At 38.5% G+C, this 243793-nt stretch overlaps 1 protein-coding gene across 1 annotated transcript; it reads right to left on the bottom strand.

Annotated features, from left to right (window-relative positions):
* Positions 1-1412: 1412 nt before the first annotated feature.
* LOC136858670 (NADP-dependent malic enzyme) lies at positions 1413-207786 on the bottom strand. Its single transcript, XM_067138386.2, has 13 exons — positions 207690-207786; positions 205907-206090; positions 187768-187926; positions 162060-162241; positions 152910-153090; positions 152693-152821; positions 137113-137295; positions 118574-118712; positions 86726-86812; positions 51185-51327; positions 39633-39803; positions 8335-8458; positions 1413-1805 (listed from the first exon to the last, which is right to left on the bottom strand). The coding sequence occupies exons 1-13, from the start codon at positions 207716-207718 to the stop codon at positions 1624-1626; spliced, it is 1893 nt and encodes a 630-aa protein (XP_066994487.2). The 5' UTR covers positions 207719-207786; the 3' UTR covers positions 1413-1623.
* Positions 207787-243793: the final 36007 nt, after the last annotated feature.

Raw genomic sequence — 243793 nt, 5'->3', positions numbered from 1 at the left:
ATGCAGATAAAATGTATTATTGGCCTGTAAAAAGAATACGAGGTAGTCGGCTATAGCGAGTATGGCACATACTGAAAACCCCGTGGTAACGACAGGTTCTTTTATGATATAGATGTTGATTTCCACAGGGAACCTGAAATATTTGTCCCGAATGAGTAAATTTATAATACCAATATAAATGGTCCGTTATTGGACATTATAATATCCAGGTTCTTTCTGTGTAATATACTTAGGTTACAACAAGAACCCTTTCACTGTGTCTTCCATTATTATGAATGATTTAGAGTGCATTATTTTCCCGGCATCGATATTTATAAACTGCCGCGTTTATATTGCATATGGTCGATCATTACCCATCGACTCACGACTCCAAACAAACATGCAAGTTTGAATGAAAGGGAAGAACGTGTTTTTGCAATAAGTGCATATCTAATGTGGCTGACAGCAGCTGTTAACTCAGTAAATATAAAGGCTAAAGTAAGAGATCGCCTTAATTTTAATACCAGGTGCTGAAATGAAGAAAGAATGTGATACTTCTCTGAGTGCTGCACTCTGCTGTATCTGGAGAATAGGTCATATAGTCTTGTGTCTATTTAAAATTTCAGAAAGTCTGTTCCTACATAAATTTTTAGCGGAAAGGAGATCAGCATTCTACTGGCACTGAATTATGTTTTTATAAGTTAGGTTAAATGATGCTGTTTGAGTAATAAAAATAAAATGTTTGCATAGAAATCTCAGGAGTGATATACTCTTTTAATTTTTAAGAATGAAATTTAACATGCGCATTCACATAGTATCGGAATTAAATTAATAAAAGGTAAGCCGCAGTACGGAATTCATCCGTGAAAACTTTTGAGAAGTTTCAAACTGATAGTTTCATACCTATTTTGATGGCTGTTTTTTTGTGTTTATCAACTTTTATGAAAAATTGAATATAATGACAATCCGCTATAGCAAATAAATTTTTGCCTTTATGAATTCTTGCTATAATGGACTTTTACCATTAGAAAAGGGAGCTTTGTTTAAATTTCTCTTCCTAAAATTAGGTTACAGGGATTATTCGCGACAGATAGCCTGGAACTGTTCCTAGCTAATTATCTCTTTTATGAGAGATAAGTTGCTAGTGTTGCCATAAATTCTAAAAATACATTTTTTTCTGCAAACAAAGATATCTGAAAAAGAATAATTATCAAGCACAGGGTTGTAAATTTAGAATAATTACAAATTTAACATTCGTCAAAATAATTGCTTCAAGTATCCTGCTTCTCTTTCAGTATTTCTATAACATTATCTCTTTTTCAATTATGTTTCTCCTTCAACTTGATGGCATTGCTCAAAGACTTCCTGCTGAACAAGTTTTATGATATAGCAGTATAAAAATTCCTTTATTTCTACCATATGAACTAAGTATGAATGGTAAAATAATCATATATTTAAAATAATATTTTAAAACTGTTTACAGCAGGGAGGGGTAGTCGTCACTAAAACCGTAGCCCTAATACTGATGTATGGAAGATACACTGTCCAATGTCCAGACAGTTAACGGGAAGTAAACTGTAACTTGCTCTCTGCCACATATCTTGCTGGTACTCCATGAGCTGCCTGCTACACAGCAAGTCTCCTTTATAACTCTATACTTCTTGCCTTGCTGATCTTTGTGACTGACTCGAGTTTAGGTTCCGTGATTAGACTTTCTTCAGGCCATTTATAATCATCGGGTAATGCACTTTCATAGTTGAAATTGAACATCGATGCTATCACCACTGCACGCTTATCTTTAGGCTCTGGGTACACAGATGCCAAGCCTGTGAAAAAACAATTGGAAACCATTAGTATTCTTTTTTTTTTCTTCAAAAATACAGTCAAGAAAGGAATAAAGAAAAAAAACGTATGGGACAAGATCAGAAATGGTATTTTCTAGAATCTTTGTTACTTACAGACTTTATATTATTATTTTTTATAGTGTGTTTGAAACACTAAAAGCTTTTTTACATTCAGTAAGTCCTCACATACTGTATGCATTCCCCTTGCTCATGATCAATGAAATGCCCTTCCTGCAACCTGTTTCTGCCGTAAAGTACCTATACATACTTTTCATTTTTTCACTAAAATTGATATGTCTACTGACTGCCAATTATATGGTATTTGCCATCATTTTATCCTCAGCTGACATTTGTGCTAAATTCAATTTTCTAGCAACATCCTTCAATCTCTTCTTATTTCCACAAACATTCCTAACTATTTCTTTCTAACCTGTTAACTCAGTAAATATCTTTTTTTTTTAAATGCTATTTGTGAGGAAAGGAAGGTTAAAGACGACACAAACAGCCAATCCCCAGGCCAGGGATATTAATCATTTACAATTAAAAACTCCTGACCCGACCGGGAATCAAACTTGCTCCCTACACCGCGGAGCCAGATGCACCTCCATCTTAATATCTTTTTTTTCTCGGTTATAACATAGTGGGTTATTACCATTCCTTACCACCTTGAAAGGTACATTCTGTTTTCACACTCCTCAACAATTGCTATGAACCCATCCCATGTACTGTTTACATTTTTATTTACCATTTTCACTGATCACAATTACTTTTTTTTTAAACTCCCCCATCTCTCTTATCAACCATATGGTACTGCCTAGCGGTCCCATCTTTTCAACCTTCCTTTCTATCACATTTATTTTTAACTGTGATGAAAACTGCTTTGTGATCACCTATACCGTCTATCACTTCATTTTCTCTATACAGCTCAAATAGTTTTATTAGCACCATGTCTATAATATATTTTTCCTCTAGTTGGTTCCGTCACTTTCTGATTCAGGTGTCCTTTACAGATTAACTTATTTACCATTTGTTGCTGGTCATGGTTTGTGCCATTTGCAGTACCTTCCCAGTTAATACTTGGTAAATTGAGATCAGCCACTACAATACCTAGCCGATACAAGTCGATACAATGATCAACTAGGTGGAAAATAAATAAATGCTTAATTGTGAATCTATTGAAGTGTGATACGGACCATGAAGCTGATTTTATGTAATAGCTGATTATCTCATCAAATTATATTGCATCAGGGTCAGCGCCACTCTTTGCAGATCTGTAGACTCCAAGAAACATCAAGTTGTCTATTCTCTTTAGTGATGAGCCTTACACCTAGTATTTTATGTTTCTCATCCTTAACCTTTTCGTAGCATACAAATTCTTCTTTCACCAGTATGAATACTCCCTCTACTACTGTTCTCAGCCTGTCTGTACGACAAACAACTGATACTTGACAAAGGAAAAATTAAATGTATCCTCCTAATTCAATACAAAACATAAATCCATCATTAGATGGAGCAATAATATATCATGTAATAAACTACTGATACGAAATATGCCACCTGGGTGACAGCCCTAAATGAAGTACAATGGTGATTGGTTGGAAACACTTGTTCCATGAGAAATTTTCCGCATGCATAATATCACTTCTCAGCCACGAATAACTATTACAATATCTGGTAAATTACTTCTTTACAATACTTCTACAATTTAACACTAACACTTTATGTCATCCTTGCTTTTGTGAATTAGAAGTGGTGAGGTGAGGGGGGGGGACACAGAAATTTATAGAAAACAAACAAGTACAGGGGGTCGGGGTAATATTGTAGGAGTAGACAACAAAATGGTAAGTTTTTGATGTTCTCTGAGCAAATCTTGACAGAGTAGTAAAGGTTGACAGTTTACCAACTTAACGGCAGTAATAATATTTTTTTGGGGAGATTTTTTTCAAAACTAAACAATAAAACTTCCACCAAAGGAACAACTGAGGAGTGTCTGTTCAAAAAGGTGCCATTTCTACTTAATAAATCAGTATTTTGTCCACATGCATTACAGTAGTTGAATATTATTGATCGCCTTGAACAATCCAGACCAGAAAGATGTAATTCTTTAAAAGTAGTACCACAGCCAATCATGAGCACTTTCCATCAATCTTTTATTTCATTTTTCTTGCGCTTTTCCCACAACTTTCTTAAAGTGGAAATAGCCCCTTTTTAACAGACACGCCTCAGTTACACATGTGCGTAACTAAACTAAGGTTTTGTGCCATCAGATACTAATTGCGCTTCTACGTGCTGCTGCGCGTCTTCACTGCTTGCTGTGGCGCTGAAAAATTGGTTAGCTGCATTGAATGATGTTTTGTGCATATTTCCACTAAGTATTCTTTTAATATTTAAAGAAATTAAAGGAAAGAATTGGGTAATAGACAACAGGGTTCGTATAACTAGTTTTATGTGGCTAAAATAGAATTCCTCCCCACCCCAATTGCCACTACTACTTACTTGACTTACAGCTCCCTGTACTCTCATCGCTGCTCCTTTGTCCATCCCGTTTTCCTGAATGTACCTCCCCATAATTCTTCTAAACAAACTTATAAGTACCTTTATAGTTGCAGTTATGGCCATCCGAGAGTAGATCCTCTCTCCTACCCACCCATTACAATCTACAAATCTCACTCCCCACATACCCATTCCATAGTCTCATAAATCCCTAATCACTTTCCAGACAGTATCCCACTGACAATTTTCACTCTCTTAACCCTCGGGACATCACGCCGCGGTCTTTTCGATCGCACGCATTCTTCCTTTGTTACTCTCTCTAAGATTGTTGCAGGAGAGATTTCTCCTTCAACCATATCTACCCCGCAACCTTCCTCTAGTGTTTAAAGCCAAGTAGCGCTCCCTAGTTGCTATTCTATTGTCGCTGTGGATGTTTATGTGAGTGCGCGGTGCTTTCGACCATGGGAGATGATTGCTATTTGTTGAATTTGATTCTAACACTCGATGTGCAACTATTAGTATACACAAATTGTTTGACTGTTTACTTGTGTTGTGAGTGAAAATGGATTCCGAAGAAGTTGATAGGATAAACAAATTGATTCATAGTCTGGAAAAGGAAGAGAAACATAATGAAACATTATGAAAACTACAAGTTAGTGCCAGGAAGAGGCTTTTCGATGACTATGTGAATGATACAAGCGAGGCGTATAACATTTTATAAGAAGAAGACGACATTGACGATTTTCTTGAAGAAAGTGATCACTACACGGATACCGAAGATTCTGCAGATACTGAAGATGAAAATATGGATGTATCAAAGAACAGGGTTCGACCAGAAAACAGAGCAATACCTCAATACACCGGAAAGGACAAGGTAACTAAGTGGGACATTCACTGTATTAGGTCTAAGAGACGAGCCAGAAGACATAATATAGTATCACACTTGCCTGGCCTATTAGATTGAGCTCGTAATGTAACATCTCCCATTGAATCATGCCAGTTATTCTTCCCTGATGATGTGGTAGACAAAACTGTACGTTACACAAATCTATAGGTTGGAATGAGATGAGAAAATTACCAAAGGCCTTGGGATGCCCCAGACACAAACTGTGTAGAGGTGAAAACAGTAATAGGATTGCTCTACCTGGCAGGGTTACAGAAGTCGTCTCGCACAAATCTAAATGATTTATGGGCTCGAGGAGGTACAGGTATTGAGCTTTTTTGCACAACTATGAGTCTCAGATGGTTTCAATTCCTATTGACTGCTTTGCAGTTTGACGATTTCACAAGCAAGGTAAATCGTCATAAATCTGACAAATTCACACCGTTTCTGGAGGTGTGGGAGAAATTCGTCAAAAATTGCAAATCATATTACTCTTTGAGTGAATATGTCACAATAGACGAAATACTTGGTGCCTTCCGTGGCAGATGCCCTTTACATCAATATATAGGAAATAAGCCGGCGAAATATGGTTTAAAAATATTTGCACTTGCAGATGCGAGGACCTTCTATACGTACAATATGGAGGTATATACAGGGAAACAACCAGATGGACCTTACAAAGTGAGCAACAGTGGTAAAGATGTAGTGAAGAGACTAGTACAGCCGATTTCTGGCACTGGCCATAATATAACCACAGACAATTGGTATACGTCAGTGCCATTAGCTCAGATCTTCTGGCCAACCACAGACCTTCTGGTTGGAACGATAAAGAAAAACAAATGGGAAATACCTCCAGTCCTTGTTCAAACAAAAACCAGACCGGAAGGGAGCAGCATGTTGTCGTCGAATGTTCCCAAGAAAAATAATGTAGTGGTGTTGTTATAGACTATATTATAATTTCGTGTGGCTATTTCTAGCCGAATGCAGCCCTTATAAGGCAGACCCACCGATGAGGGTGGGCGGCATCTGCCATGTGTAGGTAACTGCGTGTTATTGTTGTGGAGGATAGTGTTATGTGTGGTGTGTGAATTGCAGGGATGTTGGGGACAGCACAAACAACCAGCCCCCGGGCCATTGGAATTAACCAACGAAGGTTAAAATCCCCGACCCGGCCGGGAATCGAACCCGGGACCCTCTGAACCGAAGGCCAGTACGCTGACCATTCAGCCAACGAGTCGGACGTTATAGACTATGCACAACAGCGATGACATTGATGAGGAATCGGGTGAGGCAGAGAAACCTGAAATATTGACTTTTTATAACCTAACCAAGGGGGAGTGGATGTCGATGATAAACTGAAAGCATCTTATACAGTGTCACAAATGAGCAGACGATGGACTCTGACATTGTTTTACACTCTCCTCAACGTAGGTGGCATCAACAGTTTCATAATACTACAAAACAAAGCTGACATAAACCGTTGTTCATTTTTGGAGACACTAGCAACTGAGCTATGCCACGATTACTTGCAGTAATGCTTCTCTCTTGAAAATATCCCCTGATGAATTAAGCTGAGACTATGGGATATTCTTGGGACAGGAAGAGAAGAAGAAAGGCCTGAGAGGAATAATCAAAATCCTGGGAAATGTGCCTTCTGAGGCAGAACAAGGAACAGAAAGATGACATCGTGTGCTACCTGCGCTCTGTACATATGCTGGGAGCACACTGTCTTCACCTGTCAAGCCTGCAGTATGGGAACAGCAGATGAAGACGAAGAAAATGAAGATGACAGTTTTATTATCTAAAGATACATTCAGCTCACTAATATAATGAATGATGTGTGGAAAAGGACGAGAAACGTAATGAAACATTATGAAAACTACGAGTTAGTGCCAGGAAGAGGCTTTTTGATGACTATGTCTTTAGTAAACAGTAAATCTCTAATTGCTGATACCCTTCTGTCTGTTGTAGCCTTGCTCTTACCATTGGACTGTATACCGTATTTATATTGCTGTAACTTTGTTTTGTACATATTTTTACTGATAGTTGTAAATTACTCGTACAATGTACTATACTTTTTTTTACCAGTTTACTTTTGTGAATTCTGTGAATCTATGTTCTGTTCACTGTTATTTGTTGTGTGTTAAGTAGAATGTAATGTTAGTTATTGTATTATTTTAAAGCATTATTTAAATGTAAATAAATAATCTTTGTATTTTTAATGATGAAAATAGAGAGTAAACAAAAAATATAACTACATAACAAAAATAAATAGCAAATTGAAATACAAAAATGATATGGAATTCTTGTTCGGTCTTTTCCACCGCACTGACGACTGATGTTACACTGTCTCACGCGACGTCCCAAGGGTTAAACGTTTCCCATACTTTCATAATCGGATCCCACACATTCTGAATTATGGTGATATGCATCCCTGCTTGTCTAATGCTGTTGTTACCAATTTTGACAATTATCACCTTCACATTACCCTTCTCTTTTCCATAACATATTTTCTTCTTCTTCTTCTTCTTCTTCTTTCACTTTTCCCACATTTGTTAGCAGGGGCGAAACAAATGTTATATGGGCCCGCCGGCAAAAATTAAAATTTGGGCCCCCTCAAATAAAATGTAAAAACCTACGAATAAAACCAAACTCCATGGCGCAACAGCTTCGAAGGGCCGTGGCCTACCAAGCGACCGCAAACCTATGAATCACTAATATAAATTCAATCACAGTGGGAAGAAGTAATGCAACATACTGTCAATTTACGTAAACAAAGGGATTATTCATTATTGTAAGATTTCAAAGAAAAATGTGCAATGCTAGTGTTTTCTTGACTCACCTAAATCATCAAGTCATAAATTAAAATGCACCAGAATTATATATTATTACTATTATTATTATTATTATTATTATTATTTTTTATTATTTTTTTTCCAAGGAGTCTGCGGGGCCCACCTGCATTGCAGGCCCTAATGTTACGCCCCTGCCTGTGGGGTTGCAGGTGTGAACTGTTCACCACTGAAAATCGCTGTTAATACTATGCTGTTAAATACCATTGAAATCTTTACAGTAAAATAGTATAGAGGATAAGAAAAGACTGCAGGGACGAATCCAAATAACTTCTTTACTTACCCTGTTTGTAAGCGTATTCTGCAATTTTGGTAGCAATGTTGATGGAACACTCTTTGATAGTCTTCAGAGGAGGATACAGGCTACCTCGGGCCAAGTCATCATCTGTGACAGATTCTGCTATTGCCTGCAGACTCAACATGCATACAAATTAGTTACGTTTACCCAACCATTGAATTTTAATTAAAATATAGTACTTTACATAAATTGAATGAACACAGAAAGAAAGAAAGAAAGAAAGAAAAAGAAAGAAAGAAAGAAAGAAAGAAAGAAAGAAAGAAAGAAAGAAAGAAAGAAAGAAAGAAAGGAATGGAAGATAAACAGATCAGTGGGAGATCCAAACAATGAATTTAATGTAAACTGGCACAATCAAACTCCTGCCAAATGGTAGACAGAATAAGATGTGTTACTGAGTTTATGGGCTGGCTTGGGAAGCCATTCATACACATTTGTTCTTGGCATCTATTTTCCCAATTCCCCATCTTTCAGCATCATGATGCCAATTCAAACATGTCCCTAAAAGCCATTCATTTCAGTCCTGTCAACTAGTCCAAGGCTACATTTATGCCAAGAAAAAGAGTCTCAAAAAATAATATGTAGCTCCAAATAATGGGTGTTAGCATCTTATAATCATGAAACATAATCCGTTTCTCATTAGTCAAAGTTTTGGTGTGAATGAAGAAAACCCCCACATACACACGGACATCAGAATTAGACGATAAAATTTCATACATTATTTCATGAGAGCACAGGTTAGTTAAGTTTTAGGAAGTGGAAACTTCCTTCAAATTCTTGAAGATTCTCAAGACAAAGATTAGGAAACAGTTAATGCTGAATGCTAAGAAGCATAATGAACCTTCTGAGAAATAGAACTAGGTGCTTCATGCGATTACAATCATCAAAATTGCAAAATTTGGAAACTAATGGTAAAAACTTGCTCCCATTGGCAACAACCAAAATTATAGATTTCAGCGGACTGGATATGGGCCTATGACTTTCTCACATTGAACCTGGCTTCAGGAAACTTTGCTCTGCCCAGCAAGCACATTCATTGCAAAAATAATAAGTGAAAGCATTGTATATTAAAAATTATAATACTGTGGCAGTGTGAATTTATTTATTTATTTATTTATTTATTTATTTATTTTCACTCCATATTTTACACAGGAGTTGTTAAGGTCTTTAACATCTGTGTAACTTGCTTTCTACTTTCTGCTAGGATTGCACTGTCATCTGCAAATCTTAAGCACTCATTTTGTTTTGTTTAGTAGATAGGCACTGTACTGCATTCTTTCTTTCTGACAGTTATTTTCATAGGAGAGGTTACAACTGCAAAAAATTATCATTCATGTGATATTGAATTTACTATTCATTTTTGGGGATACAACGCTGTAAATATTGTGATCTCTTGATCAATTTAGAAACAGTTAACAACATACAGCTGAGTGCTCTTAGTATAATATAGATATTTTTATAGTTTCCCTGTAGGTGCTTTGGTATTTGTGCTACATTGTTTGAGTTTTAGATTTATTACAGTGTATTCTTTTTGAAACTTTGGTTTTATTCTGATAACCTTCAAATTACATAGTGGCAGTTTATACTTGTTACTATGATGGTAATGATAGGTTATGATTGTAATTTCAGTATAATACTAGCATGCTTTCTTTTTAAAATTTAGATATCATCATCATCATCATCATCATCATCATCATCATCATCATCATCCTCCTCCTCCTCCTCCTCCTTTCTCCCCCTGCTGGGTCAGGACATTTATGGCACTTCCTCAATTTCCTCTCTCCTTCCACCATTCCTGTTCCATCATTTTCTCCCAGTCCAGGTTTCTTCTTCCTCTTGCGCTCCTCTTTATTTAATCGATCCACCTTGTTCTAGGACTCCCTCTCACTTTCTTTCCCTCAAACTTCATCTCCATCTGTTTTGCTATTCTTTCCTCCTCCATCCTCTTTACATGGCCAAACCATCTTAGTTTAATCCTATCAATTCTCTCATTTAGATTTTCCATTCTGACCTCCTTTCACACATCTTCGTTTCTCAAAGTGTCCTTTCTTGTCTTTCCTGTCATACTTCTTAGATATTTCATTTCACTGGCTTGAATTTTACTCTCCTCCCTACTTGTCACTGTCCAGATCTCAGCTGCATAGCTCAATATGGGCACATAATGCATGTTTTACATTATCTCTTTACATTTCCTTGGTACTTCCCTATTTCAAACAAGGTTTCTTACATTCTGGTAGAATGCATTGCCCTTTTGCACCCTCTTGTTAATCACCACGTCCAGCCTTGTATTCTACATTAATTCATCCTTAGGTATTTGAAACTGTCAACAATTTCAAGGTTTTGACCACCAATTTTCATAATGCTGTTCCCTTGTCTTTCTTCTCTTGATATCACTATTGTCTTGCTTTTTTCTGTGCTGATTTTCATACCATACTTTTCAATTTTCTTGTTCGGTGCATCAAATTGTTGTTTTACTTCTTTGCTGTTTGCTCTGTAGGAAATTATATCATCCACAAATAGTAATAACTTCATCTCCCTATTCCCATATGCTTCCTCTGTTTCCTTCACAATTTCATCCATAACCACAGAAGAAAAAGAAGCAATAGCACACTCCCTGTCTTAGTCCAGTATCATTTCTAAACCATTCTGTCTTTCCAAACGGAGTCTGTACACTGCTGGCATAGTTTTTGTACATTGCTTGCACCATATTCAAGGTTTGTATACCCAGTCTCTTTTTGACCATGGTTTCCCATACCTTCTCCCTGGGAACACTATCATAAGCTTTTGTTAGATCTATGAATGTCATGACCAGATCCCTTCCATATTCCCAACTCTTTTCCATTAATTGCCTCATGCTGAAGATTGGGTCCACTGTCGATCTTCCACTTCTAAAGCCATACTGTTCCTCTTGCAAATCTCCTACCTTTCTTCTCATTCTCCTCTCTAATATTCTTTCCATAAAATTAATTAACATGTGCAAACTGTGTATGGATGGTAATGTTAGCTGTGTTTTGCTCAATGGCAGAAAATCAAGTTCCTTCCAGAATAAAACTGGTCTGAGACAAGGGGATGCACTATCTCCTCTTCTATTTAACATTGCACTGGAGAAGATTATCAGGAAATTAGCTCTTGTACCTGCAGGCATCATATTGCGGAGACAACAAAGTCCTTGAATATGTGGATGATATTGTTCTTATTGGCCGCAATGATTTAGAAATTAGGCTGTCATTTGTAGAACTAGAGCAAATGGCAGCAAAAATTGGCTTACAGGTAAATGATAAAAAGACACATTACATGGTTGTACAGAGACCGAATCATGAGGAGGTTGATAGATTGCCTTTGAAGATTGGGAAATATATATTTAAAGGAGTAGAGGAGTTTAAGTTCCTTGGTGTATTAATCAATGAGCAAAACCGAAGGCAACAGGAACACCAAGCTAGAAATAAGAATGCAAATACTCTATGAACCCTATATTAGGCTCCAAGTTTTTAACAAGGAATGAAAAAATGATTATTTACAATACAATCATTCAACCAGTACTTTTGTATGGTTCCAGGACATGGAGTATAACCAAGAAAGAGGAGCAGCAGTTGCAAGTTTTTGAGAATAGAGTTGATAGAAAAACTAGCATGTACCCGCGGCTTTTAATTCAATGGTTAAATATTTTAAAACTGCATGTGTAGTATTTTATTTTTAATTTTATTTTTACTTTCAACGCTCAAGATATTGGGTTAATGGATGGTACAATTCATATTAAAACAATATAAAAGACCATATTACACAAAAACAACCTTCTTTCCTTACAGTTCTACTGGATATAGTATTTCGAGTCTCCTCCCATATGGAGCCGAGATGTATAGTGTGTTTACCTTTCCAATTCTGGACTAACTCGTGTACCGGTTTCAACCACGAGAGAAGTTCTATTTTGGAAGATCAAGTTCTACAACTATAAAAGATTTTTCTTATGCCTTGTTGATGCACATAGCGAAATTGAAACAAACATGGAACTGGAGACATCTAAATTGTAACGGTATATTCGAAGGGATGATATAAATCCCAGGAATGAGTGCTACTTCGCACGCGGTATGCCCAGTGATGATGGTGCTTTTAATAATATTGGGCATTAGTTTCTTGATTGAGAGTAGTGTTCCATTGCATGACCCCTTTCCTATTACCAATCACTATGCAGTTGGGAAAATTTTATTATATTGGCAGCCCCCCTACTGCGAGGCTGGGGTGTTTTCGTTATACGATAGTCCAGCTGGGAAGTTTTCATTATAATGACACGTCTCCTTGCCTGCTGCCAGTCACAATCTATATAATACAATCAATATAATCAATATAATGGCAGTTCTCCTTGCCTACTGGCAATGGCACTCGTATAGGGGAGTTTTCACTATAACAGCAGACCCCCTTGCATACTGCTATTCACAGTTGATTTGGGGAGTTTTGATTGTAATGGCAGACCTCCTTCACTATTGCCAGTCATTGTGCATTTCAAAAATTTTCATTATAATGGCAACCCCTCTTGGCTGCTGCTAGCCAGAATTAAACTGGGGTGTCTTCTTTGTATGGCAGGTCCCCTTGCCTACTACCAGTCACAGTCAAGTTGGGGAGGGTTTCAAAATTGGCGCTCAGTATAAGAATTCTTCACGTAGAATATATTTTTCTAAAGCGATGACCTTTACTTTTCATGGGCTAAAAAGTTTCCTGATAGTCCAAAATATGTTTCAACATCAAACACCGAGAAAATGAGAAGGGAGATTTTTGAGATATTAAGGATACTAATAAACATAGCTGGGTGTGAGGCCTATCTGTGCAGAATATCCACCGCATATTATACCAAGAAAAAGTCACTTTTTCCTTAGAGAGCTTCAGGATAAACTACATTGCGTGTCCTTCCATTTGGAGCTAAGATGGAGAGATTGTTTGCATTTCCAACTCTTGAACAACCTACGTGCAGTTGACCATGGGAGAAGCAGTTTCCAAAGTTCGAGTCCTACAACTTTAAGTGATTGTCCTTGTGCCTTATTGATACTCATAGCGAAACTCAAACGATCCGGGAACTGCAGGCGTCTAAATCGAAAGGGTGTATCCGAAGGAATGATTGGTATCCGAGGAATGAATACTACTTCACCAGCAGCGTGCCCAGTCATTATGGTAGCTTCAATAATATTGGGCATCAGTTTCTTGATTGAGAGTCACGTTCCATTGCAGAGGGAAGGAGGATTCAGATTCTTAAGAAGCATAATCGGTGCCCCTATCTTCAGCTTCAAGATGTGTGAGGGTACTCTGGGTGGTTCGAAGTTGTTCAAAAACTCTGTCGGTAGTTGACAGCATCATCGGTATTGCATGCCGTATTGATAGACTTGTAAATTTGTTGATGACCGGGTAATTCTCGTAACAGTTGCGTATTAATGACATTGACAGCTTCATTTCTTGGAGCAAGAATCGCTTTTCACACAACCAACAACCATGCGTGATCGGTGAAATACTGCGCCAAATTTGGAAACACTGCCTCTTTTAGCTGTTGTTGGGTTGTAACAATTCTTCCTTTGCATAGCCACATGTCCATCCTGAAGATCGGAAGTCACAGCACCATTTCCTAGCTGAAGTACATTGTCGGCAAACTGCTGGGCAGAGGGGTCACCATTCAGAATTGCTCGCATGTTTGTTGACAATCCTAGTCTTTCAATACCGTTCCAAATATATGAAGACTTGATGCAGGTCTGCATTTCATCCGCTCTGGTTCCGCAGGGAATAATCAGAAGCGTCTGTCGAAAGTCGCCAGCTAACACCATAGTGGCGCCTCCCATTCTATCGTTCTGTCTGAGGTCTTTCAAAGTGACATCCAGTGCCTCGAAGGCGGATTTGTGGGACATAGTGCACTCGTCCCAGACAATGAGCCTGCAATCCTGAAGAACCTTGGCCTTTCCTGTGCTTCTTGAAATGTTGCATGTAGGATTTTCCGTGCTTGTAACATTTAAGGGTAAGTTGAAGGCTGAGTAAGCTGTCCTCCCTCCTGTCAAGAGTGTTGCAGCTATCCCGGACGAAGCAACAGCAATAGCAATCTAATTTGTCTGTTGCACTTTTGCCAAAATAAGATTATGAAGAAAGGTCTTCCGGTACCACCTGGAGCATCTAAGAAGAATATACCACCCCGTCTATCAAAAACAGCTCGGGTAATCTTGTCAAATGCTTCCTTTTGATCTGGGACCATTTTTGACTCGTTCTCGTCGATGTACACTGTGAGCAAATCTTTGTCGTGATTTCTTTCTGTATGTACTTCACACGGGGTGGCGGAATCTCTGTTTCTAATCGTTCTCGGAAGTCCGAAGCTTTCCAGGTTCAGTCCTCCCAATGATATAATCCTATCTTCAATGTAGATAAGAACTTTGTTGAAGATGTCCTCATTGTAGTCGAGATCCATATTCTGCTGTTGAAGTCGTGCTTGATGCAGTATGTCTTCAGATAGGCTCTCCCTATGGTTAATCCATAACTACTCCAGAGTTGACATGGAGCACGTATGCAGCATAACAGCAAACAGGTTCCGCATAACCTTAGGGGATCGACACGCAGCTGCTTCTTCCAACGCTTTGTTCCAGTGATCGTCGTTTTCCAGTAGTCTTCTAAGCTGGCAAGCCTCTTTGTAAGTTTTACAGACCCTTCCATCGATGGTTCTTAAATAGTGATGTTGGACCTCTTACTTCGTGCAATAATAGTCGCAGATGAAAGCATTCAGAGTTGTTTGGGTGAACGGTGTACACCCGGCCGAGGGCATCGCATGACCTAATCCCTGCTTGATCTGGTACAACTTCACCTTGCCTATGTCGGTTCCAAGTCTTGTCCCTGCTGTTCCATGTGTAGTACTTAGGGACTTGGTTGTAGAGTAGTGTACGCGTGAACTCATCTTGGATGCAAAGTTTAAAGAAAGATGCGAGCGTAGTTTCCTGAGGTGCTTGAACACGTTCAGCTGCATTTTCTGTTGTGAAGTAGACTCTCTGGCCGTTCTCTAAATGGATGCTTAGATGAATAACTGTGGGTTGCCGCTCATGTATAGGGAAGCCTAGTATTCTCCACACCGCTTCGTTGCTACTTATGTATCTTCTCATTTCATATTGATGAATTTCATTCACTTCATTGCCTCCACTTAAGACAGCAAACACGGCCATGTCAGAGCCATTATTCACATATCTGCAAACATATTTGATCGACTTGACTGAATTGCAATATTCTACGTTAATATACGTTGAAAATTTTTGATAACAGAGGACAATACAGAACAATCCACGCATTGTCCACAGACACTTCCGATCCTTGAACATTGATGTTTGCGGTAAATCCTCCGTCTTGTGGGCTTCTATGGCGATACATTGGATATCCGTCCTACCCGGTCTCTTTCAGAAAATGTCAAGGGTATTGCTTTGTGCAGATTCCATCCTTCATACATGGAGAGCGGGGATTTTTGCATCCGCAGGGACCATGCACCATCTGCTTCGTCAATGTACTAAAAAGTTCTTGGTCTTCTTCTGGATTAGGGATTTTGGCACTGATGATCTCATCTACTCTGTGTACGTGTAAGGTGTCTCTGAGCCAAGCCAGAATGTGTGCATGAGGTAATCCGCACTTCTGCCACTCTATCAGCGAACTTCACCAAAAATCTTCGCCTTTGTGATGAGACCCATGAGCACCTTGTGTTTCTGATGAAAGACTCTTGCTGACAAATCATGGCGATCATGGGGTTTTTGTCCGTCGAAAATTTCTAGCTGTATCTCTGTCCATTTTGGATTGCACGTGAATGTGATGAAGAGGTCCGGTCTACCATAGTTTCGCACGTACGTCATGGCATCCTGAGTACGCTCGTGCATGTACCTGGGACCACCGGTAAAGCTAGAAGGCAATATGATCAGCTGGCCCATGTCGACAACATTTCCATCGTTGACGACAGCATCCCTCAAATGCGCATACTGCTCCACTCTCAATGTCCTCTGGTTATGTCACATATAACTGAGCCTTTCAGATTCAATTCTGGCATACATGTCTATGATAAACTGTTGAAAGAGGCCTCTACTTTGCAGTAAAATACTGAAACTTGAACAGCGCATCATAATTCTGTAAGCATAGAACTCCATTGCAGAAATCATCTTGTTCTGCAGCATTCCTGTAGTTGGGTTTCTTTGTCGCAGTTGAAAATGATATCCATCTTCACCCTGCCAGAAAATCAGTGGATACTGCAGCGCATCATATGATCGGTGCGTATCGGGAATTCATTTGATCGTACCACTTCTTTGTTCTAAAACTATGTCTCTTGCTCCATGATGTTCCCCGGCCATTATTAGAGCCACTTCCGTTGTCGTCGGTGCATTGAATCGCCTTTCATGTTCACCTTGTGGGGTTTTGTCTGCTAAGATAACAAGATTGAATTCAGGACTCATCTTTTCCATAGCCGATCTGAAGCTACGGACGTAGGAGTTTTCACGGTTCAGCATGTCCTGCACCTGAATTACTATATCTTTTCTTGTTTGTGGTACATTCCTGCAACGCTGCTCCACTTGTAATGTACTGTCCCCTATAAAGTATACTTGGAGAAATTTAGGGTCTTTATTCGGGAGGCTCCGTAGACTTCCAATGCGATGATATACTTGACCCTGAATCTTGAAAGTCGGCATGAATCCTGCTTCTTTAATTTCTCTGGTGGTACCGAAAGAGGTCATCTGGAAGCATGAGTTGTAGCGTCTGATATTTTGCAGGAAATGTTTAGCCTCGATAGAATCGCCAGTTAGAAAAGTACGTAGGGGCTCGGGAGAATTCATTAACGGCATCAGTTGAACCTTTCCTCCACTGCAGCACATACCTGTGGTTTCACCTTTCCACTTCCTTGCTTCACAGTGTTGGCATGTTATAGACATTGATCTGATGTGACAAAAAGGATTGGAGGCATAATCCTCTGATGGGTGGTAATCGAAAGCTGCATTCTCTAAATTTCTCCAGATGTGCATTCTTGAAGTAGTTGATGCAATTCTAACTTGCTGTAGTCTGGATTCTCTTTCTGGTATTGTTTCAGCTTTTCTTCTTCTTTGTTCTCTTTCTCTGGTCTGCTGTTGTCTTGCTTCTCTTTCAGGGGTGGATTCCACTTCTCTTCTTCTTTCATGTCTTCTGTCTTCCATTTGTCTTACTTCTCTTTCAGGGGTAGATTCCACTTCCCTTCTTCTTTGTTGTGTTTCTCTGTGTTTTCGTTGTCGATTTCGTACATATTTCTTTTTCCGAGGAGGCTGCGGCATCTTTGTCATATACAAAAATATAAATCAATAACCTTACACGCAATTTCAAGTGTTAAATTGCAGCCGCGTTGGAACAAAAATATAAGAAAGGAATGAAATGAATATCGGATATATATTCAATAAATATGTAGTTAAAACGATTAAAAGTAATATATATAACTATAGAAATAGATCTTTACATGTACAGAGATACGAGAAGATTTAATGCATGTCAATAACAGGAAACAGGTTGCCTAGCGACTATGAATGTGTACTTTTAATCGTGTTCACGACGCGTTGGATTGTGATGAAAACACAACGACATGAAAGACAGACTGCTAAAGGTACTCGATACAGCGTCCTGGTTGAAGCTCAGCGAACTAATTGTTGCCTATAACCATTATGGAGGCTACCACTTCGTTGCCTTGACATTCTTATCGTGATACTTAGCCTCATTATCTGTTCAATGAGTTAGTAATCCTGTAATGAAATGAGCGAAGTGAATCTGGCTGGCATTTGTTTGGCTGTGAGCAGAATTATGAAGGATAATTCGGCATTATACACTAACATTAAAATCATGCACTACAGGAACACACGTTTCATTTCATTCCCAGTCCAGTTTATGAGAAACGGGTTACCCGCCATTTTGCCTGCCTCCATCTGGTTCATTGTTGTGGTTCCGTGGTAACACATAGAACAGTTCAATGAGAAATTCACACATATATAGACAAAGATACCACAGCCTTTTAAATTGTACTATAACTACAATTTGTGAATTTTCTTCTTGATGTAGTTTCTTAGGTGTTATGCTTTTCGTTACATATAGCTGCAATATCTGTTATCTTCTGACTGTACCTGTGCCCGTTGGTTGTAATGTAGGATATGTGTACGGTACCCCCCTGCTGTCGTAAGAGGCTCTAAAAGGGGTAAACCTAGGGACTAAACTTGAGACCACGGGACCCCTAGCCATGTCTGACATTCCTTCCATGTACTTCTACCAGCTTCACCACATTCATCTTTATATCAGACCTTATTTAGTCAACCCTTATATTCTTCCGAGCCCGACAGTATTTGGCTTGCAAGACCTAGCCAAACTTTTAATTTTCATAGGTCCCCGAACACAGGGTATAGATACCCATCTCTTACTCTCATCCGACCCCAACTTTGTTACGTTTGTGCAACCTTTATATATTTAACATACCATTATTTATGCATCATTTTCACATTTTACTCTTTCTCGAAGACCATATGGAGAACACAAACTTCTTCAGATCCTGTCTATGGTAGATTCAGAGAATAAGCTTTTGTTTACCTATTTTCCACATCGTCGTTAAAACGCATCTTTAGATATCTGCGTTCCGTAGAGCAATTTTATTTTGAACACTGCAGACATCTAAACTTAAACCGTATATCTGAAGAAATTATTCGAATCTGGGGAATGAATATTACTTCGCTCGCGGCATGCCCAATCATGAGAATGGTTCAACAATATTAGTCATCAGTTTCACAGTCGTGTTCATTGCAGAGGGCAGGATTGTTATTCTTAAGAAGGATAATTGGTGCCACAATCGTTCGCTCTAAAATGTTCGAGGGTACTTCAGGTGACTCCAAGTCTTTCAAAAGCTCTGCCGTGAAGTCGATAGACTTGTAACTTTGTATAACATCGGGTAATTCTTGTACAAGTTGCTTGTTCAAAGAGATGAATGACATGATATATGATAGTAAGAATGAAGAGAATGAAACCCGGCGCCGGCACATAGCCCACTCCTCTCGAATAGCTCAAGACTTTACGTTCCGATCCGACGGACGAATCACCATCAACAGCGTCATATGCCCTCGCACCATATAAGACCAAAAACGGCTTCCTACGCCCTGGACGTAAAATGGCTCCTTGAACATTGTGTTCTCTACCTATCTTATGTACGTTGCCTAGCGACAGCGACTCTATGCATTTAATCTTGGTGACAGCACGTTGGATTGTCATACCCCAAAGCACGTTTTTCGATGGTTTTTTGTTCATAACTCACCAACGAAAGCGAAAATGAAAACTCCGGCTTCGAGGTGCATTCGGACCCCTTTTCATCTACCTATGTTCAAAATTTCAGATCTCTGCGTGCTGCAGATTTTGCTGGCCATCGTGCACAGACACACAGACAAACACTTCCTTTTATAATTATAGATATTTGGCCCATGGTTCGATCCTATCTCTCAAAGCTGGCAGAAAAGGAGATTTACACTCTCTCTCAACAACACCCTATAACAGGTGCGATAGAATCCAACAGACTGTGCTGGGCTGGACATGTACTGAGGATGCAGGATAACAGAGCATCAGTAGATCTATACAAGGGATCTCTTAGTGGGAAAAGACCTTCAGGAAGACTCCGAAGCACCTGGAAGAAGGAGATTTGATAATTGGGAAGAGCAGGCTCAAGGTCGAAAAGGATGGAAGAGGATTGTGAGATTGGTGCGGGAACTTCATGTCCCTCAGAAGCCTATGGAGTGAGTGTGAGCGAGTGTAATATTCTTTCCAGTATTTTTGCCACTTGTGATAAGAGTGCGATTCCTCTATAGTTATCACACACCTTTTTGTCCCCCTTCTTAACAACAGTCTTCTTCTTCTTTTCCTACCGCTTTTCCCGCACCTGTGGGGTCGCGGGTGCAAACTGTGTCGCACATGTGGATTTGGCCCTGTTTTACGGTTGGATGCCCTTCTTGATGCCAACCCTATACGGGGGGATGTAATCACTATTGCGTGTTTCTGTAATGGTTGGTAGTGTGGTATGTTGTCTGAATATGATGAGGAGTGTTGGGACGGACACATACACCCAGTCCCCGAGCCAGAAGAATTAATCAGAAGCGATTAAAATACCCGTCCCGGCCGAGAATTGAACCCGGGATCCTCTGAACTGAAGGCCAGTACGCTGATCATTCAGCCAGAGTCAGACCTTCTTAACAGCAGTATAGGTATTAAGACCTGCGGCGGTCTGACTAGGCCGACAAGAGCTAGTTGCTATATAATATTAAATGGAATTCTTATACTAACTGCACAAATTCTAGCATGGAAAAATTAACCTCGGTATCTCAAGAGACTCTTTGGCAATCTTATGACGTATCATTGTCACCTAATTTTTTTTTTATGAATTGTTTTACGTTGCACTGACACACATAGGTCTTATGGCAACAATGGGATAGGAAAGACTTAGGAGTGGGAAGGAAGCAGCCGTGGACTTAATTAAGGTACAGCCTGGCGTAAAAATGGGAAACCGCGGAAAACCATCTTCAGGGCTGCCGACAGTGGGGTTTGAACCCACTATCACCTGCATGCAAGCTCACAGCTGCACGGCTCTAACCGCACAGCCAACTCGCCTGGTATCACCTAATTTGGTCGGCTACACAGCATAGAACACTTACAAAATGACACAATATGTAACATAACTTACTGGCCCAATCGGGCTGCACATGATTTTAGATAGTAATGGCCAAGGTGAAATTGAGAATTCGAATGAATTATTTGACATTACAATGTATTTCAGTAGGGAGATGTGACGATGGATGGAGAAGGGACCCGTTTCCTGTGCAAGATGTGCCGGCCGAGTGAGAGCCTATGTTTGGCGGCCTAAGAAATTCTAGTTGGTGGCCAATCTTGGCTAGCCAGTGGAGCAAAGCAAGTCTGTGTCCAGCAGGCCCACTTGTCGGCGGCGGGCTACAACGTTGAGTTTCAGCTCTCAAGCCAGCCAGCTCCCTAGTTGCATCTAAATAATCACTCATTTTCATAGACACAAGCATGCAATAGACTTTGATAAAGTGAACGTAAGCAAACAATGTGGCTTGAAGTTCTTGCAATACGTCTCCCATGAAAGACTAAACAATGGCCAGTGTTCCATTGGGTTGGCAGTTTTATTTAAAGTGCTTGTAATGACCAAAAGAAAATGTGCAGACCCGATCAGGACAATTGTGAGCCCCTGAATATTAATATAATATTTTTGCCTAATTTATGGTTTATTACCAGTATACATGCACAATAAAATAGGAAATAAGGAGAAACTATGTTTCATTCAAAATGGCACTTAAGTGCAAGGTTGCCAAATGTAGCATGCCAGTTAACCTGTAAAAGCTAGGCGTTATTATTATTATTATTATTATTATTATTATTATTATTATTATTATTATTATTATTATTATCATTATCATTATCATTATCATTATCATTATTATTATTATTATTATTATTATTATTATTATTATTATTATTATTATTATTATTCCCTTTCCCCAGTCTTCTGGCACTTGTTTCTGTTCCCATATGCACTTTAACAATCTGTTCAACCATTGTAGTCGAACAGGTCCAGCAGCCTTTTTCATTTACACACTAATTTCATATATCCTTGGTGCTTTTTTTGTGCCTTCCCCATTTTCATTTTATGGATTGCTAATTCACCTCTAACATGGTTGTATCATCTTCTACTGTTGAGTCATCACATCATATTACTACATTCTCCTCTACACAATTTCTCGCATTCATCAGGTTATCAAAATACTCCTTTCATCTTCTGTTTATTTCTTCTCATCAGCTTTGTATAAACTCTTTCTTTCCTATTACAGTAGAAGTCTGTTATAGCGAGAATTCATAACAGCGAAATATCTACTCGCTATAGCGGATTGTCGTTATATCTGATTTTTGTATAAAAGTTGGGAAAACCCCCATATACATTGAAATCGAATATGAAACAGCAATAAGTTTGTTCAAAACTTGAGTTTCCGTGGATGATGTCCACACTACAGCTTACTTGTTTGCTATTTTTCAAAATCCGATACTAGGTGAAAATGTATGTTTCTGAAAAAACAACTACCTTATTTCTCTGAATCCAAGATGACCCCCACTTTTTACTTCAAAAAATTTAAATCAGGTTTATAAAGTCCTTTGTAAAATCGTATGAATGCCTTTGTTGTACAGTACAAGTTTTTAGACTATCTTTGAATGTGTTGTGAGAATCTGTTGAAACTTTGCCAGCAATACCTATTCTGTGCATCTCTACAATACGACGATCCATCAGGAATATATTCTTGGTGTCTATAAAACTGTTACTTTTTCTCAGCGTCAGGTAACGAACGAGTTTAATGCACCGCGGTATGCCCATTCCGCCCTTGCATTTTTCGTGCACATAACTCACAATTTCATCTTTGACTTCTTTAATGCGTCCTTGTCGCAGATCATTGGATGCATTTTTTTTGTACAGTGTGCATTTTTTAGCTATCTTTGCCTTCACGCCAATGCTGAATTTAGGCTTAGTTAGGTCTATGCCGTATTTTCTTGTGGCTGCACAATTATTCTACATTTCCGAGTGTTTATTAACCATTAACTGAAAATTGGCATTATATATCGACGAGAACCTGTTGAAAATTTGCCGGCTATACCTGTTCCTCATATCTTCACAATACGACTACCCATCACAAAAATATTCCTGCTGTCTATAAACTTAATTTTACTAAATGTCAGGTACAGAAGACGTGTTACTGCTCTGCCACTCAGTAGCCGATCTTACTACGAATTCAAAGGCTCGCATGTTTTGATGCCATTCTGCAGATTTGAGAAGCATTTTTGTAGAGGCTAATAGAAGACCATTCTCTCTTCACTATTTCTTGAGATCCAGTGACGTTACACAAGAGGCAGTGTGCAACAGTGTGTAATGATGAGGCAGTCGTTTATTGTCAAATCTCTGCGCGGGCTGTGTGTGTGTGAAAAGAAGCAGCAGGATTATCGCGATAGTTTCCAGTGGTGTTCATTACTGTTAGGCCGTGAATGCAATACAATCCTTGATTTTTTGCATTTGATTCTGAGAAAAAACATTGTTTTGGATTAGGAGAAATACAGTATTACTCCCGAGGCTTCCGTGACAAACATTTCAATTTTCTTTTTCAAACGGCGTCACCTAACCTAACCGTATATGTAGTGAAAAATTTCAAATGGATGTAGAGAAATTATAACCACCTCGCCAAAAATTTACCTGGGAACAGCCTTTCCGAAATTTCACTACACGCGAGAAAGTAGGTACTCTGCCATATCTTGAGGTGTATCACATTCTTACTTAATTTCAGTATCTTTCTTCTTCTTTTGCTACCACTTTTTCCCAACACCTGTGGGGTCGCGGGTGCGAACTGCGTTGCACATGTGTATTTGGGCCTGTTTTACGGCCGCATGCCCTTCCTGACGCCAGCTCTATATGGAGGGATGTAAGCACTATTGCGTATTTCTGTAGTGGTTGGTAGTGTGGTATGTTCTTTGAACATAATGAGCAGAGTGTTGGGACGGACTCATACACCCAGTCCCCGAGCCAGAAGAATTGATCAGAAGCGATTAAAATCTCTGACCCGGCCGGGAATCGAACCCGGGACCCTCAGACCTGAAGGCCAGTACGCTGACCATTCAGTCAACGAGTTCTACTTAATTTCAGTATATAACATTAAAATTAAGATATCGTTTACTTCAGCCTTTAAGTTAACAACTGCCATCGGCCACGCTATTTACGCATTTATTACGAAGGCGTGTTATTCTCTTTCATTTCAAATTTTCTTTAGAGAAAAGCAGTCGAAGGATATCACTAATCAACTCTAATATCGCTTTTGAATGTCGACGAGAGAGCTCGCAAATGCACACAGCAAGGAAACTATACCGTACCGAAGATAATCAATCGCATTTTGTGGCAAATGTTTCAATTTTCTTATTCAAACAGAGTCACCTATCCTAACTTAATTGTACTATATGTATGATGAAAACATACTTCAAGCACCAGTAGAGAAATGATAACCTTCTCACTATAAATTTATATGATAATAGCCTTTCTGTAATTTAACCACCGCGAGAAAATATAAACTAACCTCTGAAATCTGCACTCTGTCATATCTTGAGGTGTGTCCCATTCTTACTAAACTGCAGTATTTAGCATTAAAATTAAGTGATCGTTTAGTAAGCCTTTACTTTTAACAAGTTAACAACTGTTAGTGGACATGTTATTTATGCACTTATTATGAAAACAAGTTCTCTTTCATTTCGAATTTTCTTTTTGGAATGGCAGTCGACAGGTATTACTAATCGACTCCAATGTCGCCTTCGAATGTCGCCGAGAGAACTCGCTAGTGGACATAGCGATGAAACAATACCAAAGGTGATCAATCGCATTCAATATAATCGTTGAGGGTGCATAAATATCGGTAATGGAAAAATCGTGCGTACTTAATCGCTCGTAATAATGGATGCGTCAGTGATAGGACTCTCGCTGTAACCAAAAGACAATACACAGTTTAATATAGGAATTTTGAAGGGACAGACAACAATTGCCGTTATAACGGGGTTCTCGTTATATGCCGTACTCACTATAGGGACTTCTACTGTACTTCGTATCATTCCATACAGCATTCTTTTACTGCCACCTCCATCCGTTTCCACCTTTTGTTTAAATTTTTCCAATTTTTCTTCTCTTACAAATTTCTTACATTTCCTTTTATTATCAAGATATTTTGTTTTGCTTTTTTCTTTATTTTTGATCTTTATTCCATTCTTGCCATACTTCCTTCTTTTCTTTCACACTCATCGATGTTCTACCACAGGCACTTTTTGCCCCACCTACAAATGCCCTTTTAAAGTTGGATCATTCATCTTCCACATTTCCTACTTCAGTAACTGGAATTTGTTGTTTCAGTTTCTCCAGAAATTCTTTCTGTATATTCTTATCTTTCAATTCCTACACTTCTGTTTTACTATCTTTTATCTCCTTTAATTTTTCCATTTTCCCCACTCTCATTTTTGCTATCACAACTCTATAATATTCACTGAATGCTTCTCCTGGTAAAGCTGTTACATCCATCAACTGTCTGCAGTTTGTCCTTTCCACCAGAAAGTAATCAATTACTGATTTTATTATTTTGTCACCCCAGCCATGTCTTGTAATTTTCCTGCTGTTTTTCTTCTGAAACCATGTGTTGCCCACAATCATTCCATTTCTCTCGAAAAACTCAACTAGTTTCTCTCCTTCCTTTTCCTATATCCACATGGTCTGATTACTTCTTTCTTTCCTCTTCTTTCATTTCCCACCTGTGCATTTAGGTCTCTCATTATAATCACTTCCACATCAGTTATCCCCTTTTCTAGTTTCTCCAGGAATTCCTCAATATCCTCCTCTTTATACCCTGTCAGTGGTGCATACACTTGTATGAAGTGTCACTTCGTTCCTCATTCTCAATCTAATTTCTATTATCCTGTCGCTGATGTACTTTACCATATCCACATACTCCTTCAGCTGTTTTAAAATTATCAGGCCCACTCCATTTTTCTCCTCTCTGCCACCACTCTACTATAGTGTATATCCTTTCCCTTTCTATTTAACTTTGCTCAACTCCATCATGTTATACCCTCTTTCTCCATAAAATCCACCACTTCTGCCTTTCCTGTCGGGATCGTAAGGCTGATTATGCCCACCTTCATGATATTGGCTACTGGTCGCCCATTTTTCACAATTGCCCCAGTGCCCAAGGAACTACACGTTGCTTGCCGCAGGGTACGTCCTAGCCTTTTCTGAAGTAAGTTCAGAAGTACCATACCACATATAGGTTATTATTACTTTTTTTATTTTTATTTTTACAACTTGCTTTACATTGCACCGACACAGACAGGTCTTGCAAGTTGTAAATCTCATTATAAAGCCAGCGACAATAGGATAGGAAAGGCCTAGAAGTGGGAAGAAATCGGCCATGGTCTTAATTAAGGTACAGCCCCAGCATTTGCCTGGTGTGAAAATGGGAAACCACGGAAAACAATCTTCAGGCTGCCGACAGTGGGGCTCGAACCCACTATCTCACGAATACAAGCTCACAGCTGCAGGCACCTTTTGCGACTGCTTCACTGAAGTATAGACATTGCTGACGGGAGATAGTTCTCCCGTTTTATCTGCTGTTGGTACTGGGGTCCTCTTCCACCATCTAAACTGTTGCCCATATTTTCCTTTCTGGTGAAATTATGTGTAATTTTCTACACAAAGTCCTCAACTGGCCTTCGAAGGGAGGGCTCCTCCGCCCATAGCCATTGGTGTCAAGTTTGGTAATGGACACTTGACCCTGGACCAAACAGTCGCAGGTAGTACCGTCTACTGTCAAATACGATAGCAGGATGATCCTGACCTGACACGCATAGAATTTAGATAACTATACTCTTATTGCTTGTCAGGTCAGGGTCACCCTGCTACCGTATGTGACAGTAGACGGTACTACCTGCGACTGTCTGGCGGAGGGTCAGGCGGCCAGTACCAAACCTGGCAAACTAGGGGAGAACCAACAGCTACGGGCGGATGAGCTCTCCCTTAGTAGGTTTGATGAAGCCTTTGTGTAGGAAATGACATAAATTCATCACGTTCAGGGCACTCTCTTGCCCTTGGGGTGGAAAACTCCCCCTAAAGGTGGATGAACCATATTTGGTCAACGGCATAGAAAGTCCTCAACGGCGGACCAGGCGTAAGGACAGGAAGTCCCTCCTCAGCTGGAATGGCGGAAGAAGGCTGCAGTGACTAGGAACCCTTCAATCGTCTTGCATCGGCTTGCCATTGAAAACAGTTCTTAAGTCATCAAGTACAGTGCGTTTGTTGAAGTGCACCAACACTCTCACTCTAAAGGAATCTCACGCACAGCAGTCTTCCAACAACAGATTGACTCTTCCAAAAGTCCTGCGGCGGTCAGGAAGTTGCGACGGGGGCAGGATTGTGATGTCTGGAAGCCTCTAGTGATAACTTGGCACGTAGGCGGTAGATGTGTGATCGGTCGTCTTGCTTAGGATTGTGGCTGTAGAGTAATTCGGTTGCTGCATCTACGACTGACCAGTCCTACTTAGGGTCCACTCTGCTCACCTCACATGGGGAAGGGGCTAGAAAAGGTGCCCTAAACATAGTCAGCCACTTCTAGTACCGATTGGATAGCTGCATCCAATGGTATCACCTCAATGCGGTCGAACAAGAAAGAAATTATATTTTGCTACATGGAATGTAAGAACGCTTAATGATGACCCTTCAAATGAGAGACCCGAAAGGAGAACAGCCCTTGTGGGTAGAGAGTTACGAAGATACAATATCGACATAGCAGCACTCCAGGAGACCCGCCTTGCTGAAGAAGGTCAGTTGAATGAAAACGGAGCAGGATACACTTTCTTCTGGAAGGGTAAACCTACCAGCGAACACCGAACACATGGAGTAGGCTTTGCTATCAAGAATAAGCTTCTCAGAGACCTGCAGGAGCTTCCAACTGGACGTAATGAACGCATCATGACATTAAGACTTCGATTAAATGGCGACCAGCATGCCACAGTAATTTGCGCATATGCCCCCACATTAGACTCTGATGATGACATCAAAGAAACATTCTATTCAGATCTGGATGACATCCTATCAAACATCAATCGACTAGATAAAATCATCTTGCTTGATGATTTTAATGCCAGAGTGGGAAAGGACCATAAAGTATGGAATGATGTCATTGGCAAGGAGGGAGTTGGCAGTGAAAACTCCAATGGTATTAGACTCCTCTCAAAATGTGCTGAGTATGGGTTGATAATCACCAACACCATCTTTCGCCAAAGGGATCGCTTCAAAAAATTCATGGCAGCATCCTAGATCGAAACACTGGCACCTCATTGACTATGTGATTGTCCGCAAGCAAGATCTACGCGTTGTTCTCATCACCAAAGCAATGACAGGAGCTGATGACTGTTGGACAGATCACCGACTTATTAGATCAGTGATGCATTTGTCACTGTCCACCCAGAGGAGGAAACAACGGAAGAGCTTCAGACATACTTTTGACACCGAGAAGTTTGGCAACGCAGAAATTACTTCAAAATACAGAGAGCTCCTTCATCGGACTTTGCCGAAGGAATATCAACCTGATGTAACGCAACACTGGGAGAGTCTGAAGACCACTATTCAAGATGCTTGCAAAGAAACAGTAGGATATAAGACCAGAAAACATCAGGACTGGTTTGATGAAAATGATGAAGAAATTGAAGCATTGATCTCACAGAAGAGAAAAGCCTTGCAAGCATGGCGAAGGGACATGAACTCCCACTCTAAGAAACAAGCCGTAAATATTGCCAAAGCAAATGTTCAAAGAAAAACCCGTGAGCTCAAGAATGCATGGTGAACAGCAAAGGCAAAAGAGTTGGAATATCTAGCAGATAAAGCAATGACGACAGTTCTTCCAAGCGACAAAAGCAGTTTATGGTCCCACCACCTTTGGGAGCTCTTTGGTCCAGCGATAAAAGTATACTTTTAAAAGATCAGCACTCCATCATGAATAGGTGGAAAGAGCATTTTGAAGACCTCTTGAACCAGGATTCGATTATTGATGAACAGGTGTATGATATATTAAAACAAGCTCCCATCAATGATGAACTTGGCTCCCCACCAACATTAGATGAAGTTAAGCATGCTGTCAATCAAGCAAAGCATCACAAAGCCTCTGGTCCTGATGGTATACCAGTGGAAGCTCTCAAAGAAGGTGGTGAGGAACTAGTAAGACACATACATGAACTGATTGTCAAAATTTGGAGCACAGAAGAAATGCCTCCTGATTTCAGAGACAGTCTGGTAGTTCCCATATTTAAGAAAGGGGATCGAACAAACTGCAGTAACTATCGGGGAATATCCTTACTGTCGTGCCTGGGAAAGCTTATTGCTCAAATCTTGGCAAATCGTATTGTACCCCTGGTGGAGAAAATACTTCCAGAGAGTCAGTGTGGCTTCAGGCCTTCTAGAGGAACCACAGATATGATATTCACAGCTTGTCAACTCCAGGAAAAATGTAGAGAACAAAATAGACCTCTTTATATTGCCTTTATTGATCTTACTAAGGCATTTGACTCTGTGAACCGAGAAGCTTTGTGGAAAATTTTAGCTCTATATGGCTTTCCTCAGAAATTTATTGCCATCTTGAAATTGCTCTACACTGATATGATGGCAGCTGTCATTGGCAACGGCTCTATTGGAGAGCTATTCCATATCAATACCGGTGTTAAGCAAGGCTGTGTGATAGCCCCCACTTTGTTTTCCTTGTATGTTGCCACTGTCATGGAACTTGTCAGAGATGATCTCCCTCCAGGAATTCATATAACTTACAGGATGGATGGTAAACTTTTTAATTTGAGCCGTTTAAAGGCAGGAACTCGGACATCGTCTACAGCATTAGTTGAGTTACAGTACGCTGATGATAATGCTGTTGTAGCTCAGACACAAGAAGAGCTTGTGAGAATCCTGAATGCTTTCTCTGATGCGTACAAGATTGGACTGAAACTGAATACCAGCAAAACACAGATCCTATACCAACCAGCCCCTGGGGAAGGTCAAAGAGATATCAATGTCACAATTGATGGAGTGAGCCTTCAAGTTGTAAACACCTTCCCATACCTTGGCAGCACCCTCCCATCAAGAGCAAATATAGATTCAGAAATCCAACACAGAATTAACTGTGCAGGAGCATCCTTTGCTAAGTTAAGATCTCGAGTTTTTGACAATCACGATGTCAATATCACAACAAAGATTCTTGTGTACAATTCTGTTGTAGTTTCAACCTTACTCTACGGATCTGAATCCTGGACATGCTACAGTCAACACCTTCAGAAGCTGGAACAGTATCATCAACGTTGCTTGAGGAGAATACTGCAAATAACTTAGCAAGACAGGCGCACAAATATCAGCGTTCTTGAAGAGGCACACACCACCAGTATAGAATTGATGGTTTTAAGACGCCAGCTACGATGGACAGGCCACGTAGTTCGCATGCCCAATAATCGCATTCCCAAACAAGTGTTTTACTCTGAGCTATCAGTAGGTAAACGCTGTGTAGGCGGTCAGAGGAAGCGATTTAAAGATGTAATCAAGGCTAACTTGAAGAGATGTAACACTGATGTTGATAACTGGGAGAGCTTAGCACTTGACCGTTCATCCTGGAGATCACTAGTCCATTACGGTACACTGTCTTTTGAAGAAAACCGCCGACGTACAGCGAATGACAAGAGGCAACGTAGGAAAGAAAAAGAAATGCTGAGAAGACATAGAAATAACATGACTGCTCCACCTGGGACTACCTGTCATCACTGTGGCAAATTGTGTAACTCCCGCATTGGACTGTATAGTCACCTCCGAACACATAGATGAAGAGACATCCTACCTGGAAGACAAACCTACTCAATTACAAGTGTTTGCTATCATCATTGCTTATAGTTAGAATGCCTGTGATACTTCCAGATACCTTTTTTAATGTGAGTGATGATTTGTGTTACAAAATATCCTAGAAGTTCCTTATAACCAGTAATGTGTAATGGATGATGGAGAAGATACTTCATTGGCCTCTTTTCTTACTAACACTTCAACTCTTCCAGGAAGTATATGCCAGTTCTGTTGGAAATGTTTTAAAGGAAAGCATGGTGTTAGTGTCAATATAAGCAGAGTTCATTCTTCACAGCAGAGATCTACCGTCCATTGCTGTCAGGCAATCTAAATGGAAAAATGAATCATCTTCATAATCTGCTATCACATACAACCTGGCAATGTAGATAATGGTTTAGATGAAGCATATCACCCAGCCTTGAATAAGAACTTTGATCTGTACAAGAAAAGGTTACAAAAATGGAAAGCACAATTCCGAAATCATGACAATGATGAAACGCTTTGCTCCAAAGTACGAGAGTTTACCCAGTTCTTAACCAAAGCTGTTCATCTATTTCCCAGCCCTTAACACCCTGCAGTATGTTGTTATAAGGCTTGGAGAAATAAGGGAGCCTTCAATAGCCAAATGAAGTACAGAGATTCCACTAATCCAAAAAGCTCTTCCAACAGAAGTAAAGTAAAGCATTATGGGAAGTACCAGTACCAAAAAACACAGTTACTTTATTACAAATAGTGATGGGAGGCTATACGAAGTGTGTTAAATGACAAGAATGAATTGTGCAAGGTGGATATAAACAAAATATAGAACCCCTTTTCCTCTCAGTTTTCGGTGCCGAACAGATCTGAACATCTAATCTATCCACGTGTGTCTGAAGTCCAGCAAATAGATGATGCTGAAAATACAACTGTCACTAAGCAAGAAGTTTCAGTACAGTCAACAGATTATTGCTGTTGACAGGACCAGTCATATTCTTATAAGAGTAGCCTGGGATTAAATATGTTATGAGGTAATTGCACTAATTCTATCCACCATGCTAGCAAGGTCTGTTTGTCCCAGAGTATTTGAAAGTAGCTAGAACTGTGATGATATATAAAGGTGGTGATACCTCTGACCTGTTAAACTTGAGATCTACTGTATCATGACCTGTTGTCTTCTTTGAAGAAATATAGAAAGTGTTCCTGATAAACTTTTATGAACATTAACAGATTTTTGTGAGTATCAGCGTGGTTTCACTTGTTCTCCTGGAACTCAAATTAACACCTCTATCCTAGAATCAGTATTCTCCTCAGCCAAATCTGACAAGAATAATGCTGTTTTGATATTCTTAGACATTGCAAAATTATTTGACAACACAGAAGAAGACCATGTCTTCTGAAAGTATTCCTAAGAGACTACTTAACCTTTTAATGGAACTGCAGCATGAAAATACTACACAAATAGAGTGTATCCAACAAAAAACCAAACCAATAATAATTATATGATGGGGAGTAATGCAAGGCTCATTACTCTCTCTGCTTCTCTATAACATCTCTACTGATCACATACTCCAAGAGCTTCCTTCAGAACAACATTTTGAAGACTTTGGATATTCAATTGCACCTGGAGTGCCTAACATCACTGAAATGGGCTCTGCTGATGACAATGTGATAAGAATATGGACGCAGCTATGAAGCTCACTAAACTTGCAAGCACAGATTTGAAGAAACTGATCTGAATATAAGTCCTTCGTGGGGTGGACATCAATTCTGATCATTATATTTCAAAGATTAAAATCAAGTTAACCCCAAGAAAACATCACAAACCATCTAACTTCACTAGGAGGAAATATGACCCCAGCTACTTAATAAATAATGTTGTGTATACAGAGAGATCTAAAACACCTCTAAGTGACAAACTGGAAACAATTATTGATAAACTAAAAAATATTGCCGAAGAAATTGCTCCTATGAAAAGGGAAAGAAACGCCTGGTGGAATGAGGAATGTGATATGGCAATAAAGAAAAGACACAAAGCATGGCTAAATGACCAACAAAAGAAAACGGCACAATCTCGAGATGAACTAACTATTGCTAGAAGACAAACGGCCAAAGAACTTGGAAGAATCAAAAGAGACCATCAAAAAGAAAACCTAGCTAACATAGATGAATCATTCAAACAACATAAGACACGAGACTATTACAGGACATTTAAACAATATCAACCAGGATATACTCCACCTACACTCATGATGAGAAATAAACAAGGACAACTAGCACACAACAATCAGGAGAATGCCAAAATACTAGCTGATCACTTCAAAGAATTACTAAATGCTGAAGATCCTAAAGAATACCTAGAATTTTCACCTGATCCAAAAAATAAAACACATTTAGACAAGGTTATTCCACCAGATTTCCATGAGGTATTTCAAGCGATTAATTGGCTCAAGAATTATAAAGTTGCAGGAGAAAATCAAGTGGTTGCAGAGCTGTGGAAGAATGCAAATAACCAAACACTTCAAAACCTACACAAACACATCATAGATATATGGAACTCTGAAAAACTGCCTGCAGAATGGAATACAGCTATAATTCATCCAATACACAAAAAGGGGGATAGACTGGATCCAAATAATTTCCGAGGGATCTCTCTACTTGATATTACATATAAGATCCTGTCTAGAATTATCCTCACGAGAATTCAAGAACAGCTTGACCAAGAACTTTGAGAGTATCAGGGGGGGATTTCGACCTGGAAGAAGTTGTCCTGACCAAATTATTAGTCTTAAGTGGATTATGAACCATCAAAGAATGAGAAACAAAAAAGTAGTTATCACTTTTGTTGACTTCAAGAAAGCATATGACAGTATTCATCGTGAGTCATTACTTAAAATCCTTAAAGAATTTGGGTTACACCAGAAACTCATTAATCTCGTTGGTGTTACCCTCAAGAACACTACAGCAAAAGTTAAATTTCGAGGAGAGTTGTCTGAATCATTTGAAATCCGGACTGGACTTCGACAGGGGGATGGTCTCTCACCAATACCGTTTAACTGTGCATCGGAGAAAGTCATGCGAGAATCGTCTAAGAAAGCATTTGCAGATGACCTTGTGCTACTTGCAAGTAGTGTGGAAGAGGCTAAACTCCAAATTGAAGAATTAGAACAAATAGCAGCAAAAATTGGATTACAAATCTCTTTTGAAAAGACGGAAATGATGCCATCCTTCAAAGTGGAAACATCACCTAACACACTGACTAATAACTAGAGACGAGAATTATAGGCACTAAAAATAGTTAAAATAGGCAGGCATATAGGCTCTTAAATTAGCCAAAATAGGCACGTAAATAGGCACTAACGTGTAAAATAGGCAGCAAAATAGGCATGAAAAAATACTTATTATTTCATAATACACTCAATTACTATAAAAGGAATTTACAACAAGCAACTTTTCAATGTTTTCCAGTAACAATCTTATTCTCCTGTCGGGCATACTGTTTTTTACTGAGAGAAAGATCTCTCGACATCACAGGAAGTGACTGGACAAAACTTCAATGAAGCCACTTCATCTGGTTTTAGTTCAACTGCTTCATCTTCCTCCCCTCATAGCACCCTGACTACTTTTACCGTCGCTTTCCATGATGGATTCTGCTGCAGGACTCTTATGGAACGTTTTGCTGACAGTGGCTACCTTCCCAGAGGTTCGGTCAAAACTTCTCCTGACTTCTTCCACAACCCTAAATGACACCACCAGGCGAAAGCCACTCTTCTCCAACTCGGTGACTGCTCCCGGCAGCTTGTTGAAGTTTGAAGGTGCTCCATTTTATGCAGGGGGATATTAGCTCTCGCCATTGCAGTGCAAAGGTCTATAGAAAATTGTTGTTGGTTGCTCTTTACAGTGGACAGGTAGAAAAACTGCGATGACACCGCTTTCTGTACTCGTGTCATATGCATCGTAGTATTCCTATGTTGATCTATATGGTATCTTTTCACATTTGATCTTAAAAATAATAAATGTTCCTAAATCTTAAATTTCTACAGATGGGCTAATTGGCAATAATGTTTAGTATATCATCCATCTGTTTCATAAAAAAAAGAAAAAGGATTATTAGATGTGATGTTTCTAGAAGAACAAGACTTTAAAGTAGGAACAAGAGAATTCGTAATTTACATGGAAATATGTCCTCAAAACAGTTCTAATATGGCAGTTTCTTGTCGAGTTCACCGGGTGAAAAAATAAAAAAAATGACGTGAAACGATACCTGAGTAGCGTAGGGGAGAGATCCTACCTATATTCTTGCCAGGGACTCATCAAGCTGCCCCTAGCAGTATTCTTACTTATATAGGAGAATTAAAATGGTGGCGCTAAAAATCTCAGATTTGTGAACATTTTATATGTTGCTATTCGCCGGCTTTGGTCAGCCGGGTCAGCTGCCATGAAGACTATTTTCTGTTGCCTGCAATAGATCCTGCATCATGTGTGCCCACAAGGCTCTCGCCATTGCAGTGCAATTAGAATTAGAAAGATGCGTGATTTAAAAACTGTCGTGGCATGTGCCCATAACCTTACTTTTTGTCACAATTTAGCAAGACTCTAGATGGGATGCTAGAGCTTACCTACCCCAGACTCCTTCTGCTGGCCCCTCCCCGCCAGCACAACGGTTACTAACCGGACCTCACCAATCCAGACCAACGGTCTTTTCACTGTCCTGATCTTGTAAAGATAGTCTTTGCAGCCTTGTAAGACACGCTGTGACATCGTCGAAGCCGTACCATCCTGTATGTCTAGCCTCTGTGACATTGTCCTAGCGGCACCACATTCGATCTCCATCCTATGTTTCGCGAAGGCTTAGCGGAAGCGTAATAGAGTTCACTAGAACCTACACATAGCGCTGGTGAAAGTTACTCATTTTTTTAAAAATTAAATTTCAGTTGTAGTCCGCGTCTGTGGTGTAGTAGTTAGCATGATTAGCCGCCACCCACGGAGGCCCGGGTTCGATTCCCGGCTCTGCCACTTCTCCAGAGAAATGTCGGGATGTTATCTACGATAACTTAAGAACACGGCCAATTCCTTCCCTCTTCTTTGCCTGTCCCTTCAATCTGCCCATGCCTTCACAAGGCCCCTGTTTAACACAGAAGGTTTGGGCGAGGTACTAGTCCTCCTCCCTAGTTGTATCCTCAACCAAAGTCTCATGCTCCAGGACACTGCCCTTGAGACAGTAGAGGTGGGATCCTTTGCTGAGCCCGAGGGTAAAACCTACCCTAGAGGGTAAATAGATTAAGAAAGAAAGAAAGAAAGAAAGAAAGAAAGAAAGAAAGAAAGAAAGAAAATATTTCAGTTGTGAATCTCTATTTTCACAGGAAATGAATCAGAGTTCAAAATACCGAATTTTAATTTTCATCCACTCTGTGACAAGAGACCACCGGGTGTTCTAACTCCTCGTTCAGTAATTAAATGATTATTTCAATTTTAGCAATATAAATTATTGAAAGTTCACGACTAATACGGCATTGCAACAAAACAACTTTCCACAATACGTAATTTAATAGGCCTATAAATCCTACAATGCAATGCGATCGTAGTTCAGTCACAAAAAAGGATAAAAGGAACAAACGAACTTTCCTCCTTACAGTAATACAGTGATACCCTTCCATCTGTAGAGAAACTGGGATCACCTGTGATCCACCGCTTCAGCTAGTAGGACTTCAACGATTTTTCATTCCAATTAAGTTACAATTTTTTTTTTTTTTTTTTTTTTTTCTGCGTCACGCCGACACAGATAGGTCTTATGGTGGCAATGGGATGGGAAAGGTCTAGGAGTGGGAAGGAAGCGACCGTGGCATTAATTAAGGTACATCCCCAGGATTTGCCTGGTGTGGAAATGGGAAAACACGGAAAACCTTCGTCAGGGCTGCCGACAGTGGGGCTCGAACCCACTATCTCCCGGATGCAAGCTCACAGCTGCGCACCCCTAAGTGCACAGCCAACTCGCCTGGTGATTTTTCTTTGGGGATTGCCACAGACACACTACTTCTTCACAATAAATCACAACACGTTCTGAAGATAAAGTGTACGCGTACAACAGTTCACATCGAGGAGGAGGTATAAGGGGTATGGGTTGTGCAACGTAGTTCGACGTTGTCAAATTGTTCCTTGTTTCTCCTGACGGAAATTTCCCAAGAACTATTTCTGGTAACTTCCGAGAATTTCCATTTTTGTTCGTGGTGTAAACAAATCTTGAGAAATGAGAAGGGAATTCTGTCGAGCACATCAATTACTGGAAGAAAATCGGCTTCTTTAAAATAGATTAAAAAGGCATCAAATAGGCAAATATACTCAAAATAGGCACAAACCCCTGAAATAGGCATTTATAGGCACAATGAAACCAACGAAATCTAGCTTAAAGGAACCCAAAACGGATTTATATCTCAAAAGCCTACGTTTCTGAACACAGGAATAAAATAGGCAAATAGGCAAATTCCCGTCTCTACTAATAACAAACAAATTAAGGTTGTTAATAAATTTAAATATCTTGGAGAGATTATAACTTGGAACTTAAAAGAGAAAATATCAGTTGAAAATAGAATTACCAAATTAAAACAAGCACAACATATTACTTGGCCAACCTACAAGAAGAAATCTCTCTCGATAAATGCAAAATTTAAACATTACAACTCCGTTATTAAGCCTGAAGCAACCTATGCTTGTGAAACCTTATTCAATTTGAATACGAAATCAACAACAGAGAAATTACAGAAAATAGATAGACAAATCATTAGAACAATTCTGAACAAAAAACACCAAGTAGATGGACAATGGCAATTACTACCCAATGAAATTGTATACCAGGAGACTGAGTCTATAACAGATACAATACGGAAAAGAAGAGTTGCTTTTTTTCTGTCACATATCACGACTACAAGAGACTAGGATACTCAAACATTTATTCAACTACTTTTGGAAAAGTAAAACTAAAACTAAAAATCACTGGTTCAAAGAAGTCCAAGAAGATTTAAATGAATTAGGCTTGACAATTCAACAAATTGAAAACAGAGAAGAGAAGAGGATCCTGAGAAATAACAATGTGAGACTTAAACTGAAGACCTATACACGCAAACAGTACAACATAACTGACAAAGAATGGGCAGCCAGGTCAGAGAGAATGAAACATTTCTGGGAACAAAAGAAGAAAAATCAACCAAATTGTAACCAATATTCATAAGACTTGACCATATATAGATTGATTTCAGTGCTCCGATGTGGGCGTAAAATAAAAAATAAAAAAATAATAAGTAAACTGAAATGCATTATCTATAAAACATGGTGTGCTTCAATATGAACCACTTGTTATAACATCAGATACAGTTATAACAACAAGACCTGATGAAACTATTAGATATCTTGGTGTAAATTATCTTAAAGCTACTGTTTTCAACCCCCAAGTCGACAATGAAGAAGCTGAACAAGAAACTGAGTTTACTTAGCATCCTCTCCCTTGCTACAGTCATACAAGATATTTATTGAATTATCCTTTTATATCTGTCCAACTTTCAATTATCCTCTTCAGATAACATCACTGCAAAGACTAACAGCAAAATTTCTCTCGGATGCTGATGTACTTACAAGGACCATGCTGAAAGAAATATTACAACTGCCAATAGATACACATGACTCATGCTGTAACCTCCAAAGAAATACCAAGGCCTTGGACTTTTCAGAGCTGCCTGGGAAGCATACTTCCTACACATTAATGCACGCCATGTCCTTATCAGCTCTAATAACATTTATGTAGTTCATATGCACGACATCAATGGTGAAATAGATTAATGTTTGCATAAACTACATCTATGTAGCAAACTGCCAGATTCAGAACTTAAAAGTGCCTGTCAGTTGAGACAAAGACCTACGCCTGAAAGAATATGAAAGGTAGTGCTCCTTACCTCATAAGGGCACAAGAGTTACTCTGTTTAAGGAACATATGGCAACCAACTGATGGATGAAAAATCCTGAGGGATTATTGAGGCAGTGAATGGAGAGATTCACTCAAAATCATTGTTAATGTTTAGCCATTCTAGGCATTACCAGGCAGATCTCAAGATGGCAACCACTGTTGTCACTGCCACAGTGAGATAGAAACTCTGGCACACATCTTGGGTGCCTGCAAACATTGTGAAGTCCTTAGAAATGCCCACCCGGACCTTGATTGCTGATGCCTTAAGGGAACATCAATATAAAGTACACGAAGAATTACATGAACTTGCACTTGATGGATCCTGCAAGCAGATAGATATGATAGCCATTCCAGCCGGTGCAACTCATGGTTCTACCTGACCCTCTAGTTAGATCTGAGCCCTCTGGAACTCAAACAGCAGATCTTCAAAAAGAGAAGTGTGATGCCTACAAACCTGCTAATAAAGCAAAATATAATTTAACATCTATAGAAGTAGTGGATCTTATGGTTTGAGCTAAGGGCACAATAACATCCACATTTGACAGTTCTGCAAGTTCTTCAGGCCGGATAACAATTTATGAACATGGTGGCCTTGATGGCTGTTAAGGGTTCTCTTGCTATTTTGAGGAATCATTTGTATAACTTTTATGAGTGTCAGAAATCTCATTTACCATCTCATTATAAGATATAGTATAAATCATGTTTGGAATGCTTTGTCTACTGGGCAACCTCTATCTAGGGAAAGCTGAATAGCATATACTGTTAAAAATAAAGAGGAATGCTATTTTGTGATATTACATCATGCATGCAAACTGTACTTTTTATTAAGATATTTCAACACAATACCATAAATAATATCTTACTGTCATCAAAATAAGCACGTAAGTCACTTATTACCTCTGCTGAGATCAGGAATAACTGCTCCTGAATATGATGGATGCCAGTGCAGATGACTCCAAGCGCAACTCCCGGGAAGATATATGCATTATTGCCTTGACCAGGATAGTAAGTTCGGCCTCCATACTTGACAGGTGGGAAGGGAGAACCACTGGCGAAGATGCATCGCCCCTATACATAACATAAAAAATAGGTTGTAATATGGATTTTTAGAACAAGAGCTGAGAAACTTTACAGTAAATTAACATAATTGGAGAATGGACATTTTTTTCTGACTTGAGAATGCAAAAACTGATATTTTAAAATAGGAAAATCAGAGGTCAGGATCAACAGCAAGGATAGGATAGTGATGATGATTATTATTATTATTATTATTATTATTATTATTATTATTATTATTATTATTATTATTACTACCAGGTTTTCGTGGGTCATAGAGGTGAAAGAAGGTGTGGGGCTACGAGAGACAAAGATTAATTTAAAATTTTAAAATAAAGGTTATATTTCTTTTCAGAAAATTAAATGTTAACAAACAATATTTCAGGTACGGGTAGTCAGGCACAAAATAGCAATTTTGATACAAGAATAGAAAACCCAAGGATTGGTAATTTACAAGCTTCCAAAGTCGCTAATGTTGCGTTTAGATAGATAAGGAGAGAAATCTCCCAAAACACAATTTTCAAGAGCACTTTGCTCTAACGGTTACAAATTTACGACCTTCCCAAGGCACCACTCAATATTACATACATACTCTCCAAATTCAACTAAGGAGACTGCTCTCCCAACCCTTACATCCTGATTAAGACAACCTCTAAGTTTACATTAAAGATTATAGCTTCTTTGTTCAACAGAATTACATTATTAGGCCTCTCTAGGCACACCCTACAATTTACAATGTCATGGTAATTACCTTTCCTATTACACAGGGGTATCTAGTACCCACACTAACGGGCCTACGTGAAGAACAGATTACATTACTGGCCCAAACACAAAATGTATGGAGGCGTACACTTGCGCTCCTAGAAAACCGAGTTTAAAACCCTACTTGGGCTTGTGGCCCGGCGATGCACAGGCTAATCCCACATTACTGAGGTGACTAGAAGAACAAGTTAATTTGAGATTTACCGGAGAAAAATAGTTACAAAATCGTAGTCACCTCAAGATTAATTGAAGGGGAATTCAAGAAGGTAACACACTCTCTATCCCCGATTTACACTGTAAGTCTTTAAGAAATTTTACATGAGAAAGAAGAAAGTTTACATTTTAGAAAACATACGGTTACATAGTTAAAGATTAGAACCTTCCCCTCCGGTCAGTTTGTGGAGATCATGACCTAGATGGAAAAACTGTTGGCCATTCCCTTTGCTGATGTTCTGCCTGCCAAAGATTGAGACCCCCCGCATCCTGTCTTAATAAAACAAAAAAACAAAAACCACACACACAGTAATTCGACGATCAATAAGTTAACTTGAAAAAGCCGCAGCTTTTATACCCCGAGAGGAGGGTTCGAGAAGGCTCTGGACTAAATCTGGACACACCCTCTCATTTTATTGGATAATCAAAAGTTACAAGAAGCTTATGATTGGCTGAAAAAATAAATACAGAAAATTTGCCATTGGTCAGACTCAAAAGCTGGTGGGATGAGAAGGAAGTGTTGCAAACCTTGAAGTACCAAAAATAATGAAAGTCCATTCAGTTGAGAAAACCTATAAACACAAAATTTCTTCAAATCTCTAATTATTACACTGTGCACAAGAGCTCAGTTCTTTAGTAGAGACATATATGAAGAAAAGTGTGAACTTCTAGTAATACACCAAAACAAAACAAGAAAATCCAGTCAGCTTAGGAAACTTTAAAATAACATATTCCTCTGTTTTTTAGTAGTGACATCTTCTGATCAATGTCCCAACTTAATGCACTAGCTGTTTCAAGATTTGTTCAATAGATAGCGTTCCTTAAGGCACTTCTTTTAAATGTGCAGGGTTGAGGTGAATCTCCCAGTATTATAATAATAATTAATAATAATAATAATAATAATAATAATAATAATAATAATAATAATAATAATAATAATAATAATAATAATTAATAATAATTAATAATAATAATAATAATAATAATAATAATAATAATAATAATAATAATAATAATAATAATAATAATATTGTAACAATTTCATGACTACTGATAAATAAAATCATGAATAAAATATATAAAAAATTTAAAATTACTCAAAAACGTAATAAAATTATTAAACATAATTAACAAAAATGTCCGTAGTATGGGCGCCAGAGTTCACCAGAATGGATCCCTCGAATTTAGATAGAGCATGATGATAATTCTTTATATCCCAGGGCGTGTACATAAAAGCTGCGTACTGGTATATCTGCTTCAGGCCTTTCCTAACCTTCTGAAAACAACTAAATACGTAGGAACTGCACCTAGGTTCATCAATAACTCCATGGATTCTAAAATATCTATTCTCTATATATTCTCAATAAAATCCGTGCGTGAGCACCTCGTCAACACACCAAAATACATTTATAATACACAAACAAAAGATTGCTGGAAGACTCCATATTTACAACAACAATGAAAACAGTGGGAAAACAAAAGCGAGAACTAAACCACCATTTGTAGTTAGTTTGTTGAACAATGTACATATATGCAGATAAGAACCCTTCACTGTCCCTATATCAATACGACTTGCCGATTCTCATAATCGGCAGTTATAACATCACACAGATACTGTACCTCGTAATACTGTGTTCACAGACTTAAACCCTTGTTGTAAAGATATATACATTTGAGCAACACACACTTGTCGATCCTGAACATAAATTATGGAAAGTCTGAGATAGCTTTCACCAACATATAATGCCAGGCCGCCACAAGTGCTACAATACCTAATGCGTAAGCACTCCACAATTTGTTGACAGGCTAGTTCAAGATGCCGTAGTTCCTTCTCGATGTACTCTGATTCACAGACATGAAGGGCGTGATCCACCAAGGTCTTCATCATGGTGCGCTTCTGGCCAGGATGGTGATTGGAATTTTTGTTTAAGTATCGGTCTGTGTGTGTTGGTTTTCAGTATACTTGATGCCCTAGGGATCCATCATTCTTCCTCTTCACCAGCACGTCCTGGAAAGCTAATTCCCCATCCTTTTCCTTCTCCACAGTGAATTGTATACGAGGATGAACACCGTTCAGATGTGCAAGAAAGCCGCCAAGTGCCTCCTCTCTATGTCCCCATATCACAAAAGTGCCATCCACATAGCGGAACCAACAGCTGGGTTTATTTACAGCAGTCTGCAGGGCTTCCTCTTCAAAGAACTCCATATAAAAATTAGCAATAACAGAGATAAGTGGGCTTCCCATGGCAACACCGTCTGTCTGTTCATAAAATTCATGTTTCCATTGGAAAAATGTTGTCGTAAGTACATGTTCAAATAAAACTATTGTCTCCTCTGAAAAGAGATGTTGAATATGTTCTAGAGTATCCTTGATTGGTACCCTAGTGAACAGCGAGACGACGTCAAAACTAATGTGTATATCCCCCGGTTGTACTTGCAAGTGTTGCAGTCTGTTTATGAAATGGGCCGAGTCTCTGATGTGTGAGTCCTTAGTCCCTACGTAAGGTTGCAGTAAATTGCCGAAATATTTTGCGACTTCATAAGTAGGAGAGCCAATGGTACTAACGATGGGACGAAGAGGAACGTCTGACTTATGGATCTTAGGGAGGCCATATAGTCTTGGACATAAGGCTTCTGATTTCTTCAGTTTCTTCTGTTCTTCTGCTGAAATAGAAGATTTCTTAATCAGAGTATTGGTCTTGCGCAGGATACTCATAGTCGGATCACGGGGAAGTTTCTCGTAGATCGAAGGATCAAGAAGTTCTTTGACCTTACGTTCATAACCCACGGTGTTCAAGATAACAGTAGCATTACCTTTGTCAGCTGCTAATATGATAATACTTTTGTCGGCTTTTAAATTCTTTAGTGCAAGCGCCTCCTTTTTGCTAAGATTAGGTTTTGGTAACTTGGCCTTGCAGAGTATCTTGGAACAGTCGTGACGTATTTCCTCGGAAACCTCTGGTGGCAACTGACGTATTTCTGATTCTATGTTGGAAATGATATCTTCTATTGGGATGGCCACCGGTGTAACAGCAAAATTGCCTCCTTTTGCAAGAACAGTAGTTTCATCTTCTGTTAAACAATGGTTAGATAAGTTAACGACTGTCCGGGCAGGATCCACTCTGTTGATCGGATTCCTCGTCCTCATATTGCCACTTACACGTTCGTACTTTTTCTTCTGCCACAGCGTATCCTTCTTCTCCTGATGTTCCATGGTGTTGTAAGTAATCCCGTCAATTCGGTCCCAGTCATTCCAGTGCATCGAGTTGCCTGTCGTCAAATGTAGTGATAAAAGCCGTTCAACATTAAGGGCCAGTTCTTTATGAGTAAAATGAATACATTCCCTAAGAAGAGCTTGTTCCGTCCTGTTATAAATTCTGTGTGCCGAAGGGGTTGAAAAAAGTCTCTTCTGTCGTAGAAATTGTGGAATAACACCGGTGTCGCGGCAGCAGAGTAAGAATGTATGAGAGCACAATAGATGGGATTTCTTCTTGCTAAGCGTTTCAAATTGCCGACTTAAACGATAAATATCCTCCCCATAGAGGTGGGTCATTAAAGTATGAAGGCTTTCACGGCCAGTGTCAATATAATAAAAATCTTCTGGGCTATTATGCCGTGGTCCACTCCTCTCGCTTCTTCCAGACGTTTCAACTACTGCTGCGGTAGTCATCTTCTGTGGCGTCGTGTAGATACGCTCTCTTGTATCCCGCTGGCAACTGCGAAAGTTGTTTGGGAAGCAGCTGTATTTATGTGTAAGTGTGCGGCCTCCAATTGGTTCGCGCCGTGCAGTCCGACATCTGATTGACTATCTGAAAGCACGACCTCCGATTGGGTCGTGCCGAGCAGCCTGACGTTTGGTTGGGTTTCTGAGCACACGACCTCTGATTGGCTCGCGCCGTGCAGTATGTCACCAGGTGGAATATATGAGGGCATGACTTCTGACTGGGTCACTCCGAGCAGTCTGTCGTGTGATTGGATCTCGGAGTGCACGACCTCCAGTTGGGTCGTTTGGTATCTTCTGATTGGGCAGTAAATGAACCTATCGTATCTATAAGTAAGGGAACGGGAAGGATCGAGGTATTGCATTGATCAGTAGACCAGGCAAGGTGTTCTCTGGCCTTATGGAAAGGAGGGTTTGATCAATAGCTGAGGGTAAGTTATAAGAAAATGAGTGAGGTTTAAGAGGGGCTGTTATGATTAGATTTTTAATATGAGTCAAGTACAGTGAAACCTTGTTAGTGCATTCCTCATTAACATGTTTTCCCACTTAGTATGTTGTAAATTCAAAGTTCCGATTCTCATCATATTAAGTCTCTATAAAAGTACCTCACTTATCGAGTCGCAAATGATTTTTTTACAAGTTGCTTTACGTTGCACCGACACAAGACAGGTCTTATGGCGAAGATGGGATAGGAAAGGGCTAGGAGTGGGAAGAAAGTGGCCGTGGCCTTAATTAAGGTACAGCAAGCTCACAGCTGCGCGGCTCTAACCACACAGCCAACTCGCCCAGTAATCCCCCCCCCCCCCCATTATTACCGCTCAGTATGATCACTTTTTTCTAGCCCTGAAAATGTTCTCATCTCTAGCGAAAGAAACATGATATCCAACTCAGGTAAGAGCTCTCGCTGCAGGTGGCAGGTGTGGGTAAATTGCCTGATAACGCAACTTGAATTTCTGAAGTTCAAAGAGTAAGTTGCACCTTCGAGAAGCAAGTCGTTAGGCTGAGGAATGTTCAGTTTTGCTTGCCAATTAGCAGCAAAATTGCTGAATTATTCAGTGAGCCTGTTTGTGCTTATGTTTTGCTTTCCAATCAGAAGTTAGAAATTTATTTTCTGTTGAGTTGTACAGTGAAGGATAGCGAATATTTGTCGCATGATAGCCTACATCTGGACTAGGAACATAATTGTGTGAAGCTGACTAATAATAATGATTTTACTGTATTTGCTTTACGTCCCACTAACTACTTTTATGATTTTTGGATATGCCAAGATGCCAGAATTTAGTCCTGCAGGAGTTCTTTTATGTGCCAATAAATCTACCAACACGAGGCTGACGTATTTGAGCACCTTCAAATACCACCAGACTGAGCCAGGATCGAACCTGCCAAGTTGGAGACAGAAGGCCAGCGCCTCAACTGTCTGAGCCACTCAGCCCAGCGTGTGAAGTTCACTAACATCGTGCATATTTGCCTAGTGATAGTCTAGTTATGGATATGGGGAAAGTCTTGAAATTTCTTACTAATGAAGACAAAAATTAAAATCCTTTAGAAAGTAGAGAGGGGTAAAATATTGAAACTCGCACCTTTGAGTTTTGATTCGATCACTCGAGTTGGTCAAAGTTTTGTCGGATCAAAATGGCGGCCAAAGTCATTCTCTAGTAGTTGCACATGGCCGAGTGTAACCACCAATTCATTACCTAAGAGCGTGATCAGAAAATTATGTTTATTAACCCACTGGTCCAAAAAATATAAGGCTTCTATTAAAATTTGTTTTAGAAAGAGTGTGATCTTCAATGCTATATTTCAATATTTTTGTGGGCCCCAGTGCAAATGTTTTCATATTTGTAGTCTGGTGTTTATCACACTTTTTTTTTTTGCTAGGGGCTTTACGTCGCACCGACACAGATAGGTCTTATGGCGACGATGGGATAGGAAAGGCTTGGGAGTTGGAAGGAAGCGGCCGTGGCCTTAATTAAGAGTACAGCCCCAGCATTTGCCTGGTGTGAAAATGGGAAACCACGGAAAACCATTTTCAGGGCTGCCGATAGTGGGATTCGAACCTACTATCTCCCGGATGCAAGCTCACAGCCGAGCGCCTCTACGCGCACGGCCAACTCGCCCGGTACACCTTTTTATGTGCTGTTGTTATTTTATAAGCCCCACCTGAAAAGGTTTTCATATTTTTTCCCCCTCCTGTTTTTCACGCCTTTTAATACTCTCCTGGAGAGTACAGATTGGGAAAGGGTAGCGCTGATGCTGATTCGGAACTATTTGATAAGATAATCATCTATGTGGGAAACAATATGGAAAGGAATGTATTGTAGCGGGTGATCTCAATTTACCAAATGTCAATCGGGAAGGTAATGCGAACGACAGTAAACATGACCAACAAATGGCAAATAAGTTAATATGGGAAGGACAGCTAATTCAGAAAGTGATGGAACCAACTAGAGGGACGAATGTTCTGGACATGGTGCTGGTGGAGCTCTATAGAGAAACCGAATAGATGGTATTAGTGATCATGAAGCCATTTTTGTCACAGTCAAAAATAAATGTGATAGAAAGAAAGGTCTTAAAATTAGGACTATTAGGCAGTACCATATGGGTGATAAAACAGGCATGAGGGAGTTTAAAAAAGTAATTATGATCGGTGGAAAACTGTAAATAAAAATGTAAACAGACTCCGGGATGGGTTTAAAGTAATTGTTGAGGAATGTGAAAACACATTTGTACCTTTAAAGGTGGTAAGGAATGGTAAAGATCCATTATATTATAATTATATATATTATATATATATATATATTATATTATAATTAGTAAAAAGACTAAGGAGGTGGTACAGGTTGGAAAGAAATAGGGTTAGAAATGACTGTGGAAGTAAGGATAAATTGAAGGAACTTACTAGGAAACTGAATCTAGCAAAGAAGTCAGCCAAGGATAATATGATAAGCATAATTGGCAGACATACAAATTTTAGTGAATTCTCAAATATCGATGTTATTAGTGGATCAATCGATAAATACTACATATCAAGAGTTGTAGGGAATACAATTTTAGATCTTATTATTCTTACACAGTTTTACCGTACCAGCCATGATAACAGAGATATACATAATTTAGATTTTTGTTGCTCAGTCCACGTCAACGATGAGCATCACTAACATGGAAATATTGTTCAGTCGTGTTAACTGGCGATGGTCGTGTTTTCATTACATTGTCTTAAGGTGAAAAACTAAGTGCTCATCAGCCCAGCATATCGGCACGGAAAATTGTAAACAATCGAAATGAGAAAATGTCGTGAAGGATCGTCATGAAAGGAGGACTCCCCTTTATGTTGGATGCCCTAATATCACAGTCAGAAGAAAACTAGACGTGAAGGCCAACAATATTGTAAGTCCAGAAAACTGATCAACAGTAACATTACATTGACTTGTCGTAATATACTTTGTCTCTTCTGCTGTCACTCATCTCCAATAGATGATATTACTATTGCGTGTCAAGTAGAACAGCCTGCCTGAATATTGGTGGGAAGTACCTGGGGAATTAGATCATCATCAGCATTCTGTTTACTCATTGCTGAGCGTCGTGACCTCATTTCTTCACTTCATCAGCAACTGCATCCTTAACGAGATTTTTCCATCCTAAGCGGTCTTCAGCTCTTCTTAAGATATTGTGAGCAGGTAGACCGGTGATCTTTGCTTGGTCTAACCATACTTGTTCTGCCTCTTGGTCTGGTGCCTTCAATTTTGCCTTGCCGAATGGTATTTTCTAAATTGTCTCCTTTTTTCCTCAAAATGTGTCCCAGGAACTGGAGGCAACTTTTACTAATGCGGGAAGATAAAAGTTTTGTGATACTCAGTTTTTATATAATGGAGGCATCTTTTGTTCTTTCTGACCATGGTATACGGAGCATTCTCCGCTAATACCACATCTCAAGGACATCTATTCAGTTCTTGTCACTAGCCTTCACAGTCTAAGTCTCACAACTGTACATGAAAACGGAAAACACCGGTGATTCCACCAATCGTATTTTCACTGTTTTGGATAATGCCTGGTTCTGCCAGAACTTTGTAAGTTTAACCATTGCAGCATGACCTAGGACAATCTGTCATTTTATTTGTTTATCACAATTTCCCGTGTTAATGATTATGGAGCCCAGATATACAGAATCATTCACCAACTCCAGATCTTTCAGGCATCCTGTCATTTGGATTGGGATTCGACTTTGTTGGTAGATAACCATTAGTTTGGTCTCTTTCATGTTAATTTTTAGACCAAAATCGAATTAATGATTTTTCACTCTAGAGAGCAATTCATCAACTTCTTGTCCACCTCCTGCAGTGAGTGTAGTATCAGCAAAGCGTAAATTGTTGATTTTCCTACCACCGACTGAAATTCCACTATCCCAGCCATCCAGTGCTCTTCTCACTACATACTCTGCGTAGATGTAAAGTTGGGGTGACAATATGCAACCTTGCCTGACTCCATTTGTCACACTGAAAAATTCTGAGCATTCACCATCCACCCTTACGGTTGCATTATGACTGTTATAAAGATCTTTCAATAATGACGTTAAGTGTTTTGGGACTCCACATTCATTGAGTACTTCCCACAACTTGTCCCACTTGACACAGTCGAAGAGCTTTTTATAATCAAGTAAACAAATATAGGCAGGGACACAGAAGAACTCGCAGCATTTTTCAATTACCTGCCTCATGTTTGTTATTGACTCTCATGAGGAATTTGATAACTTTCTCTTTTTAGCATGTCATTCCTCTGTTTCATACATGTTCTGATAACTACTGGTATGTGACACACTGGTTCATCACAGTATTCCAGCCATACGATCTCTGCTATGAGGCTGTGACAGGAATGAGTAGTGAACACACTTTACGGAAAACAACACAGAATGTTCACTGGTGCCTGTCCAATTTGTCCTCTTGAATTCCAACTTTATTTTCATATTGTGATCTTTCCTACTTTTAAAGACACCACGCAAACTTATTCGTCTACTAATGTCATTCCATGCCATCTCTCCACTGAAAACTTGGAACATACCACTTAGTTAAACAGCTTATCTCCTTTCTCCCAAGTCTTCCCAGCCCAAACTTAGCAACATTTTTGTAACGCTACTCTTTTGTCGGATATTACCCAGTACAAATCGAGCTGCTTTTCTTTAGATTTTTTCCAGTTCTTGAATCAAGTAATCCTGGGGAGGGTCCCATACACTGGAACCATACTACAATTGGGGTCTTAAAAGAGACTTATATGCCCTCTCATTTACATCCTTCCTACAACCCCTAAATACCCTCATAGCCATGTCCTTCAGGATTTCAGGAGTGAAAGCACCTTGTGCAGCAGCAGCTCCTAATAAGATCTGTACATTTCATTTACAATCCTACTTATGAGATCACTCCAACGAAGATCTTTCCTTTTTCCTATTTGTGAAACTCAAAACCTGACTTTTAACCCCGTTTATCATCATACCATTACCTACTGTCCATCTCATATCATTATCAAGGTCATTTTGAAGTTGCTCACAATCTTGTAATTGTAATCTTGTTATAACATCATCCACAAAAAGCCTTATCTTTGATTCCACTTCTTTACTCATATATTTATACATATATAAGAAAACAAAGGTCCAATAATACTCCCTTGAGGAATTCCCCTCTAAATTATTACAGAATCAGATAAAGATTTGCCTACTCTAATTCTCTGAGTTCTATTTTCTAGAAATATAGCCACCAATTCAGTCACTCTTTTTGTCTAGTCCAACTGCACTTATTTTTGCTAGCGGTCTCCCATGATTTACCCTATCAAATATCTTAGTTAGGTCAATCACGATACAATCCAACTGACCTCCTGAATCCAAGATATCTGCTATATCTTGCTAGAATCCTACAAATTCAGCAACAGTGTAATAACCTTTCGATGTACCACTCTTATGGATGGTTTAACAAGAAAATAGCTCATGGCATTTTATTGTTCTATACCTTTTTCAGATACAGCCAAAGAAGGGCAGTCATGTGAAAGGTTAAGTCCAAGTCTATATAGACTGTAAAGAGAGTGCTCTGGTGATTGTTTTAATAGAGCTTTTAAGGGTTCGTATATCTGTCAGTATTTTTTTGAAAACTAATATGATGCTTGCTTTCTTCTATACTGGAAGGAAGAGATCAAAGTAAGATCAGCAATTATACAAAACAACATGAAACTGCAAATGGCCACAGAGAGCAAGAAAGTGAGTATGTTATGACAAGACACTGACGGGGAGAGGCATGTCCACTTATGCGTCTCAGAATCTAAGGAACAATATGAAGCATGGACAAAAATATAATCACGCACATGCTAAGTAATTGTCCCATCAATGACGGGTATTACATTGTGCTTTAAACATGAAACAACTGATTTGATCACAATTAGCAAAATTCATGGCCCCGAAATCTTTCAATTTCTAAACATATAGTTTATTCAACTCTTCCTGTAGAAACTAATTCAGGATAAATACAATTAGAAAATATCTGAAAACAAAAACATTAAATGAGAGATTATCTTTGAAAAAGATATCATTTAATCTAATCCCAGTTTTTCAATTTAGAAATTTTGGAGGGCTTAGTACGTTAACTGTTTTAGGTTGCAAAATAACTCTCAAACTTGGTAATCCACGCATTAATAACTGGGGAAAAAAATCTCCACTTACCTCTGTATGTCTATAAGCCTCTTCAGCAGTACATTCTGCTCTGCTGGTGGGGTTACTCAAAGCAAATATGATTGGTCGTAAGTTGAAGCTAGCCATGTCCTTCAGGATTTCAGGAGTGAAAGCACCTTGTGCAGCAGCAGCTCCTAATAAGTTAAGGTACTAGTATTAATAAATGCAGTCATACATTTATATTTCTGAAGACAGCTTATCAAGTTCCTCCTACTAAATACTATGTCCATTTGAATTATAACTACCAGGGTAACTCAGAATGTCCAAGGATTATCTAATGTAAGTTGTGGAAAGGAATAAAAAATTGTCAAACCAAATCATATGTGTTCCTATCTTCACAAATATAGCTTTGTTTGATACTTGTTTGTTCCTTTCCACAACTTATATTTACCTTCCTGGATTTTTTACTCCTGTGTTTGTCCTTTACCTAGTATTTTACCATCCAGGGATAGAAGAAAATAGAAATAATTCAGTAGCCAGCCCCTTTTTATCAGGAGCCAATACATTTTTCGCAAATATACATTATGAACACCACTAGGATCAAGCTACGTATTATTTTTGAAATGTGGCCTTAAGTCGTATAGTCTCAGTTCATATAAGAATGGAAATTTATATTTTAAGAGATACTAACCCAAATAATCACCAGTCACCTTCAAGGTCAGCGTCTTTTAAAATTACAGTACATGTGCCTGTTTGATTTCCCACCAGTAACATTCAACTTGCTTAACAATGCAAACCAACCTTCAAAATCAGTGTAGGGTCTGTTTTTTTGCAGTATGATAAGATGCCATGAACAATGGCTTCATATGCTGTAACATATTAGCATTCATTTTCTTGACGCACCTCACTAAAAGTGCGCATTCGGGATTTTTCATGAAACTTTCAGCCTCCTGTCGGCCCCGCGGTGTAGTGGTAGCATGCCTGCCTCTTACTCGGAGGCCCCGGGTTCGATTCCCGGCCAGGTTACAGATTTTGACCTGGATCTGAAGGCTGGTTCGAGGTCCACTCTCTCTACATGATTACAATTGAGGAGTTATCTGACGGTGAGATGGCGGCCCCGCTCAAGAAAGCCAAGGATAACGGCCGAGAGGATTCGTCGTGCTGACCGCACAACACCTCATAATCTGCAGGCCTCCGGGCCAAGCAGCGGTCGCTTGGTAGGCCAAGGCCCTTTGGGACTGTTACGCCATTTTTTCAGCGTCCTGACACTTCGAGTGAGGATAGGATTTTATAGGATAGTATGTTTTAAACATTTCCAGTTTAAATGGTCCTGAAAATCCGGATACACCTTTAGAATGTTTGTCGGCAATACTACCAAAGTTACTGCATAATTTACACTTCGCAATTCCTTCTTCATAGCACAGCCACGGTAGTCATTCAAGCTACGATTCTCTGCATTGTGTATCATTCTCATACTTCTCTGAATCAGTAACATTCAGCTTGCTTAACCATGTAGCCAAACCTTCAATATCAGTGTAGGGTCTGTTATTTTTTGCAATATGATAAGATGCCATGAACAATGCATTCATATGCTGTGACATATTAGCATTCATTTTCTTTATGCACTTCGCTGAAAGTGGTGAAATTTCCGTTTTCCTGAAAATTGAAATTTCGACGTATTTTTTATGTTTGACCTATCATTGTCTCGAACACCATAAATTTCACACTGGTCATTGTTGTCCTGAACTCTACAGTCGGCACTTCCATCAAGTGTTTTCTCACATTCACTCCCTTCTGTATCACTTTGTGTTAAGTTTACGGGCCCTACTTATGAAGAAATCTGAAAGAGTACCGGTACACTGTTTGTTACTCGCATCAGTCAATTTGTGCGGTTTCGTTCGTTTCATTTTGCCGATTTTCTCAAGTATAGCACAGAAACGTGAAATACACCAGCGTTAAATGGCTTCCGAGTTCGCGGGCTTCGATGTCTGATGCTACGTTGCCAATTTTCCATAAACGCACAGGAATAAAAACAACCGTATTTATAAAGTGCAAACTGTTCAATACCAAAATGCCGTAATTAAATTAAAAGTATAAATATTGTTAGGTAAAAATACAAGAATTGATAAAACACGTCATTCCGTACGTTCTAAATGCAAAGAATGAATTCCACGGGAATTTACAGTATCAGCACTGCTTTGGCGGCAATAGTCGAGGAACGGCTAGTCACGGGAAGGATGGCAGTAATGTAGTGTTTGTGGAATTATTTAACGTAGTAGTTCTCTGCATTTCTCCACACCTCTGGTCTGATCTTTGTACTCGGCTACCGATAGCTGATCATCTGTAATAGAACTCGATGTGTTACGATATGTTCACAAGAAAGGATACTTGTTTGACGGGTTACAATGATATCTCCCATGACCGCTAGGCCCGCGCAGAACTGAAACCTCCATTTCCAAGGTACGAAGAGTAATTACAGAATTCAAGACTCTGCCAAAAGCACAGAAAGTGTTTATTGCACATATTAGAATATATGAGCTACAGAAAAAACCATGAAACACCACACGACTTGTTACTTTGTAAAGTAATGGGAAAGTACATGTAAGGGAACTCCGGATTTCAAAAAATAAATTTTCAAAACCGAATTTGAAAATTCAGGCGCCAGGTAAAAATTTTCAGGCGCCACGGCGACTGGGCGCCCGGTATTTTTCGACCCCTGTTACCATCTGCATTCATCTTTATTGTACATCTCTTCCCTATTATTCCTTCAATCATTGCTGTGTTGATGAGGTGAAAGTACCTCAAGGGGATTACTGTAAGTACCTAGGTATTAATATAAGGAAAGATCTTGATTCGGGTCTCACATAAATAGGACTGTAAATAAAGGTTACAGATCAGGTAGCAGGTAGGGACCCTCTTCGGAGGCAGCCCTACCCAGGGAATGGCGCCCCTGCCTATGCGAGTCCCAGAGCACACTGACCCGGTGTGTATCATCTGGTAAGGGTCCCAGCTCAGGGTTACGAGTGAAGACCTCAACGGAATCTACAGCGGAGAAGTTGAACTTTGGAACGGTGGAGATTGCAGAAGAGGCAGCCCAGTACTCAGGGAATTGTATGAGTACACTATTTATCAGCAGCGTCTGTATCCCATGTTAGGAGCGGCTGCAAGGTGCTCGGTCAACGGTCTCGAAGGCGGAAGAGGAATCCTAACTCCCAACGGCAATGAGAGCGGAAGAACCTAGTGGAGTAAACCACGAAAAAATAATCATTTCGGACTAACAATCCGATCTTACTTTGGAAGCTAATTCCTTCCTTCACAAATCACAACCTCATTCGCAAGATGGAAATGTCGTTGAAAGAAAGCACTACCCCAGGTGGCAGCTCGGCAGAGAAATCCACCATTGCACTATGCAATGCAATGGGACCTAGGATTCTGGGGAGTCCCAACATCTGCGAGAAAGAGCGTCTTGAATCACCTTCCAAACTCAAATTCAAGAAGAACTATTTCATTGGAACAATAAACGTCAACTCACTTACCAGAGTCGGAAAACAAAAAGAACTAGAAAAGCTTTTGGAAAAAAATCAAATTGAGATCCTAGCTGTACAAGAGATAAGATTCCTGGAAGAAAACATCATAGACATCAACCAATACAGAATATTCAAAGGAAAGCCGGCGATTAGAACAACCACCAACATGCCTCTGCTCAGAACCTGCTTCTATGTAAACAAGAAGATAGTATACAATGTCACAGACTTCACATCAAAATCTGAAAGATTGTCTCTACTAACTATTAAATGCAAGAATAAGAGGTACACTCTCACCAACTGTCACACCCCGATCAACGAAGACAACAAGAAGAACCCACAGAAAGTTGATGACTTCTGGGATCTTCTGGAAACTGAAATCACCCGGATACCCAAAAGCAACGTAAAAATCCTGCTGGGAGACTTCAACGCACAGATTGGGAAGGAACGAAAGTACAGAGACATCGTAGGGGAATATCCAGCACATAAGAGGACAAACAAGAATGGGGAAAGGCTCATTGGACTCTGCAAAGCTTTTCAGTTGAAACTTATGTCAACACACTTCAAGAAACTCCCGAGAAAATCAAAGACATGGGTATCTCCGAATCCCGAACTAGGGGAATTCCAAATGGATCACGTAGCGATAACAAGGAAAAACTCCAAGGAGGTGATGAACGTCAAAGTGATTAGGAACAGCGAATTCAATTCAGACCACTATCTCTCCAAAGTTAAAATCCGTTTTCTCCCAATAGGACAAAAGAGAGACCCACCTAAAATAATCAGATACAACACAAACAAAATGAACTTCACTGAGGACATCATTAGAAACTTCAGGGACGAAATCCGGACCGGCAGAAAGGGGAACTGGCAAGAACTATGCACAGGAATCAATGAAGCCGCAAAGAAAACACTCGGACAGGCTAGGAGGAAAAGAGAAATATGGTGGAATGAAGAGTGCGAGGAAGCTCTCAGGGAGAGGTCCGAGAAATGGAGAAAATGGAAATGCTCCAGAGGAAAGGAGCAAATGGAACAACTCAGGCAACAGAGGAAAGAAACATCCAGGATATTTCGAAGGACTAAACGATCATTTGAAAGAGCTCAACTGGAAGAGATCCAGACCGACTTTGTCAAGAACAATTCCAGAGACTTTTATCAGACCTTCAAGAGAAAACTCAAAGGATACCAAGCGCCAAGTTTGAGCTTCAGAAACGAACAGGGTAAAATCGGACTGAACAACCAAGAAAACTGTGAGATATTAGCCAGATACTTCGACACTCTCTTGAATTGTCCTTCCCCAACCTCTAAACTAGATTTTCCAGACATACCAGAGAACTCAGAAGATGACGAACCACCAACAAAGGATGAAGTCAAGGAAGCTCTTGAAAACCTCAAAAACAACAGGGCAAGTGGAGAGGACTCAATAACGGCAGAAATGTTGAAATGGGCAGAACCGGAAATCATAGATGATCTTCACCAAATCATCAAGGAAATCTGAGAGAAGGAGACAATCCCAGAAGAATGGAAAACAGCACTTATCCATCCGCTGCATAAGAAAGGGGACAAGCAGGATGTCAACAATTATAGAGGCGTGTCCCTCCTCCTGATCGCCTATAAAATTCTCTGAAAACTGCTTCTTAATAGAATAGAAGGTAATCTGGACCAACAACTAGGGGAATAACAAGCAGGGTTTAGGAAAGGCCGCTCCTGTATCGAACAAATATTCAACGTGAAGTCAATACTCCGCCACAGAATGTTGAGTGGTAAAAAAATTGTGGTGTCGTTTATAGACTTCAAAAAAGCCTTCGATTCGGTGGACAGAGAGACTTTGGATAAGATCATTAGGGAATTTGGAGTCAAAACCAAACTGGCAAATATAATCAAAGAGACCCTAACAGGCACAACCTCCAAGGTAAAATTCTTCGGGCATCTCTCACAATCATTTGAAATCAAGACAGGCGTGAGGCAAGGGGATGGACTATCCCCACTCCTATTCGACTGTGTCCTAGAAAAGATAGTGAGAATATGGAACTCAGAACTTGAACATCAAGGGATAATCCGGATCTGTCTAGGGAGAAAATCAGGTGGGATTAAAGTCAACTGCTTGGCTTTTGCTGATGACTTTGCTATACTATCAGAAAGTCCAAAGGTCGCAACCATCCAGATTAACCTCTTGGAAAGAATCGCCAGCCAAACAGGACTGAGGATCTCAGCAGAAAAGACCAAATTCATGCGAACATCAAAGATGGACCAAAATTCTTGGAAACAGAGATAGGACGGATAGAAAGGGTCAAGAAGTACCTTGATGAGACGATACAGGAGAATGGCCTAGAAAAAGCTGCAGTGGAAGATCAGATCTCAAAAATGGAGAGAGCATATGGCTTGACAAAAAACATCTACAATAAGAAGTGCTTATCTTGGAATTCCAAATTAAAACATTACAACACCGTGGTCAAAACAGAATGCCTGTATGCCAGTGAATGCCTGTCCATGAACTACAAGCTGGAGAAGCTAGAGGTCCTGGAAAGAAGAATCCTCAGAAAAATTATGAGAGCTGTCCAAACTGAAAGCGGATGGAAACTTTGGAGTAACAAAGAAGTTTACCAGAAGGTGGAAAGAATCTCAGAGACCATGAAGAAAAGGAGGCTGGCGTTTCTTGGACATCTATACAGAATGAATGCAAACAGACTTACCAAACAGATATTTGATTACTTCTGGAGGAAAAAGACCACTACAGCATGGATTAAGGAAACGAAGAAGGATATGGAAAGGTTAAGCATCTTGGAAGACCAGCTGTTAGAAAGGAATACGTTTAGGGACACACTGAAGAATTTGGAAGGTGTTCAAGCCACAGGAAGAACTAGGAAGACCGGAAGAGCCTGGACAGATGAACAACGAAAGCAGGCCAGTGAACGCATGAAGGAGTATTGGACACAGAGAAAACTCCACACGAAGAGAAAGAAGTTGTAGCGTGATCCTTAGTGGTCCATTCGCTTGTGCTAGATGAGGAATGTAATTCCAAGAGGGAGATAAAATCTAGAATAGAACAGGCCAGAAGGCAATTTTTTAGCATGAAACAGCTATTTACAAAATCGGACCTAAGTGTGCAATTAAGAATGCGAATGATTCGGTGCTATGTATTCTCCATTTTTCTCTTTGGATGTGAAAGCTGGACCCTTGACCAAAATCTAGAATAAAGAATTGATGCTTTTGAAATGTATCTATATCGCCGCCTACTCTGAATACCGTGGGTGCTGAAAATTTCAAATGACGAAGTCCTTCATCGCATGAAGAAACAAAAAGAACTATTACTTACTGTTAAAAAAAGAAAAACCCAATATCTAGGTCACATTATGAGAGGCGAGAAGTACCAGCTATTACAACTCATCATTGAAGGTAAAATACAGGGGAAAAGGTCTGTTGGCAGGAGGAAGAATGCATGGCTGAAGGACATCCGAAGATGGCACAACTGCACTTCAGAAGATGCTTTCCATGCTGCAACATCACGTCCAGAGCTGGCTATGTGGACCGCCAACCTCCGCTAGGAGAAGGCGCCTCAAGAAGAAAAAGATCTCATCATATGGTTATGAGAGTATTTAGGGAATGTAGTTAGGATGCAAAGGAGAGGCATATAAATCTCTGGTAAGATTAAGAATATGGGACCCTCACCAGGATTACTTGATTAGAGAACTGGAAAACAATCTAAAGACATGCAGCAAAATTTCTTCCGTTTTTTCTGACAAAAGAGTAGTGTTATGAAAATGTTGCAAACTTTGGGCTGGGAAGGCTTGGGAGTAAGAAGATGAGCTGCTGGACTAAGCGGCATGTTCCAAGCTGTCTGTGGAGAGATAGTGTATAATTATATCATGGTATTTTTAAAACTAGGTTCACAATATGAAGATAAATTTGCAATTTAAGAGGACAAATAGGGGTAAATATTTATTTAGGAAGAGGAGTTAGGGACTGGAATAATTTACCAAGGGAGATGTTCGATAAATTTTCAAGTTATTTGAAATTATTTAAGGAAAAACTTGGTAAACAACTGATAGGCAATTTACCACCTGGGTGATTGCCCTAAATGCAGATCAGTGGTGATTGATTTCATTTCTTATTGAGGTTTCTTCTTGTCCCAAACTTCCCATATCAAGACTGAAGATATGTCTGGATGGCTGCCTTCCTGATGAAGTTGTGATGCAGAAACGGGCTCTTAGGGGGCTGGGAAGAAATGGATGAAGAAAAATCAGGATTTAAATGGAGGAAATCCATAAAAATGACAGTGTATGGACATGTGGAGGTTGTCCTTGTCTTTTAATGTTTAAATGTTTGTTCTTTCCTCATCTTTCTACTGCTCCCTCTTTCCACACTCACCTGTCATCGTGTTATTGTTATTCCATTATGTGTTCATTTTCACGTTTCTCTTTCTCAATCAGGGTGACCTTGAAAAAACCTGACCCCATGGCATTGCAGCCCCGAAAGGCCTTGGCCCACCAAGCGACCAGTGCTCAGCCCGAAGGCCTGCAGATTGCCAGGTGTTGTGTGGTCAGCACGATGAATCCTCTCAGCCGTTATTTTTGGCTTTCTAGACCGGAGATGCCATCTCATCGTCAGATAGCTCCACAATTCTAATCACATAGGCTGAGTGGACCTCAAACCAGCCCTTGGAACCAGGTAAAAATCCATGACCTGGCCAGGAATCAAACCCAGGGCCTCCGGGCAAGAGGGAGGCTGTCCTTGAAAAAAGTTCCAATATTTATAGAGTAGGCAGCATGCAATAAATGAAGGAAAAATGTCTATAAACACTGGTCACAAACCCATTATCTTCAGAGTTACAGTCCACTACCACTGCGATCAATGATCAGCATGTCTTTGATCTACTCTTCACAACATGTGCTCAATGTGACAGCCATCCATTGCAATGCAGCCTTCCACCCTATGTCGCATGGAATCATGCATTCGTTGGAACACCCCTGGCTGTTCCCGGGTTGCATCACAGGTACTGAATACACGTTCTTGTAGCGCATCCACATCAATAATGAGGACAGCATACACCATGATCTTTACATGTCCCCAAAGCCAAAAATCTAAAGAGTTATGGTCAGGTGAATGGGCAGGCTAAGGTATTCACCCTCCCCGACCAATCCATTGCTCATTCATCGCTCATTGAAGACCTGTGTTAGGTGACCTAACCCTATGATGAAAATTGGCCGGTGTCCCATCATAATAAGACCATGATACGACACACTAGTAGGTTGGAAAATTCTAAGTTCCCATGGAGGGAATTTGATATTTTTCACCAATAGAGCATGTCAAAAACAGATCAGGTGTAAGGCTTTTCAGGCGTTTGCTCTATTAACCAGCGTTTCGTCTTAGGTCTGACACTAGACTCATCAGAGTGGGATGTGTCAGACCCTACCCACTGACGCTGGGGTGTATGCAGGTGAACTTATCAGAAGCCCATTATAAGAAGCACAGTCTGATAACTGCATACGGGAGATAATGGGCTTCTGATAAGTTCACCTGCATACACCCCAGACTCATCAGAGTGGGATGTGTCAGACCTAAGACGAAAGGCTGGTTAATAGAGCAAACGCCTGAAAAGCCTTACACCTACACTAGTAGGTTTATGACCAATGTTCAGGTAGGAATGTAATTCCGTCTTTTCTTTCATATGACCCACCGCAAATTATTGAAACATCGTGATCATTGATAGTAGTTATAGCGGACCATAACTCCGAAGATAATGGGTTTGCAACTAATGTTTATAGCACCTTTTTTCCTTCGTTTGCTGCGTGCCGCTCCTCTGTAAATATTGGAACCTTTTTCAAGGACACCCTGTATGTGTGTGTGTGTGTGTGTGTGTGTGTTTAATGTATACACCCTACTGTAGTGGAAACAGAAATAAGTTTCATACTCACTCGTTGAGGGACAAAATTAAATATGAATATCTGTGTAACGGGCTGCTCAGAAGGGCTCTGGACCAATTAAAACAGGCCCAAAGACCATAAAAGAAACCACAAAAATCATGCAAGACATTTGGAAAAGAGAATAAATCCCAGAAGACTGGAAAAATGCATGAATTCACCCACTACACAAGAAGGGAGACAGAACAGATGTAAACAACTACAGAGGAATCTCATTAGTATCAGTTGCATACAAAATTCTATCCCAATGTCTTTTTGATAGAGCCCAACAACAACTAGAACCACAAATCGAGAGAATATCAGGCAGGATTCAGACCAGGCCGATCGTGTCCAGAGCAAATCTTAAACCTAAAGCAAATCCTACGACATCAGAGAATTTGTAGCAAAAATTTAGTCTGCACATCTGTTGATTAAAAAAAAAAAAAAGCCTAAGATTCAGTTGATCGCAAATCACTCTTTCAAATATTCAAAGAACAAGGTTTAGACTGAAAACACTTGCAATCATAAAACACACACTAACCCAAAACAGCCTCCCGAGTATTGACGGGTAAACCATACTTAGTTGGGTTTGGAGGAAATGACAACCCAAAACCGTGAACATCTTTGGTCACAATGGGATAATCACCCATTAGGTTGGGCAGCTTCTTGCCTATGTGGAAAGTAACGGGATACTACCACATTATATTTCCCAGGAAACACACGGTATGGCTCTTTGTGTAAATGATTCCAGAAGTAAAACATCCCTTCAATTGGATTTCCAGGAGGGAATAACAATGAGACAAACCAAAGATAAGTTGAAGGAAGATGAGAAAGGAAGGTCAAAGCAGGTTAGGAAGAAGGAAGAGAAGATAAGGATTGGAATATGGAATGTTCTAACACTGCTACAAGGTGGCAAGGTGGAAAATGCGAAACAAGAGATGAAGAAAAAACGACTGGACGCCTTAGGAATGTGTGAAGTAAGATGGAAAAGCTGTGGTGAGGTAGAAAGTGGAGACTACAGGTTGTTTCATTCAGGAAATGAAACTGGTGGTAGTAATGGCGTGGCAATTATGACAGGAAAACGGCTGAAGAACAAAGTATTGAAGGTGGACTATATAGATGATAGATTTATGATGATTAGATTAAAGGGTGACAAGAAGGATGTTGTTCTAATACAAGTTTACATACCAACAAGCCAACGCAAGGATGAGGAAGTAGAAGAGTACTATGAAACTACTGAAGAACTTATGGTAAAGGAGAGGAGAAGTACCTGCATTACTGTAATGGGGGATTGTAATGCAGTGGTTGGTGAAGGAAGAAAAGAAGAAGTAGCTGGAAAATTCGGACTGGGTACAAGGAACAACAGGGGTGAAATGTTGATTAATTTCTGCAAAGAAAACTCACTTTTGATTGGGAACACTTTGTTCGAACATCACAAGAGAATGTGTTACACATGGAGATCCAGGTTGAATGGCGGAGGTCTCAAACTGATTACATCATGATACAGAACAGGTACAGAAACTGTCTAAAGAATGCAAAAGCATATAGATATAGATACAGACCATAACTTGGTGGTGGGAGATTTGCACGTGCAGTTGAAAAAAATGAGAAAGGGTAAACCAAGAGAAAATTTTGACCTAGAAATTCTAAAGGAAAAAGGTAAAGACAAGGAGCTGGAAGACATATTTATGTCAAAATGGAATAGAGGTTCTAATGAAGAAAGTGCTAATGTGACATGGAAGAGGATGAGAGAAAACCTCAGAGATTCTGCAGAAGAAGTAGTTGGGAAAAGGACATCTACAAGAATAAAGAAATGAAAATCCACAGCCTGTTTCACGTCATTCGATCGAGTCAGGAATGGAATGAATGAAGCCCCCATCTAGCGGCGAGGATAGGAATTGTGCCAGCTGTCGAAGCCTGTTGCACTCCTCTGGGGCAATAATTAATGAATGACAGATGAAATGAAATTATATTGGAGAGTGTTGCTGGAATGAAATATGACAGGGAAAACTGGAGAACCTGGAGAAAAACCTGTCCCACCTCTGCTTTGTCCAGCACAAATCTCACATGGAGTGACCAGGATTGAACCACGGAACCCAGCGGTGAGAGGCCGGCGCGCTGCCGCCTGAGCCACGGAGGCAATAAGGAAAGAATGGGTCACACAAGTGCAATGCTGAGCAAGATGGAGGAAAGAAGGAAATGGAAGAATGTAGGATCAGAAGAAGGGAAACAAATGTACAGAAAACTAAATGAGTTAAGGAGAGAAACAGATCAAGCAATGAAGACAGGGATGAAAGAGTGATGTGAGGAAATAGAGGAACTAGAAAAGGAAGGGAAATATGAAATAATGTATAAATTAGCTTCAGAACTGGTATTTGAAGGTAGGAAAAACAGGACCAGTACGGAAATAGAAAGAAATGATGGCACATTGGTGTATAAACCTGAAGAAGTAATGAGTATGATCAAAGTACAAATGATATAGAAATAGAAGATGAGACAAGAGTAAAAGGAGATGAAAAAAAGATACAGCATTTTCAAAGGGGAGGTAGAAAAAGCTCTGAAAGAAATGAAGAATCGCAAAGCAAGCGGGATTGACGGATTACCAATAGAGCTTTTTAAGAGTCTTGGAAATAAAGGAGTAAAAGAGGTAACATATCTTTGTAATAAGGTATATGACAGCAACAATGGCCAGATGATTTTCTTTCAGTAGTAATGGTACCGACTGAAAAGAAAAGGAATTCAAAGAAATGTGAAGATTTTAGAACCATCAGTCTGATCACACATGCAGCCAAAGTATTACTGAGAATACTGAACAGAAGTCTTCATGGAAGGCTCAACAACTATATCTCTGAGGAACAGTAATGCTTCATGAGAGGTAAAGGAACAAGGGATGCAATTGGACTATTAAGAACATTAGGCGAGAGATACATGGAAAGAGGAAGAGAAATATATGCTATGTTTCATTGACCTGGAAAAAGCTTTTGACAGAGTACAGTGGAAAAAATTAATGGACATTCTAAGCAGGAACGGAGTTGACTGGAAGGAGAGAAGGCTGATTAAGAATCTGTATCTACAGCAGAAGATAAGAGTGCAGATAGGGAATGAGATGACAGAGTAAACCACAATTGGAAGGGGAGTAAGACAAGGTTGCTGTCTCTCCCCCATACTTTTTAACATGTATTTGGAACAGATTATCCAGAAATGCAAGAATGGAAAAAGAGGAGTGAAAGTTGGTGGTAGGAGAATAGAATGTATTCGATTTGCTGATGACATGGTACTACTGGCAGAGAGTGAATGAGCTATGATGGCGATGCTAACAGATCTAAATGCTGTCTGTGAAGAATTTGAAACGAGAACTAATAAGAAAAAGACAAAATGTTATTTCTTTCACTCCTTCCAGGTAAGCTGTTATATATTATGAGCTTGCTTACATTCAACAAAACTTGAACAGTGTCATGAAGTCAATCATTTTTAAAACCTTTTAACCGGAAGACAAACAGACATTTTTAATGTAACAAAGTGAAACTTTTAACAACTATTCCAATGGTTAGACATAGTTTTTAAGCTGACCAACTATGTAATCATCCAGTCTTATTTCATTAACCCCACATTGTTTTAACATCATTTTAATTTAATTTGTATTCAAGTAGTCTTTAAGAGAATCAATGTACTTGCAAATAACGTGTTCAAAAACTTAGCGATTCACCTAAGCTTAACAACAGCTGAAGATGTTCCCAAGTGAGAACTAAACATGTACTGTTTACAAATAAAAATTTGCTAAAAGGCAAATAAAAAGTATCAAAAAGGTGGAAGATTTTTAATTATTGTAACTTTCTGTGATTAGATTTTGATACGGAAAATGAAGCTGATTACTTGCAATAGGATCCCCCTATCCGCCACCTGAGACGCGCCATGTGGGAGTATCACCTCTCCCCCTGCTACGCCAGCATAGTAGGTTCGTGGTGTCTGAAGTGAAGACTGCAGTGTATGAAAATGTGGAAACTGCTGTTGAGTTTCAATCTCTGTCAGTATGATTATCCAATTATAAAATATATAAAAAAGATGACTTTCCCTAGCTGGAGATTGCCTATGAGGACAAAGCATACAGTAAAAATTTAACCTCTTCAGCGGCATGCCCGAGAAATTCTCGGGTGGTGCATGCCTGCCCATAACGCCACCGCCCCAGAAATTCTCGTTTAGCTGCAGTGTTCATTTCGCGATCGCCCAATAATATCTCGGGTACTGTAATCTCTATGGAAAATGTTTTCCAGCATTCTCAACACGTGGCGGGAGGATTTCCAGCTGTATTATGAAGCCTCTGGCCTAAAATATGCCTTATCTTCTCTACTTTACATATAATATATCTGGCCAGCTGACGAGATAAACAGAAATGGCGAGCGCGAAACAGAAGAGAAGTTTGCCTGAAGACAAAATAAGGAACTACATCAAAGATGAATCCCTAAGTGACATTAGTATTTCTGATAGTAGTGATAATGATTCTATTGATTCTTCAGATGATGATCTTCTTAGTAATTCTAGAGAAAGCAAAGAATATATTATGTCAGAAGCTAAGGTGATGGTAGATGCTGAATATACTGTACATTCGTGTGGAAAAAGTGTAAGCCTGGGGAGAGTGTGCGACCTAATACAATTCCATTTACGGGAAATCCTGGTGTGAGGGTTGGATTATTACCAGAGGTGAGTACGAGTGACTGTTTTGAACTGATGAAGTCGTAAAATTGACAGTGACCGAAAAAAAATTGTTGGCCCTATGCTAAAAGTGCATTGAAAAACTTGTAAATAAATCTCTGCGTACAAAGGCTCAGTTTTGAAAAACAAACTCTTATGAAATTTGGAAATTTACTGCGTTAGTGTTGTTGATGGGAATAATAAAACAGCCTGAAATAAAAATGTATTGCTCACAGGACAGTATTCTCAAAACACCAATATTTTATTAACCTTGAATAATTTATGAATGTGTTCCCTTAATATTTGTTACTCATTCCTTGCTTCCTAAAAATAAATAATTTCCTCCAAAAAAAACCCCCCTCACTTTTCTGGTACAGGAGGCCTGCCAAAACCCACCACTGAAGGGGTTAAAAGTGATTGTGAGGAGTTGATTACATATCATCATCCTTCTCCTCCTTTCCCCTTATCCAGCTCCTGCCGGATCGGGGCATTTATACCACTTCTCCACCTTCCCCTGTCCTTCCACCATTCCTCTCATCATTTTGTCCCAGTCCAGGTTTCTTCTTCATCCACTCCTCTATATGGAATCAATCCACCTTGTTCTAGGTCTGCATCCTGCTCTCTTTCCCTCGAACTTAGTCTCCATCATCTGTTTTCGTATTCTTTCCTCCTCCATCCTCTTTATATGTCCAAACCATCTTACATTAATCCTATCAATCTCTCACTTAGGTTTTTCATTCCACCCTCCTTTCTCTCATCTTTGTTTCTCAATCTGCATTTCCTTGTGGTTTCTACCATACTTTTTATGTATTTAATTTCACTGGATTGGATTCTACTCCCCTTCCTATTTGTCTTTGTCCAGGTGTCAGCTGTATAAGACAATATAGTAGCAGAGGCAAGCGCTAGGTTGAGGACGAAGAAAAGTGAACCGTGATCATACCTAACCTAAAACTCTGTAAAAGTTATGATTCGTGTATCGCTTGAAATCTTGTTTCTACCCGTCAGGATGGCTCGCGCTGTTTCTAATCCTTTCCATTTGAGAAAAGCAGAACTTGTTTATGAACTTCGTATCGGAAAAATTAATTCAACAGGCAATGTCAGAGATGACACTAGCCTGTTGAAACAGTCGCTTAACCTACCTATAACCATACCTGAGTTAACTACAGACGAGTTGCGTGAGTCTTTGGCCGTGATTAAAGATAGGTTACCTGAATTTAACGCCATTCTTGTGTCCTTTGGTGCTTCTAAGCCCTTGCATGGCCAATTAGCGCGGGTTAAGGGGCGGTTACTACATTATCTCGACAGAACTAAGGATTTGTTGTCTCTAGAATTGCCGGAAGTTGAACGGCAGAAATGTCAAGCCCTACTAGAACAGTTTTCCAGAATTTTCGACAGAATCAGTGGTTTGCTTGAAGGCAATAAGTTTAATAACACAGTTTCTGAAATTCAAGTGTCTATCCCATCTGAAATGAGTGACAGTGTTAACTCTGGTGATGCATCTTTGCTGCTCAAGTGTGCAATCTGACACCTAGTGCTGGTGTTATTCAAGAGTCTGAAGTGACTAATGCTGCCCTGTGATCTTCTGTTTCATTGTCTGGAACTAGGACTCCTGTAAGTCATTCTAATGATCTATCTCCTTTGCATGTTGGTACCCATACAAGTTTTCCTGTGCTACCTGCTAATTCTGTTGTGGCTCAGTGTTTGCCCTCTATTGTTAATCAGCCCATTTCTGATGCAAGGGTGCAAAACCTCCCTCTGTCTTAGCGCCACCGGCATCAAGTTGCATAACTTCTACACAACCGGTTAATGCCCAAATGGTCTCTCAGATTAGTGAGAACCGTTCTCAAATGAGGTTGTCTGCGCCCGTAACGTTGCAGGCTAACATTAGTCCTAACCTAACCTGTACTCCGTCCTTTTCACAAGGGCACCCGAAAGGAAAAGGATCAGCAGAGTCCATCTCTCCCATGTGAAGGTACCTTAAGTCTGGTAGGGAAGGGTAAATACCATTGTTGGTGACCATGTAGATTTAGTTGTAAGCGATTTGTAAGAGTTTAGTTATAAAATAATGATAAGTTTATTGTAAGGTATTTATAAGGTTTTAGTTATAAGGTAATAATAAGTTTTGTTGTAAGTTAGTTGTAATTGTGTAGGTAAATACCTTAGGTATCATCTTGTGTAATGGATTTAGTATTATAATTTAGGTAGGTTTTAGTTAGGGTCACTCCTTGGAATTTATTCCCCTTACTTTCAAGTTTAGGGTAAACTCCTACAGTTTCCTTCCACCCCACGGTAATCTTGTCAAATGAATTATAGATAGCAGTGCTTACCCCGGGCCTAGTGCCCTAATATCCCTGGCGTGTGAGGGAGAGTCCCTACTGCATACTCATTAAGCCACCCATTGGGTGATTCTATGCAAGATCTTTGAGCCCATCAGCATACTTTTACCTGAAGTATTCCCCTGTCTGCTGCGGTTTGTTTATGTTACAGTGGCTGCAGTGACCAGCTTCTCTTGACGGCAACCGGAAGTGCCAAGTTGGGAGGCACACTCTGTGCCTTGGGCACTACCATCCCGCACCACGATCCTGTGGCAAACATCCTAATGATGGTAGTCTGACTGGACGGTATCTCACCTATCTGCCGATTTGGTGCAAGATACCACTGGACTGCAATTTACATAGCTATCTGGGTTGGACTGAAATTGAATGGAGGCTGGCAGCAAACGACTGTGTCAGCAGCTGCATCATCAGCGAGAACCTGTGGCCTAGCTGTGTTGTGACTGGTGTGGAAAAGTGGCGCAAAATGCTTAGTCCATAACTCGCCTAAAAGGAGGCTTTGAACGCTGTTTGGCAATAAAGTGAGAAGGTTTTGGATTAATAACTATTGGCAGAAAGAAAGAGTGTACATCCTTTGGTGGACAGAGTACAAATTGTCTAAACAATTGTAAAAGGTTCAGAAGGCATTTTGAAGTGTAATGTGACTATCCATGTAGATTTTTGTGATATTTATTGAATAGGTGGATCTATGAACACCTTTATTATTTTTGAAAATTATTGGTGAATCGTAAAATCTTGGCTACTAAAAGGACCTTGATGTAGCGACAGTTTGTTTTGTTTGTTGTCAGAAAGTCTACTTCAAGAAATCATGATTGTTAGGGTCATGTATCGTTACTATCTGTACTGTGTGAGAACGTTTTATCGCTTTCTCCCCAGGGAAATTAAGTTAATGGTCGAGCGTGGCTCGACTTTCGGGGGGGGGGGGGGGGGGAAGATGTCACGGGTGAACAATGTAGTGGAAGTGGAAAATGTTTATTGAAGACTTTATTTGTAAAATGTGGTGATAATGTTTTGTTTGTAAAGACCTAACCTGTACAGTGTAATATTTGTAACATATGTATTTGTAAATAGTAGATTTCAGTTCTATACTTACTGGAAGCATCTAGAAAATTGTTACATGAATTTTTGAACAGGCTGTGTTGCCTTTTGTTGGTTATGTGTTCTAGAAGGCATTTTCTAACTATTCTGGAAATGGAAGATTCGCGAACGTGCGTATTCGAGAAACTTTTTAATGTTCGCGACTATAGTAGGAATTGTGATTGGTGAACCTAGGTGGCGATAGGCGTACACATGCATTCTGATTGGCTACTCCAAGGCCAGGGTTTACCCTTATATAGAGTGCGAGGCAGCATTTCGTCGTCTTGTCTCGGCCTGGTCTGCCTTAGTCTGTCTTGGTCTGTCTGAAGTTTTACGTCGTGTGCGACGCCTCGCTACCGGGATGGCCCACCTTCGGGTAAGCACTCTTGAATTCTGTTCCGGCTAAAATTTCCGTAATGTTCGGTTGCTATTTCGTATAGGAGTCTGCCCTAGCCTAACCTAGATTCGTCAAATTAATTATTTATGATGCCTTAGCTTTTCAGCTGGGCTTGCCTGTTTGTTTTCGAGGCATTCCCATTTCTTGTTTCACTAAATATGTAGATTGTAGTTTAATATATTTACCTTGTGGTTTGCCTCTGGTAGTTCAGTGTCACTTGATGTACAATAGAGTTTTGAGAGTACGTTTACTTCACTGTTAATTGCATTGTACAACTGGATTTGTAACTACTGTCGGATTTTTTTATTATGGACACTCGAGTTTAGGCTTTAATTGCAAACGAACCAATAGGCCTATTGCAATGCGAGTTATACCAATATTTTCCTTGTTTAATTCTACATTAGGGTATATAAGACACATTGTATTCGACGTTCATTAAATATTTTTTATTTGTGGTTGTAATAAATATTGCCCGGGTTTTTGGCTTCTTCTCTAGGAAGCGCTCACTTAGGAATATATACAAGGAAAACTACTAGTCTGATGGTAATGAAATTTTTATATGTTATAACCACATGTATTTGTAGTGTAATACTCAAGTTACAATTTTTTTCAACCACCCCGAAAAAAGTTCTTATCATTTTTCTAAAGCAACTCTTTCTCAGCCCAGGATAAACGTACAACAGCAAACTTGGGCTTGTTTTGAAGCACTCAGTCATGGTTATCAGAAACTACAATAACTGTAACCGTGCAGTTTGGTGCCGAATTTATGAAGAGTAATATTGAAAGGAGGTTTTGTGTACGTCGGACCGTGCGATTAACAGCAGGCCGGGTGGTGAAAACGGGTGCAGTGTTGCCGCGTTCAGTAGTAACCACGCGCGCGCAACGAACACAGCACACTCGCCCCGGGCAGTTGTGCAACGGAATGCCCATGACCTTGGTTTATCCGCAAGCTATTTTCAGTTGTCCTATGTTCTGCATGTTGGCCACGTCACTTCAAGATGCCTCCGAGACCGCCGGGTGAACTTGCAATGATTTTGAGTGCTATTTGTTTCTTTCAGTGTGAGGGGGGGGGGGGGGGAAGTAGGGGACAGGAGGTTCCCTGTGTACAAGAAGGTGGCAGATTGTCTTGGATTATCTCTGTCGTCAGTGAAGAGAGTAGGAGTCACTTCAAAGGAGAATGAAGGAAATACGTCATCCAGGTCAAGAAAGAAGCAGTGTGTGAGACCGGGGCGTCCGTAAATCCATCTCGATGATTTTACTTTGGGCACAATACGAAGAAATATGCACGATTTTCATATGAAAAAGATATTTCCCACAATTAAAAGCCTCCGCATGAAACTGTTAGAAAATATGCCGGATTTTCCTGATGTGTCAATTTCTACGCTTTTGAAAGTAGTTCGAAGCTTGGGATTCCGATTCAAAAACCTAAACAGGAAACCAGTGCTAATGGAATCTGTGACACTCGCTGCATCCCGAAATACCTACCTCAGACGAATTAGAGACTTAAGAGCACAGGGCTTCAAGATCTTCTTTACAGACGAGATATGGTGCGGACAGAACCATACTATGAAATATGGGTGGCAAGAAAACGTGGTTGAAGCTTTAGAAAACAACTTTGACAACTATAATCTGTACAGAGGGTACATTAAGCAAATTTATAGATTACGTGGAGGGTTCAAAAGACCTTCTGGAGCTGGGAAACGCATCATAATTTTACACATCGGAAGTGAAGGAGGATTTCTTGACGGTGCAGGACTTTGCTTTATTGGCAAGAAAGGCAGTGGTGCTTACCACAATGAGATGGACTCAAATCATTATGAATAATGGTTCACGAAAGTCCTGGGTTTATTGCCTCAAAGGTCGGCTGTCGTTATAGATCAAGCTCCATATCATACGATGGTCGATCCCTCATCTAAAAAACCGAACATGTCATGGCTGAAACCTGAAATTATAACCTGGATAACATAAAAGAATATTTCACTACCACCTGGAGTTGACGATTATAACAAATTAACGAAATCAGAGCTGATTGTCCTTGCCAGGCCTTATTTTCGAACACCGGTAAAGAAGCTGGAACAACTGACTAAACGACTTCGACCAGATGTACAGATTGTTTGGTTACCAGTGGCCTATTGCGAGCATAATCCAATCGAGCTCATTTGGGCTTACGTAAAAGGATAAATAGCAAAAACAAATATGGCTAACACATTAGAAAATGGTAGAGGTATGGAAGCAATTAACGCTTTATGCCGAGAAGCCTTACGTACCGTCACCCCTGAACTCTGGAAACAATGCATTAAACACGCTAACATAATTGAAGACCACTACTGGGAAAAAGATGGAGTGTCTGAAAACGTCGCTTATTTCGAGCCAGTCATAATCAACACGAATGACAGCAGCACCGATTCATCGGAACACAGTAATTTTTCAGACGAAGAAAATTGATAGAATTAAATATTGTAAATATTTGTAAATAATAATGCAAATAACTCTTGTAAAAATTGTACAGTGTGATATTTCTAAATTAGGAAGTCAACCATTTTTAAACCTGCCTTTGAAGGTCCAAAGCCCTTATGAGAAAAGGCGATGGGAAATGGAATTTATAAGAGGAAATGAAATTAAAGGTTGAAAGTAAACGAAAAGCTGTGTTCGTTGCGCGCGTGGTTACTACTGAACGCGGCAACACTGCACCCGATTTCCCCACCCGGCCTGCTGTTAATCGCACGGTCCGGCGTACACAAAACCTCCTTTCAATATTACTCTTTATAAATTCCGTACCAAACTGTACGGTTACAGTTGTTGTAGTTACTGACAACCATGACTGAGTGCTTCAAAACAAGCCCACGTTTGCTGTTGTACGTTTATCCTGGACTGATAAAGAGTTGCTTTAGAAAAATGATAAGAACTTTTTTCGAGGTGGTTCAAAATAATTGCAACTTGAGTATTACAGTACATATACATGTGGTTATAACATATAAAAATTTCATTACCATCAGACTAGTAGTTTTCCTTGTATATATTCCTAAGTGAGCGCTTCCTAGAGAAGGAGCCAAAAACTCGGGTAATATTTATTATAACCACAAATAAAAAATATTTAATGAACTTCGAAAACAATGTGTCTTATATAAGCTAATGTAGAATTAAACAAGGAAAATATTGGTATTACTCGCATTGCAATAGGCCTATTGGTTCGTTTGTAATTAAAGCCTAAACTCGAGTGTCCATAATAAAAAATCCGACAGTAGATGTATAGTTGGTTTGAAATTTTGAACTTGTAGGAAGATATTATCAAAGAACCTCTAAGTTATATGTACCACAGAGCATACAGTTCGTAGGTTGCAAGTTGGCGGATTTTGTTCAGAATGTATTTGTAAAATCCTTTTGTAAATATTTTTAAATTTAAGGATCACGGTTGATCATTTCAGAGTCTGCAATCTAAGCCATGTCCATGCCCTCGGTAAGTCCTAGCTCCTTCCACCTTCCTGGTTTATTATCCACTAGTTGGCCCTACTGATATTTATGTATGTTGTTGTCGGCGGAGATCTGCGTAGTTCCAACTGATGTTCAACTGTGTGTGACGTTTTTTGGTACTGTGTAAAGGCACCTTCCCTCCCACCCCCTTTATTGTGTTTAGTGCTTTGTTTTGTGTAACCACTGTAGTAGCAGTTACAGGCACATTATACATTTTGTACATTATCTCTTTGTACTTCCTTATTCCAGACACGGCTTCCCTCACTCACTCACTCACTCACTCACTCACTCAAGATCTACATTTAGGGCAGTCGCCCAGGTGGTAGATTCCCTATCTGTTGTTTTCCTAGCCTTTTCTTAAATGATTGCAAAGAAATTGGAAATTTATTGAACATCTCCCTTGGTAAGTTATTCCAATCCCTAACTCCCCTTCCTTTACACAAATATTTGCCCCAATTTGTCGTCTTGAATTCCAACTTCATCTTCATACTGAGATCTTTCCTACTTTTAAAGACACCACTCAAACTTATTCATCTATTAATGTCATTCCACGCCACCTCTCCACCGACAGCTTGGAACATACCAATTATTTTGCAGGAAACTATCCTTATTTTTCCGTATTGAAAGTCTATTAAAAAAATAAACAATAAAACTTTTGTATCCACCTATTCAATACATTAAAAGCAATTATAAAATTAGGATCTCATCCTTATTTTATTGCTTAAATATTAAAACATAGGACATGTTTTGTTCATATTTTGAATATCTTCAGCTATAAATATTCTTACAAGGTTAAATTATAACATTGTTTTGTAACTTACACTTATGGTTTGCCATTGACAAAAAATCAAACCAAACCCCATGGCACTACAGCCCTTGAAGTGCCTTGGCCTACCAAGCGACCGCTGCTCAGCCCAAAGACCTGCAGATTACGAGGTATCATGTGGTTAGCACGACAAATCCTCTCCGCCATTATTCTTGGCTTTCTAGACCGGGGCCGCTATCTCACCATCAGATAGCTCCTCAATTCTTATCACGTAGGCTGAGTGGACCTTGAACCAGCTCTCAGGTCCAGGTAAAAATCCCTGACCTGGCCGGGAATCGAACCCAGGGCCTCCAGGTGAGAGGCAGGCACGCTACCCCTATACCACGGGGCCGGCTTCCATTGACAACCTTACCCATAATAAGCTTCGAAAAACCTCTTAAAGATTAAAATGTTTGTATATTACATCGTCTTATTGAAAATAATAATTAAGTTTCAACCTTTAAAACCTTTTGTTTTTTTCATACAGCTGAGGTTAGGTTTAAATATTATACTATTCGTCCATAAAAGTGACAAAACTGATGTGCACTGTTGATTGTAGGTTATGAATTTTGTCCTACATAAATTTTTTTTAAACTTCAAACTTGTCGAATTCATAAATTGCTTGTAGTCTTGACCAGTGTCGGGCAATTGTACAGACGTAAGCAGGGGCTCTGTCAATTGGTGATAAACAAGCTTTAGTGACATTCAAATGGTAATTTCATTAAAGTTTACGTAAGAAAGTCTGTTGACATATCTGTAACAGGAAAGTTATTTTCGTGATTCTGTGTTTCTGTGATTTTGGGTGTAGGGAATGATTTAAAAGTTGAACAAACTAACAGTGAAGGATCAGTACTTGCCATTTCTCCTCCTGCCTACATTTACTTTAGTGCACTCAGCTGTTTGACTGCTGCTTGTCTTTCTACTTGTGCTCCTCGTGTTGTATATGTGTCTCCGTATCTGCGGGGCATTGGGAGGGGAGGTAACAGAGGGCGGCGTTCTAGCAAATGGCGTGATTCGTGGAGGGGAATGTTTAGAAGTTGTGTAGGGAGGGGTTTGTGTATTTGTGGATTGACTGTTTTTTATTATCCGGGATAAAATTACGTGTAAATATTGTACTATCAAGTTTGAATGTATTAATTTTGGTATTTGTTCTTTTAATGGATTTTTGATTTCTATTTTGTCGTTCAGGTTTTTATCTCTACTGAAGTGTTTGTCTAAATAGATATGTATATTCTCCAGCTCATTCATTAATTTTCCTTTGTCGATCTTTCTGATTATTTTTAAATCTTTTTCTATTGTAGGAAAGTGGTGCCCCTTTTCTTGCACATGGTTACTCATAGTGGTGAATTTATTATGTTTTGCAGTGTTTACATGTTTCAAATATCTAGTTATAAAACTTCTCCTAGTTTGGCCAACGTAAGAAAAACCACATTCCGAGCAAATCAGCTTATAGATTCCTGAACTTTGGTTTTTGTTGTTGTGTGAATTTACACTATTATGGTTAAAAATATATTTCTATTTGTATTTTGAGTTCTAAATGCAATATTAATTTGTCATTTTTTGATCGGATTCATGATTCGATATACTGCTGGGTTGGTGAATGTAAATGTTGCGAATTTTGGTTTTTCAGTTTTGATCAGAATAAGGTTTATGGCTAGTTTTGATTTCACTCTATTAATAATTTTGTTAACAACATCTATTTTATAACCACTGACAGAAGCTAAGTCTTTTATAAATTTAATTTATTTCTTTAAACTGTTATCTGAGAGTGGCATTTTGAAGGCTCTGTATATCAGACTAAAAAAAGTGGCACGTTTCTGTGATTTTGGGTGTAGGGAATCTTTTTTGATAGCTACTGGAACGTAAGATGGCTTTCTATAAATCTGAAAGTCAAATTTATTTTCTGTTCGTGTTACTGTAATATCTGAAAAGTTTAATGTATTATTTTCTTCCTCCTTAGTGAATTTTACTCTTTGGTCTAGGTTATTTGCGAAGTTTAATATGTTACTGTTGTTATTGAGTTTACTATCTATTATTAAAGAAGTATCGTCTACATATCTTACCCACAAACATAGTCCTTTTATGTTACCGGTACTTTGTTTTTATTTTGCTGTGCTCCAGATGATCCATGTAAATATTAGCTAAAATTCCAGACGTGGGGTCTCTGATCTCCAAACACATCTGTTTGTAAATTTTATTGTTGAATGTGAAATAATTGTTGTTCAAAACAAAATTCTATTTCGCATGTATTTAACTTGCCCTGTTTGGTTAAATTAGACTTGATGATTTCAAGTTTCTTTAATAGGTATGCTTGGATACATATTGGTTACATCATAGGAACACATCCTGTGATGCGATTGTAAGCTGAAATTATTTAATTTTTAGTAAAATTCAATTGAACTACTGATCATGGAATCACTGTTAAATCTGTAATGTTTCTTTAAAAATTGGTGTAAGAATTTTGAGATTTTATAAGTAGGACTTCCTCTGCTATTCATTATAGGTCTGACAGGCATATTTGCTTTATGGATTTTAGGTAGAGCTTCAGCTGTTGGTAATTTGGGATTCATATTGATCATTTTTTTGATACTCTTGTTCATTAATTAAAAAAGTGGAATTTTAAAGTATATTCTTTACGTTCTTTTGGATTTTGTTTATAGGGTCTTTATTAATTATAACAATTATTATCCAAAAAAAACCTCAGCTGTTTTGAGTGTGTGTCAAGATTCCAATTCCATACAGTATAATATGTGAAAAGTTACACCATAGTAACAAAATGTTTGAATGTATATACAACAAATAATTTGAAAACATTACGCAATTCAACAGATAGTACATATATTGACATAGTATTTTAGATATTAGAATAAGGCTTCAAAGGTTGAAACTTAATTATTATTTACAAGACACTGGAAGATATCAAATAGACTTCATTATGATTAGGCAGAGATTCAGAAACCAGGTGTTGGATTGCAAAACCTTCCCAGGAGCAGACGTGGACTCTGACCACAACTTGTTGGTCATGAAATGCCATCTGAAGCTGAAGAAATTGAAGAAAGGAAAGAATGCAAAAAGATGGGATCTAGACAAGTTGAAAGAAAAGAGTGTGAGGGATTGTTTCAAGGAACATGTTGTAAAAGGACTAAATGAAAAGGCTGAAGGAAACACAATAGAGGAAGAGTGGATAGTCATGAAAAATGAAGTCAGCAGGGCTGCTGAAGAAATGTTAGGAAGGAAGAAAAAATCAACTAAGAATCAGTGGATAACTCAGGAGATACTAGACCTGATTGATGAACGACGAAAATACAAGAATGCTAGAAATGAAGAGGGCAGAAAAGAATACAGGAGATTAAAGAATGAAGTGGATAGAAAGTGCAAGGTAGCTAAGGAAGACTGACTGAAGGAGAAGTGCAAGGATGTCAAAGGTTGTATGGTCCTGGGAAAGCTAGATGCTGCATACAGGAAAATCAAGGAAACCTTTGGAGAAAGGAAATCTAGGTGTATGAATATTAACAGCTCAGATGGAAAGCCACTTCAAGGGAAATAAGATAAAGCAGAAAGATGGCAGGAACATATCCAACAGTTGTATCAAGGTGAAGATGTAGATAATTTGGTTCTGGAACAAGAAGAGGCTGTTGATGCTGATGAAATGGGGGACCCAATTTGACAGGGCTGTGAGCGACCTAAACAGGAACAAGGCACCTGGAATTGATGGCATTCCCTCTGAATTACTGACTGCCTTAGTTGAAACCAGCATAGCAAGGTTATTCCATCTAATGTGTAAGATGTATGAGACAGGAGAAAGTCCCATCCGATTTTTGGCAGAATGTTGTTATACCTATTCCCAAGAAAGCCGGTGCTGACAGGTGTGAAAACTATCGCACCATTAGTTTAGCATCTCATGCCTGCAAAATTTTAACACGTATTATTTACAGAAGAATGGAAAAACAAGTTGAAGCTGAGTTGGGAGAAGATCAATTTGGCTTCAGAAGAAATGTAGGAACATGTGAAGCAATCCTGACTTTACATCTGATCTTAGAGGACCGAATCAAGAAGAACAAGCCCACGTACATGGCATTCGTAGATCTAGAAAAGGCATTCGATAATGTTGATTGGACCCAGCTATTTAAGATTCTGAAGGTGATTGGGATCAGATATCGAGAACGAAGAATTATTTACAATCTGTATAAAAATCGGTCTGCAGTGATAAGAATTGAGGGCTTTGAAAAAGAAGCAGCAATCCAGAAAGGAGTGAGGCAAGGCTGCAGTTTGTCCCCCTCCTTTTCAATGTTTATATAGAACAGGCAGTAAAGGAAATCAAAGAGGAATTTAGAAAGGGAATCACAATCCAAGGAGAGGAAATCGAAACCTTGAGATTTGCCGATGATATTGTTATTTTATCTAAGACTGCAGAAGATCTTGAGAAGCTGCTGAATGGTATGGACGAAGTCTTGGGTAAGGAATACAAGATGAAAATAAATAAGTCAAAAACAAAAGTAATGGAGTGCAGTTGAATGAAGGCAGGTGATGCAGGAAATATTAAATGAGGAAATGAAGTCTTAAAGGAAGTAGATGAATATTGTTACTTGGGTAGTAAAATAACTAATGATGGCAGAAGTAAGGAGGACATAAAATGCAGACTAGCATAAGCAAGGAAGAGCTTTCTTAAGAAAAGAAATTTGCTAACTCAAACATTGATATAGGAATTAGAAAAATGTTTTTGAAGACTTTTGTGTGGAGTGTGCATTGTATGGAAGTGAAACATGGACGATAACTAGCTCAGAAAGAAAGAGAATAGAAGCTTTTGAAATGTGGTGTTACAGAAGAATGCTGAAGGTGAGATGGATAAATTGAATTACAAATGAAGAGATACTGAATCGAATTGGTGAGAGGAGATCGATTTGGCTAAATTTGACGAGAAGAAGAGCTAGAATGATAGGACACATCTTAAGACACCCAGGACTTGTTCAGTAGGTTTTTGAAGGTACTGTAGGTGGTAAAAAGGGTAGGGTAGACCAAGGTATGAATATGACAAGCAGATAAGAGCAGATGTAGGATGCAGTAGTTACATAGAAATGAAAAAGTTAGCACAGGATAGGGTGGCATGGAGTGCTGCATCAAACCAGTCTATGGATTGATGACTCAACATACATACAAGACAATGTAATGTACAAACATTTTAATATTTAAGAGGTTTTTCAAAGCTTATTATGGAGAAGTTTGTCAATGGCAAACCATAAGTGTAAGTTCCAAAACAATGTTACCATTTAAACTTGTAAGAATATTTACAGCTGAAGAAGTTCAAAATATGAATGAAACATGTCCTATGTTTTAATATTTGAGCAATAAAATAAGGACGAGATCCTAATTTTATAATTGCTTTTAATGTATTGAATAGGTGGATACAAAAGTTTTATTGTTTCTTTTTTAACATACCAATTAGTCGAGCAACTCGTCTCCTTTCTCCATGTCTTCCCAGCCCAAACTTTGCAACATTTTTGTAACGCTACTCTTTTGTCAGAAATCACCCAGAACAAATTGAGCTGCTTTTCTTTCGATTATTTCCACTTCTCGAATCAAGTAATCCTGGTGAGGGTCCCATACACTGGAACCATACTCTAGTTGGGGTCTTACCAAAGACTGATATACCCTCTCCTTTACATTCTTACTACAACCCCTACACACCATAATAACCATTTGCAGAGATCTGTACCCTTTATTTACAATCCTATTTATGTGATTACCCCAATGAAGATCTTTCCTTACATTAACACCTACGTACTTACAAAGATTCCCATAAGGAACTTTCACATCATCAATGCAGTAATTAGAACTGAGACGACTTTCCTATTTGTGAAACTCACAACTTGCCTTTTAATCCCATTTACCATCAAACCAGTGCCTACTGTCCATCTCACAACATTATCGATGTCATTTTGCAGTTGCTCACAATCTTGTAACTTATTTATTACTCTATAATGAATAACATGATCTGCAAAAAGCCTTATCTCAGACTCCACTTCTTTACTCACATCATTTACATATATATATATATACACTAGCAAGATACCCGTGCTTCGCTACGGTATTATACTGAAATTTGTAATTGAATGCTTATTATTTTAGATATATAATACGCCGAAATTCGCGATCTGACTCGTTTTCTGCGAGAATCCGCCAAAATTTGCGATCTGACTCGTTTTCTAATAGATTACGGCAAGTTTCCTCCCATTTTTCAATCTTTCTTTCCAGCAATCGATTTCGTACTTCTCGGGCTAGGTCCAGGTATTCCACCCGGTCAGTTGGGTCCCTAAATCTTTGCCATCTTTTCCTATAAGCATTTTAAATATGGATCAAATCCTCCAGGAGATCCGGCGTGGTGTCGTCTTGGATGCCTTGGTGGTACTGAACCCGCAGCCAGACTGCATTCTTAGTCATTACCTGTCCAGGACCCGTTTCCAGTGTGGTCTGCACATTTGACGACGGTCCAGAACATTATTATTATTATTATTATTATTATTATTATTATTATCATTATTATTATTATTACTATTATTATAGATGTTCTGGACCCCACAGCAAGATGCAAGACCGCTACTTGGTGCTAAATTACATCTGCATCCATTGTCATTGTTGACAATGTGACCAGCAGCATTGTCGCGCGGAGGCAAGTGTGCGGGATTACTGGCGATGCGATTGACGTACTTCCATGCATTATTGACCTTATTATAGAGGTGAACAATTTGACGGTCAATCTCATTCCTATTGTTTATTTCAAATGTGTTTAAATTTTTATTTATATGCCAGGAAAATGTACTGTAATCTAAGAACGTTCTCCGAAGGAAAAGATGGCTTTCGAAAACAAACCCAGGAAAGATTAAAAATGATTGGTTTATGATCAGAATAAGTACTTCGAAAATCTACAGCCTGTTTCCAGTCATTCGACAGGATCAGGAATGGAATTAATAAAGCTCCATCTATCGGCGACAATAGGAATTGTGTCGGCTGCTGAAGCACTCTTCTGGGGAAATGATCGATGAATGACAAATGAAATGAAATATTGGACAGTGTTGCTGGAATGAATGATGACAGGGAAAACCGGAGTATCAGGAGAAAAACCTGTCCAGCCTCCGTTTTGTCCAGCACGAATGTCACATGGAGTGACCGGGATTTGAACCACGGAACCCAGCTGCGAAAGGCCGGCGCGCTGCCGTCTGAGCAACGGAGGCTCCTTATAAGTGCATTATGAACAGTAAATTCAATTGGTCTCACCTCCATTTACACCCTGCCGGCGTTAAGTTTATTAACACCCCCACCCCCAAAAAATATTGAAAGAAGGCATGTTTCTTTACGTTTAGAGATTCCAAACACCAATGTTCACGTCTATTACCTTCAGTTTTGAGATACAGCCTAAGTATCCCCATAAAAATAATTCACTTTTTTCACTTCCTATCACACTCCCCCCCCAAGTGAATTTTCCAGCAAAAGATACTTGTTTCTTTAACAGTAAAGGATCTTCTAAATACCAATTAACACGACTCTAACTTCTTCAGTTTTTGATTTATGTGTCCTCATGAAAGGAATTCAAATCCTTTTCACTCCCACCCCCAAGATGATTTCACGCTCCCCCCAAAAACACGTTTTTCTTTGTTTTAAAGGAGATCCAAATACCAATGTTCACGTCTGTAACAGCTTTAGTTTTTATTAGATATATGTATTCGCATAAGTCAATTTTTAAATTCTTTCACCCCACCCCCTTCATTAGATTTTCCGAGAATACGTGTTTCTTTACTTTTAAAGCAGATTCCAAATATCAAATTTCACGTATGTAACACCTTCAATTTTTGAGATATCAGTAGCCTAATTAATTAATTCAACACCAATTTCAGTCACTTTTACCCCGCACCCCCCCACCAGCACCCAAGTGATATTTTCGAAAACTAAAAATACACTTTTCTTTATTTTTAATAGAGATAAAAATACCATTTTTCACATCTGTAACATGTTCAGTTTTTTGAGATATACTGTAGAAATTCTCATTTTAAAATTTCACCTCCTTTTAGTTCCCCTTAAGTGGAGTTTCCAAAAACAATCACCTATGTTTCTATACACTTACGGGAGATTTCAAATACCCACTTTTTACGTCTATAACATTTTACCTTTCTCAGATATTCTGTAGATATAGTCTTTCCAAAAATTCACCCCAATTTGTCACTCCTGTTTAACCGCCATTAAGTGGATTTTCCGAAAACAAAAAATGCGTGTTTCATTATTTTTAAAGGAGATCCCATACACAAATTTTCAGTTCTGTAATATCTTCAGTTTCTGATATATATATGTATCCTCATTAAAGGCATTCAACCCATTATTCACCCTTTTACACCCCTCCCATTGGGATTTACAGAAAACAAAAAAAATACGTGTTCCTTTATTTTTAAAGGAGATTTTAAATACCAATTTTTACATCTGTAAACTTTTAAGGTTTTAAGATGTAGACACTCATTTTTTTTTTAAATTCACCCCTCTTTTCACCCCCCCCCCCCCCGTTATTTGGATTTTCTAAAACGAAAAAATACCTGTTTCTTTATTTTTAAAGTAGATCCCAAGTAGCATTTTTCAGGTCTGTAATATCTTCAGGTTCTGAAATATAAGTAGCCTCATTAAAGGCATTCAACCACTTTTTCACTCTTTTTCCACCCTTCCTATTGGGATTTTCCAAAAACGAAAATTACGTGTTTCTTTATTTTTAAAGGAGATTCTAAATACCAATTTTTACATCTATAAACTTTGAAGGTTTTGAGATATAGATACCCTCATTTTAAAAATTCACTCCCTTTTCACCCCCGCATTAATTGGATTTTCCAAAAACAAAAAATACGTGTTCCTTTATTTTTAAAGGAGATCCCAAACAACAATTTTCAGATCTGTAATATCTTCAGTTTCTGAGATATAAGTATCCTCATTAAAGGCATTCAACCCCTTTTCACCCCTCCTATTGGGATTTTCCAAAAACAAAAAAATACGTGTTTCTTTATTTTTAATGAAGATTCTCAATACTAATTTTTACATCTGTAAACTTTCAAAGTTTTGAGATATAGATGCACTCATTTAAAAAATTCACCCCCTTTTCACCCTCCCATTAATTGGATATTCCAAAACCAAAAAAATACGTGTTTCTTTATTTTTAAGAGAGATCAAAAGTACCAATTTTCAGTTCTGTAATATCTTCAGTTTCTGAGATATAAGTACTGGTATCCTGATTAAAGGCATTCAAACCCCTTTTTCACCCCTCCTATTGGGATTTTCCGAAAACAAAAAAATACGTGTTTCCTTATTTTTAAAGAAGATTCTAAATACCAATTTTTACACCTGTAAACTTTTAAAGTTTTGAGATATAGATACACTCATTTTAAAATTTCATCCCCCTTTTCACCCCCTTAACGACGGAATATCCAAAAATCCTCTCTTAGCGAGCACTTGCATCTTAACATGAATATATCCCCAAAATTTTATTTCTTTATGTCCAGTAGTTTTGGCTCGGCGATGATGAATCAGTCAGTCAGTCAGTCAGTCAGTCAGTCAGTCAGTCAGTCAGTCAGTCAGGACAAGTTATTTTATATATATAAGAAAACATAAAGATACAATAATAATACCTTGAGGAATTTCCCTCTTAATTATTACAGGGTCAGATAAAGCTTCGCTTAATCCAATTCTCTGAGAGCTATTTTCTAGAAAAATAGCCATGCATTCACTCATTTTTCTAGTCCAACTGCACTCATTTTTGCCAGTAGTCTCCCATGATCCACCTTATCAAATGCCTTAGACAGGTCAATCGTGAAACAATCCATTTGACCTCCTGAAGCCAAGATATCTGCTATATCTTGCTGGAATCCTACAAGTTGAGCTTCAGTGGAATAACCTCTCCTAAACCTGAACTGCCTTCTATCGCACCAGTTATCTATTTTGCAAACACATCTAATATAATCGGAAAGAATGCTTTTCCCAAAGCTTACATGTAATGCATGTCAAACTGACTGGCCTGTACTTTTCTGCTTCATGTCTATCACTCTTTCCTTTATACACAGGGGCTACTACATCAACTCTCCACTCATTTAGTATGGCTCCCTCATGTAAACAATAATCAAATAAGTGCTTCAGATATGGTACTATATCCCAACTCATTGTCTTTAGTATATCCCCAGAAATCTTATCAATTCCAGCCGCTTTTCTAGTTTTCAACTGTTATATCTTACTGTAATGTCATTTATATCATAGGTAAATTTTAATACTTCTTTAGTATTAGTCATCTCCTCTAACTGGACATTATGCTTGTAAGCAACAATCTTCACATACTGCTGACTAAATATTTCTGCCTTTTGAAGATCGTTGCATACACACTCCCCCTATTCATTAATGATTCCTGGAATGTCCTTTTTGGAACCTGTTTCTGCCTTGAAGTACCTATATATACCCTTCCATTTTTCACTAAAATTTGTATGGCTGCAATTATGTTTGCCATTAAGTTATCCTTAGCTGACTTCTTCACTAGATTCAATTCCTAGTAAGTTCCCTCAATTTCTCCTTACTTCCAAAGCCATTTCTAACTCTATTTCTTTCCAATCTGCACCTCCTTCTTAGTCCCGTTACTTCTCTGTTATAACATAGTGCGTCTTTACTATTCCTTACCACCTTTAAAAGGTACAAACCTGTTTTCATATTCCTTAACAATTGCTTTAAACCCATCCCAGAGTTGTTTACATCTTTATTTACCGTCTTCCACCGATCATAGTTACTTTTTAAAAACTCCCTCATGCCTCTTATCAGCGATATGGTACTGACTAATAGTCCTACTTTCAAGACCTTCCTTTCTAACACATTTTTTTTTAACTACGACCAAAACAGCTTCGTGATCGCTAATGCCATCTATTACTTCAGTTTCTCTATAGAGGTCATCCAGTTTTAACAGCACCACATCCAGAATATTCTTCCCTCCAGTTGGTCACTTTCTGAATCAGCTGTCCTTCCCATATTAACTTATTTGCCATTTGTTGGCCATGCTTCCTGTCATCGCATTACCTTCCCAATTGACATTTGGTAAATTGAGATTTCCTACTACAATCACATTTCTATCAATATAGTTTCCCTGCACTGTCCTGTTACACCCTCTTGCTAATTTTCATGTCCAGCCTTGTATTTTGCATTAATTCACTATCTAGGTATTTGAAACTGTCAATAATTTCAAGGCTTTGACCACCAATATCCACAATGCCTTTCTCTAGTCTTTCTTCTCTTGATATCACCATGGTCTTGCTTTTCTCTGTGCTGAGTTTCATACCATACTTCTCAATTTTCTTCTTCAGTGCATCAAGTTGTACTTCTTTGCTACTTGTTCCTCAGACCACAATATCGTCCGCAAATAATAACTTCAACTCGCTATTCCCATATGCTTCTTTTGTCTCCTTTACAATTTTGTCCATTATCAGCAGAAACAAAGGAGGCGACAGCACACTTGGCTGTAATACCATTAGTCCAGTTTCGATTCTAAACCATTTTGTCTTTCCAAAGGGGTCTGTACACTGCTGAAATAATTTTTGTACATTGCTCGCACCATTTCTACAGTTTGAGTAACCAGTGTCTTTTTGACCTTGGTTTATCAAACTTTCTTCCTGAGATCACTATCGTATGCCTTTGTTAGATCTATGAATATCATGACCAGATCCTTTCCATATTCTCAACTCTTTTCCATTAATTGCCTTATGCTAAAAATTGGGTCCACTGTCGATCTTCTACTTCTATATAAAGCCACCCTGTTCCTCTTGTAACTTTCCTTCTACCTTTCATCTCATTCTCCTCTCTAATATTTTTTTCCTCTTGTGATAAGAGTATAATTCCTCTATAGTTATCACACACTTTTATGTCCCCCTTCTTAAAGATGGGTATTATTCCCTTTCCCCAGTTTTCTGGCACATATTTTTGATTCCATGTACACTCCAACAGTCTGTTCATCCATTGTAGCCCAACAGGAGAAGCAACGTTTATAATTTCCACAGTAATTTAATCCATCCCTGGTGCCTTCCCCATTTTTATTTTATGGACAGCTAATTCCACGTCTAACATAGTTTTATCATCTTCTACTGTGTCCGTCACCATGACTAAACGGTTAGTGTGCTGGCCTTCGGCCTAGGGGTTCCCGGGTGTGATTCCCATCCGGGTAAGGGGATTTTAACCTTCACTGGTTAATTCCAATGGCTCGGGGGCTCTGTGTGTGTGTGTTTGGTTTTTTTTGTCCTCAGCTACGAGAAACCATTGAGGAGTCCTCTGCGGCTATCACACTGGCAACACTGACAGCTGTAGTTCGGCCAGCAGTTCAGTGGCATCAATGGTGTTTGCCTGCTAATGGGGGTCACCTTGAACATATAAAATAACCTTCTCCTGTGCAAGAATTGTAACGGTATGTCGTTTTGTTCCATTGACTATCAAAGAGTGTCTACATTTTTCTGGACCCCTCTGATTATAGGCTATTATTATAGTGGGGTTGCCACTCCCAGAGGCATTTTATACCTATGCCAGTTGTAACTTTAGGCTGCTTGTCAGGAGTACAGACACCTTTTGCAACCACTTCACTGAAGTACAGACGTTGCTGATAGGAGAAAGTTCTTCCATTTTATCTGCCATTGGGACTGGGGTTCTCTTCTGCAATCCAAACATTTGACTATATTCTCCTTTCTGATGAATTTAATTTCCTATACAAAGGCTTCACCTGGTCTCCAAAGAGCTCCTCTGCTCGTAGGCGCTGTTACTCCCTTTGGGTCTCAAGTTTGGTAACGGCCACTTGACCCTTGACCAGACAGTCACAGGTTGTTACTGAAACTTCTCTTATTAATGCCTAATCAAGATTAAATGATTAGCAGAACTTTATAGAAAACTAATCTTTTTCTCTAACACCAACCATGCTTTTCATGTTCCTATTTTTCTATATATGAATTGATCTGTCACTTGGTTGTTCCCTTCCACAATTTATATTTTCTCTCTGGAATATCTTCATTTATTGGTTACTCTTGTTTAAAAATAACTACCAAATATCATCATTGTAATCAGGCTGAAATAAAGAAATGTCCGATTACATTTAATAGAATTTCACTGAGCCACACCACTCCTTGGAAAATGTGTCTGTCTAGTGAGAAAGAGAGGCAAGCTATGACTTAACACAACATCTAATCAGAGATCTCCATTCTAACATATGGATCATATCTATAATGAAACAGTGAATAACAATGATCAATCTTCAAACAAAATGTCTAAGTAAGCATGAGTACCATTAGTAATATCAGTAAGCAGATCCTTCAAAGAAAAGTTACCAACAGTTCTTTTTAGACAACGCAATCCTACGTATACTTACCGATGAGGATGGATGGTTTGATTTCCTTAACAACTGAGCCAAGATCTTTTGTAACGGAGTGATCCTTAGCATAGTACTGCTTATGACCTACACAGGGAAAAAAACAAACAAATCAGAAAAATAAACACAGAATAACTACATATTCTACATTTTAAATTAGATAGAGTATGGTGAAAGAGTTTAAATGCAAAAGCAGAAAAATATAATACTGATTGTCATAAATATTTGTCACTCTGTGCAAAGCATCTGGTAACAGCTGAAGTTGGTAAATAGCTCGCTCGCTCACTCGGTCGGTCAATATTCTAAAAATTCGTGCAAAGATGTTTAGCATTCGCAACACAGCCAACATTACAATGGATTTCCTGGGCTGGTAGGCCATAGTCCAATTGGATTCCTAGCAGCTAAATGTTTAACCAGCAGATTTTGTCTGTCATTTGGAAGTACACTACTGACCTTTGGAGAGAGTGGATCTTTGAAAATATACAGTATAATCTCCAGTGAAATGTTGGGAGCTAGGAACCTAAATGCACATTGGCCTAGAAGCCGAGAAAATTTCTTTGACATTCATTACGCTGACCAACACTGCATATGGAAGGCAGTTCAATCTCTCTTTATGTGGCTTATATGAACAATCCTCAGAAGAGTGATTTGATATGACATGTGTGATATTTCTCAAGCTTTATCCATGAGCATAGACTTACATAGGAGATGCAGAGATGTCAGAACATCTAACTGACTTGAGATTGAGAAAGGTTGTATCATTGTGCTGTGAAAGGTAAATTGGAAGGTGTAGGGAATTGCCTAAATGCCTGTCTTTTGGGACATTTCAGATTCACTGCCAGATCATTTTTAGAGTAATGGACATGTGAAGGTAACCCATACACAGATGTCTGGATTTGGATGACCCCAACAGACCATCGAGTTGCACTATTTGATCATTAGAGAGCAATGAACATGTCCTGCATTGCCATCATCCAAACATATGCCAGCTTTCCTAGGGCAAGTCCAATGTGGTTCAAAAACTAGGAATGATGGCAAGAAAGCTAATATATGGAGCAAGTGAAAATGTGGAGCTTGTCTTTGTTCTTTTTACAGTATAACCCCAGTTTTGCATGACCCTGATTTAGCATAAACCTGCATTTAACATTAAAAAATTCAACTTCCGAAAATTATTCCATAAGAGCAGTGTAATTCCATATTTGATTTAGCATAATTTGTATTAGGGTACAATCAGCATTTAGCATAAGGAAATGCTGAAATTCTCAAATATTTGTTTCTAACTGTTAAGCTACTAAAAAAAGAAGTCTTGAGCTTTCTAAGGATGAATGAATCCTTGCCAAGCATGAGTGCTTAGCACTAAAATGTGACTTCAGGCTCATGTTATCTATCTATCTATCTATCTATCTAATCTATCTATCTATCTATCTATCTATCAGAAATGGCTCCAAACAAGGGCCAATGCAGATAGGGAATTGTATGCAGATGAAAGAAACAGAGCGAAACAAACAGTTGTTGAATCCAAAATGAAGTTGTGGGAAGATTTTGGTAATAACCTGGAAAGGCTAGGTCAAGCAGTAGGGAAACCTTTCTGGACAGTAGTAAAGAATCTTAGGAAGGGAGGGAAAAAGGAAAGGAAAGGAAATGAACAGTGTTTTGGGTAATTCAGGTGAACTTATAATAGATCCCAGGGAATCGCCCGGATAAGTAGAGGGAATATTTTGAAAATCTTCTCAACGTAAAAGGAAATCTTCCTGGTGGTGTCGCGAACAACCAAGCTCATGGGGTGGAGGAAAATGATGTTGGTGAAATTACGCTTGAGGAAGTGGAAAGGATGGTAAATGAATTCTACTGTCATAAAGCAGCAGGAATAGATGAAATTACACCTAAAATGGTGAAGTATAGTGGGAAGGCAGGGATGAAATGGCTTCATAGAGTAGTAAGATTAGCATGGAATGTTGGTAAGGTACCTTCAGATTGGACAAAAGCAGTAATTGCACATATCTATAAGCAAGGGAACAGGAAGGATTGGAACAACTATCGAGGTATCTCGTTGATTAGTATACCAGGCAAAGTATTCACTGGCATCTTGGAAAGAGTGTGCGATCAGTCGTTGAGAGGAATTTGGATGAAAACCAATGTGGTTTCAGACCACAGAGAGGCTGTCAGGATCAGATTTTCAGTATGCGCCAGGTCACTGAAAAATGCTACGAGAGGAATAGGCAGTTGTGTTTATGTTTCATAGATCTAGAGAAAGCATATGACAGGGTACCGAAGGGAAAAGATGTTCACCATACTGGGGGACTATGGAATTAGGAGCAGATTATTAAAATCAATCAAAGGCATTTATGTAGACAATTGGGCTGCAGTGAGAATTGATGGTAAAATGAGTTCTTGGTTCAGGGTACTTACAGGGGTTAGACAAGGCTGTAATCTTTCACCTTTGCTGTTCATAGTTTACATGGATCATTTTGCTGAAAGGTATAAAGTGGCAGGGAGGGATTCAGTTAGATGGAAATATAGGAAGCAGCCTGGCGTATGCTGACGACTTGGTCTTAATGGCAGATTGTGCCAAAAGCCTGCAGTCTAACATCTTGAAAATAGGTGCAATGAGTCGTCGTCGTTGTCATCATCAATGTCCCAATCCAGTCGCCCGAGTGTGGTTAACAAGCCTCCTCCACCCCTTTCTGTCCTTCCATTTTTCCTGCTCCATTACTTCCACCACATCCAATCCAGCTTCTCTAATGTCCTTCCAAATCCAAACCATCCACCTTCTTCTTGGTCTTCCAATTGGTCTCTTTCCCTTAACTTCTAATTCCAATTCCTTTCTTGCTACCCGTTCCTTTCCCATTAGTTTTACATGTCCAAACCATTTCAGTCTTGCTTCCCGTATGTTCTGTACTAATGGTTCAATATTTAATTACAATCAGGTACCTGATTAATTATCTTTCAGTTTGAGATTAAGGCTGAAGATGCCCTTAATTAAAGGGTGAAACATGTCCCTATAATTTTATTTACAGATTTAATTCATTATTAAAATCTCTTTTTATGTATTGAATAGGTGGAATAAATAAACTTTAATATTTATTTGACTTCATTTAGCTCTTCTCCGATTTTAATATTTTGAATTCTACCTCTTCTTGTCTTTTTAACCAATGTTCTTAAAAATTTAATTTCTTCTGCTTTGGATCTTACTATCTTGTTTCTTATTAGTTATCAGTGTTTCTAGTCGATATGTTACAATTGGTATAAAATAATGTTTCTTAATGTTAATTTTCCTATCTTGGGTACTTTGTCATCCCATAAAAGCTCTCTGACTTGATGATAAAATGTTGTACCTTTTTTTTTTGCTATTGGCTTTACTTCGCACTGACACAGATAGGTCTTACGGCGACAATGGGACAGGAAAGGTCTAGGAGTGGGAAGGAAGCGACCGTGGCCTTAATTAAGGTACAGCCCCAGCATTTGCCTGGTGTGAAAATGGGAAACCACGGAAAACCATCTTCAGGGCTGCCGACAGTGGGATTCGAACCCACGATCTCCCGAATACTGGATACTGGCCGCACTTAAGCGACTGCAGCTATCGAGCTCGGTTGCTGTACCTTTACTTCATCTGTTATTAATTTTGGGATTGATTTCATTACTTCCATTAATAATGTTACCCAGATATGTAAACTGTTCTATATTTTCTAACCGTTCTCCGTCTATGTTCACTTTGCTTCTCTTTTTCTCAGTGCGTGAGTACAGTTTTCTTTTTACTAATTACCATTCCAAACTCTTCAGATTTTCATTTCGAATGTCCAGTCTCCTTTGTACTTCTTGTTCTCCCTTTCCCCAAATCACCACATCATCTGCAAATACCAAAGCATTCACTTCATCACTACTGATACTCTGTTTTACACGTTTTATGATTTCATCCATCAATATAATAAACAATAATGGTGACAGTGCACTTCCTAGCTTGAGACCTTATTTTGTATAAAATGTTTCAGAGTCACCACTCCCCACTTGTATACTGCTTTTATTCTCATGATACAACAATTTTATCTTGTTAATTAATGATTTTGGTACATTTCTTTTCAGTAGGCATTCCCATACATATTTTCTCTTACCTGTATTATAAACTTTTTTCAAATACAAAAATATGAAGATGATTTCCTTGTTCCTTTCCAGATGTTTTTTCATTATCGTTCATACTGTAAATATCAAGTCTGTTGTTGATCTATTCAGTCTAAAGCCATATTGTTCTTCCTCTAACTGTGTTTCCATTATATCCCTCAGTCTTTTGTCTATGACTTTCTCCATTTTTAGCCTATGTGATAATAGAGTTATACCTCTATAATTTCCACATTTCTTCCTATTTCCTTTTTTGAACAGTGGTACAATGCTTCCTTGTTGCCAATTTTCAGGTATCCTTTCATCCTTCCATATGGCATTGAGGGCAGCTCGGTATAGCCACTGTAGACCAATGCTTCCTGCTGCTTTAATCATATCAGTATTGAATTCGTCTTTCCCACTTGCTTTACCTTTGGTCATTGCTTTCACTGCCCTTTCAAGTTCCAACCATGTTATCGGGTTCTCTTCTTTTTAAATATTTAGGTTGTGTATTCTCCCAGGATGGTAATATAGTAAGCAAGAAGAGTAGGCAAAGCTTTATCTGACCCTGCAATAATTAAGAGGGGAATTCCTCAAGGCAGTATTATTGGATCTTTATGTTTTCTTATATATATATCAATGATATGTGTAAAGAAGTGAAATCCGAGATAAGGCTGTTAGCAGATGATGTTATTCTGTACAGAGTAACAAATAAGTTGCAAGATTGTGAGCGGCTGCAGGGTGACCTCGATAGTGTTGTGAGATGGACGGTGGACAATGGTATGATGATAAATGGGATTAAAAGTCAGGTTGTGAATTTCACAAATAGGAAAAGTCCTCTCAGTTTTAATTACTGCGTTGATGGGGTGAAAGTTCCTTTTGGGGATCATTGTAAGTACCTAGGTGTTAATATAAGAAAAGACCTTCATTGGGATAATCACATAAATATAATTGTTAATAGAGGGTACAGATCTCTGCACATGGTTATGAGGGTAGGGTATTTAGGGGTTGTGGTAAGGATGTAAAGGAGAGGGCATATAAGTCTCTGGTAAGACCCCAACTAGATTATGGTTCCAGTGTATCGGACCCTCACCAGGATTACTTGATTCAAGAACTGGAAAAAATCCAAAGAAAAGCAGCTCGATTTGTTCTGGGTGATTTCCGACAAAAGAGTAGCGTTACAAAAATGTTGCAAAGTTTGGGCTGGGAAGACTTGGGAGAAAGGAGACTAGCTGCTCAATTAAGCGGTATGTTACATGTGATAAAATTCATTTTTGGGTCCGTATTGGAAGTATTTGTATTAAATAACACTTGTATGTTTTATAAACATCCACCTATTCAATACAATACAATCTTAAAAATTAGGATATTGTCCTTATCAAAATTGTTAACATGAAATTAACCCCTATGCACCCGTAAGCAGACTGGTACGTGCTCGAGTGGCTGGGCCAGGACTCCACAAGCGGACTGGTACGCCGGGATGATGCAAGGTCGCATATTGGAGACATTTGTGACATCTGTTGGCTTTTTCTGGAAACATTTCTAATTGAAATCTGTTCTTGGTGTCTCAAAGTGTCACCAGAGTGCTCTGGTATGCTTCTTTGGCACAGAGAATTGATTAAAATATCGATCGAGAAATCTGTATTCTGTTGTTGACAAGATGGCTGAGAAGGAAGTTGCTTGCTTGCACGGAAATGCTCAGTAATAGCAAAATTCAAAGCATATTTGATGTTTTAGGCTCTGCAGTGTTAGTGAGGAAGAAGTTATTAGTGATCCTGTGCATGAATGAACATGAAATGCATCACCAGAGATGTTTCGCGCCGCAATATCGTACGACATGGAATGCTGAATTAACTTTCTCCCGCCCCGCAAGATCCGACTGGGACTGCCGGATTTGAACCTATGATCTTGGTACCTGGATGTGAACACTTTAGCACTGATCCTCAGACTGAATAATAATAATAATAATAATAATAATAATAATAATAATAATAATAATAATAATAATAATAATAATAATAATAATAATACACGGAGTGAGACATACGGCTGTAAGTTCGTATTTGGGATATAGGTTCGAATCTCATCATTCGCTTACTCACGATTTGTATCCCATTAGTTCCTTATTTCCAAATCAGGCAAATGTTAGGCTCATGTCGTATTGGTTTCCTATTATTTCCTTATTTCAAAATCAGGTAAATGTTAGGTGCGTGTCATATAATTAAGGCCATAACACACACTAAAGAACTTCCCATGCGAGATAAGTTCATGAAAAATTTATACTGTACTGTTTAAACCGAAAGCTTGCAACACCCAGGTTGCATACTAAAAAGTTTGCGGATTCCTAGCAATGTCAGAGCAAAGGGCGGGTGGTGCATGTGGGTTAATATATTAGATGGTACATATTTCGCCTATCAATAGTAGGCATCAGCCATATTTTTTACCTTAGAAATAGATCAGGTTACTGATTAGAAATAACTTATGAATGCTGTTAAAAACGATGTCGTATAAAATGTATTAGAGATCGTTAAACAACTATTACTATATAAAATGTAGTATGCTATTACTTGACAGTATTTGTGATAATATTGGAGTCTAAAACATGACAATTATTTGAGGATTACGACATATTAAAAGATATTATAATAAAGATAAAAATCAGAAAACACATTCCATTCAGTTTTCAGATGGCGTGTTAAAAATTTTGTGGAAAGTTGAGCAATGGTAATGGTCGTTGGTTCTTGAAGTTAATAAATATTGATTTTCATTTATCTATTATAAAAGGAAGTGTTTGTCTGTGTGTCTGTGCGCGATGCCCAGCAAAATCTACAGCACGCAGAGATCTGAAATTTTGAACATATGTAGATGGAAGGGGGTCTGAATGCACCTCAAAGCCGAAATTTTCATTTTCGCTTTCGTTGGTGAGTTATGAATGAAAAACCATCGGAACACGTGCATTGGGATATGACAATCCAATGTGTTGTCACCAAGATTAAATGCATAGAGTCGCTGTCGCTAGGCAACGTACATAAGATAGGTAGAGAACACAATATTCAAGGAGCCATTTTACATCCAGGACGTAGGAAGCTGTTTTTGATCTTATATGGTGCGAGGGCATATGACGGTATTGATGATGATTCGTCCGTCGGATCAAGACGTTAAGTCTTGAGCTATTCGAGAGGAGTGGGCTATGTGCCGGCGCCGGGTTTCATCCTCTTCATTCTTGCTATCATATATCATGTCATTCATTTCTTTCAACAAGCAACTTTTACAAGAATTACCCGATGTTCTACACAGTTACAAGTCTATCGACTACACGGCAGAGCTTCGAAAGACTTGGAGTCACCTGGAGTACCCTCGAACATCTTAGAGCGGACGATTGTGGCACCAATCATCCTTCCTAAGAATAAGAATCCTGCCCTCTGCAATGAACATGACTCTGAAACTGATGACCAATATTATTGAAGCTATTCTCATGACTGGGCATGCCGCGAGCGAAGTAATATTCATTCCTCAGATATACAGTTTTAAGTTTAGATGTCTGCAGTGTTCAAAATAAAATTTATCTATGTAATAATAAAGCAAGCATAATATTCTTCTTCTTACTATATAAACTAGCAAGATACCCGTGCTTCGCTACGGTATTATACTGAAATTTATAATTGAATGCTTAACGTTGTATATATAATCCGCCGAAATTCGTGATCTGACTCGTTTTCTAGTAGATTACGGCAGGTTTCCTCCAATTTTTCAATCTTTCTTTTCAGCAATCGATTTTGTACTTCCTGGGCTAGGTCCAGGTATTCCACCTGGTCAGTTGGGTCCCTAAATCTTTGCCAACTTTTTCTATAATCATTTTTAATATGGATCAAATCCTTCAGGAGATCCAGTGTGGTGTCGTCTTGGGTGCCTTGGCGGTACTGAACCCGCGGTCGGACTTCATTCTTAGTCTTTACCCGTCCAGAACCCGTTTTCAGCACAGTCCGGGCATTTGACGACGGTCCAGAACATTATTATTAGGGTGGGTGATATCAGTTGGATTTAGGTTGTTATTGTTGTTATTATTATTATTATTATTATTTTATAGATGTTCTGGACCCCACAGCAAGATGCAAGACCGCTACTTGGTGGTAAATTACATCTCTGACATTGTCATTGTTGACAATGTGAGCAGAACCATTGTCGCGCGTAGGCAAGTGTGCGGGATTTCTGGCGATACGAATGACATACTTCTGTGCATTATTGACCTTAGTATAGGGGTGAACAACTGGACGGTCAATCTCATTCCTATCGTTTATTTCAAATGTGTTTAAATTTTTATTTATATGCCAGGAGAATCTACTTTAATCTAAGAATGTTCTCCGAAGGAAAAGATGGCTCTTGAAAACAAACCCAGGAAAGATTAAAAATGATTGGTTTATGATCAGAATAAGTACATCGAAAATCTACAACCTGTTTCCAGTCATTCGACAGGGTGAGGAATGGAATGAATAAAGCCCCATCTAGCGGCGACAATAGGAATTGTAGTTAAAATTGAAATAATTGATAAAGAGATTCAACCTATTCAATACAAAAGAATAAGAAATGTAGTGAATTACATTCCCATTTAATAATAAGTAGAAATGGTACCGGTTTCGACCCTAGTCCAGGTCATCGTCAGCCGATTAAAACTTGAAAAACAATGCACAGGAAAAGGAAATAAAAGATTAAGTACACTCCGGATCAGTAGAAGAGGCGATATAAAAATGAACGGGGGTAGACACTGTAAAACTCAGAAGAAGTAAAATGCAAGTCACTTAAAAGAAAACAGTGCGCAATTCTCTGAGCGGCAGCATGGCACATGCAGCGCTAGGCAAAGTACCACAATGTTTACGAATAGCGGAAAACGGTTAAATGAGCCAGTTTTTAAAGACTGTCGATTGTGATGTGACTTTGTGCCTGACAAATTTTGACGTCTGTAGGCCCTAATAACTTTAGTTGTTATTAGATGTAAGTATTCTCATACAATTAAATCAATTAATTTTTCAATTCCTTCACCCCCCCCCCCCCCATTCATTGGATTTTCCGAGAATACGGGTTTCTTTACTTTTAAAGCAGATTTCAAATATATAATTTCACGTCTGTAACATCTACATTTTTGAGATAACGGTAGCCTAATTAAAAGAATTCAACACCATTTTCAGCCACTTTTACCGCCCCCCCTGCACCCAATGGTATTTCCGAAAACTGAAAATACACGTTTCCTTATTTTTAATAGAGATAAAAAATACCATCTTTCACTTCTGTAACATGCTAAGTTTTTTTAGATATACTGTATAAATTCTCATTTTAAAAATTCACCCCTTCTTTAGTTTCCCTTAAGAGGAGTTTCCAAAAACAAATCACCTATGTTTCTTTACATTTACAGGAGATTCCAAATACCACTTTTTACGTCTGTAACATTCTACGTTTCTCAGATATTCTGTAGATATAGTCTTTCAAAAAATTCACCCCAATTTGTCATTCCTGTTTAACCGCCATTAATTGGATTTTCCAAAAACAAAAAAATATGTGTTTCTTTATTTTTAAAAGAGATCCCATATACAAATTTTCAGTTCTGTAATATCTTCAGTTTCTGAGATATATGTATCCTCATTAAAGGCATTCAACCCATTATTCACCCTTTTAAACCCCTCCTATTGGGATTTTAAAAAAAAAGTGTTCCTTTATTTCTAAAGGAGACTCTAAATATAAATTTTTACATTGCAAACTTTGAAAGTTTTGAAATATAGATACGCTCATTTTAAAAATCCACCCCCTTTTCAAACTCCCCGCCCCCACAAGTTGGATTTTCCAAAAGCAAAAACAACGTTTCCTTATTTTTAAAGGAGATCCCAAATACCAATTTTCAGGTCTGTAATATCTTCAGTTTCTGAGATGTAAGTATCCTCATTAAAGGCATTCAACCCCTTTTTCACCCGTTTTCACCCCTCCTATTGGGATTTACCGAAAACAAAAAATACGCGTTTTTTTACTTTTAATGAAGATTCCAAATACCAATTTTTACATTTGTAAACTTTCAAAGTTTTGAGATATAGATACACTCATTTTAAAATTTCACCCCTCTTTTCACCCCCTTAGCGACGGAATATCCAAAAATCCTCTCTTAGCGAGCACCTACATCTTAATATGAATGTATCCCCAAAATTTCATTTCTTTATGTCCAGTAGTTTTGGCTCGGCGATGATGAATCAGTCAGTCAGTCAGGACAAGTTATTTTATATATATAGTAGATGGATGTATGCATGTATGAGTGTGTGTAAATGACACATCTCCTAAACCACTGGAGCAATTTCATCCAAACTTGGTACACTTATGACTTACTATCTGGAGACGAGCACTCGGGGGGTAAACCATCCGTAGCTCCCTTAGGGGTGGGGGGTCATGGGGGGCAAGGTATAGAAATAATCGAAAAAAGTGCCGAATCCACAGTTTTCGGGGTTGCTGAGATGAACAGTGACACACCGATTTTGCAAAAGTCAAAGTTCAGCTCCCTTTTGCATGGGGGGCGAGTGATATATAAAATTAAACGAAAATATGTCGAATACATAGTTTTCAGGGGTCGCTGAGGTGAATTGTATACTCTGGATTTTTAGTATCTGAAGACAAACCACGTGGGGGTACGACAGCCCAGGAACCCTTGGGGGCGGGGGCGGGGGCGAGGGGTGTCAGATAAACAAATTAACAAAAAATAGTGTCGAATCCATACTTTGGGGGGTCGCTGAGATGAATAGTGACACTCCGGATTTTTTAAAAGTCAAAGTTCAGCCTCCTTCGTGGTGGGAGGCAATGGGAGAGTGATATATGAAAATAATAAAAAACAGTGTCGAATCCATAGTTGTCGGGGTCGCTGAGTTGAATTGTGAGACTCCGGATATTTTATGAGACTATGTTCATCCCCCAAAGGGGTGGAGGGCGAGGAGAGAGTGATGTATAAAATTAAACAAAAATAGTGTCGAATACATAGTTTTCGGGGTCGCCGAGGTGAATTGTACACTTCTGATTTTTAGTGTCAGGAGACAAACCACGTAGGGGTAGTGCACCGCAGGAATGCTTAGGGGCGGGGGAGGGGGACAAGGGGATGATATATAAATATCATCAAAAGTAGTGTCGAATCCATACTTTTCGGGCTCGTTGAAATTAAAAGCAATAATCCGGAATTTTTTAATGTCCAAGTTCAGCACTCTTCGTGGTGGGGGCAATGGGAGAGTGATATATAGAAATAATAGGGAATAGTGTCGAATACATAGTTTTCGGGGTCGCTGAGATGAATAGTGACACTCAGAAGTTTTAGTATCAGGAGAGGGGGGGTGGTGTGTGGGTTGGATTGGTGGGCGTGTTTACTGATTTGGTGCTAAATATTTTACAAAACTTACTATTCAGAAGGAATGGTTTTTGTAATAGAATTTGGAATCTATTCATAAAGGACTTTTGTTATCTATTACGTCAATTAAGTTCTTGTCTTTGTTAAACTGTTGATCTAGGAAGATGAATAAGTTTTTGTATTCTGTCATGAGCTTACCTTTTTCAATTCTTTTTAAGATTTGTAAATCCTGATCTATTGTAGTAAATTTGTGACCTGTAGGAAAGATCACAATATGAAGATAAAGTTGGAATTCAAGAGGACAAATTGGGGCAAATATTCGTTTATAGGAAGGGGAGTTAGGGATTGGAATAACTTACCACGGGAAATGTTCAATAATTTTCCAATTTCTTTGCGATCATTTAAGAAAAGGCTAGGAAAGCAACAGATAGGGAATCTGCCACTTGGGCGACTGCCCTAAATGCAGATCAGTAGTGATTGATTGATTGATTGACTGATTGATCAAGGTGTAGTAAAGATAATGCAGTGAGCTCGCAGTTGCGATCAACGGTGTTCTGTAAGAAGGAAGTCAACTCCCGGACGAAACTATCTTTACATCGGTCTCTTTTCAGACCAACTTTGCTTTACGAGAGCAAAAGCTGGGTGGACGCAGGATATGTTATTCATTAGTTAGAAGTAACAGACATGAAAGTAGCGAGAATGATTGCTGGTACAAACAGGTGGGAACAATGGCAGGATGATACTCAGAATGAGGAGATAAAGGCTAAGTTAGGAATGAACTCGATGGATGAAGCTGTACGCATAAACTGGCTTCGGTGTTGGGGTCATGTGAGGCGAATGGAGGAGGATAGGTTACCTAGGAGGATAATGAACTCTTTTATAGAAGGTAAGAGAAGTAGAGGGAGACCAAGACGATGATGGTTAGACTCAGTTTCTAACGATTTAGAGATAAGAGGTATAGAACTAAATGAAGCCACAGCACTAGTTGCAAATAGAGAGGATTGTGGCAACTTTTAGTAAATTCACAGAGGCTTGCAGACTGAAAGTTGAAAGGCATAAGTCTATAATGATAATGTATGTATGTAATAAGATGTGAAGGTATAAGACAGCAACCTGGATTGGAAAGAAGTCTAACTGAAACACTACAACTGAAGTGATTGCCGCAGTAGGGTCATGTGAAGGGAATGGCTGCAAACAGGACCCCAAGAGCATATTTTGAACTGACTGTCACAGGCAAAAGACCTAGAGGAAGACCTTGAATGCTTGAAAGAAACAAATTTTCAAAGAGTGAAAAGTGATGCATGTATTGCAATGATGTAATAGACAAACAACTGTGGATGGATACGAAAATTGGAAGAGGCTTGTGTATAACCGTACCTAGCTTGCTGGAGTGACGAACCAATGATGATTATGATGACGACGTCTTGCACCAACTATGGAGTTAATTTCTGAATTTGGGGAGAACTTTTGGAATTGAAATATTAATATCTGCATTGTAATCTTGAAAAACCGCAGAAATGTTTTGAGAAGTTTTGCCTCCTATGAAATTACTTGAACAAGATGTGAGATATGTATATGAAACAGGTGTAACAGAAATATCTGAGCCAGAGGTTATCATGATGCCAAGCAGTTTGCACCTAACACATTACACGCATGCACAATTGGTGAGAAAGTGGCAATATATATTGACATGAGGTTGAAAAAACATGCAGTTATTGAATGTCTTATAGCAGAGGGTTGTGCCCTAGTGAATATTCATCAAAGGATGACTTGTCTATAGCAATGCATGTGTGGTTACAAGCAATGTCAGACAGTGGGTAAAGAGTCTGAAAGTTAGTATTGCAGGCACAATAAGCCTGCGTGATCAACTGCAGCAGACGACTCATAGCAGCTACAGATGCACAACATCAAATGCAGATGGATGAACTGATTCACACAAACCGACATGTCAGGAAGAAAGACATCGCCACAGCAATCAGGAATTTACTTGAGGAGCCCCATCACATCATCCATGCTTTGGTTAGTCACTGGAAGCAGAGTGCGATGGGTGCTACAATGCTGACCCTCGAAATGTAACAGCAGTGGAAAATCTGGAAGGAGAGGACTTTCTTCACCGGGTTGTCATAGGTGATGAATCAGGGACACACCAATAAAAGAAGTGACAGTCAACGGAGTATAGACATGGGGGCTCAATATTAACCCCTAAAAATTCAAAGTCACCACTTTGGCTGAGAAAGTGTTAAGGACCATCTTCTGAGGCTGGGATGACATAGTCCACACCAACTTTACGGAACACAGCAACACTGTCAACTTTGACATCCATGTGAAAACTTTGTAGAAGCTCCCTGCCACCTTGCATCAAGTTCATCCTAGAAAGAAGCAATCTTTCACAATGATGATGCTCAACCACATACAGTCAAAATTGGTTAGGACGTTTTTGTGGAGGAAAAAAAAAAAAAAAAAAAAAAAAAAAAAAAAAAAAAAAAAAAGGGAATGCGCTAAAAACTGAAAACAATTTCGCTGTTAAATTTAAGGTTAAGTTCGAACGTAAAAATAATTAGAATGAAAATAAAGAAACAAGTGTTTATAATTATAATTAATGAAAGAAATAATACATTTTAAGAACAACATAGCAAAACTTCAAGGAAAAATGTTCACAGAAACGTGAACTATACAGGTCACTGACAATTAGGCTATGTTTAAAGTTGTAACAGGAAAGTCTAATATCTGGGCGATTTGCACATGTTTCATGTGTGGTTTAGCATCCACTTTTTCAATAAACTTTTATTTTTCATCATCTATAAACTGTCTAGCTTTCTTCTTCTCCATAACTGAATGTCCTGCAAACCACTATGCACAAGAACAGTAGGCCTAATTTATATACATTGTTACACAATTCATTTACGAACGTGAAATTAAGCACCAACATGTCAGCTGTATACATAAGTACCGTAGACCTAATTTATGTAAGTTGTTACACATTTAATTACAGTAGGCATAATTTGCACACACAAATCACTGAGGCTTCTTACAGATGGCATGGGAGTAAAACGCGCCCATGTGTATGCGCGGGTTTACCCGCTTCGGCTGACTCTTACACACACAACGGGTTGAGTAGTGCAAAACTCCCCGCGTTTTCCAGCGATCATTTTCAACACACTTTTCAGTGTGGGTAATAAATATGGACCATCATAGTCTTTATTTACCTTCTTCATTTAAGAAAATATAATACAAATAGTTCACGCATAGTTCCTTCACATTTCTTTAGAGAAGGAGATGGGTACAATTTTTAGGATACTCTCTCAATAACGGGTCTAAATGATATCATGCTTTCCCAAACACAAGACCACTGGTATTTCCAACATTAAAGTTATTAAGTTCTCAATGTCTATTTCAGGTTCCATAACAACCGCTGTAAATCACACAGGAAAATTAAAAACACACAAATAACTTTTAAATTGAAAATTAGAAATAAATGTGTCAAATGGGTGAGAACAGATCTATTTTTGTTTATCGTCTAAATCCATTTCTACTTCCTTATAGGTACACTATTGAGTTCTGATACGGGTCACAGTACTGATGTCGCGAGCATGGCCGATTCGCTATGTGTGATGGCATGCATAAAAACTAATGTCCAATAACAAGTAACTGTGGGCGTGGAAACGCAACTCACCACGGGCTGCCTGCTCAAACATTTCTACCACACACTGTTACTCTCCGCCTACGCATCATCTGAAAGATTCTGTTTGAACTATCAGTTCTTAGTTTAGGCCTAGGCGGACCGGCAGCTAAGTACGGAAGTGGGTAGTCTGAAAAAGGCCTCACGAATGTAAAGGTAAGCACCAACATGTCAGATGCAAAGATAATAAGAATGGCTTGGGACTGATGCTCCCTGCGGCTGTAGGCCGACACACAACCACGCTCCGGGGCCGTAAAATTCAGTTCTCTACCAAATCCTTACACAGACCAGTTGTTGTGGCCTGTCATGTAACATGGCCGGGAATGCTAATTTAAATTTCTTATGGTGGGAGTTACGAACGTACTAAAGAGTGACGTAAATGTGCTATCTAGGTTTCTTTAGTATGTATTTAATAGGACGTAGTGTAAAACAAAAGCTAAAGGTTTCCACCTATTCAATACTATTTGTTGTAACCTTATAAAAGCTACATGTATTTGTCGAAACTAGTTTCGGTCTTACCAGAGACCAGCTTCAGTCAATTTAAGACAAGACATGAATATACATAAAATGAAGCAAGCATAAAATTCAATGTGAGACAAGTAAAGATTTGGAAAAACTCTCATCAAGTATGAACATTATTCTGTTCATACTTGTTTCAGCTGAGATGAGTTCTAGAAGATTCCTCAAGTGCTGGTATTTTAGTATTTCACCTGGTCTTCTGTGAGGTGCAGTCTTCAAATTGGAGGAAAGCAGAGAGCTTGCACAGGACGTGTTTGTGATGAGTGTTTTCCAAATCTTTACTTGTCTTACATTGAATTTCATGCTTGCTTCATGTTATCCATATTCATGTCTTGCCTTAACTTTGATTTTGACTGATGATGGTCTCTGGTAAGACCGAAACTAGTTTCAACAAATATATGCACCTTTAAGGTTACAACAAACATTATTGAATAGGTGGAAAGCTTTCGCTTTTGTTTTACACTATATTGCTCTTTAATAGGTATTAATATGAAATTTATTACCTATGGTTTAATAGGACATTAAGAATAATGGCGTAATAACCAGGGAAATGCACTAGAGAGGGACATCTTAAACAAGTTCAACTGTACAGAAGTCTACAAACAGAGAATGTATAACATTGTCTCATATTTCTTGATATTTGACCTCATTTGCCACACAATCCAGATCTCGCAATTCATTACTTCACCAAGGCTCAAAGAGCATCTGAAGGGTCACCATTATGCTTGTGATGAGGAAGTGGTAGGAGCAGAGAGTCACACCACATGCTGTATTGAGAGGTTAACTTCATGGGCACCGCAATGAATTGCAAATTTTATACTAGATACAATGTATCTGTTTTCAAAATCAAATCAAAATCTCTTTATTTGAAAATGAGGTGTCTACCTCGGTGGCAAATGGTACACTAAAATACATTATTGTCAAGCACTAAATATTAAATTAATAAGAGAAGAAAATTTTCCTATAATACAATATTATACAATTTATGCTAACAATTTTTTCTATTGAACACACAGCTCATCCTTAATAAATTTATATTGTTTACAAAATTCTACTTATAATATCTCCTGTACTACTTACAAATATAGTCAACTGATATACAGTATGTGGAATTACTTCAAATGATACTATACAACTGGTATAAGATTACATTGCATTTATTTATTTATTTATTAATTTTTTTTATTTTTTTACCCATTCTGGAACCTAAGTAGCATAACGACCTGCTGCGTCTTAACCAGAGCCACTTGTGCCACCACTTTTCAGAGTTCCTGAAGGGCCTTTACAGCTACCATAGCGGTCCCAGGGCCCTCGAAGTCCCCACTGTACTTCACCCCTATAGGCAGTTCCCTACTTTGGCTGTCCAAACTCCTTAGACCAGGAGATGGAATTAATTTATTCACACACATTTTTTTATTTACATTGACCTGCACTAGTCGAATGCCCTCTAACACTTCATTTATTTTCTCTGTTGCTGTTTATTCTCTTCTTGAATATCTGTACATATTTTGGAAAAGGATCAAACACTACCCCTGGTAAACTGTGTAACTACTGCAAGCTATTGAAATACTGAACAGATAAACGTTGACTCAAATAAGTGTAAATAACAAGGATAATGGGCGCCACCTGCAAAACAATTGCAGGAATATTTAATTATGTAGAGCAACGAACCACTCCCTCTCCCAAGGCGACGGTCATCAGACTGACGAGGCTCCAGGCTTACTTTATAACCTTACCTGCTGCTATATAACCCCTGAAATTAAATTTGGTTAACATGCCAGGTTCAGCCTTACTCCACTGACAAAAGACTCACTTTAAGTTTGATTCTATGACTTTACTCCCAGAATAAGAACTAATATGTGACAAACACCAACAAAAATCAACACTTATGCAACCCACTTAGTGCTTGCCGTTTACATAGAGCAAATATACACAATACTACCCAACAAAATCATATCTTCACGAGATTTACTCGTTTGTCGTTTACAAAGACCAATTACAAACCACTAAAATCACCAATAAAATAAAATATCATTTAACGAGACCAACTCGTGTTTGCCGTCTACAAAGGCAAATTACAAACCACTAAAATCACCAATAAAATAAAATATCATTTAACGAGACCAACTCGTGTTTGCCATCTACAAGGGCAAATTACAAGCCACTAAAATAACCAATAAAAATAAAACATCATTATACTTTTAACATACCTCCAGGTAAGAGCCCCACTGCACTCCACTGTTACTGTGAATCCTAACCTGGTAGAGAAAAGTACAACGACTATTTCTCTACATATGGATGCAACCTTCTTTATGAAGAGCATCCCTAACCTTATTTACACTTCTTCGTCGACGTCTTGAATCCTTTCCAATTGCCGGCTGGACAGAAAGCGTTACATGTCCGGAGGCAAGCAAACAGCAAAATTCTCCATCAACTGAAGCTGCATACTCGTCTGACAAGTTACAAACAAACACTTTCTTTTACAGAAAGTCCACTGCAAAGCCGGTAAGTCGTCGTGATTATACCATGTTCACTCCGTAACAGATACTCAAGAACAATAGCAGATCGCATAGCAAACTGCGCAAATACGTAGCTCCCGCAGACCGGTACAAATGAGAAACACACATAATCAGCATCAGAGTCAGAATCAGAATAAGTATCAGAATCAGAATGAGAATCACTCGCTGCACACGCGTACACACTTATATAGGCTTGCTACATGTGGTTATAGCGTCCTGAAAAGTTTACTGGTAGCAACGCTCTCACAGGCACTTCTTCCCGCGTCACTCAGTCAACCCAAACCTCGCTCAAAACAAAGCCCTCGCATTGGCTATCGAGTATTTGATGTGACATAGGACGTCCACTCATGTATGTCCACATTGATCCACTCCAATTCTTCAACCGATACAACCTGCCGTACCCCGTGTTTCCAAGCCACTTAGTTGCAACACACACAACCGACCTCAACCGTCCTTCCCGATATAGTCGCTGTTTTCCTGGTTGCACAATCCTTACGGCTAGGCCATGTTTACAGACTCTTACCCACACGGAAACTTATACAAAATAGAATGATGCACATATGCAATATTCCCTAACTACACATTCTTCTTATAATATTACGTTTTTACATTGTAAGTAAACAAAATTACATGATTTTAACATTACAAACTATATACGAAAATTTTCTAACCTAAAAACTCGGGGATCGTACATACGTACGGTTACAATACCTCCCCTTGATTTGTGAAGATTATATACAATACATCTGAGCAAATCAGTCTTTTCAGTACAGCAGCCTACACAGCCTGTCAAAGTCACTCAGGATTTAAAGAAAATTCACACATTCTTCTTAACATACACAGAACATCTGAACTTGCAATACTTCACCTTACATACCTCTTAAGATTGTGAATATTGTGTGTACCAATCATGTCACCTTTGTTATTCAACAGGTGATAAGCACACTTGCCAACTTTCTTACCTACTGTGTAAGGTCCCTGATACAATTTAAAAAACTTGTAAATTTCTTCGTTGTCTGCAGATGAAATGTGTGGAACCTTTAGTAACACCACCTCCCCTACTTCAAAACTATCTCCATGATACCTCCCCTGCTGCATCATACTCCTATCAGCTGCCTTCCTTAAATTCTGCCTTGCTAAATCAATCAACTTTGAAGATACCACTTCTGCTGAGGGCAGATCTACCACGGTTGCCAATCTCACACAAAAACTCTCTTCCCATTCTTTCACACACAACTTACACAGACTTTCATTCGGAACACATATACATTTCACAATCAAAACATCCCTCCTGTTCTGAAAACACACCACAATCGCACCTCTTTCATCAATACTCTTCCACGCTTCATTGAAATCATTCGTACGATCTTCAGCATCAGATATTTCAGTCAACATACGTTTGAATCGGCCTCCTGTTCTCTCATACACATTGTCACTCTCACTTTCTTTGAACTTTCACCACATATCAAAAAACTTTCCAACACAATTACTCCTCATAAAATCTTCAAACCCTGAATCCCCATAATATTCACAACCACTCTTATGATTCTCATTATGCACAAAATGTGACCTAACCTCCACTTCACAAAGACTTTCACCCACAGCATCGACAGTTTCCCTCCACTCATCCTTATCGGACATACCAGCTTCAATCACCTCAATCTCATTCACACAACCCTTCTCACACTTTCCTTCACTCACACTTTCTCTCTTCCTGAAATCACTACTATTACTGACCTCGAGATCCCGACCATTACTACTAAATTCTCCCGCAATTCCTACATCTTCCATCGCTGTTCCCACTCGCACATCATTCATGCCATCAACACTGTTGCTCTTGACCCTCTTAACGGAAGTTTCATTAATCTCAAAATCATCACTACTCTGACGCATTGTCGACGTAACATTAATCTCCTCAATTACACCAACCTCTACAACATGATATGTCTTCCTCAAAGACTCCTCCTCCACAAAATAATCTTCATCACCTTTACAACTAACTTCCTTTTCAATTTCTGCAACTTCCCAAAGAGCATCAATTACCACAGTGTTATCACCATCAATTTTAGCACATAGTAGGTCCTCCGACAAATCCTCCTTTTCTTCACACCCCTTACCCCCAAAATCTCTCAAATCATCACCTTCCCTCCCTACATTATCAATTCCTTTCTCCACACTACTATCCCAATCATTAGCTGCCGTGCAATGCTTATCAATTATATTACTTACCTCCTCCCCTACATTACTAATTTTATCACTTAATTCCTTCCCCTGATTACTAATTTGACTACTTAAATCATTCCCTTGATCAATCAATTTGGCCAACTGCTCCAATACTAACTTCATAAACTCATTATTACCCCCCATGTTACTTTGATTTTGCTCACTACCTTCCCCTTCACCCCCCATTACAATTCCATACACTTTTTCCATAGACACATTATCACTCTGAAAACTACTTTCATCAAACTTTGTGTGCTTGTGTCAAAGCTGCTCTCCTCATCATTAACTGACATACTTCCTTTATGCACTTTTCTCCTTCTCAAATTCATTACACTACTCTTACTATTATTCATCTTCCACTGATAAAATACAGAACTCAAAACATGACAACACTGATACATAACTCCTAACACAAGCTCACTAAAACACTGGACCAAATGTGCCTATCTAGGTCATATAGCAAGTCTGGATATCATTCTGCCTCACGTTGGCGGCGCCAATTGTAACTACTGCAAGCTATTGAAATACTGAACAGATAAACGTTGACTCAAATAAGTGTAAATAACAAGGATAATGGGCGCCACCTGCAAAACAATTGCAGGAATATTTAATTATGTAAAGCAACGAGCCACTCCCTCTCCCAAGGCGATGGTCATCAGGCTGACGAGGCTCCAGACTTACTTTATAACCTTACCTGTTGCTATATAACCCCTGAAATTAAATTTGGTTAACATGCCAGGTTCAGCCTTACTCCACTGACAAAAGACTCACTTTAAGTTTGATTCTATGACTTTACTCCCAGAATAAGAACTAATATGTGACAAACACCAACAAAAATCAACACTTATGCAACCCACTTAGTGCTTGCCGTTTACATAGAGCAAATATACACAATACTACCCAACAAAATCATATCTTCACGAGATTTACTCGTTTGTCGTTTACAAAGGCCAATTACAAACCACTAAAATCACCAATAAAAATAAAACATCATTATACTTTTAACATACCTCTAGGTAAGAGCCCCACTGCATTCCACTGTTACCATGAATCCTAATCTGGTAGAGAAAAATACGACGACTATTTTTCTACATATGGATGCACCTTCTTTACGAAGAGCATCCCTAACCTTATTTACACTTCTTCGTCGACATCTTGAATCCTTTCCAATTGCCGGCTGGACAGAAAGCGTTACATGTCCGGAGGCAAGCAAACAGCAAAATTCTCCATCGACTGAAGCTGCATACTCTGCTGACAAGTTACAAACAAACACTTTCTTTTACAGAAAGTCCACTGCAAAGTCGGTAAGTCATCGTGATTATACCATGTTCACTCCGTAACAGATACTCACGAACAATAGCAGATCGCATAGCAAACTGCGCAAATACGTAGCTCCCGCAGACCGATACAAATGAGAAACACACAGAATCAGCATCAGAGTCAGAATAAGAATCAGAATGAGAATGACTCGCCGCACACGCGTACACACTTATATAGGCTTGCTACACGTGGTTATAGCGTCCTGAAAAGTTTACTGGTAGCAATGCTCTCACAGGCACTTCTTCCCGCATCACTCAGTCAACCCAAACCTCGCTCAAAACAAAGCCCTCGCATTGGCTATTGAGTATTTGATGTGACATAGAACGTCCACTCATGTATGTCCACACTGATCCACTCCAATTCTTCAACCGATACAACCTGCCGTACCCCGTGTTTCCAAGCCACTTAGTTGCAACACACACAACTGACCTCAACCGTCCTTCCCGATGTAGTCGCTGTTTTCCCGGTTGCACAATCCTTACGGCTAGGCCATATTTACAGACTCATACCCAAACGGAAACTTATACAAAATATAATGATGCACATATGCAATATTCCCTAACTACACATACTTCTTATAATATTACGTTTTTACATTGTAAATAAACAAAATTACATGATTTTAACATTACAAACTATATACGAAAATTTTCTAACCTAAAAACTCGGGGATCGTACATACGTACGGTTTCAACTGTTCCATTCCTTCACACCCTTCCCAATGAATGAAAATTTACCCCAATCGCTTCTGCTAAAATTCCTTCTAATTTTATATTTGTGGTCTGTCCTGCCGATATAATTATTTTCCAACTGAAGCCTCTCACGGATATCTCCCCATGCTTCTTCTCTTGTATAGGCTCTATATAATCCTATAAGTCTAGTTTTCCCCCTTCTCTTACTTAAAGTTTCCCACCCAAGTTCCTTTAACATTTCTGATACACTACTCTTTCTCCTGAAATCCCATGTTACAAATCTTGCTGCTTTCCTCTGCACACTATCTTTCTTTTATTAGGTATTCTTTGTGAGGATCCCAAACACTGTTTGCATATTCCAACAATGATGAACCATACTTAAGTAACTTTTTTCTTTTAATTCTTTATTGCATCCTTTAAGAACCCTCATTATGACATGTAACGATCTGTATGCTTTCCCAACAATGTCATTAACATGAGACCCTTCTAGTGCAAATTACTTTCAAATCTCACAACTAAGTATTTGCACTTGCCATCTTTTGGGATAACTACCTCATCCAAAGTATATTCAAATTCAGTTTTAAAGCTCTTGTTTGTAAAAGTTGTAACAGTTGATTTGCCTCCATTAACCTTCATATTATTTTCTTCAACCCATTGTTGGATACTTTCAAGGTCCCTTTGTAATTCTGAACAATCCTCGATGTTATTTATTTCCCTATAAACAATTATGTCATCTGCATACAATCTTATTTTTGATGTTATATTGTTCCTTAAATCATTTGCGTATATTAAGAAAAGTAACGGACCGATTATACTACCCTGTGCAATTCCCTTTCAAGCTTTCTCTTCCTGCGATACAGATACATTATTTCCTACTTTGACTTTCTGAACCCTTGAATTTAGAAATGTTTTTATCCAACGTGTAACCCTTACGTCCAATCCTATTCCCTCCAATTTCTTTAATAATATTCCATGTTCCACTCTATCAAAGGCTTTGGAAAGATCTATGGCTATGCAATCTAACTGACCTCCTGAATCGAATTGATCTGATATGTCCTGCTGAAATCCCACCAGTTGTGCCTCACAAGAAAATTTCTTTCTAAATCCATACTGGCTCCTCATGAACCAATTTTTATCAAAACATATCCCTCTGATGTACTTTGATATTAAACTCTCCAGTATTTTACAAACTATACTGGTCAGGCTGATTGGTCTGTAGTTCTCTGGTTTCCTTTTATCACCCTTTCCTTTATAAATTGGTATTATTATAGATTCCTTCCATTCCTTTGGTATTACACTGTTATTTATGACATAGATAAAGAGAAATTTTAAATAAGGCACTATGTACCATCCCATTGTCTTTAATACCTCCCCAGTAATTTGATCACTTCCTGTTGCTTTTCCTTGCTGAAGCAGTTGGATTTCTCTGAAAATATCTTTATTTATGAATGAGAAGCTTCTTGTTTCCCTTTGTGTCTCTCCCTCTCTGTCTTCTGTTTCGGTTTCCAACTCCTGACAATCATGAACTGAATCTCTGAATTCCCTACTAAATAGGTTTGCTTTTTCAGTATCTGTTAAATAGTGTTCACCCCCTTCTCCCACCATTGTAGGAATTTGGATTCCTTTTCCTTTTTGATTCCTGATATATGAATACAGCTTTTTCCATTTCCCTTTGTGGTCATTACTCTCTTGAAGTATGCCATTCATATACAGTAGAAGTCTGTTATAGCGAGAATTCATAACAGCGAATAAATTACTCGCTATAACGGATTGTTGTTATATCTGATTTTTGTATAAAAGTCGGAAAACCTACCAATCACATTAAAATCGGCATGCAACGGCAATCAGTTCAAAACTTGCATTTCCGCAGATGATATCCACACTACGGCTTACTTGTTTGTTATTTTTCGAAATCCGATACTACGTGAAAGTGTATGTGTAATTTCATTCTGAAAAAATATTGTACTGTATTTCTCCGAATCCAAGATTAACCTCACTTTTTCCTTCAAAAAATGTAAATCAGACTCAAAAAGTACTTTGTCAAATCATATGAATGCCTTTGTTGTACATTAGGCCTACGCATTTTTAGACTATTTTTAGACTATTTTTAGACGCCGAACGTTAACTTTCGTCATGCCGGTTTTTTTTTGCGGCTGCACAATTATTACTTATTTTTGTGGATTTAAGGACCATTAACTTAAAATTGGCATCAAAATACCGAAGCGAACCCGTTGAAAATTTGCCGGCAATACCTATTCCATGCGTCTCTACAATACGACGATCCATCAGGAAATTATTCTTGCTGTCTATAAACCTGTTACTTTTACTCGGCGTCAGATATAACTGGCTACCGCTAGATGCACGTCTTGCTTCCCGGGTTCGGCCAAATTCAGCAGCTAGCGATGTATGGGGCTAATCGCGGACGTTGCAAGTCAACGAACGAGTTTATTGCGCCACGGTATGGCCATTCCCCCCTTGCGTTTTTCGTGCACATACCTCACAATTTCATCTTCAACTTCTTTAAAGCGTCCTTGTTGCGGAACACTGCATTTTTTGTACAGTGTGTTACGCATTTTTTAACTCTTTGTCTTCACGCTAACGCCAAATATTGGCTTTAGTTAGGCCTATGCCGTATTTTCTTGCGGCTGCACAATTGTTCTACATTTCCGAGTGTTTAATAACAATTAACTTGGCATCATAATATAGACTAGAACCCGTTGAAAATTTGCTGGCAATACCTTTTCCACATATCTTTACAATACGACTATCCATCACGAAAATATTCCTGCTGTCTATAAAACTTAATTTTACTAAGCGTCAAGTACAATAGACGCGTTATAACTCTGCCACTGAGTAGCTATGGCCTTTCTAAGAATTTGAAGGCTCGCATGTTTTGATGCCATTCTGCAGATTTGAGAAACGTTTTTGTAGAAGCTAATAGAACGCCATACTCTCTTCACTATTTCCTGAGATCAAGTGACGTTACACATAGGCACTATACAACCGGTTGTCGCGGTTAGCGATGTAGGCTATAGTCAAGAGGCGGTAGTTTTTTTCAATGAGTTTTGTGCGCATGTGGAAAGAAGCAGCGTGGTTACCGCGGTAGTTGCCAGTGGTATCCATTGACTTACTGTCAGGCCACGAATGCAAGACAACCCTCGAGTTTTCGCATGAGATTCTGAGAAAAAAATGTCTTGGATTCGGAGAAATACGGTATCACTCCAGAGGTTTCTGTGAAAAACACTTCAGTTTTCTTCTTCAAATGGCGTCACCTAACCTAACCGTATATGTATCATGAAAACATATTTGAAACGCATGTAGAGAAATGATAACCTACTCGCGAAAAATTTACATCTAAATGCCTTTCCGAAATTTAACTAGACGCAAGAAGATATGAAATGTCCTCTGAAATCAGTGATGTACTCTGCCATATCTTGAGGTGTATCACATTCTTACTTAATTTCCATATATAACATTAAAATCAAGATACCGTTTACTTCAGTCTATATTTTTAACGAGTTAACAACTGCTATCGACCACGTTTTTTACGCATTTATTACGAAAACGTGTTATCTTTCATTTCGAATTTTCTTTAGAGAACAGCAGTCGATGGGTATTACTAATCAACTCCAACATCGCCTTTAAACATCGATGAGAGAGCTCGCAAATGCACAAAGTGAGAAAACTATACTGTACCGAAGATGATCGATCGCATTTTGTTGCAAACGTTTCAGTTTTCTTATTCAAACAGAGTCACTTATCCAAACTTAACCGTGCTATTACGTATGATGAAAACACACTTCAAACGCCAGTAGAGAAATCTTCGCTATAAATGTTCATAATAGCCTTTCCGTAATTTAACCAGACGCGAGAAAATATAAACTAACCTCTGAAATCAATTAAGCACTCTGCCATATAAAATCAAATAATATTAGATTAAAAATTCCACCTGTTCAATACATAAGTGTTTTTTATTTAAATTTAAGATATAGTTCTTAAGATATTACATACAGGGACAGGGACATGTTTCACCCATGTTGAGGGCATCATCAGCCTAAAAATCTCAAACCTACAAGAAAGATAGATCAGGATAATGACTGTTTTTATACAAGTGGTTAGTTAGAAGTTTAAAAATAATACGTAAAATTGCTGCACTGAATTAAAATTTGGAGATGGCATAAGTAGCTTATAACAGCTTAATAAATTAGGAATAAAAAAACACTCTTAGTAGTAGTAAGTTGTTCAAGTGCTTAGGAGCGAAGACAGGATAGCTGGTAGATAAAATTGCTGCGCTGAAATAAAATTTGGTAAAATATGGTGCCTTATTCTGGAGATGGCAAAAGTAGCTTATAATAGCTTAATAAATTAGGAATAAAAGTCACTCTTAGTGGTAGTAAGTTGTTCAAGTGCTTAGGAGCGATGACAGGTATTTGTCGGAAAACGTAGCTATATTTATAATAAAATTAGCTGGTAGATGTGGTTGTAGCTTCTTGTATTAAAAGTCAAAAGGAAACTATATGAGGTTGTGTAGAGCGTGAGGTGTTATGTCCCTTTGACAGTTGTGATGTTAATTTTGTGATGCGAGTTGAAGAAAATATGTAGTGTGTGAATTTCATTTATCTTTTAACTGTTGTAATGTTAAATAGTTGCCATGGTAGCATTTGAACTATTTTATCTTGTTAACTATTGTAATGCTAATTAGTTGCCATGGAGGTGTATCCCATTCTTACTTAATTGCAGTATTTAGCCTCAAAATTAAGCGGTCGTTTAGTCAGCCTTAATTTTTAACGAGTTAACAACCGTTATCGGACACATTATTTACGCATTTATTATGAAAATATGTTCTTTTTCATTTCGAATTTTCTTTACGGAACAGCAATCGACGGGTATTACTAATCGACTCCAACATCGCCTTCGAAAGTCGACGAGAAAACTCGCTAGTGCACATAGCGAGGAATGATGCCGAAGGTAATCGATCGCATGCAGTATTATCGCTGGTGTGCATAAATATCGGTAACGGAAAAAATCGTGCGCGCTTAATCTCTCGTAATAACAGATGCGTCAATGATAGGGCTCTCGCTGTAACCGAAGGACGATACACGGCTTAATATAGGAATTTTGAAGGGACATAAAAAAGTCGTCGTTATAGCGGAGTTCTCGTTATATGCCATACTCGCTATAGCGGACTTATACTGTAATTCTCTTTTGCTTCCTTTTTCACTCTATTCAGTTTCCTCATTAGCTGTTTTCTAGTTTCTCTACTCTCCCTACCCTCTTTGATTTTCCTGTTTACTATTCTACATTTTTTTTAAATGTTCTTATTTCCCTTGTACAATAAACAGGGTCTGAGGTCATTTTACCCTTCTTAACAGGTACAAATCTCTTCTCTCCTTCCCAAATGATTTCTTTAAATTTAGCCCAAAGTGTATCCACATTACTCCCTTCACTTATCCAACAACTGAATTGTGATTTAAGGTAAGTCCCAAATTCATCAGCATTAGTTTTTCTGTACAATTTCTTGTCTTGTGTAACCCTCTTATTAAGCCTTTTTGGTACGAGTCCTACATCCATTATTACAGCCTTATGGTCTCCTATTCCTTCAATTACCTCAGTTTTATCAACAACTTCCCATGGTTTAACCAAGAATACATCTAGTAAGTTATCGAGATGAGTTGGTTCTTGTACTACTTGTGTAAATCCTCCCTCCCAAATTAACTTATTTGCCAGTTTTAACCACATCTTCATGTGCCGTCATGACAATGTCCAACAACATTTCAGCATGACTTAACAAGCACCACGAGAGCATCTCATTTTATTACTTTGACTGATGTTGAAACAACATCTAGCAGTTCTCCGTCAGCTGATGGTTATTTACAGTGGCATCCAATGACTTGCATACGGCTAAAACCACTCAAATAGATTTGGTGATGAACTACGGGATCAACACTTACCAGTTCCCATTTACAATTAAATTAGTAATGATTAGCAGTATTAGAACTAACAGTTCTGTGAATATTATAACCTTCCATTAAATGTTGGATTGGAGTCGGTGAAGACATTGGAAGCTTATAGTGAAAATAAAAAAATCAATTAAATTATATGTCCGATCACTATTAGTCCAAGTGTACCACAAACCAAAATAACTTGCTCGATTAAATGAACAACAGGCAACGGATTGAAGGAATCGGCAAAAATGATAAGCTATGAAACCCGTGGTATCTCGTTAAGTTCCGGTGGGTAATAATAATATCGTGGCACGTAATACAGAATTAAGTAAATATTGCAGTTTCCTCAAATAAAAGTTTAATAAATGTAAATACATGGTGAGAATATCAATTATAGAAATGTATCGGAGGCCATGGAATGACTTGAATTAAATGGGCTAAGTTCAATCTGTATATGATGGCCATACCTTGCCTATCTAGTCCGATACGATTTGATAATCGAGATTGGTGATGAAATTGTCGATTGATAACCGAAATATTATATAACAGATTACTGAATTAATTCCTTTGCCGACGTAAACGATTATGTAAGAGCACTCCAGATTAAGAAGTCAGGTGTTTAACTGTCAAAATCAGATGGAAAGCTAGGAAATATGAAGAAGTCTTTTAAAAGCAAACCGTCCGTTATTATTGTAACCTGGTATTAGATTTTGTTTTCAAAATAAGAGAAGTTTACAGTTCTGTTGGAAACTTAAGAGGGTATCAGAAGTGTTGCACACATATTGGAAAGATATGAGATGAGAAGCTAGATTGTAATACAAAATTGTCAACTGTAATGAGAAATAACTTTTGTAAAAGAAACAAGATGCGCATCTAGTTCTCTTGAATAATAAGGCAAGTGTTGTACAAGAATATTCTGAATGATGTTAATGCATGTAACTCTATTCTAATAGTTTATTACGAGTTTCAGGTATCATGAGACCAAGGAATATTGGAGATGATTATGAAATGGTTATGAATCCCAGCATGTTGCACTAAAATCATGCGGAGGTCTCAAGAGACCTGATGAGAACTGGGATGGACACCAATGGTTAAAGTCTCAATACTGGAAGATGAGAGGTGTCTTCATCATGAAGCCAACGAATGATAAGTACTTTAAGTCAATGTTTCATTATCCCGCTATGTAGCTGCTTTTAAGTAGAGTAGTATGTAGTTTTAAATGTTAGAATTGTAACATGCTAAATTAGACAACTTGAAGGCAACCGCTTTATTAATCAATCATTGCCTTACTATGGATAGGAATATTGTAAGTTATAACGTGAATGATCCTGAATTATGATATATCGTACGCTATGTTGTGTGAATCTAAGCGGTTACAGGCAAACATTTTGCAGATAGACTTAGGCATGGATTATACCCATGTTAATGTAGTGTCATTATGAAGAAATTTCAGTTTAATTCATGGTTTCGAATATATGTTAGGTGTCGGTAATAACAGGTGCGTGATTTAGAATCATCTACGATCGCATTCTTATGTTAAACGTAGTGTTCGCGAATGAAACTGCGATGCTGTTGCAATGGTATGGTGTCAATAATGATAAGATGTATAGTCTTCTTAATGTGAAGTGCTTGAGTATATTTTTCTTTAATGAAATGAGAATTTGTGAGCATGACTTGTGAGTAATATGATGAAGGGTTTGTTGTGATACGGTCGTCGAAATATGTAAATGATTATTGATGATTATTGTTATATGGATAGTCGTGAATGTGTCACTGGGATTATGCATTTTACAGAACGATGCGATGTAGAGGTCCTGATGAGATTTATTGTAGTGGATATTGAATTAGTCGTGCATATGGATTTGATTTGACTGAAATGAATGGTAATCACTTAGGCATAAAGCAATAGTTGCAATGATATTTTGAGGCATTTCGAGGACACTGGTAGTATGATCATCTAAAATGTATTAATTAAATACAGTGTAGGTGACTGCGCACAATATTGGAATGACACAAGATCTTCACGAATTAATGATACTATATAGTTGAGAACCATGTCACAAAATGGAATGTGCGATCTTCATTTATATATGGTGAATACATTAATTTTTCTTGCTAACTGAATTTCTTCTTATAAACTATTGAGTTGCCGCTTAGAGCTGATGTAGTTTTTACAGGTTGATTTCACGGAGGACACCAGAGATGCAGAGTTATTGTAGTTTCTGAACCATTGTAGTTGATGATGATTATGTTTTCAAATGTCCATTATTTAGGTGCCAATGCCGATGGAGCTCAGAAGAAATCAATTTCATTTCCTATTTTGTTCAGTGTTATTATTTGAAGAATTACGATGTTGTCTTATGTTATTCGATCATTTTCTTGACCTAAACGATAATGATGAGCAGAGGTTACTTGTGCGTTCAAGTTGTTAGATAGATTTTTGAGAAAATAAGCGATGATTTAAACATAATAATGGGATGTTGAGACATTTATTTGAGTCAGTGAATAGGTGTGCCAAGCCAACAAGAATCAATGATTTTTAACCATCAGTTTGAAGATGAATGTGGTGAATGATGGACTTAGTTTAAATTTTAAGCCTTCAGCATTGTGATATTGACTTTACTTTGATTTTTCTGATTAATTTGAAGTTATCATTGATGTTGTGAACGAAATATTAACAGGGTCAGAAGATTATTTCCTTTTAAACGTAACTTTCAATCATTTCCAACATTCATTTGTGTTGCTTTTTTTTTCTTTCTTAGCATTGTAGTTGATATTTTAAACATTCTTTTTAGTCATTAAATGGAAAATCCTTCCATGAAAAGTTACATTTTCGGTGTTCTCATTTGATAGTGTACGGAACGTCAAGATGATAGCCTAGATTAAGATATTAATTAGCAATCGTCTTCTCACGTCAGTCGAATCAACTTAAATCCAACCATACGATTCTGTGACCCAACTCAATGAACTTTCACGTCCCTTGAGTGGAACCTCTTGTATCTCCGCGTGACACCGGCCAAGGCGTACCTTTAACATCAAGAACCCTGAACTTAGAGATGCGTGAAAAGTCACAATATTAATACATGAAAGAGTCTCGATGATGAGTAAACTCATGATGCAAGAATTTAGAACCTAGTTATTTTCAAATTTACTAAAAATTTCATCCCAGTTTTTAATGTCAATTTGTACATGTTTGTTTCATTTGTTTTATGTCAATTGTGTTCATATACATTTGTTTAGTTATTAGATGTTTTACATTAAGGCTGAAGATGGCCAGCCCCAGCCAAAACTAGTCCCTAATTAATGTAATTTAGAATATTACATATTATAGTATTGAAAGGTGGACCATTATGATATTAATTTAATTTAATAATTATATTGAGAAAGTTCTAAGTTTAAAGCAGACATAAAGCTCGGGTCAGTATCTCACATTTGTTAAAGTTATCGCTTGAACCTTTTCTGCACTTCTGTTAAGGAACATGAAATGTCAGCTTACCTTCTAGATGGCCCTCAGGTCTGTCCTTTGCCAAAAGGCCATCAATATCGACCATCCAGATCTTGCTCCGTGCTTCCTGCAGCGACGTTCCTTCACTTTGCATTGCCTGGACACACAAGTCTGCAATACCTATGGCAGCCTACAAAGTAAAAAATAGTCTGATTTAAAAATAAAAGATACTTTTGCATTGTATCTTGATACAAACAGCATAAAATTTGAGAAAGAAGACTGACATACTCAACTGGGAAAGACAAAAGAAGCAGGGTAAAACGAGGCAAAGATATAATTACTGATTTTGTGGAAAGAGATGCAGAAATAAAACAGGCTGCAGTATTACCTGCAAGCATCTGGTTAGAGCTTAAGCTGAAAAGAAGAATAGAAAGGACACTTAAAGACAAACGATTGGAAGGAATGGAAGTCAGTGTATGATCATGATGGAGGATACACAGAAATGTACCAACGAATGTACTGTAAGAGATACATAACTAACAAGATTAACATTACACTAAAAACAGTAACACACTTAACAATTCAAAAATATGCATTAAAAAATCTGAAAAATGCAAAAAAAAAAAATCCTAAGTCTCATACCAGTTATCTGTAAATACATCATAAAAATTAAATGGTGCACTTCATACATTACCAAAATAACAAACCATTACATACTACAGTGCAATGGTTCAGTTTCTCAAACAAATTTTCATATCCCAATTACATTTGACAAAACTTTATGAAACCCCACACTTGTGCTTATCATCATCATCATCATCATCATCATCATCTTCATTTCCCGTTTCCAGCTTCCCGGGTTGGGTTGTGAATCAAGGACCTCCATTGCTACCTATTTCTCCACCACTCTTCTCCTTTTTTAAGTACATCTTCTGGTTTTCCTCCCCTCTTTTCCATGCACTCCCACATTGAATCCATCCACCTCTTTCGGGGTCTTCCTCGTGGTCTCTTTCCTGTTAATTTCTCTGAACAAGCTTCCTTTGGCACTCTCCCTTCTCCCATTCTCATCATATGCCCATACCACTTTAGCTTTGTTGTTTCTATCCTGTCTTGAAGTTTCAAGATTCCTGTCCTTTTCCTTATCTCTTCATTTCTAATTCTATCCTTTCTGGTCTTGCTCTCGATACCTCTTAGGAATTTCATCTCTGCTGCCTGTATTCTACTCTCCTCTCGTTTTGTTGTAGTTCATGATTCAGCTGCACAGGTTAGTATGGGTTCATAACAGGTTGATACATATATATATTTTTGCTATTTGCTTTATGTCGCACCGACACAGGTCTTATGGTGACGATGGGACAGGAAAGGCCTAGAAATGGGAAGGAAGCGGCCGTGACCTTAATTAAGATACAGCCCCAGCATTTGCCTGGTATGAAAATGGGAAACCACAGAAAACCACCTTCAGGGCTGCCGACGGTGGGATTCGAACCCACTGTCTCCTGGATGCAAGCTCACAGCTGCACGCCCCTAACTGCATGGCCAACTCACCTGGTGGTTGACATTTATTGACATTGAGAAAGCGACAGTGTGCCCAGACAGTTGGTATGGGACACATTAAGAAAAAATCAAGTTAACAGAGTGGAAGTGCAAATGATAAAAGCTATGTACAAAAACAAAATGGTTTAAAGTTGAAACTGGTCTCCAACAGGGAAGTCTTCTATCCCCCATAGTATTCTTCACAGTGATGGATGAAATTCATAAGAACATTAAACAGAGATTGGGAAGACAGGCAACAAAAGCCATGTGTTTGCAAATGATATAGTGATATGGGGCGAGGATGAAACCGAAGTGCAAAAACAAGTAGATGTATGGAATCAAGAGATCGAAAAATTTGGGATTAAAGTAAGCACAGAGAAAAGTAAAACAATAGTGATGACAAGGGGAAGGAAGGAAGGAAGGAAGGAAGGAAGAAAGGAAGAGGAAAGATAAAACTGAATGGTAAAATTCAGGAAGTGGTTAAAAGTTTCAAGTACTTGGGAAGTGTGATCATAGAAGATGGAAAGATAACCAAGGAAATTGGGAAAAGAATACAAATAATGGTTTGTAACTTGGAATTTGTCAAATATTTTCCTTGATAAAGCATTCCGGTCCCTTACTCATCCTATAAATTAATATTTGCCCCAATTTGTCCACTAAAATTCCAGCTTTATCGTCATATTATCTTTCCTACTTTTAAAAGCTCCAGTCAAGCTAAGTTGTCTACTAATGTAATTCCGTGCCATCTCTCCACTGACAGCTCAGAACATACCACTTAGCTCAGCATCTCGACTCCTTACTCCCAAGTCTTCCCAGGACAGAGTTTGGAACCTTTTTGTAACTGTACTCTTTTACAACTTATAAATCTCATTTTTGTCCCGTAATGGCCATCAACTCAGCTAAGGTTAGGCTGAAGGAAGAATCCCAACTTCCAATACTTATTTTCTTTTTAATGCTAGTCTATGTAGGCCCTAATCATAAAACATATTCCAGCTTAAAATCTAGTTAAATGATTAAAAAAAAGTACATGTTTCATTCCTGATTTGGAACATCAAGTTTGTGATAAAATCTGTATGTAAGGAATCCTAGAAAGTGACCTTTAGAATGCAGGAGAAGTTGCTATAGTATTCCAGAACGTACTTTAAATATCTCATAGATGAGGATAGACTTAAAATTTAACATTGACTTGTTGAGTCAACATGAAGGAACATTAATCATCATCATCATCATCATCATCATCATCATCATCATCATCATCATCATCATCATCATCATCGGTGTTTTTTTATTTCATATATGTCCATTTTTGTACCTTTACACAAGATTTTTAGTTGAAGAAGCTCCAAATCAGGAATGAAATGTACTCTTTTAATCTTTTAACTAGCAGGCAACATGTTCAAAGAAATCATCACAAAAAATAAGCCCTACAACTTCATCAAAGTTTTGAAGTTCATCAAGTCTTACTGTTATGCCAGGAACTCCTGGGAAATCCTTCAAAGTAGGTGAACTATTATTTTCTACCCATTCATCAGAAGAAAGAGACATATCACTTCTATTTACACTTACATCATCACTTTCAGCCTTGTTCTCGACCACCAATACTTCACGTTGTTTTGGAGGGCGTGCATCATTATCAACCGAGACACTTTTGTCAGAATAGCTATCAACATCGAACTCTCGATCGTCAGCATCACTGGGGCAATCTGAGTACTTATCCACATATAATTAATTAAAAATCTTGTGTGCTTCTAAGCTCGTGTTCAGTCTGGGAAGTGCCATCTTACCCATCACGTGGCTCCTTGAACGATGTAAACATGAGGTCAGAAAACTTAGCGAATGAATTATAAAGAAGAATGTAAACCAAAGCTAGTATGGAATAAACAAAAGCTTCAACACCGAGACTCTAGTAACCCTGACCGCCAGATAGTTTCATAAGTTTCGACAAATATCACCGAACGTAGGAACCTCATGAAGACAAGTTAACTCGTCTCCCGCCCGCAACGCTCGGCCAGCCAAACACGAGTAAAATCTTCTCCCATCCACAATGTGTTAATTACTTCTCTTTCATTGAAACTGCACCATGCCATGCTTCTGCCCCACACAATATCGTATTTCAATGTAATAGCGAGTCATAAGACGTTTTATGGCGTTCAAAGAATTATAGGAATTCTCACCAGCTGATGTCAACAATCAAATCAATGAAGAGACAGCTATTTATACTATCAATCTACAGAGGAAACATCCTGTTATGAAACAAACATCCGCTAGAATGCAGCTGAAATTGATATGCTAACAACTGGAAAGAGGTCAGACCATTTTGAACACTTTACAAAGAAAAAAGGAAACTCATACATACACGGAAGGCAGAGATCTTAACCTACAAAGATATACCATTCCCATCACAACAATTTTAAAACTTTACAAGCTAGAATAAAATAAAGTTAGGCCTACAGGGGTCTATATCATACATGGAGGTCAGCAGTGTGTGAAGAAAAGGGGATCTATATGATGTATGGAGGGTGGTGTCAAGGGGTTAAGATGTGTACAGTAAGTCTGTATAATTTATTTACTGTAATCACTGTTTCATGATTTGAACTTTCTGCCTTGTGCTAAGCATATGCAGCCCCACAGCACAGACAAGTTTTAAATCACTCTTGTTGTGTGTTCATATTGTATCTTTTTTAGTGCTCCTTGTGTATCAAGATGTTGATCAGGTAACATCTGCATGGTCAGTCAAGCACTCAAACTTACATTTAGCAAAATGAGTAGTATCATCAACTTTTATTTAATATACAGTCCAACTAAAACATAACCAGAAAATATTTGCAAATTCACAGATTAACAATGAATTAAATTTTGTGCCTTGAACATGGATTCACAAGGTAATGAAATACATGCATAAGAAGGCAAATTATAAATGAAAAAAGGCAAAGGCAGATTACAGATAGCAATGTCAAGACTGAAAATGAAACTTGGAAAGAGTGACCAATACAAACCACCTCGCTACATGAGCACTAAAGTGTTATTATGACAATGAGTGGAAGAAAACTCAGCTAGGTGCAGAGTGAAAAAGATGAGTGACTTGTGATCTGGAGGAGTTTGAGAGTATGAGGGAGATAATTAGAATTCTCTCAGAGTACAGGAAGGACAGTAGGCCTCCCTAAAAAAATGTACAGGATACAGTAGGTGTAAAAGAGGGGTGGGAAGGAAAGGGGAGAAATGTAGAAGACAGGTGGTCCAATATTTTAAGGGGAAGGAGATTGCCAGCTAAGGGCTCTGTTCGGGATCAGAATTCAGGACAGGTATCTGTGAGAAATCAGTACGAGTCACTGCAGGTAGAACAACTGAGGGAAGATGAGGAACAGGGAACTGTTGTTGGGAAGTGTGGAAGTAGGAGGAAGAAAAAGGTAGGGAAATTTGGAGTAGTGGATAGAAAAAGACAGGTGGTACAGGGTTATGGGTGGAAGAAAAGGGAGGAGGAAGTAGCTTCTGCAGCTGTCAGGAAAGCAGGTTGCTTTACGTTGCACTGACACAGATAGGTCTTATGGCGACAATGGAACAGGAAGGGGCTAGGAGTGGGAAGAAAGCGTCCATGGCCTTAATTAAGGTACAGCCCCAATATTTGCCTGGTGTGAAAATGGGAAACCATGGAAAGCCATCTTCAGGTGGTGGTGGTGATTGTTTTAAGAGGAAGTACAACTAGGCAACCATCCTCTGTATAACACTAATCAGAGGGAAGAATGGAAGGGATCCAACACTTTGAAAATTGAAGGTATCGGCCAAAGGAAGACAAGGGCCACGAAGGGCGTGAAAATGAAAGACTCCTTAGGCCTCCATACGTAATACCGTCAGGGTCGGAAAAGAACAAGAGTTGACCAAGGAAGGTCGGATAGGATAGATGAAAGAGAGGAGCCTGGCACAAGTGGAAGCAATGTCAGGACTCAGCTAAGGGCCCCGTGGTCGCCAACCCATGCTCCAAAGTTCAGAGCCCCTCAGGCCCCTTTTAGTTGCCTCTTATGACAGGCAGGGGATACCGTGGGTGTTATTCTACCGCCCCCACCCTCAGGGGGGCGATCTTCAGGGTTTCCGAGAGTGGGGTTCGAACCCACTATCTCCCAAATACTGGACACTGGCCGCACTTAAGCGACTGCAGTTATTGAGCTCGGTCTGTCAGAAAAGATAGGGTTAACCAGGAAGGGAGGGGATCAAATGAGGTGGGTAGGGCTGAGGCTCTGGTTATGGGAGATTCCGTTGTTAGACACGTGGGAGAAGTGTGTGGAGGAAAGGGAACCAGGGTAGTGTGTTATCAAGGAATTAGGTTGAGGCAGATGTTGAGAAAAGTAGAAGAGGAGGAGGGAAAGTAGGAGGGAAAGGAGAAGGTGGTAATGTTTCACGTTGGTACCAACAACGTAAGACAAGCAGGTATAACTACCAACGTAGCTGGGGATGTGTGGGATCTGGTAAATGCAGCATGAGTGAAGTTTAAGGAAACGGAGATTGTTATCAGTGGAATACTGTGTAGGAGGGATACTGACTAGAAGGTGATTGGGGATTTAAATGAGACTATGGAGTGGGTATGTGGGAAACTGGGAGTGAGATTTCTAGATCCTAATGGTGCGTAGGAGATAGGGATCTGCACTCAGATGGCCTTCACTTAAACTGCAGTGATACATTTAAGTTAAGAAATTTGTTCAGAAGGGTTATAGGGAGGTACATTCAGGTAAACAGGATGGGCTAGGGAGTGGTGATAAGGGTACAGGGAACTGGAAGACAAGTAGGGATGACATAAAAATGTTAGTGTTCAGGTGTACAAGTACTGTAAAGAAAGGAATAGAATTAAGTAATTTAATAGATATATACTAACCAGATATTGTAATAGGAGTTGAATCATGGCTGAGAAATTATATAATGGATGCAGAAATATTCTCACAGAACTGGAGTGTTTATGGTAGAGATAGGATAGGAATGGTGAGTGGAGGAGTATTCATTCTGGTGAAAGAAGAATTTGTAAGCTACGAAAAAGTTAAAGATGACAAACATGAAATTCTAGGTGTAAGGCTTATCTCCAAAGATAGTAGGCAACGTGATGTCTTCGGAGTGTACACACCGAGAAAGGGTAATGCTGACACTGATTCAGAATTATTTGATAAGATAATCAGCTATGTGGGAAACAATATGGAAAGGAACGTGACAGTAGCAGGTGATCTCAATTTACCAAATGTCAATTGGGAATGTAATGCAAACAACAGGAAACATGAACAACAAATGGCAAATAAGTTAATATGGGAAGAGCAGGTGATTCAGAAAGTGATTGAACCAACTAGAGAGAAGAATATTCTGGATGTGGTGCTGGTAAAACCAGATGAGCTCTACACAGAAACCAAAGTAATAGATGATATTAGTGATCACGAAGCAGTTTTTGTCGTAGTTAAAAATAAATGTGAAAGGAAGGAAGGTATTCAAATTAGGACTATTAGGCAGTACCATGTGGATGATAAAACAGACATGAGGGATTTCTTAAAAAGTAACTATGACTGTGGAAAACGGTAAATAAAAATGCAAACAGACTCTAATGGGTTTAAAGCAATTATTGACAAATGTGAAAATAGGTTTGTACCTTTAAAGGTGGTAAGGAATGACAAAGAACAAGATCAAGAGAGAAGTGCAGGTTGGAAAGAAAGAGAGTTAGAAATGGCTGTGGAAGTAAGGAGAAATTGGAGGAACTTACTAGGAAATTGAATCTAGCAAAGAAGTTAGCTAAGGATAACATGATGGCAAGCATAATTGGTGGTCATACAAATTTTAGTGAAAAATGGAAGAGCATGTATAGGTACTTTAAGCCACAAACAGGTTCCAAGAAGTACACTCCAGGAATCATTAATGAATAAGGGGAGTGTATATGCGAGGAGCTTAACCCTTAACTATTGACGTACATTTTCAGTGACATCAACATGGACGTGAGGTCACTGAGACCACATGAAAATTAATTTGACTACGGAAGGGACGGTTAATGAGATAAATTGCTAGCTGCTTTTATTTGAATAATTACACTTTATTGAACCCAAAACCACAAAAATATTTTCCATTTGTTAATTTGTATAACCCTCATACCTTCAGATTGCAGTCACAGCAATTTTCGTTATTCAGAATACACTGTTCCATTTAAACACACACGTATCCTTTACACTATCAACAAAAATTGACCCTAACTTGGGTATTAAAGATGTTTGATAACCACTGCACTGAAAATTAACGACACATTAGACTGATCTCTTGTTGGGGTGGAAATTGCAAGCACTGAACTTGGCCTTCAATGTTACTCTCACTCAACACATTCGAAGCAGATCTTCCTTGTACACTCCAAGCATACTGGTTTTTCACATCTGTAGCACTTGTAATATGTTTTTCTCTTCTTTGCTGGTGGGCACAGACGACAAGTTATCCGTTTTTCAAGCTTCTCCTCGGAAATGTTGATACGCTCCACAGGGATGCTCAAAATTCTAGAGATAGCGCCTCGAATATCTCTTGGGATCCTGGGATTTGATAATCTTCTTATCATGTGTGGCCTAGTGAGTTGAGCAGCAAGTTCTTTCAGAAAATGTTGCCTGGTCATTTGGGGGCTCTCGCGATAGGACTGATGCAAGATATTCGCATTCACAGCTGCAATATCGACGATACGGAAGAAGACTGCCATCGGCCACCTTCTTGTTCTTCTACCTGTGCAGTAGTTGGCTGACATCTGATCCAAAGTATCTACTCCAGACTTCGTAGAATTATAAAACTGAATCATCTCTTCCCTCCCCGTGTCCGCATCAGTTGCTTTCCCATGGTGCATAGAGGATACTAACAAAACAGCTTTGTTTCTTTTCGGAACGTGTGAGAGAAGAGTTATGTCTTTCGTGAAGCCATACACAGAGGAACCGACCTTTCTCTGCTTGGAAGGCAAGAAGTTAGTTGGAATTTCCTTCTTGTTCTTTCTTACTGTCCCAACATAAGTGAGTCCCCTTTTCCTCAGATCCTGAACAAGCTCCACTGAGGTGAACCAATTGTCAGCTGTTATATTTCTATCTGTACCCTGTATTGGTTCCGACAAACGAAGAACTGCCTGAGTTGGCTTTGAAAATTTTCTGTCTTCCCTTGAAAGACCTATTCCATCAGTGTCCTTCCCTGCATAAATATATGCATTGTACAAATAACTATTTTTCGAATCGGTTAGGCACATCAATTTCACTCCATATTTCTCAGGCTTGTTCGGAATATACATTCTGAACTTACACCGACCTCTGAAACCAATTAGTATCTCATCTACTGTTGCATTTGTGCCAATGGAGTAACACCTTTGAGAGTTCTGAATCAACATATTCAGAAGCCGAGATATGGGTGCAATAGGATCTGTCTCCGCTGCGTTCTGTCTTCAGGATTGTCAAAACGCAGGCTGCACAGGAGAATGGAAAAAACATTGTACCTGACATCACAATCAAGGGTTATGAATTTCATTTTGTTGGTCCGTACTGAACTGAGAATAACATATGAATAGTAACACAGTAAGGTTTCCACCTATTCAGTACTAATATGTATTTACAATGTTATAAATTACATGGAACTAGTTTCGACCCGCCTAGGGGTCATCATCAGCCATATTAAAGCATACATAAGTATTTTGTCGAATCCTAAAAACATGTTATTTTTAACTGTAATAATCGTATGGATTTTATAATTTATAAAGTGAAGTTTGGTAATGAGATGAGAAATGTTAGTATGGTACAGGTGAGTAGTAAATAATAATATATATACAAACAAGTTTGGAACAAAGTACTAGTGGGGTGCTTAGAGTTGTAAAATATAACCTCGTGGATGTCAGTAGTCCTCGTACTAAAGAAACGATGTAAAATGACACATATAAACATATATACAAGTATGTACAAAGTCTGGAGAGTAAAGAGTGATACTCTTTTAATGTTGAGTTGGCTTGACACTGATCACTTAAGCGGAGAAATTAGGTATTTGGTGTATTAAAGCTGTGTAGGTCAGTTGCGTTGTTGGTTGTTGGACGTGAAGTTGTTTTTGAATTTCTGGTTGAGAAGAAGGTGGAAACTGCGCGTGGATATATTGATTCTCAGTTCTTAGCGGAAACCAAATTGGACCTGTTTAAATGGAGAAAGTCAGTAAAAACAAAGATGGAGATAGGAAAAGGTTAACATAAAGTGAAAGGACGCTTACCTCGCGCTGCGGTGTGTGTAGTATAGCTGATGGTGTGCGATTGGTGGCGGGGAGAGAAGTGTGGGCAGAGAGGAGGGCAGGCGCGTGCGGGTTAGGAGGGGGTTAGGAAGAGTGGGGGTGGCTTGGGGTGAGGTGGGGGTGGGGAGCTTTTAAGGCGGGGCTGAAGGGTGCGGGAAAAAGGGTAATTGTCTCGGAAAAGTACCTTTGATTAGACTTAGGATTGAGTTTTGGTTGGCTGCATTATTGTTTCTGAGGAAAGTGATGAATAGATCGAAGAGTATGTTGGGTTTCTCTGAAATTTCATTGAGATTGTGACTGGCGTTGAAGTATTGGTCTAGGTGTATGTAGTAATTTTCCATTATGTTGAGTAAAGGGCCCTTGTTTGCTAATTCCCACGAACAGGACATGGACATCCTCGAATTAGCAAACAAGGGCCCTTTACTCAACATAATGGAAAATTACTACATACACCTAGACCAATACTTCAACGCCAGTCACAATCTCAATGAAATTTCAGAGAAACCCAACATACTCTTCGATCTATTCATCACTTTCCTCAGAAACAATAATGCAGCCAACCAAAACTCAATCCTAAATCTAATCAAAGGTACTTTTCCGAGACAATTACCCTTTTTCCCGCACCCTTCAGCCCCGCCTTAAAAGCTCCCCACCCCCACCTCACCCCAAGCCACCCCCACTCTTCCTAACCCCCTCCTAACCCGCACGCGCCTGCCCTCCTCTCTGCCCACACTTCTCTCCCCGCCACCAATCGCACACCATCAGCTATACTACACACACCGCAGCGCGAGGTAAGCGTCCTTTCACTTTATGTTAACCTTTTCCTATCTCCATCTTTGTTTTTACTGACTTTCTCCATTTAAACAGGTCCAATTTGGTTTCCGCTAAGAACTGAGAATCAATATATCCACGCGCAGTTTCCACCTTCTTCTCAACCAGAAATTCAAAAACAACTTCACGTCCAACAACCAACAACGCAACTGACCTACACAGCTTTAATACACCAAATACCTAATTTCTCCGCTTAAGTGATCAGTGTCAAGCCAACTCAACATTAAAAGAGTATCACTCTTTACTCTCCAGACTTTGTACATACTTGTATATATGTTTATATGTGTCATTTTACATCGTTTCTTTAGTACGAGGACTACTGACATCCACGAGGTTATATTTTACAACTCTAAGCACCCCACTAGTACTTTGTTCCAAACTTGTTTGTATATATATTATTATTTACTACTCACCTGTACCATACTAACATTTCTCATCTCATTACCAAACTTCACTTTATAAATTATAAAATCCATACGATTATTACAGTTAAAAATAACATGTTTTTAGGATTCGACAAAATACTTATGTATGCTTTAATATGGCTGATGATGACCCCTAGGCGGGTCGAAACTAGTTCCATGTAATTTATAACATTGTAAATACATATTAGTACTGAATAGGTGGAAACCTTACTGTGTTACTATTCATATGACATCACAACACGAAATATTTCACGGCCCGTACCGTCAGCTGCGAAGACTGAAGCGATGTCCTCTTTGTTAGATTTGAAAACCGCCGAATAAATAAGAAGGCCTAGAAAAGCTTTCATTTCAACTGCGTCAACATTTTGTAATTCTGGTCGGGTAGACTTTCGGTAATTACTTCTCATTGCACTGAGTTTCACATTTGTCCATCGCACTAGTAAGTTCACCATTTCTTCACTAAATATTAGTGTCAATGCCGTAACAGGATCTACACTGTTTCCAACTCGAGCTGAAGGGCGCAAACCGGGAAGGTGAATCACGATATTGTGACAAGGTGTACGCACATTCTGTGGAGGTTCTGCAGACGACCATTTGTACCTATTTCTACCATAAAAACACTTAGAACGTGAATCATCAGGCAGTAGCGCGGAACTTTCATCTTCTCCCTCTCCTTCAGTCTCAGTATCGGTATTGTGATCACTCTCTATTTCACTATCACCATCGTCCACATCACTCATGTCTTCTTCAAACCACTCGGTAATTGTTCCTTCGTAATTTGCATCACATGTTCGGACACTCGCTGAAGTACCTGCACGCTGACTCATTGCTGCACACAGCACTATCAACTGAAGACTGCTTCAAACCATGGACGTGCGGTCACCCAGGCCGCTACGAAACTCATCAGCTTCTTATCGCAGCTGCACGGTTATTTATGACAGATAAGATAAATACAGTGGAGAGGTCATCTTAAAATAGAAAGGTACTTCAAGCAAATATACTGGCAGGGCGATAAGCGAGGTGTGGCACGTGTTTACTTTTCCACCGCGGTCATGTTGACCGCACGTCCATAGTTAAGGGTTAAAAAGGCAGAAGTATTCAATCAGCAGTATGTAAAGATTGTTGGTTACAAAGTTAATGTCCAGATAGGGGAGGTGAGTAATACTAAAGAAGTATTAAAATTTACCTACTATGATAACAATGACATTTACAGTAAGATACAAATGTTGAAAACTAGAAAAGCAGCTGGAATTGATTATGATTTCTGGGGATACACTAAAGACAATGGGTTGGGATATTGTACCATATCTGAAGCACTTATTGTTTGCATGAAGGAATTATACCAAATGAATGAAGAGTTTCTATAGTAGCCCTATGTATAAAGGAAAGAGTGATAGACAAAGCTGAAAAGTACAGGCCAGTCAGTTTGACATGGATTGCATGTAAGCTTTGGGAAAGCATTCTTTCAGATTATATTAGACATGTTTGAGTAATTAGATAGAAGGCAGTTTGGATTTAGGAAAGGTTATTCTACTGAAGCTCAGCTTGTAGGATTCCAGCAAGATATAGCAGATATCTTGGATTCAGGAGGTCAAACGGGTTGTATCGCGACTGACCTATCCAAGGCATCTGATAGGGGGGAACAGGGGAGACTACCGGAAAAAATAAACGCAATTGTACTAGACAAAGGAGTGACTGAATGGGTGGCTACATTTCTAGAAAATAGAACTCGGGGAATTAGAGTAGGCGAGTTTTATCTGATCCTGTAATAATTAAGAGGGGAATTCCTCAAGGCAGTATTATTGGACCTTTATGTTTTCTTATATATATCAATGATATGTGTAAAGAACTGGAATCAGAGATAAGGCTGTTTGCAGATGATGTTATTCTGTACAGAGTAATAAATAAGTTACAAGTGAGCAACTGCAAAATGAACTGGATAATGTTGTGAGATGGAGAATAGGCAATGGTATGATGATAAACTGGGTTATAAGTCAGGTTGTGAGTTTCACAAATAGGAAAAGTCCACTCAGTTTTAATTTTTGCCTTGTTGGGGTGCAAGTTTCTTTTGGGGATCATTGTAAGTACCTAGGTGTTAATATAAGGAAAGATCTTCATTGGGGTAATCAAGTAAATATGATTGTAAATAAAGGGTATTCAAATGTTGTTGTAAGGATGCAAAGGAAAGGGCATATAAGTCTCTGGTAAGCCCCAACTAGATCATGGTTCCAGTGAATGGGAACCTCACCAGGATTACTTGATTCAAGGACTGGAAAAAATCCAAAGAAAAGTAGTTCTATTTGTTCTGGGTGGTTTCTGACAAAACAGTAGTGTTAAAAGAAAATGTTGCAAAGTTTGGACTGGAAGTACTTGGGAGAAAGGAGACAAGCTGCTTGACTAAGTGGTATGTTCCGAGCTGTCAGTGGGGAGATGGCGTGGAAGGACGTCAGGAGATGAATAAGTTTGAGTGGTGTCTTTAAAAGTAGGAAAGATCACAATATGAAGATAAAGTTGGAATTCAAGAGGATAAATTGGGGCCAATATTTGTTTATAGGAAGGGGAGTTAGGTATTGGAATAACTTCCCAAGGGAGATGTTCAATAAATTTCTAATTTATTTGCAATCATTTAAGAAAATGCAAATAATCCTGGGAGCAGTAGAATAACACCTACAGTATACCTGCCTATTGTAAGAGGCAACTAAAAGGGGCCGCAGGTTGGGAGCGTGGGTTAGCAACCATGGGGCCCTTAGCCAAGTCATGTCATTGCTTCCATTTACTTGTGCCATGCTTCTCAGTTTCATTTATGCTATCTGATCTCTCTTGGCCAACTCTTGTTCTTTTCTGACCCTGATACTATTAGAGGATTAGAAGGCAGGGATTTTTCATTTTCACGCCCTTCGTAGCCCCTGCTCTTTTCTGGCTGATATCTTCATTTTTCAAAGTGTCGAATCCCTTTCATTTTTTCTCTCTAATTAGTGACAGCACTAGTTGCAAATAGATGATTGTGGCAACGTTTAGGAAATTCACAGAGGCTTGCAGACTGAACGCTGAAAGGCAAAACAGTCTTTAATGATAATGTATGTATGTATAGAGGATGATTGCCTAGTTGTACTTCCTTTTAAAAGAGTAATCATCACCACCACCTGTGGAAAATTACAGAAGGTCTTAATAATTGAATAACTCCACCTTTCTTCTTCTTCTGCTTTTGAGACCACATTGGATCACTTTAACCAACCCTTTGGTTTGTCTATTTCTTGGTAGGAACTGTCCGAGCCTTGCAGTCCTCCCAGTACTTCTACATATGTGTTGATATTCTTGCCCTTTCTTGTTTAGAGAATATTCTAGTTGGGATTTTCTTCTTTGTGAGTGTAGAGTGGAAAGTCATACTTTTAAGTGTTGTGTTTACTTTCTTCTTATTCATAGCATCATCTGGTGTAACCAATTTCTTTCAAATCCTCCCTAATTTCTTTTATCCATCTGCATCCAGTTGAACGAATTTTGCAAGCTAGATTGTACTGCACTAGCTGTTTCAGAAGTAGAGCATCTGGCATTCTCAGGATGTGACCAAAGTACTCTAGTCTTTTCTTGTGCATGGTATCAGTATTGGGTTCTAATTTCTGATATACAATGTTGTTAGGTACTATTCGCCATTGCTAATCTTTTTGATAGCTTTTACCAATACAAGTTCTTGCAATTCGTCTTTCGATCTTCTGTAATCTGTCAGTTTTGGATTGTTCGGTTAGATGGAATAATGTTTCTGGGGCATATGTGGCTCCTGGCTTTATGACTGTATTGTAATGTTTGATTTTTGCATTAATGGATAAGAATTTTTTTTTTTTTTTGTAAGTTTCCCATGTTAATTTTTGTGCCTTAGATAACTTGTTTGCTCTTAACTGAATTGAAGGTTTTCCATTTAAATTATTTCTTATTAACTCACCTAGATATTTGAATTGTGTTACAGTTTTAGTACAGTTAATATGAATTTCTTTTAATGGTGTTGGTTTTTGGAGCATAATTTCTGTTTTCTCAAATGATATTTTAAGGCCAATTCTGTGAGGCTCTGATATTTGAGTTTTTGTTCATCTAAATCTTTGTCTAGTAATGCCATGTCATCTGAAAAATCAAGGCAATTTGTTTCGAATTCTCCTATCTATTTTAATATTTAGAGGGCATTTCCTAAACCACTTTTGTATTACCATTTCTAGTGCACAATTAATACTGTACAATATTATCCTTTTCTATTTTATTTTTAAAAGGGGGCATGTTTCGTCTCTTCCTTGTGAGACATCTTCAGCCTATCTAGAGTATGTTAACGCCAAAAATTATGGTAGATTCTCAACCAGAAGCAGTCACGTCTGACTATAACCATTCATTTTCAGACATTGAACAAGATCTTTTCATCCTAAAAATAATGAATAAAGGTGCTCTCCCTAAAATGCATGAAAATATGTTTATTAACATTGATCAAAGATGTTTTTTTATATTTTGTCTTAGGAGTCCAATGAAGGAATTTAATAAATTAATAACCTTATCCTACCACACAACACAGTGACTTCTTTTCCACTGCATTTCTCGACTGATGACCATTTACTATCTAAAATATGCTCGATTACATAGAAATGACCATTTATGCATAAATATGACAAAGTACTGAAGGCTTCCACTGAAGCTCAACTTGTAGGATTCCAGCACGATATAGCAGATATCTTGGATTCAGGAGGTCAAATGGACTGTATTGCAATTGACCTGTCTAAAGCATTTGATAGGGTGGATCATGGGAGACTACTGGCAAAAATGAGTGCAATTGGACTAGGAAAAAAAAGAGTGACTGAATGGGTTGCTATATTTCTAGAAAATAGATCTCAGAGAATTAGAGTAGGTGAACCTTTATCGGACCCTGTAATAATTAAGAGGGGAATTCCTTAAGGCAGTATTATTGGACCTTTATATGAGTAAATGAGTGGAATCAGAGGTAAGGTATTTTGCAGATGATGTTATTCTGTATAGAGTAATAAATAAGTTACAAGACTGTGAGCAACTGCAATGTGACCTCGATAATGTTGTGAGATGGACAGCAGGCAATGGTATGTTGATAAACGGGGTTAAAAGTCAGGTTGTGAGTTTCACAAATAAGAAAAGTCCTCTGAGTTTTAATTACTGCGTTAATGGGGTGAAAGTTCCTTTTGAGGATCATTGTAAGTTTCTAGGTGTTAATATAAGGAAAGATCTTCATTGGGGTAATCACATAAATGGGATTGTAAATAAAGGGTACAGATTTCTGCACATGGTTATGAGGGTGTTTAGGGATTGTAGTAAGGATGTAAAGGAGAGGGCATATAAGTCTCTGGTAAGACTCCAACTAGAGTATGGTTGGAGTGTATGGGACCCTCACCAGGATTACCTGATTCAAGAACTGGAAAAAATCCGAAGAAAAGCAGCCCGATTTGTTCTGGGTGATTTCCGACAAAAGAGTAGCGTTACAAACATTTTGCAAAGTTTGGGCTGGGAAGAATTGGGAGAAAGAAGACGAGCTGCTCGACTAAGTGGTATGGTATAGATGTTGATTCCCATAGGGAATATTTGTCCTGAATGAGTAAATTTATAATACCAATATAATGGTCCGTTATTGGACATTATAAATTTTCCACCTAACTCATTCTTGGTTGCCTGCGTTTCGCCCAATTTCTTAGGAATCATTTAGAAAAAGGCTGGGAAAACAACAGATAGGGAATCTGCCACCTGGGTGACGGCCCTAAATGCAGATCAGTATTGATTGATTGATTGACTTGATGTTGATATATTTCATTATTTCATTCACTTGAGGACAATTAAACCACAACGGATATACAAACAAGTCCTAGTCACCATTTTATTCTAACAGAATCTTACTTATTATATCCTTCAATACGGAACAAACGTGAGATAAGTTACTTGTAATATGGAGGATATGCCGAAAGTTTTTAGTAGCCCAAAAACCGTAATTCTGAGGACAATGGGATTCTTTACATTTGCAAGAGCTTGGAACGTGTGCGTGCAACCCCTCTCATCGGTGATTTTTCCACAGCGCAGGAAGAAAGCACAGGTAATGTCGAGTCAGACACGGTGGACACAAGATGGATCTCTGCGCCGCAATTTTCGTTCAATGATTTTTTATAATTGTAAAAAGAATTTAAGTGCTGAAGAATGCCATTCTTCCTTGCTGCATGTTTTTGGTGAGGCTTCCCCTTCTAGGGCCACAATTGGAAATTGGTTTTGCGAGTTTTTAAGCGGTTGGCAGTCAACTGAAGCAACAGCTGTGACTCAGGAAAACATTGATGCTGTGCAGAAAATTATCAAAGAAGAACCACATCTTATATTTTGTGACCTTGAAGGGACCCTAAATATTGGGTCAACAGTAGCGCAGACCATCGTTCACAATTACTTTTTTTTTTTTGCTAGGGGCTTTACGTCACTCCGACACAGATAGGTCTTATGGCAACGATGGGATAGGAAAGGCCTAGGAGTTGGAAGGAAGCGGCCGTGGCCTTAATTAAGGTACAGCCTCAGCATATGCCTGGTGTGAAAATGGGAAACCACGGAAAACCATCTTCAGGGCTGCCGATAGTGGGATTCGAACCTGCTATCTCCTGGATGCAAGCTCACAGCCGCACGCCTCTACGCGCACGGCCAACTCCCCGGTCCACAATTACTTAGGCCTTACCAAGAGATGTGCTTGTTGGGTGCCACATTTCCTGACAAAAAGTCAAAAGGAGGCGAGAATGGTCTGGTGTTGTTTCATGCTAGAAAAATTCAATGGAGGGCTGTCCAAAGACACCTACAACATTGTCACAGGTGATGAAACATGGGTCTACCATTATGGCCCTGAGATGAAGAGACAGTCTTCCGTGTGGTGCTTTCCAGGGGAGGAACCATCCACAAAGTTTGACAAATTCAGAGTTCTGGAAAGAAGATGGTGGCATCTCACCTCTGTGACCTTGGACATGTAGGACGTTGTACAGTCAATGCTGAATGGTACGTGAATGACTGTCTTCCCAAAGTCCTCGCCACATGGAGGTCACAACACCCGAAGTCCAAGAGTGGGCACCTTCTGCTGCATCATGACAATGCATCTGTGCACAGGGCTGCCAGATCAATGGACTTTTTGGAAAAGGAAAAAGTGGGAGTCTTACTCCACACCCACTATTCACCTGACCTGGTTCCAAGTGACTTCTTTCTGTTCCCTCAGACCAAGGAAAAAATTCGTGGGCAGCAGTTTTTGTCAGATGAAGCATACAAGAGTGGAATAAATGACATCCTGAAAGAAGCTTGTACTGAGAAGTTTTCTACGTTGTTTCAGACCATGGAAAAATGTATACGTGCTAATGGAGAGTATTTTGAAAAGTTGTAATTGTTGTTTTGCAAATTTTTTTCTCACATTCTGCTAAAAACTTTCGGCATAGGCCTCGTATTTATCCTGAAAATGAATGATGAAATGCACCAGAGAGGAAAAGTCGCTTGGTAGGTTGGTTTGCTTGTCTGTATCTACAAGGTACATAAAGTTTAAATATTCAATTTTGTACATACCTCTCCAGCTCCGAGAAAGAGAATAGTATTGTCTGAAAGCTTGGTGTTGGTGATGCGGCGAGAAGCAAGTAATCCTGCAACTGCTACAGATGCTGTACCCTGGATATCATCATTGAAAGTGCAGTATTTATTCCGGTACTTATCCAGGAAGCGGAATGCATTGTGATTTCCAAAATCTTCAAACTGAAAGAAATGTTTATATTATTTCACCACAAAACCAGGTAATTTTCTTTCTAGTTATTATAAAATAAAATTAGTATTTCTAAGACTACAACCGGGGCATTGAGCAAGCAGAATTCCAGAAAGGTTTCAGTACAATTGACCATCTTCAAATGATGGAAACTCTGATGATGATGATGATGATGATGATGATGATGATGATGATGATTGTTGTTTAAAGGGGCCTAACAGCTAGGTCATCGGCCCCTAATGGTAAGAGTTGAACGAAACAAAAATTAAAACTTAAAAATGTATCCACTGACTAGAATCTAAAACGAATGATGATGAAAAAATTATAGTGAAACAAAAACAATCAATGGAACCAATTTACAAAGCCTGAATTACTGGGATGATGCATTATTATCTAAAGGGGTCCAAAATCCAGGCCGCCGGCCCCTCATAATGGTACTAATCACCAGGAGGTAGAAACATGGTGTTCCTCCTATAGTGGTACTAATCACAGGTAACGTAGACTCAAGGTGTTTCTCTAATGGTGGTACTAATCACAGGAAATGTAAACCTATCGAACGTCGCACACAATGGCATAACTCACAGGTAGCACAAACACATGGTGTTTTGCACATAAGGGTACTATGATATAGATGTTGATTCCCATAGGGAATCTGAAATGTTTGTCCTGAATGAGTAAATTTATCCCACGTGTGCTAGGTTGGGTTCATCAGTTGGTACCTAGCACACCCACCAAGACGCATTATAATGCCTTGAAGCATAAAAAGTACTCTGCTATGAGCAACCACATGAGGGATTCCGGCCACAATTATTCTACAATTGATCAGGACCTCCACATTATAAAATATGTAAATAAAAGCAGCTTAATGACTGGATTGGAAAATACATACATTTTCTTGGATCAACATTTTAATAATTATTATTAATATTATTTGAATGATGTCCCAGAGAACAACAGCCCATTAATTGAACAAGTCCCCAAGTTCCTCACTAATTTTAATATAAATCATAACAACTTCACAAAAATCTTCAATTATAAACCTTTAAATACCGCTCCGGTCGTCATAACAGATTCCACCTTACTCCCTCCCCATAATACAACTCCGCCGCCAGCTTCCAGCTTCCAGCACTCTCGTTGCGCCTACCCCTCCCGTCCCAACTTACTCTCCGCCTAAGCAAGCACACAGATACAACACACGCAGCAACGGGCATACGTTTAACAGACCCCCTCGAACGGCTAATGTCTCCGGTCAACGCTCATCCAACAGAAGAGGTAAGCTATCTTAGACTCCCATTTTGAACACCCTATTTTCAAGGCCCGAGTACATATTTTTCCTTTTTCCATTTATCAGATTTCAGTTCACGCACTTGGCATCATATTTTTTCCGTTTCGATCTTGAACTCCCAGTAAAAATGAAGCGGCTTCAGGCGTGATCAATTCCTGTTTGAAGTGTTACTACTCCATGTCTGCTACAATATGTGATTTCTCTTGCCCGTCTCACGTATCTATACAAGGGTGTGATTTAATTATTTCTTCATTCAAAAGAATATAATCATCATTTTTTGTCATGATGAACATTCTTATTAACTAACTGGCAGCTATGAATTTGATTATTACACTGTCAGCTCTAAGTTGTACCTTATGTTGTTAACCTCTGGCAACACGATTACGTGTTTTTCTCACTTAGCCATGATGAACACTTATATATTTTCACTCTTGTTTTATGTTTGAACGTTCTGATTGACTGACTGGTAGCAATGATACCCTAATGATTTTAATTATTTCACTACCAGCTCTGTATTGTACTTTCTGTTTTTATCCTCTGTTTCAACACAATTGTGTGTTTTTCTCTTAGCCATGTTGTAATATTTTATGTTTTTTTCACACTAGTTTTAAGCCTACTTGACTTTCTAAATGTAAGTGTTGTTTCTTAGGGTACCATATATTTTAAGGACACTAGGTTCGGGGCCCTGACCTAACTTTAGCTAAGATTTATTTTCGGCTGATGATTCTTACGACAGTTAAGTGAAACATGTCCCATCTTACAATGCCTGTTGTAATGTTTATTTCCTAAATATAAGGAAAGTTAAGTATTGGAAAGGTGGTGTTAACTATTCTTCTTATTTTAATGTTCATACCTGATGTCCAATACGGTCTACAATTAGATTTATTACTTGTAATGATTCATCATCGCCGAGCCAAAAGTACTGGCCATAAAGAAATGAAATTTTAGGGATACATTTATATTAGGTTGTAGGTGCTCATTAAGGGAGGATTTTTGGATATTGCGGCACTAAGGGGGTGAAAAGGGGGGTGAATTTTTAAAATGAGGATATCTGTGTCTCAAAAACTTAAAAGTTTACAGACATAAAAATTGGTATTTGGAATCTCCTTTAAAAATAAAGAAACATGTACTTTTTGTTTCTGGAAAATCCCTTTAGGGGGGGGTGAAAAATGGCAGAAAAGGGGTTGAACACTTTTTATGAGGAGACTTATATTTCAAAAACTGAAGATGTTACAGACATGAAAATTGGTATTTGGAATCTCCTTTAAAAATAAGGAAACACGTATTCGTTTGGAATCTAATTTGAAAATAAAGAAATACGTATTTTTTTTGTTTTTGGATAATCTGAAGAATAGGGGGTGAACAGGAGTGACAAACGGGGTGAATTTTTAAAACGACTATATCTGCAAATTATCTCAGATAGGTAACACATTACAGATTTGAAAACCGGTATTTGGAATTTCCTGTAAAAGTAAAGAAACATAAATATTTTTTTCAGAAAATCCACTTAAGGGGAACTGAAAAAGGGGATGAATTTTTAAAATTAGCATACCTACAGTATATCTCAAAAACTTGACATGTTGCAGACATGAAAATTGGTATTTGGAATCTCCTTTAAAAATAAGGAAACATGTATTCGTTTGTTTAGGAAAAAACCCTTAACGGCAGTGAAAGAATTGAAAAATTTGTTGAATTATTTGTATGAATTGCATTTTGGGGGGTGGTGGGGGGATGAAAATGGAGATGAATTCCTTTTACGAGGATACATATATCTCAAAAACTGAAGATGTTACAGTTGTGATATTCTAATTTGGAAGCTCTTTTGAAGAAACGGGTACTGTTTATTTTTGGAAAATTCACTTAAGTGAGGACTGTGAAAGGAAGTGAAAAAAAATTGAATTCTTTTTCGGAGAAACTTATATCTCAAAACTAAAGGTTACAGACGTGGAATTTGGTATTTGTAATCTCCATGAAAAATAAAGAAACACTTATTTTTTTTGGGTGGGGTGAAATCAACTTAACAGGTGGGGGTGGAGAGAATCGAAGTTGTATTCTTTTCATGAGGATACATATATCTCAAAAACTGAAGATGTTACAGACATGAAAATTTTTATTTGGAAAATCCACTTAAAGGGGGTGAATTAATTGAAAAATTAGTTGAATTCTTTATATGAGGATACTTATATCTCAAAAACTAAAGATGTTACACACATGAAAATTTGTATTTGGATTCTCCTTTAAAAATAAAGGAACACGCATTTTTGGATGGGGGAGGGGAATCAACTTAACGGGCTGGATATGAGGATACTTATATCTCTAAAACTGAAGATGTTAGAGGTATGAACATTTGTATTTAGAATCTTCTTTCAAAGTAAAGAAACACGTGTTCTTTTGTCTTCAGAAAATCCACTTAAGGGGAGTGAATGAATTGAAAAATTAATCGAATTCTTTGTATGAGGATACTAATATCTCAAAAACTAAAGATGTTTAAAGACGTGAAAGTTGGTATTTGGAATCTCCTTTAAAAATAAAGAAACATGCAATTTTGGGTAGGGGGTATCAGCTTAACGGGTAGGAAGGGGGGGGGGGTGAAAAAGGAGTTGAATTACGTTTATGAGGATACTTATATCTCAAAAAATAAAGGTGTTACAGGCGTGAAAATTAGTATTTGGAATGCAATTTTGGGTAGGGGGTAACAGCTTAACAGGTATGAAGAGGGGGGGAGGGGGGAAGGAGTTGAATTACGTTTATGATGATATTTATTTCTCAAAAAATAAAGATGTTACAGGCGTGAAAATTAGTATTTGGAATCTCCTTTAAATATAAAGAAACACACATTTGGTTTTTTTTGGAAAATTGATGCAAGGGGTTTGGGGTTGAAAATAAGTAAATAAGGAGTTGAACTATGTTTATGAGGATACTTTATCTTAAAAAACTGAAGCTGTTACAGACGTGAAAGTTGGTATAAAAATAAAGAATTTTTGTTTGGGAAGTCCACTTAAGGCGGAAGAAGAAGAAGAAGAAGACGAAGAAGAAGAAGAAGAAGAAGAAGAAGAAGAAGAAGAAGAAGAAGAAGAAGAAGAAGAAGAAGAAGAAGAAGAAGAAAAGGTTGAATTATATTTATGAGTATACATTTATCTCAAAAATTGACGGTGATACAGATGTACAAACATAAAAACGGGTATTTGGAATCTCCTTTAAAAATAATAAAAAACGTAATTTATTGTTTTCGGAAAATCCAGTTAAGGGGCTGAGAGGAATTGGAAAAGCAGGTGAATTTCTAAAATGAGTACCAGTATATCAACATTATATATCAAAAACTTAACATGTTAGAGACAAGAAACTTGGTATTGGGAAAGTCCTTTAAAAATACAAGAATATGTACCTTTTTGTTTTCGGAGAAGACACTTAACAGGAGGTGAAAAGTGAAAAATAGTTGAATTATTTTTTATGAGGACTCTTATATCTTAAAAACTGAAGATGTTACAGACGTGAAAATTGGTATTTGGAATCTCCTTTAAAAATAAATGTATATTTTTGTTTTAGGAAAATACACTTAAATGGGGGTGAGGGTGGGGTAAGGACTGATCAAGGGGTTGAATTCTTTTTATGGGGATACTTATGTATATCTCAAAAGTGAAGATGTTACAGATATGGGATTAGGTATTTGGAATCACCTTTAAAAGTAAAGAAACATGTATTTATTTTTTCGACTTGAGAGAAGACCGTTTCTCACACGTACAGTTCTATGTCACATGGACATGCTAGCCCCAAAAGGTAATACCACAAACATGGTTTACAAAGAATTTCTGGGGTAAATGAAACTCAATTTTGAGTGAGTTTTTATACTTCAGGAATTTTCAGATAATGTCTTAGTACAATGCCGAGGAACGATTACGTTGTTCAAATTACGAAATCCACAAGAGCGAAGCCGCGGGTAATTGATAGTATTATATAAAACCTTGCATCAGGCGCGGTTCTGCCTTTAGGTCACATGGTCACGTGCCCCTCCACCGATTAAAACTATTATAAAAATCAGAACAACATTATGCACGATTGTTGTCACGACCACCTTCATTTAGTTCAAGAGGCTATGATTCACCACGGTTGTTATTGTTCTAGCAGCCCTGGACTAAACTAGGCAACATAGTAACTGTAATGAGACCGACTCGTTCTTATACCTGAATCTCCTTATTCTGCGAGGTGTGAGGGGAAAGGGGGGTTATTGCAAATTCCATTGATCCGGTCACAGTATTTCTACGATGTGACACTTCAGCGTCAGTTTGTATTTTGAACTTACTTCTCCTACAGCCTACTAGATAGCACCCAGCTACACTTTTCTTGTTGGCATTTGTATTATTAATGCGGCGCGCAAAAGTAGTGTTTGTAGCAAAGCTGTGCTTACCTCGTACGTCTGTTAGATTAATCGTGTCCATCGGTTTTGATGGTCATTGTAAGTCTGAAAAGTGTGCTGAAGATCAGTGTGATGTATCTGAGTGTATTCCTGTGCGAGCATAAGTGTTTTTAAAATGAATCAGGTGAGCTACTTACAAACAAAATCTCTTAATTACGAAGACCGATCATTAGCTAAAGAACTGGGCCGACCAAGACCAGAGCATAGTATAAATCAAGTGTTCAAGGATAAAAATAGAACCTACAATCGTAGTTTTAATAAGAACGTGTACGAAAAGTGGGAATGGCTGTGTGGTTGTCCAATAAGTGATTTGCTATTTTGCTTGCCATGTATATTATTCGGTGGAGAAGAAACACGAACAAAAAATGGGAGTGAAAGACTGAAAACATCCGCCAGAAATGAGCAAGAAACATTGTTTGTCGAAAACTCATTTAGATAACAAAATGAGTTTTGCAGTATTGGAGAAGGCTGACATCAAGTTGCAACTCGATGATGGATATAGGGTGTCTATCCGAAAGCATGAGCTTGTAGACAAAAATAGATATATTTTGACATGTATCATTAATGCTATTAAATTTTGTGGAGAATTTGAGTTGGCCTTGCGTGGTCATGACGAGAAAGAGGATTCAGATAACTCTGGTGTTTTTAAAGGACTGATTAATTACACCGCTGGTCTTGACAACGTTTTGAAGGACCACTTAGAAAATTCAAGTGTGTTTAAGGGAACATCCAAGGGTGTTCAAAATGAACTTTTGGAAGCAATGTTGGCTGTTTGTAGGAAACATATGGTATCAGAAATAGGAGATGTAGACTTTTTATCCATCCAGGCTGATGAAACTACAGACAATTCATGCAGAACACTTATCAATAATTCTGAGGTACTAGATTGAAGGGAAATTGTTTGGAAGGTTCTGGGGTTATTTTGGGATCAGTGATAGAAATGCCTGTGGTTTAGCAGCGACAATTCTTGAACAGTTGCGTGAAATTGGAGTAGAAAAATTCCCTGAAAAATTAGTCTGTCAAACATATGATGGAGCATCAGTTATGAGCGGTCAGAAGGGCAGGGTTCAGTGTTTCGTCAAAGAAAAATATCCCAACGCAAATTATATTCAATGCTACGCTCATCAAGGCAATCTTATTCTTCAGAAAGCGACGTCTTCATCCTCGCACTGCAGAATATTTTTTCAGGACATGTAAGGTATAAGGACTTTTCTTTCAAGATATCCAAAAGAAAAGAATGAATTACCTGATCGAGTCAGTTCACAAGAAATTAGGCAGTGTTCCACCTACACGATGGTATTTTCAACATCGCACTGTGAACACTTGTTTATGAACATCGTGATAATTTGCTAAAATGTTTTGAAGATATCAGAGACCGTGAAACACATGACAGGAAATTCTCCACTGAAGCTACAGGATTTGTTTGAACTCTGAATGATCCTCAGTTCACCTGTTGGCTTAATTTCTATCACAAGATTATGACACATGTTGCAATATTCTTTGACTGCATTCGGAAAAGAGACATTAATGCTGTGAAGATGAGAGTTTGTCACAAACTTTGTTAATGTGATAGCCAATGTTTGCCAACTCTACGAAACGGAAGAAAGCTTTTCAACAGAGCCACTGAGAAAACAACATTGCGTTGATCATGCAAACAGTTCAACCAATAGGTTGGCAGCCGTGGCAGTTTTGTGATGTTATTGTAAGTAACATCAATGATAGATTTCAGTTCACTGATCATCTGTGTGCATCTAAGCTTTTTTTTCATAGATAACTTTCCTCAGTATTGCAATTCATTCCCTGAGCATGTATCCTGCGATAAACGGTCCAAAACTGCGAGCCGAATTAGAAGTGTTGTACAGTCGCGAAGATCTTTGCTGTGCATCCAGTGCTTTGCCTCTTTTGCAATTTTTCTATGAAAATAGAATGATATGAACATTTTCCAAGTGTATGATTATTTTAAAAATAATTGTCATCATACCAATGATGACTGTTGAATTTGAATACAGACATTTTTGCGAAGTTCCATGGGGAATGAGAGGGTGAATGCACTGGCGACGTTATCAATCAAGAAGAAGATGGTACATTCCACACCGGACTTCAATAATTGAGTAACTGAAGAATTTGCTACAGCCAAAGACAGAAGAATCGAGCTGATATACAAGAAATAAAAAGGAAAGATTAGTTTAATTGATTTAATTGATTCCTAGTGTTCCTAATGTGTTGAATGTGCCCCACTCATTTTTATCGTCACGAGCCGCCACTGCCTTGCACAAGAGATAAGAAGAAATACTAATGTGCCCGTTCGCATCTCGTAAACCATTTACAAAATGGCGGCGTAGGAAGGTATGGCCCATGTGATCTATTAGATGCAATGAACTTCTCATTAATGCGGTATATAGAAGACCATGCACGTCTCGGAATGGACCAATTTGGAAGACACTACAGGACAGTAGAGGGTCACAATTGGATTGTTTTACAAAAAATATAGCAGCGGAGTAATTGTTTAAAAAAAATTTCACACTAAAAAAAAATTTTCATCGGTAGAGGAAGGACGCAACTCCAAGCCAAGCTTCACATCTGAAGATTATTCAAGATTTCTGAAGAAGACATTGACTATTTATGATCGACGTTCAAAACAGACGAAATAATTCACCGGCGCACAGTATAAGAAGAGCCGAGATATTACAAAAATAAGTAAAGTACGGTGATCTACATCTGACCAGGATCCCACGAACAACCTTTTTTTGCGATTGGCGAAGAAGGACTCTGTATCAGAGGACCGATAACTTCATACGGGCAGAAGATAGGAGTTGGAAGGAAGCGGCCGTGGCCTTAATTAAGGTACAGCCCCAGCATTTGCCTGGTGTGAAAATGGGAAACCACGGAAAACCATCTTCAGGGCTGCCGATAGTGGGATTCGAACCTACTATCTCCCGGATGCAAGCTCACAGGCGCGCGCCTCTACGCGCACGGCCAACTCGCCCGGTCCTGTTGAATTTAAAGAAAAAAAGTACATTTCGAATTCTGGAGAACAGTCAATTGGGATAGATCATCAAAGAAATGGAATATATCATGACTGATTTTTCAGCAGAAAGAATTTTCTTTGCTGTCTGCAGAACTGGAATGATGACTGCTTGCTAAATCTACAAGATGGACTGAACTGGGGAAAGGTACCTTCCCAAACAGACGACCAGCCGATGATAGGAAAGCAACGGCCAACCAGTCGACCAGCCGATGAGGAAGAAGGCAACGGCCAACCAGTCGACCATCCGATGAGGAAGTAGCCAACGGCCAACCAGACGACCAGCCGATGACCGGGAAGGCGACGTCCAACCTGAGATCCAGATCCTAACTGAGGGTCTAACCACATCCAAGCAATGGAGCGACAACCAGACCAAATATAACATCTAACGAGTTAAGTCTTTACATTTTCTAGTAGAGTAGTTTCTTTCAATCTACACCCGCACTCTGACTCCGGCATGTGCTGATTAATTGGTGATATTTATGAATTAATTAAGAATGTGTGTGAATTATAAAGTGAAGTGTGAGATATTTAAGGCTATAATATAAGATGGCAGTGTAGAATTAGAGTTCTATTATTTCATATACATGCTACCGCACTTGCTCAGAAATAGTAGAAACTAGCATGAGTTGATCTCGTATTAGTTGTACACTGATTACGTCACGATTTACCTGCGCGGCAGACATGAATATATTTAAGTTACATACTCCTTACTTTATAGAAAGAGGGCATTGAACTTCGATTGCTGTTAAGATATAAGAGGTTACTGAAATGCGTTTTATAATAAGGCAATTCTAAGATGCTTGGCATAGAGCTTTAAGAGTAATCGGCGATATGTGTACGGTAATAAGTATGCCAGCGGAGTGATAATGTATATTGAAATGGTGTTATAATAGGGTTATTTCTCGGAGTATATTAAGGAATATTTGAAATGCAGATGCTTGTTTATGTGCTGCGGTATGAAAAAGAACTGCTATTTGCTGGGGAAACGTTACGTTAGATTAACATGAGGTGAGTTCTGTGTCACATAGAAAGAGTACGTTAAAAGAGAGCACATCGCGCAAATGACCCATTTTAAGGTAAGACTGACATGTACTATGGTAGAATTGTGAATCGTGAAGTTTTATCTGACATTGATAAATGCTGTGTAGCATATACGAGAGAGTTCATTAACATATGGTTTAACTATGCTCATGGCTAAGTCTACTTATGATATTCTTTGGTGCGGTGACATATTTCAATATGAATGCGTATTAATTTCATTCTGTACTGACCATATGAGTTGAGTAGCTCACATACATGAGAGATATTGTGTAAAAGGAGATAGCCAAAGCACATCGAGCCGATGGTAGAGGTGTGTGTAGATCGGAAACTACCTAAACAGTTAGATAGATGATTTATTTCTTTCAACGCAGAGACGATTTGAGTTGAAGTTCTTAAAGAATATAATGAGTAGGAAAATGGTAAGCTAGGAGCCGTATGTCGTAGGCTCTAGGGAGGTATTGTCTTAGCCCTTAAGTTGTTATTTAAGCGTATTCAAGAAGAAGGACCAAACAATTAGAGTTCAGATTTATGAATGCAAACTTAAGAGAGCAGTTTTATGATTTCATACTCACGCTAGAGTTTATTTCGGAGACATATAACCAAAGATATGCTCAGATTTATATTCACAATCTGACTTTAACCCATTTAATTATTGTTACGCTTCATTCTAGCAAACTAAACGTTTTTATCACACAGAATTGACTTAAATGTGGTGAAAATAATTCATGTAATTATCGTGACAGTATTCACATCAACAGACAGAAGTATTTAAATGGAGACTGTGATTGCTCAGTGATCTATTGAATATAATTAGAGTAATTTAAACTCATTTCGGAACATGATTACGAATATAGACATAAATAATGAATGTGAACTTGAACATTGAATGAGAATGAGCATGAATAGGAAGAGTATGAATGAGAATGAGCATGAATAGGAAGAGTATGAATGAGTGTAAATAGTTTTTTTAAAATCTTAATTATTTTACTTTTATTTGAGCCAGCGCTGACTCTGATCCCTTATGCATACAGGTTATCAAGCTTATACTACCCAGAATCCACATCAACTTTTCATTGAATGTTATTTTATTCCAATAAATCTTGTTATATTATTTTTCTAGAAGGTGTATGTGTTATGAATTCTTTTTGGTAACACCTAGTTTATAAGTTAGCTGTTAAGTTAAGTAGACATAAGTAACTGAAGGATTTGATGAATGAAAGAGATTTTTTCTTGAGGTTTTAGGCCATTGGTACTTACTTGAGCGAATAGATTCCCCAGTGATATGTGTCTCAGCAGACCGAGTCTCTTCCGAAACCACGTTAAAAACAACCAAATGAAAAATCTCAGATTTTATGAGCGATAGATAGAATACCCTGAGAAGAAATAGAGCTACCGGGAGAATAGTGTGCTGATCGCCTGACGCGAGCACACTAAGAACATAAAAACAGTACATGGTAACTGTATATTACGTAAATTCTGTACTGCATTCGACATTAAATAAATTTTCAAACACAAAAGTCTAGGCTCCTACTTGGAAGAGAAATTGTCCAGGGTTGACTGTTTCAGGTTTTTACTGCTTTCTTAAAGTACCGTATTTACGCGAATAATACCCGCACATTTTTAAAAAAATTTGGGGCATGAAATTGGGATGCATTTTTTTGCGTCAAAGTTGGCATTTATTTTTTTCAAAATAAGCCTACGTAAAGTTAGGGTGCGGGGATTATTCGCGTAAATATGGTATAAACCTCTCCATTTCCCACACTGCCTTTCATGTTGTAACGTTCCAGACGTCACAGTGTAATTATGTTAATTTTATTATATGTAATTAATTCAGGAATTTAACGTCATGATATTTATCTTGGTATGTAATTGTATTATAATTCATGGTTGATCATTTGCTCACTATCATTTCATTACTTTGTAACTACGACTTGTAAACGAGGGCTGAATATCCTAATATTCACTTAGATTCTTGCGACATTCGTTTAAATTTAACTTGCAGTAGATTTCCTCTATCTTGCCACATCACCGAGGAAGAAGGAAGGACAAATTTAGACATCAAATTCTGGGAAAAGCGAGCACGTGTTCAAGCGTTATAACGACAGCTACCGTATTTCGACCAGAATAATTCAAACTGATCACCGCCTATATTTTCAAAGGAGCGTCATGTTGCCATGGATACTGAGTGAAAGGGCTAATAGAAGAACAGTTGATATCATGGTTAAGACCCATCAACTCTAATATCTGGAGTGGGGAGAGACGTGTCAACTGATTGGACCACGTGTAGCGACCTGTAATTAGAGCCAGAGAAGGTTATAAAAGGGCGTGTTGGAGCTCTTGGCTTCACTCTTCTTGATTCTGCATTCGTCTTCTGCATTCGTTATTATTAATCTTCTTGATTCTTCGATCTTGTATTTCGCTGTAGGTCTGAGAACTTGTCTTATGGTTGTTGTACCATAGTGGACTAGTGTGATAGTTTATCACTTCTACATTAATTACTTCATTACCACGACGTGGTACTTAGGAATTTCTGAATGAGGGTTGTATAGCCACTCTCATCAGGAAGTACGTACAGCTCGGCTACTAGACCGGTTTGTACCAGTCTAAGACAATAGGTAGTATTAAACTAGATAGAAATGAAACTTCAGGGCACATTTTCAGTAAAGTTGGAAGGATTATTAATTGAGTATCCTCTCCACATAACCCAAGGAGGTTTTTCTAACTATGACTTAGGGCTCATCTCCAATATATGGAACAGAGCATAATAGGGAGTGTTAGTGTTGAAGCCATCTTCCAATTAGTGGTAGGTGCACTTAGCAAGGCAGGAATGGTAATGAGCTGCAGATGAAGATATCTCAAAGACGACCGGTGATGTTCCAGCTACAAGGATGGAAGCTTTCCAAGGACCAGCAGAACAAGACTACATGGTGAGCAAGCGAGTTAAAAATATTGCAAGTTTTCGCGAAGTAGAGTCATTCAACTTTTTGTTAAATTCATTTCCTAGTTTAAATTCAGTTCTCGTTAAACCGTCGTCATTTATATTCAATATAATAAATAGTATTTTCCTAGTTCACTTTAATCAATCTGCCTTAATTAGCCTTTTGATTTCTAATTCTCCTGCTTAATGATTAGTGCACTATCACCCCACCCCTGTGATAAGAGTCCGTCCAAGCTTGATTATAAATTTTTATCTTTAAGTCATCAACTTAAAGATTGGCGCCCTTAGCTTGCATGGTTGCATTTCTCGTTCAATGATTGTTCTCCAAGAGGGGAAGTCACAATGTGTTCTGAGGCACACTGGCTGCACGTTCCATAAACTGCCTCAGATTTTCAAGGCAGATGCTTGCCTCACTGCAAGATGGTCTTGGGGGATTCTCTTCCTCAACCTCATCTTTTCTTCTTCTTCTTCTTCTGGTCTGCTCCTCGCAAGTGATTACCATATCATCAATGGCAGTGAAGTCGTTAAAACTACTGGTAATCTCCATCTTCTCCTGTATTGTTTTCCAGCACCCAGGCTCTTCATCACCAACTTCCATAACAATGCTGTTGGTACCACTGCTGAAACCTGCTTTCTTGAAGCAATTTGCTATTATTACAGGCTCCACTGAATCCCATGATGAGGCAATGAAATGCCTTGTGTCCAAAAGAGATGGTTTGTAGACGGGTTTGCCTGCTTCCATGCATAGCAGCATACAGCGCACAACTGATTTTTGGAACCTCTGCTTCAATACCTTAATGATTCCATGGTCCATGGGCTGTAGTACCGATGTAGTATTCGGTGGAAAAAATTCTACCTTGATGTTCCTTAAATGGGGCCACTCCTTGGAATGAGCGGGGCAGTGGTCCATAAACACAACAATCTTCCTGTTCTGGCTCCCCATTTTCGCACTAATGTCTGCATATACTCTTCAAACAGGGAACTTGTCATCCAAGCTGACTTGTTGCTGGTGTACTTGCACAGTAAAGTCCTGATATTTTTGAAACAACGTGGCTTCCTACACTTCCCTGTCATCAGTTGAGGTAGTTTTTCAGTTCCTTTTGCACCAAACAATACTGTAACTTGCAATTCACTCGCAATTTACCCTGAGGCAAGATTCTTCCTTCAAAACTAGAGACTTATCCGGGATAAGCTGGTAAAAAAGTGTGAATTAATCGAGATTAAAAACGTTGCAAGGTTTGCTTATTTTAGCAGGCAGAACCATTTCCTTCCACACTTTCCTTTCCACCGCACTTACACTCTGTCCTTCACCACAAATTGTTTTGTAAACAATGCCGGCTCGACTTTTAAAGCGGTCCAGTTACCCGTTCGACGCGGTAAAAGGTACCTTTAATTTGGATGCAATTTCTTCGGCTTTCTCCTTCACAATAGTCCTGCTGAATGGTAAGTTTAAACTTCACTGCTGTTCAAACCATATTAGCAGAGCTTGTTCTACTTCATCGTACTTTTCAGATTTAACTTTCTTGCAATTTGCTGAAGTATTCTCTGCAGAAGCAAAGATCTCTTCTTTCTTCCCTATAATACCGTTCAAAGTAGACGGTGGCATCCCCAGTTCATTTGCCAAAGCAACATGGGAAAGTGTACATGACTCCATTTTCCTTATAATCTCCACTGTGTCTTTTATTGTTAGTGCCTTTCGCTTGATCTCTATCCACTGAGTTCCGTTCATTTTCACTTAAAACGTTTGTACGTTGATATTACAAGTACAACTAACTTCACTGACTCCTATCCACACTAATTACAATGCTACACTATGCTTGGCAATCCGTAGCTTAGGCTTACAAGACGCAAAGACAAGACGTGTACTACAGTTTGTTAGCTTGTGCTTTCCATCTTCCTCAACCCCCCACTCCCACCGTCACATGCTTCAAGGTTAACGGCAGCAAATGGGATATCTGGCAATTTATTCTTAGAGATTCTTAGAACCTAGGCCTAAATCGTCCCACATTCCCACTGGTTGTCACGGCAATGGGCGTAGTCTGGCTGTTTCGCAAGTACCGCATGGCCAAGCCACTATTGAGTTTATTTTCCCGCTTCAATCCTCTTCATGCTACAGGTAATGAAGAAAAGAAACACAGGTTTGAAGTTGCAGAAATGAGTGCATGGAAAAGTATCTGGGATATTACGTAGGAGTAATAAAGGCGCAGTAGCAACATTATCACATCTAAACGTAAACAGTTTCTTTCCCCGCGAGAATTTTATTTCATGTCTCCTTATCCTTGTACTACGTTCTAATAATACGATGTAATAATTACGAGTGACATGCTAATACAATGTTTAGCTTGTATAAAGGTAAAAATAAAAATAACTTTAAATTTTATGCAAACACATGGCATTGCAACACCTCTGTGTGCCTCCCACCAACACCCAGTTGGTTTTCAACATTCGTTCAACTTCGTAGATGATCGGGATCTTTCGGCTGGCTGTTTGGTGGCATGTTTATCAGCTGGCAAGTCGGCTGTTTCCTGCATAGTCGGGAAGTTGTTTTTGTTCACCTCACTAATAATGGACACGGAAAATCTGAAAACTTCTGATGCGGAAACTTCTTAACCGAGTTTCACTGTATTCTTTCTTTAGATTATGATAAGTTTTACAGTATATTTTTAAGGGAACATAGGACCTACCTGTATGAGTGTATTCTGGCCGTACCTCTTGACGACAGCTTCCATAAACTCATCAACAAAAGCATCGTATTTCTCACCAGTAACTCTCTTATGTCGTAGACCAATGTAGAGCGGATCATCTAGGAGTTGCTAAAAGAACAAACAGAAATTAACATTAAAGACATCATCTACTATTTCCCAGTATGCTGCAATGTGTCATTCTGAATAGAATTGCTACCTGATTGTTTGTGCCCACATCCAAGGTGATCGGAAGACACTGATGTGGTTTGATTCCTGCAAGGGCAGTATACAAGGCCAGCTTGCCGACAGGAATACCCATGCCGCAGGCACCCAGATCTCCTAGACCAAGGATTCTCTCGCCATCAGTGACCACAATGGCTCGAACATCGGATTCGGGCCTATTACAAAAAGAACTCTTAAAATACTGATAAGAACTCTTAACCTCCTCAGTCCTGAGTCTGTTTTTGCATGCAATGCATTATATTTGGCACCAAAAAACCCTTCAAAATAGTCACCAAAGAAAATCAGTATGTTTTGCTATGATGTATTATGACATGTAGCACATATGCTACATCAGGACTCAAGACTTGATTTTCTTACAATTATACTTTTTTTCTTATATTGTATTATTGCAAGTGCACAAAACAACTTTTAGAGTGTATGTGAACTGAGAGGGTCAAGAAAAATAACTATATACTACTACTACTACTACTACTACTACTATCGAGAATACAATAAAAAAATTAAGTCTATATACAATTTGCATTTAAATATACAATTCAAATATAGTAAGAATGACAATGTTGAAGATACAAATAAAAATGTGCAATTTGTAGTGAGGCCCTAAGGATCTCTAATAATATTTGTTCAAATACATGGAATGGAAGTCTTAAAATGATTGACTGGTTCCAAACAGAAGCCCTCTGACAATTCAATGATCAAGAGGAATTACGTAGTTTGTGGAAAGGTATGGCAAGAATGGTTCATAAACGGCTTGTTTCTCATGGTTAATGGCAAGGGAATGGTCAAATTCAGGTTAGACCAATATTATACCTCTGTGGATCAGTGGTAGAGCATCAGTCTTTGCTCACGCATTCAAACCCAGCAGAGGTAGTTTAGGGCAGAGGAAAGGCCATTCGACCCTCCATGTCGTACGATGTCGGCACGTAAGTTGTATTATAAACCAGTCCCCTCCTCCTTACAACTAGCAATCAACTAGAGGGAAGAATATACTGGACATGGTGCTGGTAAAATCAGATGAGATCTATAGAGAAACCAAAGCAATAGATGGTAATAGTGATCACAAAGCTGCTTTTGTTGTAGTTAAAAATAAACGTGGTAGAAAGGAAGGTCTTAAAAATAGGACTATGAGGCAGTACCATATGGCTGATAAAGCAGGCACGAGGGAGTTTTAAAAAAGTAACTATGATCGGTGGAAAACGATAAATCTGTAAAAAGACTCTGGGATGGGTTTAAAGCAATTGTTGAGGAATGTGAAAATAGGTTTGTATCTTAAAGGTGGTAAGGAATAGTAAAGACCCACTTTATTATAAAGTACAAATAAAGAGACTATGAAGGAGGTGCAGACTGGAAAGAAATAGAGATGGCTGTGGAAGTAAGGAGAACATAACGGAACTTACTAGGAAATTGAATCTAGCAAAGAAGTCAGCTAAGGATAACATGATTGCAAACATAATTGGTAGTCGTACAAATTTTAGTGAAAAATGGAAGAATACGTATAGGTACTTCAAGGCAGAAACAGGTTCCAAGAAGGACATTCCAGGAAACAGTAATGAAGAAGGGGAGTATGTGAAAATCTTCACAAGGCAGAGGTATTCAGCCAGCAGTATGTAAAGATTGTTGGTTACAAGGATAATGTCCAGATAGAGGAGGTGACTAATGCTAAAGAAGTATTACAATTTACCTATGATAACAATGACATTTACAATAAGATACAAAAGTTGAAAATTAGAAAAGCGGCTGGAATTGATAAGATTTCTGGGGATATACTAAAGACAATGGGTTGGGATATAGTACCATATCGGAAGTACTTATTTGATTATTGTTTGCATGAAGGAATTATATCAAATTAATGGAGAGTTGCTATAGTAGCTCCTATATATACAGGAAAGGGTGATAGACATAAAGCTGAAAATTACAGGTCAGTCAGTTTGACATGCATTGCATGTAAGCTTTGGGAAAACATTCTTTCTGATTATATTAGACATGTTTGTGAAATCAAAAACTGGTTCGATAGATGGCAGTTCGGGTTTAGGAAAGGTTATTCCACTGAAGCTCAACTTGTAGGATTCCAGCAAGATATAGCAGATATCTTGGATTCAGGAGGTCAAATGGATTGCATCACAGTTGACCTGTCTAAGGCATTTGATAGGGTGGATCATAGGAGACTAATGGAAAAAATAAGTGCAATTGGACTAGACAAAAGAGTGACTGAATCGGTTGCTACATTTCTAGAAAAAAAATTTCAGAGAATTAGAATAGGCAAATCTTTATCTCACCCTGTAATAATTAAGAGGGGAATTCCTCAAGGCACTATTATTGGACTTTTATGTTTTCTTACATATATAGATGATATGAGTACAGAAGTGCAATCAAGAGATAAGGCTTTCTGCAGATGATGTTATTCTGCATAGAGTAATAAATAAGTTACAAGATTGTGAGCAACTGCAAAATGACCTCGACAATGTTGTGACATGGACAGCAGGCAATGGTATGGTGATAAACGGGGTTAAAAGTCAGGTTGTGAGCTTCACAAATAGGAAAAATCCTCTCAGTTTTAATTACTGCGTTGATGGGGTTAAAGTTCCTTTTGGGGTTCACTGTAAGCAACTAGGTGTTAATATAAGGATAGATCTTCATTAGGGTAATCACATAAATGGGATTGTAAATAAAGGATACAGATCTCTGCACATGGTTTTAAGGGTGTTTAGGGGTTGTAGTAAGGATTTAAAGGAGCATACAAGTCTCTGGTAGGACCCCAAATGGAATACAGTTCCAGTGTATGGGACCCTCACCAGGATTACTTGATTCAAGAACTGGAAAAATCCAAAGAAAAGCAGCTCGATTTGTTCTAGGTGATTTCCGACAAAAGAGTGGCGTTACAAAAATATTGCAAAGTTTGGGCTGGGAAGACTTGGAGAAGGAAGACAAGCTGCTCGACTAAGTTCCGAGCTGTCTGTGGAGAGATGGCGTGGAATGACATTAGTAGACAAATAAGTTTGAGTGGTGTCTTTAAAAGTAGGAAAGATCACAATATGAAGACAAAGTTGGAATTTAAGAGGACAAATTGGGGCAAATATTCATTTATAGGAAGAGGAGATAGGGACTGGAATAACTTACCAAGGGAGATGTTCAATAAATTTCCAATTTCTTTGAAATCATTCAAGAAAAGACTAGGAAAACAGATAGGGAATATGGCACCTGGGCGACTGTCCTAAATGCAGATCAGTAGTGATTTATTGATACAGCTTGCAATAAGACTACAGCAAAAACATCAGTTGTACATTCAGCAAATACAGAAGAGGTATCTATAAAAACATGTCCAATTTTACGTAAACTCAAGTTCAGTTTCTAACGAGACGAACTAAGTGGGTTTTAATAAGTGTTTTAGATTAAAATGTATATGTATTTTAACATTGTTTTTCTTCTTCTTAGCATGCCTGTCCGCCTTGGACGTTGGCGATGAACATGGCTATTCTGGCTTTATCCATTGAAATTCGGAACAGTTCTTCAAATTAAAAGCAAATATAAAAAGCATAATAATTTTCTCAACAGCCATTATAGTACTGTATTTTAATCTTAACGAGTTTTTACGGCTGAGGATGTCTCAAAGACAAGATGAAACATGTCCTGTGTTTTAGGATTAAGAAAATAAAACATATGTAGCAGGTAGAGACCCTCTTTTGAGGCAGCTCTACTCTATGAGTGACGACACTGCCCATGCGAGTCCCAGAGCACACTGACCCAGTGTGTAGCATCTGGTAAGGTTCCCAGTTCAGGGTTACGAGTGAACACCTCAACAGTACCTACAGCGGAGAAGAAGGGCTTCGGTACAGTGTCGGTGGCAGGAGAGGCAGCCCAGTGCTCAGGTTAATTGAGTAAAAGGAATCTGTATCCTAGTCAGAAGCTGATATCAGCCGTAGCATCTGTTCCTCAGAGAGGTAACTACAACAACTGACACCAAAAAAACATCTTGGGAATAAGCAAAATGTGATGGCGAAGATCAGTTAGTTACAGAATCAAAGATCATTTTGTCTCTTACTCAGGAAACAACAAACCAAACCTTCTAAATGAAGTTGGCATCATGCTGGGTAAGCAAGAAAATAATGCAGTCAAGGCCATCATTCCATTATCGGACAGAGTTTTATTGATCAAGTTTAACTCCAAACCTTTTGATATAAGTATCATACAAGTATATGCTCCCACACATAATAGGGCAGATGCTGACACTGAAAATTTTTACGAAGACACTGATGATGCCCTAAAATTAACCAAAAATTTAGAAATAACCATACTAATGGGAGATTTCAATGCAAAAATGGGAGAAGGTATGTGCAAGGACATAATCAATTACGGCTTGGGTGAGAGAAATGACTGTGGGGAGAGTTTGTTCAATTTTGTCAACAGGAGAGCTTTATTGTGACAAATACCTTCTATAAGTTACCAGCATGGAGACTGTAAACCTGGAAATCAAATGCTGTAACTGAGTCAAGGATTGTGAGGAATCAGATTGATTACATTTTGATTAAAAAGAGATTCATTCTGAAACTGCATTTTAAAAAAAAGCGTTTGTCAGTCCTAAATTTGATACCACTAAACTCCAAGATGCAAACATTAGGAGAACAGTATTGAAAGACCTAAGTGAACAGCCATCCAACCAGACTGAAACACCGAAGGACACAAACTATTTGGAGTCGATTCAACACAGCTGTACCAGATACAGGAAATAGTCATTTAATGCAAGACAAATGAGTTAGAAAAAGCACATGGATGACCTATGAAATCATTGATTTGATGAACTAACGGAGGATGGTAAAGAACAAGAAGTGGGATATGCATGAAGAACTGCAGACCAAAATCTGCCAAATGATTAGAATGGCAAAAACTGAATGGCTGGGTAATAAGTTTAAGGACATAAAAGAATGTGAATCTAAGCATGACACTTAACATGCACAAAATAGTTAAAGAAGCTATAGGGTTACAAACCAGGAGGACAAATGGACTGTTATATAACAATCAAGGGAAGGTCATCATCAAACATGGAGAAAACTGAACAGCTGGAAAGTCTATGTGACTGATCTGTTTCATGATAAAAGGGGACCATGTCCTTCTGCTTGCCATATAGATGAAGGACCATTAATAACTCGGCAGGATTTAGAACATGCCCTCAAGAACTACAAAAACAGAAAAGCACCTGGACCGGATAGTATACCTGTAGAAATATTAAAAATTCTTCAAGAAGACCAATCACTAGATATCCTGATAGAGCTATTCAATCTGGAATTCACCAATGGATCAATCCTTTCTGACTGGTTGACATCAACTTTCATCCCTATTCCAAAGAAAACAATGGCTAAATCTCATGGATATTACAGAATCACAAGCTTCATAAACAATGTTCTCAAAATCTTCCTAAAAGTAATATATGCAAGAATATACAGCAAATGTGAATCCTATATCTGTGGCTTGGTTCTAAAAGGGCCAATGTAATTTTTTATAGAAATTGAGATATTAACTGATACAAACGCGTTTTATCTTGGCTTGCAACATGTTAAAAGGGCGAATGTCTCTGTTAAGTACTAAACGAACAGTTAACGTTTAATTAAATAAGCCCTTGCCAATAATGTTAGATTACCAATAAAGATTAGAGACGTGGCAATTTTTAAAGAATACGATAGAAAAGATTAGCGTTTAATAAGGTGACTTCCACAAAGAAAGCATAAAGTTATTTAAAGTTAGTTGTTGAAAAAAATAATTGGAAAACTATAAGCAAAACTTCAAATGCTCATAGCTCAAAAGCAGGTTTTTTTGACATTGGCCCTTTTAAAACCAAGCCACAGATATATGTAGCACCCAGTTTGGTTTCTGTAATGGATTTGGCACCAAAGAGGCATTGCTGGGGATGCAGGTTTTGGTACAAAGATGCATAGATATGTTTGTGGATATATATGCTTGTTTTTTCGATTATGAAAAAGCTATATCTCAAATATTATTATAATATTTATAGATCCACCTGTTCAATACAATACAATATAATCCACTATTTCATGTGGTTAAAATTTATACATAATACATAAAAGTCAATGGTACATGCTTCACCCTTTTTTACAGGCATCATCAGCCTATATCAATCTTAAAAATTAATGGATATGGAATCTTTCCAATCTTATAAACTATAGAGTAAAATGTTGGACAATGATTTCATAAAATATTATACTATAACGTCTAAAATAACAATATTGCAACAAAGTATGTTAAAAAAACTGTGAATTAACAGTTTTTGAAGATTAAAACGTGGTTAATCATGAATATTTGAGCGTTTAAAACCAAAATGGATCCTCTTCTTATATATCATTAAGACTGTGACGGCCTTGAGTGTAAGCACAATCAAAGGTAGATGTTTGTTCCATTCCCATAGCATGAGCCCAAGATAGTAAAATCACTGTCAGTTATTTAAAACAGAAGTGTGAACGTATCAAATATGTTAAAATGTGTACGGTTGATATATCATAAAGTTGTAGAAAAGAAAATGGAACTTCTTGTGGAGACGTTGCTAATGATAAAATGTTGTGTCAAAGCTAGCGGATGTCAGTAATTATGTTGGTGTGGCAATCAATTGGATCCAAAAGACGGTCAAGTGGGTGTTATTAACCCCGTTGAAACATTTGTTGGAAGGTATGATCGAGTTTTTCTGAAACAAAATGTTAAAGAAAGTTAGTTAAATAGTACTGTGCATGAGACTTCCCGTACATCAAAAATGCCTAAGGCGGTACTTACTCGTACGGTGCATGTTAAGTACATCAGGCTGTTCCAGCAACGGGTTGATACGTTCACACTTCTGTTTTAAATAACTGACAGTGATTTTACTATCTTGGACTCACACTATGGGAATGGAACAAACGTCCCCCTTTGACGATTGTACTTACACTCAAGGCCGTCACAGTCTTAATGACATATAAGAAGTGGATCCATTTTGGTTTTAAATGCTCAAATATTCATGATTAACCACGTTTTAATCTTCAAAAACTGTTAATTCAGTTTTTCTCTTTTTAACGTACTTTGGTGCAATATCGTTATTTTAGACGTTATAGTATAATATTTTATGAAATCATTGTCCAACATTTTACTCTATAGTTTATAAGATTGGAAAGATTCCATATCCATTAATTTTTAAGATTGATATAGGCTGATGATGCCCATAAAAAAGGGTGAAAAATGTACCATTGACTTTTATGTATTATGCATAAATTTTAACCACATGAAATAGTGGATTATATTGTATTGTATTGTATTGTATTGAACAGGTGGATCTATAAATATTATAATAATAATTGAGATATACGTCAACTTCAATACGGAATCAAAATGAGAATAGTTACTTGTAACTTGTATGAAAAAACTTTCGACCATGTGAAACATGAAACACCGCTGCATATCCTACACGATATCGGCATGAATAGTAGATACACTTGAATTATTGCCAACCTGTATTGGAATCAGACTGCATCAGTTAAAGTTGACAGCACAAACACCTGTGCTATTGAAATAAAGCAAGGAGTGAGGCAAGGCTGTGTTCTATCTCCACTCCTCTTCAATATTTACTCTGAAAGGGTATTTTCTGAAGCACAAGAAGGAAAACAGGCGGGCATCAATGGTAATGGGATCGCAATAAATAATCTGCAATACGCAGATGATACTGTTCTGCTTGCACCAAGTGCTGAAGATCTGCAGACATTACTAAACTGCGTGGTTGAACACAGTACTGCAGCAGGTCTGCATTTAAACATGAAAAAAAAAAAAAAAAAAAGTAATGGTCATAAACAAACATGTCATTCAACCTGTTAACTTGACAATAGCTGGCACATCACTGGAGCAAGTCCAATGCTTTAAGTATCTCGGCAGCATACTTGATCACAGCTGGAACAATGCTGTTGAAATTAGGTCCCGACTTGAACAGCCAAAGACTGCATTCAAGAGAATGAACAAACTTCTCTGTAACAGGGACTTTAAGATCAATCTCTGTCTCCATTTACTTCAGTGTTATGTATTTTCTGTCATATTTTATGGTGCCAAGACTTAGATCCTAACAGAGAACACCATCAAAAAAACTTTGATCCTTTGAGATGTGGTGCTACCGACGGCTGCTCAAAATATCATGGGTTGACAGAATACGTAACACTGAAGTACTACAAAACCTGAACAAAGAGCTGGAGGTCATGCACAATATCAAAAAGAAGAAACTGTAGTACTTTGGCCATACCATTCAAAATGATACATATACAGTAGACTCCTTCAGCTTATCTTACAAGGTAAAATTGAAGGAAGGGGAAGTAGGGGAAGAAGGAGAATATCTTGGCTATGAAATCTACGAGAATGGTATGGTCTCGGTATCCCCACTCTTTTCTTGAGTTGCTCAGAAACAAGAACTTGATTGCCCTGATGACAGCCAACATCCAATGAGGATATGATGCAAGAAGAAGAATCTATAAGTTGTACTGAATAGGTGGAACCTCAGGGTATCTCTTAAACAATTTTTTTTTCAAGTAATATCCTGTCAATACGGACCCAAAAATAAAGTTTATAATATGCAATCTGGAATCTTCTCAGAGCAATGAGAACGCATTCCAATTAATATTTTATGTTTTCAATTTGTTCCTTAACCTACCCTCTTTTCTCTGATTTTCATACTTCTATTATGCTGATTTAAAAGAAATCAAGCTTCTCAATTCTACTTTTCAATTATCGAGTTCAATCTATCAGCATTACACTACAGTTTACATTATCCTCACTACATCCAGATCCACAGAAATCAACTGAATGCTAATTTTCAAAAATAATACTGTATATTTGATATTTTTTACATTTGTGTGGGAGTAAAACTCTGTGTTGGGATGCAATAACAGTACAATTTAGAAAAGAGTACAAGTCAACTTGTACTGTTCTGATTGTTCGTCATTTCAAAGTTTTATTTTGTATTGCTATGAGCATTATGGAATGCAATGTGTTATGGCCCATCTGTCCACTCATAGATATCAAGCTAATGATGTCAAATATGTACTTATCCTGATTTTGCCAAAGCTGACTTGTACTGTTATTACTGACCATCACAAAATTATGGAGTACTTACCAATTTCTTACAACATTATAGATATGACCAACATCATTGATTGTGACAAACAGGCCTCGTGGTCTGCGATAAATAAGGCCAAATTTTTGACAGGCCAATCCCACAGTAGGAGTATATACTATGGGCATCATCTGTTCTACATTTTCTGTCAACAGCCGGAAAAACAGACGCTCGTTACGATCCTAATGAACAACAAATAGCATTGTAAATTTTTTTGCAGTTATGAGCATATCAAATCAACAGATAAACAAACTATTGGGTCAGTCAGAAAACCTGACAGATGGAGAGCGACAAGTTATTAAGTAAGCACACATAGGTAGAGAATAATTATACATAAAAAGATACATCATATATTTAAAATAATTTGGCTGCAGCCTTCATTATTGCAGGAAGAGAAGAATGCTTGTGCCCATTGTTAAAAATATAATGGACATGAAGGACAATAGTAGGGTTAAGAAATACTGGAGTTGGAAAGAGAAGATTATGAAAATAAAAAATTTGAGTCCTTAACTGATGTCAAGACCAGGCAGTTTCCTAGACCCTGAGCACAATGTAAAGTCTCACTTCAAAGTCACTAACCACTCCTCCTCCCCATTCTCTGTCTTATTCCTCCTCTTCAGCCTGCCTAGTGGCCATGATCATTATGAAGTCAAGTCTTTACTACGATCTGATACCGTGGTTAGCTAGTTTGAGTCCCATTGGTGGAAAAATATTTCAGCATCAGAATATTGGCCAGCAAGGTAGAAGAGGTGGTGGTCTACAATTTCTAATTACTAGATTGCATGACACAAGCCTGGATTCAATTTCAAACCTCTCCACAGTGTTCATATTGTTTTCTGTGAGATAACATTGAAAAAAATACCTGGAATTAAATGTAATTTCCGCAACTGCTAATTACACATGAGCTTGGGCACATCAGGTAATTTTATGGCGGATATTGGGCGAGTCATAAGATTGTTTCATCATTACTGATTCTAATTATTACACCGACCACAAGCCACTCATCTTCATGTTCAAGCACTGTTCAGACAAAGCTTCCCCACGTCAGATCCGACACATTAGTTTCATAAGACAGTTCACCACAGACAAACGTTACACTACTGGGAAGGAGAACATCGCAGCTGATGCTTGTTCACTAATTGCTTCAATCACTATACTTCCAACTGTTACCATGGAACAAATAGCAGAAAGCCAACAATGTGATGAAGAACTTCCACACATTAAGAATACGTCACTTGCACTTCGAACAATAATGTTGCTCAATGGTAAAGAACTTGTTTGCGATATGACTGAAGATATGATTCGCCCATATGTACCACAACAACTACGACAAGCAATTTTCAACTTGCTACACAATCTAGCTCACTCTGGTCTTCAAGCAACCATTAATTTAGTAAAAAAAAGCACTTCATTTGGCCATCACTAAAAAAGGACGTAAAGACCTGGACATCAGCATGTATTCCTTGCCAACGAAGTAAAGTCTGGAGCCACACCAACAGTGCAGTGGGACATTATCCTACAACGGCAGCAAGATTCAGTCACATTAACATGGACATAGTTGGACCCCTACCTCCATCACAAGGATATCGCTATTTACTAACAATTATTGATCGTTTCTCCCGATGGCCAGAAGCAGTTCCATTAGCTGACATCACAGCAGAAGCAGTTTCATTTGCCATAGTCTCAACATGGATATCTTGTTTTGGTGTGTCTCATATCATAACTACTGATCGCAGAAGGCAGTCTGAATGTCAACTTTTCAAATGCCTCACAAACACACTGATCATCGTCCACATTAAAACCACAGCATATCATCCGGCAGCAAATGGAAAAAGTGTACGCTGGCACCGTCAATTAAAATCTGCTTTGAAGGCACATATGTCTGATGACTGGGTTTCGAAGCTTCCTCTGGTCTTGTTAGGACTTCATTCCTACCTAATTCCGCAAGTCAATACCTCGCCAGTGGAAATCACTTATGGCTCAACAATTAGGTTACCAGGAGCATTTCTCAACGAACAGAAATTAGTAACCGACATCCCAAACTTTGTTTTCAAATTGAAGGAGCAGTTGAGGAACCTAAGACCAGTCCCAACAGAACATCACGACTACAAAAAGATCTTTATTCACCCACAACTTGATGACAAGCAAGTTTGTTTTCGACATGATGTGGTCAGAACCTCTTCAATCACCATATGATGGGCCATATCCAGTCCTGTCTCGCAGCGACAAACACTTCGATGCTAACAGGGAAACAAACTATTAGCATTGACAGATACCTGCCTTCCTTCTGACAGACCAATCATCGGACAACATGAAAGACATATCTGGAGAAACCACTTTGGACATTCCATCAAGTTCCATTCCAAAGACTGTCAACCTTCAGAAGATGACAGGCAGCAATCAACCCAATACACCTGCACCATGGATCGCCAGATCAGGTCGAAGGGTCACCTTCCCTCGAAAATACATGGACGCCGTCACTGCGGAGTGAGTGTATGGCGGACTTGAGTATTAATATATGTATATAAACTCTTTGAACTTTATTTTTGTTTTGAAGACTTCGTTGTTATCTCTCCGTTATTTATTCATGTTGTACGTTCTTTCCCACGATACTTGGAGGGTTCATTAAACACACAAATACATCACCCCTTTCCTATTATTGGTTTTCTATAAACATCATCAATAACTACAGTCCAATCTTGTGCGTACTGACTTGTATACACTTTCTATGAAACACTTTCCCACCTAGTCAATACTTTACATTTTATTATAATTATCTTCCATACATGTTTTGAGATCTACTACTCTTGTTCAGCGGTGCCAAAACATCAAATTAAATCCTTGGACTTGATACATTTATACGATACAATCATCAACAAAACAAATTATACATAAATCTTGAAATCGTTAAAATATTTCTTTGTGTCTAAACTGTTCACTTACACTTACTATGTCATTTAGTGAAAATTTTAAAAATAGAATAATTTTCAATTCATAAAATGAATAAAACCTATTAAGTTAGTCACTATATACTAAAATTTAAAATACTTTCTGCTCTGTTCTTGAAGTTTCTCCTTTCCTTAAGTCCTTATTTACCGGGCGAGTTGGCCGTGCGCGTAGAGGCGCGCGGCTGTGAGCTTGCATCCGGGAGATAGTAGGTTCGAATCCCACTATCGGCAGCCCTGAAAATGGTTTTCCGTGGTTTCCCATTTTCACACCAGGCAAATGCTGGGGCTGTACCTTAATTAAGGCCACGGTCGCTTCCTTCCAACTCCTTATCCTTTCCTATCCCATCGTCGCCATAAGACCTATCTGTGTCGGTGCGACGTAAAGCCCCTAGCAAAAAAAAAAAAGTCCTTATTTACACTGCTATAGTTCTGAGACCTTTCATATAAATCAGAATTTCTCCTTTTACTCTCGTCCGACCATGCAAGCTATTTTTAACCATCAAGTTCTTCAGTTTTAGCTGGTACCAAATTTGTCAAAATTAAAACATTACACTTATCTGAACCAAACAAACATGTCCTTGCTCCTCTGCTTGCTGCCAGAATTATAGCAGTGTAAATAAGGGCTTAAGGAAAGGAGAAATTTCAAGAACAGAGCAGGAAGTATTTTAAATTTTAGCATATAGTGAGTGACCAACTTGATAGGTTTTATTCATTTTATGAATTAAAAATTATTCTATTTTTAAAGTGTTTACTAAATGACATAGTAAGTGTAAGTGAACAGTTGAGATAACAAAGAAATATTTTTATATTTAGACGTAAATTAGGACTTAAGGAAAGGAGAAGTTTCAAGAGCAGAGCAGATTTTAAATGTTAGTATATAGTGACTAACTTCATAGGTTTTATTCATTTCATAATTTGGAAATTATTCTATTTTAAAATTTTTTACTAAATGACATATAAGTGTAAGTGAGCAGTTTAGACATAAAAAAGTATTTCAACGATTTCAAGATTTATGTATAATTTGTTTTGTTGATGACTGTATTGTACAAATGTATCAAGTCCAAGGATTTAATTTGATGTTTTGGCACTGCTGAAGAAGAGAGTAGTAGCTCTCGAAACATACACGGTAGAAAATTACAATAAAATGTCAAGTACTGACAAGGAGGGAAAGTGTTTCATAGATATTGATAGCCCCGAAAGGCGTTGGCCTACCAAGCGACCGCTGCTCAGCAAGACGAGTCTCCTCGGCCGTTATTATTGGCTTTCTAGACTGGGCCCAGTATCTCACTGTCAGATGGCTCGTTACCCCTACACCGCAAGGCCGGCAATATTTCACTTAGTGCCGCAAGGCCGGCAATATTTCACTTAGTGCAATTCATATTTATGTTAATGCCACGTCTTATTAATGTGTATTTGAAAATAATATTTTAGCATATCAATCTCAATCACTTATTCACACTGCCCCTAAATTTGAACAATTCAATCTCGTACGACACTGAGGTTTGGATTTCAATTTATCGTTTTTCTTTTTAAAGAAAAAAAAAAAAATTTAAAAATCACATAACATGTGCAGAGTGCAATGTTTGTCTTGGATTTTATGACCACTGAAACAAATAAGCTAACTATTTTTCTAGTGAACAATGAATCATTTTAGTGACAATACAAGCTTTATTAAACAGTATTACTATAAGCAAGGGATTTATGTGAAGATTTTATTACTCTAATCAAGGTCATGTTCTCATTATACTGCACCAAATGAGCTATTAACATTGCAGACACTTTCCTATCATGACTTGATAATATAGTATAAATCATTGGGTTTCAAAGAAGCAATAGTTCTCCATGCATCATGGAGGATACCCTACCTTATCTTACCTCATTACTTGCCGTATATCATTGTTTCCAACCTAAATTACAATTTGAAGATATTATAGCACCTAGTTAATTATTATAATTTCATTCTTTATTCGACGAAGACTCTAGTCTCTTTATATGAACAGAATTACCCAACTGACATTCCATATTATAATATCCATACTCGATGATATTGTTACATATCTAACCAGTGTCATAACCTTAAACTGTTAGTTACAAAGAAATGTGTAGATTTCAAGATAGTGTTGATGAAGTAAAAGTTCTATAAAATCCTTTCTGGCTCCCATTAAGTTGAATTATCGTAGCAAATGTCCACCTCCATGGCTGAATGGTTAGCATGCTGGCCTTTGGTCACAGGGGTCCCGGGTTCGATTCCCGGCAGGGTCGGGAATTTTAACCTTATCTGGTTAATTTCACTGGCACGGGGGCTGGGTGTATGTGCCATCTTCATCATAATTTCATCCTCATCACGATGCGCAGGTCGCCTACAGGTGTCAAATCTAAAGACCTGCATCTGGTGAGCCGAACTTGTCCTCGGACTCTCCCGGCACTAAAAGTTTTTTTTTTTCATCATTGCAAATATCTATCTATCTATCTATATATATATATATATATATATATATATATATATAAAATAACATGTCCTGACTGACTGATTCATTATCGCTGAGCCAAAACTACTGGACATAAAAAAATGAAATTTTGGGGATACATTTATATTAGTGCAAGTGCTCACTAAGGGAGGATTTTTGGACATTCCGATGCTAAGGGGGTGAAAGAGGGGTGAATTCTTTAAACGGGGATATTGTTATTTAGAATCTCCTTTAAACATAAAGAAACATACCTTTTTTGTTTTTGGAAAATCTCCTTAAGCGGGGTAAAAAAAGGAAAAAGTTGTTGAACACGTACAAGGATACTTATATCTGAAAAACTAAAGATGTTACAGACATGAAAATTAATATTTGGAATCTCCTTTAAAAATAAAGAAACATGTATTGTTTGTTTTCGGAAAATCCAATTAATGGGGAGGGGGTGAACAGGAGTGACAAAGGTGGTGAATTTTTTAAAAGAAAATATCTACAGTATATATCAGAAAAGTAAATTGTTACAAGCTTGAAAACTGGTATTTGGAATCTCCTGTCAGAGTAAAGAAACACAGATCATTTTGGAAAATCCACTTAAGGAGAACTAAAAAAGGGGGTGAATTTTAAAAATGAGAATATCTACAGAACATCTCATAAATTTAACGTGTTACAGGTGTGAAAATTGGTATATTTAATCTCTTTAAAAATAAAGAAACATTTATATTTTGTTTTCAGAAAAAGCACTCAAAGGGGTAAAAAGAACTGAAAAGGGGGTTGAATTATTTTTATTAGGATAGTGATGTCTCAAAAACTGAAGATGTTACAGAGATGAAAATTGGTATTTGGAGTCTCCTTTAAAAATAAAGAAATGCGTATTTCTTTGTATTCGGAAAATCCACTTAAGCTGGGTGAGAAAACTGAAAAACTAAGTTGAATTCTTTGTATGAGGATACTTATATCTCAAAAACTAAAGATGTTGCAGGCATGAAAATTGGTATTTGGAATCTCCTTTTAAAAATAAAGAATCACTCTCATGTTTTTGAAAAATCCACTTTGGGGGGGTTGAAAGAATGGAAAAATGAGTTTTGTCTGTTGGGAATAATTATATATCTAAAAAAACTAAAGATGTTGCGGACTAGAAAATTGGTTTTGGAATGTCCTTTAAAAATAAAGAAACACACATTTTTGTGGGAAAATCAACTTGGGGGGGGAGCAGGAGAAGGAGTTGAATTCTTTTAATAGGGATACATACATCTCAAAAATTGAAGATGTTACAGTCATGATAATCGGTACTTGGAAGCTCCTTTATAAAGAAACACGTATTCTTTTGTTTTCGGAAAATTACTTAGGGGGAGGCTGAGAATTGGAAAATTATTCGTTGAATTATTTGTATGAGGATACTTAGGCCTATATCTAAAATAACTAAAGTTAACAGATGTGAAAATTAGTATTTGGAATCTCCTTTAAAAATAATCGACTTTGGGGGTGAGGGGGGGGGGGGGGGTGAAAATAAGTAAAGGAGGAGTTGAATTCTGTTTATGAGGATACTTATATCTCAGAACCGTGAAATTTGGTATTTTGAATCTCCTTTAAAAATATAGAAACACATATTTATTGTTTTCGGAAAGGCCACTTAAGGGGAGAAAGGGGTGGAAAGAATTGAAGAAGAAAAATAATAATAAGAAGAAGAATCTGAATTCCTTTTATGAGGATACTTATATCTCAAAAACTGAAGATGTTACAGACATGAATAATCAAGGAGATATGAGGGAACTATAAATTACAATAAAAGATTTAAGAAACAAAACAGACAATCAAACTCACAAACAAACCAGACTACAAACCAAGATCCACTGACGGACGATGGGACGGGTGATTTCAAATGAAGAATGAAAGTTAAGACCTGAGAGAATGGAGTACTGGGCTGAGAGAAAACTGAAAAACCTTTTTCTTTTTTTTATAAAATTGAGAAAAGTGGTCCAATGAAGGCCATAAAACGTAAATAAATAAATCTATATACAGTATATAAAATAAGAGTTTTGTCTGTACATTGCTCAGAATTTAAAAAGGATGGTATATCTGTATCAGTCGTGTCCACAGTAACAAGGAAATGCATTTTTTAATTTTCCGTAATTTCTGTCTGTATGTATGTATGTATGTATGTACATGCATCACAAGAAAATGGCTGAAGAGAATTTAATGAAAATCGGTATGAAAAGTCGGGGAATAAGTCGCTACAATCTAGGCCATAAATAATTTTATTCACGCTGAGTGAAATGGTAGTTTAGGGGAAGGCCTAAAAGTTTGTTGGTGACATGATCTGAGACTGATACACGTTCTTTGGATTGTTATTTATTTTATTTGCATTTTGTTATTTTTATGTTTTTATGTGAAAATAAACACGGTTCTGCACAAAACATTTTTCGGTCCTCGAAAGGCCGGATTGTTCCGGAATTTGGTTAGAACTTGGAGTTCGGAGATAATTTTTTACGTTATGTAGATAGTGTTGTTTGTTTTAGACTGTAAGCATCAATATTTGCGAGTGCTTATCGATAAACCACTAATTCTTTCGTGATGCGTGTGTGTAATGCATCTTTGAGAGACTGAATCATTGTGTGACGTCAGCCTGTGATACAATCATTTATCTCAATATATATCAATAGAGTTCTCTGGATATAATCAACGACCTCTACTGCGGATTGGACCCATTAGCCAAAGATTACTATAGAACTATGCGAGAAAATGTTTGACCGAGCCTACGCAAAGCCATCTGTGTCTGACATCCAAAGCTGTTGTATTAACACTAAATACCTACGTAAGTTAATCTGGTTTATTCCTTGTTTTCCAGTACTCCTTCCTTTCTACAATGGAAGAAGCTCAGAAGAGAGCTCTTATAAAAAGACGAGCTACCATCAACGCCCGCGTAACTAGAATAGCTACATTTGTTAATCATTTCTCTATGGGCTCTAATCTTAACGATATAAAAGTAAGACAGAAACGAATACGAATACGAGATTCAGACACAATGAAGGCCATAAAACGTAAATAAATAAATCTATATATAGTATATAAAATAAGAGTTTTGTCTGTACATTGCTCAGAATTTAAAAAGGATGGTATATCTGTATCAGTCGTGTCCACAGTAACAAGGAAATGCATTTTTTAATTTTCCAATGAACCTCATGATTTAGATAAAGAGGGATTTGAAGAATTCTATTTCGAGTTGCAGTCAAAGATGGAAACATTATTAGAGGTTAAACCGCTGTCATTAGTGAAAGTAGTGACATAAGCTATAACAATAATAGTGATCTGAAATTGCCTGTCATTTCACTTCCTGAATTTAATGGGCCACTGTCAGAGTTCATGCATTTTCAATGATACGTTTAAAAGTTTAGTAATTGATAATGATGCCCTGACAGATACTCAGATGTACCGCTATTTACTGTCGTGCTTATCAGATGAGCCACATAAGTTGAGAGAGAATTTACCAGTTACACAGAATAACTTCAAATTAACATGGGAATTGATTTGTAACCGATGCAACAATCCTAGGTTGATTCTGGATATGCATGTTAGACAGTTGTTATCATTGCCCTCTGCCAAGAATGATCATCTAAAGGAGCTCAGGGCATTAATAAACCAAACGTGCAGTAATTTAAGTGCCATTGAAGTAATGAAGGTTCAAACCCCTTTACATGAAATTATAATGTTGCATTACATTTTAGAATGAATCAGTGTTAGTCTTAGAAAACAATGGGCCAACCATATCCTGGGTTGAAAGAACTAATATCATTCACTGAAAGTAGTTGTCAAAGACAGAGCAGAACGTGAATTCTATTGCACTGATACTAATATAGTCTTAGCTTGGATAGCTGGACCACCTACCTTATGGAAGACATGTGGGAAATCGTGTTTCTGAAATACAAGCGCAGTCTGATACAAAGAATTGGAGGCATGTTTCTACTCAAGATAACCCTGCCGACAACATTTCAAGAGGAGTTGATCCTCAAAATTTTAAGGTAACTCGGCTGTGGTGGGCGGGACCTTCATGTCTTAAGGGAGCTCAAACCACTTGGTCAGAATTACAAGAAAATGAAGCGAAGGAAGTACCAGAAAGAAAACATGCCAGTATCAGTCTACTTTCCGTGCATTTGCCTTGGGAACACCTTCTGAATTATTTCTCCTTATGGTCAACATTATTGCGAACCTTGGCGTATGTTCTAAGATTTATATACAATCTCAAATGCAGTGATACGAGACAACGCCTGACTGGAAGTCTGACAACCACAGAGCTTAATAAATCTACGAAAGTCATTGTTCATAATGTTCAGCTGAGTACTTATCATAAAGAAATCAATATGCTGAAACAAGGTCGGTCAGTTCCCGCTGATAGCAAGTTAAAATCTCTGCATCCTTTCCTGGATGCCAATAATGTGCTCAGGGTGGGCGGTAGGTTAGAGAACTCATCAGCACCCTATGATCAAAGACATCCACTGTTAATGCCTCCAAAGCACCATGTAACAAAACTGTTGATATTGTACCAACATCAAAGGTTATTACATGCCGGCCCTCAATTGCTCCTTGCATCTCTAAGACAAGGCTTTTGGATACCCAATGGGCGATCTGTCATCCAAGAGACATCCATAAATTACTTCGTTGTTTCAGACTGAAGGCTACTACAACAGAACAGCTCATGGGTCAGTTGCCTCCTGCAAGAGTTGAATCAAGTAAGCCATTTTTAAATTGTGGTATAGACTATGGTGAACCATTGTACATCAAACAAGGCACGGTACGCAGCAAGATGAAGATAAAATGTTATATTGCCTTATTTGTATGCTTGGCTATTAAAGCAATTCACCTTGAGTTGGTGAGCAGTCTTACTACAGAGGCTTTCATGGCTGCACTACGAAGATTTTTAGCATGGAGAGGTAGATATATTAACATTTACAGTGACAATGCCACCTGCTTCGTGGGTGCAAAAAATGAACTCAAGGAATTGCATCTTCTATTTAAGTCATGGAGTCATCAAAGTGAAGTACTGGCCTTTGCCTCTCAAGAAGGAATTGAGTGGCATTTTGTCCCCCCTCAAGCACCACACTTTGGCGGATTGTGGGAAGCCAGGATAAAATCAGTGAAGTACCATTTAAGGAGAGTAGCGGGGAACACAGTTCTGACAATTGAAGAAATGTACACACTCCTCACACAGATTGAAGCTTGCCTCAATTCCAGACCCATCACTCGTTTACCTAACAGCACTGATGAATTTTCCTTCTTAACACCTGGCCACTTCTTAGTAGGTGAACCTCTTATTTCCATGCCGGAGCGAGATTTGCTTCCAGGTCCAGTGTCTCATTTGTCAAGATGGGAACTCATTCAGCGATGCAGACAACAGGTGTGGAAAAGATGGTCTAGCAATTATCTGTCTCAACTTCAGCAAAGCAGTAAATGGTCTACAAGACTACCCAGTCTACAAGCTGGTACACTGGTAATCGTGAAGGAGGACAATTTACCCCCACTTGTGTGGCAGACTGGGGTGATTGAGGCGGTTCATCCTGGGGCTGATGGGCAAGTCTGTGTTGTATCAGTGTGCACTCCAAAGGGCGTGTACAAATGCCCTATTACAAAACTTTGTGCGTTTCCTCAAGAATAATTTGTTCAAGAACATTTAAAATTCTTCTTTTAACTTTTCAAATATCCTGAACTATTTTCTTGCTCTTGTATGTTCCTTCCATGTTATTTATTTGAAGTTTTATTGATTCTGGTTACGTAATTTGTTCCTCAAATTAGGTGGTTGGTGACGCGATCAGAGACTGATACATGTCCTTTGGATTGTTATTTATTTTATTTGCATCTTGTTATTCTTATGTTTTTATGTGAAAATAAACACAGCTCTGCACAAAACAAGTTAATTCTGAAATATTTATGTTATTAATAGTCCTATCTTGATGAAAATTGGTATGCAAAGTTGAGAAATAAGTCGCTATAATCTAGGTCATAAATAATTTTATTCACGGTGAGTGAAATGGTAGTTTAGGGGAAGGCCTAAGATTTAATTCTCAAATATTTATGTTATTAGTGGTCATATTGATAAATACTACATAACTAAAGTTATATAGTATTAAATTTCCGATCATTTATGTCTTATACATTGTTACCGTACCAGCTATGATCACAGAGATATTCATGAATTTGGATTTTTGTTACTGTCTATATTAGCGCCAGGTCACAAAAAGATAGGTAAACAGAATTTAATGACAATCGGTATGTAAAGTCAGAGAATAATGAAGTACAGTCTACACTATAAATATTTTTTAAGCCGCCCTAATATCACAGAATCAAAAGAAAACTAAATGTGAAGGCCTACAATATAGAAAGCTCATAAAATTGATCAACTATAACATTATATTGACCGTTGTTTGTTGTGATGTGCTTTGTGTCTTCTGTTGCCACTCATCTCCGATAGATTGGATTACTGCTGCATAACATAAATTTTTTTAAATTTGCTTTACGTTGCACTGAAACAGATAGGTCTTATGGCGCCGATGGGATAGGAAAGGGCTAGAAGTGTGAAGGAAGCGGCCTTGGCCTTAAATTACGTACAGCCCCAGCATTTGCCTGGTGTGAAAAAGGGAAACAACGGAATGCCATCTTCTGGGCTGCCGACAGTGGGGTTCGAATCCACTATCTCCTGGATGCAAGCTCACAGCTGAGCAACCCTAAGCACACGCCAACTCGCCTGGTCGTACCGAGTGTAATAGCTTGCCTGAATATTGGTGGGAAGTAGGTTGGGAGTTAGATAACTTTCTTCTTTAGCATGCCATTCCTCTGGTTCATAAATTTTTTCTGATACTACTGGTACATAACACACTGGTTCATCATAGCATTGGAGCTATTCAATCTCTACTCTGAGGCACTGACTGGAATGAGCAGTGTGCATATTTAACGGAATAAGGGCAGAGGAGTGTTCACGGCTGTCTGCGGCCTGGTCATTCCAGCTCTGGAAATTTGGACTGTTAAATCGGCACTGTAGTACTGTTCGTTAAAAGTGAGAAAATGTGCAGTTTTACATTTGATCGAGTGTTTTATATGATAACATTGCTTTTAATCACTACATTCCTACTTACATTTTTGTAATGACCTATGTTGACTTCAGTTAGGAAAACCACAAAGTCATTCTTTCTGAGAATCCCATAGTGAAGCACGGGTACATCAGCTAGTACTAAATAGATAATAAGCATTTTGATTCAGCTAGACAGCAGAGTAAACTGTATCTCCCTTGGATGAGTTTCAATCAGTTTTGTCAGGTAAACACCAAACATTGTCACCAGAGATTTTTTAACATGCCGACACTGTACTACATGAAATGTTGCATGGATTTTTGTTTGCCTTTCAAAAATCCGAGTACCTCTACTAGGTTTGAACTGCTATTTTGGCATCTGGAGGATGATAATCTACCTCTGATTTATGGAGGAACCTGTCAAGGACAATGAAACATGACATAAGCTTATGAAGGCAATTAAAGAAAGAGCAGCTGATCAACTTCAGAAAAGAAAAAAAGAAGAGATTAATTAACACTATCAATCAGTCACCACTGATCTGCATTTAAGGGTTGACGCCCAAGTGGAAGATTCCTTATCACTTGTTTACCTAGTCTTTTCTTAAACAATTTCTTAAATTATTTCAAAAAAGTTGGAAATTTATCAAACATCTCTGGCGATAAATTATTCCAATCCTTAATAATTCTTCTTACAAATGAATATTTGCTCCAATTTTTCCTCTTAATTTCTAACTTTTTCTGCATATTATGATCTTTTCTACCTTTAACATTTCCATTCAAGTTTATTCGTCTACTCATGTCATTCCATGCTATCTCTCCTATGACAGTTTGGAACTGCTTTGTTGAGGAGTTTGTCTGCTTACTCCCAACTCTTGATGATGATGATGCTTGTTGTTTAAATGGGCCTAACTTCTAGGTCATCAGCCCCTAATGGTACAAAATGAGATGAAATGTAATGACAATTTTAAAGTCCAAAATTCAACCACTGACCAGAATTAAAATGTGATTATGAAGAATGAATGGATGAATACGAATTTAAAATAATCAGCAGATCCGACTCACAATACTAAAAATTAAAAATACAGTAGTCTCGCTCAACCGACCTTCGCTTATCTGACATTCCGTGTTATCCGACACTGGTAGACTTAATTTTAAACTTTTGTTGGAGACTAAAGGACCTGCCAATATCTGGCCCCGTTCTGCAAGAAAAGGCGGTGTAGTTCCAGAAGGAGGTTTAATGAAGGGGACCCTAAATTTACTGCCAGTGCTGGGTGGCTTCATCGGTGGAAAAAATGGTACGGAATGAGGCAGCTTAATATCTGTGGAGAAGAACTGTCAGCTAAATCCGATGAGGTTGTGAAATTTAAAAAGGAATGTCAAGTAATAATACTTGCTGAAGGATTAACCGGTTAACAGATTTTTAATTGTGATGAGACTAGGCAAAATTTCAAGATGCTGCCATCAAAAACTCTCGCAGCCCAAGCCGAGACGTCTGCTCCTAGCTACAAGCGTAGTAAGGAAAGATTTACTGTTCTTGCCTGTAGTAATGTTACTGGGTACTTAAAAGAAGAATTGCTTATGATTGGTAAAGCAAAGAAGCCTAGGGCATTTATAAAAATATTTCTGTTAATGCTCTTCTAGTCCATTACACGAATCTGAAGGCTGCCTGGATGTCTGCTGACATCTGTAAAGACTGTTTTGTTACACAGTTTGTTCCAGATGTAGAAAAATTTCTTCGAACACTCTCCCTAGAAAACCTCTTCTTCAACTAGACAACGCTCCATCACACCCAAATGAACAGCAACTTAGAAGTGGTGACATCAAATTCACGTTCCTCCCTCCTAACGTGACGTCACTATGCCAGCCAGTGGACCGAGGTGTACTGGAAACATTGAAGAGGAAATATCGGCGGAAACTCCTTTCACCCTTGATTGTTGGCAAGTATCTTTTCGTAAGATACATGGAATGTTTTCGTTCAATACTGCATGTACTGTGCAATTGAACTGATAATTCAATAAATAGAGTGCTGTAAAACATGTTATTGTTTTAGTAATACAGTACGGCCTTCCTGTTTGTTTTAGTTAATTTTCAAAGTAATTCTGTATTATCCGACATTTTCGCTGATCCAACATACTCCAGGTCCCGTTTGGGTCGGATAATCAAGACTCTACTGTAATTCCAAAATTGATCCACTGACTAAAATCTGAAAAGACAACGATGAACCATAATCATGAACTTAAAACAATCAGAGCATCCGACCCGTAATGCCCCACCTTCCCAGAAACTATATTAAAACAATAGTATTACTGACTAAGGGACTGCTTCCAAAGCACAATCCTGAATCAATGATGCTTGTTGTCTAAACGGGTCCAAAATCCAAGTCAATGGCCCCTCATAATGGTACTTATCGCCAGTAAAGTAGAACCATGGTATTTCTCACGTTGTGGTAGTAATCAAAAGTAGCGTAGACTCATGGTGTTCCACACATTATGGTACTACTCACAAGTATTGTACTCCATCCGGATTCAGCTTAAGAGCATTGTGTTCACCAAGCCACACTCCCAATTTATGATCCCTCATGGTCCCTTTTAGTTACTTCATATGTCAAGCAGGCAATACCATGGGTTTATTCTACTACCCCCACCCACAGGGAGTTTTGGTCAGTGAATCAAGTTTTTCTGAGCGTTTGCACATCGAGATGGAGATGTCTCAGTCACAGAGTGCTTCTATTATTATTATTATTATTATTATTATTATTATTATTATTATTATTATTATTATAAGGAAGTTTAGTCTTCTGATCTACACTAGTGATGTCATTCTGACCTTCATTTGATTTTATTGAAAATAAAATGTGAGAAAACACAAGATGTATTCCTGACATAACAGTGTAATTTTTATCATTAATAGCCTGATATCACATTAATATCCTGAGTGGGTCAACATCATTAGCTTTTAGTGATTATAGCCTTGACCAAGAACAAATTATCCGTTATCTCTTCCCACACCATTTATGATAAGAGGGAAATGTACACTCACAGCTGACAAATTATATATCACATGCCTTAATAACACCCAGCAGGTCAATATTGACTTCTACGAGATCTTTTAAGTGTCCTAACCAGTGTACTTTGGTTCTGTCAGGTTCCACTGATGATGATGTTTTTTCTTGGTCAATTGCAAGGCGTCCATTCGTGCTGTATCCCCTAGAATTTCATATGCCTTTTCTGACTGAAATTATTTGTTCTGTCAGTGAAGTGGTGGTAATGTTTTAAGAGTAAGTATATCTGGGCAGCCAAGATGTACAATATTTTTTTTTTTCAATAGTACCCCCAATGGAGAGAGAGAGAGAGAGAGGGGGGGGGGGCAGATTTTTTACAATGAGCAAGTAAATTGTCAATTTGACTATCAACTGACAGTGGAAAGGGAAAATGGGACAAACAAAGCAGATATAACTAATATCTTTGCAGGGAAATATTAACTTTTATATAGCATTTTTAAAAAAAAGGCAATTCTTGCCTGTTAAATCTGAAATTTTATTTCCTTGAATTGTCCCACTTGTGATAACCAGCCAATTAATTAAAACAGAATTTTATTTTTTGTGATTTGAGTCTTCTGGCTTCATAATTTGATCGTTCTGAGGATCCCACATACCGTTTCATGCAGAAAGCAGATACATATCACAACTTCGGTGTGCTGCACATGATTTCTCTTCGGCTACGATTATTTTAAAATACTATGTTAGTATACAGCTTTGACAGTATGAAAGAAGCTTCATTTTGACATGTTCTCTGCTTCAATTAATTTCTTTTTCAGTTATATTTTATTATACATTTTCTTTTTCAGTTATAATTACCAGAGATTGTTCATTACAATACACTCCTATGGTAAATAGTCTTTCAGAGTAAATTCTGAAGACGAGTGGTGGTGATTATTGTTTTAAGAGGAAGTACAACTGGGCAACCATCTTCTCTTAACACTAATCAGAAGGCGAAAAAAGGAAGAGGTCCGACCCTTCAAAAAACGATGGTACCAGAGCCCCCGAGCCCTATTTAGCTGCCTTGAAGAGGAGCAGGGATAGTACATAGCCCTGTCTAACTCACTGTTTTATTTCGATGGCTGCTGTGTTTGTGTCTTCGATTTTAAATGATGGTGTACAATTTCAATATCAGTTGGAAATACTGGAATTCATAATTTCAGTACTCCAGACCAATGTCACTGAGGGTACGCATCCCCTACTCCTGTGCAAATGGAAAAGATCTGACACTTGAGATAAAGCTGGTATTTTGCTATTTCAAGTTTATTTTTATTTTGCTAGTGGTTTAACAATGCACTAACACATCAAAAGTTTTCAGCAATGCAAGGATGGAAAAGCACTAGGATTGGGAATGTAGTGGCTGTAGTCTTAATTAATGACTGAACTGCATGGCCAACTCTCTCAGTAAATTTCAAGTTCAAGGAATATTTCTCCAAGTGCTCTAACCACCATTATGGACAGTTATGTTTGATAAATTAATCTTCAATACTGTTTAGTTCTTCTTCTTCTTCTTCTTCTTCTTCTTCTTCTTCTTCTTCTTCTTCTTCTTCTTCTTCTTCTTCCGGTTATCGGGGGTTGGCACTTTGTGTGGATTCGGCCCAGTATTACAACCAACCCTATGTGGAGGGATGTATTCACTACTGCATGTTTTGTGATGGTTTGTAGTGTGATGTGTTGTGTATAAATGAAGATGGTGTATTAAGACAAGCACGAACACCCAGTCCACGAACAGTAGGAACTAACTATTCCCAGTTAAAATCCCTGATCCGGCTAGGAATTGATCCCTAGACCCTCTGAACCAAAGATCCGTATGCTGACCATTCAGAGAATACCGTTTAATTTATAAAAAACATACGTTGTATACACCTACTTTAACACAATATTAAATAACAGCCAGTAAATACTATTTTTCTTTTTGAGTGGCAAAGCACAGTTTCATTCGAGTATGTCAGTTCACAGAACAATAGGATCTGGGATACAGAAAACCCACACATCTAACAGCCGAGACCTCTGAACGATGTGAAGGTGGATGTATGGTGCACTATCAGTGCCCAACGAATTACTGGTTAGATATTTCTTCAGGACATGATTACTTCCGACCATTAAATTCACAGCATATTCGAACCAGTTTTTGCTGAACTGACTGAAGAAGAAAAATGGTATGGCTATTCCCAGCAGGATGATGCGACGGCCCACGTGACGCGTAGCTCTATGTGACAGTCGCAGGAAGTGTTCAACGATGACAAGATCAACAGTAATGACCTATGGTCCCGTTCGTCTGATTTAAGCACATGCAAATTTTATCTACAGGGTACTCAAAGGAAAAGTTTACAGGTATAATTCTGGAACTGCAGAAGAATTAAAAAATCAAAATTAGGAACATTGTGCATTTCATCAGTGTTCATGAACTGCAAGGTGTGTTTCAAAATCTCATAAGATATGAAGCTTGCATCGCAGCTCAAGGAGATAACTTTTAGCATCTTCTGTAAATACTAGTGAGTTCAGTTTCATTTACTAGTTTATTTTCATCCCTCTTCTTTGAGACTACTAAGTCCACTCACCACTGCGGGCACTGCGATCCTATGCCTCGGTACTTCGCTATGAAGTCTCAAATTATACTGCCTGTATTACTCGACCAAGGCAAGTGGATCTGCGGAAAGAATGTGAACTAGTGCTGTGACATTGGCTCAGCGCACCGAAGTACCACATAGTCAGGTTCAACAAACTAGAACAGCACAGAGAGGTGGAAGTGCTGCCTGGCTGAAGTTATTTGAACAAACGTCAGCCATGTTTCCAGTGGTCACATAAGCAAGGGGGCATGGCTGTCGAATGACTAAAAACATTGAAAATATGCATTATAGAATCACTGGTGCAAAATTAAAGACCGTTAGCTCACTGGTCCGGTTAGACGATATGCTGCCTCAACGTTCTTTGACATGCTTGAGAACTTTGAAACTGATTTAGCTAACCCCCATGTATCTGTTTAATTGAAAGAGCAGGCATTGCCCATTTTTGACTTACAGAGAGGTACACAACGCGATAGATCCATGATAACTAGTCTATAACACCACCACTCAAACACAATGATAAAGAAACACTTAACCTGTATGACACTACATGCAAACACAAAATAATTAACCTCTAGATATTTTGAGCTTCCATGTAAAAGCACCTAGGATTCAAACACTTTAAATACGTTGTGGCTACTCTTACCACTACTCTTATACCTTCATATCTTCCACACAATATAAATAACATTTGTTTGAGCGCCAGTTGCTTTTTTTAAGAAAAACAACAAAATTCGGTAGAGCATACCTCTTATATCAATTATCTCAAGGTGTGAGGAGATAAACTCACATATTTGGCAATATACAGGGATATGGATCAGGACAATATTAAATTACTGCTGCATTTTCCACAATTGAGGATTGTACATGGAACTGGAATCACTTATTATAATTAAAAATAAAACTGAGTTTATGACTAAATTTACGTCACAATGAACAATCATTGACGTCTTATATTTAACAAAAGAAATATATCGTGAGATTTGCGGTACAAAGAAAAGGAAAATTTAATCTGAACAAAAAAAACTATTGGCATGAACTTGAAGTGAGATGTGATATCGCCGCTGATTACATTCTTCTTCATGTTATGAATGCATAACATGTCTGATGCTTTAATTACCTGTTGTCTGCATACACCGCTGTTGAACTTGAAATTCTTGGGAAAACCTGTGAGCTGAAGTCGGGAGCCGTCTGCTGTTATCTTCTTATATAACAAGGAGTTGGCCTACATACCATGTACACGTGTAGGGAGCTCCAATGTAATTACGTCCACTCAATATATTATAAGAGATTTGAAAATATTATTGAGACATCTTGTGAAGTCCATCCTCACCAGAAGATGATGTTTCTTTATCAGCATAGTACCCGTCTCTGCTCGGATACAACCACCACTTGTAGACCTCCTCGCTTATTACTTCTTCAAACACAACTCTTAGCTCTGACCATCACACTAAGACCACTTCTTCCATTTTATACATCTGACTGTTACATATGATCTGCACAATATGAACTGAATACTATGAACTGAGTACCTCTCCCTACCGTTGTATCTACTTATATCACCTCGCGATGACGACTCATCTCCCCACTCACTGTTCATCCCTTCCACTTCAACATACAGTAGCTGGCGAATACTGACACTTGGTCGCAATCACGTGTCCACGCACTGATGTCATCAGTCACGCGTTGTCTAAGCGTACCCAAGCGGACCGAGAATGACTATGCCGAATGCGTCACTGGGAAATCTCCTTGCACAGTTAAACATAGCCTCGATTGCAAAATACTATGCCAGCTCATCTAGCCAAAGTTACAAGCCACAGCATGACAATATGAAACCAACAAATCTCACTTACTACAATACAGAATAATTATAAACATATCCACTTAACCTATGATGAAATACAATAATATCCGTGATACCTAATTATTACAGTCTAAATGATGAGAAACAGAATATAAAATCTAATGAATTGGGTTAATAATAATAATAATAATAATAATAATAATAATAATAATAATAATTATAATAAATACTGAATGGAATCTGTAACCCTGTTGTACGGTTACAGAACGCCTCCCTCATGAAATAATCGATTAAATGAATCGATTGATTCATGAAATATATACATAATCACCTGAAATCGAGTACACCATAGATACATGTATAAAAATGCCCTTTACAAATTGGGTACATAGTGTCATCCATCTGGATGTTCGTTGTTACACATATAAAACATTGATCAATTATCATTTTCACTTTGATTATACAGTATTATTTACATACAGATTACATTTCTTTCTCACTTCTGTTGTTTCAAACGTTCATTGAGTGTTCAAAAGTAATTCTCGAAGACATTTTATTATATACACTGTCTCCAAGCACTGGAGTTTATTGCACTGCCGTGCTTCACTTAATATCACAACACACGCTAATTTCACTGAAGTCCTGTTCGCAATGCCAGCTTCATAAAATATGGTGAATTAACATAGTAATGAAAATTAATCAACAAACTCACATGATATATTTCTTAAGATTTCTTATATTGTATGTGCCTACGATATTTCCTTCCTTGTCTTCTAATGAATAAGCACATTTCCCAATCCGTTTCACTACGGTGAAGTATCCCTGATATAACAAGAAAAACTTAGAAAATTGACCAGCTTCTGCTGATGACAGGAGTGGCACTCTGAGTAAAACCTTGTCACCAAGCTCAAATTCATCCAATTTAGTCTTACAAAAATTATCATGCACAATCTTACCGTGTTATCCTTCTTAGGTATAGTAACAAGTGGATTCAAATTACGACTACATGATGGTTCAATTATATTATAATCTAGCATAATGTCAATCTGCTCTTCAACAGCGCTAGCGTATTTTAACGGAATGGGATATTTCGGTCCTACAAAAGTTGAGTTATCAATAACATTAAATTTGTGTTCGTAAAGATGTGTTCTACCAGGCCGGTCACTAAAAACATCACTATGTGATATCAATAATTCACACAATTCGTCCTTCTGACTTTCCGCTAAATTACATTTCTCCACTGTCTCATACAATTCATTTCTAGAATCTCTCTGTAAAGACACATGGCAGACATCAATATTTTTTCTAATATTAGGAATTTCACAAGATCCTTCCGTACTAGAACACACTTTATTCGCACTAATTTCTGACACAACATCATATGGTAAACTGACTTCCCTGCTACTCTTTCCCCAAATAAGATTGACATTACACAGATCAAAATTTAATTTAGCCTTGTGACACGTTAACCAGTCGGTACCTAAAATAACGGCATAAACTAAATTAGGCACAACTAAGCATGGTTGGAAAATACATTCTCCACTTATGTTAATGGGGACAGCTATTTGTTTATTCACTCTATGAGACTTGTTTCCAACAGCTGTTACGATTAACGTATTCCTCACTGGAATTTCCGCTACCTCATACTTCTCTCTCAAAACTTCCTCATACAGCTTGGAATTTACACATGACTTCTCACTACCAGAGTCCAACAAAATCTTAACTTTTCTGCCCCATATCAGCAGTTCAATCGTCGGTGTAACAGTAACACTACTTAAATTATCCTCATTACATAATATAAGATCACTTAACAAATCTTGCCTTATATCTAAATTTAAATTACACTTATAAAATTTATTGTCTACGATTAAGTCGTCACTTAAAACATTTGAATTATTGCTACTTAGGTCACAATCATGTTCACTTACAACTATAGGCTGGTCGACATTGTCATACTTATCTACCTTATACGTGAACTCACCATTTACGGACTGTCTCAGTGACCTGTTTATACAGTCCGTTGCGCGTTTAAAGTACTTGGTTCGGTTACGACTTGTTGGTTACACACCTCAGTCGGCCTCCCCTGTTGCCTATTTCCTCTAGCTTCATGATTATTATTATTATTATGGCCTGTATTCTCCCGCCTCCCAGCTTCTGGCTGATTACCATAATCACGCCTCCCAGTCCTGAAATTTTCCGAACTATTTTGATAATTTCTCTCCCTGTGGAAATTATTATTAGGTCTCTCCTGATATTCTCTTCTGTAGTTACGATTATTCATAGGCCTGTCCTGATTATTAGATTGGTTACCCCTTCCTTCTACATTCCTATTTAGTGTCCTACTATTATTCAAGCTACTACCTAAAGCATCAAAACTTTCCAACAAAATCTCCATTTCCTTAATAGTCTCCACTCTTTGCATACAAACAGCTTCTCTTATTCTATCGGGATAGTGCTTAGCCATAAGTCTAACTATATCAGCCTCAGGTCCAATACATTCTAAATTTCTCCACACCAAAACATGAGCTAAAAAATATTCTGTCATTCTTACACCCTCGTTAGAATTATACCTGCCAAACATAACTCTCTCTCTCTCTCTACTCTGAACACCTTCACTCCAAAATTTAGCCATGAATTTCTCCTTAAATTCAGTTAGACTAGACATCGAGCTTTTATATACTTGAAACCAAGACTTAGTCTCTCCTACGAAAGCATTAGATAAGATCTCCAATATAGTTTCCCAGCTAATAATATTGTCTCTTAATTGAACAGCAAATTTCTTCTCTACTACTCTCATAAATTCCATCGGGTTAAATTCTTTCCCAGAAAACTTAGGTATATCATGATCTCTAGTGATTAAACCATTATTTACAATTATCTCACGTACATTCTTACTATCACGCACTTCTTGCTGGAGTACTCTCTGGCAACTCAGAAATTTTTCTTCCACTGTTTCCTCAGCCTTTTCTTGAATTTTTCTTAATTCCTCCTGTAATTTTTCTTCCGATTCTCTCACCTTCTGTGATAATGATTTTTGTTCACTCTCTAGATCACCTACTTCTCCAAGTTTTCTTTCCACATGTTCTACCCTACTAATACATTTCCTAGTTTCTTGCCCCACTGTATTGGTTATCTTTTCAAACCTTTCTTCTACTAACTCATGGATTTCTCCTTTATTAGCCTCGATCTTGGCGCCTAATTCATCAATCTGTTTGATGCATGTCTCACTAATTTGCTCTATTTCCGTATGGAGATTGCTCCGACCCAATTCCATCTCAGCTCTGATGTCACTACACTCCCTATTTACCTTACTTTCTAAATTATTAATTTGCTTACTTATTTCTAACACCTTATGATCTATCTTATTACTAACATCATCAATCTTCTTATTAATACTATTTATGACATTACTCTGAGCTTCAATTTTCCCACTCATAATATTATTCTGAGATTCAATTTTCTCACTAATGACCGCTTCAATTTTCTCACTCATAATAATATTCTGAGATTCAATTTTCTCACTAATGGCATTATTCTGCTCAGTCATTTTGGACATCAGCAAATTAAATAAACCCAGGTCAATCACCCCTTTACTTTGATCTTGCGTGACAGCGTTTTCCTCACTTTCTACTATTTTCTGACTTTCAGCAGGTCCCAACTTAGTCACCAACTTCCTATTTATGTTACCACCTTGGATTTCCTTGGACACAATAACCTCAGCCTCATCACCTGACTGCATATTGCTATCCTTGTCCATCTTCGGTTTCCTACTAATTTTTCGCGATCTCAAAGCTATTTCCCCTTGCAATTCCTCTGACATTACCCCTTAAATACAAACTTCAACAAAATGACCTTCCTAACATTACTCGGTGAATTTAACATGTGCGTACTCATTAAAAGAACTGATCCATGTATATTGCCATTCAGAAACACTTTTCTGAACCTTTCGAGTCCCACGTTGCTGGCGACACGTTGTGGCTACTCTTACCACTACTCTTATACCTTCATATCTTCCACACAATATAAATAACATTTGTTTGAGCGCCAGTTGCTTTTTTTAAGAAAAACAACAAAATTCGGTAGAGCATACCTCTTATATCAATTATCTCAAGGTGTGAGGTGATAAACTCACATATTTGGCAATATACAGGGATATGGATCAGGACAATATTAAATTACTGCTGCATTTTCCACAATTGAGGATTGTACATGGAACTGGAATCACTTATTATAATTAAAAATAAAACTGAGTTTATGACTAAATTTACGTCACAATGAACAATCATTGACGTCTTATATTTAACAAAAGAAATATATCGTGAGATTTGCGGTACAAAGAAAAGGAAAATTTAATCTGAACAAAAAAAACTATTGGCATGAACTTGAAGTGAGATGTGATATCGCCGCTGATTACATTCTTCTTCATGTTATGAATGCATAACATGTCTGATGCTTTAATTACCTGTTGTCTGCATACACCGCTGTTGAACTTGAAATTCTTGGGAAAACCTGTGAGCTGAAGTCGGGAGCCGTCTGCTGTTATCTTCTTATATAACAAGGAGTTGGCCTACATACCATGTACGCGTGTAGGGAGCTCCAATGTAATTACGTCCACTCAATATATTATAAGAGATTTGAAAATATTATTGAGACATCTTGTGAAGTCCATCCTCACCAGAAGATGATGTTTCTTTATCAGCATAGTACCCGTCTCTGCTCGGATACAACCACCACTTGTAGACCTCCTCGCTTATTACTTCTTCAAACACAACTCTTAGCTCTGACCATCACACTAAGACCACTTCTTCCATTTTATACATCTGACTGTTACATATGATCTGCACAATATGAACTGAATACTATGAACTGAGTACCTCTCCCTACCGTTGTATCTACTTATATCACCTCGCGATGACGACTCATCTCCCCACTCACTGTTCATCCCTTCCACTTCAACATACAGTAGCTGGCGAATACTGACACTTGGTCGCAATCACGTGTCCACGCACTGATGTCATCAGTCACGCGTTGTCTAAGCGTACCCAAGCGGACCGAGAATGACTATGCCGAATGCGTCACTGGGAAATCTCCTTGCACAGTTAAACATAGCCTCGATTGCAAAATACTATGCCAGCTCATCTAGCCAAAGTTACAAGCCACAGCATGACAATATGAAACCAACAAATCTCACTTACTACAATACAGAATAATTATAAACATATCCACTTAACCTATGATGAAATACAATAATATCCGTGATACCTAATTATTACAGTCTAAATGATGAGAAACAGAATATAAAATCTAATGAATCGGGTTAATAATAATAATAATAATAATAATAATAATAATAATAAATACTGAATGGAATCTGTAACCCTGTTGTACGGTTACAGCGTTGTTATCAGTATTGAAAATCACGAAGTACGATCACAAGCAGACTTGAAATAATGATTTCACAACTATTACTTTGAACTCATAACTGTGATCACATACAATCTATGCATGGCCCGCGTTTGTGGCCATATTGCCACTAATCGAAACCTGTCTTAAGATGTGAGTATTGTAGTCGGTCTTGGTTAGTGCTCCAGTTTTTCTCCTTGGCTGACTGTACTGCGATGACGTCATGTTCGTTACTAGTGGTGCTGCGCTCTGCAGGACTCAACTCGCGTTGGTCGGGTAATACTAATAGGTCATATTATTATTATTATTGTTTTGGCCTTATTTTGCCTGACATCAGTCTGTAACTGTCATTACAATGGAACATATAACACACCTGTAAAGCTGAAACTGAATGATGAAAATGGTCTGTAATTTACAAATGTTATGATCTTACCTGCAATTCCACTAAATACAGGTACTTATTAAGATCTTCATTATATCGCTCCACACTTAGTCGGCACAACTCCAACTGTTCCTCTTGTGTTTTAAATCTTGGCGGCATTAGACCATGGATACCCAACTTCTGTCTCTCTTTGAGTGTGAAGGCCAGCCCCTGTAATATTCAATATTTCAATACATAGCACACCAAACATACAAAAACATTGTTACAGGGCAGACAATTGCAGTTGAGCTGCAATGGGAATACAATAAACTGCAGAAGAATCTTCTTCTTGGTATTAATCCTAATTTATTGGGGTCGTCACTTGATGTAGACTTGGCCCAGTTTTACGGCCGAATGCCCTTCCCAATATGTAGCCTATGTGGAGGGATGCATTTGCTTTTGTGTGTTTCTATGGTGGTTAGTAGTCTAGTGTGCTGTGTATATATGAAGAGAAGTGTGCTGAGACAAGCACCCAGTCCCCAAACCAGTGGAATTAACCACACACTGATAAAACCCTCAGCCTGGCTGGGAATTGAACTTGGAGCCCTCTGAATCAAAGACCAGTATGTTGACCATTCAGCCAAGGAGCAAGACTTGCAGAAGAATATTCCTCATATTCAATTCCTTCTCATTATGAGGTTCAATATTTCTACTGCACAATAGAGAAAACTGGCTAACTCAATGAAGCTTGGGGTTAAGAAACTGAGTGTGAAAATTACACATGCTACTGAAGGAAAGGAATAGGATATTCTGGCTCTTTTAAGAATATGGTATTCAAAAAGAAACATTGTGTTCTTCCTTCTTTCCATTATAAATGGCCCAAAACTTTATAAAAATAATCCCAGTGATGGACTACTGTATATTAAGTACATAAGGCATTACTAGACTCAGATCAGGATTCTAGCAGGGCAAATGGACCCTATTGTAGACAAATATGTTTCACTGTGTTAGAATAAACTATTCTTCTCAAGATATGAGGAACCTACATAGCATATTCAAGAAAAATCTTACGCAAGCCTTCAACACTCCTTCCTCCATTTCAGATTAGAAAGTGCACCTTTGAGATACTCTACCTTCCCCTCCAAACTAAAAAAACTAGCAGTTCAAATTATTGCAACAAAACTACAATTTGGTAATGAAAGACCACACGAAAAGTAACATCTTTTACATGATGCAACCTGCGATTGATTCGAGTAAGTTTTCAACTGAATTACATTTTGAGAAGAAATCCTCTCTCAAAATCTATGGAGATTATTCATGTCTCCTCTCTCTGCTGCTCCCTCTTCTGATATTTATCTGTCATTGTGTTTATCCTATTCATGTTCTTGTATTTCTATAAAGAACTTAATCTGTCACTTATTTGTTCCATTACTTGTATGAGTCATCAATTCACCTTTTATTCTAGAGGCTTATGCCATTCATTAATCAGAGAGGCCATTCAACTGTCCATAGAGTGTGGTTCTTCTCTGCATGCGGACCTGCAATTGTTTCAAGTAAATAAGGATGGCAACTGACAATCTCACAGTACTGTTGCAATATTATCAGTCCACCAAGGGATAAACTTTCAGTGGGATCTTGCATTAGAGGATGCCAGTTGTCAGAAGGATTGTTGACATTCAGTAACCCTCTCTACTTTCTTTATGAAAGCATTATCAAGAACTGTTATTATCAATATCAACAATTCACAGCAAAAAGTACTAGTTGTAGTCTATCCTGCACAAGGCATTTTAGGATGCCAGTAAAATCATCATCATCATCATCATCTCCTCCTCCTCCTGGAACAACCTTATCCATGGAGCTTCTAGGACGGGCTATGGATCAATGATCTCCATACACCTCTAGCATCTTCCTGGAGACAAAAGAGATGTGTCAATTCTGGGGTACTCCTTACATCTTTGTTCTGATACTTTAGGCTTTTATTTTGATGAGCTCACCACACATAAAGGCATTTTATACCTAACTGGTAGGTTTCAATGAGGCCGCCCCTAATCTGGAGAACAGACCTCTACTGGAGGACCACCACCCAACTAAAGGAGCCCACCCAAAGCCATTGGCCCCTTTACCGTGTTGGGGTTATTTATCACTGCCCCACACTCACAGTTGAGTCACTGGCTGAATGGCCTACTCCATCGCAAAACAGATAACCCTGGCCAGACAACAGCCAGGCAGAATATGATCCAATCTATCTATATACATAAAATAACATCCTGCCTGACTGATTTATCATTGCCGAGCCAAAACTACTGGACATAAAGAAATAAAACTTTGGGGATACATTTATGTTATAGTGTAGGTGCTCACTGAGGGAGGATTTTTGGATATTCCTTCACTGAGGGGGTAAAAAGGAGGGAGGGTGACATTCTGAAATGAGTATATATATCTCAAAAACTTAAATGTTTACAGACAAACATTGGTATTTAAAATCTCCTTTAAAAATATGTTTGTTTTTGGAAAATCCAATTCATGGGTGTGAAAATAGGTGAAAAAATGTTTGAGTACCTTTTATGAGGATACTTATATCTCAAAAACTAAACATGTTACAGACATGAAAATTGGTATTTGGAATCTCCTTTAAAAATAAAGAAACACATATTTGTTGTTTTTGGAAAATCCAATTAAAGGGGGTGAACAGGAGTGACAAAATGGGTGAAATTTTTAAAAAAATATTATATTTAGGCCTACAGTATATCTCAGAAATGTAACATGTTACAGACGTGAAAATTGGTACTGTATTTGAAATCTCCTGCAAAAGTAAAGAAAGAAACACAGATAATTTGTTTTCAGAAATTCCACTTAAGGGGAGCTGAAAAAGGGACGAGTTATTTTACATGAACATATTTACAGTATATCAAAAACACATGTTACAGAAGTGAAAATGGGTATTTTTAATCTTTTAAAAACAAAGTAACATGTATTATTGTGTTTCTGGAAAACCACTTAAGGGGAAATAAAACAGAGTGAAGGGGGGTTGAATTCTTTTTATTAGGATAGTGATATCTCAAACACTTAAGATGTTACAGATGTAAAAATTGGCATTTGGAGTCTCCTCTAGAAATAAAGGGATCATGTTTTTGTTTTTCGGAAAATCCACTAAAGAACTGAAAAATTAGTTTAATTCTTTGTAGGAGGATACTTATATCTCAAAAACTAAAGATGTTACACACGTGAAAATTGGTATTTGGAATCTCCATTAAAAATAAAGAAATACACATTTGGGGGGGGGGGGGGGCGAAATAAATTTGAGGGGTGGGGCTGAAAAAGGGAGTTGAATTCTTTTTTATGAGGATACATACATCTCAAAATCTGAAAATGTTACAGTCATGATAACTGGTATTTGGAATCTCCTATATAAATAAACACACATGTTTCTGTTTTCGGAAGGGGAGGGTGAAAGAAAATGAAAACATTGAATTCTTTTTATGGTGTTACTTATATCTCAAAAGCGGGGGTTACAGTTGTGAAAAATTGGTATTTGGAATCCTTTAAAAATAAAGATACAGGAATTTTTGGGAGGGTAACTGAACTTAAAGGGGGGTGGGTGTGAAAAGGAGTTGAAATCTTTTTATGAGGATACATCTCAAAAACTGAAGATGTTACATTAAAATTTATATTTGGAATCTTCTTTCAAAGTAAAGAAAAATATGTTCTTTTGTTTTCTGAAAGTCCACTTAAGGGGGTTGAATGAACTGAATATTGAGTTGAATTCTTTGTATGATGGTACTTATGTTTCAAAAGCTAAAGATGTTACAGATGTAAAAATTGACATTTGGAATCTCTTTTAAAAATTAGGAAACGCATATTATTTTTCGAAAAGTCGACTTAAGGGCGTGGGGTGGATGAAAATAAGTAATGAAGCAGTTTAACTCTGTTTATGAGGATACTTATATTTCAAAAACTGAAGAAGTTAACAGTCGTGATGGTTGGTATTCTGAATCTTCTTTAAAAATAAACAAAAACATTTTTTCCAGAAAGTTCACTCAAGTGGGGGAAGAGAGTGGAAAGAATTGGAGAAGTTAAATTCCTTTTATGAGGATACTTATATCTCAAAAACTGAATATGTTACAGACGTGGAAATAGGTATTTGGATTCTCCTTTAAAAATAAAGAAACATGTATTTTTTTCTGACTTGAGAGAAGACTGTTTCTCACATGTACAGTTCTATGTCGCATGCTCATCTTAGCCCCAAAAGGCAATATTACAAACGTGGTTTACATAGAGTTTCTGGGGTAAATGAAACTCAATTATTCGGCGATTTTTTTTATACTTTAGTAAGGATTTTCTGATAATGTCTTAGTACAGTACCGAGGAACGATTACTTTGATCAAATTATGAAATGCACGCGAGCGAAGTCGTGGGTAACTGCTAGTAAAAAACTAAAATTTTATTTTCATTACTACCACACTCAGAAGTCGCATGACTGTATTTTTTTTCAATCTGCTTTACGCTGCACTGGCACGATACGTCTTATGGCGACGATGGGATGGGAAAGGACTAGGAGTGGGAAAGAAGCGGTCATGGCCTTAGTTATAGAGTATAACTGTCTTTGTGACTTTGACATTTTAATACATAGTAACAGTAGTTTCAAAATCTTTGCAGAATTTTCCGATTTCCTCAATATACCCTTGAAGAATCTTGACCTCTAAACTTGATTTCTTAAAACTCCTTAAAATAAATAACACCATTTCACTGGCAATCACAAGATCAACTAAGGGCAACTGAAAGTGTAAACTGAGCAGCATGGTGAGCTGCAATTTATCACAGAAGATGAAAGTTGAAATTATTAACTCAATATCCCATAAAGCTTTCATTAGGCAGGGTACTTCCAAGGCTGAGTTTGAGTCTGTCCAAAAATAAATTTTTGAGAGGTTCAGCAATGTTAGCCAGGCATGTTCTGAATTCGAATGCTTCTCTGATGACTTCTTTCAGTAGAGACCTGTGAATGCATGCCGTTAGAGGAACCTATTCCATATTGATATCAGGTTTTTTTTTTTTACAATTTTGCTTTATGTTGCACCAACACAGATTAGTCTTATTCCACCTAATTGATATTTCTTATTTTAGCCTTTGGCAAATTTAATTTACTAGTAGTACATGTTTCGTTTAGATTAACTAAATATCATCAGCTACACTTTTTGGTTTAGGTACAAATTCATAAAAGTACAGAGACATATAATTCCATATGAATCTTAAAACAATCTCTAACATATTAAAAACATTTTTAGGTTAGATTTTTAAAAACATGGGAAGGAGCAAGAGGTGGAGGGTGGAGAGGGAGTTTATGAACTTAGCTATGTCTATTTTGGTTAAAACTTATGGCTAGTAAATATTTCTAAACACATGTTATAATTGATGACTAGAAAATGTATTCATTCTTTTCATGTTCCCATAACTTGGAACGTAGCATGTGAACTGTCTTCTTATAGCACCATGTTTCAACTGGAAATTCCTAGTTGTGTCTTGTATGTTAAGGCTAATGATATTTGTGGTGAAATTTAATGTTACTCCAAGAATTCAGAAGTTGTGCAACGCCTGTTTGTGCATTTTAATGGTTAGTTGGTTTGTGACACAACCCCGAATGTAGGAGCATTGCCCCATGTTTTTACTAAGGACAAACACAAACCAGTATTACACCAGGTTAAAAGCTGAGGTGGTGGTGGTGGTGGTGATTATTGTTTTAAGAGGAAGTACAACTAGGCAACCATCCTCTATATAACACTAATCAGAAAGGAAAAATTGAAGGGGGCCGACACTCCAAAAAATGAAGGTATCGGCCAAAGGAAGACAAGGGCCACGAAGGGCGTGAAAATGAAAGACTCCCTAGCCCTCGCAAACCTAATAGCATCGGGATTGGAAAAGAACAAGAGTTGACCAAGGGAGGTCGGATAGGATAGATGAAAGTGAGGAGCCTGGCACAAGTAAGTGGAAGCAATGCCAGGGCTCAGCTAAGGGCCCCGTGGTCGCCAACCCACGCTCCAAAGTTCAGAGCCCCTGGGGCCCCTTTTAGTCGCCTCTTACGACAGGCAGGGGATACCGTGGGTGTTATTCTACCGCCCCCACCCACAGGGGGGTAAAAGCTGAGGTTACAGGTGCAGGGCCACTCCTACATTTGGGGTCGTATCATAAACAGGGGCGGCTCCATAATACGATCTGCAGAGCTGCAGAATCACCAGAATGAAAGATATAATATACAGCAATTAGCGATCCCATCCTTCATACTGAGTGTTGATATTGAGCCAAAGGTCGATTGATACCTATACAGTTACTGATTATCTGGCAACGTTGATAGGATCTGTGAATGACAGAACATTAGGAGAGCCCACTTAACTACAGCTTTCTTCCAACAGATGGCTAAGATGAGTAAAATTCTTTCAAGAACAAAATTTACTGTGTCCACCTATTCAATACAATTATATTTCGTTATATTATATTATATTATATTATATTATATTATATTATATATAATTATAATATCATAATATAATTATATTATATACTGTATTCTGTAGTGATTAAATCCTACATGAATTACAATCTCTAATTGATATGGTTTAAAATTCTTACATGTCAACATTCTCAGATACTCGTACTACAGAATAATTGTAATGCTTCTGTTCAGTAGAAAGAAAGCCCAAATAGCTTAAATAAAGGAGAAATGCGTGATAAAAAGAGGATGGTTGTGATTAAGTAACACAAAATCAATTTACTGTTCATGTTAAGTCTTCACACAACATACTTTTAATATTGGGAGTATATACACAGTTCAAAAAAATTAGGGGAACATGTTTTGTAATGTCTGGTATGTGAACGTTAATTTGGTAGATGACCGAGCTCGATAGCTGAAGTCGCTTAAGTGCGGCCAGTATCCAGTAATCGGGAGATAGTGGGTTCGAGCCCCACTGTCGGCAGCCCTGAAGATGGTTTTCCGTGGTTTCCCATTTTCACACTAGGCAAATGCCGGGGCTGTACCTTAAGGCCACGGCCGCTTCCTTCCATTTCCTAGGCCTTTCCTACCCCATCGTCGCCGCAAGACATATCTGTTTCGGTGCGACATAAAGCAAAAAAAAAAAATTGGTAGATGGGGTTCCAATGGTCATACAGTATACCTTGAGACCTTAGCTACTCAGGGTATGTCAAATCGAAGTTATGCACCATCTGTAGGCGTAGCCATGCATTAAACTGTCAGGTGACACCTCAAAACAAAGTGAATAGCGGTGCGTCCGTGTGTCCTTGTGAAGTACACAGACTACTGCGGTCATTTGAGTGCATTGTACGTCAACCAGCACATCCCATGACACATAACGAGGTTCAAGTTGCAAAGGCCATCACTTTGATCCAGGAAGGATGGACTTTTCGTCGTGTTGCTGTGGATCTCGATGTCTCTCTGTCAGTTATTCAATGCTTGTGGAATCAAATCAAATCAAATCAAATCAAATCAAATCAAATCAAATCAAAATCTCTTTATTTGCAAATGAGGTGTCTACCTCGGTGGCAAATGGTACACTAAAATACATTATTGTCAAGCACTAAATTTTAAATTAACAGGGGACGAAGAAAATTTTCCTAGAATACAATATTATACAATTTACGCTAATAATTTTTTCTATTAAACACACACATCATCCTTAATAAATTTATATTGTTTACAAAATTCTACTTATAATATCTTACAAACATAGTCAACTAAAACTGGTATAAGATTAAAATTAACACTGAATTTATTCACATATTTATATTTTACCCATTTTGGAACCTAAGTAGCATAACGACCTGCTGCGTCTTAACCAGAGTCCCTTTTGCCACCACTTTTCAGAGTTCCTGAAGGGCCTTCACAGCTACCGTAGCGGTCCCAGGGCCCTCGAAGTCCCCACTGTACTTCACCCCTACAGGCAGTCCCCTACTTGGGCTGTCCAAACTCCTTAGACCAGGGGATGGAATTAATTTAATCACACACATTTATTATTTACAATGTCCTGCACTGGTCGAATGCCCTCTAACATTTAATTTATTATCTCTGTTGTTGTTTATTCTCTTCTTGAATATCTGTACAGATTTTGGAAAAGGATCAAACACTACCCCTGGTAAACTGTTCCACTCCTTCACGCCCTTCCCAATGAAAGAAAATTTACCCCAATCGCTTCTGCTAAAATTCCTTCTAATTTTGTACTTGTGGTCAGTTCTACCAATATAATTATTTTCCAACCGAAGCCTCTCACGGATATCTCCCCATGCTTCTTCTCCTGTATAGGCTCTATATAATCCTACAAGTCTAGTTTTCTCCCTTCTCTTACTTAAAGTTTCCCACCCAAGTTCCTTTAACATTTCTGATACACTACTCTTTCTCCTGAAATCCCCTGTTACAAACCTTGCTGCTTTCCTCTGCACACCATCTAGTTCTTTTATTAGGTATTCTTGGTGAGGATCCCAAACACTGTTTGCATATTCCAATAATGGACGAACCATACTTAAGTAACTTTTTTCTTTTAATTCTTTGTTGCATCCTTTAAGTAGTCTCATTATGACATGTAACGATCTGTATGCTTTCCCAACAATGTCATCAACATGACCCTTCCAGTGCAAATTACTTTCAAATCTCACACCTAAGTATTTGCACTTGCCATCTTTTGGGATAACTACCTCATCCAAAGTATATTCAAATTCAGTTTTAAAGCTCCTGTTTGTAAATGTTGTAACAGTTGATTTGCCTCCATTAATCTTCATATTATTTTCTTCAACCCATTCTTGGATACTGTCTAGGTCCCTTTGTAATTCTGAACAATCCTCAATGTTATTTATTTCCCTATAAACAATGATGTCATCTGCATACAATCTTATTTTCGATGTTATATTGTTCCCTAAATCATTTGCGTATATTAAGAAAAGTAACGGACCGATTATACTACCCTGTGCAATTCCCTTCCAGACTTTCTCTTCCTGTGATATATTATTTCCTACTTTGACTTTCTGAACCCTTGAATTTAGAAATGTTCTTATCCAACGTATAACCCTTACATCCAATCCTATTCCCTCCAATTTCTTTAATAATATTCCATGTTCCACTCTATCAAAGGCTTTGGAAAGATCTATGGCTATGCAATCTAACTGGCCTCCTGAATCTAACTGATCTGATATGTCCTGCTGAAATCCCACCAGTTGTGCCTCGCAAGAAAATTTCTTTCTAAATCCATACTGGCTCCTCATGAACCAATTTTTATCATCACATATCCCTCTGATGTACTTTCCTATTCAACTCTCCAGTATTTTACAAACTATACTGGTCAGGCTGATTGGTCTGTAGTTCTCTGGTTTCCTTATCACCCTTTCCTTTATAAATTGGTATTATTATAGATTCCTTCCATTCCTTTGGTATCACACTATTATTTATGACATAGTCAAAGAGAAATTTTAAATAAGGCACTATATACACCCCATTGTCTTTAATACCTCCCCAGTAATTTGATCACTTCCTGCTGCTTTTCCTTGCTGAAGCAGTTGGATTTCTCTGAAAATATCTTCATTTGTGAATGAGAAGCTTCTTGTTTCCCTCTGTGTCTCTCCCTCTCTATCTTCTGTTACGGTTTCCAAGTCCTGACAATCTTCTACTGAATCTCGGAATTCCCTACTAAAGAGGTTTGCTTTCTCAGTATCTGTTAAATAGTGTTCACCCCCTTCTCCCACCATTGTAGGAATTTGGATTCCTTTTCCTTTTTGATTCCTAATATATGAATACAGCTTTTTCCATTTCCCTTTGTGGTCATTACCCTCTTGAAGAATGCCATTCATATAATTCTCTTTTGCTTCCTTTTTCACTCTATTCAGTTCCCTCATTAGCTGTTTTCTACTTTCTCTACTCTCCCTACCTTCTTTGATTTTCCTGTTTACTATTCTACATTTTCTTTTTAATTTTCTTATTTCCCTTGTGTAATAAACAGGGTCTGAGGTCATTTTACCCTTCTTAACAGGTAAAAATCTCTTCTCTCCTTCCCAAATGATTCCTTTAAATTTAGCCCAAAGTGTATCCACATTATTCCCTTCACTTATCCAACAACTGAATTGTGATTTAAGGTAAGTCCCAAATTCATCAACTTTAGTTTTTCTGTATAATTTCTTGTCTTTTGTGACCCTCTTATTAAGCCTTTTTGGTACAAGTCCTACATCCATTATTACAGCCTTATGGTCACCTATTCCTTCAATTACCTCAGTTTTATCAACAATTTCCCATGGTTTAACCAAGAATACATCTAGCAAGTTATTGAGACGAGTTGGTTCTTGTACTACTTGTGTAAATCCTCCCTCCCAAATTAACTTATTTGCCAGTTTCTGTTCATGGGCTTCACTTGCAGCTCCATTCCATTCAACTTCAGGCAAGTTTAGATCTCCCCCAATTATTACCGTATCATTATTGTTTTTATGAGTATAATCTATTATTTTCTCAAATATTTCCATGTCTCTTTCCTCTCTTCCAGGCCTATATGTTCCTATAATTCCCACCTCCTTCATATTATCACAAACTAATTTTATCCCTAATATTTCATCCCTTTCATCAGTAAACCATTCATGTGAACAATAAGTTTCCTTCACCAGAATAAATACCCCTCCTCCCTTTTTACTCCTCGGTCTCTACGATAGACTGTATACCCTTCTGGAAATACTTCTGTATTACCCACCCCTTCTCTCAACCACGATTCCACTCCTATCACCACATCCGTCTCATAAGATTCCATCAATGTACCGAATTTTAATTGTTTATTGACTACACTCTAACAGTTTACCAAGAGCAATCTCAGACCTCCTTCCTCCCTAAAACTTGACTGTTGCAATTGGGTAACGTTTGACTCATGAGTTGAGAACTTCCCTGGAACCCAGATCCTTGTACATAGATCTTGATTTAAGGGTCTGGGTTTTCTGGCAAGTTTCCCTGTATGTGCCAGTTTAGTGGTATGGGTTTTCTTAAGTACAGATTAGTTTGCAAATCTATGTTGATAATTGTAGCAATTTGTCTACAGAGAGTTGCTTTTCCATTACCATTTAGATGTAACCCATGTCTAGTGAACATTTGCCTGCCAAGACCTAAAGTATCTACTACATAGACATTTCTAAAACTCTTACTTAATCTCTTGATTTTTATATTTACATCATGCACAGCTTTGTTCACACATGAGTCCTCTAAAAGGTCAAACCTGGGTGGCACATTTACTACAATTACTTTTGAGTCAGGTAGTTTAGAAATCTTACCTCTGAGAGTCGTAATTAATTCCTCACCTTCATTTGCAGCAATGTCATTTGTACCACTCACAATCACCACATAATTGTCCTTCTCTAACACAGGATCACAACTTGAAAGGACGTCTTCAGTTTTGGCACCTGGTTTTATTAGTCCTAAAACCTCAGTCTCTGGATTCTGCAGCTCATCCTTGATGCCTTCTGCCATACCCCGCCCTTGACTGTCTGCGTAGAGATGAATCTTTGGCGATCTTGACTTTCGGTTGGTTTTCTTCTGTAGCTTACCTCCACTGGATTTAAAATTATTTGGAAAACTTGGTGTGTCTTCTTCTGGAACTTGCTGCAATAACTGAAAAATATTTTGGCACTGCAAAGAGTTTTTTCCCGGTTTTAAGTTGTACGTAGTTTCTCCCATATGTTTAACATTAGGCATAAAATGGCCACGCGTCACTTCCGTCCACGGCGATCTTTCTTCTCCAATGTCTTCTTTATCTTCCAGTTTCTTTATTCTGTCCTTTAAGCTTTCATTTTCATGTTTCAGAGCGCATAAGTCCTCTTGTAGCACTCCTAAAATCTTAATTATAGTTTCGTAAGTCTCTCTCTCTTGTTGTTATGCCTCACTCTCAGTTTGTTTACACTCGGGACACAGCCACTCACTTTCTTCAATATCAGTCCTATTTACAATATTTGCACAACGAAAATGGTACCATTCATCACACTTACGACACAGAATCCCATTTTTAACTACTCTTCTGCATTTGCCACATTTTTCACTGCATCTTACACCATTATCTACTACGGATATCACAGACTCACACACAGTAGTCGCCATCGCTACAATGAGACAGGCCAGTTCACAAGGAGGGTTGGACAAGGTCGTCGATGCATGGCAACCCCACAGGATGATCGATATCTGACCATCTGTGTGTTGTGGCGTCGTTCAGCAACTGCCACAGAACTGCAACAAGACCACAGGAGGGTCACTGAAGTCACGGTGTCTGACCAGACAGTAAGGAACAGGTTAAGAGAAGTGTCCTTACAACCCAGATGTCCTGTTCGAGTGCCCCGTTTAAAGCAGCAGCATCGCGCAGCTCGCTTTCTATTTGCCTGCACCCACGTCAACTGGCAACTTCGCCAATGGAGAACTCTGTTGTTCACAGACAAGTCTAGAGTTCTCCTGAAACAGCGTAACGTGTATGGAGACGCCATGGTGAGCAGTACAGGCCAAATGTTGTCCAGGAAGGCGACCAATTCAGACAAGGTTCTGTGATGATATGGGGTGGCATCAGTATTGATGGCCGTACGGATCTTGTTGTCGTCCCTGATAATCTTACCGCTGTGGGGTACATCGAGCAAATACTGCTACAGTATGTGTTGGTTGCTGCATATGGTGCTGGCCATGAATTCGTACTCGTGCACGACAATGCCAGGGCTCATCTAGCGCACATCACCAGAGCTGTCTTGCGAAAACTAGACATTCAAGAGTTGAAATGCCCAGCAATGAGTCCCGACCTTAATCCCATCGAGTATCTGTGGGATAGGCTTCATAGAAGTGTTGTGGGCATCCTGTCCCACCACAGACTCTCAAAGACCTTGAACAGATTCTCATTGAAGAATGGGACCTAATACCGCAATGTGATCTCCGTCGACTTATACGGAGCATGCCACATAAGTGCCAAGCTGTGATAAATTCTCGTGGAAGACATACACCATACTGAAGATCTCCAACTGTGATAAAAATCCACCCTGGATGACTTATCACCTTGTTTTTACCCCTATTTGGACATTTCCGTCTGTGTTCTAAAAATGAACGCGAATCCATAGATGTTCTTTTGTGTATTTCAATGGTAAAGAATAAAGGTTTAGTTGGTAATATACATGGATGTGAGGTATTGTTTTGTGGAACATGGCATACGATCAAAAACATGTTCCCCTAATTTTTTATATTTTTGTAACTTTTTAATTGTTGTTTTTTGTACAAGTCAGATACTAATATCGTTGATGTCCCCCGAAATTGGGGTCTTACAAATTGAGATGTATATCTAGTACCTGTATTTTTTCTGTACATTTTCGGGAACGTCACATTGATAGGACATGGAGTAAAACGTTTCCGTGGAGTTGCAGGACGGATGCACTTCCCGTATGCAATACGAATTTAGATGTGTCTATTACACTTACTGCAATGGACTGGGCGTCACAGGGCAGAACCACCAAAATAACAGCACGAGTCACTACTGATCACAAACGAACTAACCATTCGATGCACAAACAAGTGTTGCACAAACTTCTGAATTCTTGGAGTAACTTTAAATTCCACCACAAATATCATTAACCTAAACATACAAGACACAACTAGGAATTCCCAGATGAAATACGGTGCTATAAGAAGACAGCTCACATTCTAAGTTCCAAGTTATGGGAACACAAACAAAGAACGAAAACATTTTCTAGTCATCAATTATAACATGTTTTTGAAATATTTACTAGCAATAAGTTTTAACCAAATTGGACATAGCTAAGTTCTTAACCTCCCTACCCCCGAACCCCTCACCCTTCCCATGTTTTTAAAGCTCTAACCTAAAAATGATTTAATATGTTACAGGTTGTTTTAAGATTCATATGGAATTATATGTCTCTGTACTTTTATGAATTTCTACCTAAACCAAAAAGTGTTGCTGATGATGTTTAGTCAATCTAAGCGAAATATGTAAGCTTACTACTTGAAAAACAAAACTGCCAAAGGCAAAATAAAAAGTATCGTTAAGGTGGAACAATTTCTCTGCTTGATTTATTGAGTGGGAAAATGTTATATAAGAGATATATGAATTATATTCTAAAAAATGATCATCATTAGAGGTCACAAAATGATCCAATATTATTAATTTGCATCATGAACAGCGAATGAAGAACGAGTCATTACTCTGATCATAAAAGCTCACCATTTCTAAATCAAAACTAAATTCCTTGGGTGTGCTAAATCATTCATATTTGTAAAGTGTGGAGATTCAAAGTGTGTGATTTAGGGGTGGTTACACATACAATCATCTTGAAGGAGTTCTCTTTTGATTGGCATGAAGTGAACCTTTATGTTTAAGTACAGGTATTCATTCTTCATTGGAGAAGTGATCATTTTGTGACCACTGACAATTACCTATTTGTGAAATGCAATTCATAACTCCAACAGATTATCTTCTTATTCAATGGCATATGTTCTCATACCAGCAAAAAATTGTTGTTGTTGATGTTGCTTGTTGTTTAAAGGGGCCTAACATCTAAGGTCATCGACCCAGTGTGCTTGTGAAATGGATGTACCAGCTTTTTGTTACGAAGGAAGCCATTCTATTAAGTGTCAACTCTGTTAATATAATCTCAAAGTATTTTTTAGCCTGTCAAAACATGAACACGCGATAACACTATAACACCGCCTACCTGTAAAAGAAAACATTAATAATGGAATAACAAAACACATAATTCTGTTATTAATGTTCTGGTCGAAACTGATATCTTCGGCTACAACACAGCATTTGAAACCTCGAGTCACCTAAATAATGCACAAAAATAATTTTCTCCTGATTTGTAAGAACTCTACCTCTTGTCTTGTGTATTGGCTCCAGAAAAGATGCTAATCTACATTTTGTTTACAGAACCAATAGGGATCTTTAAATTTTTTTGTTCAAGAGAATCTCTCTGTACTTAATACATTTTTCTTCTTCATTGGTAAATCATCATCATCATCATCATCACCATCATGTGTTCAACCAGCTCTAACATTTTGAATCACCTACTATATTGATGAGACGAGAAGTCGCGTGCATGCAGGGTAAGGAGTGCGGAGGATAAGCATGGCTGCTGCGCATGCGCCAATCTCAAATCTCAAGTTCTAACAACAAACATCGGTTACATCCATGGTGATTCTTGTGAACTAAGGTGCTACTGTGAAGATTCAAACTGGTAGTGCGATTGCACTTTAATTACACCTTTACTGTACGTACTGCTTATTGAGCAGTTTAATAATGAAAACTGCATTTCTTTCAGAGAGCTCGCCCTGTGTATCACAACTAATGCTTGTAGCTTAGTGTAGTATCTGTTACTTGTGCTGTACCTACAAGCTGCTGCAACTTCTTGTGAGATGCAGATAGTACTGGGCAGTCTCAAGAAATTCAGAGTTCCATCAAGTTCCAGTGAGACTAAGTTCCAGTTTAATCTACAGATGGAGATGTATCTCTGAGAGAATCTACTAGCGAGATGCATCTCAGGAGACAGAGGTCAGTGCTGAGAAGAAGAGCTTTTACTCTTCTACAAGTGAGATAGATCTCAATATTTAGACTGAAGATGAATCTCAGGTTTATTCATATCAGCCAATGAGTGATCAAATTTCAGCAAATCTTAGAAAATTCAGAAGTTGGTAACCTTGATTTCCGTGCTGGTGAATTCTGTTTTAGCATGTCGACGATGGTGTATTGTTTCCAGAGTTTATTGATTAGGAACGTGTGACTACATTATTACTAGAACAGAACAGAACAGAACAGAACAGAACAGAACAGAACAGAATCTTATCCAACATTCTCCTACCAATCTAAAAGGATATGAAGATCTTAGCATAACTGGACAAAAATTCTGCCACTCACCAATGAGAATAGCCAAGCACTCAACAGAGGCAGACTTCAGCCTGTCTCAGGAATGGAAACAGCAGTCGAACCTTCAGCTCCCGAGCAGTTTAGACCAGTTCAATCCAAATCATGTTCCAAGAGGTTTTGACTTCCCTCGCAGAATGTTGTGATCACTGAACAAAACATGGCCAATGTGCATATTTACTACACAAGTTTGGCTTTTGGAGCTTACCCGACTAGGACTGTGGAGCATCCTGACAGACTGTATGTCTTCTGTACTCATACAAGGGAACACTTTAGCAGATTTTATTTTCCATCATCCTTATTCCAGTAGTTACAGTATATAGACTCGGTCTGCAGCTCTGAAGCTGTGAATTTTGCACTATTTTGGCAAGGGTATTGGCACCTTGCTGCTGTAGGAATGTTCAGTCTATCAGCAATGCTGCCGGTGGGATCCTCAACAGCTCTGCCATCAGCTGTCATAGATGGCCTAGGCATCACTGAAGAGGCGTACTAGGGAAATGAGTGAGGTAGTTTCCCGTTGCTTTCCTCACTTGCTGCTGTATATACTGTTAATTAATAATTATTTTCTGCACAATATGCTAAATAAACAAATAAATTCATCAATAAATAAAATATATAAGCACTAATCTTACATCGTTCCATCTGTACGCTTTTTACGTGTCTCTTATCACTTGACACAATTTCTTACACATGGCCTACTTTTTTTTAAGTTTTTGCATCTACCAATCTAGCATATTCCCAAAGTTCTCAACTTTTCTAGTACTTCAAGAGCATGTTTACTTCTGCAGACACATTCATTTCTGAGTAGCTTCATTGGCACTCAGCACTTGTCTAATCAACTCCCCACAATGCCTTAATTGTGCCAAGCTGATAACTTTTATTTTTCTTATCCAACCTTTTTCTTGATCAACTTTTGTTCTCTTCCAACTCAGATGGTATTAGGTTTGCAAGGCTTAGGGAGTCTTTCATTTTCACATCCTTTGTGGCCATACCCTTTCTTTCACCAACACTTTCATTCTTCACCTTCTCTTCCATTTTTTCCCGTGATTAGTGTTGAGAGAGGATGATCACTTAGTTATACTTCCTCCTAAAACATTAATTACAAATACTTCCTATGATTTGCGCCTTTGTGTCTTGGGCTGGACAAAGCGGAGGCAGGACAGGTTTTTCTCCTGGTACTCCGGGTTTCCCTGTCATCTTTCATTCTAGTAACACTCTCCATAGTTAGCAAGTTAGGGGAGGGAGATGACTACCATGGGGGGACACTGTAAGGAGGAAACAGCAACAAAATATATAAGGAAATGTGACTGAAAACTGGTGATATTGCTCAATAGGGGCATTAGCATAGACAGCTGTTGTCTCTCCCTTACAAAGTAAGAGTTCACAGTGGATTCTAGGCCAGAATTTTTACATGAAAAATCATGTGATCACAAGGAGGGCATCCAACCATAGAACCATGTCCGGAACTAGAACTCAGCCGGAGTGGTTCCAACAACCTCAAAAATGACTGAGGTATCTTTAAGATCCTCCTCCTCTGCCTGATTGAGGGGGTGGATGACAAGATCTACTTGTCCTTAAAACTATCTCAACCACCACTTTGCGTAATATGGTAAAGACTTACCTGGATACTGAGGATCTCACTGAGGGGTAAGGGGGAAGCTTGTTGATTCCATAATCACAAGAGAAGATCTCATCAATAGGGTTCTAACACAAAGCCATAACTATTCGTTTCATGCTCTACAAATCCCTTGGACATGAAGCGATGGTGGTGATTGTTTTAGGGGGAAAAACAACATGGTTATCAGCATGCTAGTACCTACATGTGGCTGGTGACATATCATCCCTCCCGTCTGGCAAATTAATGACAAGTGCAAATTGACAACTTACAGTATCAGGAAAGCTGAAACAAGTTGTGATTGCTCATATAAAATACATGTTTATATATTTGTCGTTGATTTTATGCGTTAGCCATATAGAATGAGCTGCAGATGCTAGACTGCCAGAAGGTAGATCTTATATAGCCTAAATAGTAAAATCTAGACCTTAACTGTAGATTCACTAGCTCGTCACTTGATCGTAACAGTCACTTTTGAGAGTTTGCCAGTGGGGCCTACTATTATAATTTTATGAAAATATTAGTCTACCTGCAGCCATTATCAATTGGGTATAGACAGATATATTGATAAATTGTTCCTCCTTTTTACTACATAGATACAACAAAACAGTTTTGTCTACAGGGTTGTTTATATCTGGCAAAAAATGTGTTGATGTTTGTACAGCCCTATAACGTTGCTTACCTTGTTAAGTCGTGGATCACGGAGATGATCAATACCTCTAATCATGTTGGGGCAAGGAACATCTCCTGTCACCTCGTGATAGGTCCTTTGTCGTTGGTAATCCTGATTAACTCCCAGCAGCCGAGGTAAGGATCTAAGAGCAGTCTGGTATCTCCCACCCTGAACTGCTCCATTACAGGACTCTCTGAAATACAAACTGTCTGTTAGGTCAACAGCCAAAAGGCTGGCTGGAACCTCAAATAGCACCGCCATAGGGTACGGTATGTGATTTTAAGGTAATAGAAAAAGCCGATAGCGGTACCAAAATGAGGCATAGGCCTACTAGGCAATTTGCCATCGCTTTCCTCACTGGACCAGAAAGAGCTATTACAGCCCAATCAGCCCTATGCATAACACCTTTCATAACACTCAGAGGCATAAGTAGTGCTTTGATTGTCATTACTCAGCACCACCCATACCTCAACAGCTGCTTCCATATCGTCGCAGCTATGAAAGAGACTGGGACTTTGGTGGAAACTACATTTTACTCAAGCCTGTGCCAAATGCAATGCATTCTTCAAGACATGGCAAGTGGCAGGAAATACAAATAAACTTAATATTTCAATAGTTTTACCTATCACTATACATAGGCGCGTTATTAAATGCCATTTATTATTATGAGTTTCAAACATAAATAATAGCCAGCAGTTTACTTTTCTAGGACCAATCTATATGTTAATGCCACAAAAACATCAATCAATCAATCAATCAATCAATCAATCAATCAATCAATCAATCAATCTCATTTACTACATCAGCAAACACAGTTTATGCACCAATGAGATACAAAGTATTGGATAACAATTTCCACATAATTAACAAGCTTAACAGTGCTGATTAATCTTACCTTTACACTCCTTCCATAGTTTTTCTCTTTAATTCTAAATCTGGACCGTGGTCTTGTATTATCTACCATTCCTCCCTTTAAATCTGTGTTACCTACCCATCTACATGATTCAAGTAAAACTACCACCCAGCTTACATGCCTCAATTCTACCCCTTTGTATGCACATCACAAGCCACAAAAGGTAGAGATATTGTAAGCCTACCCCAGTGAATACTTTCTTTCAACATAACTTAAATAAAAGATCTGAATGATGTTAGTAAACTTCCTCTCAATAAATAATAGCCTAACATAGATAAATTAAAACAGCGTTAATTTTAGATAGGTATTCGTTTCTAATGATTAAAGACATGTATATATGCCATAAATATTACTGTCAGATGACTATATAAATGAGAAATGCCAGTATTAGCGTAGGGTCACAGGGAGATATTGTTAGAGGATAACACTACATTTAATCCAGGTTAATTAATGTATGCTTAAATATTTACATAAGCGTGAAAACCTCACCATGCGCTATGTTTACCAATTTTGCTACCGGTTACACTCCATGCCAAGACGAGAAAAGAAAAAAAGAAAAAAAAAAGAGAGAGAGAAAAAACTTGTAACAAGAATTTATTTCAGTCAAGTTGAACATGCCATTGTAATAGAAAAACGTGAATAACGAATGTATTAATATTCTTAGGATAATAATATTCATCCAAAGATGCTACATCTCGCAAAACTACAAGGATTGGGAATATTGATCGGCGAATTAAAGCTGGTTATTTTTGGTAAATTCAAGGTAGTCTATCATAGCGAATATCATTGCGAAATATACGAAGCTTATTGTCAAATACTGCATAACACTTACAATACCTAAATAAGATAATTTGAATGTACTTTTAAACAACTACTCACAACACAATCCGAGGTAGTACGGAGATCATTTTCAGCACAGAGTTGTGACTTGTGGTGACCAAGGAACCAGCTGATCAGAGCTCCACCGGCTCGCGACTGCGCGCTAAGTAAAAGACGAGCTAACAGCTGCGGGAGTTGCCTAGCGCAAAAGCGCACAATCTATGGTCTGTAGCAGAGCGGTCGCTACAAAACGGATTTCAAGGAGATGGGCAGACTAGGGCGGCTTTTTTTGAGGCCGAAAAGCCTGTGAAAAATAAATTCGATAATGCTACTTACCGTCACTGCTACTAAACGGACGAACTCCGCACATCTTCGGTTGGAAATGCAGGATTCTCCGACCGATTTGATCCTAGCTATTGAAAGAGGCTCTTAGAGCATGCAATGTTGATAATATTTGATTGAAAAAAAAAAAAAACGAAGACCTACAACCTGTTTTCCAGTCATTGAAGCAGATATAGGCTGTTAGTACGATGGGGTCGCCATTCCCAAAGTGATTTATTAATGAACTAGCAAGATACCCGTGCTTCGCTACGGTATTATACTGAAATTTATAATTGAATGCTTATTGTTTTAGACATATAATCCACCGAAATTCGCTATCTGCCTCGTTTTCTGCGAGAATCCACCCAAATTCCCGATCTGACTCGTTTTCTATTACATTACGGCACGTTTACTCCCATTTTTCAATCTTCCTTTCCAGCAATCGATTTCGTACTTCCCGGGCCAGGCTCAGGTATTCCTCCCGGTCAGTTGAGTCCGTAAATCTTTGCCATCTTTTCCTATAATAATTGTAATATGTATAAAATCCTTCAGGAGATCCGGCGCGGTGTCATATTGGGTGCTTTGGCGGCCATGAACCCGCGGCCGGACTGCATTCTTAGTCATTACTCGTCCAGGAGCCGTTGCCAGCGCGGTCCGCACATTTGACGACGGTCCGGAACATTATTATTATTATTATTATTACTATTATGTGTTGCTGGAGTGGCTGATGACAGGGAAAACCGGAGTATCCGGAGAAAAACCGGTCCCGCCTCCGGTTTTTCCAGCACGAATGTCACATGGAGTGACCGGGATTTGAACCACGGAGCCCAGCTGTGAGAGGCCGGCGCGCTGCCGCCTGAGCAACGGAGGATACTTATAAGTACATTAAGAACAGTAAAATCAATTGGTCTCACCTCCTTCTACACCCTACCGCCGTTAAGTTTATTTACCCCCACCCCCACACCCCCCCCCCCCAAAAAAATTAAAAGAAGGCTTGTTTCTTTATGTTTAAAGGAGATTCCAAACACCAATGTTCACGTCTATTGCCTTCAGTTTTGAGATATAAGTATCCCCATAAAAATTATTTACATTTTTCACTTCATTTCACACTACTCTTCCCCCCCCCCCTAAGTGAATTTTCCCGCAAAAAATACTTGTTTCTTTAATAGTAAAATATCTTCTAAATACCAATTATCATGACTCTAACTTCTTCAGTTTTGATTTATGTGTCCCCATGAAAGGAATTCAACTCCTTTACACTCCCACCCTCCAAGATGGTTTCCCCACCAAAACGCGTTTTTCTTTGTTTTTAAAGGAGATCTAAATACGAATTTTCACGTCTGTAACAACTTCAGTTTTTATTAGATGTATGGATTCTCATACAATCAAGTCAATTAAATTTTCAATTCTTGCACCCCCCCCCCCCTTCATTGGATTTTCCGAGAATACGTCTTTCTTTACTTTTAAAGCAGATTGCAAATATCAAATTTCACGTCTGTAACATCTTCAATTTTGAGATATCAGTAGCCTAATTCAAAGAAGTCAACATTTTCAGTCACTTTTACCCACCCCCCACCAGCCAAGTGGTATTTCTGAAAACTAAAAATACACGATTCGTTATGTTTAATAGAGATAAAAAAAACCATTTTTCACTTCTGTAATATGTTAAGTTTTTTTACATATACTGTAAAAATTCTCATTTTAAAATTTCACCCCTTTTGAGTTCCCCTTAAGTGGAGTTTCCAAAAACAAATCACCTATGTTTCTTTACATTTACAGGAGATTCCAAACACCCACTTTTTACGTCTGTAACATTTTACGTTTCCAAGATATTCTGTAGATATAGTCTTTCAAAAAATTCACCCCAATTTGTCACTCCTGTTTAACCGCCATTAATTGGATTTTCCAAAAACTAAAAAATACGTGTTTCTTTATTTTTAAAGGAGGTCCCATATACAAATTTTTAGTTCTGTAATATCTTCAGGTTCTGAAATATAAGTATCCTCATTAAAGGCATTCAACCCATTTTTCACCCTATTGGGATTTACAGGAAACAAAAAATACGTGTTCCTTTATTTTTAGAGGAGATTCTAACTACCAATTTTTACATCTGTAAATTTTAAAGTTTTAAGATGTAGACACACTCATTTTAAAAAATTTCACCCCCCTTTTCACCCCCCAATATTTGGATTTTACAAAAACGAAAGAATACGTGTTTCTTTTAAAGTAGATCCCAAATACCAATTTTCAGGTCTGTAATATCTTCAGGTTCTGATATATAAGTAGCCTCATTAAAGGCATTCAACCCATTATTCACCCTTTTACACCCTTCCTATTGGGATTTTCCGAAAACAAAAGAATACGTGTTTCTTTATTTTTAAAGGAGATTCTAAATACCAATTTTTATATCCATACACTTTAAAAGTTTTGAGATATGGATACACTCATTTTAAAAAATCACCCCCTTTTCACCCTCCATTAATTGTATTTTCCAAAAACAAAAAATACATGTTTCTTTATTTTTAAAAGAGATCCCAAACACCTCATTAAAGGCATTCAACCAATTTTTCACCCCTTTTCACGATTCCTATTGTGATTTTCTGAAAACAAAAAAATTCGTGTTTCTTTATTTTTAATGAAGATTCTAAATACCAATTTTTACATCTGCAAACTTTAAAAGTTTGGAGATATAGATTCACTCATTTTAAAAATTCACCCCCTTTTCACCCTCCCATTAATTGGATTTTCCAAAAACAAAAAAATACGTGTTTCTTTATTTTTAAGAGAGATCAAAAGTACCAATTTTCAGGTCTGTAATATCTTCAGTTTCTGAGATATAAGCACCGGTATCCTGATTAGGCATTCAACCCCTTTTTCACCCTTTTTCACCCCTCCTATTGGGATTGTCTGAAAACAAAAAAATACGTGTTTCCTTATTTTTAAAGAAGATTCTAAATACCAATTTTCACATCTGTAAACTTTTAAAGTTTTGAGATATAAACACACTAATTTTAAAATTTCGCCCCCCTTTTCACCCCCTTAGCGACGGAATATCCAAAAATCCTCTCTTAGCGAGCACCTACATCTTAATATGATTATATCCCCAAAATTTCATTTCTTTATGTCCAGTAGTTTTGGCTCGGCGATGATGAATCAGTCAGTCAGTCAGTCAGGACAAGCTACTTTATAGATGATAGATGCTATGAAATGAGAATGGAGAGTGTTGCTGGAATGAAAGATGACAGGGAAAACCGGAGTACCCGGAGAAAAACCTGTCCCACCTCCGCTTTGTCCAGCACAAATCTCACATGGAGTGACCGGGATTTGAACCACGGTATCCACCGGTGAGAGGCCGACGCGCTGCCTTCTGAGCCACGGAGGCTTGATTGAAAAAATAATTAAATTTTATTGGAAAATGAAATACTGTATTCAAGCATAGACAAATTACGTCCGAATACGTTTAAAAGTTTAATTGAATTTTGTAGATGTCGTGACGTAATATTTAGTAAATTGTAACTTTATGTCCGTGGCTAAGGCGGCAGCGCGTCAGCCTCCCACCGCTGGGTTCCGTGGTTCAAATCTCGGTCACTCCATGTGAGATTTGTGCGGGACAGGATTTTTTCCGGGTACTCCGGTTATCCCTGTCATCTTTCATTCCAGCAACACTCTCCAATATCATTTCACATCATCTGTCAGTCATTAATCATTGCCAGATGAGTGCGACAGGCTTTGGCAGCTGGTACAATTCCTATCCTCGCCGCAAGATGGGGGCTTCATTCATTCCATTCCTGACCCGATCGAATAACTGGAAACATACTGCAGATTTTCACTGGACCACTGTACGTATAAAACGCGCCCCCACTGCATGATACTCTGCGTATACTTGTTCAAGAGATTGGGTTCGGCTTCTTGTCTGAATGGTCATTCGGGAGAGCTTGCATTCGGGAGACAGTGGGTTCGAATCCCACCTTCGGCAACCTTGATAAGATTGGTGGTGGTGGTAATTATTGTTTTAAGCTGATGTTTATTGTTTAAATGGGCCTAAGAGCTAGGTACCGAGCTCGATAGCTGCAGTCGCTTAAGTGCGGCCAGTATCTAGTATTCGGGAGATAGTGGGTTCGAGCCCGACTGTCGGCAGCCCTGAAAATGGTTTTCCGTGGTTTCCCATTTTCACACCATGCAAATGCTGGGGCTTTACCTTAAATAAGGGCACGGTCGCTTCTTTCCCACTTCTAGCCCTTTCCTGTCCCATCGTCGCCATAAGACCTATCTGTGTCGGTGCGACGTAAAACAGCTTGCTAAAAACAAAAACAGAGCTAGGTCATTGGCCCCTATTGTTTTAAGAGGAGTGGTGGTGGTGATTATTGTTTTAAGAGGAAGTTGAACTAGGCAACCATCTATCTATATAAAATAACTTGTCCTGACTGACTGACTGACTGACTGACTGACTGACTGACTGACTGACTGACTGACTGACTGACTGACTGACTGACTGACTGACTGACTGACTGACTGACTGACTGACTGATTCATCATCGCCGAGCCAAAACTACTGGACATAAAGAAATGAAATTTTGGGCATAGATTCATATTAAGATGTAGGTGCTCGCTAAGAGAGGATTTTTGGATATTCCTTTGCTAAGGGGGTGAAAAGGGGGTTGAAATTTTAAAATGAGTGTATCTACTGTATATCTCAAAACTTTGAAAGTTTACAGATGTAAAAATTGGTATTTAGATTCTCCTTTAAAAATAAGGAAACACGTATTTTTTTTGTTTTCAGAAAATCCCAATAGGAGGGGTGAAAAACGGCGAAAAAGGGGTTGAATGCCTTTAATCAGAATACCGGTACTTATATCTCAGAAACTGAAGATATTACAGACCTAAAAATTGGTACTTTTGATCTCTTTTAAAAATAAAGAAACACGTATTTTTTGTTTTTGGAAAATCAATTAATGTGAGGGTGAAAAGGGGGGTGAATTTTTTAAAATAGTGCATCTATATCTCAAAACTTTTAAAGTTTGCAGGTGTAAAAATAGGTATTTAGAATCTTCATTAAAAATAAAGAAACACGTATTTTTTATTTTCGGAAAATCCCAATAGGAGGGGTGAAAAGAGGTGATAAATGGACTGAATGCCTTTAATGAGGATACTTATATCTCAGAAACTAAAGATATTACAGACCTGAAAATTGGTACTTTTGATCTCTTTTAAAAATAAAGAAACACGTATTTTTTGTTTTTGGAAAATCCGATTAATGGGGGGGGGGTGAAAAGGGGGTTGAATTTTGAAAATGAGTGCACCTATATCTAATAACTTTTAAAGTTTACAGATGTAAAAATTGGTATTTAGAATCTTCATTAAAAATAAAGAAACGCGTATTTTTTGTTTTCGGAAAATGCCAATAGGAGGGGTGAAAAGGGGTGAAAAATGGGTTGAATGCCTTTAATGAGGATACTTATATCTCAGAAACTGACGATATTACAGACCTGAAAACTGGTGTTTGGAATCTCCTTTAAAAATAAAGAAGCACGTATTTTTTGTTTTTGGAAAATCCAATTAATTGGGGGGTTGAAAAGAGGGTGAATTTTTAAAATGTGCATATCTATATCTCAAAACTTTTAAAGTTTATAGATATAAAAGTTGGTATTTTGAATCTCCTTTAAAAATAAAGGAACACGTATTCTTTGTTTTCGGAAAATCCCAATAGGAGGGGTGAAAAGGGGGTTGAATGCCTTTAATGAGAATACTGTTATCTCAGGAACTGAAGATATTTCAGACCTGAAAACAGGTATTTGGGATATCTTTTAAAAATAAAGAAACTATTTTTTTCTTTTGGAAAATCCGAATTGTGGGGGTGAAAAGGGGGAGGGATTTTAAAATTACTGTATTTATATCTCAAAACTTAAAAAGTTTGCACATGTCAAAATTGATATTGAGAATCACCTTTAAAAGTAAAGGAACACATATTTCTTTGTTTTCTGTAAATCCCAATAGGAGGGGTTTAAAAGGGTGAATACTGGGTTGAATGCCTTTAATGAGGATACTTGTATCTCAGAAACTGAAGATATCACAGACCTGAAAATTGGTGTTTGGGATCTTCTTTAAAAATAAAGAAACATATTGCACCCATAAGCGAATGTGCGTAATTAATGCATAAAATAAATGTTCAATTTTTCGCATATGAGAATACAGCAGTAGGCTGGGAAAAGATTACAGTCTAACAAAGCAACTGCTGGCGCCGTTCAGACTGGAAGATAAATCCACAGAATACGTTTTAAAGCACGGGCAGGATGTAGCTAGCCTGAGTGGTACGTCCAATTAGGTTTTATGATACCGACAGGAAGTGAAAGCTTTCTATCCAGTTCCCACGTGAATTCGCACGATTGGAATGCACTTGACCCAGAAGAGTGAGTGAGACACGAATAACTCCCATCATCCCTTAGCAGAAAATGGAAGAACCCAAACTACCTAGAGCGCGAACGTCTCAGCCAATCACAAAATTGCAAATTTTAATGGCTTGTTATAGCGGGAATCTACAGCTAGTATTTCGCGATCTGGTGCGCGAAGTAGCTGTAAAATATTGTGTCCTGACTTCCAAGTAATATTGAAGGATTTATCAGTGCAAGCGTGTGGTTAATCAGTGGCTAAATAAGAAATTTTCAACTTTACATGGAAGGATGGAATCGCTCAGGAAGCGAACCGCCATGGCGGGAAGACGTCATGCTCTGACAGAAAATAGAGCCAGTGACGCGCGACGTCGTAGAAATTAATCTGTGATCGTTTCTCATAACGCAATGTAACACATAAGTCGGGCCGAAATTAGGAAGGTTTTGAGCACATTTTCTAAAACTCTAACCTACGGACACATGATAAATCGGTCCCAAGTGCAGAATTATTACGCCACATCCCTTCCACAGGACTAGTTTTGAAGTGGGGGAGGACTGTTTACAAAAGCAAAGACACCAAGGTGGTGAACCTCAGTCTCGTAGAGAACACCAGTCTTGTAGAAGATCAGTATTCTCGTGGTAAACTTCAATTTCGTCGGAATTCTCAGTCTTGTGAAAATTCGCAGTCTTATAAGAATCTTCAGTGTCTTATACAGTAGTTGAAATCCGAGTGAGTAATGTATTTATTTGTGAGAGCAATATCTTAGCAGAAATGAACACTTTTACAAACTTTTATTCAGCTTTAGATTATGCAGATAAAATCAGACAATTAAATTAACAAATGACAATGGTAGTTATATTCTCAACACTTGCCATGAATGAGCTTAAGGTGCTAGGACCGAGGTGAACATTGAATCTCGTCGTAACACGTAGCTGCATTCACATTTTCCCTATTTCACGTGTAGCTCGTATATTACGTGGAAAAGTCATATGTTGGAGAACGATTATCATAAAATTCTCCACGTCATTGGGAACATTACACGTAATTTTTCCACACTCTCATTGAACTTTTATTGCAAGTGAGATATTTGGGAGCAGAATTAGTCCAGCCAGTTACAGGGAGAAAAACTTTGTTTTCATAATTGGAATACTGTCGGAGTTAGACCTTGAGTCCAGTGTCATGGTCAGAGAAGGTGAATAACCAATAATCCTTTACACAAACAATCTGAGAGGGGTGAGAGAGAGGGAACAGCAAGGAGGTAGCGGAGTACAGACTTTTGACTTCACGTCAGGTGTTCAATGCAGTGTCATTGAATATTCTTCGCAGGAGTGTTAAAATGCGAGTGTTAATATAAATATGGACGTGTGCAACGATATTGTGAAAATGCATCAAGTTTGCGTGTGTGACGTCTTGGATAACATCAGCTTGAAGATGAGATACTAATTCAACATGACGGGGTCCGGAGGATGATCTGACCTGCCTCCAGCACAAACAAGGTAAATGAGTATAATGTAATTTTGTAAACAAATAAGACTATGAACAGTCGATGATCAAAATGTAGTTTAGAATTTTTGATAGGACTGTAAATAATTCACGGATCAGATAGTAATTATAAAATTAGGATTAAAATAATTATAATAATAAAATAATAATAATAATAAAAAATAAGTGTTAGCGTGTGTTACTTGCGCAGTTTTCTTTTGACGTAAGTCATTTTGACATGTGAGAATCCTATTTTACTAAGAATTTACATACGGTGTAGTGCAGATTTTTAAAGTGATGATAATAATAATAGTTGTGGTAATGAGCGGTATATTCTTGTTGACACTTTGATTTTGTGGATGCTGCCATGTTAGTCTAAATGTTTATTTTTGCTATTAGCGCATTAAGTTTATTATTTCATGTTCTGTAATTATTATTCAGATGACCGTTTCCGGTAGCTCTCATAATTATTATTTCGCGACGATGGTTGATACGCGAAGATTTAATTTCTTTGTGTGACGTGGTTACACAGTTCGATAGCCGTGTTTTTGACTGGCAGTCTCGTTATTTCAGTTATTTAATTAGTGACAGGAAGCCATTGATAAGTTAGCTCTGATATTTCATAATATGTGAAACGGTGGATGATCAAAGTGAGGAGCAAGTAGTAATATCCCTGATGTTATGTGTTGAGAAAATGGAAAATGTGATATTTGGACCATGTCAATTAATTAATAGTATCGTATATATGGATGCGTGAACGACACAGTTATTCGCCCGCCGGATACGAGCGAGGCCGTATTATGAGTTACTACGTCGAGAATATTGATGAATAAATAGAGTTGAGAGATGAATAATTTAACCAAGAGTGTTAAATATATGACGACATGTGTTATGATTGTAGGCGGAAAGCCTGTAATGCTTCAAATAGTTTCCAGGGAAAATAAGTGCTTGGAAAATATGCAATCGAGAGCCCGAGACAAGTTGTGTACAGAGCGACTGATCAATGCGCGTTTTGGTAGTCAAGTCTAATCATTGATGACATGCAATGCGAATAATTATTGTCCGTAAAGATTAAATAAGGTCATGTCCAGACATTTTAGTCTGAGGTTAGTAGGTTGCAATCAAATTCATGTAAATTTGGCTACTTGGATCAGGGTAACATTTTATGCTTCTTCATTGCGCATATTTTTTAAAATTTTATTTGGCAGCGATATTTTTGGGATCTAGATTTTTCATTATATCACTTGTTTGTATATATTTTGTCACCGTATTATTTTAAATCTGATACGTGAATTGTGTTTGATTTAATGTCTGTAAATAGAATAGAATAGGCGTAGCCAGATTATTTTAATTTCAGTATTTCTTAGGAGCAGTGTTTCTCCATTGACATGTTCATTTATGTAAATAAGATTTCATGTGTTAGGGTAAGAGATCATCGATTAGTTCATAGTCAAAAATATAGTAGTGGGATGCTCATGTAAAAGGCAGTCAGTAATCACCAAGTCTTTAAAATCCACTACATTTCAGTTAGGAAAATGAAGCGATCTTTAATAAGCAGTTGTATCACAAATGCCATAAATGAATGACATAAATAAGATGGGATCTGCCTCCATCTAGAGTTGGTACCACACAAACATGCGTACACAATGAAAATGCAAACAGCGGCAAACTAGGTAAAATTAATGATGTAAAGGGATCGCTTTCATTTGAGATGTAAACTTGAGGCACTTGGCCTAATTAATTTAAGTAATTTTAAAAGTCCAAGCTATCACAGCCCAGTAAATAAGGTTTAACAAATTAAATGAGTGGTGGTAGCACTCAGGTGTTCAGTTCAGTAAAAATTCCCTTGTTTTCAACCACAAGCAGTTTAAACATGTGGCAAAGATCATATAACAGAAAAAGTACAATGTTCATGGTTGTTTCCCTTTTCTCTCTTTTCGTCATTATTACACATAGTCAGTGTAGTTGTTATTGTTTTAGAGTGGGGTGCTTCCCAAATGAATTTAAATATGAGTTAAATATTTGACAGACACCTTACGTCAATGTCAATTGGATGGATTAATAAATCAATTAATTAATTATTGAAGTGATTGTGAGATGACATTTTAAAGGTATTATAAATCATTCATTCAAATGAGACTGTATTTCTGACCAGTGTTTAAATGTGGTCACGTCATCGTCATGAAGACAGTGGTTCGATGTGATTCAGAACACTAAAATTTAATCGACATTCAGTCGAGATTTTATTAAGGCAGATAATTAATTTATTGTAATGCAGATCTTTCAATTGTTTTTAAATTTTAAGTTTCATTTCACATTATTTCATTTTACACCAGTTTACTTTCAATCTTTCATTCTGAAAATTTTGTTAAATAAACCATTTTATTTATTTAAATTTTAATTCAGTCTTTGGGTACCGTTATTTAATAGTTTAGTTTACCCCATCTTTCATTTCTTCACCCCCGATCGACGTGTGGCCCAGTAACCCGAGGGATCTACGGACGCACCACGCTTGAGGAAGAAGAGTCTGCATGCGGCGGTGGGTATATTTTTAAATGTCATTATTTTTCAGGAGCAGCCGGCGCACATATCAAGAAAGAAGACCACCGCATTTGGGTGCCTTTCAAAGGGCACAATATTTTTTTGTTTTTGGAAAATCCAATTAATATGGGGGATGAAAAGGGGGTGAAGTTTTAAAATGAGTGTATCTATATCTCAGAGCTTTTAAAGTTTTTAGATGTAAAAATTGGTATTTAAAATACACTTTAAAAATAAAGAAACAAGTATTTTTTTGTTTTCGGAAAATCCCAATCGGTAGGGTAAAAAGGGTGAAAAAGGGGTTGAATGCCTTTAATGAGGCTACTTATGTTTCAAAACCTGAAGATATTACAGACCTGAAAATTGGTGCTGGGGATCTCCTATAAAAATAAAGAAACATGTATTTATTTTTTTGGAAAATCCAATTAACGGGGAGCTGAAAAGGGGGGGTGAATTTTTAAAATGAGTGTATCTATATCTCAAAACCTTTAAAGTTTATAGATGAAAAATTGGTATTTAGAATCTCCTTTAAAAATAAAGAAACATGTATTTTTTGTTTTCGGAAAATACCAATGGGAAGGGTGGAAAAGGGTGAAAAAGGGGTTGAATGCCTTTAAAGAGGCTACTTATATTTCAGAACCTAAAGATTTTACAGATCTGAAAATTGATATTTGGGATTTACTTTAAAAATAAAGAAACAGGTAATTTTTCGTTTTTGCAAAATCCAAATAATGCCGGGTGAAAAGGGGGTGAAATTTTAAAATTAGTGTGTCTGCATCTTAAAACTTTAAAAGTTTACAGATGTAAAAATTGGTATTTAGAATCTCCTTTAAAAATAAAGGAACACGTATAATTTTGTTTTCGGTAAATCCTAATAGGAGGGGTGTAAAAGTGTGAATAATGGGTTGAATGCCTTTAATGAGGATACGTATATCTCAGAAACTAAAGATATCACAGAACTGAAAATTTGTATATGGTATCTCCTTTAAAAACAAAGAAACACGTATTTTTTGTTTTTGGAAAATCCAATTAATGGCGGTTAAACAGGAGTGAAAAAATGGGGTGATTTTTTCGAAAGACTATATCTACAGAATATCTGAGAAACGTAAAATGTTACAGACGTAAAAAATATGTATTTGGAATATCCTGTAAATGTAAAGAAACATAGGTGATTTGTTTTTGGAAACTCCACTTAAGGGGAAATAAAAAGGTTTGAAATTTTAAAATGAGAATTTCTACAGTATTATCTCGAAAAACTTAACATGTTACAGAAGTGAAAAATGGTATTTTTTTATCTCTATTAAAAATAAAGAAACGTGTATTTTTAGTTTCCGTAAAAACCACTTGGGTGGAAGGGGGTGGTAAAAGTGACTGAAAATGGTGTTGATTTCTTTTAATTAGGCTACTGTTATCTCAAAAATGAAGATGTTACAGACGTGAAATTTAATATTGGGAATTTGCTTTAAAAGTAAAGAAACACGTATTCTCAGAAATTGCGGGGGGGGGGAGGAATTGAAAAATTAATTGACTTAATTGTATGAGAATACATACATCAAATAAAAACAAAAGTTGTTACAGACGTGAAAACTGGTATTTGGATCTCCTTTAAAACAAAGAAAAACGCGTTTTGGGGGCGGAAACCACCTTGGGGAGCGGGAGTGAAAAAGAGTTGAATTCCTTTCATGAGGACACATAAATAAAAAACTGAAGAAGTGATAATTGGTGTTAAGAAGGTCCTTTACTATTAAAGAAACAAGTATTTTTGCCGGAAAATTCACTTGGGGTGGGTGGGGGGGGGGAGTGTGAAAGGAAATGAAATCAAAGTTAATTATTTTTATAGGGATACTTATATCTCAAAACTGAAGGTAATAGACCTCAACATTGATGTTTAGAATCTCCTTTAAACATAAAGAAACGCTCATTCTTTTAATTTTCTTTTGAGGAGGGGGGGGGAATAAACTTAACGGCGGTGGGATGTAAAAGCAGGTGAGACCAATTGATTTTACTGTTTATAATGTACTTGTTCACCTCTATAATAAGGTCAGTAATGTACGGAAGTATGTCATTCGTATCGCCAGAAATCCCGCACACTTGCCTACGCGTGACAATGGTGCTGCTCATATTGTCAACAATGACATTGGCAGCAGATGTAATTTACCGCCAAGTAACGGTCTTGCATCTTGCATTGGGGTCCAGAACATCTTATAATAATAATAATAATAATAATAATAATAATAATAATAATAATAATAATAATAATAATAATAATAATAATAATAATAATAATAATAATAATGTTCTGGACCGTCGTCAAATGTGCGGACCGCGCTGGAAACGGGTCCTGGACGGATAATGACTAAGAATGCAGTCCGGTCGCGGGTTCAGTACCGCCAAGGCACCCAAGACGACACCACGCCGGATCTCCTGAAGGATTTGATCCATATAAAAAATGCTTATAGGAAAAGATGGCAAAGATTTAGGGACCCTACTGACCGGTTGGAATACCTGGACCTAGCCTGGGAAGTACGAAATCGATTGCTGGAAAGAAAGATTGAAAATGGGCGGAAACTTGCCGTAATCTATTAGAAAACCAGTCAGATCGCGAATTTTGTGCGGATTCTCGCAGAAAACGAGTCAGATCGCGAATTTCGGCGGATTATATATCTAAAACAATAAGCATTCAGTTACAAATTTCAGTATAATACCGTAGCGAAGCACGGGTATCTTGCTAGTTAAAAATAAAGATACACGCATTTTGGGGGGAAAATCAAATTGAGGGGTGGGGCTGAAGAAGGAGTTGAATTGTTTTTATTGGGATTGAGACGTTCCTAACTCTCGGACTTTCTTTTGAAACATATCAAACTGCATTTAAATTGAAAACTATGAAATATCTGCATTTAAAATGGAAATTGTGAAAATTAACATTCATTAAATAAAATACACAATCGTCGAACCCTGGACTCACACTTACTTCTTACCTGCTTACTTACACATACGTTATTTGAAGGGCGCCAGCTACCACTCAGTGCAGCAATAATAGAATGAGAATCTTGACTATCTCTAGGGTGTGGGGTAATAAGCTTACTTTTGACAACATACCATATAAGTTCTGGGAAAAGGAGATTGGCGTTCGCTTTTTCCCATTAAATTTGAGGTTATCTAATTCTGTCATTGAAATAATACTATGAATTCATTTGATAGAACAAAATATATTCTTTAAATAATATATAAAATAATGAGAACTGCTGCGATCAAAACAGATGAGAATATGAAATTATGACATTGCAACTGAAAGAAACTAGGCATGAATTTGAATTCTTCTTGACCGGACATTTAACAATTTATACAAAATATATCCCTCACTGTTTCACTTGACTGTACCTTCAACACTTTGAGTGTAATTACGACGTATTCCTTAAATCTGGTGTTTACTGTAGATGTGTCACGCCTAATTTGGTGATATATCCATGTGACTGTTTCTTCTCCATATCATATGACCTCTTTGTAAGTCTGTATGGTGTCACTTCTTTGCAAGTGGGTCCCTCTATGACTCCATCAGTTCACCCTCCACTTCTTCTCTCTTCACCTTCCGTTTATTGATTCCCGTTGACTGACTGAGGCCACTCCATCTTCGTTCACTTAATGCCGAACGGTGCCTCTCCTTCCAGTAGAATAATGACTGACTGACCGACTGCGGTCTCCATCTCATTCACACTCCGACCAACTGTCGCCTCTTCTTCCAATTGAATGATGACTGACTGACCGACTGAGGTCTCTCCATCTCGTTCACTCAATGACTGTTCACTTATCCATTTGACTTCTTCACTGTACACCTTCCGTTTAACTAATGACTGACGCTACAATATGCAGCCACCTTATATAGACGTTGGGTGACGCACCTACGTAATCTCCAGAAATAACAATGATCTACTCCCACCCGCCTCAAACTGTTGCATGCAATGGTGAAATAGCCCGGAGCGACCTGAGTATCTGAGCTCATCGCCAAATGAGCACGATGACGTAGCCATGACGTGGCGATGACTTGACAGAAATGTCAGCAGTATTGCACAATATAGCAATGCCATATCCAACATCTATATATATAAAATAACTTGTCCTGACTGACTGACTGACTGACTGACTGACTGACTGATTCATCATCGCCGAGCCAAAACTACTGGACATAAAGAAATGAAATTTTGGGGATATATTCATATTAAGATGTAGGTGCTCGCTAAGACAGAATTTTTGGATATTCCGTCGCTAAGGGGGTGAAAAGGGGAGTGAAATTTTAAAATGAGTGTATCCATATCTCAAAACTTTAAAAGTTTACAGATGTAAAAATTGGTATTTAGAATCTTCTTTAAAATTAAAGAAACACGTATTTTTTGTTTTCAGAAAATCCCAATAGGAGGGGTGAAAAAGGGTGAAAATGGGGGAAAATGGGTTGAATGCCTTTAATCAGGATACCGGTACTTATATCTCAGAAACTGAAGATATTACAGACCTAAAAATTGGTACATTTGATCTCTTTTAAAAAGAAAGAAACACGTATTTTTTTGTTTTTGGAAAATCCAATTAATGGGAGGGTGAAAATGGGGGATTTTTAAAATGAGTGATTCTATATCTCCAAACTTTTAAAGTTTGCAGATGTAAAAATTGTTATTTAGAATCTTCATTAAAAATAAAGAAACACGTATTTTTTTGTTTTCGGAAAATTGCAATAGGAGGAGTGAAAAGGGGGTGAAAAAGGGGTTGAATGTCTTTAATGAGGCTACTTATATCTCAGAAACTGAAGATATTACAGACCTGAAAATTGGTGTTTGGGATCTCCTTTAAAAATAAAGAAACACGTATTTTTTGTTTCTGGAAAACCCAATTAAGGGGGGTGAAAAGGGGGTAATATTTTAAAATGAGTGTATCTACATCTCAAAACTTTTAAAGGTTATAGATGTAAAAATTGGTATTTAGAATTTCCTTTAAAAATAAAGAAACACGTATGTTTTGTTTTCGGAAAATCCTAATAGAAAGGGTGGAAAAGGTTGAAAAAGGGGTCGAATGCATTTCATGAGTCTACTTATATTTCAGAACCTGAAGATATTACAGACCTGAAAATTGGTGTTTGGGATCTCCTTTAAAAATAAAGAAACACATATTTTTGTTTGTGGAAAATCCAATTAATGGGGGGGGTGAAAACGGGGTGATTTTTTAAAATGGGTGTATCTATATCTCAAATATTTTAAAGTTTATAGATGTAAAAATTTGTATTTAGAATCTCCTTTAAAAATAAAGAAACACGTATTCTTTTGTTTTCCGAAAATCCCAATAGGAAGGGTGTAAAAGGGTGAAAAATGGGTTGAATGCCTTTAATGAGGCTACTTATATTTCAGAACCTGAAGATATTACAGACCTGAAAATTGGTATTTTGGATCTTCTTTAAAAGTAAAGAAACACGTTTTTTTTCGTTTTTGGAAAATCCAAATATTGGAGGGTGAAAAGGGGGGTGAATTTTTTAAAGTGAGTGTGTCTACAACTTAAAACTTTAAAATTTACAGATGTAAAAATTGGTAGTTCGAATCTCCTCTAAAAATAAAGGAACATGTTTTTTTTGTTGCCTGTAAATCCTAATAGGAGGGGTGTAAAAGGGTGAAAAATGGGTTGAATGCCTTTAATGAGGATACATATATCTCAGAAACGAAAGATATTACAGACCTGAAAATTGGTGTTTGGGATCTCCTTTAAAAATAAAGAAACACGTATTTTTTAGTTTTTGGAAAATCCAATTAATGGCGGTTAAACAGGGGTGACAAATTGGGGTGAATTTTTCGAAAGACTATCTACAGAATATCTTGGAAACGTAAAATGTTACAGACGTAAAAAGTGGGTGTTTGGAATCTCCTGTAAATGTAAAGAAACATAGGTGATTTGTTTTTGGAAACTCCGCTTAAGGGGAACTCAAAAGGGGTGAAATTTTAAAATGAGAATTTTTACAGTATATGTAAAAAAACTTAACATGTTACAGAAGTGAAAAATGGTATTTTTTATCTCTATTAAACATAAAGAAACGTGTATTTTTAGTTTTCGGAAATACCACTCGGGTGGAAAGGGGGGGGTGGTAAAAATGACTGAAAATGGTGTTGAATTATTTTAATTAGGCTACTGATATCTCAAAAATGAAGATGTTACAGACGTGAAATTTGATATTTGCAATCTGCTTTAAAAGTAAAGAAACACGTATTCTCGGAAAATCCCTTGAAGGCGTGTGGGGGGGGGGTGTGTGTGAAAGAATTTAAAAAAAAATAATTGACTTAAATCTATGAGAATACATACATCTAATAAATATAGTTACAGACGTGAAAATTCGTATTTGGATCTCCTTTAAAAACAAAGAAAAACGCATTTGGTGGGGAAACCATCTTGGAGGGCGGGAGTGTAAAGGAGTTGAATTCCTTTCATGAGGACACATAAATCAAAAACTCTGAAGAAGTTAGAGTCGTGATAATTGGTATTTAGAAGATCCTTTACTATTAAAGAAACAAGTATTTTTTGAGGGGAAAATTCACTTCGGGGGGGGGGGGAGTATTGTGAAATGAAGTGAAAAAAGTAAATTATTTTTATGGGGATACTTATATCTCAAAACTGAAGGTAATAGACGTGAACATTGGTGTTTGGAATCTCCCTTAAACATAAAGAAACAAGCATTATTTTAATTTTTTGGGGGGGGGTGGCGGTAAATAAACTTAACGGCGGTGGGGTGTAGAAGGAGGTGTATCCAATTGATTTTACTGTTATTAATGTACTTATAAGTATCCTCCGTTGCTCAGGCGGCAGCGCGCCGGCCTCTCACAGCTGGGTGCCGTGGTTCAAATCCCGGTCACTCCATATGACATTCGTGCTGGACAAAACGGAGGCGGGACAGGTTTTTCTCCGGATACTCCGGTTTTCCCTGTCATCAGCCATTCCAGCAACACATAATAATAATAATAATAATAATAATAATAATAATAATAATAATATTCCGGACGGTCGTCAAATGTGCGGACCGCGCTGGTAACGGCTCCTGGACAAATGACTAAGAATGCAGTCCGGCCGCGGGTTCAGTGCCGCCAAGGCACCCAATATGACACCACGCCGGATCTCCTGAAGGATTTTATCCATATTAAAAATGATTATAGGAAAAGATGGCAAAGATTTACGGACCCAACTGACCGGGAGGAATACCTGAGCCTAGCCCGGGAAGTACGAAATCGATTGCTGGAAAGGAAGATTGAAAAATGGGAGGAAACGTGCCGTGAAATAATAGAAAACAGTCAGATCGGGAATTTTGGTGGATTCTCGCAGAAAACGAGTCAGTTCACGAATTTCGGCGGATTATATATCTAAAACAATAAGCATTCAATCATAAATTTCAGTATAATACCGTAGCGAAGCACGGGTATCTTGCTAGTCTGATATATAACAATTCTCACTGTACATGTCTTTAATGTTAATCTACACACACATATACACTGACTGACAGAGCAAATGCAACACCAAGAAGGAGTGGTTCGAAAGGGATGAAAGTTGGGGAAAAAACAGAGACGGCACGGACGAATAATTGATGTTTATTTCAAACCGATATGCAGGTTACACAATGCGCACGGCATCGACTCAGTAGGATGTAGGACCACCGCGAGCGGCGATGCACGCAGAAACACGTCGAGGTACAGAGTCAATAAGAGTGCGGATGGTGTCCTGAGGGATGGTTCTCCATTCTCTGTCAACCATTTGCCACAGTTGGTCGTCCGTACGAGGCTGGGGCAGAGTTTGCAAACGGCGTCCAATGAGATCCCACACGTGTTCGATTGGTGAGAGATCCGGAGAGTACGCTGGCCACGGAAGCATCTGTACACCTCGTAGAGCCTGTTGGGAGATGCGAGCAGTGTGTGGGCGGGCATTATCCTGCTGAAACAGAGCATTGGGCAGCCCCTGAAGGCACGGGAGTGCCACCGGCCGCAGCACATGCTGCACGTAGCGGTGGGCATTTAACGTGCCTTGAATACGCACTAGAGGTGACGTGGAATCATACGCAATAGCGCCCCAAACCATGATGCCGCGTTGTCTAGCGGTAGGGCGCTCCACAGTTACTGCCGGATTTGACCTTTCTCCACGCCGACGCCACACTCGTCTGCGGTGACTATCACTGACGAAGCGACCAACCTGCTCTTCTCAGCCCGATCACCATACCCCTCGTAAAGTCGTCTGTCTGCTGGAAATGCCTCCGTTGACGGCGGCCTGGCATTCTTAGCTATACACGTGTCCTGTGGCACACGACAACACGTTCTACAATGACTGTCGGCTGAGAAATCACGGTACGAAGTGGGCCATTCGCCAACGCCGTGTCCCATTTACCGTTCGCTACGTGCGCAGCACAGCGGCGCATTTCACATCATGAGCATACCTCAGTGACGTCAGTCTACCCTGCAATTGGCATAAAGTTCTGACCACTCCTTCTTGGTGTTGCATTTGCTCTGTCAGTCAGTGTATATGCATACAGTTAACTACAATCATGCAAGCGACAAGCATTGCATAATCGAACTGAATAATAATGATAATATAATAATAGTAATCTCACAGATAAAATAATAATAATACGAACATAATAATAATAATAATAATAATAATAATAATAATAATAATAATAACACAGATGAAATAATAATAAAAATTAAAAATACAGATATCATCTTGTAACGGGATTTGAACCGTTACAGGATACATACATCTCACAATCTGAAAACGTTACAGTCGTGATAATTGGTATTTGGAATCTCCTTTATAAATAAACACATATTTTTCTGTTTTCGGAAAATTCACTTAAAGTCAGTGTTGGAGCCCTACTGGGCTGCCGGACTGAACCACACCCCGGATGTCGGTTGGGGAGCGGGAGTGTGAAACAGCACAGCACAATGCGACCCTACACTTTAGTTTTGTTTTTCTTCTCTAAGCTGTCTTCTGGCATTTTTTTGCTGCCTCTGCCTTAAATGAAAGCTGCAGGAGACATGACCCTTGTTAGGACAGTGACTTTCTTATGTGTTTATTTGTGCAATTGTTCCTATTGTATTTGTTGTCGTATAGCATTATTGAAGTGATTTGTGTGTGTCCCGCTCGGTTATTCTATTGACGCCCTTAACAGGGGGCGGAGAGAGACTGTGAGACTGGTCTCGGCAACAAGGGTCGAGGGTAGACTGGACTTGAGCTATTATGTTTCACGTGGGCAGTGAGCAATGATCGCGGCGCGCTGTTGTATGTCTGAAGTGTTTGATGTAAATATGGTTAATAAATTATTATTAATTGTCCTTCGTATATGTTTTTCAAAATTTCAAAATCTCGGAGAGATGTTGTTTCACCAGCAAACAAACAGGAAGGTGAAAAGAAGTGAAAAAAATTAATTCTTTTTGTGGTGTTACTTATATCTCAAAACTGAAGGTTACAGTTGTGAAAATTGGTTTTTGGAATCCTTTAAAAATAAAGATAGCTACAGGCATTTTTCTGGGGGTAACTGAACTTAAAGGGGGGAATGAAAAGGAGTTGAAATCGTTTTATGAGGATACTTATATCTCGGAAACTAAAGATGTTCTATTAAAATTTGTATTTGGAATCTTCTTTCACGGTCAAGGAACGTTATTTTTTTCTTTCGGAAAATCCACTTAAGTGGGGGAGGAGAGTGGAAAGAAGTAGAGAAGTTGAATGTTTTGATGAGGATACTTATATCTCAAAAACTGAAGATGTTACAGACGTGAAAACTGGTATTTTGAATCTCCTTTAAAAATAAAGAAACACGTATTTTTTGTTTTCGGAAAAGGCACTTAACGGGGGTGAAGAAAGAGCTGAATTTTTTATGAGGTTGCTTATACCTCAAAAACTGAATATGTTACAGATGTGGAAATAGGTGTTTGGAATCTCCTTTAAAAATAAAGAAACAAGTATTCTTTTTTGCCGACTTGAGAGAAAACTGTTTCTCACATGTACAGTTCTATGTCGCATGTTCATCTTAGCCCGAAAAGGCAATACTACAAATGTGGTTTACATAGAGTTTCTGGGGTAAACGAAACTCAATTTTTTGGTGATTTTTGATACTTTAGTAGGGATTTTCTAATAATGTCTTAGTACAGTACCGAGGACCGATTACTTTGATCAAATTATGAAATGCACGCGAGCGAAGCCGCGGGTAACTGCTAGTTAAACATAAGAAAATAAATATAGTAGAGAGTTTCCTTAGCGTTTACCTATTAAAAGTATTGAAGAATGCAGCAAAACAGAACATCCAATTAATACAGCTACAGGAGATACACGAGAAAAACACTACACAGTAACATAATCAGTGTGTCCACCGCTCGGCAAGTACGCGTACGGTAGGTAATCTGAAGCTGAACATCTGATCTGATCATCGAGACAGTGTCCGGCTCCATGACTAAATGGTTAGCGTGCTGGCCATAGGCCACAGGGGTCCTGAGTTCGACTCCCGGCAGGGTCGGGAATTTTAACCATAACTGGTCAATTCCTCTGGCAAGGGGTCTGGGTGTATGTGTCGTCTTCATCATAATTTCATCCTCATCACGACGCGCAGGTGAGCTATGGGTGTCAAATCAAAAGACCTGCACCTGGCGAGCCGAAGTCCTCGGACACATCCCGGCACTAAAAGCCATACGCCGTTTCATTTTATCTTTTTTTTCTCCTTTTTTTTCCAGGGGCTTTACGCCGCGCCGACACAGATAGGTCTTATGGCGACGATGGGATAGGAAAGGCCTAGGAGTTGGAAGGAAGCGGTCGTGGCCCTAATTAAGGTACAGCCCCAGCATTTGCCTGGTGTGAAAATGGGAAACCACGGAAAACCATTTTCAGGGCTGCCGATAGTGGGATTCGAACCTACTATCTCCCGGATGCAAGCTCACAGCCGCGTGCCTCTAAGCGCACGGCCAACTCGCCCGGTTTTCATTTTATCAAGACAGTCGTGTTGAGCTACAGCCATGGCGTTCGGCGCCCACACGACACAATCTTTTAGGAACTTACCAGTGTCATTTTAATTAGCATTGAGGGGGAGGGGAGGGGAATGGTAAAAGTGAACAGTAATAGAAAATATTTCTATTAACATTTCTTAATCCGTTTACCCTCCAGGATCGGTTTTTCCCTCGGACTTAACGAGGGCTCCCACCTCTACCACCTCAAGGGCAGTGTCCCGGAGTGTCAGACTTTGGGTCGGGGATACAACTGGGGAGGAAGACTAGTACATCGCCCAGGTGGCCTCACCTGGTATGCTGAACATGGGCCTTGTGGAGGAGGGAAGTGAAGATTGGAAGGGATAGGAAAGGAAGAGAGATGGAAGCGGCCGTAGCCTTGAGTTAGGCACCATTCCGGCATTTGCCTGGAGGAGAAGTGGGTAACCACAGAAAATCACTTCGAAGATGGCTGAGGAGGGAATCGAATACCCCTCTACTCAGTTGAACTCCCGAGGCTGAGTGGACCCCGTTCCAGCCCTCGTACCATTTTTCAAGTTTCGTGGCATAGCCGGGAATCGAACTCGGGCCTCCGGGGGTGGCAGCTAATCACGCTAACCACTACACCACAGAGGCGGACCCTTAGAACTATGTCTGTAATGACAAAAAATTCAGGGATGCTCTTCGTGTTATGTTAAGAACGATGGTGCAATCGGATTGGCGGAGAAATTTTTTGCTTTTGAGAAAATGAGGTTTTTTTGTTACTCCTGAGCGCGCGATTCAAATTGTCGAACTTGACGTATTGGCTATGCTAGAGCGCAAGCCGCTGGCTGTTGCTGTGCGCCAGGTGAGGGAAGGGAAGGGAGGGGAAGGGAAGTGGGAGACAGAGGTAAATGCTCGGTGCGAATGCTCAAGTTTCTCGTTAGTTTCGCATAGTCGCTTCGCAGCCCTAGAATGCAGTGCACAGTTTGTTCTGAACAAATTGACTACTATGCGGACCCCGTAGAAATAGAAGATGAACTTGCACCAAAAATACAGGCAGCTTTCGCCACACACCATACATCCTGAACAGAGTTCAAAGGTCACTACTACACCGTTCTGAACTTTGCATCGAAGTAGGAGGGGGCATATTGAACATCTACTGCAATCAAACCATTGGGCATATTGTTTACTTCGTTCAGTATTTCATTCCATTTACAATGTTGTGAGTGAATGAGTACACAAGCGTGGGGCAGCAGCTTTGCATCTTCCAGCATGTTAAATAATAAAGAACGTTACTGCGACCAACAGACGAGAGGAGAAACGATCTGATGCATTCCTTGGCTGACAAGTGTGTCTTAATTACAGTGTGTTCTTGTACTGCGTGTGCACTTACGGCTATGCGCCTTTTCTAGCACATAATCGCCAAAAAACCTGCCTGCGCTGGTGCGACGTTAGGCCGGGCGCACATTGGAACGCAGGCGCAGTAGCGCAGCGCAGAGCAGATTTTTGTAATTCACACAATTCATTGTATGATCGCACGTTGAGAGACAGGACAGTACAATTCTGCACCTACTTCCGCCCTCGCCACGCAGTGTTCAGAACACAGTTTCCTACGCACGTGTCATGTGTGTTGAGAAATAAGTCCAGCTCCATGGCCAAATAATTCGCGTGCTGGCCTTTGGTCACAGGGATCCCGGGTTCGATTCCCGGCAGGGTCGGGAAGTTTAACCATCATTGGTTAGTTTCGCTGCCACGGGGGCTGGGTGTTTGTGTCGTCTTCATCATTTCATCCTCATCACGACGCAGGTCGCCCACGAGTGTTAAAATCGAAAGACCTGCGCCCGGCGAGCCGAACATATCCTCGGACACTCCCAGCACTAAAAGCCATACGCCATTTCATTTTATTGAGAAATAGAGTCGAAAATTGTCACAGTCGTTCGGTTTCACTGTGTTTCATTTGTTGTGAATCACGTGGACTAGAATGTAAGTTTTAATTTCAATTTTCCATCATGTCTGTTTGTCTGTCTATATGTATGTATGTATGCACACGCACCACGAGTAAATGACTGAACAGAATTTAATGAAAATTGGTAAGTAAAGTCGGGGAATAAGGCACTACAGTCTAGGGCCTAGGCTATGCATTTTATTCACGCTGGGTGAAATGATAGTTTAGGGAAAGGTGTCCAGTTTAATTCTCAAATATCTATGTAATTAATGGTCCTTTAGATAAATACTGCATTGTGGCTACTCCAACCACTACTCTTATACCTTCATATCTTCCACACAATATAAATGACATTTGTTTGAGCGCCAGTTGCTTTTTTAAGAAAAACAACAAAATTCGGTAGAGCATACCTCTTATATCAATTATCTCAAGGCGTGAGGTGATAAACTCACATATCTGGCAATATACAGGGATATGGATCAGGACAATATTAAATTACTGTTGCATTTCCACAATTGAGGATTGTACATGGAACTGGAATCACTTATTATAATTAAAATAAAACTGAGTTTATGACTATAATTTACGTCACAATGAACAATCATTGACGTCTTTTAATTTAACAAAAGAAATATATCGTGAGATTTGCGGTACTAAGAAAAACCGAGCTCGATAGCTGCAGTCGCTTAAGTGCGGCCAGTATCCAGTATTCGGGAGATAGTAGGTTCGAACCCCACTGTCGGCAGCCCTGAAAATGGTTTTCCGTGGTTTCCCATTTTCACACCAGGCAAATGTTGGGGTTGTACCTTAATTAAGGCCACGGCCACTTCCTTCCCACTCCTAGCCCTTTCCTGCCCCATCGTCGCCGTAAGACCTATCTGTGTCGGTGCGACGTAAAACAACTAGCAAAAAAAGTACTAAGAAAAGGAAAATTTAATCTAAACAAAAAAGCTATTGGTATGAACTTGAAGTGAGATGTGATATCGCCGCTGATTACACTCTTCTTCATGTTATGAATGCATAACATGTCTGATGCTTTATTTACCTGTTGTCTGCATACACCGCTGTTGAACTTGAAATTCTTGGGAAAACCTGTGAGCTGAAGTCGGGAGCCGTCTGCTGTTATCTTCTTATATAACAAGGAGTTGGCCTACATACCATGTACGCGTGTAGGGAGCTCCAATGTAATTACGTCCACTCAATATATTATAAATAATTGGAAAATATTATTGAAACATCTTGTGAAGTCCATCCTCACAAGAAGATGACGTTTCTTTATCAGCATAGTACCCGTCTCTGCTGGGATACAACCACCACTTGTAGACCTCCTCGATTATTACCAGACCTCTTGAAAACACAACTCTTAGCTCTGATCATCACACTAAGACCACTTCTTCCATTTGATACATCTGACTGTTACCTATGATCTGAACGATATGAACTGAGTACCTCTCCCCACCGTAGCATCAACTTATATATAACCTCGCGATGACGACTCATCTCCCTACTCACTGTTCATCCCTTCCACTTCAACATACAGTAGCTGGCGAATACTGACACTTGGTCGCAATCACGTGCCCACGCACTGATGTCATCAGTCAAGTGTTGTCTAAGCGTACCCAAGCGGATGGAGGATGACTAAGCTGAATGCGTCACCGGAAAATCTACTTGCACAGTTAAACATAGCCTCGATTGCAAAATATTATGCCAGCTCATCTAGCCAAAGTTACAAGCCACAGCATGACAATATGAAACCAACAAATCTCACTTACTACAATACAGAATAATTACAAACAAATTTCACTTAACCTATGATTAAATACAATAATATACGTGATACCTAATTATTACAGTCTAAGTGATGAGAAACAGAATATATAAAATCTAATGAATCGGGTTAATAATAATAATAATAATAATAATAATAATAATAATAATAATAATAATAATAATAATAATAAATACTGAATGGAATCTGTAACCCTGTTGTACGGTTACAGCATAACAAAAGCAAAAAAAATCTTATTCTTAAAATTTCCGATCATTTATGTCTTATACAGTTCTACCATACCGGCTATGATGACAAAGATACTCATGAATTTGGTGGCCCGTTTATATCAAGGCTGAGCATCGCGAACATGGAAATAATGTTCAGATGTGTTAACAGGCGATGGTGGTGGTTTTTATCGCGTGATCATCAGCCATATCAACGAGGGAAATTGTGAAGATTATCAAATTGAGAAAGATATCACGAAGGAACGAACGCTTGAAAAACAAGACAAAAAGTCATGAAAGGAGGACGAAAGACTTCCTTTACATTAGATGCTCTAATATCACGGAGTCGGAAGAAAACAGTGTTCTTTCTTTTTTTCTTTTTTTCTTTCTTTCTTTCTTTCTTTCTTTCTTTTTTTCCTGAAATCCGACGAGATAGTAGGCTACGTGGCGTTCATATGAACTTCACAGTTTCGTCAGCCCTATTGTCCTGCCCTGCTCTGTGGCCATCTGTCTCTGAGTGCGTCCGGCCTAACTAGTACTAGTAGTAGTAGTAGCAGAAGAAGAAGAAGAAGAAGAAAGAGAAGAAGAAGAAGTCACCGCCGTCATTGATATAGACAGCCCTCATCTGATCTCATAATTTTAAACTCAACATTGTTAGGTATGTTATAAGTACTACCACCGAGAATATTTTCACGTCGGCGGTTGCAGTGTAGGTTTACAAGTGGCCAATGCTGATGCGTGGTCCGACAGCTCTGCACTCCGACCGACCACCGAGCAGAGGACGGGTTGACCACGGCTCTACCGTGGCACTACACCTTTTTTGAACAAGTTGTTTTTCGTCGCAGTGACACAGATATATCTTATTGGATAGGAAAGGGCTAGGAGTGGAAAGGAAGCGACCTTGGCCTTAATTAAGGTACTGCCCCAGCATTTGCCTGGTGTGATAATGGGAAACCACGGAAAACCATCTTCGGGCCTGCCGACAGTGGGGTTCGCATCCACTATCTTCCGAATACTGGATCTGGCCACACTTAAGTCATCGAGTTCGGTGCACTACACCTTTGCATTCGGGAGATGGAGAGGGGCTGGTCCCCACCGGCGGCAGTCCTGAGAATGGTTTTCCATTCTCCTGCACTAAGGCGAATGCCGGGACAGTTCCTAGTATAGGTCAAGGCCACCAAACCCGTCACCTTTACCATACATCTCTATCAACACACAAATCTCCCGGTCTGAGAGACGGTGTGTTTAAATGGTTAGCGTGCTGGCCTTTGGTGACAGGGGTCCCGGGTTCGCTTCCCGGCAGGGTCGGGAATTTTAACCATCATTGGTTAATTCCCCTGGCACGGGGACTGGGTGTATGTGTCGTCTTCATCACCATTTCAGCCTCATCACGACGCGCAGGTCGCCTACGGGTGTCAAATCGAAAGACCTGCACCTGGCGAACCGAAGTCCTCGGACACATCCCGGCACTAAGAGCCATATGCCATTTCATTTTTTCACCGTCTTAAAGACCCGCTTTCCCCCTTCAAGGGAGGAATAAAAACACTATAGCAGTAGTATAATATTTCCAAGAAGAGATGGTGCAATTGAAGCGCTGTATTCTCCGAATGAAAGTACATACTGGGACTCACAAATGTAGCCCATTCAGCGATTCCAACAATGTTTGGAAAACCGAGCTCGATAGCTGCAGTCGCTTAAGTGCGGCCAGTATCCAGTAATCAGGAGATAGTGGGTTCGAGCCCCACTGTCGGCAGCCCTGAAGATGGTTTTCCGTGGTTTCCCATTTTCACACCAGGCAAATGCCGGGGCTGTACCTTAATTAAGGCCACGGGCACTTCCTTCCACTTCCTAGGCCTTTCCTCTCCCATCGTCGCCATAAGACATATCTGTGTCGGTGCGACGTAAAACAAAATAGCAAAAAAAAAAAAATGTTTGGAAAGTGATTTTCGAACACTGTTTACGTTTTTCTTTAATGGAACAATGCCTGTTAACACAAATAAAATTAGAGACGATTAGAATTCGCACGTTTGAATACGTTTACCTGTTGTGTTCAAGATGATGGCATCAGTCACAATGCTTCCAGCCTTTCATACAAAGATCGCTACACGTGACGTACTATTTCAGAAGAAATATCCGTACACAACAGGCTGCTCCAATACGGAGTTTAATATCATCCGGTGTAGTCAGTATGTCCTTGTGAACAACAGAAAAAAGAAATCTAGTGGTGTCAAATCGAGGGGACGGACCGACCAGCTTAACTCGTTCTCCGCCCAAGCCAGCGTTCGGGAAGCATTTGCTCAAGGCAAGCTCTACTATGAACTTGGCACCAATTATGCTAATATCACATGCACCTTTGCGTTTGCAACGGTATGTTCTCTAATATCGGTGGGAGTTTCTGTGTTAGGAAAGTGATATGCTTATTAGCATTCAGTAACCTGTCTATGAAAAATGATCCTATGAGATGATGACCCACTATTCTGCACCAAACATTTACAATCCACTCAACGTTGACGAGGCCAGTGGGGATTGTTTCTTCTTCTTATTCTCCTCAACCCTAAGGTTAACATGCATGTCTTCCAAGCGGTTCCGTTCTTTGGCCAACAGCTTCAAGTGGCAATAGTGTGGTGGCCTTTAATGTTGTCTATAAATTGTACTCTATGTCATCCTTTGGTCCTTCTACTTTCCATTTTCCCTTCAAATAGGGTGGTGCTGCAGTCACAGTGACGATGCAAGTGGCAAATGAAGCTATTTCTTCTCTTGTTTAAAGTTTCATCCAATTGGCATCTCACTTGCTCTCCTCAGAACGTTCTCGTTTGTGAATCTTTCAGTCCAAGGTCTTCTTAGGAGTCGACGCCAGCACCACATCTCAAAGGCCTTGAATTTCAGCACCTTGCTTTTCGCAGGGTCCATGTTTCTGACCCATAACCCAAAACACTCCATACAAAACTTTTCAGGCAGTGTTTTCGTATCACCGAGCTCGATAGCTGCAGTCGCTTAAGTGCGGCCAGTATCCAGTAATCGGGAGATCGTGGGTTCGAGCCCCACTGTCGGCAGCCCTGAAGATGGTTTTCCGTGGTTTCCCATTTTCACACCAGGCAAATGCCGGGGCTGTACCTTAATTAAGGCCACGGCCGCTTCTTTCCAATTCCTAGGCCTTTCCTATCCCATCGTCGCCTTAAGACATATCTGTGTCGGTGCGACGTAAAGCAAATAGCAAAAAAAAAAAAAATAAAAAAAAAAGTTTTCGTATCTCCATCTTAGATGTTAGTGAAGACTTCTTTTTCGAGAAAGCACCCTACACCTGTGCAATCCGGGCGTTTACTTCTACCGTGCATTATCCTTCAGATGTGATCAGACTTCCTAGATATTTGTTTACTGACCAATAATGATGTTTCTAAGGTTTACTTGGTCATGATTTATGAACGTTGCTTCGTTTGTAAACAAGATGCCATTTCCAGTGTATTATGTCTTCAGACTTATTCATCTTGGATAACATGGCGATTCATATCAGCTTTAATTAGTGTACTTCTCTTTAGTGTGCAACTTTAGGAGATCTAGTCACTCCAGACAAGTTGCAAATGGGCCTTATGTCGTGTTTACCTATTACCTTCCCATTACTATCCGGTATGTTCTTGGGAGCGAAACAACGCAGAGGGAGATAATCTGAAACGCCCCAAGACCCTATATTATTCTGTATCAGTAACGTACTAGATAAGATTTGGAAGATGTTAGATAAACACAAGAAGACCATTCATGAACTATACAGAAAGACAGCACGTGATATACAGATGGTACCGTAGAGTTACGGACTATTGAAGTAACCGTGTAAAAAGCAGTTGAAGTCCCTATTACATTGACAAGGTAAGGAACATAATTTCCACTCGACTTAAAGAACACAATATGTGCCTTACCAACAATCGAGATGCGGAGATTTCAGCTGTAGCTAATCATCCTTCCGAGATTAAACATAACTCTTCTCAGGAAACTGGCCGTTTATCACTTATGTCTTGAAACATTTAGAGCAGTGTTTCTCCAACATATGGGGCTGGGGATGTAATCTAGAGGATCAGTGAATATTTGATAGGCCTACAGTTAATCAATATTATCAGTCTATTATTCATTTATTCTTTCTTTTTTTCTTTCTTTCTTTCTTTCTTTCTTTCTTTCTTTCTTTCTTTCTTTCTTTCTTTCTTAATCCGTTTAGCGTCCAGGGTTAGCTTTTCCCTCGCACTCTCCTCTACCACCTCAAGGGCAGTGTACTGGAGCGTGAGAATTTCGGTCAGGGATACAACTGGGGTGGAGGGCCAGTGCCTCGCCCAGGTGGCCTCACGCAAGGGCCTTGTGAGAGATAGGAATATTGGAAGGTATAGACAAGGAAGAGAAAAGCGGCCGTGGCCTTAAGTTAGGCACCATCCCAGCATTTGCCGGGAGGAGAAATGGAAAACAACGCAAAAATACTTTAAGGATGCTGAGGTGGGATTCGAACACCCTCTACTCAGTTGACCTCCTGAGGCTGAGTGGACCCCGCTGCAATCCTCGTGCCACTTTTCAAATATCGTGCCAGTGCCGGGGATCGAACCAGAGCCTCCGGGGGTGGCAGCTAATCACATTAACCACTACATCACAGATTAGTCTATTAATGTTATAATAATATTTAAGCAGGCACGCACGCACGCTACCCCTACACAGCGGGGCCGGCTCACATGTAGTAGGACAAGAGAATTACAAACACAATGGGAGCTGAATCAGCACGGGTATCAGAGTACTCAGACGGTAGAGTGTACTTGCCTTCTGAGTCCAAGTTGGCAGGTACAATCCTGACCCACTCCGGTAGTGTTCAAAACACTCCAACCTTTCCCCCTGTGGGTGGGGGCGATAGAACTATACCCACGGTATTCCCTGTCTGTCGTAAGAGGCGACTAAATGGGGCCCCAGGAGCTCTTAACTTGGGAGCGTGCGCTGGCGACCACGGAGCCCTTAGCTGAGTCCTGGCATTGCATCCACTTACTTGTGTCAGGCCCCTCACTTTCATCTATCCTATTCGACCTCCCTTGGTCAACTCTTGTTCTTTTCCGATCCCGACGATATTAGAGCACTCGAGGCCTAGGGAGTCTTTCATTTTCACGCCCTTCATGGCCCTTGCCTTTCTTTGTCCGATACCTTCATTTTTCGAAGTGTCGGATCCTTTCCATTTTTTCCTCTCTGATTAGTGTTATATAGAGGATGGTTGCCTAGTTGTACATCTTAAAACAATAATCACCACCACCATCACCACCACCACCACCACCACCACCACACTCCAGCCTTATGCCCTGTTACGTAAAAGAGATCCTACATGAGAAAAACTCTTGTACCTTGCCATCTCCTAAAACCAAGAACTCTACCTCCATCCTTCACTCCTGTTTACCATAATTCCGTTGATCGCAAATACAGTTCATTAGATTAGCTTTACCTGAGCAGGATTCAGTTTCTCACTTGCAACCTTAGATAATACGTAGCTGCCAGCATGCATCAATCATCAATCACCATTGATCTGCATTTAGGGCAGCCGCCCAGGTGGCAGATTCCCTATCTGTTGTTTACATAGTCTTTTCTTAAATAATTTCAAAGAATTTGGAAATTTACTAAACATCTCTATTGGTAAATTATTCCAATCTCCAATATATTCGGCAATAAAAAATATACACAACAGTACTGAGATCTACAGTGATGTAGGCTCAGAATGCTGGGTGATGGCCACCAGAGAAGAACAGTGGTTGTTACGGTGGGAGAAGAAGATATTTGGAGAAGTTACTGATCAGGATGGATGGGAGAATGTGGACAAACGTAGAGTTGCAAGGATTGTTTGCCCAGCCAGATAGTGTCGTTAAAATCAAGCAAACCGGGCGAGTTGGCCGCGCGGTTAGAGTCGCGCAGCTGTGAGATTGCATCCGGGAGATAGTGGGTTCGAATCCCACTGTTAGCAGCCCTGAAGATGGTTTTCCGTATTTTCCCATTTTCACTCCAGGCAAATGCTGGGGCTATACCTCAATTAAGGCCACTGCCGCTTCCTTCCAACTCCTAGGACTTCCCTATCCCATCGTCGCCATAAGACCTGCCTGTGTCGTCGGTGCGAAGTAAAGCAAGAAAAAAAATAAAGCAAGGAAGAATTGAGTGGGCTGGTCACGTCCAGAGAATAGAAGAAATCTGTGCTGTCAAAAAGGTCTTTATAGGAAAATTTGAAGGAAGAAGTGTTGAAAACGACCTTAGAAAGATGGGAGTTAAATCCTAGAGAAGGAAAGCTAAGCCGAGATGAATGAAGGCAGGTGATTAAGAAGGCCAAGGACCTACATGGACTGTAGCGCCGACCAGTAAGTAAGTAATATATTCGGGGGTACGATTGAAGTGGAGTGAGGGCATATTACGCTCCTGACGGTGATTCATCCGTCGGATGGCGATGTTAAGCCTTCAGCAGATAAGGATGGGCTATGTGCCGACACCGGATTTCATTCTCTCCCTATCTCATTATCATCACCATCATCTTCCCACATCCAGACGCACAGGTCGCCCATGGCCGTGAGCTACACCCGACGAACCGAACCGGACCTCGGACATTCCCGGCACTAAAAGGCATATGAACATCCACATCCTGTTTTCAGTCTTTCGGCCGGGTCAGGAATGGTATGAATGAAGCCCCCATCTAGCGGCGAGGATAGCAAATGTGCCGGCTGCCGAAACCTGTCGCACTCCTCTGGGGCAATGACAAATGACTGACAGATGAAATGAAATGTTAATTGAGAGTGTTACTGAAATGAGAGATGACAGAGAAAACCGGAGTACCCGGAGAAAAACCTGTCCCACCTCCGTTTTGTCCAGCACAAATCTCACATGGAATTACCGAGATTTGAACCACTGTATGCAGCGGTGAGAGGCCGGTACGCTGCCGCCTGAGCCACGGAGGTTTCTACTAAAAGCCGTAAGAAGAAATAAATAATAGAAATTGTACCGGTTGGTACACCAATACGCCGCACATTTGAATTTTCCGCCTTAAAGTACTCCACTACAGCTAAAACTCTGAACTTTAAAACTGAATTAATTAAACCATTTATCAGAAGATGTCACTGTGTTAATTTCGAATTGTTTTTGTTACTAATTATCAAGAAGTGTGGACATTCTCTCACAGATGTCTCTACCAAAAACTATGATCATGCACCCTGGTGCGAAGTGATGGAACTTTTCTTGAAGATATTTTATACTCATAAGTTTTCCTGTAACTAAATTTCGTTCTTTCATTTGTAGGTTGGCAATATAAATATTTTCTTTCCGCCAGTTTTGAAATTAGCCAATCGTAAATTTCTGTCATTAATTTTTAGCCAATGGCGTCTTTCTTCCCCATTTTGGATGTGTAACTGTAAGCTATCCAATAAACGTCTGTGGGTGTGTCTTAATCATTCATGAAAGGTCTCGAATCTTCCCCGAGAGTTTAAAAACTGCTGATTTTCCTGGCTCTCCGCCACTCGTACAAAATCTTGCTTAGTGTATGGAAGTATAGCAGAAGGCGGGAAGCGCCTCTTTCATCCGCCAGCAGCTCTTCTACAAGGTAATGGCCTTTTAACATCTTTAATTCTTGCTAGCTTAGCAGTTTAGCCCTCGGGGAAGGTCCAAATCCTTTTCATGTAAACCTACCTGTCTAAAAATGCAACTTAGTGCCGGCTTATGTAAAAGTTTCTTATTACTTTAACTGTAAATCGGGGATAGAGAGTGCTTTACCCTCTCGAGCTCACCTTCATCTTGAGGTGACTACGTTTTCATAACCGATTTTCTACTCTTAATGTCTTAATATTTTCTTATAGGAGTCACCTCCCTAGCTTGGGAATAGCCCCTATGTCAGCGGCCTAGTAACCCTTAGGTTTTATATAAGTTTTCATGTAGGAGCGCAACGCCTCCATTCATATTGGTATGTTGGGCCATTTAATTAACCTTTTGTTTTTCTTTTAAGGCCCTGTAGGGTGGGTACGAGATACCCCTGTTAAATTCTTGTATGTTGTGCCTCGATGGCAAGTCACTGTAAAGTCTGGTATTGCCTTTAATAGGCTTGAAAGATTGAGAGCGGGTCAGCTCTTTCTGGTATTTTGAAAGGTGCCTCTAGGAGGCTTGACCTTACCAGGTGGGAGCAAGTGCTTCATGTAATTAGGGGTTTTTTACCCTTTGGTAACTTATGATTGTGAGCTGAGAGCTCAAGGATTGTGAAATTGGGGCTCGAAGCCCAGGATTTGTAAGGACCCCTTAACTTGTGCTTTCGTTTGTAAAGTTATAATTGTACCTGATTTTTTCATTGTTTCACCTAGTAAAAATTTGTTAAAGCTTGTTGTCTATTGAAAATATAACCTTTATTTAAAATTTTTAATTCATCTTTCGGACTGGTAGTTAGACCCATTCCAGCCCGCACCTTCTTTCACCTCTGCTGATCCACCAAAACACGGTAACAGAAATAATAGACGTGAAACGTGGCGGTGGACAGAAAAGATTATCTTGGACGTGGAAACTTCGACAGTGGTTCGACGTCCGCAGTACGGGTATCACAAAACAAAAACGTCTACTCCATGATAGTCGCCAAACTTCTGTGAGGAGACTGGGCCAGAAGAAGAAGAGATGATGAAGAAGAAGAAACTTTTAGTTTCAGTTTCAGATGGAAGTGACTGAAGGCTGCGATGATGACTATCCATCCAGAGAGCCAGACAATCTAGTTCTTTACTGATTTTTGAATTAATATAAAGTTGTTGAAAACTACTGTGCAATCGGTTTGAACCCTTAAACTATACGACATTCGGTGCTCATACCACCGTTACATATGAGGGACACGGTGACACCAGAATTTATCATCTTTCAACAGTACACATCACATTGCTAGGACGCGGCGTTTACACAGGAAGATAAGATATGCAGGTCAAGTAGGTTCCAAATAACACAACAGCTATTTATTCTGGTGAAGAGCGGTCATCTGCAAACTACAATCCAGTATACATCATTTTAATCTATCCTACCCTACCTTCCATGGTCAACTCTTGTTCTCTTCCCACCCCAACGGTATAAGGTTTTCGAGGCCTAGGAAACTTTCATTTTCACGTCCTTCACAGCCTTCTCCTTTCGTTTTCCGATGCCTTCATATTTAGAAGTGTTGGAATACTTCCTGATTAATCTTAATAGAGAATGGTTGGCCCTGGTATACAGGTTGAAGCCTTACGACCAGATGACGAGCATAAACGAGTCATTTTCAGAACGAGCATCGTAATTTTGGAATTTTTCGAGATGAAAAATGGAGACAACTGGTGCAAAGTGGTCGGATGAACGTCGTGTTCGACACAGCGAGCTAATGCAAACCTACTGAAAAAGTAGAAAATTGAATAAACGCCGTGTTGTGTAACGAAACTTATCGTGGTCCCTAATTGGCCGATTAGCAAAAACTAAAACTAACTAACTAACTAACTAACTAACTAACTAACTAACTAACTAACTAACTAACTAACTAACTAACTAACTAACTAACTAACTAACTAACTAGTCAGCTTCTGTGGTGAAGTAATTAGTGTGATTAGCTGCCACCTCCGGAGGCTCGGGTTCGATTCCCGACTCTGCCACGAAATTTGAAAAGTGGTACAAGGGTTGGAACGGGGTCCACTCAGCTTCGGGAAGTCAACTGACTAGAGGGGGTTCGATTCCGACCTCGGCCGTCCTCGAAGAGGTATTCCGTGGTTTCCCACTTTTCCTTCAGTATCTAACTTGAGGCCACGGCCGCTTCCTTCCTTCTTCCTTGTCTTCCTTCCAAACTTCCTATCCCCCCACAAGGCCCCTGTTCAGCATAGCAGGTGAGGCCGCCTGGGCGAAGTACTGGTCGTCCTTTCTGGTTGTATCCTCCGACCCAAAGTCTCACGCCCTTGAGGCGGAAGAGGTGGGATCCCTCACTGAGTCCGAGGGAAAAACCAACCCTGGAGAGTAAACGGTTTAAGAAAGAAAGCGACATAAATAAATAAATAAATAAATAAATAAATAAATAAATAAATAAATAAATAAATAAATAAAAATAATATTGGACTACTAATAACAATAACCGGATGCCAAGGGAAGAAAGATTTTGAGAAAATTCTTGGGCCCCGTTAAAAAAATGGTGAATACAGAAGACGGCGCTACCATGAACTCTATACCCATATAGAAGATAACCGACACCATCACCCAGAAGAGAACATCCCTTCCAGGGACGTGTGAGACGTGAATGAACTCACCAGGACTGGCCAATCGGCTCATTAACTACTTTCAGGGCAAGAAAATCAAAGGGGCTTGGTTCACTGAGGTAGAATGAGCTCTCGAAAAACTGGAGGTCACACACATGACATATTGGAGTGTGCAATATAAGGGGAGATCTTCACTGGGGCAATCACATAAATGGGATTGTAAATAAAGGATGTAAAGGAGAAGGCATATAAGTCTCTGGTAAGACCCCAACTAGACCATGGTTCCAGTGTATGGGATCCTTAGCAGGATTTATTGATTCAAGAACTGGA

The sequence above is a fragment of the Anabrus simplex genome, chromosome 1 (assembly GCF_040414725.1).
Source record: "Anabrus simplex isolate iqAnaSimp1 chromosome 1, ASM4041472v1, whole genome shotgun sequence".
In the NCBI taxonomy this organism is placed as follows: Eukaryota; Metazoa; Arthropoda; class Insecta; order Orthoptera; family Tettigoniidae; genus Anabrus; species Anabrus simplex.
The sequence above is the reverse complement of the archived record's forward strand: the minus strand, read 5'-3'. Positions and strand labels throughout refer to the sequence as shown.

Excerpts from the sequence above, each read along its gene's own strand:
- LOC136858670 (XM_067138386.2), bottom strand. The coding sequence starts at position 207,718 with ATGATCTCCGTACTACCTCGGATTGTGTT. Across the intron at positions 162,242-187,767 it reads TGTATTTAGTGGAATTGCAG|GATCGTAACGAGCGTCTGTT; the intron begins GTAAGATCATAA and ends GTTGTTCATTAG. Across the intron at positions 1,806-8,334 it reads AGAATACGCTTACAAACAGG|GCTTGGCATCTGTGTACCCA; the intron begins GTAAGTAAAGAA and ends GTTTTTTCACAG.